A 258,417-nucleotide genomic window follows, 5' to 3' on the forward strand; every position below is an offset into this window, starting at 1 on the left:
TGCTCTTGCTCTTCTTGCACTGGGGCTGGCATGTGCAAACTGGAACAGTCTAAACCCAGAAACACAGAGTCCTAAAACTCCGGATTATGTTGGAGATAAGAAATGAAGCTGCTCCTCTCACAGGGGAGAGGAAGCTGTGACTTGTGCAGTTGCAGTCCTCCCCCAGGAAGGTTTTTCCTTTCTCTGGGACTTTCCCCACCTGGAGTTGATTTAATCACTTCTGCCTGTCCCAAGGACTTGTAGCAGTGGTGTGATGCTGTTTGTCTGCAGGTCACTGTCCTCAAGGAAGCCGTGCCGTTTGAGTGTCTTCTATGCAGGCCAAGTCAGAGCCCCACAGGATCAGGGCTTTTCAGGAACAAATGGATTCACAGAGGATTAACAGACTGCCCCTATGTCAGGTGGTGCGGTTCAACCTGCCTGGGCTCGGGAAGCATCGCTGCCATCGGCGCACAGAGCCTGGGCAGGGTGTGGGTGCCCAAGAGCCAGCAGTTTCGGGCTTCCTTCCCTCCCTCCTCCTGCACAGCCCGCTCTCAGGCCCCCAGTGGCAGGCATTTTGTCCCCCCCCGTGTCTGAAGAGGACTTTCACAAGTGTCCCCATGTCCCCTCAGCTCCCCGCTGCCGTTCTGACCAGCAAGGGTCGAAGCAAAGGCTCAGGTACCTGAGCAGAGCTTTGGCAGAGCCAAGCTACCCAACCGAAAAGCTGCCCCCCATAGCTTCCCTCTGCCCAGGCACGCTTCCTGCCTAGGCTTTCATTGTCCCCGGGGCACTGCTCCGTGCACCTCTGACACAGCTGGCCTCCAGGTCCAGGGCCCTGGTTCTACAGGCCCCCGGGTGCTGCCCTGGCAGCTCTGTTGCCCTGGGCACCCGGCACTGAGCTTCTTTCTCCTCTTCCCTCCTCTCCTCTCCACCCTCCCCAGCAGAGCTGTGCAGCCATGGCAGGGCACACTGCCAGAGACCAGAGGGTGCAGGGACCACCGAGAGCAGGGCTGCAGCCGAGCTGCCATAGCAAAGCCTTGCGAGAGGGCTGCCCTTCAGCAGGACTGAAACTCCTCTGTCCTGTTGCAGACTGACTCTAAGAGCAGAACCATAGAGTTCTGGAGGACTGTGCAAGCAAGGCAGGGGGTGGCCCCCACAGGTGGCCGGAGACCGGACCTGGGAGGAGAATGTGGAGGAAGCTGTGGGGGTTAACCAATACTGTTATGCCACGAAGGAGTGGCTGAATACCACTCCTATATATGTGTGAACTGCGTCACAAATAAACTAGAAGTTGCTTATCACCCATATTGGGTTGGCCTGTCTGCTTCTCCGCGCCGCTTACAAATGGCGCCCGAACAGGGACGTGGACTACAGGGCCCTGGTCGCTGGGGACCCGGATTACAGGGCCCCGGTTACCAGGGACCCGGGATACAGGGTCCCGGCCGACAGGGACCCGGGATACAGGACCCCAGTTTAACGGGGACCCGGATACAGGGCCCCGACTAGCGGGGACCCAGGATAAAGGGCCCCGGTCGACGGGGACCCGGAACGGCGAGTGAGCGGCGCCGGCAGCAGCGGCCAGGAAGCGCGGGCAATGCTGCTGCGGTGGCGTGACGGACCCGGGTGCTTGGACTAACCGAAAGGAATCCGCCGCTGGGGCGAACCAGACACTGCTGCGTCGGGAGGCCGATCCGGAGACCGAGATTACAGGACGACCCAGAAGAAGACGATCCGGAAAAGGCTGGCCATGAAAATGGACCGAGAGGTAGCCCTGGACTTATTACAGTGCTTTTTATAAAAGCGGGGAACTGAGCCCTGAACTTTTTACAGTGCTTTTTAGAAAAGCGTGGACTTAAGCCTGAAACTCTAAAGCAGCTAGCGGCTCTGGTGGCTAGGGAAGGCTAAGAGATTTTTTTTGCAGATCCTAATACAATATTTGAGGAGAGTGAGTGGCGAAAGTTTGGTGATGAACTATTTGACTCAGTGCTTAATGATTATAAAAAGGCAAACTCGGTAAACCACGGAGGGAAGTAATGAACTGTATAAAAAGATACAAGGCAGAAAAGAAAACTGCCGCGGTAGCAACGGAGAAACTAGGAACAGACGTCCCCGGTCGGTTGAAACCGGGGGAAGATTACAACTCATTTCCCCCAGCTCGCGGGAGCACAGGGTTTCCCCCCCCCCCCCTTTTCTCCCCCTTCATCAGAAGGTGCCGCGGAGGAGGTGTAACCCCCTGCTCCCCCACCACCCCAGTTCCGAAAGTAGGGACTTTGAAAAGGACAGAGAAAGTATATTAGAAGGTATACGCATGATAAATGTCGAGAAATCCGAAAGAAAAAGGGCGGTGCCTCGGCGCCGGATCGATTGCGGCGCCACTGTGAAGCACGCAGTAGAAAATAGGGATCATGCGCGAGCGGGAGATTTAAAGGAACCGCGAGCCTCTCCAGCCCACTATGCCCCAGAGTGAAAACATTTTTAACTCAGTCACGGAGGAGCCAGGTCTGCAGATGGCTACATACCGAACGAGATACATCTGATAAGAAAGACACAGCTGCGAGCAACGGAGACCCCGAGTTCGGCGCAGGATCAGCCCCCGAATCCCCTGAATCCGAGCCAGATTTATATCCTCTGCTTCCAGACCCTGACTCTTCGTCTCCCGGGTCGGTCTGCTCAGACTTGCTGGCCCTGGAGACGCTCAGTTGTAACAATGGGTAACTAAAGAGGTGAACATTACTGGGGAATTTTCTGCAATGGGCATTTCTGCATATCCTGTGTTTACTACACAGCAGGGGGCTAAAGAGTGGGAAGCTCTTGATCTCAAAATAGTTAAGGAGGCCTGGCAAACGGTGACCACGTATGTGTTAAAATCCTCTTATACTCAAGCTGTATATGTTACGATTTTTTCTTGCAATTGCCAGGGGGAGCCCATACAGTCTCTCTGTGATACTCATGTACTAGAAGTTGGTAAATATAAGTATGTCCAGGTTTCTGTCAACCCTTGGAGACCTCTGTAGATACTGCTGGCCACTTCTTCCAGCACAGGCTGGCCACCTGTGTCGGAATGAGTGTGCATTTTGGTCAGTATAAAAGCCCAAGCCTCATACAATGTGGGGGAGGCAGAGCCTCTGCGGGGACGCCTGCTAAGGTTGAGCCTGCCACCTCGCACTGCAATGATGCTTCTCGGAGCTGGTTTGCTGTTAGTCTCCACAGGGTCCTTGTGTTCTCACGGGAGAATGCATAATTGGTACATAAACCTTGAACAGTCCTGAAAGATACAGCAAGGCCATGAGAGGCCTGAAGAAGCTTAAGCAAGCGAGATAAGAGGCTGGAATTCACCAAGTTAATGAGAACTGTGGACTGTGGGCAAGCTTTCAAGGTTGAGTTCTCACACCTGTGTTTAACCAATTATATGTTAGTCACTAAGGGTCTTCAAAACATGTATCCAATCATAATATGCCAAATCACTGTAAGTGCTTCAGCTCAACTAAGCAGACTGGGTTGCTGAGTTGCTAAGCAGACAATTCTACATCGAAGGCAATTCCTGATTTGTTTTAATGTTGACCCTGTGAGACATGCAACACTGCAGAACCTTTTGTTGTTGGAACAGGGACATGGAATGTGTTGTATGAGTCTCTGATTATGCTAATTTGATGCATGCACAGCTGAGAACCCTGGCTCAGCTTACCCAGCAATAGTAAATGACCAATATCTTAAGAATAACTAGATGGTTGTCTTCACCTGGCATTACAGGTTGAGTCAAACACTGTTTAAAAGTATTGCACTTATGTATCATTGTTAGGTTAATCATCGTAGCTATTAGACTTGTTTATAGTTGTGTGATAAAACAGGTGAACAGAATAACCCATAATGCCTTGCTTGCACAAAGAAAAAGGGGGGAATTGTTGCAGAATGACTCTAAGAGCAGAACCATAGAGTTCTGGAGGACTGTGCAAGCAAGGCAGGGGGTGGCCCCCACAGGTGGCCGGAGACCGGACCTGGGAGGAGAATGTGGAGGAAGCTGTGGGGGTTAACCAATACTGTTATGCCACGAAGGAGTGGCTGAATACCACTCCTATATGTGTGTGAACTGCGTCACAAATAAACTGGAAGTTGCTTATCACCCATATTGGGTTGGCCTGTCTGCTTCTCCTCGCCGCTTACACTGTCCTGCAGTGGCCTTGCCCTGCCCCACCAAAGCTCATCCCCTGCTGGGTGCGTATTTCACAGCCACCAAGGAAAGACCCCCCGTGTCAGAGACAGTGCTTTGCATAGAGGTCTTTACTGATCAGATGGAAGCACTGCTGCTAACAGCCTGGCTGGCCGGCACTGCTGCTGCTTGTGATCCTGGAGGAGGCTTTTGCTGGACTTCAATCCTGGGAGCCTGTGTGCCTCAGAGGCTTTCCTGGATCCCGCCGTTGTGCACCGGATCTGCTCCCCAGAGCTGAGGAATTGAATACAAAGCTCTGGAGGCCTGCGTGCAGAGAGAGGTGCAGAGCAACACGACAGCTCTAGTCAGGACACATGTGGTGAGATCCGCTTCTGGCTGGAGAGATCAGATCCATGGTGCCTGGGATGCGATCCCAGCCTGCAGCGCTCCACACCATGAGAGCTGTCCGGAGAAGCCCCTCTTGGCCGAGGAGTTGCAGGAAGTCAAAGGAAGAAAGGGCAGTGCTGGGCAAGGGGCATGCTTGGTCATCCTTACATGAGGGATTCCTCCTCACCACTGATACCGGGAAATAAAGGGTTAACATTGTGCCTGCTTGCTTAAACGGTCGCTGTGCTTGGTAAAGCAGAACCATAGAAGTCAAATTTGTTAGAATGGTGAAGCAGAATTGTAGAAGTTACAGCTGCTAGGCAGAATTGTAGTAGATAAGATTCATAGCTTAATATTTAAGACATTCTTGTTCAAATAGTATCTTTAGAAAGAAAAGGAACAAAAGATAGCCAGAGTAACAAAATTTGCAAACTTGACAAGTTTCTGCTTTAAGATACACAAAACCGGCTTGTACCAAACCTGAGGTTTGGACAGGAGCCGAAACCCTATTGAGTCTGCGCGAAAGCAAGAGGTTACTCGCGGTGATGAAGAGGAACTACAGGCCTTCATCCTCACGACCCCCTAACGACCACCACCAGGAGGCACTGCGCAGGCGCACCAATGGGACAAATGCCAGAAAACTGATCATAATACTAGACGGGAATAGGTTTTGCATATGGATTAGGCGTGAAGCAATCTCATGTTTATATGCAATATAAACGAACTGAGTGACAAAGAGGGGCGCGCATGCTTTTGGAGGAGAAACCCCCATGCGCCTCAGCGCTGAATAAAGCATACCTACCTTACAACTCTAACGAGTTGTGGAGTCAATCCGCGTATCACCAGCACAGAAACGCTGTTCCGCTACTTTCCTGAGGAGGCGGGTCACTGCTCTCCGCAAAGCCCACTGGGTCCCTGGGGAAAGTCTCCTACCACAACGAGGAGGAAGTCTCACATCTTGACCGAGACCCTCCTGCCTCTCCCCTCTCCCAGTCATGCCCACCCTATGGTCCCACTCAACCCCGCACTGCTGACTGTGCCTGGGGCTGCAGAGAGGCACCAGGCATCGGGGATTGAGCCAGGACGTGAGAAAAGAAAGGATCCTATCCTTGTCCAGACCCATGGCTCTGGGATTTACTTCCCCACTCCTGGCTGGGCCATCAGCCCCCAGCTGGCCCAGGTCTGTCCTGAAGCCGGTCCACACTCACCTTTGCACATATGAGTACTGCGAAGGGCAAAGACTCAGACTGTGCTCTGGGCTCTCCTCATCCTCTCCTGGTGTCTTGCCAGCACGTGGGAATGCCACGAATGCAGGACCCTGAACAGAGAGAGGTGAGCAGCGGCGCTGCCGCTGGGCAATGGGAAGGTGCCTCGAGCTGGTGCAGTCCCCAGAGGACAGTCAGCCCCCACGCTCCTATGCCTTAGGGACCTTGGCTCCCTGGAGGACAGGAATGCTCTTTTCCTAATTGTTTTTCCCTGCGGCAGTACCTGGACCTCCCATTGCTCTTGCTTTGCATTCCAAGCCTTCGGGGGTGCCACTTTCGCCCTCGTCTTCTGCTGGTACTTCTTGCGCAAGGAGTCCCAGAGCTTGCGTTTTTCCTCCTCCTCCACGCTCCCGGAGACCTGCACCTGCAGGGCCATGGCAATGCAGCAGTGGGCACTGTCAGTCTCCCCTGCAGAGGGCTGGGGGAATTTTAGCTCTCCCCCTTCTTTCCAGCCTCTCCACCAGCCCTGGTTTGCTTGCAGTCACAAAAGCACAGAATCATCAGTGTAGGAAGGGAGCTCTGGAGATGTCATAAAAGCATAGAACCACTACAGGCTCCACTGGAGGTTTTAGCCATTATGTCTGATCCAAGTAATAACAACATTTCCCATTAGGAATATGCTGTGGTTTTGTGATCTCTGCCTATTTCTTCTGCTCCTTGGACTTGGCAGGGTGCTTGGGTGGAAATCACAGTCCTAGCAGCACAGGCTTGGCAGAGGTCTATATGAAACAAAGAGTGCCCAAGAAGGAGTGGAGGGCTTGGGGAGCACCTGAGGGCTTTTGGAGGGCTGTGGTGTGAAAATGAAAGCAAATGTAAGACACTGGGGTATACTGCAAACAAAATGGGGGGCTCTGGTTGGCACAGAGACTGTCCTCTGGCCCTTCCATTCCCCTCCATGTACTCTATTCCCCCACATGCCACTGCGGTCCCTTCCATTCTTCTCTAGGCATGCTCAGGATCCCTCTGTTCCTTTCTGTGGACTCTCAATTACTCTCCGTTCCCTTGTGAGTGCTTGTAGATCCACTCTGCTCCCCTACCTGTGCGTTGGAACCCCACAGTTCCCATGTATTCATGCTCATATCTCCTCCACCCCTCTTTCTGCACCCCCCAGTCCCTGCCATCCTTTCTGAGTGCCTTACATCCAAACTATGTCCCTGCTACATGCTTTCAAATTCCTTTCTGGGTGCTCCTAGATCAACTTGAACTCATTCTGTTCATTTCAAAGCACTCTCAGGTGCTCTCCAGTCCTATCCAGCTGCTTTCATATCCTCTCTGTTCCCCTTGTTGTTCTCTCTTGGAACTCCTCTGTTGTGCTCCCTGCACAAATAGATCCCCTCAGTTCCCTCTTACATGTTCAAGTGTCCTCCATTTCCCTCTGTGTGCGCCCAGATCTCCTCTGTTCCCTCCTCAAATACTCAGATCTCCTCTGTTCATTTCAGTGTCTGCATAGGGCTGACTTCTCCCCTCTGTGCATACTTAACATTACTCTTTTCCATGACAAGCACCACTCAGATCCCCACCAACACCCAGATCCCACATCCCTTCTGTGGGTGCTCAGTTCCTATGGGTTCCACTGTCGGATCCCTTCCACTCCCTCTGTGCACCCTCAATTCCCCTCCACCAGCTGCTCCAAACACTGCCCCACAACAGTCGGTCTCTCTGGGAGCTTTGGGGCTGCTCTGACTTACCCACCAAGAACTAGGCTGAGATTGTCAAAAGCACATTAAACAAGAACCAATTGACGTGGCAGCACCCATTTTGTTCTCCACACTGGTTGGTGGTTGGCATTCAAGTGTTTATTGACCAAGCTGCGCTCTTCAAAGCTCCCAGATATGCTGTTCCCAGGGGAAATTCCATCCAAGGAGCTAAGCACTCACAGAAGAGACCATTCCAAGGACTCTTGCTGGCAAGGGGCTTATTTTCTTCACAGCTCAGGAAGCCGTGCACCTAGAACCACAGGCACCTTCGACTCTGCTCGTGTTTTATAAGGGCACAAAGGAAACCCAGCCTGATTTCCTCCTTCAGGACAAAGGAAGCCAGGAGTGGGCGTAGGACCCATTCACCCCACCCACCGCAGAGAGCACTACAAATGCGTCTGTGAGCCCTGCCATTCCACAGCTTTGTGCTCCAGGCGGCATTCCTGCGTGGACACCATGGGTGAGTAGAGGGCTGGGAAGCAGGGTGCTCCCTGCTAGCAATGGGAGGAGCACAGTTTGGGCAGCTCAGCAAGAGGGACTCACACACAGATGGGGAGCAACGGCACTGGTGCCCTCTGAGGGCATACTGACCTGCCCCCCCTTCAAACACTAGCAGCTTGTGCCCTGCCTTCTGGCTCACCCCAGCCAGTCCCCTGCTTTAGGGGCCAGGAATGAAACCTGACTCTGCCAGTTGCTGGGTTCTTTGCTCCACCCCAAACTGTCTCACACAGGACCTTCTGAAAGCTGGTCAAGGGTGAGAGGCAAGGTTGTCTAGTCCTTGAGCTAAAGAGTAGAGGCTTTTAAGCAAGCTTTCCAGCTTGCACAGACCAGTCTGATGCTGCCCACTGTGCTTGGTACACTTGGTCCGGTTACATGGTGTGGTGCTGAAGCCATGGGATTTCCTGCCTCTCTAGAGGGAGGGTCACATCTCATCTTGTCTCTTATCTTTTCACCTTCTAGCAGTCCAGTGCCTTCTACTCCTTGCTGGCGTGTTGGTCTTGGCTGCCCCAGGCCACTCCATGCTTGCACAAACCCTAAACGTCTTCAAGAAATCTCCCTTCAACACTTCGGCCAGTGCTCTGAAGAAAACCAGTATGTAGCATTCTGTAGGCATAGCAGTGCTCTCACCAGCCCCTTTCAGTGCCTTGGTCTGAGTCAGCCCTGGCTGGTGAAAAGCCCCTGCCCATGCTTCGGGCCAGTGGAGGCTTGATAAAGTGGAACTCCTGTCTGGGAAAGGGTGTGCTATGATGCCTCAGATCCTAAAAGCACCTCCATAATGTATACAAGCAGGAAGGCTGGAGAGATGTGGCATCAACCCCAGGCTTTGCTCAGGTGGAAAGAGGAGCTCTGCCTATCTGGCAGGATGATCTTAACTGCAGTGGGAGGTCCTGCAGTCAGCAAGCTGAAGGCATGGGGACACCACACCTGCAAGTACAGTGTTGTGTGCTCATATACAGCCAGCTCCAGGTGGGGAAGGGGTCTCCCCCATCCCCAGCCCTGGGCCTGCTCCGGGATGGTGGATATGAGGAGGTGTACCCAATGCAGGCTGCAGCGCTGTGTGTGTGTGTGTGTGCACTTTGCAGACTGGTTAAGGGTGTCTGTGTGCTTGAGGGGTTACTTGTCTCCTGTTCCCTTGGTCACAGGCAGGGGCAAGGTCCTCTTCACCATCCCCACAACATGACCCTGTTTTAGTGGCACAACCCCATTTTCAGGGGACCCAAAGGAGCCCGCTAGTGTCCTGGACTGACAGCAGCATAGCCATGTGTGTCTGGGGTCTTTCAGTGGGGCTGCCTCCTGTTAGGTGTCCCAGATGGAAGAGGAACAGAGGCTGAGGCTAACGTAGTCTCACCTCCAGTTAAGCACATTGACTTCTCTAGGCTGGGACAGCTGATTATCCGCCAGGTACGCTGGCCAGATGTCCCTGTATCCTGCCACAGGGTGAAACATGGTCCTGTTTTGTTGCATACAGTCTTGTTAAATCACCCTCTCTCCTGCCCAGGTTGGCCTAAGGACTGCAGTGAGGTCTCTGCTGGCAGCCCCAGTAGTGTCTACATCATCCAGCCCACAGGACTGGACCCCATCGTGGTGTACTGTGAAATGAATGCGACAGAAAGGGGCTGGACGGTCATCCAGAGGAACCGGCAGAGCACGGAGATCACCTGGGCTGAGTCCTGGAGCACCTACAAGTATGGCTTTGGGGATGTGCACACCGAGTACTGGCTGGGCACTGAGTACATCCATCAGATCGCCAAGCAGAAGGTCTACCAGGTCAGATTTGTCATCCAGGACTCCTCAGACAACATCCATTTCGCAGACTACAACCTCTTCAGTGTAGAAGATGAGTCCCACGGCTACCGACTGAGGCTGGGCTCCTACGCAGGGACAGCAGGGGATGCCATGGACTCAGACAATCCCAGGAAGGTGCACAACAACATGAAGTTCTCCACTAAAGATCGGGATCAGGACACTTACAGAGGGAACTGTGCCTCCCGCTATGGGGGTGGGTGGTGGTATTCAGCCTGTTATTCTGTACGGCTGAACGTCAAGGGGGGCATGACATGGGGCAGCCTGTGCAAAGGGAACTGCAAAGCTTCTGCCATCCTCATCAAACCAGCTCTGTACCATTAGTACCCTTTCCCCCTCCTGACTGCTTTGGGCAGACATGGGGGGCCATTTTGCTGGCTTGGGGTGAAAAGGCTTTTTCCTGTACATAAAAAGCTGTTTTCCTCTTCTCTTGAAAAGTACCAAAGTTCCATGTTTTGTCTCTGGCCTGTGGTGGGTTTGTAGGGATCATTGTTAGGGCAAGTCTTTATAAACGCTGTGGTTTCGAATCATGTTCCTTCTCGGGAGAAAACTGTGTTCTGAAACCTAAAACCCTCCTGATCCAGCCAGATCTTATTCTCTTTTTGCTTTGTGGGTATAGATAACTTCAGCAGAAAACTATCAGTCATCACTAGCTAACCTGCTGTAGGTTGCTCTGAGCCCAGGCAGGCCATGTACACACCATATCCCTGCTGTAGTCTCTGTTCATCCTGCAGAATAAAACTGCTTTCAGAACCCGCGCAGACATAACAAGTGTCCTTCTCTGTTTGGCAGCTTCTCGCAGGTGCTGCCAGTTTCATGCCAGGGGCAGACCTGAGGTTCCTGCTACAATAAGACTTCCAAAGGAAATTTTTTTCATGAGGCTCATGCCGCTCCTCCATGCCCTTCCCAGCACAGTCCCACCTCAGCAGGCCTGCACCATGGCCACGGAGCAGGCTGTGTGAACATGGGTCTAGCTAACCGGGAAAGAGGGGCCATCCCCAAGCCCGTGTGCTCCCTGGCCTCTGGCCAAAACACAGGCGTGGATCACCCATGGCCAGCCAGGCCTTGGTGGGTCCTGGCCACCCAACATCACTGGCTCCAGGGTGGGAAAGCTCTGGCCATGCAGCAATCAATGTGCTGCCGCCCCCAGGAGCCCCACAGCCCCTTGCCCCCCACTGCAGGAAGCCCAGACTGAGCTCCATGGGGCTGCCCTAAGACCCCTCTCCCCACCCTGTGGGGTCTCAAAGCACTACATCCACCCCATGGCAGGAACCCCCCTCCTGGTGACTTGAAACCCCCCAGGGGCATCCCTGACCCCCCCCACCCCCTTGCTCCAGGATGGAGCTGGGACTCCAGCTCCCCCAGCCATGGCACAGAGCAATGCAAGGAGACAGTGAGTCTCAGAGAGGGGATGCAGCAAATAGTGTCCCCCTACCATGAACACGATGCCCCCTCAGCATCCTCCATTGCCCCAGGACCCTGACTGCTCCTGTGTGTGTGCAGTGACACTGTGGCAGGTAGGCACAAGGCAGCCAAGTCTGGCTCCAGGGTTTATTGCAGCTGACGTCTCCCACCACGGGTAGCAGAGCTATGGGGTGTAGGAGGCCCAGGGAGGGAGCAGGACCTGAGCAAAGCAGGGATACACAGATTGCACAGGAAGGGAACTTGCACTGTTTCCCTCTGCCCAGGATAGGAGCGGGTGCACCCACCCCAAACCAATGCCTGCACCCCAGCACAGGCCAACACCACGGCACTGAGCGAAGCTGCTCCAGGTAATTGCTCTTGAGCCCCAGAGCCGCTGTGTTTCAGCTGGTGCTGGTGCAGAGGCTATGGGCAGAGCAGGACACACACCGGGACTGGCACAGAGCTGCTGGCAGGACAGGAATGGGGTGCTGAGCTGGGGATGGTGGCACTCTCCCAAACTCCCGGGAGGCTGGGCACGGCGGCAAGGTCAGCACACGTCTGTGGGTTTGACCAGGATGAGGGAGGATGCGCAGTCGCCATTATCGCAGAATCCTGGCCAAAGGATGCGGTTTTTGGCATTGAGCAGGACATTCTGGCATCTGTCGTACCACCAGCCCCCATAGCTGCTGGCGCAGTTCCCACTGTACTGGTCCTGGTCCTTGTCAGTTGTGCTGAACTTCATGTTGTCATGGATGCCCCCCTTCTTGGGGTGATAGAGGGTCAGATAGTCATCCCCTTCACCAGAATGCCGGCCCAGCCTCAGCGGGTACCCACTGGCTTCACTTTCCACCCTGAAGATGTCGTACTCAGCAAAGTGGGTGACGTTGGCTTTATTCCACACAACGAAGCGGACCTTGTAGGTGCCCTGCTGTGTCAGCAGGTGCAGGTACTCGGTGCCCATCCAGTGATCGCCCTGTACATTCCCGAAGCCATACTTGTAGGTGGTCCAGGATTGCTTCCACGTGAGCTCAGTGTCGTGAGAGTTTCTCTGGACTACAGTCCAGCCCTTGCCTTCGGTGTCCATGTCACACCACACCACACGTGGGGGCGACCGTGCTGGCTGGATGACATACACCCCGCTGGGGCTGTTCTTGCGGAGATGGCTGCAGTCTGCGGGGAACCCTGCAGCGGCAGCAGTAGCAAACACAGGTTGGGGTGGGAGAGAGAAGGAGCATATGAGTCTTTCAGTGTAACAAGAAGCTCCTGCAGTGAATGAGGACTCAGGACAAAAAGGGCTGGTTTATCCGTGGTCTATTCCACAGCATAGAGTGGTGTTTCCACGGGCTTATCCATAGGGCAACCAAAGGTCTCTGAGACAACGGCCCTGGTAAGAGACCTAGGATCTATTTATCATGACTTTCTATTTCATTTGGAGCCTTCTGATGCATTTGGCCAAGAAAAGGGGGAAAAAAGTCTTCCTGATGCCAGTGATGTCCTCCAAGTATATCTAGCCCTCACACAAGGCCCTTGATATATTGAGCTGTAGCTCTTGCAAGGACCATAAGTGCCCCAAAATGCTCCACTGGATGAGGGTATGTAATTAAAATTGATGTTTTCTCTAGAATCATGGCATTGCAAAAGAAGGCCAAGTTTCTCCTTCACAGGGACCTCTTCCATCAGCTTGTTGCAGTTTATCTGCTGGCAGGACTGATCTGTCATGACTTACTTGCCAAATTAATTTGCTGTCTAATTTGATTTGCTTTGTTTGTATCTGATGAGGGACAATTTGCTGTGGGCAGCTCCAATTCAGCACAGGAATTTCTGTTTCCCTCGGGCACACAGGTCTTGCAGGGAGTGTAACCCCCCCTTGCGGGGAGGAAGGGAATACTCCTGATCCGCTAAAATAAATAATTAAAAGAGGATGCTGGGAGGATCTCTCCTAGAACTGAAGTATAAAATGACACAAGCATCACAGAGCAATCCTGCCAAGTTATGGTGTTGGAACAGAAACCCCTTGGTTTCAGCATGAAGCCACCAAGGAGGTGGGGATGGTGTCACACTGCTTACCTTACAAACCATGGCCCAGGTGTGCATCAGCCTGCATGCACAATGGCCTTCCTAGCATTTGACAGACCTGAGAGTCAGCGCTGAGCTGAGGAGACACTGTCCTGCTCCGCACTTTGTGCCCAGCCAGTGTTCCCCACACACGCTCCATACTCACCACTCCGGGAGCTGGCAGTGGGTGCTGCTGGGCCAGCACTTGCACCAAGGAGAAGCATCGCCACCACTGTGGGTAGGAGGAAAAGGCCCCCATGGAGCAAAGTTGTTCTAGCCTGGAGCCCTGGGAAGGGAAGGAAAGGGCCCAGCACCGTTAGGATCCCTGAGCAGTCCCCTCCAGCCCTGCCAACAGCCCCCACGGAGCTGGGATGAGGGAAGGCAGAGGCATGGGGCACAGGCAGGAGCAGGGAGCTTCAGTGCAGGCTCTGCCCCTGCAGGGCTGAAGCAAGGTGAGAAATGGCTTTGTCACTTTTCCAGTCAATCCCTTCCCTGCACTATACAGTAACCTGCAGATCTGTTCTTGAAACCTACAGCCCAGGAGTACCTAAGAGGACAGTGACACGGCTAGATCTGGGGAGAGTAGTTTGTTGGGGAGGAAGACTGCAAGAAAAAGTTCTATCTGGAGTAATCATGCTTAAGCCTGTTATACAAACCACTCCAGCCCCATGACAGTTAGTGAGAAACCAGAGCCAACAGATGGGTCCTGTCCTGTTGCACAGATACCGGCTTCCAAGCAGACAGGAGGAAGTCTTGCAGTGACACAAGCCCAAACCCTCTGTGCTGGCCACCAGCACACTGCTACAGCTTGCACTAGCTCAGTTACTGGGGCAGATGCCATCACACCTGGGGAAGGAGCCCTGTGCAACCACATGTGCCACATGCATTGGTCAGAAAGGGAAAGGACCATGTGGAAATCTAGGTCTCCACATTAACCTCCCTTGACAGGACATGAGAATACAAGGCATAGGTAGCATGGGGAAAGCATAGGCTGGCACCAAGCATGTGTGCCATTTGGTGCTTTTGCCTTGTGTCCCTTCTGCTACCATAGTGCCTCACAGCATGCATCACCCAGGCAAGATCACGGCTCCTGTCCTGCTTGCCACCTTGTGCCTCTGTATACTCACCCCAGTCATGCCTTGTTTGAGCCCAGCACCACACATGAATTAAGTGTGCTGCTGGGAAGATAACTCACCCATCACAACAGCACAGCTGAGCAGAGAGCAGGAACCCAGTGGTGCACCATCCCATGCTGAGCTATCCACAGTGGCTTTATAGGCACTGCACACACCCACTTGTGTTCACACTTGTTATTTGTAAAGGCACAAGGAGGCACTTGCAGACTGTGACTGGACCAGTTTTCAGATCTCATGACAGCAGCAGAGCTAAACCCCTTGAGGAGAGAGAGGCATGCCCTTCCAGCCAGAGTGCAAAGTAATACCCTCCCTGATGAGGGGTTTCAATTATGGACTGTCCCAGTTACACAAACACTACACGTGAATTGCTCACTTGGAGCAAATTTTGGAGAGCCATGATCAAACTGAAGTGGTGAGACCCAGCTTTTTTAAGGACATACACACAGTAATTAGCAAAGACGGATAGATTAGGTCTCCTATGTGCCCAGTCCCAAAGGTGACCTTGGAAAGATGAGGACAGGTCCTCAAGAGACATGTCTGCTCGCTAACTGGTGCCAACTAACCACTGGTTTCAGTATCAATGAGTTAAGTCACTGGGTTGGAACCAGGGTGCAGCAGCCAGAAATCAGTGTCCCCTGGCACCCCAATCTGCATGCTTTGAGTAGAGGGCAAGGGCTCCAGGTAACAAGCAGGTGACTGTAGGTCCCTTCACCACTCTCCTTTCCAATCTTTGTCTTTGGCCTGGTGAGACCCTGCAGATCCCCAGAAACGTTGACCAGGGGTTGCTCCCTTTGCAGGAACAAAACACTGTCAGGACTGATTGTCTGGGAAGACCGTACAGACAGCTCCAGCACTTTGTCAAACCAATGTCAAGAGGATAAAGATGTTTGGATAAAGATGCTTGTTCAAGAGGACAAAGATGTACTTTCTTCTCCTGTGTTGGTTTAAATAGCTTGCTGATCAGATGTCTTTACGGCAAGCCAGTCTCCAGATGATGCTCTGTACTGCATGAGCCCACATCAAGCAACGCAACTTGCAGGTCTGGATGGGCAGCAGCATCCAGACCTCTCCAAGGTACTGGATCCATGGATCAACTTACATCTGAATGCGTACATGACACCCCTGCTTGCTGGGTTAGAGGTTGGAGCCCTTGTCTTCAACTTCATTTATTTCTCATATTCCAGTGGATGGTCTTCAAAATTGACACAGGTTTGCTGATTCAGGCTAACGTTGGACCTCTTTCTAAGAAGACAGCTGCAAAAGGACCTCTGAGAAGATACAGGTTGGAAGCAGAGCTAAGCCCAATTACCAGTGGTTGCACTCCTGAGAGGCAGAGCAAAGGGCACCATGGGCTCAAGGGAGGAGGATGAAGGTACAAGCAAGCTCTCTGGGATCAGCAAAGGCTGGCTGCTCCCAAGAGGCAAGCAAGTCAGAAGCCAAAGATGGACCCCATGGAGGCAATGCCCGCATTGGCAGAGCTCCATCCCTAACGGGTCTGAGAAGAGCAAGCAGAGCTGGGTGTTGGCAACAGCTCCAGGCAAGGCAAGCGGCAAACTGGGTCCGAGATCCTGGACAAAAGGGCACAATGCAAAAGGCAGGGCTGGAGATAAATCTACACCATGAATCTGTCCATCCAGGAAATAAGCTATCTACAGTGTATGTCTAAGATCCATCCAAAAAACAAGGCCAGAGAGGGAACTGGAGACCAGTACTGACAGCCCAGTGCTGAGCAGGCACCATGGGCTTAGGTGAAGGTCCAATTTGGTCTGGTCACCAGCAATTAAGTCCTGCTGGTGCACACAGGGTGATGACAGTTAATCATGAAAGAGCAAATCCCACCAGCCTGGCTGTCTGACCTCCTGCCCCATGGGCCCTCTGGCTTTTGCTGTAGCTCTCTGGGCTTATCAAGTGGCTTCTCAAAGCACATTCTGGTGCAGGCAGCTCTGCATCTAGCACAAGGCCCGGTGTCATGGCTTTGCTCCTGCAGATATACAGAGGCATAAGGGCTGGGGAGGGAGCTTTTCAAAGAACCAGAGAAGCACAGAGACCAGGAGGACCGCCAAACGCCTCTGAACTGATCTCAAGGCCAAAGCAGTGCTAACTTAGAATGGGTTGCTTAGGGCCATGTCTGCCTCAGGAGTGAAACTGTCAAGGAATGGAGTTCCCACAACTTCTCTCTCTCCCCACATACCCCAGTCTTTGAACACCCTTAGGCTGATTTTTTTCTGTTGTCTGATTTCCCTCTCCCTTTGTGTCCATTGCCTCCCATCCCATCCCTGTGCACCTCCAAGGAGAACCATGGAATTACAGGAATCACAGAGTGAGAGAAGAATTTAGGTTGGGAGAAATCTCTGAGAGTTCAATCCCTGCTCGAAGGAGATCTAAAAAACCAGGTCCTTGTCCAGCCAACTCTTGAATACCTCTAAGGGTAAAACTCCCACAGCCTCTCTCTGGGACCATGTTCCAGTATTTGACCAACTTCGTGTTAAAAAGAAGTCCCTAATTCTAACTGAAATTTCCATGTTCCAGTTTAGACCCATCACTTCTCATCCCATCACCATGCACATCCTTGGACAGTTTGGCTCCATCTTGTCTGCATGCTCCCGTGAGGGAGAGGCAGTCAGCAATAAGAACCTCCCTGTTGCCTGCTCTTCTTCAGGTGGAGCAAGCCCAGCTCTCCCACATTATTCTGACACATCCTGAGCTCCAAGCCCTTGACCAGTCTGGTGGACTCCCCTGGATGTCCTACAGTATGTCAGTATGTTTCTTGAAATGAGGGGTCTAAAATGAGACACAGTGCTCTGGGAAGCTTCACTCTGCCTGCTCCCAAGGAACAAGGGATGGGACAAGAGGAAACGGCCTCAAGCTGCACCAGGGCAGGTTCAGATGGAGCTAAGGAACAATTCCTTCCCCAAAGGGTGCTCAGGCATTGGAACAGGCTGCCCAGGGCAGGGCTGCAGTCACCGTCCCTGCAAGTGTTCACACACTGTGGAGATGAGGCCTCAGTGCCATGGGTTAGTGGTGGCCTTGGCAGGGCTGTGATAAAGGTTGGACTTGATGAGCTGAAAAAGCCTTTTCCAACCAAAGTGGAAAAGTCCTATAGCAGAGAGGGACTTGAAGTGAGACCATTTTACATCAGTGTCACATTGCAATTCCCAAAACTCCCTTGTGATTGCCGCAAGGGCCATGTGCCGGGGCAGACCGCACCGGGCATTGCGCAAGAGGCAGCACGGTGGTGGTCAGCCAGGCACGTCAGCAGCACATGGAGTGGCACTTTCTGAAGGTAGGTGCACGGTTTCCCAGGAACACTAGAGTACCTCTTCTCTGAAGAGTCTAACGGGGTCCCCGGTGGCCCTATGCCTGCTCTGGGGAGTGATCTACGCCTGATGTTTGATTTCCACCCAGGAGGGGGAATGTCATTTGGGTATTTACTTATGTGCAGAGGTGCCCAGAGGATGCCATTCCCTGGGGAAACCCTGCCAGTGGAGGGGGCAGCCGGGCGCTGTAAATCCCAGGTTTGGTTTAAGGCATTTGCTTATGGGCACCCAATTATTTGCTTTGCCTCTGAAGAAAGCTCTTCACCTTTGTGAGACACAGCCTCCATTCGCTGAGGACATACCACTTCATGGTTCAGAGCAAATAAGCCTTTAAACCATTAGTTCTGTTGCCAACCACAGGACAAGTGGTTTGCGTCTTGTGCCTCCACCCCCTCACCTGCTGAGCCCTATAACTTTCAGGCTGGACACCCCTCCAGCCAGGCCAAAGCCACGCAGCTTCCCGCTCCACAGGGTCTGTGCAGTGACGGCATGGGTGAGTGTGGGATGGGATGGGAGGGGCAGCACTGCTGCACGCAGCATCCCTGCACTTTGGCTTCTGCAGGGCTCCCTTCTCTCCACCCCCTGGCCACCCCAGCACTAAATCCATTACATTGGGCTCACTGTGCCCCAGGCTGGGAACTGGAGCCAGAGTCTGCATGCTCTGATGCTTTCAGGCTGTATCAGTGTATCTAGATTGTCAGCCCATTTGAAAAGCCTCATATTTATCAAACATTCTTCATAACTTTCAGTTCTCCAAGGAAAGTATTGAATACTCTAGAATAGAAAACTAAGATTTTAGATATTCTTGCTTAAGAAGCAATATTGAACAGGTATCAAGATCTGGAGGTTAGATGGTTGAAAGCATACTGTCCCCAGAAGAACAGCCAGGGGAGGCTGATACTCTTCCCTGCATCTTCCTGCTACTCAGACCTTTCATGACCATTCATGAGGGAATAGGCCAGCAGTGGAGTGTCCGTTACTTCTCTAGGGCTTAAAGAAGAGATGCCTTTAAACATGCCTCTAAACACAGGTGTATGAAGACACTAAATGTTATGTAGAAATTGAGAAGCAAATCACTGCCAAACCTACTGCACTGCAATAGGTTTGCCTCTGGTGCTTTCTGAGCAGTGGAGGGATTTACACTGATAATCTGCCAGGGTTCTACATCTCTTATACTGTGAACAGATGTTCCTATGGGCAGCTGTCTCCACAATGCCCCGCTCTCTGTGGGTCAGTATGAACTGTCTGTTATCTTGCTTAGACGCAATACTTTAGAAAGTGCGCTCGTATCCCTCTGAACTAGAACAAACCAGAGCATCTGGCTACATGTGGAAATTCTGAAGCAGCCTTATAACCATATAAAAGACATAATTTGCACCAGCCAGGCAGAAATTCATGAAAGTTCATGCTGCTGCTCTCAGTCATGATGCTTTCACACAGAGCAGGGAAACGCACACAGCCGTTCCTGGGGCTTGTTGCCACCCACACATCAGGGCTCTTACTGCCCGCAAACCTGGCCTGGAGGCAGGCATGGTCCCAGCTTACGCCATGTGAGTGTGTTATGAGTGCATGATGGGAGCTGGGAGGAAAGGGGATTCCTCACTCCATGCTCACCCTGCTTGTTACCTCCAGCCCCAAGACTTGGGTTTATAGGGATTTCTGATTACAGTCACCTTGAGTGTGGACAAGGTTTTCACCCTTCTTCTGTCTCAAAACCCACCAGTGGCAGATGCCATCTGTGATGACTGCTGTCAATGAGTGTGTGTTAGCTCACCTAAATAGTGAATTGGGGCTTAGAGCTCCAAGAGGGAGCTCTACACATAAAGAAGTTGATTTTCCTATTTTATTCCGCAAGTCAGGGAGTCAAATGGGGTTCAGGGCTCTCCAATGGAAAGGTTATGATCACTTTCTGCTTTTTCTAATCTCTTCCCATTTCAGCTTCCCAGCACCTTTGTCCCCTGATTTTCACCTGCCTGCTGGCCCTGGCAGCATGTCTGCCTGCCTTGGACATAAGAAACTTGCATCTCCTCAATGGCACGCTGGATGAAATCATGAATGTTCCCCCAGAGCCCTCCCAGTTCGGTAAGTGTACCACTTAGAAGGGAGGGGCAAAAAAGGTCACATTCAGTTAGATCCTACACAGACCTCCTCACCAGCCTATCCAGACCCCTGTAACATGGAGGAAGGACTAAATACTATGTGTGTGCAATGCCAATGTAATATAGACAGTCTTACTGGAGCAAGAGACAACTCAGAATCCTCCTCTGCTTTCTGCTTTTCTCTTCTCCTGTCTGACATGAAGTTCTTCTGTCCATGAGTCCAACAGCCCAAAGCCCAGAGTTCTCAGGATCCCAGGAGAAGGGACAGGTTTGGTCTCATTGGCAACAATACCAAGCCAAGGGTGTTGTGGGCATAGGCTCTTCCTTGGAGAAGCAGTATTGAAGATGATAAGGCAAATAATCACAGTGTGTTTTGAGGACATGAAGAACAGTAGCTGCCTCTGGAAAACACAAGGCTAGTGGAGGACTGAATTCAAGAGAGAGTGAATACAAAGAGGAACTAAATGAAGTTAATACAGAGTCTAAGCAGTGACACCGACACAGAGCAAGCAGCCAGATGATGGCACAAAGTAACCTACAAATACCAGGTCATACGGGAGCAATGAGGAAGCCTCCAAGAAATGGTTATTCAATAAGACTGAGGGCTGTGGGTGGGACATGGCCCAACAGAAATGGCTGGTTCCTTTCCAAGAGAGGAGGAAGAATTCTTCCAGAAGAGCTCAAGGTCCACGTGTTTGATGCTGGTTTCACATCAGCCTTCGTTGCACAGGTCAGATGTCAGGGGAGCTGCCAATACAGGGAGTAGCCATGGCTGTGACAAGAGCTTGGGCTTCACCAAGAACAACAAGTCTGAGTAGGGAAAGGGGGTGTGCCCTGGGCTTCACACTCATCTCGCACTCAGACCACTCCGAAAATGTGAGCAGCATAAATTCGAGATGAGTAAGGAGGGAGGCATGCCAGAGGAGACAGGCTTGACTTGTGGGGGAGCACTTCCAAATGGATGGGAAGTGAAGGCAGAAAGCAGCAGGGGCAGACTGTCACTTACAAAATGAACAGGAGTGATTACCTTCATATGATTGTGAGTCAAAGTAAATACCACGTTACATGAGTGTTTCTACTGTACTTTAACAACATCTTTCCAGTTTTTTCCAAATCCCTTAAGTCTTTCCCAAACAGAGTGTGTCCAAGTCCTTCTCACCAAGGAAGCATCTGCCCCATTCTAACACATAAATCCCGCTAACTGCCGACTGGCTGATATCAGAAGTGGTAAAGTCCCTATGGAATTAGGAGCAACAACAGCAAAACAGGAATATCATCTGGAGAATAACATGCTCTCCCAGCAGGCATTTGAGATACATACTCTCAGCACTCACTCCTGTCTCCTCTGTTCTTGTTAACTCAGATAACGATACCCAACATGTTCGACAGGTCAGAGACGTCGCCCCCCGCCCACCAGCAGGTCATGGTAAGTCTCTTCTCAAGGAGCACATCTGCTCAACAGGTTTCACCATTGCTGGGCTCATGACGAGCTCTCAGCCACCTTAGCCCATGTCCTATGTGCACACCGGCTTCTCCCAGGAAAAATGTGGCTTTACTGATAGGCTGCAGAAGTTCCACAGCTCATCACCTTGGGGGGGACTCTAGTACTAACCATGTCCTGGACTCAGTAGCTGTGAGGATCTTTAGCAGGGGGAATTTTCCACCTAAATATCCAAAATGGAAAGTGATGATTCGTTACTGGCCTCTGGGAAGCTGTGATTGGTTATTTTTCTCTTTTCACTAAACAGTCGATAGAAGACTGGATAAGACAGGGACTGACTGTGTTACTGAACTGACTGAGTCAACAGTAGCCCATAGGACCACAAGAAAGGTCCTCTCTGGGTAGGAATAACCAGCATTCTCCCAGTATTTCCCTGGATACTGGGAGCAGAGCAGGTCTCTTCCCAGAAGTGTGTAGGTGCATTCAGCTGTTTGCTGCATAAGGTACTGACGCTCTGGAGCATTGAAAGGCCATAATAAAATCAAAAGTCAGGAAGTCCCTAAAGAGCTGATCAGGTAAGCCCACAGAAATCTGGTGGATTTTCCCTAATGACATCACAAGGGCTGATTGAATCATTAGCAATATGGTTGTCTTGATCACACTCCAGGGGTTCTGAGACTACTATAAATATAAAGCTCTAAAGCCTCCATGCTGTAACAGCAGATGGCTTTATAACCCAGGCTTGAACTTGTCTGTGCAGTGATACATCACCTGCATGCTACAGACAAATCCCCACAGCACTGTAAAACCAAATCCAACCTGGCCTAAGTGCATTGTGTGCTGTGTGAAGGCAACGTCTGCCTTGGTCTCACCAGGCCAAGACATTTTGGCAGTGTGTTCGCATCAGTTTGAATTCTGTCTTGGAGAGATATGAAGCCCAAGCCTTATGTTGATCATTTCAAGATTTCAGTTTACTCCTGCAAGCACATGGCAGGAATATAGCCCAAGAATGTGTGTGCAAAAGGACATAGGAACAAAAGAAATACCAGACACTTTCAATGTCTCGTTGTGTGGGATTTAATAACCATCTCTGCTTCCTGCCCCAGGCTGGCCCAAAGACTGCAGTGAGATTCCCGCTGGCAGCCGCAGCGGTGTCTACATCATCCAGCCGAAAGGGCTCCACCACATCGTGGTGTACTGCGAAATGAATGTGACCCATGGGGGCTGGACGGTCATCCAGAGGAACCAGAAAGACACACCAGTCACCTGGGCTGAGTCCTGGAGCACCTACAAGTATGGCTTTGGGAGCGTGCGCACCGAGTACTGGCTGGGCACTGAGTACATCCATCAGATCGCCAAGCAGAAGGTCTACCAGGTCAGATTTGTCATCCAGGACTCCTCAGACAACATCCATTTCGCAGACTACAACCTCTTCAGTGTAGAAGATGAGTCCCACGGCTACCGGCTGAGGCTGGGCTCCTACGTAGGGACAGCAGGGGATGCCATGACCTCAGACAATCCCAAGACCATGCACGACAACATGAAGTTCTCCACAAAGGATCGAGATCAGGACACTTACAGTAAGAACTGTGCCTACAGCTATGAGGGTGGGTGGTGGTTCTCAGCCTGCTATTCTGTACGGCTGAATTTCAAGGGTGGCATGACATGGGGCAGTCTGTGCAAAGGGAACTGCAAATCCTCCCTTATCCTCATCAAACCAGCCTCATACTGTTAGTGCTTCCTCCCCCACCTGTCCGTACTGGACACTCTGCGAAGGCTCCGCATGGCCAAAGAGTTCAAGCCTTTCTGGAGTGGAGAGAGGAGCCCAAGGGTAGTGGGGTTGTAGTGAAATGTCACTTTCCAATTGCCCTCTCTGAGTGCAGGCTCCCTCTCTGCTCAGCTATTTTCCCCTACGCTTGTCAATGATTCCTTGTTAGTACGTTCATAATCAAGAATAAACATTTACTTGTGAAATGTGTGGATTCCACACGTACCTTCCCTGCGGGAGGAAGACACTCAGCCCTTGTGTGACTTTTCATCAGAGTTTCTTAGCTGCCTCCGTAACTCACAGCAAGCAAAACAAGCTACATGCCACAATTTTCCATATGCTCTGTGCCTCTCTGCATTGTCTGGTAAAGCATCCCAATAAATGTGCTTCCTTGAGCTCATTCACCGTTAATGAACATCTGTCCTGTATCTCTGATGTGCTCCCACTGAGACCCAAGGGTGCTAGGACCCAAGCCAGGTGCTAGGACTGAAGTCTTGGAGCTTGTGAAGGGGAAAAAAGCCTCGAGTGGTTCTCACAAGAATGGATGTAAGAAAGTTAAATCTAGTTACCCTGATCTAAATCACCTGTGATCTGCACAGCAGGATTATTCAGAATGAACGTGGCATGGCAGAGAACTCTTCCCACATCATTACCACAGTCACAGTCCAGGGGCAAGAGCTGTGCCATTGTCCTGGTACCAAGGTTCCACTCCTGCCATGAGGCTGCATCTGTCAGGATTTGTTCCTTGCTGCCTGTTTGCATAGTCATGCCTTGATGCTGCAGAAACATGACTTCAAAGTCATCAGTAGATCTGTCTGCTGTGACCAAGAAGCAGTGAACTTAAATAAAAGCAAAAGAGAAGTAGGTTGGGTATTAGGAGGCACTACAGAGGGAAGAGATCACTGCAAGAATAGGTTCACCGTACCCAAGTTTCTGAGACCGATTTAGATGGGCAAAGATACAAGGTGAGTTTCCAGCAGAGATGTCCTGTAACAGAGCTGAGCCTTCAGGCAAGTTTCTGCTCCTTGAGTGTATCTTTTAAGGTCTCTGAATCCCTACAAACATTTAGGGACCCCAATATTCTGCTGCAAGCAGCTCCCCATCAGGAGTGGGGCAGCATCTCCCCACATTTCCCATCCCCCAGCGGATGAAGGGGACCTGCCCAGAGGTGGCATCTCATGGCTCCTGAGCAGTTGGGCACAACAGTGTCAGGGTGCCCACAGGATGCTCAAGTGCAGTGTAAGGGGTGACAGCACTGAAGTGACAAGTGGGATGCACACAGTGTGGTGCAGCACTGGGCACATGCAGTGCAGTGCAGGATGCTGCATTGTGCAGCAGAGGATGCACATAGTGTGGTGCAATGCAGGATGCACACAGCAGTGTGCAGGCAAAGGATGCACAGAGCTGGGTGAAGTGCAGGATTCTTCCACTCTACTCCGCTCTGGGGAGACTCCCCTTGCACTTCTGCATCCAGCTCTGGAGGCAACAGCACAAGAGGGACGTGGAGCTGCTGGAGCGAGGCCAGAAGAGGCCACGGAGATGCTGCGAGGGCTGGAGCAGCTCTGCTCTGGAGCCAGGCTGAGAGAGCTGGGCTGGGTCAGCCTGGACAAGAGAAGGCTCCTCAAGGGGAGACCTTAGAGCAGCTCCAGTGCCTAAAGGGGCTGCAGGAAAGCTGGAGAGGGGCTTGGGACAAGGGCCTATAGGGACAGGCCAAGGGGAATGGCTTTAACCTGCCAGAGGGGAGACTGAGATGAGCTCTTAGGCCGAAGCTCTTCCCTGTGAGGGTGCTGAGGCGCTGGCACAGGGTGCCCAGAGAAGCTGTGGCTGCCCCATCCCTGGCAGTGTTCAAGGCCAGGTTGGACACAGGGGCTTGGAGCAAGCTGCTCCAGTGGAAGGTGTCCCTGCCTGTGGCAGGGGTTGGAGCTGGATGAGCTTTAAGGTCCCTTCCAACCCAAACCTGTCTGGGACTGTAAGTTTCTGTGATGACTCTATGACAATTCTACGCACACACGGGGGTGCGGTGCCAGTTTCCTCCCTCCCCAGCCGGGGGCGGCGCGGTGCAGAACCGCAACACCTTGGTCTCAGCTACGGCTCCTTTAAGACCGGCGGCGCGCGGCAGACTCGGGGCGCGCCTGGCTCCCGGTGACGGGGGGGTGGTCCGCTGGCGGGGGGGGGTGTCCCCGGCCCATGTCCCGGCCCATGTCCCGGCCCCCGGTGCCGCCCGGTTCCCCGCGCCGCCTCGGCGCGCTCAGCACCGCGCAGCTCCGCGCCCTGCTGCAGGACGAGCCCCGGCTGCAGCGCGCCGCCCGCCTCAGCAGGAAGGTAACGGGTGGAGGAGGCCGGGGGAGGCACGGCGGGGTGGGAGGGGGGCAGCACACGGCCCCGGCCGGGGGACCCGTGCCCTGCTGCCGCGGGGGCGCTCCCAGTGCGCGGGGGGAGCCGCCCGCAGCTCGGGCACCGGGCGCTGCGGATCCGGGCAGCACCCGCCGCGCCCTGGGGGTCGCTGATCCTGCTTCGATCGCTGGAATCCGCCCGGGGCTCTGGAGCGGAACCCATCGGCTGCCTTGCGGGAAACCTCCGCTTGGGCGTCCCGGGCGGCGGCTGCCTCGGGGGGTGGCGGCGGCGGCTATCGCCGGGCGGGCAGCCTCGGGCCAGCAGAACCGCTGCCCAGCTGCGGCGGAGGCCCTGGCCCCTCGCTGTGCCCTCCCCGCCCGAGTGCTCCTCGGTGCCCGCAGCCCCCTGCGGGAGCAGGGTCAGGGCTGTCGGGATCCTCCTCAGCCCCCTTCCAGCAGCTTCTCCTGGGCAAAAGCAAAGGGAATAAAATAGAAAATCCTGTCAAAGCGCAGCCCAGCTCCGCTCCTGCCCTTGCCCTGGATGAAGGGGTGTGCACAGCCGGGGCGGTGCACAGCCCTCTCCTAACGTCCTCGGTAGCCAGCCATGTGGTTTGCCCCATTCATGGCAAGCTGCCCGGTGCCGTGCATCCCCCCGGACACAGGCTGCGGCTCTCACCGGTCCTGCCCGTTTCTCCCGATGCTGACACACAACCCCTGCTTCCATGCCCACAGTTCCAGAGCCTGCAGTTGGAGCGGGAGATGTGTTTGGCTTCAAACTGCACCCAGGCCAAAGTGAACCTGTCCCTGCGCCCGCAGCTGGAAGACGGGAAGGCTGCCCTGGCCATCAAGTACCAGGAGCTGCAGGAGATACGAGAGGCATGTTGGGACAAGCAGCAGCGCCTGGGTGAGTGGAGCGCAGTTGATGGGACGAGGCAGAGCATCCCGCCCGGGTGGGCTCAGCATCCTCAAACCTGCTCCAGGGAAAGAGCTTACTTGGGAGCAGTGGGGGGTGATGCTGCTTGCAATGGGATGGATGCCATGGTGGGATGCAGGTGGCTCCAGGGATGTGTCTGGGGGTATTTCAGTTCGGGGAGGGAGCTGACGCTTGGGGATGGGAAAGACCTCAGCCCCAGAAATAGGGATGTCCTGGTGAAGGTTTGTTGGCAGCCCCATCTCTTCCTGACACAGAGGCATACCTGGAGAACTGGAGCCCGCAGAGTGCCCTGGGCAAGCTCCAAGCCAAGCTCGATGCCTCCGAGGCAGAGTCAGAGGTGAGTCAGGCAAGACCCCTGTGCTGCTGCCTCTTCCTTGTCTGGGCCCTGGTTACTCTTTGTGCCCTCCCAACATGTCAGGCCCTGAAGAAGAGCCCAGAGTCTGGGGGTGCTCAGTCATCTGGGCTCTTTCTGTGGTCCCACAGCTCTCTTGGCTTGGTGTCCCACAGGCACAGGTAGAGCAGTTCCTGGCCCAGGACCTGCCCCTTGATTCTTTCCTGGAGTCCTTCTGCCAGAGTCGCACACGCTCCCATATCTGCCGGACGCAGCTGGAGAAACTGCAGGAGCTGCTGCAGAAGGACTGGGTGGGCAGGGATCCTGCAGGCCCCACGGGGTGCCGAGGGGCCCCACCTAGCCTAGCGCCAGCCCGCCTAGCCCCATTGCAGAATGGAGTAGTCCCCAAAGCCTTCAACCTCTCCTACGGCTTTGTCCCCACTTTTCTCATCCCCTCGGAGGCCGCTGTACCCTTTGCCATGCCAACTGCACCTCCCAGACACCATCTCCCAGCCCTGGGACACCAGCCAGCATCTCCCTGCTCCAAAAGCCCCAGCCTTGGCTCGCCCCTGCACCTCATCGGACACATCCCCCTGCTCAGCCCTCAGCCCTCCTGCAGACAGCAAGAGCAGAAGCAGGAGCTTCCACACCGGTAGCGGGGCAGGGATGGGGGATGTCCCTGTCAGTTCTGAGGGGCTGCAGAGCCTGTTGGGCAGGCACAGGGTGGGTGCTCACAGAAGGATGGAAGTGCTTGGCTGGGGGTGGGATGGGGTGGGTGCTGTGGCTGAGCAGTGGGTTCTGCACTTGGGAAGCTGCCTGGGGGAGGTCTCGACACCCACAACAAGAGGAGCAGTGACAGGAGGCGGGGGCTGGTGGCTTGTGGGGATGTCAGTGGCTCAGGTGGGAGGTAGCAGGGAGGAGGACCCAGGAGCACTGGGCACCATGTGCTTTCTAAATAAAGGCTCTTTTCCATGCTCTGTGTTACTCTGGCTCTGGCTATGAACAGAGGGATGGGACAGGCAGGGGGAAGTGGTTCCAGGGGGACACTTGCCAGGCTTGCAGGGGACTGAAAATCTAGCAGGATCCTCCAGCCTGGGGAGCCCCCAGGTGCTGGACCTGCACTTGGCTCAGCCATCAATGCCCTGCAGTGTCCCTTATGCTGTTTCTAGCTTCTGATTTGGTTTCGTGTCCTTCTCATGCTTTCAGCCCATCTGGTTGTAGCATTTTTTTCCTATTTCCCACATGCCTGCCCACCCTGCAGCTTGGCACTGGTATGTAGATTGCTTAGGAAACAGTTTCTCCAACCCTGGTGTTGGTCCTTACCCAGTTTGGAGCACGTACTGCCCCAGAGCAGTGGTCCTGGCAGTGAGTGTAGGTGCAGCATTAGTGCACCCAGTGCCTCTGGGGAACCTGGCAGCATTGGGCATCTGCCTCTTCATCCCTGGAGTGTGCAGTCAGCACCTTACATATAGCAGCAACAGTCCCTTCATCAGGGCCTGGGCTGTGGACAAAGCTCTGCAAGTCGCAGACAGAAGCACTGGATAACAGGCAGGAGCTGGCAGCAGCACAGGATGACCCCTGTGCCCCTCCTTGCTTGTACAGTGGCTCTCCCTGCCTGCACCAAGTGCTGCCTGTCCCACAGGGCCACCTCAAGAGGAGTCAATGTGCCTCCACTCACATTGGGCAAGGAGGAGGAAGTGTTGCCTTCAAGCGTGTACCTGCATTCATTTCTGCACAGCCCCGGCAGCAGCCTGGGGGCAGCTCAGCCGCAATGCACAGCTGAGGCTGGGCAGGGCAAGCAGGGACCTGGCCTCCCCAGTCCCTCGCTGGGCCTGGCAGCAGCCTCCAGCGCAGGAGGAACAGGCCTCCTGGGGGAGAAGGGGTGTCCCAGCACGGCCAGCCTCAGGAGACCCTTTGAGCCACAGCCCCATGGCTGTAAACCCCCAGGCTGGGCCCCCGCTGTGGCAGCACCCACAGTTAACAAACTCTATTAACCATTAACTCCATTAACAGAAGTCCCTGCAGGGGATGCTTTCGAAAGGAGGGGGAGCTGCCCCCCCAGTGCTGCTCAGGACCCTGCTCACACAGCCTGCAGCTCTCTGTCCACCTGGCACCCAGAGACCTGCCAGGAGCCCAGCTTAACCCCTTCCTTTCCAAAGAGCAGCCCAGCTTCTCCAGATGGAGGGGAAAGAATCAAGAGAATCTCAGGTTGGAAGGGACCTCAAGGATCATCTGTCCAACCTTTCTAGGCAACGCATGGCCCGGACTAGATGTCCCAGCACCCTGTCCAGCCCAATCTTAAGTAAGCATCCAACTCTCAGGAGTCATCACTTCCGTGGGGAGATTATGCCAACAGCTGGTTGTTTTTATTGTGAAAAATCATCCTCTTGTGTCCAGTCAGAATATTCCCAGGGGTAACCTGTACCCATTACCTCTCATCTTTTCATTTCTCTTGTAAAAAGGGAGGAGTTTCCACCTTCTTTGTAGCCACCCTTTAAATAATGGAAGATGATGACAAGGTCTCCCTGACCTTCCCTCTTCCAAGGCTGAACAAATCCCATTCTCTCAGGCTTTCCTCACACATGCTCAGCCCTTGAATCATTTTTGTGGCCCGTCTCTGGATCCTCTCCAGAGGGTACATCACACGTACACAAGTACTGTGTCAGAGGCAGCACAGAACAGGGCTACAGCAGGCAGGACTGAAGTCCACAGTGGCTTAGGGAGGCCATCCTACCCATTCACCATTGACTGCAGGCAGCACACGCACCCCTCCCAGCATGACCTCAGGGAAACAGGACCCCCTCTCCCCACCCTCTTCCTCTGCCTCCTGCAGACACCATGTGGAACACCAGCTTGAACAATACCCTCCTATTTTCCAGCAAGTACAAGGAATATTTATTACCCAAGCCCACCAAAAGAAAGATATGTCATTTTGTCACCAGTTTATGGCTAGGTATCTTTAATGTTCAAGAGAACTTATGGAGAAATGAAGAACCAGTAATATGAACTTCCCAAAGTCACGTGGATTAGCATGGTGCCTTGGTACTTCACCTCCCAACTTCAGACCCAAGCATCAGACACAATGCAGCTGGCTTACTGGAGCAGCTCTTCTCTGTCCCAGTGTAATGGGGCAGAACAATTCAGGCAGTACATCACCTAACCTGCTCCTCCTGCTCCACGCTGTACCATACCAGAGCCTCTCTCTGCCAGGAAGCTGGTTCAGACTCTGCCTGTAGGAACAGCCCCAGGCTCCAGCACTACACAGACTCAGGAAAGATCAATCCAGCCTGGAAAAGAACGTTTCCTGCCAAACTCAACCAGAGAAGCTGCCTCTGGTCCTTCAAGTGACTTGGTTTATACCATGAAAATGCACCAGCATGTGACACAGAGCCACAACTCCGGAGACCTTCACTCTGTAACCAATGCTCTGACAACCAGAGAGGATCCTGGGAACCACTCTCTCCCTGGGCTGAATTTGCTCCAAACACACAGCAGCCTCCACAGTCTGCAGCTGGAAGTGGTACAATGCTTTCCAGAGAAGGCAGAAAGCTCTCCTGTACAGCCCGTACCCTGTACCATCAGACATTACAGTCCCTGTCATGCTACTGCCGCAGGCTCAGTTCCGCACCACAGAACTCCGCAACTGGAGAACACAGGGCATTTGCTTTTAACATTTTTGTGTTGGGAGAACACATAACCCAGGAGCACTGTGGTGGCAGGCTAGGGCTTGGCTCCTGCAGACTGCTGCTAGCCAGGCCCAGCAAATCCAGTGCAAAGTAATGCAGATGAAGTCTTTGGACACTTGGAGTTCAATACCATGAAGTTTCACTAACTTCATGTAGTACCAGCATAGCACAGGTGAAGCTTTCACCCGAGGAAAGGCAGCAGCTCCGAGAGACAAAACCTTTAGTTCTTACAACACTCCAGTACTTAAACAGGTAAATACTCTTGTGTGCAAATGATGCTTAGATACATGTAAAACACAAGTAGTGCCACTCAGTGCTCAGAAGTGTACCACTCCCAACCACAAAGGCCCATGTGGGATGGGTTTGTGCAAAGTTCCTGGCAAGCCCTAGACAAGACAGGTTCTTCTGAACACAGGTGTTTTGAGCGGCACCTCCAGGTGATGTCACACACTGACCATGACACAAGCTGCCACGAGCCCAGCTTTCTTTCTTCCAGGCTGCCAATACCAAGACTTCCTTTCAGGGCAAGCCCTGAAGAGGGACAAACAAGGGCAATGATGCAGTGTGGAAACCAACACTCCTAAAATTCTCCAAAGGTATAGGTGTGACAGCACAGAGAGTTAACTCTCGGATTAACAGAACCACAGCAAGCCACAAATCAGCACCAGTGAGAGCACCCCCATAAACACACACCACAAGCAAACACCACTAACAGCCATTTAATCTCTGCTGTGGTTTAGGAAAGGCATGTGGCTCCCAGCAAGGTCAAACAGCAGTGTCAGTGGAGGGGACACATCACAGTCCACAAAGCGGAGTCCATGAACCGCGTTCACTTGTCAGGCACTGTGTGTAGGCCATATCAGCAGAGGGGGCACACTGCAGCCTGTTGGTTCCCTACACCCCATCTGCACGATCATGCTACCAGCAGAGGCACATTGCAGCCTGTGGAGCAGAGCCCCCAGATGGTATCCAGTGGTCACATGCCATTGACAGGTCACTCTTGCAGAGGTCACATCGTGCGTGTACTGTTGCCTGCTGTGTCTGAAGGTCAGGCTGACAGAGGGGTCTGGTCACAGAGCATGGAGCAGGGCCTGCACATGGAGCCTGCTGGTCATGTACTGGGTCTGAAGGTTGCACCAGCAGAGGGGACGTGTCACAGCCTGGGCAGCAGCCCCTGCACACGATGCCTGCCTACTGTGAGAACGCAGGGGATGCCCCAGCTAATCTGTGTCACCTGGCAGCCATCCAGCCCGGCGTGGCCCCGCTGTCACTTGAGGCCGTAGAGGAGAGCAATACCCAGAAGTAAGAAGAGCCCGACTGAGAGGTCAGAGAGGAGCCGAAAGCGTCCTTGGGCAGCGACCTCCTCCCGGCGGAGGCGCAGCTGCTCCCGCCGCGCCCGCAGCACCCGCTCTCGCTCCAGCTGCTCCCCGTAGTGCGCCCGGTAGAAGGCGTCGAAGTCGAAGGACGTCGGGACGGGCCCGCGGCGGGCGGGGGCGCGGGGCGGCGGCGGGGCTGGGGCTGCCGTCGGGCGGCCCGAGGGCTGCGGGGCGCCGCGCAGGTCCTCGGCGCTGAGAAGGCCGCGGTCGTACTTGCGGCGCAGGGTGGCGCTCCCCAGCACCCGGTAGGCCTCGCTGACGGCGGCAAAGCGAGCGGCGGCGGCGGCGCTACCGGCGTTGCGGTCGGGGTGATAGCGGAACGACTGCTCGTAATAGGCCGTCTTGATCTGAGCCGCCGTCGCTGTGGCCGGGACTCCCAGCACCTCGTACAGGTCGCGGCGCGCCCGCGGAGATCCACCGGCACCCGCCTGCGCCCCGCGGGACGGCGCCAGGGCGCGGCCGAGCCGCGGCACTCCCGGGCCGGCGGGCAGCAGCAGCCGCAGCCGCCCGAGCGCTGCCGGCTCCATCCCGCAGAGCGGCCTCAGCCTCCGCCCGCCGCCATCCCGGCCCGAACGGCGCCCTCCGCGCCCGGCGCGGGGCACTGACGTCAAGGGGCAGCGGCGTCACGCGGCAGCATGGCGGGCAGCGGGCGCCGGCCCGAGCACCGGGGGCCCCCAGAGCTGGTGAGCGGAGAGGAGACCCGGCTGCGGGGGGGCGGGCCGGGCCGAGCCGAACCGAGCCGAGCCGAGCCGAACCGAACCGAACCGAACCGGGCCGGGCCGAGCCGAGCCGAGCCAAACAGGGCCGGGCCGAGGCCTGCTCTCATCGGCTCCGTCTCTTTCTCCCTGCAGTTCTACGATGAGGCGGAGGCGCGGAAGTACACGCAGAAGTACGGCGGGGTGATGGCTGCGGAGCGTGTGGCGGGGAGCGTGGGCAGTGAGGGGACCCGCCGGGGTGGGGGGGTCCTGCCGTGAGACCCGGCTGGGGAGCGCAGCCCTGCGGGGAGGCGGCGGCTGCCCCCGGCTGCCCGCGCCTCGGCCGTGCCTTACAGCTCCCGGGTGGTGGAGATCCAGTCGCAGATGTCGGAGCGGGCCGTGGAGCTGCTGGGACTGCCGCAGGACCGGCCGTGCCTCCTCCTGGACGTCGGGTGAGCGCGGCGGCACGTGGGGCGGCTGGGACAGCGCTGGGCCTGGACACGGCATGGGGGCACCCCGGCCTTAGGGCGCCGGCGTCCGTCGGTTGTGGGATGGAGAGAACCGGGCTGCCGCAGCGGTGTGGCTGCCAGCATAGCCATCAGAGCAGGCCCGTAACCGCCCCGCTGCCCCTCTTCCTCCCTTCAGCTGCGGCTCTGGGCTGAGCGGGGATTACATCTCTGAGGAGGGCCACTACTGGATTGGCATGGACATCAGTCCCGCCATGCTCGGTGAGCCGGTTCTCCTCCCCTGCCACCTTTGCCTTGCCTCAGGGTGGTTGCCTGAGCTGTGCTCTGTCCTGTGCAGATGTGGCCGTGGAGAGGGAGGTGGAAGGAGACCTTCTCCTTGCAGACATGGGTGATGGCATTCCCTTCAGGCCTGGCATGTTTGACGGCTGTATCAGGTCAGTTTGTGTACTTGAGTGAATTATTTGAATACCTGGCCTAAAGGGGATGCTTGGCGATGCTTCTGTGCTTGAATAACTACTGCACCTTGCTGGGTTTTGGCATAGTGAGTCTCCAGAGGGATTTGTGTAACTGCAAAACAGAAGGCAAAGCTACATGGAGAGAATTAGTGCTGGAAGTACTAAGGGAGGTGACAGGCTCTGCAAAAGAATCAGTGGCTGAGTGTCCCAGGAGTCTTGTTTTCTTTCCCAGTATTTCTGCAGTGCAGTGGCTTTGTAATGCTGATAAGAAATCGCACAGCCCTCCAAAACGCCTTTATAGATTCTTCTCAACTCTTTATACTGCCTTGGTAAGTGTGCTGCTTTCTCAGTCAGGCCTCTGCCTACTTTTACACCCTCACTGGTGCATTTTAGCAAGATATTTAAGTAAATGCTGCTCTGGAGGACTGGCAGGAGTGCCCATTTCCTATCTGCTTGTCTGCCTGTATGGTCTCTCATGCTTCTCTGATCCCTGCTGTTAAGCCTGTGCCTTGTTGTGCTGTGGAGGAGCAGGCTCTGCAGTCTGAACAGCTCTCCTGGGAGACTTCTCCAGGAGGCTTTGGGGAGGAGAGTGCTAATGTCTAGGCTGGGAATTGAGTGACCAGAGGGGTTGCCTGCACTGACTCACTGACACTATTTCCTGTAGGCGCGAGGATCCCGAGCTGTCCTGCAGTTGTACCCTGAGAACTCAGAACAGGTACAGGACATCACTCAGTGGGAAGGAGGCACAGGCAGAGCAAGGCAATGAAGCTGTGTGCTCTTTGGGGCTCTGAATTTCTCCACATGAGATCTGTTTCTCTGTCCTTCCCACCCTCTGTAAAGCTCTTCAAGAGCCCTAAAAAGAAACCTGTAAGGAGAATGCCATTTCTGTGGCTTCACGGGTTGTTTTGAGGTGAGCCTTAAAATTAAAGAAATTGGTAGGACAGAATGTGAATCTGCTGTCCTGGATTTTCTGCTCTGTGACTGCAATGGAAGTCTGGCCTGCAGTCATCAGCACTGTCCTATAACTCCCTAGAGCTGGGAAATCCAGCCCAGTATCCCTCTCCTAGTAAGTGTGCTGTGCCAATTAACTCAGGTTAGACTGAGCAGCAGGGAGAACCAAACGAAGGCAGTGGAACTGGTGTCCTGATGGTACTGCAGAGCTGGGAGTGTGGTGCAGAGTTGAGCAGGAGCAACCCATCTTCGGCACACACAGCTGTGGCCGAGCCAAGAGGTCTCTTGGGCATTGCTGGTGGATGACTACTAAATAACTCTTGCATGTGCTTCTTTTTCCAGCTGGAGCTCATTACTGCCCAGGCCATGAGAGCTGGTTTTACTGGGGGAATGGTGGTAGATTACCCAAACAGCACCAAAGCTAAGAAGTGAGTCTTATGCATCTGTGTATGTGGGTGTTTGGGGGTGAGGCCTGGGTTTAGCAGTGATTTTCTTTTCCCCAAACTATTCATAGAATCATAGAACAGTTGGAGTTAGAAGACACCTTAAAGCTCATCCAGTTCCAAGCCTCTGCCACAGCAGGGTTGCTCAAAGTCGTGTCTAGCCTGGCCTTAAACACTTCCAGTCATAGTCCTGGACAGAGGTTACAGATTAGAGCTGACTCTGTTACAAACAAAAATCTGTCTTGCTTGGGGACTGGGAATTGCATGCTGAATCCCAGCTTCATGCTCCTTATTCTTGTTCTTTTAGGTTCTTCCTTTGTCTCTTTGTTGGGGTGTCTGGCACGTTACCAAAGGTGAGCAGCTCCACAGCACAGCAGAGTTGCCTTCCTGGGTGCTGGGTAATGTGGGCAAGAATGGGAGCGAGGCAGCTCTGCACGTGCAGTGTGATTTCATTTATACATTTGCTGTCAGTATCACCAACCCCTGCTCTCCCTGAAATACGGTTTCTTTGCCACAGTTTCTGGAAGACCAGTTTGTTGCTCCTCTGGTCCTTTCTCTTAGAGAGCCCTGGGTTCCCCTGAGTTTAGGTGACACGACTGTTAGCTCTGTTTGTTCCGGAGGAGAGCAAAACTTCCCAAATTTGATTTTCAGGGCCTTGGTACTGAGTGTGCTGATGGAGAAGAGATGCACCAGGCAAAGTTCACCAATGAGAGGTATCGTGTAGGAGGTGAAGTTCTCCCCAAGTAGGGGGGGGGGCTTATAAGGGCTGAGTTTTCTAAGAAGAGGTGGGGTGGCTTATAAGGACTGGGGCTTGCTGACTGAGGGCCACAGTGCTGCCGTGTGAGAAGTGACTGAGGAGAGGAAACTGGGAAGACCCTTGGCAACCCACGTGGGCACTACTTTTATCTTTTTGAAGGGGCCCAGACACAAGGAACAGAACAGGTTAGTTTGGAGGGCTTTGCTGTGGTTGATGCTTTCTGTCCAGCTCTTGGCTCTCCAGCTCAGTGCTGTAGTGTAGGCCAGTGGTGATGTGAGGGGGGCTATTTACAGTGCTGCTGATAGCAAGCATAGAGGTTTCTGTTGGGGAGGCAGCCTGCTGTGCCTAAAGCCTGGTGTTGCCTTTCTTTTGATGTCAAATTGTTTGCTTAACTCTGCTTAGCTGTGGCCTGGTGGGTTTCTCCTGCTGTGCAGGTCTCCTCCCATGGTAGTGGTGCAGGGAGAAGCTCCTCCTGCAGCCAGTGGGAGAGACAGAACAGAAAACAGAGGAAAGTCGTCATGGCTGCCAGGAGCTTGTGGCTGGCTTGTTTTCCTGCCTCTTACACTGCATTTCTATGCTCGCTTAGTCCACAGGGTACCTCGTGGTGGAAGGTAATAGCAGAACTGGCAGTTTGCTGGGAAGCCAGAGCTTTGTCTGCTTTCTTTGGAGTAGAGCAGACAAGGGGAAGGTGCTTGTGCTTAAGTCTGTATTCCCTCAAGGTCCCACTGCCCAGCGTATTGCTGATGTGTGAGAAATGGCACAGGGGAGTGCTGGCCTGCTGCAGTGCATGGAGGGTGGGTATCCCTCAGTTCAGAGCCAGGGCTGGAAGCAGCCTCTTCCTCAGTGTGTCTGGAGCTGGACTGTTTGACCACCTACCCCTCTTCACCCCAAGGGTCATAGGAGAGGTACTTGCTGGTTTTATGAAGCAGAGGGCATGCCCAGTTCTGGGTGGCAATCTCCCAGAGCAGAAGACTGTGCCCCTGCACGTCAGTTCCTCTCCAGCTGCTGTGTGCCCTCTCTGCAGGACACGGTTCAGAAATGCCAGGGGCAAGTCTGTGAAAAAAAGCCGGGACTGGATCCTTGAGAAGAAGGAACGTAGACGACGACAGGGCAAGTAAGTTCAGCTGCTTCAGCTGAGGCTGACTGTGCTGGTCTGGCCTGCTGTCACCTGGTCAAACTCCTGCCATAAACCTGCTTTCCTTCCCCTCCCAGAACGATTGTGCTCAGCTGCTCTCTGATTTTCTCCCCAGGGAAGTGCGAGCAGACACAAAATACACGGGTCGAAAGCGCCGCCCTCGCTTCTGAATTCCTTTGGACACTGCTGACGTGGATTATAGTGTGTTGATGTCTTCAGCAAGCCTCTCATGGATGGCACAGGCAGACACTTCAGGCCTGGGACTTGCTGGGACAGATCTTTGTGACTCTTGGAAGGTATAAACTGGCTCCAGTGCTGTCCAACAGCCGACTGTGAAACTTCCAGCCCTGTTTTCCTGGTGAAGGCAGGCAGTGCTCAGGCCCCTTGGTGTCTGCAATGCCATTGTTTATGTTCTTGAGAGTGCACTGAACCATCTGCAGCTCCAGGTGAGGCAGAACATTATGCTCACCCCCCACTAAACAGTCAATGAGGCAGAACTATCGCTGGTCTCCTGTATCTTGTGCTCATTGCAGGGGAGTCCTGAGGTACGAACATAGCACCTAGTTCCTTGCCAGCTTCCCAGGCACCATAAAGGTGTGTCCTACGAGGGCAAGTCTGCCTCCTGGCAGAAGTTTTATTCCTGTGGCAATAAGTCCTGTGAGCACGTTGCATCAGGCCCAGCTTGTATGCTTTAGTTCTCCCAGGGCTGTCTGCACTCCAGCCCTTGTTCCCCATCATCTCCTCCCTTCCCCTGAAACAGAGGTGCCAGCCACAGCTTTACAGTTACAAATGTTTATTCTACATAAAAATTCCACAAAATGGGAAGCTGGTTTGCACCCAAAGCTTTGGGAGAAGGGGAGGCTAGCAGGAAGGGAAAGGGTGAAGGAGAAAAGAGGCAACATACAGTGTCATCCAGCCCAGTGAGACAGAGCAAGCCAGGGTCAAGATCCACATAGAAAACAAGGACACTTAGCTCACAGTACAGCAACAGTACAACTCCACGGGGAGAGGGGACTTGGAAAGCTTTCAAGTACATATAATTACTAAAAAAACCCCAAAATAATCCCCAGTTCGAGTGCAAGCTGTGCGTGCCCCACACTGTTCGTGGAATACTGCATCGACACGCTCCCGGTGCTGGGAGGGCAGGTGGCACTTGGAACAGAGGTGGGGTAACCCAAAGGACAAGCAGTCTGAGGTCAGGGGCTGGAAAGAAAAAGTGAAATGTCTCCTCAAAGCACAACCACACTGTTGGTGATTTGGTCTGTACATGCAACAACAGGTAGGTAAAAAGGAACTGAGTGGGGCTTCCCATAGTGCAGGGGTAATTATTGCACCAAAACACCCTCCCCTCACAGCGAGGATAGTGTGAACCTGCCTGTGGGGCAGCAGTGGCAGCCTGCTCCTCGGCCTCCCATGTTCTGGAGCTTGGCACCACCACTGCCTGCAGGATCCCAGCAAAGTGCCAGTGGCGGAGCTGCTGACTGTGGCCCCATCCAGCTCCTGCTGCTGGCGGGCTGCTGGTGGTGGTGGTGGTACCAACAAGGAAGGAGCAAGTGCCAGAGCCCCCTCGTGCTGTTCTTAGCCTTGTGCCTTGACGGGGGTGGGCCACAGCCCTGATGTCATGTGAGCTTGTGCCACAAAAGCCGCTGCTTGGAAGAGAAAAAGATCACCTTGCGCTAGCAGTGGGCATCGCTGCAGGGCGAGAGCCTGAGAGGAGCTTTTCTGCCTGCCCACCCAGGAGCAGCCCTGCCAGCAGTGTTATTGCTTCCCAGAGGAGGGGGCCCAGCATTCTTGTGGCTCAACTCAGCAGAGTATGGTGACAGGGAACTGTACTGGGACAGGAGCAGCAGGTACTTGTACATGACTTCCAGCTCCCTTCCCTTAGATCAAGGACCCTGACCATGCCTGCCTCCTGCCCTGGAGGGGCTCCAGAGCTGGCCTGCTCCCTCTTGCGGGGCTCCCCGTGCCCCAAGCCCTTTTGTGCACACAGGCTGCAGTGCTGTAGCTCACATCCGTTGTTGTGGGAATGTGAAAGAAGGGGGCTCCAGAGTTGGCTGCTCCCATGGTTGCACCCCTGTGCTCGGCAGAGGACTGGGCTGGACACGCTTCCCAAGGGCAGCTGAATGCAACCAGGGGTTGTACAGTGGGACCTCGGGTAACAGTGGCAGGGAAAGAGACACGTCTGGGTTGCTGCTGGGCAGGGCTGTGTCTGAGGAAGGTAGCGTTGTGTCTTGGCTACAGCCCACTTCCTTGCCCCCGCAGCCATGGGCACCACGCAGAGGGCCAGCTCCTGTGCTACAGCACCCAGCCAGGGTGGAGGAGCACAGGGACCCTGGTTGGAGCAGAGAGGTGAAATGCAGCTGCAGCTGGAGTACTCATTGACATCAGCTGCCCTTTTTCTGCTACCAGCATCTGGGCTTACCTCCAGACCCTGTCCCAGTGTGTGGCTCCAAGTGCCTGCCCTGCTCTGGGTTCCTCAGTGGTGCTTTGGCTTGTGCATGGGCCAGCTGCAGCCCTGGAATCTACAGAGGAATGTAAGGGCAGAGCCCTGCTCCCAGCCTGAGGAAAACAGACAGTGGCATCACAGGGTTCTTCGGAGCTGCCGGTAGGCTCAGGCCACCACAGCGGCTGTGTCCACACAGTGGGTGCAGCAGAGGGTACCCAGGTGCCTCCACAGCATCCTGCCACGTGTGGGTCCTCTCTGATGGCCCAGGGGATGAACAGGCACAAGGGCTTTGTGCCAAGACTGGAAGGAGCAGGCGGGTGCCAAGAGTTGGCAGAGATGGAAGGGGGAGTCAGGCACTGCCCTGCTCAGGAACTGGTAGGACCAAGGAGGAGGAAGGCTGCTCCTTAGCTAGCAGGGGTGTGGATGCAACAAGGGGTGCTCCAGGGACCACAACAGGAGAAAGCTTGGCTGCCTCCAGCCCCAGCTATAGGTGCCTATGTGGAGAAGTGAGGCTGGATGCAGCCCTGATCCCAGGCAAGTGCTGCCAGGGACTGTGAGCATCAGAGCCAGCCCCAAACCCCAGCAGAGCCCAGCCCTCAGGCAGAAGGAGCCAGGGCCACCGTGTGCCACGGCTGACAGAGAATAATGAAGCTTTGGTGCAGGCAGAGCAACCAGCAAAATGTGCTGGCCTTCAAGTACCTACCAGGCCAGCACCAGCATGCAGCATGTCCCCATGTGGCCCCAAAGCAGCAGCCGCTTATCCTACACTGCTCCATCAGGCACCCACTGTCAGCAGCGGAACATCCAGCCCCTGGCACCCACACTGGGGTGAGGGCTTGCCTTGGAGGGGCAGGAGGGATAGAGCCCGGCAGCCAGGCACGGCCACAGGACAGGCAGGGACAGGAACAGGCAGGGCCTGTCTGAGCACACCCCTGGGGAAGGGTCCCGTGAGAGAAGCAGCCCAAGGAAAGGTGTTTGTAAGCACAGACACAGCTGACATGAGAGCTCTGGCTGGAGGTAATGGGGAAGCTGGGAGAGGCTGACTGGGCACTGTGCTCCTGAGGAGCCCTGACACCCTGCATCCTTGGTTGTCACTAATGCAGACTGCCCAGCACAGGAGGAGCAGCAGCGCCCAAGGGCACCCCTGTCCCCAGCCAGCCATGCAGGCTGGAGCAGTGATGAGAACTCGGGTTCCCTCCCAGGGTCCCCCTCCTGCCCATCACCATCCCCTGCACCCTGCCTACGCCCCGGGGCTGGCGCTCCCTCCATACAGACGCACCGCACCGCACACACAGCGTCACAAACAACCATGCATTAGAAACTGAAATGCTGCTGGGAGGCTCCGGGGCTGCGTGGTTTGCTCCGGTGCGGCTGCGGCCCCGCGGCACACGCAGCTCCGTCCATCGCACACAAACAGTCCCGCGGGGTGAGTCTAGCCGAAAATGCCACCGAAGGTGGAGGCGATGACGATGCCCAGGATCACGCAGCAGATAATGATCATGATCTTCTTCTGCTCAGGTGTCCCGGCACCGGCAGGGAGAGAGGGAGAGGGGACTGTGAGTTTGGGGGTCTGCAAACTGAGAGCTCAGGGCTGCGCTCTGCCCCATTCCTGTTTCCTTGTGGCAGGCTATGAGCAGCACCCTGGGAGCCAGAGGGGCAGGGATGGGCACCCCAGCTCTCCCTTCAGCCCTGAGGTGGCAGAGTTGAGCTGCTGGCTCCTAGGCCCCTGAGCTGATAGAGGCCCAGGCAGCTGCCTCTGCACTCAGGGTCAGAGCTGGACCATGCCTGTTCACTGTATTTTTTGTCAAGGGATGTGGCTCTCACAGCAGGCCTGGCCCACAGGATCCATCCACCCTGTCCCCCTTCCTCCCCCCCCAGACAGCACCTCTGCCCATGGCTCATTGGCATTGTTCACACAGCTTGTGCCAGGGAGCTCTGCCTCAGTTGGTGACACCCGTGGGACCTGTGCTGCACCCAGTGGTGTCAGGTAAAGCAGAGTCCAGGCACCTGTGCAGCTGTACCACGCTGCCCAATCCTCGGGGCAGGCAGTGGGGCAGGCAGGGGCCTGTCCTGGGGCAGGAGTCAGCCAGTGCCGTGACTCACCCGTCTGGCTTTGCTCTGGTACTTCACTGCTTTTTTGGTGTCAGACACAGCTCGCTCCACGTAGTCCACTGAGTGCTCCACGTTGTACTCGATGCGGTCAATCATCTCGCCCTGCAGAACGGGGACAGAGCCCACGTGCCCGCACGCACGCAGACGTGAGCTCCTTCCTGCTCTGCTCCCCAGCACCGTGTGCACGTTGCCCTGCCCAGCAGCCCTGTGAGCGAGAGAGGGACCCTCAGTTGAAGCAGGTAGTGGGTGCCCCACGGTGCCCTGGACTGTGGGCTCTGTCCCAGAAGGGCTGGGACCTCTGTGCACATCCTAGCAGGGAGGCAAGAAAGGGTGAGGGTCAAGGGGTCTCCAGCCGGGTCTTGGCCTGCTAGCTGCCCTATCCGGTATCTCAGGTGACATCAAAGCCACAACAGGATCTACACTGACACCACACTGCTGAAACCAGAGGCACGGCAGGGGAGCAGGGACCGCATCAGCAGTGCCATGAGGGATGCTCACAAAACCATGCACATGCAGGGACAACCAACTGCTCTCACCTGCACCAGCACCCTGCTGAGAGTGCAGGGCCCCGCAGTGAGGCTGGCAAGGATTGCAGGGCCCTGCTAGAGCTCCTGCCCTGCTCTGCCCCACCGGCTGCAGGGCTGGGCAGGGAATGCGGACTGCTGTGGACATGGGGACACAGGCTGGTGTGAGCTCCCCATCCTGAATACACAGGGAAGCAGCCAGGTCCTGTGGCAGCTGGAGACAGAGCCTGACAGTTCATGTCACTGACAGGGTTGACAGGGGGTGGGTGGCTTGAAGCCCAGTGCCCTCCTGCATGGCACAAAGGGGCTGCAGAGCCGGCAGGTCCTGGCCAGCAGCTCTGCAATGCTCGTTCCTTGGCCTAATGCAGGAGAGCATTGGGTGTTACCCCCAAGGCACTGACCCCCACCAGGCTTCTGCTCCTCCCTGCCTTGCCTAAAGCTGCTCCTTCTCCTTCCCACCTGTGCCATGCCTGAGCAGAGCAGGGAGCTGCCAGCCCCGCTGCCAGCCCAGCACCCTTCTGCTCCTGGTGCCAGCCTCCCTCCCCACAGGGCAGTGCAGGGTGCTGGCACAGTGTAGCCCTTCAAGCGGGTCAGGGAACTGCAAACCCCCCATCTGTCCCCCAGGGCAGACAGAACAGGCACCAACGCCGCCTCACCACAACCACCCCTGCCTGGCCACCACAGGCAGTCCCTAGCAAAACACGAGAGCCGCAGGCATGCAGGGCATGGCCATGCACAGCAGAGCATGCAGCACCGGCAGGGGCTCAGCGGGGCTTTACCTGCCACTGATGTCTCCTCAGGCCATGGCAGCGTGGCAGGCAAGAAGTGGGGTGAGCAGAGACACCGAACACATGCCCAGCTCAGGGGCTGAGCACTGCGGGCCGGCAGCAGGGCAGGGGCAGCCTGGCAGGACCACCACATCTGGCGGCACCCCAAGCTCACCCAGCAGGGCCCAGGGCTCCAGAGGAGATGGAGACTCTCCATCTGCATGGCAGTCACCCGCTACCCTCCTCCTGAGCCCACCACCGAACCTCTCGCCCTGGGCATGCCGCAGCCCCCAACTCTGGGTGGCTCAGCCCTGAGGAGCCCAGCTCAGCCCCAGTGGTACCCACACCAGTCCCAGATGCAGTTTTTCCTCTCAGCACCCACCCAGGCAGCCCCATCATCCTTCAACCTCTCCAGGCGAGTCAGCCACAGGGCCGCAGTGTCTCCCTACCTGGCTCTCCACCAGCATGGCCATGTCCATGAACATGTCGTGCAGCTCTCGGATGCTGTTCTCCAGTTTGATGATTTCACTGTGCCGTGTCTCAATCTCATTCAGTGCCTGCTTGGTGATGTTTGAATCCATGATGATCTGCAAGAAGACAGGGCCACTGAGCAGTGTGCTTAGCCCCTCAGATGCTGGGCATCAAGAGAGGGGCACCCCACTCCACCCTCTGGCCCCTCCTCAGGCAAGACCCAAGAACCCTGCTGCACAAGGTGTGCTCAGCTCTCCACTGTGGCAGCACATCCACCCAGCCCCTCCCCAGGATGAGCCAGTGCTTACCCCAGAGGAGAAGATGGCTGGGTTGCCGCTCTCCAGCATGTCCTCCAGCTCCTCGCTGGTGGTGGTCCTCCCAGCTGCAAGTGACACAACACAGGTCAGCCATGAGCCCTTGATACAGCCACAAGTCCTGCAGCCTTCCTGCAGGGTGCTCCTGTCTCCATGGCATCTCCCATGGCATGGGAGCAGCAAAGCTTCCAGCCTGGAGAGTGCACCAGGTGGTTCAGGGAGCTGCCATCCCACAGCCTGGCTCTGTACCAGCCCTGCGACCCTCTTTTTAGGGGGGCCAAGCAGTCAGCTTGGCCCAGCTCACCCAGAAAGCCCGTCTGCCACTACCTGTTCCTGCAGGGCAGGGAGTGGTGCCAATGGATCAGTAGCCACCAGGACCCAGTTGGGCTGGGAAGAAGGAGGGAGTGAGAGCAGCAAGCCAAGAGCAGGGGAGTTGCAGATCCTGGGCTAGCTGAAGATGAGGAGGACACCGGGCTCAGCAGGGCTTGCTGGGTGGGCGGGTACTGCTGCAATTGCTGGGCTGCCTGAGTTTTAGTGCTGCAGCTGCAGAAACCAGGCTCTGTCCTTCCCCCTGCAACACAGCCCTCCTCCTTTGGGAGCAATTCATCCATTGTGCATGGTTGCCTTCCCTTCCTCATGGACACACTCCACACTCCTACAGGGCACAGGGAGATTACTCGCTCTGTGGGTTACACTGATCCTCCAGCATGAATTTCAACACGTTCTTCAGGCTAACAGCCAGGTAGGACCTGTGAAATCACAGTGCTCTGCAGAGATGCCAGCGCTGGGCAGGCTTCTGCTGGGGCTGCCCAGTGGGGTGGGAAGGGTGAGCAGAGAGGGCAGGAGACATCCCACTGGTGTGAGGAGGAGCAGATGGGGGAAGACAGGCAGGAGCAGGTCCCCTGCAACACACTGCCTGCAGGCTCTGTCAGCGGTGTCATCCTCCAGGATGAGTTCTGGGCACCTCTGAAAGGGGGATGGAGGAGATGTGGCAGAGTGCAGGGACAGCCCACAGGACAGTGCTCCTGCTTCCAGTGCTGCTGCACCAGGGACTCGGGGAGACACCAGAAACCTTGACCCTGGTCCGAACCTTCACCACAAATGTGTCAGTGCCCAGGGAGCACGGTGCAGGGACCTGCCTGCCCTGCTGTGCCTGGCTGCCACCCCACAGGCATGGCACACGCTGTCCCCTTGCATGGGGAGTTCCTTAAACAAGAACACCTTCACACTTCACTACATGTCTCTTTCTATGCAAGGTCCCGCACCTGAGGCAGAGCAATCTCCAGTACCAGCACAGACTGGGGGAGAGAAAGAGGAAGGGAGGGAGGGAGGGAGGGAGGAAGAGAGAAAGGGATGGATGGATGGATGGATGGATGGATGGATGGATGGATGGATGGATGGATGGAGAGCAGCCCTGTGAAGAAGGACTCAGGGATACTGTTGGGTGACAACCAGGACATGGCCCAGCAGTGTGCGCTTGCAGCCCAGAAAGCCAAGTGTCTCCTGGGCTGATCACCACCAGCGTGACCAGCAGGTCGAGGCAGGGGATGCTCCTCCTCTGCTCTGCTCTCCTGAGACCCCCTGGAGCTCTGCATCCAGCTCAGGGGTCCCTGGCACAAGACAATGGTTTTAAAGGGGTAGGGTGAGGTTGGACATAGGGAAGAAATGTGGTACCATGAGGGTGCTGAGGCGCTGGCACAGGGTGCCCAGAGAAGCTGTGGCTGCCCCATCCCTGGCAGTGCTCAAGGCCAGGTTGGACACAGGGGCTTGGAGCAAGCTGCTCTGGTGGAAGGGGTCCCTGCCTGTGGCAGGGGTTGGAGCTGGATGAGTTTTAAGGTCCTTTTCAACCCAAACCACTCTGTGAACCCATGATCCTATGACATGAATACAACAAAGATCCAAAGTCTCAGTAGAAAGGGCTGGAAACAAGTTATCTTGAACGCAGACCTGAGTCTACCTCAGGAACAAGGCAAGAGTCAGGGCTGAAGACATACCTCTGCAGCATGGCTCAGATATGGGCTGGGTGGCCCAAGCCTAATCTTATACAGCTCTTGGACCCATGGACAGAGGTGAATGTCCTGTGTGATGCTGGTCTAAACAGTGAAGACCTGTTAGTGCCCCCAAAGCTGTAAGAAGATGCAGCTCTACACGCATGGGTGGCCGGGGCAGTGTTATCCAGTGCAGCTTGGACAGGTTGACACTGCCTGCAGGGCGGTTGGGATGAGCTGAGTTCATCTGTACCAGCCCAGCCTGTCACAAGCCTCCCTGCCTCTTCGGACCCACCTGCTCAGTTGGCTGCAGGGGCCAACTCCAGCGCTGTGCTGGCATTTCCATCCAGTGAGACACTTCCAGCCCAGACAAACACTGGTCATTCCCGACAGCAAAGTGTCACAGGAATCCTAAATCGCCCATCTCGGCACCACGTGAGCTGCCCTGCTGAGCTGCCAGGGCCAGAGCAGCCCCCAGACCGTCCTGGCTGAAGGGCAGCCGGGGATACATGCACAGCTTGCCTCCCTGCACATCAGTTAACCTGGTCTTGCAGAGTGAGGCAGAGGCTCGTTAATTCTCACAGGGCCTTTGGCGACAGCAGATGCCTTATTTTTGGCTCCTTGGTCTCGCATTTAAGAAAACTGTTCATAAAAACAAGTAGTGGCTGCGCAGCACCTCCATGCCCACCAGAGAAAGCTCCTCTAAGCTTCAAATCCAGTTTCCCCAGAGCAACACCTCATCAGATTTGTCATAATGGACAAAACAGTGAGGGAAAAAGCAAAGCAGCAACACTTCCCACCACAGGCAGCCCAGAGGCTTGTGCTGGCAGAGCACGGCTCCCAGCAGCAGACACCGCAGTGGGGACACCACTGAGAGAGGCAGGGTCCAGGCAAAGGACAGACAGAGAGCTGTTGTGCTGCCATCACCAACCTGCAACACAGCACAGCCTGGGATCCCCCCATGGCATCTTCAGGGCAGAGCCTGGGAGGGCTGTGGGGGGTCCCAGGGGGTGGCTATGGCCTGGGGCAGTGACTGCACCACCCCTTCTTGTGTGACTGTCCTAATTCCAAGCAAGAAGCAGATCCCGGCAGGCTGGAGAAGCTCACCAGGTGTGGGGAAGCCTCCCCCGGGCAGCTGAGAAGTCCCTGCTCTCACACTTTCAAAGCCTGAGTGATTTGCTGGCTTCAATGTCAGAACTCCTGGCTCCTATCTTTGGATTCATCAGCTGAAAAGAGAGCTGAGGATTTCATAGAGCTTCCTGCAGTCATCACTTTCCAGCTGAGCTCCATTCCAAATAACATGTCCAAGAGCCCCCAGAGCAGCAGGGACTGAAGGTCCCCACTGGGACACACCAGGACAAACAGAGCCCTCTGCCCAGGAAGCACTCCTGATAAAACCTCAATAATCTTTGGCTTTTGAGGAGCCTTTTTGTCAGAAGGGATTTCCCAGTGTCCCGACAGAGGAATCCAGCTCTTGCAAAGGACTGTGCACAGGACTGTGTACCTTCACAGCACCATCCTGCCTCTGCATCTGCTCCACACCTCCCCGCAAAGGGGAAGCTGGTACCTCATCATCACTAACTAGGACACCTCCTCTGCACCCAGTCACTACACCATAGTGTGTCCTGAACAGCCTTTTCCTTGCACCTCCTCAGACTCTGCCAGACACTGACAGCCTTACAGGATAAACAGAGCAAAGAAAGGGATCATTTAATATAGCTCCATTATTTAAGCAAAGCATCAGAGTCCTTCCAAAATCCAGGAGCAGAAAAACAAGAGGAAGGCTTTTTGAGGTTTGCAGACAATAAGGACCTCACTAAGCCCTTTCAAACTTTCTCTCTTAGAAGGGAGGTACAGGGATACCTCAATTCCTGTTTCCATCCCAAGCCATCCCTCTCACTGGAGGGGTGACAGCCTGGCATTAGCTGACGAGTGAGCTGATCAGCTGGACCAGTGACACACGCATCATCCTGCTTTACATGAAGGCATTGCTGAGCTTCGTGTCAGCCAAACTTTCCATTCAGCCAGTGTGAATCATTTCTCTTATTATTATAGTTCATAAAGACTAATCTTAACAGGCTTGCACAACCAAGTCTCCTTCAAAGAAACTACCATGAGCACGCAGATTCCTGGGCATCTGCAGCTCCTGAAGGACATTCCCACAGGTGACTACCAAGGACACCATTCTGACTCAAAAATCTCCTACCTTATTATTCACTGTGAGCTGTGAAAGGGAAGAAAACCACACATTTGCTTGCGAGAAAAAACCCAACCCTGGACTAGGATTCAGACCCTTTCATTTGAGCCCCCAAAACCATGAACACATCTGAAAATGAGATTATTTGCAAAAATCTCTTTTAATCTCTGCATGCCCTGACTTCTCCCTTGCTTATTCCCCTAATTACAGCGGTGATGTGGTTCTTCTTTGCTGGGAGATAATTAAAACTGAACTCAGTGTTACTGATGGCCACGGAGAACCACCAGGACAGCAGGTTTTGTGGACAGGGAGGACCAGGCTTCTGATCTCAGTGCATGCTGGTGACATCCTTGGAGGTGTCACCTGGCATCCACCTTTGGACACTGGAAGACACCATTACTGCTGCCAGGAGCCACCAGGGTCCTGGGAGATGCCTGGAACAGACGTTGAGGCTTGTGCTCCTTGTCCAGCAAGGGAAACTGCTGGGAGCACTGAGTGCCCCCTTTTCGAGAGGTCTGTTCTCTGGTTTTCTGTTTAGTTCAGTTCACTGGCAATGACAATCACCCAAAGGAAAGGCAAGGCAAGACATGGGAGTCAGGAATCCCCGCCAGCTTCTCTGAATTCAAAATTAGCTGTAACCAAGGCAGAAATCATCCTCCCTGTGCTCTTTGCGCTCTCTACCCAGCAGTCAGGAAAACCTGAGGGGAGGTTTTTTGTGCTTTGCTGGATGCAGTCTGACATTGAAATGCAAATACCGCCACATGAAGTCCCTGCTCATTGCAGGGGGGCTGAAATAGATGACCTTTGAAGGTCCCTTCCAACCCAAACCATTCTATGATTCTGTGAATATCTTCCAGCAGGAGCTGTGTCCTGGTTGCTCCCATGGGTGAGAACACAGCCCCTGTGCACTGTGGTTTCCAAGGGGGAGCTCTGCACAGTGGCAGGAGCTGCTTGGATCTGTGGGAGCGACACGACCCCAGAGCTTGGCTGCGTTCCCCCTCCAGGTTTACTCACTGATCTCCAGCTGCCTCTGGATCCTGCCCTTGCAGCGCTCCCGGTAGTCAGTCTGCGTGGCGTTGTACTCGGACATCACCTCCACGAACTTGCGTGACAGCGTTGAGTGCTGCAGAGAGGAGAGGAAGGGAGAGTGGAGTGAGGGTCCTGCAGGAGGAGAGTCCTGCCACCCCCGAGCTGGGGCAGGCTCAGCCCTGAGCACCCCTGCACCTCTAGCAGCCCAAAAAGCATTTGGAGCTCAAAAGCTGGTCCAAGGAGTGTGATGAAGTGCAAGGGGGCAGCAGGTGATGAGGCCCCAGGGGCATGCACCAGACGCACTCCTCACCCAAGCCCAATCCAAGCCCCCAGAAGACAACCTGTGGTGGCAGCAGACCTGAAAGTCATGGCTGGCACCACCCTCCTCACCCATACCACAGCTTGCGGCCAAGCAGCCCGGAGCTGAGGCCACAGCGGTGCCCTGGGTCCAGCCCTGCTGGCCCTGCCACACTGCCAGGATGTGCTGGACCCGGCACAGGCACAGGACGGGCACGCAGCAGTCACTCTGTGGTGCTGGGGGTGGGCGGGGAGGTCCTGGGGGAACCCAGTGCCCTGAGCATCAAACCCCCGACCTGTCTGCAAGCGGCTGTTGGCGGAAGCCCAGGGCTGGGGCTTGGCCAGGGGCAGCTGTCCTCACTCCAGAAGCGTGGTCCCACTTTTCCTCCTCACACTGGAGGGCTCCCCCAGGCACCAGCCCCACAGGGACACAGGGGATGCCTGCCCGCCCCAGGCTGAGTGAGCCGCCAGCCCTGCATGCAGAGCACGCTCATCTCGGGAGGCTGCTTTCCCCTCTCCAGGAAATGCACCAGACAACCTTAGAATTACACTTGACCAGGGTGCTGCTGAGCACTGACACCCCCCCCGAGCTGGCTGCTGCGCCTGGGGAGCACCCATGCTGGGGCCCACCTTGCTGCCTGACCCAGCTGTCAGGATGAGCTCTACAAACAGCCCTGCGGATGGTCAGGAAGGGCAGGACAGAGCATCACATGCATCCTTCATCCAAAGACATCTCTTGAATTAGCCCTTTTCCTGATATGCCAGAAATTGAGTTTCACAGTACCATGGACTCAGAACAGTTGAGGTTGGAAGGGATCTTCAAAGATTCAGTCCAACGCTCCCTCTCCCCCCCAAGTAAGCAGGGGCATCTTCCACTAGATCAGCTTGTGGGAACATTAAAGCCTTTGGACTGCTCCTCAGGGCTGTGGAAGGCTTTGTTTGGAGGTAGTTTTCCTTGCAATCAAAAAAGGGATGCATTTCTTGTTCTTGATAGTGGTTGGGCTGTTTACAAAGATGCAGAAAAACCCATCCCACCACTGGGGGCTTCATTCTGACCAATGACACTTGCACAACACAAAGAACCACCAGCAGTAGGACACGGGGCTCAGCCATGCAGCTCTGCTGGTGCTGGCTGCCCTCACATCATGCCAAGCTCCTTGCTCCCCATGGCTGCTGGTAGCAGCATTCCAAGCACCATGCTCCTGTCCCCTCAGGTGTCCCAGCAGGAAGGGCTGGCAAGGGGTGTCAAAAGCCACCCTTTGTGACACTGATGTTCTGTCATCCTAAAACATGTAATGGTAGCTGGAAACGGGCTGTGGACCCTTCCCACTGCTGGGGGAGAGTGGAGAGGGCGATGACCCAAGGGGATGCCGGCACTGTGCAGCTCATTAGAGCTGTGAGTGCACAGATGGCAGAGCTCAGCCCTCACCGGCAGCTGTGAGCTCACACAGGGCACAGGCAGGGCTCAGGCTGCTCTCCTGCTGCAAAGCAGCAGCTCCTCAGGGCATGAGGGGTGTTCATGACAGGATCATGGACTCACAGAATCATTTGGATTGGAAGGGACCTTCAGAGATGACCAGTCCCAACCCCCTGCCATGGGCAGGGACACCTTCCACTAGAGCACCTTGCTCCAAGCCCCTGTGTCCAACCTGGCCTTGAACACTGCCAGGGATGGGGCAGCCACAGCTTCTCTGGGCACCCTGTGCCAGCGCCTCAGCACCCTCATGGTACCACGTTTCTCCCCTATGTCCAACCTCAACCCACCCTCATCCAGTTTAAACCCATCGCCCCTTGTCCTGTCCCTGTAGGCCCTGCTCAAAAGTCTCCATCTTTCCTCTAAGCCCCCTTGAAGTCCTGAGCAGCCACAGGAAGGTCTCCTTGGAGCCGTCTCTTCTCTGGGCTGCACAGCCCCAACTCCCTCCCCTTTCTCCACAGCAGAGCTCTGGATCAGGGAGACCAGTGCAGTGCAGCATCTCTGTAGCGCCAGACATGCCCAGGGCACACGAGCATTCCGGTGTCAGTACACCCAGAGCAGCCCCTTCTCCATGAGACAGCACTGGAGACTTCGTGAAGATATCCTTGTGTTTGCTTTGCAGTTACTCTGAGCCAGCAGCAGCTTGGTTTTTACGGCAGAGACTCAAAGTCAGCTCATTGCATTGCTCCCATGCTGGCAAACCTCACACAAAGCCCCCAGCAGCTCCAGCTTCCACAGGCAGCCTCTGCTCAAGAGGTGCCTGGCCCAAAGCAGGGTTAAAACAGCTCCTGAGCATCATGGCTTGAAATCCAGCAAAGACGTGAGGTGCCACCCAAGCGACTCTTCTTCTGCCTTCTCCACATCGTCTTCCTAAAATCCAGTTCATTCTTATTAAGCTAAAGAGAATCAACATATTGTTTATCTGCAGCCAAATATAGCCTGGGTGTTACATGACAGCCCTTTCTGCTGATCAGTATACCCCACCGTGCCTCTTTTACTTAAGAAGTTATTTAATTTAGGGTTTCTCTTGTCAGATTGTTATTTGATGCTCCCACAGGCATCTCACATATCTGAAAAATACATTTGATTTTTGAAGGAATACAGAGTTTCATGCAAAATGGGCAGGAAAAAGCATTTTAAATGGCTTTCAGTCATTAAATAAAACTACCTGGATAGTCAGGGTAAATAAAAAGCATACCAAAACATACCTTGCATTTGAAAGAAACTCACTAAACAGAAAATGTTAACTGAAGTTAGGAAATGGGGTTGTTGCACCTGGGTCCAGCAACTCTTCACTTCCCAAGCATGGGAAAAGCAGCCCATTGCTGGATTTCCAATGAGCTCACACAGCTCTGGATACCCTCACAGGGCTTTGACACCCCCACAAAGCATCCAATGAAACCCAGAACCTTGGCCTTCAAGGTTTCAAATGAAGAGAAAGACATCTCTAAAGTGCTCATCGTGTGGGGGTGCCGGGGGATGCCAGCCTCCCTCCTGAGCCCACTGTGGGTCACAGCAGCAGCAGAGATCCTACCGCTGAGCTCCCACACTTGTGTCTGTTTCAGGGTTGAGCCCCACACCAGTCAGATAAACCAAGCACAACAGCAGCTAGAGCAAAAGCTGTTCTAAGTAACAAGGACCCAACCTCCTGCTATTTGCTCTGTTATGAACTCAAGATTTGAGAATTCTAGAAACATGGTAAATACTGCTGAGACGCCTGGGAACCTGCGTCATTGGCAATGTTTCTGGGCTGGGGATGCCCTTGAGAGCTGTGTCCCCAAAGCCCCTGCCGACCCCCCCTTTTGCTGCTGGTGAGCTGAACAAGACAGGGTGCTTTATTCAAACTGCTGCTGTGAAACGGGGACAAACAGAGTAGTTTAAATGTAATGAATTAAGAACATAATAACAACCAGCCCTTGCTGTGCCCTGGCAGAAACTGGACAGCAAGTACTATCTACCTGTTTGGGTGTACTTTGGGGAATGATGGACAAGTTCCACGCCTAAAAATAGATAGGACCTCTGGCAATTCAGTACCATATACTGTTTCTTAATGCAAACTCCACGCTGTTTCCCACATGACAGCTACAGCCGGTGCATGGGTCCAGGTGACCCACAGAACAGCGCTGTCAGCCCCTCTAACCCACGCTGCGCGGTGACAGGCAAAGCCAGCAACAGAACCCTGAGACAACACGGCTCTTGTGCCCAGCTCAGCGTCAGCCTCCATCCCATCCCGCGCACGAGTGTGCAAACCGGGCACACAAACCACTGGTCATGGGGTCCCAGCAAGGGGTCAGCATTCCTGAGAGAACGAGCAGCTGCAGGAGCCCAGAGCCAAACCACCCAGGCTGGAAGCCAAAGCCCCAAAGCGGAGCAGTGTGCTTCATCACCCACCTCAGCCTCCCAACACAGCGGCTCCCACTGCTGCGCAGAGGAGCTCCTCTCCCTCATTACCTGCAGAGCCTAAAGAAATGCTCAGAAATAGCCAAATTACAAGAAAATCTCCCACTTCCTTGACTGAATAGTGCATGGCTTGGGCTGTTCAGCTGTCAGAAGAGACAGCTCTGGGGGACCTCACTGCAGCTGTTCAATATATATACATATATATAGGCAGCTTACAGGAAAGATGAAGAAAGACTTCTGACCAGGGCCTACAGGGACAAGACAAGGGGTGATGGTTTTAAACTGAATGAGGGTTGACTGAGGTTGGACAGAGGGAAGAAATGTGGTACCACGAGGGTGCTGAGGCACTGGCAGAGGATGCCCAGAGGAGCTGTGGCTGCCCCATCCCCGGCAGCATTCAAGGCCAGGTTGGACACAGGAGCTTGGAGCAAGCTGCTCTAGTGGAAGGTGTCCCTGCCTAAAACTATGGCAGGGGGCTGGAACTGGATCATCTCCGAAAGTCCCTTCCAACCCAAACCACTCTGGGACTCTTTGTGGAGCAGAGCCCTGAACCCCACTCTCCTACGTGCCAGGATGATGTCCCAACTGCAGCGTTTCAACATGGAGCAGGTATAAACCCTGCTCAAATACGGCCCTAGGCTACACAGCACCAGTCTGTGACCACCCCTGGTTTCCTCAGACACTGCAGAAGTAACACCTTTCCCTGGGAAACATGGGCACACCATGGGACAGCCGCCGTCCACTGCCACCTCCCTGCTCTCCCCTCCTTGCCACTGCCATTCAACACCTTCATTTGAGTTGGCAAACAGCTCCTGAAGGGCACAGTGGAGAACTCAGCAGAGCAGAAAGCCCAGTGGGGGTTTCACAGCACTGCTGTCAGCACGCTGCAGTGTCTCCAGAGTGGTAGATGCAGAGATGCTGCTTCACTGTGTGCTGTTGCACCATCCTTTGGTTTGCTTTTGCTGTGCCCCAGCAATTCTCCTACCCATTTGTTTTTGGGACAAGCCTTTCTCTCGCCCCACAGGTTGAGGACTGGTTCTCCACAGACTTAGGCTCAGCTGTGACAGCCTCTGGTGCAGGGCCAGGAAGATGCTGGGCTCCAAGCTGGAAGCTGCCTCTGCAGAGGTGAGCATTTACCATCACTGTGGTAATGACCCAGCACCTACTGCAGCCCAGGGCAGGTAACACAAGTGGCTTCCCACACTGAAAAGGAGATAAACGGGAAAAGCCAAAATCCCTCTGACTTCACTGCAGAGAGCCTGAAGAAAATAGGATTGTTACTGAGCTGTATTCGTGCACAAACCCTCTGCGAGAGTGCAGCCCCATGCCCAGATCAGCACCCCGGGTGCTGAAGAGCTACACTGGCAGCTCCTGTCACCTTTAGCAGTTTAATGGTTTGCTAAAACACTTTGCTGCAGAACAATGCCTTGCTGCTCTGCTCTGAGACACCTTGCTTTCATCCACATCCTCCAGTAGAACCAGCAAGGACAAGACACTGTAGCCTGCCCTGCAGTGATGCAGAGCCAGATTCCACTGATGGAGCAATTCCCAGGTCTCTCTTGTCTTGCTGGGTGCTCTCTCACCAAGGGATCACCCGCAGGTTGGCCAACCCGCAGTAAAAACTACACACATCAACCCTCCATGGTGAGGCACAAGACAAAACTTCAGCCCAGCAGGCCTGCACAGTGCTCTCTGAAAGGCCACCCCTCTTTTAAGGCTAGAGTGAAATTTTGGTGAGTTACCCAGCTGCACCAGTGAGCCTTGGGCTCACTTAAGAACTGCTCAAGCATCCTTCCAGAAACACAGAGACTTCAGGTTTCTGAACACACTGAGGGCAAACATTCTCCCCCCAAAGCTGGAACTTCAGAGGGTGTATGTGCTCCAGTCAAAACCACCTTCAGTGAGATGCTTAATGTGGATGTGAAGAAGCCCACCCGTGTGTTCATCCACGCAGACATCCAGACTTGCACACAAGGACAAAGCACACTGCTCTCCCCTCCGCAGCTGCCTTTCTGCATACTTATGTCACAGGTCCTTCAGGCTGGCTTTTGCACTCACCTATTTGGCAACATGCTGCATTCCTTTGCCCAGTATTTGCACACCATAACTTGACTGCTTGTCGTGGTTTAAACCCAGTCAGGTAACTTGCCCACTCACTCCCAGTGAGTGGCGCCGAGCTGACAACAATCGAGGTCCGTGTCCGTCTCCCCCCCCCGCCTCCCCGCACCGGGGCTCTCCCCTTCCCCGCTCCCGGAGGAACGGGGAGGAGGATTGAGAGAGTGCAACTCCTACGGGTTGAGACAAGAACAGTCCAGCAACCAATGTACAACACAAATCACCACCGCTACTATCAGCTACAACAATGATAAGGGAAAATAACAAGGGAAGAGAACAGGATACCACCGGCCAAGAAAACGAGTTCCACCTGGAAGCCCGTGTCCTTCCGGGTAACTCCCAGTTACTCCCCACCCCGGCCATGACGTGCTGTGGTATGGAATACCTCCCCGGCTAGCCCGGGTCAGGCGCCCCGTCTCTGCTTCCTCACAGCCTCCCCTCCTCCCTGGCAGAGCATGAGCCTCACAGAGTCCTTGGTCAGGGTAAACATCACTTAGCAACAACCGAAAACATCGGCTTCACCAACACTGTTCTCAAGCTGGAAGTCAAAACACAGCACTGCACCAGTTAACACAAAGGAAAAACATGACTGCTACTGCGGAACCCAGGACACTGCTCTAAAGCCAAGCCCTCCTCTCCCATCACCTCTGGGATCACAGAATCCCAGAACTGTTAGGGTTGGAAGGGACCTCTCGAGATCACCCGGTCCAACCCCCCCTGCCACCCAGAGCAGGTCACACAGGAACAGATCCAGGTGGGGTTTGAATGTCTCGAGAGAGGGAGACTCCAGCCCCTCCTGGGGAGCCTGTTCCAGGGCTCTGCCACCCTCAGTGGAAAGAAGTTTTTTACATTGAAGACCCCTCAACTACCTCCAGCCGCTTCCTGTCCTCCCCATCCCAGTGCCACAGGGCAGAGACTGACCTGAGTTTTCCTTATCCGCAAGTCAGCAGATGACCTGTTCAGTCCTTCCTCTTGTTCAATGCTCTGCTCAATACCTGGTCAGGGTAGAAGGGCATAGGTTATTTCATGCTGTTTGGAGAAGGAAAATGGATTGTTTGGCAAAGGGACTGTACAAGACTGATACCTGTGAACCGAGGAGCACCTGGCACTGAGCAGTCCCCAGCTCCTGACCCTAGCCAGCAATTTAGCCTGGACTGGCAGCAAAGCCCCATTCCATTACTGCAAAGCACTCAGTGCCTGGCCACCAGCTGAGGCTTGGTGCTGTGGAGGGCAGCACCTTCGTCCCCCAGGCTGGTAAGCGAGGATTTAAATGCAAAACTGATGGAATGCTTGGGTCTGATCTCCACACTTTACAATATACAAACAACTGGAGGGACCTTATCGGTGCCTACAAGTGCCTGACAGGAGGATGGAGCCAGGAGGGGGCTGGGCTCTGCTCCCAAGGAACAAGGGATGGGACAAGAGGAACCGGCCTCAAGCTGCACCAGGGCAGGTTTAGACTGGAGATTAGGACAAATTTCCTCCCCAGAGGGCGCTCAGGCATTGGAACAGGCTGCCCAGGGCAGTGCTGGAGTCACCATCCCTGCAAGTGTTCACACACTGTGGAGACGAGGCACTCAGTGATACAGGTTAGTGGTGGCCTTGGCAGTGCTGGGGTAAAGGTTGGATTGATGATCTTAAAGGTCTTTTCCAAGCTGGCTGATTCCATGATTCTATGGAGTGCTGTTCTCCCCCTGCTAGGCGTGAGGAGGAATCACAGCTAAAATGTCTCTGCAAAATACCAAAGCTCAAGACTTCTCCAAGGACCCTAAAAAGATGTCCCAGCTGCCCATTCCTGCACAGGCAGGACCTAGCAGGATGATGAGAACATGCTTCACCTTGCTGCGCAGTCCTCTGCAGCAAAGCATAGCTTTGCCCTTTTATGCCCGGTAATGCAGCTAAGTGAGATGAATTCTTCTCTTGTCCAAAACCCATAAATGACAGCAGGCAGCAGCACTGCCCTGCTCTGCATCCCATCATGGTTTGGGCAGGGAGAGGGTGGGGGAGGCAGGGCAGGAGGTCCAGCACAGAGCAAGGCAGTGCCAACCTGCTCCTTGAGGCCAGCTTGGGACACACTCATTCAAAAACTGAAATTCAGGGACTTCAAAAGCCTGTCAGCAAGCTCCCATCAGCAGGCTGGCCCAGCATGCAGAGATGCATGGTGCCATGTAGACCACCAGGTGTGAGCTGGTGGTGTCCCTTGAGTTTGGCTGCTGACACCTTCCCAACACAGGTTCCCACAGCCCTCTGTCCCCAACACCTTCCACCCTGGAGCAGGGTCCCATGAGCCCAGTACGGGGCAGGTTTCACCTGAAGCAGGGACTCCCCATTCCCTGGAGCTGCCCAGTATCTCCCCATCACCACCCAGAGTGGCAAGATAGAGCTTGGGACACCACCACACGGTGGGCATCTGTTTCTGCTGTGTGCCGGGTAGCGTGGGGGGCCCCACAGCAGCACCCTGTGGAGAGCATCAGCACTGTGAGGAGGACTGTGGGCCTGGGGAACCCTTTGTGGTGCTGGAAGAGGGTGTCCAGCAGCACAGCTTGCTCTGGGGAAGGGCTGGAGAACATCAGCACAAATTCTGCACTCCCTCCTATTCCCTCTTGGAACTAGCATCTGACCTCCAGCTTATGTGAAAGGCCCTGTCTCACACAGCCTGATGGCCACAGAACTTCTCTGTGCACGCTCCTGCCTGTGAGCACACTGCCTGCTGCCTGCCCAACATATTCCGTCAGCAACTGGTCTCCCTCCGCGTTTGTCACAAACTGCTCCCTGTTCCCAAGGAACAGTATTAGCAAACATTGTGCATTTATGATCATTAATAAATTCACATTTTCCCAAGAAGCCGGTAATTAGAATGAGCCACTGCATGAGCAACGTCTGTCCTAAAGAAGTTCATTTGTTGCCAGCAGATGGTGGTTTTGATCAGTCCTGACTGTTTTCTTTCATTGATCATGCTGGCCATGATCTGGGACAAAGCACAAGGACTAATATCTGTTGCTCCAGGTAAAAACGGTACCAGTGAATCTTTTCTGGAAGAAGGATAACAGGAATTGGAGCCTGTCCTGCAATCCTTCAGGCTGCCAAAGCACCCTAAAAAACACGGAACAAACACCTATGGGATGACACCTACGGAAAAGGATTTTTGTTTCGCATGGGCTAAACCCTGTCTCTATCTGGACACCAGGGAGAGATCCCAGTACAGGTGGAGCTCCGGGCCATGGGAAGGGGTCCCCTGGTCTATGAAATGGGTAAGCTGACCCTGAGCATTCATTCCTGAGTCTATGTGAGAGCATGTGTCAGGAGGACAGAGGGTAGCAAGGGGACAATGGAGGTACAAGTCACCTTCTGGCATATATATGGGACATGGCCAAGCCAGTGGTGACAAACGTAGCAAACAGATCTAGCCATATCTAAGTTCTTCATGACGGCAGGGCTCCCATGAAACCCTGGGATTAGGGAGAATGTTGCTCCCATGGGGGAAGTACCAACTCCTCTCTGATCCTTCAGACACAGCCAGGTCTCCTACAACAGTCTCAACCAAATCCCATGCTGATGTCCAAGGCAAATCTGAGCTATGCTGGGATGACCTGCCTCCTACATGAAGATGCTACCATTCTCACCGACCACCTGCATTCCCTGGGATCTAATCTTGAGCTTTTGGGCTCGGCCGAGTGCTGCAGCACAGCCCCAGCCGCCAGCAGCCTGACAGTCACGTTGGTCTGGAGGAAGCAGGGTGGGGGCAGTGAGAATCCCAGGCATCAGGACAGCATGCCCCATGCCAGCACACTGGCCAGAGCTGCACCGGGAAGAGGGACCATGGCTCTCTGCGTAGGGACCCCTTGGTGCTGCACCTGCCTAGGCTGTCTGTGCCAACATGGCTCACCAGGGAAGGGCCAGCTCTTCTTGGAGGCTTGCACATTCTCCAGCGGCACCTCTTCAACAACTCAGCCCTGGCAAACCAACCTTTGGCCATGCTGGGGGTTTGCTCACTGCAAGAGCCCAGCGCCTGCCAGTGCTCACAGCCCCACTCCCTCACCTCCATCTTGGGAATGGGGCACAAGGGGGCAAAATCACAAAGGGCAAATAAAAGCAGCTGGCGGATGCTAGGGGGACAGAAAGTGACATCCATCCCCAGGAGATCCCAGCAAAGTAATGGCAGATGTCTCTTCCCCACGCTCTGCAACGGCTCCCAGCGCCAGCTCAAGCTGACACCAGAGAATACACAGATGGGGCAGGGCTGTGGGTCTGTAACCTGCCCTTTCCCACCCAGAGCAAACCACCACAAAACGGTCTTGACCTGTGTCACACCCCAGGTGCTGCGAGCACAGGGCTGAGATGACAGCCAGGGCCCCATGGCATTTCTGGTCACGGGGGATGAATGGTGAGTGCTGGGCAGTGGAGGCACGGAGCAGGACACAGGGCAGCAGCGCTCCCTGCCTGCTGCACCCCCTGCCCAGCGGAGGGCAGCGGGCAGAGCTCCACAGCAGCGTCACAGGCAAATACTCACTCTTTAGCTTGGAGCGTACTTTGTTTGCCGTCTTCTTTATGTCAGACATCAGCTCTTCCAGCTCCTCCTTCGTTTCTGAAGAGAAAAAAGGAAACACAGATGTTTTGGAGACTGCTAAAATCTGCTGCCCGGCCCCTTAGCATCTGGAGACGAGTACTGCAAGCACTCCCAGCTCCAGACTGGGAGCACTTCCACCCCAAGCACGCTTGTTGGGCTCTCCTAATGGTCCTGAGCCTGGAAATAACCAGGCTGGTTGGGCAACGAGAGAGGCAGGAAGCCCTCCTGCAGGACCACCTGCCCGCACAGCCCTAACCTGCCCTGTACCCAGTGTGCTGCAGAAAGGGGAAGGGAATGGATACACAATCCACAGTGATGGTTCCTGCAGTGAAATGAAAACCACTGCTGGTGACCAAAAACCTTCTGCTCAGCGAGGCATTCAGCCCTGTGGAGAAGGACTCAGGGATACTGTTGGGTGACAACCAGGACATGGCCCAGCAGTGTGCGCTTGCAGCCCAGAAAGCCAAGTGTCTCCTGGGCTGATCACCACCAGCGTGACCAGCAGGTCGAGGCAGGGGATGCTCCTCCTCTGCATCCAGCTCAGGGGCCCCCAGCTCAAGACATGCATGGACCTGGTGGGTCCAGAGGAGCCTCCAAAACGGCCCGAGGGCTGGGAGAGCTCTGCTGTGTGGAGAAAGGGGAGGGAGTTGGGGCTGTGCAGCCCAGGGAAGAGACGGCTCCAGGGAGACCTTCCTGTGGCTGCTCAGGACTTCAAGGGGGTTTAGAGGAAAGATGGAGACTTTTGAGCAGGGCCTGCAGGGACAGGACAAGGGGCGATGGGTTTAAACTGGACAAGGGTGGGATGAGGTTGGACATAGGGGAGAAATGTGGTACCATGAGGGTGCTGAGGCGCTGGCACAGAGTGCCCAGAGAAGCTGTGGCTGCCCCATCCCTGGCAGTGCTCAAGGACAGCTTGGACACAGGGGCTTGGAGCAACCTGCTCTACTGGAAGATGGCTCAGCACACTGGTACCAAACTGTGCCCTGCCTGTGCAGCCTGTGATGCTGTGCACTGCAGAAAGCCTGGGTGGTGGCACCAAATGCCCTGCGCTCACCCCATGGGCTTGTAACTGGCTTGCCAGGGATGTAACTGTGCCCCAACCATGGTACCAGCTAATCCCAAAACTCAACCTTGACACCAGCAGGCTGCAATATCTCAAGATCCATATACAAAAGAACATACAAACCACCTGTCATTCAAATGTGACTTCTAGAGAAGCTGCTACCCCAATGCTCCCTCTTGATTTTGATGAGATCAACACTTACTTAATTAAATAGACTTTGTTTAATAGACTCTAGGCACATTATCTGAGTCATACCAGTGGCTGTGGTAGCTCTGTGCCATACACTCCCACCTGCCAGTCACAGGCATAATGAGAAAATCATGATGATGGGAACGTGCTGGGTGAAGGTCACATCCGATGGATGGCTGCATTCATCTCTGACTCAGAGCTAAGAGCTTCGATGCTATTGTGTAAAGGAAAAAGGGAACACGTCTGCCAATACCTTCACCCCAGGCTCCAGGTATTCTGAGCAAGCCAACGCAGCACCTTTCCAGGGAAAGCGGTACAATTACGTATGAGCCAGAGAATAAGCACAAAGGCAGGGAAGGAAGAGCTCATCCCCAGCTGGAGTTCTCATTTGACTAATTATTTATTTCCCCCCCCCATTCCTGGGAAAACTTGTGTTTGATGAAGAAATAAACCAGCCCAGGCTGAGTAACTGCCTGCACCCAGACAGGCTGGGGCCAGCTCACAAGGAAGCAAAGACCCAAGAGTGCTGGGGGACAACAGGCTGCCACGAACACAGGGTCAGGCCAAGAGCCAGGCTTGTTCACCGGCAAAGGGGAAAGCCAGAGGGGCTCCTACTGCAGCCTATGACTACCCAGCAGGAGGATGGAGAGAAGCTGGAGCTTCCTGGAATCCTTGGAGGATTCAGCTCCTTGCCGAAGCCTGGAGGAGCATAGGGACAGGACAACCAGCAATGGGCCAAGCTGGGATAAGGAAAATTCAAATTAGACGTTAGGAAAAGAAAATGTCATCATGAACGAGGTCAAATACTGGACCCAGGGAGTATGTGAGCTGTCCATCCTTAGGGATATCTTAGCATGTGGCTGTGGGCGAAGGCCTGAGTAACCTGACTTGCTGGAGGGTACTGGACCAGGGACCACCAGGGTCCCTTCCCACCCATATCCACCTTTGGTCCTAAGAAACAATTTCACATAACTCACTGCAATGTCATTTCCCTTCTTCCTGTCAATGTGGGCTGAGGGATTTGCTTCAGTGATACCATCACAGAGGATGCACAGGGCAAGCGGTGAGCACAGGTGAGAATCTCCCCAAGCTGGCTGCTCAGGAAGGGGACAGGACCACGTGGACAGATGGAGGGGACACGGGACAGGGAGCTCGGCTGCCTTTCCTCAAAATATTTCCAACTGAGCAGCAAGGAGAAAACACTGCTGGCTGGCTTTGAGTCACGGGATGTGCGAGGATTACTTGGCGACCTGGCAGCACAGATTGCCCAGACAATTATTTTCACTTCCATAGCGTCTGTTTAAGTGACTCATTCAAATCTATTTAACTGTTCATGGCGAGTAACATTCAGCAACAGGAAGCTCAAGTACCACAACATCACCACAGCTACGGTCACCCCGGCGAGCAGAGCAGCACTGAAGGGCAAGATGTGATGGTCAAGAGGCCAGGCCCCCACATCCCACAGCCCACCAGGGATGTCTGTTCCACTCCTGCTGGCACCGAGCACAGCAGAGGAGCAGGGATGTTCCCATGGTCACCAGAGCCTGTGGCCACGTCCCAGGGGTTCCTGGGAGTGGGGAGGAGGTTTTGGTCTGGGACTGAGACCTGGGCCGTGACCTGCCCTGGAGGGGAGCTCAGGAAGCACAGGGGAGGTGGGGTGCACACAGGGGAACAGGCAGCAGTGGAAGCTCTTTCTCCTCCTCCTGCCAACAGCAAATGGGCACCTGCAAACGCCCAGCCCAGGCTTGTAACACCTCTCGGCTCCATCGCAGCCTCAGCTACTTGGGAAGGAGGAAAACCCAACTCCCCTGTGTCACCTTCCCACATCTCTCCAAGTTCCCAAAAGCTTCTCTCAAGCAACAGGAAAAGAGGCAAACACAAGGAACTGGCACCCAGAGCTGCCATGCAGGATGCTCCTCAGGGCAGGGAGGAGAATCCCGCCTGCAGCCCAATGCAGATGGATCGACGGAGGGAGGGACAAAAGGAGAGACGAAGGGAGGGACGGATGGATAGATGGAGAGCAGCCCTGCAGAGGACTTTCCAGCTGAAGTCCCATTTGCCAAAAGAGATTTGGGATATCAATGACCTCCGTGCAGTCCTTCAGTTCCCAAAGGCTGATGACCCTTCCTGGAAATGGAGCTCAGAGTCTGACATTGCAACTTATTTATTCAAGCTCGGTAAAATGGGACAGAACAGGGGAGCACACAGAGGGGTGGGCAGGAGAGAGCTGAGCAACCATGAGCAGAGCCAGGATTGTCTCTTCCACACAGAAGCAACACAAGGAGCTGCAGCTGCTTGCTGAGCTGCAGAAATAGGACACACCAATGCTGTCCATCTGCCTTTGCCAGAAGAGAGGGCACAGAGACATCCGATGCCATCATGGAGTGCTAGCAGCCCTGGGATTTGTAACTTCCAGCGTGGCAAGAGGGACAAATCCTGCCGGAGCTGCAGCAAGGAGAGGCACTGCCAGGGATCAATGCCAGCGTAAGACATCACAAGGTTTTTACACAGGTGCAGAACAGAGATGATGCCTGGAAGGGTCTAAGAAGCTCTTACAGACCCTCTGGGACTAAAAGTGCTCACTAAAACACATCATCTGCACCACCCGGCTGCGTTTGGAGGTGACTTGCATCAGACTAAAATTGTACCTCTTGACTTTTCAGGTCCCTAAAAAAGGCAGGTGACACCTTTTTAGGTAATTAAAAGGTGATAACATCAGTGGGACTGCACTTACAAAACACCATTCTGTAGTAGCAGTGACGGATCATGTTTCACACACCCTGCGAACCCAGTGTGCTCCTCACAGCTGCCAGTTCAGTTGGGCAAAGGTGCTGAGCTGCTGTGGTCACCAAGAAACATGGAGAACAAGTCCAGTGGCTGGACACTGAGAGCTCTGCAGCAATGGAGTAACCCTTTCACAGCCGGTTGCTGAGCTGGGCAGCAGCTGAGCTTCCCCCTCGGGTGTTCTCATCCCACAGCCGTCCTCCTCTGGCTGCTCCTGCTGCTCCAGGCTGGCCCCAGAGCCAGAAACCCTCCTGGGAAACAAACCTCAGGATGAAGGGAGAGCTGTGCTGTGCACTAACTGCTTCTCCTGCAGCCATACTTGTTGGCTGCATATAACCCCATCGGCACAAATGAGGGGATCAAAGTTCACTCATAACAAAGCATTTTGGTGATGAACCTGTGCAAAAGGCGGAGGAGACAGAGGGTGCAGCACAGTGCCTGCTCCCGGTTCCTCCCTTTCAGAGCAAGTGCTGGTCAGGAAGAGCTAGGGATGAAGGGGAGCCATGTAACCCTGCCTGGACACATTCACGTGAGCTCAAATCCAACTTGTGCAACCACACAGCTCCCAAGATCTGCTGCCCGTCCTGCCTGCAGCAGGCTCCCAGAACCACCTGCCATCACAGCCACGGAGGGAACAGTTCGTATGCAGCAGCAAACCTTGTGGGACCTGCAGCTTGCCTCCAGCATCCCCAGCCATGCTGGTGCTCCAGCTTACAGCAGGAGGTTGCTAAGCTGTCAGGAAACAGCAAGCAGTGATATCTCAAAGCGGGGGGGGAGGATCCCTTTTAATTGATTTCTCAACAATAATGATGTACCGTGACTTACAACGCCAGCTGAAGAGCATAGTTCTCTTTGCACAGCAATAAGGTCCTACTAAAACACAGCTCAAAGCAAACAATAGGCCTGATGAAGGCACATAGCTTCCCACACAACTGACCTGGTAGGTGTGGGGTGGGTGAGGGCAGCAGCTGCAGCCAGCAGCCCTGGGAACTCCCCATGGCCCACCAGTGAGCTGCCTCCACGAGGGGCACCCAACTGAGACCTCAAAATGTACGTGAATGAGCAGCTTTGAGTGGCTGCCCCCACCCGCTGCAGATGTGCCCATCCATCAGAGACCTCCAGCCCCGGGTGTCTCACAGCATCTTTCACAAGGTTTCGGGGCCCCCACCTCTCCAAGAGCAATACTTACCTGGCTGATGAGCAAACAGCTTGCTTTCCTCCCTGTCCCCCCCATGGCTCTCCTCAAGCCTCTCCACCCACCCCAGTTAGCTCCAGGGTGGCACTCCATGCCCTCAGGACCTTTCCTGCATCAACACCTTGCCCCTTAACTGGCTGCTCCCACCCCACCTGGGGCCACATGCACCTCCCTGGGGAGCTGCAGGAGGGATGCAGGGTGCAGTGGGATGACAGGGACAGGGCTCACAGGCAGCAAAGCTGACCTGGCTCTCCTGCAGGCACGCAGCAGGCAGAGGTCCCAGGTAAAGATATTTTTACACCACCAGGCTGCATTAATTGTATTACCCTCCTTTCATTCTCTCAATTGAATTCCACTTCAAATACTCCATTATTTTCCCCAGAAGGAAGGTTGGGTTAATCAGTAATTACTCAGCTCATTCCCCATCTCTTCTCAAAATCCAACACTGTGCTACCTCCCAAGCTCCTGATGCTCATAAAGTATGTGGAGACTTGCTGGAAATGAACACTGAGGCACCATCTTACTCAGCTCTTGGAAAACTTCCTGATTGATAACTTCAGACTGGACCCAGCAGTGTCTATTTTTGGTACTGACTGTTTAGCAACAACCAGAATTACTGTTGGAACATAAGAATTTAAACCATCATAAGATACATCATGTGCTTTCCCCTATGTTTCTGTCCTTTCTGCATTATTCTCCCATTCTCCTTCATTTGCAGGCGTTTCACACCAGTTCAGCCCATACTTTGGGCTGCTGCTTGCTGGGTTTTCCAGCTGCCTGCCACTTCCATCTCTAGCTTCTGTGCCACTGGGAGAAAGTGGGAAAATATTCTTCTCCTTCCCACTACCTATGGGAAAATGGGAGACCAATGTATACCAATGGCAAGTAAAACTCCAAAAGGAGGAGTTATAGAAAAGTTGTAAGAAATGCGTAAGGATGCATTGAGGATATAATGCTTTAAATTTATTGTGTGCACACATGATATAAAGGAGCAAGTCATGGTCATCTTGATCATCATGAACCAAAGGTTCTCACTTTTTGTCTTGTCTTCAGTTCCCCATTATCTGCTGAGACAAAATGGGGATTCTATGGTTCTATGACATGCGCTGCCCATGGCCCATCCCCAGGCTGGCTGCCTGGTTATTCCACTGTTGTGGGTCTCAGTCCCCCTCACCCCTGACTTTCCCCATTCTCCTCACCCTGGACCCTGAGCAGGGCAGTGGCCACCTGATAGCTCCCAACATCAGATGGAGCTTCCACCAGAAGACTTGGCAGGGCAACACCCTGACCAGGTCAAGCAGTTGTTGCAACCTGCAGCTGTCAGGTGTCAGAGCAAATGCCTTTGGGTATAAGGAGGCCAGGAAGGTCCCTAAGAGCTACCCACTGCACAGCAGCCCGCTGCATCTCCGTAAACAGCAACTCACAAGCAGTAATCACAATGCATTTCATCAACAAAGGGCTTTGGTCACTGGAAGGCTTTAGCAGCAGCCCAGGTCACAGAGCATCAGGAGAGGCAGCAGGAAAGGTATGGAAAATGTCAAAAAGGGGAAAACAACACCTCACAGCTACGGGCGCTCGCTCAAGCATCCTTTTCATAGAGCCACGGACTCAGCACGGTTTGGGTCGGAAGGGACCAGTCCTCCTGCCACCACCACCCCACTCACTCCAGCACCAACCCATCCACGGCCCCTGTGCCCCTGCAGGCACCGCTGCCTGTGAGCCCCTCCTGCCTCCCACTGCCCGAGCCGTGCTCAGGGCTGGGAGCTGCGCCGTGCCAGGCAGTGCCGACGTGCTCCCCGGCACGCTCACTGCAGCCGCCCGCTCCTCCCCAGCACGGCGTCACCCGCCTGTCACCAGCTGCCTTCTCCATGGCTCTCATTAATTCATTGGAGGGAAACCTCTGATGGAGAAGGAACAGGGAATCCTAAAAGCAAACCGTGCTTGTTCCCTGCTTCACCACTCTCACCTTCCCTCGTTGTCCTTGCTCCGTGCTCCTCAGATAAGGGCAGGTTACCTCTGACTGCTTGAAATAAAGCCTGAGAAACTAGGAACGGTGGGAGGAAGGGAGGAAAACCAACTTAACAAAAAAGATGAAACGACACGGTGTGAATGAACAAAAAACAACAGAGACCCTACAAAATTACCTCAAAACAGCGCAAGGATGCATTCGGGCTGCTCAGAAAGGAAGGGGGAAATAGAATGGATGCAGGTTTGGGATTGCACGGACCTACTGCCAAGTACCCATTCACCCTCCTCGGGTCTCACACAGGAAATAGGGACAGTTCTGTGCACTGTCTGGCAGTGGTCTGCACATTTCCTCCTTGGCTCACCCGTTCCCTCCCGGCCCCTCATCTCTGCAGCCTCCCCTCACTACCCTGGCCTCGTCTGTCTCACTTAATTACGGATTCCCTTGCGCGTTCCCTCCCTCCCCACGCTGGATTCCACCCTCCCCTCCCACTTCACTCTCCAGACTCCTTTCTTTGCCAGGATTTGCCTTCAGCATTCGCAGCACGGCCCTTATTAGCTCTTAGCTAATTGCCCAGCAAGACAGCGGGCTCTGCCCTGCCAGCTCACATGCTTTGCCCCAAGCATCTGCTGTTGGCACCTCCCTGCCCAAGCACTGTTACCTGTCAAACCCTTTGCATACTTAAAACAAAACCTCTTTAAAATTTAACTCCTGTGCAAGTGAAGGCATCCGCAGGCAGTCCCTGCTGCCACACCACTGGCAGGAGCAGGCCCTCACACCGGAGCATAGCTCAGAACTTATTCTCCCCGGGACCTCAGCAACCCCGATGTGGCCACAGGAGCCCTTCTCCTCCCCAGCTTGCCCAGGAAAAGACATCCCTGTCCCTGCAGGGTGGTATTTCTGCCTTTTAGACAGCATGTTTTATATTCCCAGGGGGGATCCTCAGGGAAATCACAGACTCACAGATCGGTTTGGGCTGGAAGGGACCTTAAAGCTCATCCAGCTCCAACCCCTGCCACGGGCAGGGACACCTTCCACTAGAGCAGCTTGCTCCAAGCCCCTGTGTCCAACCTGGCCTTGAACACTGCCAGGGATGGGGCAGCCACAGCTTCTCTGGGCACCCTGTGCCAGCACCTCAGCACCCTCACAGGGAAGAGCTTCTGCCTAAGAGCTCATCTCAGTCTCTCCTGTTACAGGGGCACAGACACCTCATACTGGGGTGTCTTCTAAATGTCTGTGGCCATGGCCAGGGTATGCTGGGTCACAAAACACGGCTGTGTCCCCCACCCTGCACACTACAGTCATAGTGCACCCTGCTCCTCCTCACCAAACCCTAATAAACAGAGGCTTTTCCTCATTAACTGCCTTCTTCCTAAGTTATCCTTTCCTACGTTTCTGGCCCATGGCTCTGAACCCAAATTATTCACATGCAGGGGCTGCTTCACACAAACACATAGCCAGCTCCTGCACTTGCATCAAAACATACACTGCAGTTCCACTGCAGCTCTTGCAGGGACAGCAGTGTTTCCCTCCAAGCCCAAACCCTAACTCTAACTCTCAGTGTACACCAGCTTTACCAAATGCAGGGGAGGCTCAGGAAAGACAGCAGAAAACTCCAGCTGTTGCAGATGTGCAAAGGGCACTGCTGCTGAGCATGCTTCAGAGGGGTGGTCCAGCACAGCTCCGACGTAAAGCTGGGGTCAAGAGAGGTGAAGGTCTTAACTAAAGCAAAACGTGCAATAAAGGAAAAGCAGCAAGGAGGGTATCTTGTCATTGCCTGCAGTATGGAGCAGGCAGGGATTAAGCAGGGACGTACAGGTGTATCACACACATGCCATCAAGCTGGACACAGGGACCAGATGATTAAAGAAGCAGAGTCAGATTGGGGGAAAAGGATGAATGAGTCTCATGCAGGGGTCACTCATCAATTCAGTAGTTTCAATAAGAGCTTGCAGGCTGGAGGGAAATCCATTCACCAGCCTGCAGAGGCAGCACAGAGAACTGTGCTTGCTTCACCTCTCTGATTTAAAGGCACACTTGATTAATGACAAAACCAGCCTAAAAAGCAACTACAGAGATACTGAAAAAGGACAAATCTCAGCTGGTTCCTACGGACAGCAATAAGCCAACAGCCAAATACACCTCCAGGTCCTTGTATCCGCTTGCACACTTGGGAGGACAGCTAGCAAGTAAGGCAGCAGTCGACAGCCAGACAGTTCATGCAGGGAACAAAGGCATCTTCTTCTTGGGAAGGGCAAATCTGAGCAAGAATCGGGCAGACAACTGCCTCCCTAAGCTCAACACAGCACCGTGCTGAGTACGGGCAGGGCAGACAAAAGGGGGCTGTGATTCCACCTCCAAACACTGCACTGACTCTGTGTCCCAACAGCACTTCCACATTTCCCAGATGGGGATGTACAAGAGAAAATTAAATGAAGCAGAGGCTCGAAAGCAGTATTTCATCAAAGGGCTGGAGCAGCTCTGCTCTGGAGCCAGGCTGGGAGAGCTGGGCTGGGTCAGCCTGGACAAGAGAAGGCTCCTCAAGGGGAGACCTTAGAGCAGCTCCAGTGCCTAAAGGGGCTGCAGGAAAGCTGGAGAGGGGCTTGGGACAAGGGATGTAGGGACAGGCCAAGGGGAATGGCTTTAACCTGCCAGAGGGGAGACTGAGATGAGCTCTTAGGCAGAAGCTCTTCCCTGTGAGGGTGCTGAGGCGCTGGCACAGGGTGCCCAGAGAAGCCGTGGCTGCCCCATCCCTGGCAGTGTTCAAGGCCAGGTTGGACACAGGGGCTTGGAGCAAGCTGCTCCAGTGGAAGGTGTCCCTGCCTGTGGCAGTGGCAGGGGTTGGGGCTGGAGGAGCTTTAAGGTCCCTTCCAAGCCAAACCAATCTGGGATCCCATAATTCTATGAATCATTTTATTTGCAATTAAGAGCAAAAATTGGGATGGGAGACCGCCTGGGAATCCCAGGTGCTGTAGGCTTTTTTCCAATAATAACAATGATAAGGGAAATAACAAGGGAAGAGAATACAACTGCTCACCACCTGTCAACCAATACACAGCCTGGCCAAGCAGTGATTTAACCCTTCCGGGTAGCTGCCCCCAGTTTCTATAGTGGGCATGATGTGCTGTGGTATGGAATACCTCTTTGCCTAGTTTGTGTCAGGTGTCCTGCCTCTGCTTCCTCCCGGCTTCCCCTCCTCCCTGGCAGAGCATGAGACTCAGAAAGTCCTTGGTCAGATTAAACATTACTGAGCAGTAACTAAAACCATCAGTGTTATCAGCGCTGCTACCAGGCCGAAAGTCAAAACCACAGCACTGCACCAGCTACCAAGAAGGAGAAAAATGACTGCTACTGCTGAACCCAGGACAAAATTACACATCCTTTCACACCTAATTCTCGAGAGCTGCTGCATTTGATGTGGCTCCACCACTGCAGAAGTGGAACTGCTAAACAGGATATTCTTAAAACTCAGAGGAAAATAAGGTGGGTGATGTTCTGCTTACATTCTTCAAATCACTTTCCCACCAGGCTGCCTTCCTGTAGCACCATAAGCTATTAAAAGCCCTTGCAGTACTGTCAAGGCACAGAATTATCTTCCAGATTGGGAGCTCCAGATTCCTTTTGGTCATGGTGAGATAGATAATCCACACATTACCCACTCTAAGCACCATCTCTGCAAGAATCCAGATGGATGCCAAGAATAAGGCACTTCTTATAGCTGTAGCATTTGCAACAGAAGTTAACATGCCTTGCATAAAAGTGTCCTGATTTTTGACTTGGATTGAACACATATGAGTCACTCAGCTGCATTCTTCTAAAAGCCTTGACCTGTACAGAAAATTCCCAACTTCTCTGTCACACACCCAACCTGCTTAGCAAAAAGGGCATTACAAAGACATAGACATGACAGGTTTTTCTTCATTATTCAAAACCTTTAAGCTCTCAACGGACAAAACATTACTACACCCATCATTTCCAAACACTTTGCAAAGAGTACCCCTCAGCTTAGGATGCCACACACATAGTGTCATCTCCTACCATCACCACATGCTTTTGCTCAGGAGGGCCTAAGCAAAATTTAGGACTCAGCATGAGGTTTGAATTGTCTTTCCTCAAAAAAAACAGTATATGGGGTGAAAAGAACTGACACAGACACTCCAGAGCTCCCTCCAAGCTGAGGTACAACGGGGAAGATGCTCTCCAGCACACAATGAAAGGGCTTTACTGCCTGCATTCAGAGAGCAGATTCAGGGTTGGGGTCTCTCCACTGTTCCTCCTTTAAAAAAAGGCTGCCTCCAAAGTCTCACCATTGCCACGTCTCCCCAGAACCTTTCTGCTAGAAAAGAACCTTGCTTCTTCAATGGAAAATACTCAAAGAGAATGGCCACCTGGGAAGAGCAGCACCTGCAGCTGGGAAGAGCAAGGCAGCATCAGAGCTCTTCCAACGAGCCAAAGGCAAAGGGAGCACAGAAAAATACTTCCAGCATGTCTGCCCCTGCTCTGCTTTTGACCCAGAAACTTCTTAGGAGAAACTTGTGGTTTCCTATCCCCTGATTAATTGAAGTAACCACAGAAACAAACTGCACTGTCTGCCCAGCTCTGCTGCTTGGCTCTAAACAAGCACTAATGTGCACTGAGCTGCTGCAGCCACTCTCAGGGCTCGGCTCCTTCTTGCGCCCAGGTGTTCTTTATCCAAGGTAGAGGTCTTTCTGCTGAGTTTTTTCATGATTACACCTGTTCAGGCAGCACTTAGTCTGAGACATTAAAGAGCAGTCATTTTTTGAAGTGGGAAGTAAGACCTGGAGATAAAACCAGTGAACGTGAAACCCCCAACACAACCCAACACAACCCATCCAGTGCCGCAGACCAACTGCTCAGTAGCATCCTTAAAAACTAAACCAGCTCTAAACCTTTTAATTCTGCAGGAAAAGCTGAGCAATATTAAAAGCATCATCCACAGGCATGGAATGAGTGATGTCGTGACACATGGGAAAGGCTGGAAATCACACAGGCTCTGCACGTGGGCATGTCAGCGTTTGATAACTTCCCACTAAAACTTTCCTCAGGAGCTGTTCCTGTTCATGGCTCTGCTTCCAGGGACACAGGAAGAAGTTTCAACACTTGTACCCACCACTTCTGAGCAGACCCAAGAGGAAAAGGCTTCCCACAGGCTCAGACTGGGAGCAAGGAGGTGACAGCTATGAGAATGCCAGCAAAGAAGCCTTGCTGTAGGAAGTGTTGTGCATGCCCTCAGACTCCCGCTCAACAGCTGCTTTGGAGATAGCTTCCATCAAAACAAGACTAAAACAACATCAAGGGCATTGAAACGAACATCTCTGATCTGACCAGTCTCACACAGGACCAGGAAATGGGTAGGGGGCCCACAGGGTGGGTCCCCTATGTGGGGACAGTAGCACATATTGCCAACAACCGCCCAGAACACTGCCATGGGATCCACCATGGGACAACCTTCTAGCTCTCTGACTCACCAGTGCACTTAGTGGCAGGGAGGAGAGACACTACCCACCTGGGTCTGGGTAGGAACTGCTATAGGGGATTATGAGGTCAATGTGTCTCTCCTAACGGCCTCCACCTCTAACTGGGGAGAAAACAGAGGGCTCTATGGAGGGCTCTAAGGACAACTGGGTACATACAAAGCCCTCCAGAAGCAGGCTGCTTGAATTAGGGACCACCATGCTTTACCACAGGGACAGAATACCAGTGCTCTTCTCTAAGGCAGAGAGTGAACCTGGTACAGAGATCCCTCACCACAGAGAAAAAGTGGAATAATGCTAGTTAACAAATGAGCAGAATTCTCACTCATCCCACGCTTCTCCTCTCAGCTTTCACCTTTTCCAGGGTATGAGGTTTCACTTTGGCATGGATAAATGGTTTCACCTCATCCTGGGGAAGAGTCTTCTCATCCATATTGTCACAACATGGCTGTACTCAGAACCAAGCAACCCCGTTCAGCCCCACTAACAGGAGCATGAGAGAGCTCAAAAAACAAGAGCAGAGATGCTTACCCCCTTTCCAACACAAGGTGCAACATCTCGGTGCCATTTTGCATCTCCCCTCTGTGCTGTACGACTTCTCTTGCTGATGACCATCAGCACCACACACATCTTGCTCCTATTTCCATAGCCTGCCCCTGGGCACTGCCACCAGTACGGGGACACCAGGAAGGTCTTCATCTCCTCTGTTCCTCAGTGCCAAGCTTGTATGTGGCACATGAGCTGTACTTCCCTTCCCATGCAGAGTTACGGTAGATTTCCAGGTCAAAACCACTACTAGCTAAGTGCCATTACCAGCCATGACAACCTCTGGCAGTTATCTGAGCCAGGAATGATGGATTACTCTTCTTATTAGAACTGTAAAAGAAATGGTTTGCAAAGAGCTGGAGGCAAGTAATAAATAGTATCTACACAAGATGGTCTTCAGATACCCAGACCCACACGCTTCAGCTGTGCAGACATCAGTATTTACAGATCAGAAGCCAAGTTAGATCCTACACCAGTTATTAATTATTTACCTTAAAACTAATTAATCATCCATTAACTGTTTGTGAGCTCTTCTACAAGAAGGTACCCTCATGAAGTGACTCAGTGAATGCTTCTAACAGCTACAACTTCACACGATTAAGAAGAAAAATCATTCATGGGAGAGCCCCAGGCCAGAAATCAGAGGAGGCCACATCCCAGCTGCATTTTATCTTCTTTCCCTGACAATTATTTGGCCTTGCCTGCCCCTTCATTTTCTGCCACAGGGTGCTCACAGCAGAATGCTTCCCCAGACACACGTTTTCTTACTTGCAATCAAAGCAACTCTTCTATTTGCATTTTTTGCTAATAATCTGATAACTCAGTTAGGGAAATACAGTTATGCTCCACCTCTGTGGGGCCTGGGAGCTCAGTAACAGTGCTAAGAGACTGCAAGAAGCTTAAACCTATTAAGCAGGCTCTGATGGCATTCAAAGCAAGCTCAAGGTGTACGCTGCCTGTCACCAGATGGCATTTCTCCCCAGTGGACCCACAGGAACTGAAGCAGGACCAGTAGGCAGGTCAGCAAGGCCATGGGTACAGAAATATCACCACAAGGGAAGCACCAGGGCCGTGTACTCTCCTCTGAAAGCCTCCAAACCCAGCGCTGCCCGGCTGGAGCCTCTGCAGCCATCCTGCCTGAAACCACAATAGTTCTCCCCATTCCCACAGCCAAATGCAAACTAAACACCTCTCAAAACCCAAAGGTCTCAGGTTAGGGTGTTTCTGCTGCAACACCGTAGCTCGTCACCACTTTGCTTCCCATCAGCATTCATAAGCTATGTGGAGGTTCTCCACTGCTGTTTAACTCCACTGGTACTTGCAGACACTCTGATACCCCTCTTTTGTCAGAGAAATTCTCATTTATGCTTAATTCGAGGCTGTGCTGGGAGAACCCATGGTCCGACCTCCTAACACTGGGATTGTAAGAAATAAGAGCCAAAAGAGATGGGGACGTCATCTGGCCATCACCATCTGCCACAGCAGTCCCTTCACATGCTTGGAGGTTCTGCAGTTGCTTGAAGAGAAGCTTCCAGTCAAGCCCCCAGCCAAGCCCTACACAGGGTGAGCCCTGGACACATGACAGCTTTCCTCACACGGTACAGCCATGCTTCCATCCCAAATGCACCTGCCGTCACCCCCTGCTCTCCTGGAGCACTGCCATCCAGCACCCCTCTCCTGGGGACAGGATCATTGGCAAAGAGATCTCACAATGTACCCAAAGTCCTCATTGAATAGCGAGCACCATGAGCCCACTCAGGAAGTGGGGCATGAAGCCAATACTTCCAGCACCCCCCAGATTCTAATGGGGACTCCTGTGAGAAGCATAATTTGAACACCCAGGACCATATAGGGGATGATTTCAACATCAAACTGAAGCCCCTGTTGGTCCCACACATCTGGCTCCCACTCACTGGATCCCCATCACTGGAAGTGTTCAGTGTGATGTTGGACAGGGCTTTGAGCAACCTGCCCCCATGGCAGGGGGGCTGGACTGGATGATCTCTGAAGGTCCTTTCCAACCCAAACCACTCTGTGAGTCCATGATTCTGTGGCGAAAGCCAAGCTGCTACAGGAGGGAGGCAAATCAAACACGTGGAGAGACCATTTGTGTGAAGCTCTACATATATTGAACAACAGACCCACTGGGGAAATGGAAACCCTTGAATGAGGGTCACTACTCCTAGTTTACAAATAAAGCCATTAACAGCAGCAGAGACCTTCACATACTGGAAAATAAAGGAGAGAGCTTTGGCACCTTATTAAGCAACTCCAGATGAGATTTGCAAGTTTTACAAATGCATAGACTGAATACCTGAGGCATCTGTGTAATTGATACTGGTATGGGAGAATATATTCCATCAGGTTACTTTGGTTTGATAGCCCCAAAGTCCGCTTTAGCCATCAAAGGTATTCAGATACTTGGGGGCATCACCGATTCAGATTATCATGGGGAGATCAAAGTGATTTTATTGACTAGTGGAGATCAAGATATCTTCATGCAGCCATGAAACCATGTTGCCCAAATGTCAATTTTGCCTGTGTTGAAAACGCAAGTGAGCAAGGGGGAAGCCCCACAGAAAAGTATGGCTCGAGGGAACTGTGGATTTGGATCCACTGACCAATTGAATAGTGGAGCTAAAGTTTGGGTCCAAACACCCAACAGCCCACCCTAACTGGCTGAAACTGTTGCCACTGGAAAAGAAAATGCAGTATCAGTGATTAAATCCAGACAAGAAAAATGGGACTATGTCCCTGCAAATAAATGCTATTTGAGAGAATGCTATTATTATGCTTTAGTTTTGTGTTTTACAGACACTACAGAACCTAGCCATCCTCATATGTCTTATGGCCACTTTGGGTGATGCCATTACCCCAGGAAGGTATCTGAAAAGGACTGACATCTTGCCTGTGCGCTGGAGGTGGAAAAGCAGCACCAGACCTTGCAGACAAGATAACTACACCTGAGACATGAAGGAACTGAATGAACCTTGCCTTCATAGTTAATTCAACGTTTTCCCCAGGAATACATCTGTGGACAACCAGTTTGTCAGGAAAAAGCTATAAACGATTGTCTGCATAACATCAAATGGAATAAGATGTAGTAACTATAGCCAATGCTAGTATTGCTGCTATCAAATGTAACCCTTTTAGTGCTTATAATCTGTGTGCTAATTGCACTGAGAATGTATACAACATGAGTAGTAGTAGTGAGAATAAAACTCTAGCATCCCTCAATGTGCATAACAGTTGCTATTTTATTAACAATATGGAACTGCTGTCTATGGTCCAACCATGAGACATCGTGTCTCACGTGTCTCTGTCACGATCAGGAATCAAAGGACTGAGTGTAACGGATGGGAACCTAGCTGACAGCTGATTCTCTCTCATGACTGAGAGACATAACAAAGTATATGTTTTTGTCAAAGTGTATTTGGTGAAGTATATATGTTTGTGTTCCTCACGACTGCCAATGGAGCTGATCAGCCCTTGCCAGGCAGGCAGCCAGCTCTGGGCAGGCAGCGCGGCTCTGCCTGCACAGGCTGGAGCTGGCAGCTCCCAGGCACTTGCTAGGAGGCAGACCCCGGCCACCCTGCTCTCTGCGGGGCTCCCAGGTAAGGGCAAATGGGCAGCAGCACCCCCTGTGCGGATCCATCATCTCCCTGGCTGCGGAGAAACCGCTATTGGCATCTACCCGCACGCAGCTGGTGCTGCACCCACGCACCGAGCAGGACATGCAGTGCCGAGGGGCAGGCAGGCGGGCAGCAGCCCCTGGGAGCAAACCAGGGGAGCAGTAGGAGTGTGGTGGGCAGGGACCAGGCAGAGGGGGCTGGCACGACGTGTCCTGTCAGGAGAGTAGGCAGGAGCTACATGGTGATGGTGGGCGGTGTTGTGAGGCATAAAACACTGGGATTTTGGGGGGGGAGCTTGCAGGAAAACAGGAGATACTTTCTGTCTGAGTATTTTCTCCTAAAACGAGCGTTGAGAAGTTTTGGAGCAGCATTCTATGATTCAAACACTTGATTATTGCAGCAATCTAAATGTACAGCAGCACGCTGCTAACTGCCTTTTAAAAAAGGAGCAGGATTCTGTTCCAAACCTTCCCCCAAGAATATTTTTTGCCTTACTGCATTGCAATATTAGGCCACGCTCCTGTACACTATTTTTGAGTACAGGGTAAGATACCAGTTTGGGTCTCTAAGCCAAGAGTGGAGATTCTCTCTACTTTCAGCATTCTCCTTGATCTGCCACTCTTTGAGCGTAGTGGTTTCTGCCCCTCTCGGTGCAAACACACAAGCCCCACAGACCCACTGCTGTGCACTGGGCCAGCACAACTGGCCTGCACTATCCTACAGTCTGATTCTAGGTGTCTTTATTTGGTCATTATGCAGAAGTAAAAAGTTTGCAGGTATCTCACAAACTTCCAGCCACACTGTCATAGAATCACAGAATCAGCCAGGTTGGAAAAGCCCTTTAAGCTCATCCAGTCCAACTGTTCCCCAGCACTGCCAAGTCTACCACTAACCCCTGGCACTGAGGGCATCTGCACAGTTTGTGAACACTTCCATGGACGGTGACTCCACTGAAGTTGTCAGGGATGCAACAGGCACCCCATCCCAGCGGCGAGCCACCTACACTGACATCAAACCCACTCTCCTGCTGGTCTTGCCCAGCCTGGTGCTGCTGACACCATCAGGGCTTTGCTCCCTGCACCTGCTCTCCCAGCACTGGGTACCCTGGCCGTCAGCCCTTCGGCCGCTCATCCAGGTTCTCCTCCACGTCTTTATCAGTTGAGGCACATCATTCTCAAACTGTGGACACCCCAACTGACCGCAGCACTAGCATCTGTTCACTCCAGAGGCCAACAGAGCAGAACCAGGGACTCTGCGTTTCTGACTATCACAGCCTGGACATGACACAACCCAATGGGTAAGAGCAGCCACTTCTAACAAACTCCAGCCTCGTCTAGCATAAAGTCTCCTGTGCTGAAGCCACAGCCTCTACTCCTCGGCCCATGACTGCTTACCAAACAAGCCCTGTCAACAGCACCCATGCCAGGCACCTGCCCTTCCTCCTCCAGCAGACCCAGCTCACCTCACTTCTTGCTGTGCGCCTGTTTCTCCACACTGTAAAACCTCCCAGGGTCCTTCAGCACTTGGATTTCCTGCTGCATCCTCCTGCTTGCTCCCACCACTTGCCTAAAATCTGCACTTTAATCAAATCCTTCTCCTCCCCTTCCTTCCACCTGGAACACAGCTGTGCACACCACCCCTGACATCTTCAACTAGCAGTAAGTTAGCTGTAGATCTGGACACTCCTCCCCCAGCACAGCAGGAGCCCCCTGTTATAGCAGTGCCCTCAGAATGATGCTGGGGACCCAGGAAATGACAGGACCCCTGGCCACCCTCCTCTACGTCCTGCCTGCACCCCTGCCCTTCTCTCCTGGCTGTTCCCCTGCACTTGGCATCCCTAGAAAGCCTTCCCCATGCCACAGCATGCAGCAGTGCCAAAGTAATCCTGCAAAGCACAGTAACAGGATTTATGGCTTGCTCATATCAGCCCTCCTAAACTCATTTCTGCAAATAACAGATTATCCCCCCGCATCAACACCAAGACAATGGAGATTCAGCACGAGAAGGCTGAGATCTAGCTGCAAAGCTGGCATTGCATGAGGTCTGCTGGAAAGCATCGTGCTGCACCCCTGGGAGCAGGTCAGAATGGAGAATTCCAGGTTCTGCCGTGTTGTCCTCTGGAGCGAACAGATTTGAGTGCTGCAGCCAGTCTGGGTGTCCACATTTGAGAACGATGTACCCCAGCTGATAAAGATGTGGAGGAGAAACTGGAAGAGGGCTGGCAGCCAGGGTATCCAGTGCTGGGAGAGAGGTTTTATGATGACAAGACCAGTTTCAAGATACTCCTCTCCTGCCTGTGCAAGCAGCACCTCCAGTCTCTCATGGTGCACCAGCCCCAAGGTGAGGGCACATCTCTCTGCTAGGAATTACAGAAACCACTCTCTAAATAACTCAAACCTTCTCCAGCAGATGGAGAGCCTGAACAAAGTCACCCAGGACCTGGGCCTAAAGCCACCACCTTCAGTCTGCACAGCTTAAAATATGAAACCGGAGGTCAAGTGTACGTGGAACTGAGCCCCCCATCCATCCTGGTGCAGAGCCATAATGGGACTGCTTCCAGATCTGAAATATTTATTGGGTCTTCTGAAGCCTGTGGAGATGGGCTGAGCTGACAGGCTGAAAGACACGACTTTGATTTGAAGATTTACATTCCCAGGGGCAATTTATTCAGCGAACAGCATCCATCACGTAACACAGCGACGAGGGCACAGGGAGGATGCAAGACAGAGAGGAGGCGAATGGCAGAGAAGTCCTTCCCAACCACCCCAGAAAAACACCCCAACAAAACCATTACTTCATTCCTCTCCAGCTGGCAACTTGCCACTCAAAGCCACCTCCCCTGGGAAGTGGCTCAGACGAAGGACTGAGGATGAACAGCCTGCCGCAAGTGCCAGGAGCAACAACAGATGCAGCAGCTCACCAGGAAGGACTTTAGGAACAGGTTTACCAAGAATACAACTCAGAAGTAGCAGCAGCCAAGGAGGAATACAGCCCCTTGGCCACTCTGAGCCCATCCAATCCTGACATGATGCTGCCCAACTTGGAGCTGCAAGCACAGGCAGGCAGGCAGGGGCTGTCACCTCACCGGCATGATGGCAAAGCCAGCCAGCTGCCCACCCACCAGGCACCAAAATAAGCCTAGGCAGCAGTGGCAGCATGGATCCAGGAACAGTCTGTGCAGCCACAACAGGGATCAGCAGGAAGGGAGGGGATGGGAGAGGAGGGATGAGCTCTCTGTGTGACATGGGTCCAGCCCAGCACCTTCACCCTGTGTCAGGCAGGTAGGTAGACACAGGGTGGTCTCACACAGACACCTGGACCTCACCTTCTTATGCAAGAACACGTGCAGGAGAGCATCAAGAGCTTACATCTGCCTTAGCATTTAAGAAACAGATTCCAGGAGGATTGTACCTCTGCAGTCTATCAGTGACCCTGAAAAAGCAGCAATGAATTCAGCCAGCAGACATTGTACATCCTTCTCTCCTCCCCCTTCTCCCTCCCTTCTTCCCTCCCTCCCTCTCTCCACTCAGTGCTCCAAGAGCAACTCCAACCACTGTTTATCTGCTTCCCAAATTACCAGCCCAGCTCTGCCCTGATCTTCTGAAGCCCCACTCCAAGGTCCTCCAGCTGCAGCAGGGACTTGCCAGTGGTGCTTAAGGAGAAGCTACAACCTCACACCAAACTCAGCTGCACCACACAGAGCACATCTGCTTCCAGACAAGAATGAGAAGTCTGTGCCTTTCTTTTGATACCCTGGAGGGTGACTAGCCATCATCTTGTAGTGAAAGTTTCACATGATGCTACAGTGCACAAAGATCACTAATAAGTATCTGAGGTGCTCCAGGGGGGAGAAGCAGCACCCCAAATCCTGCACAAACCTTCCCCCTGCAGAGAGCAATGTCTTGCCTTGACTGTCATCACAGGTATCATCCACTTACGTGCTGGGTTCAGCTCTAACAGTTACTTTTCTCCTTCTTAGTAGCTGGTGCAGTGCTGTGTTTTTGCAGTTCCACAAGCGTACCTACCACTGAGCACCTGATCAGACCCACCTGATACATCAGACCCAGCACCTCCTGGACACACCACAATAGTACAAAACACTCATTTTTAAACAAGGTGTGGGCTCTTATTTCACTGCCCAAACAGGTTTTGGCATTATAAACTGAATTTTCTATGATATCAAGGCAAGGTAACACCATAAAACAAAACCATGAGGACTTCCAACGTCCTGGATGCTTCTGCAAGTCATGCCAATGTCACTGTATCCTGTTCACTGCAGATCTCAGACTTTTAAATAGATTATTATGCTTTTAGGCCACAAATGCCCCTTGCAGCCTGAGCTGGGGCTCAGCCCCGAGCAGTCCCTATGCTAGTGCACGCCGTATGAGCCCAACAGCCAGAGGCAAAGCAGTGACAGCTCTTCTCTGAAAACACCCAAACAGACACTGCAAAACCTTACAGTGCGAGTGCAGTTTAACAGAGCCTGAAGGATCACTGTCAGCAGTCTGAGACACGTGAATTTCCTTGAGAAGATCCCTCATTTCCAGGCTTGGCCAAGTACATTTTAGCTGAGGAGCAGCTGCCAGGAGAGGGGAGGATGAGACAATTTTGCAAGCACCGAGTTCTTCCAAGCAATTTTCAATATCTATTGATTTGTCCCAGGGCTGGACACAAGAAAATGTGTGCACAGCAACCTCCTGGGAGCTTCAGAAACAACTCACAGTTAGAGACAAGTGCCCTGGAAGGGACAGACTCTAGCCAGCCAGTAGCAAAATGTCCTTCAAGACAAGGAAGGTCGGGTCACAAGCGCACACTCAAAGGTGAGCTGCACCATTCCTGGGCCAAGCAGGCGATGCTCAGCCTGTTCCCTAACTGCTGCCTCTTCCCCATCCCCTCCCCAGGCAACCTGGGGCAAGACAATGGCCAACAGCACAAAACCAGCCGTTTGCTCTTTTCATCCTCCACCCTTCAGGAATTCCCTCCAGCAGCCTCTCCGGACCCTCACCACCTCTCAACACCAGAGTCACCAGCCATCCCTCCAACTCCCCACACAGGTCCGAGCCCTTCCTCACCCTGGCCATCAGCCACCTTGGCAGCTGGTGGCTTTCCAGCTATGGCCACTGAAGACGAGGACTTCTGCCTGACTCCATCCACCCCACAAGTGGCCCAGCCCCATGCAGCCATGTGCCCATGGGGACCAGAGCTCACAGCTCACTCACTCTCATCGGGGTTAGGCGAGGCAAGGATGGCACTGTGCTTCCTCTTCACTTCCTCCACATTCTCTGAAATCTTATCAATGAACCCTCGAATTTCTTCCACCTGTGGAGATGGGAAAACCAGAGAGGTCTCCTGTGAGATACCGGTGCCTTTGGGAAGGGGAAGGATTATTAACCTCTATCCCAAAGCAACCATGACACATCTGAACCACAGCAAACATCCTCCTGAACAAGTATTTTCCAGTTGGATTCTCAAACTGTAGGACCACTGTGAAAACAGCCCTTCCACATCACAGCAGCAGCTCTGCAGTCACAACAATGTCATACAGGCTGTGTCCTATATTCTTTGTGATGCAGTGAGAAACATTCAGGGTTTGTTTAAATTAGCATCAGAACTACGGATGCCCAGACACTGCACCTCTGCATGGAGAGCACTACTGAGGCTGCACAAGACAGGCTCAGTCCCCCATGGCTCTCTGCTCCAGGGGTTGAGAAGCCCAGTTTGACCCTCATCCCACAGGCCAGGGAGGCCACGACTGCCAGCAAATCCATGCCGGCATCTTCCCTGTACTTCTCAACCAGGAGACATGCCCGTATTGCTGAAAGGGGAACATCTACTTGTGCCCTCTGCCTGCTGGGCTGCCCACCTTCCAGCTCTGTCTTCTCCTTCGACTCACACCACAACTTTGCTCATTTTCCTCCATCTGCATATGAGATTTTTCATTCCCCACTTCATTGCCTGCACAGATACATTTTAACACCCCCTACACACATGCCATGCTAAGGGCGTGCTAAAAATCCGCATGCAGATCTTACAGCCACCCACATGCCAGAAGACAACCTCTTGTTTGGTAACGAGAGTACAAAATTAACCCAATCCCATGCAGACACTGCTACTCTGCAGAGATGCCTCCAGGAGCAGTCTGGGAGCTGGTCAGCTTTAGCAGCAGGCTGGAGGTTGGGCAGCTCAAGGCTCCTGGGCTCCACTGCCCCACTTGTGTCTGGAGGAGCACACAGAGCAGCAAAGCATCCATAGGGCCAGGTAAGCCCAAGACAGCCTCAGGTCTGCGCGGAAGCCTGGTTCCTGCTAACTGGCACGCTGAGTGCAACCCCCAAGGACCACCAGCACCAGCTGAGCAGCATCAGCAAGGGCAGGGACCCCTCCCCACGTCTACTGCTGCTCCCTGCTGGCAGTGGGAGCCTGGACCACAGCCCCACAGCCTCCTCCAGTGCTAACAGAAAGATCTGAGCTCACTTTAGAGCTACACTGGAGAAAAAATAAACCCTCTCACCTGCTCAAAGAACTCATCCATGAAGCGGTCCCGGTCCACGCTGACGGTGACTTCATCATCATCATCACTGTCCTTCGCCTGCAACGACACGAAGAGAGGCATCAACAAGTGCTTCCTGCCAAGTTTGCAACTCCACTTCAGGAGCCCCTCAAGGGCACCTTCCCCTTCTCCTCTGCTCACTTGCTCCCAGGAGCTGGGGCAAATGCCAGCCACGGCATGGGACACCTCAGGCACCAGAGCACTTACGGACACCAAGAGAGCAGCGGACGGCCAGCTCCATCAATAAAGGCACAATGCAAAACACCACTGCTAGGGACACCCATGTGTTTACACAGCTGGGTAACATTATGAGCTATCCTCGGCTGTGCGTGAGCACAAGGCCTCTGCAAACAGCAATGCTGGGAAACACAAGGAACGCTGCAATGGAAGAATGTGAAGGATGCTGCACGGAGAAAGCACAAGGGATGCTGCAGAGTGCAGAAGAGGTGGGAGAGAACAGAGAACACAACAGAACTAGTAAAGCCACAGCAGGCAAATGAGGGGTTGTCTGCTGAAGCATGTGTGTCATTGTCACCAGAAATGAAAACACCTCCTGTCCCAGCAAGGCAGAGGACACAAGATCACAGGAGAAAGAAAAATTACAGTCCTCTGTATAAGGTGACATTTAAAAGAGTATTATCCAAAACAGATACATAATGGAGGGAAAGGGAAAATTAATGGGGTGGAAAAGTTTCCCTTTACTCCACCTTCACTGGAGAAGGAACCAGTGGAATGGAGAAGATTTAAGAGAGAGAACTGTCTCTGCTCATCTCGTAACCGTACCACGTTTCGCAGCTGGTTACACGTCACCCTGTAGCCCCTCCACACTTTGCAGAGAGCTTGTCAGTGTGGTCTCCAGAGAGATGGCGCTCACCTTGAGATAAGTCAGATGAAATATCTATTCTTCCCCCTTAAATTGTCGTTTCAACTTTGGGTGACTGATCTGGGGAGTCACCCAGGGGAGACCTCAGCTTTCAGCCTTACCACTGCTCATGGCACCCTTTGGTAACCACTAAGTGAAATGCTTAACCAAAGATACCAAGACTGGAGAGCTACCATGATTCCAGTGAAAACTTCACCCTGACAAGCATTAGCCGGAGCGGTGCTGTCCTCACCCCACCACTCTGTGAACACAAAGAAACCAGGAGTCCAGAGTTTGTCCATTTTGACCACAACCAGGCCCCCGCACTGGGGTCAGCAGGCAGGAGCTGCCTGCCCAGTACGGCAGGGACACAGCAGAAGCCACCAGCCCAGAAAAGGGTTGGTGCATTTAGATTTTGATGGACCTCAGCAACATTAACCTGAGGTCTTGAGTGAAAGACAACTTCAACTGAGTGAAGGACACCCACAGTGTCTGTCACTGGGGTTGGAGCAGCTGCAGTGTCTTTCACTGTGGTTGGAGTGGCTGCAGTGCCTGTTGTCGGGGTTTGAGTAGCTGTGTTGTCTGTTGCTTTGCCATCAGATCCACAGACATCTTTCTCCTGCTCCTCACAGAGCAGCAGGGCTCTGTAGACATGGGCCAAACCCCAAGACACGGCAGCGAGTTGTCCATCTCTGGCATTGCCAGGACGACAGCACACCTTGTCTAAGTGCTCTGCTCATGTGAAGGCAGCTGGCCCCTGGGGCACGGCAGTGCGCTGATGCACTGGTGGGGCGATGGCTATGTAGGGCAGGACGTGGCACTGCCCCACTGTGCACAGCACGAGGAGCACAAAAGCCCAGCTGGGAGCCCTGCAAAGAGGAAATGACAGAGATGGAGCCGGCTGCTTTGGAGGGCACGTGTCACTCCGGGCACCATCTGTCCAACCCACCTCACTGGGAACACCCTCCCTGCCACGGCCGCCTCCAACACACAGCGTCAGGCTGGTCGTGGGGCTCCGCCACCCCCGACACCATACCCTGCGCAGGAGAGCAGCAGCACTGGCTGAGGGGCTGAGCAGGACTCGAGGGGGAGGAGATGCCACCAGGCTGCAGGCACTGAAGGATGCTCCCAGCATCTCTGTCCATCCCGCAGCTCAGCCCAGGCACACTGCCAGCCCTCACAGGCATTCTCACCCTGGCTTGAAGTGTTTTCACAAACACTGCTGCCAAAGCAGAAACAAAACCAAAATACCCTTCCTAAGGACACCTAAAATGTCCACTCAGCCGACAGCGTTTTGGCTTCCTGCATCCCAGCTGTGAGCATCCCAGGTTTTCAAAGCCACATGGAAAGCTCCGATCTAGGTCAAAGCTACCCTCTGGTGCTGCTTAACACAAACAGCAAATAATTCACAGCCTTCAAAAGCCTGGGCTTGCTTGCCAGTGACAGGCAAGCAGCATGCAGTCCCAATGCCACATAAGCAAACAGAGCGCATCATACTCCCAGTGCTCCCAGCTGCCAAAATGGCCATCCTCCATCTCTGCATACCCCATCTCTGCATCCACCAGGCACACACGCTGCAACCTCAGGCAGCAAAGGCTGCACCAAGACTCCTTAAAGGGAGAGAGGAAACAGCCACAGCAAAAAGCTGCAAGTCTAAGCACCTTTCTAGAGCCTGCCTCTAAAACCGGCTTACAGCAGGTAACAAGCCCTGCAGCTCTGGTGGGTCACTGGTGTTGCCCGCTTTGATATAGGTACCGCATGGCAGTGCTGATCACCCCCACTTCACTGGTCCTGGGGACGGGTGCTCTGCCACCAGCATGTCCAGGGCAGAAGAGCAAGAGGGGTTTGATCAACAGGGCCCAGAGCAACCCTGCCCTAGTGGAAGGTGTCCCTGCCCGTGGCAGGGGTTTGGAACTGGATGAGCTTTAAGGTGCCTTCCAGCCCAAACTAGGCTGTGATTCTATGACACCCACTCCTGCCTCAGGCACCCTCAGCCAGCACCAGGGACTCAGGGTCTCTGGGCTTTCACCCCCCACACAGCGTAGGTGAGGATAACCCTTCTTTTGCAGGGTTGACTTCTCGAGGCCGCAGGGGCCAGGCAGCAGCAGGCAGCAGCAGGCGGCATGCCAGGCTCGGGGAGCCACTGCCTCCCTGGTGCCCCCGGTGCTGCAGAGCACAGGGAGCAGGATGGGGAGGGCAGGTCAGCCAGAGCTGCTCCAGCCTCTGCCAGGGCCTCGCGGGGTTAAAGGTGTTCTTCCACAAGGGCTGAAACCCCAAGAGGAGGCTGAGCAGAAGTGCCGTACCCTCCTCTACCCACCCTGCAGAACAGGCCAGTGAATGGGAAGATGGTGCAGGGGTTTCCTGTGGGTTTTGTAACAAGCACACTGCTAATAAATTACTTATTGAGCAGGTTCCATCCCTCTGGTTCAAACCAGCCCTGTTCCCTCTGCAGGCGCTTTCAGGAAGACAGCAGAGAACACAAACCAACTGAACAGACTCAGAGCCTGCTCTCTTCCAAAAAGCAGGAGGCGACAGGCAGGGCGAGCTGCAGCAGGGCGCAGTGAGCTCTCTGTTAGCTCAGCAATGGCTGTGCAGGCTTTAGCTCCTGCCCTCTTCTGTCAGTGCTGCAGATGAATGTGACCGTGTCCAGACCCACCTGCGGAGCGGGTGCAGGCAGCAGAGCTGCACCAGGGCAGAGGAGCAACGGGCTCAGCCACTGAGCAGCAATTCTGTGGACTTGGCAGTGCTGGGTTAGCAGCTGGACTCTATGATCCTAAAGGTCTTTTCCAAACGGAATAATTCTATGATTCTATGATCCTAATAGTCACCAAAGCAGCCCATACCTCCCACTAACAACTTCCTGATGAATGGAAGTTCAAGGCACAAATGACTTTAGCATTCAGCAACACCTGCATGAGCCAGCAGGCATTTCCAATTCCCAACACCAGCAGTGCAAGGGAGAGCAAGATTTCCAAGAGTTTTGTCCTTAGGTGTTGGCTTTCACTGCTGCAGAATTACGTTCCCGCCCTCTGGCTCGAAGCCCAAGCCTTTTGTCAGAGCCATGGTCAATTCCTAAGCTCAGTTTCAGAAGCAGGCAGGTAAAATTCCACTGAACTATTAAGAACAAATGACAGAGGTGAAAGACACGCCACCAGCCCTGCAGAGGGCAAGGCTGAGCTCACTGACCTCCTCCCATAGCTCTAGAACACGGATTATGATCTACCAGAAAGGCACCATTACTTTACAGCCAACACTTTACAGATTTGCAGCCATGGCTAAAGGACAATCGGGGTGAACACCAGCACACAGGCTTTTAACTCACCTGAAACTCACCCCAACACCCTTCTGACGGTGGCACCATCCCTGTCACGGCTTCTGCGCAGAGCAGAGCTCCACGTGGGCAGCAGGAGCAGTGGCAGCCACAACACTCTCCTCTCCCCTCTGTCACGTATTCACAAGGGTCAGCACTCAAGAGAGGTTTTTGCCACGATCACCACCATGCTTTTGTATCTACCAAATTGACTGTCAAGCTCCGATGATGCCCAGCGGTGACCACGACGTCCGTACCATACTTCCCACTAACTGCAAGCTGCTGGCAAAAGGCGAAGGGAAGCCCTGGGCAGAGGAGGCAGCACAGGGGGCATCAGAGATCACACGGCCCTTGTCACCAGGAGAGGATCAACACATGAAAATCATGGTAGTTCACAAAACAGTTCTCCTTCAAACCAGGCTGCACTGCACACAGACACTTACGGGACATGTTGGCTTTGAAGGGATCTGCAGAGATCCACCATTCCAACCCTCCTGCCATCGGCAGGGCCATCTTCCACTAGACCAAGCTGCTCAAATGGCTATGTATGCTTCAGTGGGAATGACATTTCCCTGGTGCTCTTGCCTAGGCCATAGAAAGGAACCTCAGCACCATCAGGTGAGACACCAATCCTCCCAGAAGGCACATCTGCTAGAAAAATGAAATGAACAGCCGTTCACAAACTGAAAGTCTGACGGGACTTGATGGAAAACCTGATAGCAATGGCAGGTAAAAAGGAACACTTAAAACAAGAAAATCCACAGTAAACATCACAGCAGAAGTACTGCACATGGAGACCTTCCTGTGGCCACTCAGGACTTCAAGGGAGCTTAGAGGAAAGAGGGAGACTTTTGAGCAGGGCCTGCAGGGACAGGACAAGGGGCGATGGGTTTAAACTGGACAAGGGTGGGATGAGGTTGGACATAGGGGAGAAACGTGGTACCATGAGGGTGCTGAGGCGCTGGCACAGGGTGCCCAGAGAAGCTGTGGCTGCCCCATCCCTGGCAGTGCTCAAGGCCAGGCTGGACACAAGGGCTTGGAGCAAGCTGCTCTAGTGGAAGGTGTCCCTGCCTGTGGCAGGGAGGTGGAACTGGTCATCTTTGAAGGTTCCTTCCAACACAAACCATCCTTTGAGCCCCTGACACACCACATGCCACAGCCTATCCTCTGTTCGCACCCATCATCTGCTCCCCCGTTTGGGGGCCAAGGCAGCACTCCTATTTCAGACACCAGCCCTGCCATTAGCCCCCGAAGGCAGAGGCACAGCCCTGTGGCACACCAGGCCTGCCCTCTTCCCCTGCCTTCCAGCTCAGCAAAACTTTCTGCTCCCTGTGCTTCCAAAGTTGCCTCCTTTTACATTTCGCCCCGACGGTCCCGCTGGCTCTGTGCCTGCTCTGCTCCTGACACAGCACCGGTTTCCCGCAGCGTCCTTTCCTGCCTGCCTCCCCGTCCATGATCTCCTCCAAGGATAACCCCGCAGGTGCTGCGCTCCAAGGACATCCAGCCATCCCCTGCTGCAAGTTTGTTCAGGTCACCCCGCGGCCGCCTGGAGCCAGGACACTGCTGCACACTCCATCCTCCCGGATCTTCCACTCGGGCTCACTCTCCTCCTCTTTGCTAATCCACGTAATTTTCTGGAAGTAGCAATTTATCACAGTACTTAGCCTAATGAGCCTGACTGTACATGTTCTGCCTGTAGTGATCACTTTGCATATTTCCTGAGAAATCTTGTTAACGGGGAGATAAACAGCAAAACAAACATTTGTACAGCTCCCGAGCAGCCTGCACAAAGACACCTGCAATTAAACCAACGGGCACTGGCCTGAACCCCTTTGGCTCGAGCGCTTTCAGACATCCAGCGCCCAGCCAACACACATGGCTTGTGAACCCAACCTCTCAATTACTCTCTGGCATCCCCAGCACAGCACCAGGTTTCGGGAGGCAAGGAGCATTTCTGTGCAGTCAGGTTGACTTCAGTGTGAGCACCAAGCCCCCACCCACACTAGACCTGGAGCTGCTCCCCAGCAGACACCGGGGACCCCACAACTGCTGGGGAGCAGAGAAGCATCTCAGACAAAAAGCATCAAGGCAGCTGTTGCAGACTCACTGCACATCACCTCTGTAACCTCCCACCACAGGATCATGGAATCAGCCAGGCTGGAAAAGACTTTCAAGCTCATCCAGTCCAACCTTTATCACAGCCCTGCCAAGGCCACCACTAACCCATGGTACTGAGGCCTCGTCTCCACGGTGTGTGAGCACTTGCAGGGACGGTGACTGCAGCCCTGCCCTGGGCAGCCTGTTCCAATGGCTGAGCACCCTCTGGGGCAGGAATTGTTCCTCAGCTCCATCTAAACCTGCCCTGGTGCAGCTTGAGGCCGTTTCCTCTTGTCCCATCCCTTGTTCCTTGGGAGCAGAGCCCAGCCCCTCCTGGCTCCATCCTCCTGTCAGGCAGTTGTAGGCAGCGATCAGGTCCCCCCCTGAGCCTTCTCTTCTCCAGACTGAACCCCCCAGGTCCCTCATCCATGCCCGGCTGACAGGCCCAGCAGACCCCAGGAGCAAGGTCTCACTGTACCTCATCCCATCCCGCTATCCATGAGCATATGGGAGCCAGTGAAGCGGCTCCCCTGTCCCAGAGAAGCATGCTCATGGCACAGACACGGTCGGGCCAGGCTCGGTTCAGTGGTCAGAGCCTTTCCCAGCAGCTTTGTTCTTTTCAGCCCCCAGAAAATCAGCTTTTCGGCATCATAGTGATGTCAAGGCAGAGCTGGTCCGGGCGGCTGTGCGGGCTGCAGACACACGACACGGAGCCACCGGCCACCACGCACCAGCTGAACGACTTATGTGACCCTTTTAGTTGAACAGAAGAGCTTGAGAACACACCAGGAAACCAAGAGGGTTAAAAGAGGAAAGAAGACAGCAGCTAAATACGCAAATGTATCTGTCTCTGGAGGTCAGCAGGCACTTGTGCACCGGAGGGTGGCTCTGGCAAAGCCCCACTGCCCAGATGGAGACCAAGGAGACTCGACTCCTGCTGCGAACAGCAACCGTGCTCCACTTCACATCTGTGCCCCCAAGAGAGGCATCATCAGCGAGGATTATTGACAGCAGGGGATGGAGCAAGCTCCGGCTGCAAGTCCTCAGTGCCCGCGCTGCAGATCTCAGCTTCTGCAGGAGGGAAGAACGGGGATCCACAGAGCTGGACCCGGAGCCAACCTTGCTTCCTGCACCCTCCTGTTTTTAACACACACCTCCCCACGGCTCCCGTGGGCAGGAGGCAGTGCTTGAATCTGGAACGTGGAGGCAGGAGTGGGGATGGGGTCAGTCACTGGGCGGAACAGCACAGCACACGGACATGGACGCTGCTGGAGAGAGGCCCTTGGAAACGGCCAGCAGAGAGGAGAACGGGCGCAGGAGGAAAGGGGCCCAGGAAATCATTCGGAAGCTGGAGACGTGCAACAGTGGGTCTGGGTTTGTGCTCATGCCTCTCCTGTTGGCGTGGGCAGGGAACCACCTCCCTACTCAAAAGCTAGGTATGATGAGAAACAGAAGGTAGACATGAAATAAAGAGCAACTCTTCAAATCCCAGAGGCATTGTTCTCAGTCAACACTCATTTGAGCAAGGCAAGTCCTCAGACCCAACTGGACGGTGACCAGGAATGTGCCCATCACTTGCTACGCTTGCTTTGTGGCAAGCAACTGCTAAGGCTTCCGTCCTACAAATACTTCTGCAGCCACCCAGTCTTAGGCAGACGACCGGTCCCATCACACAAGGTCTGTGCTGGGGACCCAAGCGGGGCCTCCAGGCCAAACTGTCCTTGTTCTCCTGTCACCTCTGTGGGGAAGGTCATTCTCACGCTGGGGTAGCTTCCACCACCACTGAAACCCACCAGGCCTGGACACTGGCCTTGCCAAACCTCTCCCTGCAGCACCCAAACCCATGATGTGGGCAGTGTCCATCTCCAGGAACACTTCCACCATGCAATTGCAAGATAAAACATCAGGTGAGCACTGTCTGGTAGAGAATGGGGAGAGGATCTGCCAGCTGATAAATGGTCTTTCCCCACCCAAGTTGAGCCCAGTGACTGCTGCAGTCAGCAGAACTGGAGAACTACTGGTAATTCTGCTCACTGGCTGTGTGAACTGCCAACAGCAGAGTCCATTCTCCTGAAATCACCAGCCACGTGTTTCTAACAACCAGCAACACCAAGTGTGTGGAGCTCCCCGAGCGACAGCAACCCTGACCCAAACCATCCAGGTCCACCCAGCCACCGAGCCCCATAACCCTGCAGCTCCTGCGTCCCCTCGAAACCCCCGGTCCTGGCCCAAGCAGGCATTTCGCAGCAGCCTGCAACACTTTGGCATCCTCTCCCTTCAGCACTGCGGAGCAAGCACAAGGAGTTGAGTGTTGCTGGAAACAGGGCACTCTGGAACCAACAACTGCCAAATGCCACTTCCACAGCCGGCCTGACACCTTCAGCACTGACAGAGCAAGATAAGGAGCACCCTCAGCACCTTTGCAGCTGACACGGCGCAGTGGTGCAGTCGATGGGCTGGAGGGAAGGGTGGCATGAGAGGGACCTGGGCAGGCTGGTGGAGGAGTGGGTCTGTGAGACCCTCATGAAGTTCAACCAGGCCAAGGGCAAGGTCCAGTGCCTGGGTCAGGGCAATCCCCAGTACCAGCACAGACTGCAGGGAAGCATGGATGCATGGATGGATGGATGGATGGATGGATGGATGGATGCATGGATGGCTGGTTGGATGGAGAGAAGCCCTGTGAAGGACTCAGAGATACTGTTGGGTGACAACCAGGACATGGCCCAGCAGTGTGCGCTTGCAGCCCAGAAAGCCAAATGTCTCCTGGGCTGATCACCACCAGCGTGACCAGCAGGTCGAGGCAGGGGATGCTCCTCCTCTGCTCTGCTCTCCTGAGACCCCCTGGAGCTCTGCGTCCAGCACAAGACATGCATGGACCTGGTGGGTCCAGAGGAGCCTCCAAAACGGCCCGAGGGCTGGGACAGCTCTGCTGTGGAGAAAGGGGAGGGAGTTGGGCCTGTGCAGCCCAGGGAAGAGACGGCTCCAGGGAGACCTTCCTGTGGCTGCTCAGGACTTCAAGGAGGCTTAGAGGAAAGATGGAGACTTTTGAGCAGGGCCTGCAGGGACAGGACAAGGGGCGATGGGTTTAAACTGGACAAGGGTGGGATGAGGTTGGACATAGGGGAGAAATGTGGTACCATGAGGGTGCTGAGGCGCTGGCACAGGGTGCCCAGAGAAGCTGTGGCTGCCCCATCCCTGGCAGTGCTCAAGGACAGCTTGGACACAGGGGCTTGGAGCAACCTGCTCCAGTGTAAGGTGTCCCTGCCCATGGCAGGAGGTTGGAGCTGGGTGAGCTTTTAGGTCCCTTCCAACACAAACCACTCTGTGATCCTATGACACTCGCACACGTCACCTCCTCCCACTCTCTCTCAAAACATAATTCGTTATTTCACCAGTTGGACCCGTCTCACACCCTGAAATCCTGACATCTCACCCAGACTGTTCTGACACTGCCCAGGCAGGATGGAGCTGCGCAGGCCACTCACAGCCCTGAAGCACCCAGCTGGGATGCCCGGCTGAGCCCAGGCGGCAGAGCTCTGGATCTTCCCCCATCTGCAGCTGCTGACAGCTTTTTACATGCAGCAGCCTCAGCACCACCCTCCTCAAGCTTCCAAGCACACAACACAAGCAGAGCCTAAATAAAGACATTTCAGGTGCCCAGAGCACAGGGACAAGCAGCTTAGAGACTGTCCCAAAAGTAAAATGAACTCTTTTATGGGTAATTTTTGTCCCATCCCTGCTCTGTCACCAACACCTGCAGCAGCAGGGCTGCTTTTGTGGGTTTCAGGGAAGGGGACCAGCTCCAGCCCCACTCCAGATGGGCAGAAACCACCACCCATGGCCAAAGCTGTGGCACCTACCCACATGCAGCTGACATCGAAGCTCTGCTGCTCTCCTTCCAGGCACCCTCCCCAGCCAGGCCTTGCTGTGCTGCCTCCACATCAGGAGCACGGTTTTCAGCCATAAGCTGAATTTCCTGTCCCCAGCTTGGTGCAGGGCTGGGGGCACTACCACAACCCTCCTCCCCACAGGGCACGAGATAAGCTTAAGCGAGTTTGAACACAACCAGAGCCCCAAGGTTCAGAAAAGACACAGGATGAGAGCTTTGAATTTCAAGTACCATTTTAAACATCCCATTAGCTCTTGCTCTGCACAGCAGTGAGACCCTGCGCCCCCTCCTCAGCTCCAGCAATGGCTTTAATCTGCTTTTGATCATTCCTGCCATATTTTAGAAGCTGTATTAAAACATGAAGAAACTGGCCCAGGCTGTGGGTGAGGCTGGCTGCTGGCAGCATGAACCAAACCTGCCCCAATATGCCCCATACTCTGTCCACTGCAGCATCCGGCTCTTCTCAGCTGACTGCCACCACCAAGGCTGGAAACCCATGTTTCCCACAGGCTTTGCCCCAGCATGGGCACCCGCTCAGCTCTGGGGCATCCGGATGCTCCAAACTGGACTCCACCCATTCATCCCCAGGAGCCCCCGGATGCAGCAGGGAGCCCTCAGGAGGATGCTGCACCCTCCAGCATTAGGCTGACGAATACGGATCAGCAGCAGGAGTGAGGCAAGAACGTGTCTTATTTTTCTCAAGATGTATTTAAAGGAATGAAGAGATTTTAAAATACCCCACAGCATCACTTCCCAGCCAGCGCTGGCTGCCAAGAGGACATTCGTGGGGCTCATCTTTACTATTATTATTATTAAAAAGCCTATTTTCCAATCCTATTACACAGCCTGTGCTGTTGGTGGAGAAAGAGCCCCCTGTCTGGATGCCTTCCAGGCTGAGCGGGGGGGGGGGGGGGGGTTGCAGTTCTTTATATAGCCCCTTCCTTCCCCAGCCCCGACAGCCATCCCTCAGCACCAACAACCACCCCTCACCCCAACAGCCACCGCTGAGCCCCGTGCTGGCATCATCCCAGTTCCATCCTCCTGGGGTTTTCCAGATGGAGCCAAATTCCCGGCTGAAGCAACTCCCTGATGAGGGTCTCTGTGGGGACCGACCCGGGCATCCATCGATACCTCCCCACCCGTGGCTCGACACGGACCCCCCCCCCCCGGCGATGACAGACCCTGCTTCCTCCCCGGGCAGACCGTGAAGTCATCCAAACCAACCACGGAAAGCAGCAGAGTGAGCGCGGGGCGATGGCACCGGGCGGGGGGATGCTGGAGCAGCGCCCTGGCCCTCCGAGCTCTGCCACCCCCCCCCGCGCATCCCCGCTGCCCGCACACGCTGCAGCGCTCGGCCCCGCGCCCCCGGGACACTGCGCGGTTACACCGGGACCCGGCGCTCCCCCGGGACGCGCGGCAGCCTCCCAGCGCACCCCGCGGGCACCGCACCGGGAGCCGAGCGGACGCCGGCAGCGGGGGGCTGCGGAGGGCGATCCGAGCGAGGCGGGTGCCCCCCCGGGGGCGCCGCGGCCCCGGCTCTGCCCAGCCCGGATGACATCAGCGGAGCCCGGAGAATGAAAAAGCAAACGGGGGCGGCCGGGGCGTGAAGCGGCCCCGGGGGGTAACGGGGGCTAAAGGGGGGTATCGGGGGCCTCCGGCACTGCTCGGCCCCGCTGCCCGCGGGAGCTCCCGCCGCAGCCCCGCACCCCCCCGCCGGGCGCCGCCCTCCCGCCGCCTGCAATCATAAACATCCCGGGTATGGCCCTCAGCCCCCCGGTGCCCGGGGCAGATGGGTGCCCCCGGGCCAGCGCCCGCCGCCCGAGCCGCCCGGCCCCGGGGGAGAACCGGAGCGGGAGGAGCCCGGGGGATGCCCGGGGAAACCCCGCTCTGGCCCCGACGTCGCCGCGAGGCTCAGGGGTGCCAGCCCCGGCCCCGGCCCCCCGCGCCCCCCCACTCACGGCGCGCAGCTCCCCGGTCCGGTCCTTCATGCTGCCGCTGCGCCCGGCCGTGCGCGAGGGAGGGGCGGGAGCCGCGCGTGCGCGGAGCCGGGGCCGCCACCGGGACCGGGGCGGGGGAGGAGAATCCACCCGGGCCTCCCCTGGGCCGCCGCTGACAGCGAGCCCTGGATGGGCCCAGCATCAACGGGGTGGCCGCTGCTGGGGTGCTCCTGGTGCGGGAGTCGGGCCTCGCCCTCCTCCCAACGCTCCTGGCACAGGCTCCGCAGCCAGCAGTTGAGGGGGTGGCTTTGCACAGGAGCAGCCCTTGTGTCCTAAACCAGGTGAGAATGGCAGCGTAGAATCAGACTGGGTTGGGTTGGAAGGGACCTTAAAGCTCATCCAGCCCCAGCCCCTGCCACGGGCAGGGACACCTTCCACTAGAGCAGCTTGCTCAAAGTCCCTGTGTCCAACCTGGCCTTGAACACTGCCAGGGATGTCCCAGGAAAACCTTACTCATGCTCTCTGCAAAACATCCAGCCATCCAAATACAAGTGCCTTCAGAAAGACCTCTTCCCATGGTCCTCTGTGAACATAATCCCTGGAACCAGAAGCCTGTATCTCAATAAGAAATGGCCTCAGCAAACCCTAAGCGGGTTTAAATGTCTCTGTGGGAAAGCCAAGATGCCTGGGGCCCTGACATCTTAGAGAATGAAAACGGCAAGAGACTGCAAGTATGGCAAAAGCTGACACAATGGGCAGAGCCGCCTCTGATCCTAACAACTGAGGCATGGGCATCTCCAGGGTTCTTGGGAGAACAGCCCCGGACAAGCCCTGGAGATGGAGGGACCAAGCAGAGGAGGCTCAGGCTGCTTTTCCTTCTTGCTGTAAGCCACAGGGACTGCAAAGAAACAAAACTCAGAGGCATACCTGGTTTGAGCAGCGCCTGTGCCTGCAGCACCTGATGTTCTGCCGAGCCTTCAGGTGAGTGAAGAGCTGACAGCAACCGCAAATGCAGCAGAGCAGCCGGAGGAGTCGCACGTGCTCCACTTACACAGGAAAGATTACCACGGGATTTTGAGCAGAGGTTGCAGGATGCTGGTGGGTGCTGCGGCTGGTCTAAGATCAGTCCTGCTGTTCCTGAGGGCTTGCCTCCATCAGGAGAGACTGGACAGCAACTGCTGCTGGGAGAGCTCAAGCAATGCACAGTGAGGAGATCCAGCATTAATCCTCACCAGCAATGCAGAGAAAAGCAAGCCCTTGGCCCTGAGCAAGGCTGACGGCATGGACACAACTGAAACCCAGAGCTTGGCCAGGCTCCCCATGACATGGGAGTGGAGCAGCAAGACCTGCAGCTTAGCTGCAGCTCAGAAACCACCTGGAGTTGTTAATTCATTCTGCATCCACTGCTGCCACTTCAGGGATACTGTTCCCTTTGGAAGCATAGAACAGAGATCCTGAAGCAGCTGTCAGAAGTAGTATGTCAAAGAATAGACTGGAAAGCGAAGACTGGAGGCAATGAGTGCAGCAGTGCTGAGGGAGCCTTCCTCAGTGCCAAGAACACAGGCTAAGTCCTGTGCCATGAGAGAGGCAGGATCTTGGAGGCAAGGCAGGGATGAGCTGGTTAAGATGGGCTCCTCTGCCCCAGCTCCCTGTGCGGGAGCCTCAGCGCAGCACTCATGGCCCATGCTGCCCATGCCCATCAGGAGACGCTGGCAAGGGGAGGACTGTGGCATGTCTGACAGTCACAAGCCGCATGTTCCTCCTCCCCATGCTCAGGGAGCAGAGATGATGCCAACAGACATAACTTCAAATGCTTCTCTCCCTGTCAGCAGTCATTAAAAAGTTGCCTTGAAAAGCCAGTATTATCTACAATCTCACCTACCCAAACAACAAGAGGATGCTTCGCCATTGCTTTTCCAAGGACAGGACTCCTGTCTCCACACTGCCCATGTCCAGGTGTCCAACCAAGCTCCAGTGAAGCAGGAACACCAGTGAGCAAGACCGTGATGTTAGCAGGGAAGGGAAACTGCACTGCTAGTGCTTGAGGCAATGCAACCAGAAAGGCACCTGACTGCTGTGGGAAAAGGGAAGCACTGTGCCCTGTGCACAGGGGGCCTCTCCGCTGGCTGCAGTTTTGGATGGCCCACACTGGTGTGTCCTACCACTTCCAGCCCATCCTGTCCTGCACACCTTGTACCATTCTCAAAGTGGTTTTGCTCAGCCCTGGGTTCCGGGAACCCTGGGAAGGTGGTGATGGCACAGGCAGGTGCCACAGTATCACAGCTCAGCTCTGCTGCCATGGGGTGAAAAGCTGCAGAGGCACACCGGGGCTTTGGGTGCTAAGAGAGGAGTGAGTAGCATAGCAAAAGCAGGGCCAAAACTGCATCCAGGATCAAACTACAGAAAGGGACAGATATATACATATACAGAGGTCTGTGTGTGAAAGGACAGGACAAGGGGAATGGCTTTAAACTGACAGAGACTGTTATATGAGCTCTTAGGCAGTTCTTCCTTTGAGGGTGCTGAGGTGCTGGCACAGGGTGCCCAGAGAAGCTGTGGCTGCCCCATCCCTGGCAGTGTTCAAGGCCAGGCTGGACACGGGCTTGGAGCAAGCTGCTCCAGTGGAAGGTGTCCCTGCCCGTGGCAGGGGTTGGGGCTGGATGAGCTTTAAGGTCCCTTCCAACCCAAACCAGGCTGGGATTCTATGATTCCATGACATGCACAAAAAGAATCAAAAATCAAAATGGGACAGGAGAGGGGAAAGGCTGGAGAAGGAGAGGTGACCAAGGGGAAGAAGGAGGGAATCCAGGCCTTGCACGCACAACTGCAGTGGAAACACTGGGCATTGCAGGTGAAGTGTTGAAGAGCAAGCTGGGCTCCGTGTTCCCAGCAGCAAGAGAAGTGGCCGCTCATTTGGGTTACAGTTTGTCTGATCTCTCAGACTCCCGATACCACCTCGAGCCGTAAGAGCACCACAGTGCTCACAAAGATACCAGCAGCAGAAAACAAGATATCACAGGCACTGGCAGCGTGGGATGGGAAACCCCCAGAGGAACAATAACCACCTGGCAGGAATCACACACTCCCTCCTCTTCACGCCTCCAGCAGCAGCCCAAGCACAGGCTTTGCTCAGCTCAGGCACAAGCTGCCACTGTCAATTGCTCTGTACAAGAAAATTTGCTATATAAAAAACAAACCAAACCCCATCTGGAAGGGGTGATCTGTAGTCTCCATCTTCATGTAAAGAACAGGTTGAACAAACATCTCTTGGGCTTTAAGTCAAGCTTATGTTGCCTGAAGGAAAGCAGTGGACCAGATCTTGGTATCCAGCTTGACTTTTGAGGTTTTCCAAGGGCAAGTGAAGTCGCAGGAAGGCCACCGTTCACACCTGCCCAAAGGACCAGTCCTCTCCTTCTCAGATCTGGAAAGCTTGAAACAACCTGGAATCACATCTCCAAGACAAGTTTTTCTCTCACACATTGCAGCAACTGTTTTGAAAGTCAGATTTTTTTTAAGAACTTGTGAATAAATTACAGAGAAGCTGGGTTCCATCAGTTCTTTCTGATTTTGTATTACTCTAGAAAACAATCCTGATGAGAAAGGGAATCACCTCCAGTCTACACAGCACTAGGGTTCACTTTCAAAACCTGCGCAAACCAAAGCAGTGAGGAAAATTCAATCAAACTAAAGCAATCATTCTGGTGCAGGAAAAAGGCCCCACAGACACTTTATTCTTTGACTGATTCAATGGAGTGTGATTTTGCTCGGGTCAGTTGTACTCTGCCTTGCACTGAAATACTGACATCAGCTTCAGGAACACAGGCTGCACCCTGAGAAGACAATAAGCGTAATAAAAAGGCAGCTGGGGGTGAAAGGCAAAGCAACCCAGTCCTTTACTGCCAGGAGAGCGCCTGCAGGGAGCTCTCCTCTGACACTCCAACCCAGGGGCTAAGGTTAAAACACACTGAGACAACAAGCAGGCACCAGTAATTGTTTAATAACAAGCACTGGAAGCCCACAGTGCAGATGAAGCACTCCTCTCCCTCCCCATATGCTACACAGCAATGAATCTCTGCAGGACACATGGCTGCTGCAGCTCCTTCTGCCCCAGGGCAGTCCCATAAGGGGAGGAGTACTGTGGCTGGGGCCCTCACAAGCCCTGGGATGGGACCAAGCCAAAGGAGTGGCTGAGGTTTGCTGGCAAGGCTGTAGTCTGAAGTTATCATAGCCCAATTCTTCCTTAGCTGAGAGCAAACACCATTCCTTTGGTCTGCCTTCATCAGTGGAAAGCGACTCCTCCATCACCTCAACGACTCATTTCTCCATTTCCTAGTTGTTACATTTACACTGGAACTTCTAATAGCTGCTGATCTACATGGCACAAGCCCTGCCAACTGCCCACAGCCTTTTTGTCCACCAAGCCACCCTTTCTGCCAACATTACCCTTTGTTTCCTCAGTTTATTTAATGAGATGCCCAGAAGGTCCCTAGGGACTGAGCTGGTTCCTGCCCCCATGCAGACCACACCATGGGTTAAGGCTGCAGGATCCAGCCTCAGTTCACGGCATCCCCCAGCCTGCCAGGCTCCCATCCTATCAACTAGTGCTCTCCTGTCCCAAGGTCTGGTGCACCCAAAACTGTCTCTTCCTCTCCCTTCTCCCATTGAGTTTCACTGCAAAGGCTCTGTACAGGGGAAATTGTCAGGGCTGAAAGGGAGGTCACAGGCCTCTGCTGCCCCCATGGGCCATCTCTTACTTCACCTGTGCATTACCTGGTGGATGCACAGCCCGTTCCAGTTGGCTGGGCTCTTTGGCAAGCTCAAAGCACAAGCCCTGCACCAAAAACCAGCTTTGACTTAAAGATCAGTGACATTTCCATACATGTATATTTACCTGCTGTTTATATTTATGAAAAAGCATATTCAAACAATATTTGCTGAAGGATTTCTCCAAAACATCATTTATGAGCACCCTTTTGTTCTGTCAGGTCAAGGAGGCTGCAAGTATGAAGGTGAAAATCTGCTAACAATGCTTTACTTTGGAAGAATTGCCTGTTTGGTTAAATTTTGCTCTCCTGAGTTCCTGTAAGATTTCACACTCTTAAGTGTAAAATTAACTATTTAACTGGCAAAAGTCCTACCATGATGTAAACCTTACTGCATCTCTGTGTGACCTTAACAGCTAATACACTCAATACACCAAATCCTGCCTCATAAAAGCACTGAGCAACAAGCATGTGTCAGGAACGTGACCTTCTAACAGTACAGTCCACTCTGTGAGAGGCTCTGCCGTTGGCATGATCTCCGTCAGAAAGGTGTTCTGTTACATTATTGATAAAAAGAATATTCTCTTAACCTTGTAACTCAGTCCTGAAAAGGGTCTCTGAGATGTGCAATTCAGCTATTATAAGCTGAATTATTTTTATAAGCTATATAAGCACAACAGAAACAACCAGAGGGAAATCAAGTATTGCTTAGATAGCCTGCAATAAACACACAGGGCCATGACATGAATGAGGATCAAAAAACAAGAGACAGCAAGTGCTGCACTCTCCCTGAGTGCTTCACCCCAGGCACTGAGTGGGTCAAGCTCCGCAAAATGTGACTGTTCAAGACCATCATGAGCACACACCTCAATTCTGCTCCTCCAAACTGGGCATGTGCCTTCACAACCACCACATCAAAAGTGGAGGCCTGACTCATGCGCAAGACACATCATCCAGCTCGAGGCCAAGGACACTGTGCTCTCCTTAACAGGCCATGCTATCTAATACATGCTGGCAGCCTCTGCCATCAAAACAGAGGGGCAGCACGCGAGCAGTGAGTGCAAAAACCCTGTTGTAATTGAAATTGCCAGACCTCCAAGCTGACAGATGTGGAACTTACAACAAAGGTCAAGGAGGAACAAACCCAGGAGTCTGGTTTTCCCAGTGAAGGCTGGGACAAGATCAAAACAGCAAGAAGGGAGCAAGGAAGACAGAAGACAACAGGGTACCAGGGAACAGGAGAATGTTTTAACAGTCGCACACAGCTGCAACCATGACCTTCATGTTCCCTGCAAAGGAAGAACATGCAGAGCACAAGGAGGAAGGCCAATTCCTATTCTATATTCTGCCTGTGAATTCTAACTTAACAGAAACATTCAGACCTGCATAGTCTCAGCCTGAGATTTTTCTTCCTATCCTTTGTGTTGGGAGCAGAGAACACATGGAATTGTGACTTGTGCACAGATCAACACAGCACTGTCAGTCTGCAGGTAGCCTTGAGACAGGAACAAAAATGGCAGCAGGGGGAAACCAGTCTGAGAAAAGAAGAAAGTGGGTAGAGACTGGGTACACACATGCTTCCCAGGAAGCAGTGCAGCATCCTGCAACCAGAGATGGAACAATGAACCACAACTCAAATGAACAGCGCCAACAGTTCAAAGTTCAGCTGCTGTGCAAATGTTCGAATCTGCTCTTATCTGCAACCCGTCCAACCCAGCCAGAGTTCTACTGGGAACTAATGGGAATGCATGTTTTCCGCTGGATTTTTGAACAGAAAGAATCCTCCTGATCCTCACTGCAGAGTCAGAAACGTGCACATACAAGGAACCACTGAATGTAAGCCTCTGTGGCAGTTCTCCATCTGCCAAACATAATTCCTTTAGTTTGATTTCATATATTACATGTGTCAGAAAGCTCTCTAGAGGAATGAATCAATCTTAAGGCACAAGTGGACATACTCATTTTACTATTGACTGACTTATAGCTACAAATACTGACAACAATTATCAGAACTTCTGAAGTTCTCTCCTCATTTCAATAACTCTCAAGCAGCATTTACACCCTGACCTTCAACACCTTCTCTTCTTGAAGAAGAAAAATAAATATACCACATCATGCAGACTTGATTCTTATCATTTACTACTTAATTCCTGAAAAGGCATTCAAGGCTTCACAGGTCCCATGTCATTATTTTAGCCTGCTCAGCAGAAAAGTGAACAATTGGCTGTATTGTTAGGGCCTGAGAACAAAATGCCTTGAGAAAACGGAGCTCATTCCATAGCTACCTGTGGAAGTGCAGCTATTCAGGATCTGCTACAGACTCCTACCCTCGCCCAGGGAAAATGACAAAGGAAGGGCTTCAGAAGCTTCCCAGCACCAGCACTGTGACTCCTGCTGAACAAAGGGAGCTTGTGTTGGAGCGATGTTAAACACCCCCCTGCAGCAGAGGTGGTCGATCAAGGTTCCTCCGACTGGTGCACAGTGGAGGCAGAGGTGCTGATGAGGTCCTGAGGAAGGCTCTCACGTGCTTCCTGCATCCGGCGTCGTGCTCTCTGGAAAGCCTCTATAACACAGCAGGTAACAGCAAGCCAGAATGCATCAGACAGTCCCAGGGAAGGGGAAGGGTGACTCTCTCTAGTGAACATCATCTCTCCTGTCCCTGGAGCCTCACTTCCTATTTCTAGGTGCTACCAAAAAGCACCTGGCCCTGGCAGCCCTCTTCACTTATTTCTAGCACTGTCTTTGCCCCATGCATAATGGAATCGGAGGCAGAGCCTTTGCATCTGTGCCACAAGCTATGCTCAGTGCCCAGCGTAGGCTCTGTCCTCACAGAGTGGTTATCCCTCATGCCTCCTGCAGTTTCCAGCTCAGATTTAATTTCTGCTATGGAGTCAGAGAGCTCACGATGCAGGGACCAATTATCCTCACAGTAACAGAGTCTCCTGAAACATCCTACCCTCTCTGTAAAAAAGGGACAAATGTGAACCAAAGGCTCACCAGGGAGAATGACACTGAAAGCCCTACCCAAAACACTGTAGACAGAGCTCTGCTGGCTGAAGCCTCCAAGTTGGTCCAGAACACTCTGCATGCGCTGCCTCTTGGCACTGGTTTCCAGAAAGGCCCTGCACAGAGGTACAGGTTAGGTCAGGGCTGCCAAAATACAGCACACAAGATGGAGCTGGTACCCTGCTGCACTTACTTAGACTGCTGCAGGCAGTAAAGCCGGAATGTGACGCTCCCGGTTGTCTCTGTGCGAAAACCAAAGCGGCTCAGACGCTCTCCCTGCAAAGGCAGCAGAAGTTAAGAGAAACTGCAGCCTGCAGCCTGCTGCAGCAGGCTGAGCCCAGGAGCACTGCCCACCAGCAGCATGCACTCCTGTGGGGACAGTCTCCCCTTTCCCTGCTGCACATGGAGAGGGAGGCTAGAAAGAAGGGCTGTGCTGGGGCAGGTCCTAAACACAAGTGTAGTGGAGGAAGGTTTCAACAACTGCACCAGGGTTTGTTCCCACACAAAGCTGCCAAGGCCAACTTGCTCATTACACCAGCAAGCACTTCTGCAGCTTTCTTAAGAACATGAGATCTCTGCCTGCCGTACACCCATCAGTGGCTTGCTTCAGGAAACTCTTCCAGGCACAATACAGCTCAGATTCCTTACCAAAACACAGGAAGAAGTCTATAGCTGGTAACAAATGCTGACCTGACAAGACACTTTTCAGACAGGGCCAGCACAGGCAGGGTAAGTCAAGGCTTTGGTCCATGTTCACCCACTTCTCTAAGCTGTACACACCTCAGGAGGCAGAAGGCTCTGCCTCAGCATTTGCCCAATCCTCTGTTCATGGCCACAAGTCCCACAAAGGAGACATTTCTTTACTCAGAAGGACTGGGCCACCACCTCATCCTTGTTCAAACCCAATCTAGGCTGTCTGGACAGCCACAGACACTTGAAGCCGAGAGCATAACCTATCATCTCCAAGCCAGAGCAATGCCCTGGCAACTGAGCCCACCTTGAAGGTTGACGGTGTCCTGACGTAGGTTATATCCTCCAGCTCAGGAGATCCTCCAATGAAAAATCTCCTCAGCTCAGCAACTGTTCCCAGCTCCACAGGGCGCCAGGTAGGGATGGTGAAGTTATGGACACCTGACCCAGGACAACAGGACAGCCTTAGCAGCTATGACCAGCAGCCTACACAGAGTCACTAAGGGCACCATGGTAGATGGATACCTGCTGACTCAAACCACAGGAGGCTGAAAATAGAAACACCACCGTATCTCTAGAACATTTTCCCAATGAGTCAGCCCCATCAGTCACACAGTCAGCGTGGAAAGAACCGCCTGCCCATGAAGAGCATCTCCGTACTACACATGGGTGTCAGACCAGTTGCAACCTTCAGACTCCATATGGGACAGAGAGTTCTACTGCTGTGGTAAAGATGGATATGCAGCACCACCCAGGAGCTTCATCACAAAAGGTTTGGTGACAGAACCACCAAAGTAGCAAAAACAGCAACACTTGATGTGTCTCCACAAGGCAGAATGGTGCAGGATGCAACAAATCCTTCTTTGCTGCCCCACAGACAGCTAACTATACCTTGCAAAGCCTCCCCAGGACCAGCTGAATCCATCCCCAAGAGAGCCACTCTTCTGCCCTCATTCTGCCCCTCTTCTAGATTCATTCTGCCCAAGTATGTTTTACCTGGAAATGCTGGCAGCACCAAAGAACCATACCCTTCCACACGGTATCTCTGCCAGAAATCCAGGGACAGGACCTCAAAGTAGAGAACAGGCCACTGAGGGAGACTCTCTGCAAGGCAGGGAAGCAGATCACAGCTTTGTGAGGGAAAACTATCATAGAGAAAAAAAGACAAAAGACTAAATGCCCAACTCCACCACCAGGACATCCTTATTTCTTCTACAACCACTAGCTGAGACGTGTTGGTCATTATTTTCCCCCAGAAAAGTTGAACCCTCAGGCTTGAGGATGTCCTGCTTTTGGCATTTAAACTACAACAGCAGATGAAAACAGAATTACTTATGTTCCAAATTTGGGAACATCCTTTGCTCTGACAGCAAGTCCAAGCTGGTTCCTCGGTTATCTTTGAGCAGACAAGACAAAATTTGTAACTGATCTGATGCCAAACAGAGAAAACTTTATCTCTGACCCTTCCCACCGTTATCAGGGGATTAGTATGTTGGATTCTCCTATGGGTCTCCAAGCATTTGTTTTTTCCACAGTGAAACAACTCATAGAATAACTAGGCTGAAAATTCATTAGTGCTGCTTGAAGACACAAATCCAACATGTGCGCTGGATTCAAGTGGCAAGGCATGCCATACAGCTGCCCCTAGCAATTGCAATCCAAAGAGCAACTGGGGTTGGTGAGGAAGCAGCAGCTGCGCAGTGAAGCAGCAGGAACAGGCAGCAAAGCCCAGCTTAACAGAGCTGGAAGTTTCAGAGTGACATAAACTACACAAAGATTACACAGGTCACTGAGTGTGTCTACAAATGTAAGACTTAGCACAGAGCTTCAGTCGTGCACAAAAAATCTGCCTGTTTTTTCTGCCAGGGCTCTGTGCAGTATGTGGGGCATGGCAACACTGCCCAGCATGCCAGGTATCCTGAAACAGAAAAGGGATCCAAGATGTTTTTCAACTGGACATAGCTGACTACAGCCTAGAAGCAGAGTAACATCAATGCATACATACAAATGCTAATGCACTGCTGGGCAGGGCAAATACAGTATGTGTCCAGAGGCTGTGTGGTGACAGGGTAAACAATTGCGGAAAATCAACAACTCCCTCTATTTAAATCTGTCCTTTCATCTTGGTGAGGGGCCACCAAAGTGCCAGACAGCACCAGGTCTACACTGCATCCAAAGATTTCAGTTTTACGTGTCAGAGCAATGAGGAAATTCGTGTGGAAGTGAGCAAAACCGAAAAACCCACCTTCTGATTCAGCTCCTTGGGTGAAAAACATCTCCAAAGTGAAGGGGTAGCTGAAGTATGCCACATTCTCCTAGAGAGGAAATAAAACAGATCAAGTGCCTGGACAAGAGAATTCACCACCAGCACTGCAGGGCGCACAGAGAGAAGAGAGAAAAAAACTACTGGTATAAAACAGGTAATGATGTCCAAACAGTATCAGTTACATCACACTAACAAACACCTGATTGCACAGTGCACCTACTGAGTACACTCCTGAGTGCCACGAGGATGGAATGGGCTGTTAAAAAAAATGAAAAAGAGGAAAGAGTAGCACCCACAAATGACAATTCAGCCAACTGTGGAAGTACTACAGTGCCACAATCTTTCCATGAGCCAAGCAAAATACTTCAAACAATGTACGATAGAAATGTGGTACAGTAATTATTTTTTGTAATATGCAAACTAGCTCACATAAAAGCAGTTTAGAAGTTGATAAAATTCAAATATTCTAAGAGAAGAGCTGGAGACAGCAATGGAAGTAACTTCCCACACAGAAGGAGGGGTTCATTTTGAGAAATCAGTTTTGACTTTGTGCATTCCTGCCCCAGGCCAGCCAAAACAATGCTTTGTTAACTGAACATTTGAGACACAAAATCAAAACTCCAAATCTGAAGCACAAAAATCAAAGCTCCAAAGGCAATCGATCAGCTAGAAGGAAGAAAAAAGTGAGGTTCCAGAAACTGCTCTGAAGCAGTTTCATTTGATCTAGTTTTATTTGGAACCAGTGGCACTATAAAAAATGGCAAATAGAACTAGAATGAGGAGAATCCCAAACATGCTTGGCCCTTGAAAGGAGTTCTCAAGTCAAGACCTTTGCTAAATATATTTGTAACTTGTTACACCTGTTCCACTTCAAAGAATGCCTGTTCAAACTGCTCTGCACGTCTGAAAGTGTCCTTACCCAGCCCAATGCCTTGGTGGCACAGGTCTGCGTCACTCCCGATAGCTGCTGGGACGCTGGGCTCGACCACTCTGGGAGGAGAACATGAGCACAGCAGTGAACAATTTGGGTGACAGGGAGGACTCACAAACCAGAGCAGCTCAAAGGAGAATGTCAGCCCCAGATGACTGGGCTAACAGATAACATTGCCCACACTGAACATCCCCTTGCTGTGTCCTGCCCTGTCCTGTTCCAGGCAACGGCTGCTCCCCACAGCCTCCTGGAACAGCTGATGAAAAGCACCAACCCTTTCTTAAGAAAAAAGTACAAGCTTCTCTAAATGCACTGAGTAGCAAAAGTAGTACCTCTCTGGACAAATGACAGGGTATAAACAGAGAGGGAAGCCAGAGCCATAGCTTCAGGGAAATTAAACATGCAGCAGGATGTGCCTGTTAGTGCTGAAGCTTTATTTGTAAGTCAAAATTCTTATTTATCAGTCAATTTTGTGTGTCAGCACAAAACATGGAACATGACGGCAAGCACTGAAATCAAACGAGGTCACCGCTGAGATGGAGAAAATAGTAAGACTATTCTCTGCAGGATAAGGAATGAACTTTGGGCAGGCTGCTGGACACCATCACCACTGGTTGAGAAGCCAGTGGACCTCTATGTCCCAGCCTAATTTGGAAGAGATGAGAAAGGAAGATGCTACTTTCTCCCAAACATGAATTTAGTCCAAAGTTTTTAAGTTATGCAATTTTAGCTCTGAAGACCTCTGACTAGATCCCAGCCCAAACATTAACTTTTACTGACTTTTAGCAGAGCTGATCAGAGGGACCAGCGGAAGCACATTTCATTCCTTAAACTGCTGTGATATGGCTGGAAATGCAAACACTTACGATTTGGCAGCTCCACAAAGAAATGAACATAGAGGTTGTCATACTCATAGCCTTGAGCTGAAACTGAGAAGAGAGAATGAATGTCAGCTGCTCACTTGCACACAAACTCCTCCAGAATTCACAGCGGACTTTTGGGAGAGCCAGCACCAATAACCTCAGGTTTCCTTAGTTACTGCTGGAAGCTGGGCAAAGCCAGGGCCTTCAAAGTAACAAAATATGACCCTCAGAGAAGACTTCTCTACACTAGTCCTGTCCTCATATCACTAATCAGATTAGGCACGTCACATACTTAATTGCTTTCTTTGCTATGATCCCTATTAACATCCCAATTTGCTCTCTTTTTTCAGATCTGTTTGTCTTCCTAGAACAGCTGCAGTATTTGTAACCTCCAATCTGGAAATGCCACTCATGGCCTTAGTCTGCAAAAACAGGAGAGAAGGAGAAGTAAAGGATTCTAGGGCTAGAATCACCTTCTCTGGACCAGCCTGTGATCCAAGAATCCTTGGACCCTTCAAAGCCTCAGCCATCCCAGCAGATCCACATCTGGCCCTGTAGTTACAGTTCAGAATAAGGACTCACCTATTTCTCCATTCACAAACAGCCGCAGTGTACCAGGAAGGGTCTGTAGCAGACAAACAAGACAAAATGCTCAGTGACCACTGGTGGAACCTCAAACAATCCCCTCCCAGCAGGTCCTCATACAGGTATGTCACAGATGTTTGTACATGAATGATCCAGACTGCTGCCCAGGCAGGAGTCATGGCTTCTCATATCACTTTCCAGAAGTGAACAGTACCTCTGGAGAGAGGCTCTTTAGAGAGACCAAATTCCTTGGCTGCAGGAGTTTACTGTTCTGTAAATCAGTCTCTTACAGACTTCAAAACGGATATAAAATGTACTGAGAAGCCACCTGCAGAAATCATAGTCCTGTTTCTCCTGAGGTGTTCCTGCACTTGCCCAAAGTGGGGGAAGCAGGAGAAGGCATAGGACAAGCTGAGACACTCTACTGAAGTACAAGAAAGTAGAACTTTCACATTTTGACAAACAAGATTTGAGGGAAAAAAAAAAAAAAAAGACTGTAGTCTGGGTAATTCAGTGAGAAGGGAAACTAAAAGAGTTTGGGAGTGGGAAGGGCTGTTCACTTGAACAAAGTGGCACGAGGACATGTTTGACATTCAAGAAGTTAATCACTACCCCAAGAGATATACATCTTTTCCTCTTGAAGTGTTACAGTCAAAGGCCTTCACACAAGCATGTGGTCTCACAGAGACTGCAGTGCTCAGCACGTGCTGCTGCTGGCCTGACACACACAGGCTGGATCTCTGCAGGGCTCACATCCATTGTAACCCATCCCTTTTGACCTTTACTGCAAGGTAAAGGCTGCCAACACCCTAGAATGAAACAGTCTTTGGAGACTGTGGTACAAACAGCAGCCATGCTAACCAGGTCAAGAGTCTGCAAAGGCATCAGGGCTTCAGGTACTCACCATTTCAAACTCTGAACCTACAAGACCACTGAGGTATTCCTTGTACCGCCTGTACAGCTGCAACCACAGAACAAACGCATTAGAAAAGTGTCTGATTACATTTTTACCTATTGCAAAGTTTGTAATGGATGTAACTTAACCCCAATCTAAGTTGTCAACAGGCTTAGAACACAGGGGGTTTAACTGTTATAGCAGAAGTAGGGAAATAGGAATCTACGAGAATAGACAGGAAACTGCTAACACTGCCGGGAACTTCAGCTTCAGAGAACACTTCACCAAAGCTCACTCTAAGGGAAAAAGAAGCCATCCATGTGCTGAGCTACATCAAAAGCAGCGTGACCAGCAGTCAAAGGAGGTGATCCTGCCCCTCTACTCTGCTCTCGTGAGACCCCACTTGCAGCACTGTGTGCAGTTCTGGAGTCCTCGACTTAAGAAGGACACGGAGCTGTTGGAGCACATCCAGAGGAGGGGCTGGAGCACCTCCCGTATGAAGACAGGCTGAGAAAGTTGGGGCTGTTCAGCCTGGAGAAGAGAAGGCTGCGTGGAGACATCAGAGCAGCTTCCAGTGTCTGAAGGGGGCTACAAGGATGGTAGGGAGGGACTCTTCACTGGGGACTACAGGGATGGGACAAGGGGTGATGGGTTCAAACTGAAACAGGGGAAGTTCAGGTTGGATATAAGGAGGAAGTTCTTTACTGTGAGGGTGGTGAGGCACTGGAATGGGTTGCCCATGGAAGCTGTGAATGCTCCATCCCTGGCAGTGTTCAAGGCCAGGGTGGACAGAGCCTTGCGTGACAATGGTCTAATGTGTGGTGTCCCTGCCCATGGCAGGGGGCTTGAAGCAAAAGTTAGGTCTTTTCCAAACCTAACTATTCGATGATTCTAAGTACCCTTATGAACTGCCACAGCCAAAAAGGCAATTCAGAAAGATCAGTACATGAGATCCAAATATCCGGGGACATTCCAGATAACAAGAAATCATTCAATGAGTATATAGGAAGAGAGAAGGAGACTGAGGAAAGTGTCTGCCAGCTGCTCAAAAGCAAAGGAAAACCACTGGCAGCTGACAGGAGAAAGGCACGAATTCAGGTGGTTTTCTGCATCACTTCTCACTGCATCACTGCAGAGGCCAACACAACTAATATCAGGCAAGGCCTCTACATACAGTAAGGAATGAAGCAGTTGGAATATTTGCTGGAGTTTTCAAGTTGCTGGGGCTGTCTGTGGGTGATATTCGTTTTGTCACCTTTAGGTGTCTACAGCACAACTACACCTCTATAAGGGTCACAGCACAATTACATCTCCCGTTGTCAAATCAGGAGAACTAGTCAGTACGATCAGTGGAGGCTGGTCCTTACGTCTCTGAACACACTCTGCTCACGTTCCTCCTCCTCTGGCTGCATTTGGACAGATGCATTTTCAATGGTGTATTTCCACACCTCCCGCTTCTCTCCATCCACCTCAATCCTGCAGAGCCCCAAAACACATGGGCAAAATTCCCCCATTAAGCAGAGAATAGGCTGCAACAGCATCAACTGTGCCAGCAGTCCTCCCTCCACCAGGCCCGTGCAGCAACCAAGGGCACTAATGGTCCTCTCCTCATTCCCAAGTGCCTGCTAGCATCAATGACTCAAAAAGGGAGACTTGCCTGTGTCCAGCATATGCATAAACTCCATCCCTAGGGACTGGCACCAAAGACCCACATATCCCACATGCAGTGACGCCAAGCACTAGTACAGAATAATCTTGTCTTAGAATAAGTTAATAATAAAGTTAAATAACACAGAATAAAGTTTAAAAACATCCCTCAATTTAAGTGCTGATCTATTGCCTGAAGCAGGACCAGGAAACAGCCATTTCAGCCCTCTCTATCAGCCCATGGAGGTACCAGCCCTGCCCCACTCACTGGTAGGCTCCTTTGGTGCCAGTAAAGTCCGGCTTCACTGTGATCACTCCATTGTCGTCCACCTTGATTGTGCAAAGAACATGTTCATACTCCCTGCGACCAAGCCTAATGGAAGACATCAGGAAACACAGTCTAAAGAGAGTCTACTCTCTTGCTCTGGAACAGCAAGCTGGTAAAGGCCCATGGGGGTACAGAAAAAAACAAACACACCCATACTTTCCTATATTAGCTTAAAAAGCCTTTTGGAGGGATACACTCAGTTACCTCCCAAATGAGGGAAGAGGCAGAAAGACATAGCAGTCAGAGTTACCAAACTCTTCAAATTCTCTCCCCTTAACTAATGAAAGAAACAAGGATTTGAGTAAGGAGGGAAGACAAGTTTTTCTTCTGGGGAATTAAGGTCACTTCAGGATTTTACTTACTTCCCATAAGGTCCCAAGTCCCCCATGATGTACATGGTCTGGACAGGAGTGTTAATCACATGATTGTTCCTTATAAATTCATCTGAGGGTTCCCAGGTGATGATTTTCGACTTCAGAGAACTTGCTTCTCTGTCAACAACAGAAGAGCACCAGTCACAGCTCACTTCAGCAACCTGGCACAAGCAGGACCACTCCCCCATAACAAGGAACTGCTGGATTCCAAGTTTGACACAGGTCAACTTTCAAAGACCAGGCTGCTCTGTAGATGGGGCACCAGCTCCAGGAAACCTGCATTAGCAAGCTCCGAGCCCCTGTTTGGACTCACATTGGCCTGCAGTCTTGTCTTCTCCTCCTCACATTGGCCATCCTCTCTGCCAGATAGGATGGCACCTCATGTTCTGAGTCGGTTACCTTCTGGCAGTGCTGGAGGAGAGAAACAGATGGGCAGTAGCTTCATTGTAACAGGCCATCCTTCCCACAGCTTCCCTTCTGGAGGAGAGAACAGCACACCCACATGCCAAGACAAACTGCTAGAAGATTTTATTTGCTGTTTTTATAGTAAACTACAGCTTAACTCCACCCAGCAAGTTACCTACAAAGCAATGTTACGAAGCCAAGTCCCTCCAAGCTGAGGGACTATCATTCTGAAACAGGAAGATCTCATCCCAGGTCTGAGGCACTATGTGAAGCTGCTCTGCAGAAGCAGTATGCTCTCCTGCATACGGGAAATCTGGCTTGCTGCTGCATGGCCAAGACCTGACAAATGTTCCCTCTGTGGCAGGTCCAGTGATTCTGACAGACCCTGCTGTATAAATTATGTGTAACTCAGACCGGTACCTCCTCCAGGTTGGTGAACCGGTCGTGATCCGTGTAGGTGAAGATGCGACAGTTTTTCCGGCCTCCGGCCCTCTCCAGTTTGAGGATCTCCTCCCAGTACTGCCGGTCCAGGGGTGTCTGGCAGGCAGACTCATCCTGGTACAGATCCACCTCAAACTGAGAGCACAGCAGGCTGAGCACCAACGCTGCCCTTCAGCAGCACAGCACAGCACAGCCACACTTTCCAGCCGAGATTCCCAAACCCACTGCACAAGATCCTTTGGGAATACCGGCAGGCAGCCCGAGGACCGGCTCCGGTATTGTCCGGATGCCCGCCTGGAGCGCTTGGGCATCGCGGGTCACCCCGCAGCAGGACCCCCCCGCAGCAGGACCCCCCCGCAGCACAGGACCCCCCGCAACAGGACCCCCCCGCAGCAGGACCCCGCGGGGCCATCACAGGAGCACCGCCCGCGTCAGCCGCAGGCCCACCTGGCTGAAGAGCTTCTCCTGCCACCGCACCTCGGCCTCCTCCTCCTCCTCCTCCTCCTCCTGCGGGGGCCGCCGGGCACCTGCGGAACACGGCTCGGTTACCGCCCGCCCGCTCCCCCTTCCTCCCCGTCCCCTGCTCGGGCCCCACGTACCGGTCGCGGCGCGGTCGGCCAGGCCCGGGAGCGCGGGGCCGGCGAGCGGCGGCGGGGCCTGCGGCAGGAAGGGCCCGGACGCGGTGCCCCGCCAGAGGCGGACCCTGCGGGGAAGGAGGGAGCGTGGCGGAGACCGATGCGGGCCCGGGGCCGGCGTGGGGCCGGGAACGGCCGCTCACCGGAGGCGCAGGTTGCGCACGGGGTCGCGGGACCGATACACGGCCCCGCCCGCGCCGCTCGGCACCGCCGCCATGGCCCGGGGCCGCCGCCTCGCCATGGAGAGGGCGCCCCCCTGCGGTCCGGAGGAACGGCCTCCCCGCCGCTCCCCCGGGGCCGTTCCGGTCCGTTCCCGTTGGAACGCTGCGGGAGGCGGGCTGACGGTGGGTGCTGGGGCAGCCTTAACCCGGCACGCGAGAGCCGCGGTACAAACCCTGCGGGTCAGATCTCAGTCGGTACGGTGGGCATTCCCCGGGCGGCATCGCGAGGCATGCCCAGGTCCGAGCATCAGCTGCCACCACTGGAGATCCCAAAGACGGGAAAAGCCGTTTCTGACAGAAAGGCAGGGAGCTGACAGAGCTGTACAACAGTCACACAGAAACATCTGCATCTGTACCTCCTGGGCAAGTACAACATCATAACAGCACTGTTCAGCTCTAAACTGTAGTATCAGTAAGTGGTAACGGGACCTATGTTATTAGACAAATGTGGCACACCTCTGGCATCTGAGACAGAAAGAAAAGGTGTGATTATGCGGTACATTCTCATCAGGGTTTTTGCACAATCAGAGCTTGAACAGCCCATACTGCTTATGTCAAATTTGACACGACAGTAAGGATCGGGCTGTCGCACACACACTGTATTGCAGCAGTTTGTTGACTTCAATAGTCCCAGTTAGAGTGAGAAAATGTCACTGACCCGCAGCTTGAGTGGATACAAATGGGAGCAGCTACCAAAAGAGAGGAGCACAGGTGAGAGGCATCAATAAGGGACCTGGACAGGATGGAGAAATGGGTTGCCAGGCACATCAGGAAGTTCCAAAAGGAAAACTGCAAAGTCCTGCCCCTGGGGAGGAACAGCCCCAGGCACCAGTATCTGCTGTGCAGCAACCGGGTGGACACCAAGGTGAACTTGAACCAACCATGTGCCCTTGCAGCAAAGAAGACTACCGACATCATGGGCTGCATTAAGAGGAGCATTGCCAGCAGGCGAAGGGAGGCGATCATTCCTCTGCACTCAGCACTGGTGACCACCAACCAGTTCTGGGCTCCACAGTACAAGACAGACAAGACGTACTAGAGAGAGTGAGTCCATCAAAGGGTTATGAAGATGAAGGGACTGGAGCATCTGTCCTATAAGGAAAGGCTGAGAGCACTGGGACTGCTCAGCATGGAGAAGGCACAGGGGGGCCTGACTGGTTGTATCAATACCCAAAAGAGGCATGCGAAGAGAATGGAGCTCTTTCCAGTGGTCCCCAGTGCAGGACCAGAGGCAACGGGCACAGTTGAAACACAGGAGGTTCCCTCAGCATGTGGAAGCAGATTTTCCTGTGAGGGTGACCGAGCACTGGCATGGATTGCCCAGGGAGGTTGTGGGGTCTCCACCCATGGAGATATTCCAAAGCCAACTGGTCATGGTCCTGGACAGCCTGGGCAGGGGCTGGATGGGATGACCTCCAGCCACTCTGAAATCCCACACTGTCTCTGTGTGGGAAGCACATTCCTGCCACCCCTCATGCCAGCACTAGCACTTGTGCATCGGATGCTGTCAAGAGCAATGGTGTTTTCTCCATTACACTAAGACCAACCTCTCCTTGCTTGTCTCTTTAGCCCCAGTTCCAACACCCGGGATGCCTGCTTTGTGCTGCACAGACATCAGTGCTTTGCTCGATGTAGCTGTTGTACTGCCTGGTCATGTACTCTGCCATTGCAAATGTTCCTGTAGCTTCTTTTATCATGCAGTTATCTGACACGGAATGGGCACACTCAGCCTGTTTAAACTCTTCCAGCACCTCACAGGTGACCTGTGCGATGCTCTCTGAGGATTTTCTCCATTAGATAGAATATGACATCCTCTATTTGCTCGGCATCACAGACCATGCTGGTCAACACTTCCTGAGGGTTTGGTTCTGAAAACTGGAGACTACAATCCCTCAGGTGAGTGGACTGGAGGAAATGCAGGAAGACCCAGGACATGCTCCAGTTCTCCTGACTCGCTCCAGGCACAACGGGGCCAGTTTTGTTCAGGGTGAAAATTCTGAGTTTCCTCAACCCCAGTGTTTCACTTCTGGGAAGCTCCCACTTTAGAAGCAGCACGTGTCACAGACCGGCAGCTCCCATGTCTGAACCAAACCACCAACCCAAAGCAGCCCCCCCGAAAGCACATGGGAAATAAAAAGAAGATGTGAGCAGACAGATCTGTTTGGCTGCCTTCTGTTTCTCTGTTTCTTGCTTGGAGGCCGTTGCTGCCTACTGGCTAAACCTGCAAGCCCCCCTATCTCAGTGCAGCTGTAGGATTTCCTGGTGGAACCATCGATTCTGATGACTGGCTGGGCACAGGCATTGCTGCGCAGCCCCCGCCACCCTTTGGAGGAGGCTCTAGCCTAAGAGGAGACTCAGACCCACCCTTCTTATGCAGGGGATACCCTCACAAGGTTCCCAGGGGTGTCCTGCCACCAGGGAAGGGGCTGATCTCCCATGGGAAGGACAGGTTCCCTGTTCTCCCCAGTGAGCAGCACTTCTGCCAGTCCATCTGCCTGCCACAGCCAGGACCTGCTCCGTGGGTGCTGTGCCGGGCTGTGATTCCCCCATGCAAGGTGCCCTGTCCCTGTGGTGGCTGGCTGACTCCTGCATGCTGACACAAGCGGGAATATGGTAGGAGCAGGGCTGGAGATCTGCTCTGCCTGAAATCCTCTACCCCAAAAATGTTAGCTTCTGTTCTCCTCGTCTCGATGGCCCCAGTCCAAGGTCTGGTTCCCAGCACAGATTGCATCAGGCTCAGTGCACGCAATACTGAGGCAGCAACAGAGAAAGGCTGGTGGGTAGTTTTGGCGTCAGCACCAGCCCTAATAGACTGTTAAACTAAGGCCATTGTCTCTTGAAGGTCTAACACAATCCAGCAGTCACTGACCGTGGGAGTCTCACTGCAGACAGTGAATGCTGGATCTGGTCCTGAGCTCAGCTCAGTGGTACCTTCAATATCAACAACTTTCTTGAGATGATTATTGTGCATTTGTTATATACTTTGCAAACATGCAAAATGGGCAGGGCTTGTGCTGTATGTAAAGAGGATGGAATTCTCTGGGAACTGGGTACAAGCTCATTATTTATGTGTTCCTATGACAGGTATGTTGCTGCCACAGTGGGAGACCAGTGGTTGGACCAGATGGAGAAGCCCACTTGCAGCATCTCCTACACCCCTGGCTGGTAAAGCACAGTGTATATAGCAAGGGAAAAGGCACCTAGGAGCATCATCAGTCTTGTGACGTATAGATGCCTATGTGTGGGATAACACCTCATCCCAAAGCTAAACCTGGTGCTGCTCCAAAATAATAACAGCAATTAAAAAAATTAACACAAATCATCTCTCAAATGTGCAGTTTCAGATGACAGCTCTGCCCATGCCCAACACAGACACAAACCCTAGTGCATCTCTTACAGTGACTGTGCCACAACCTTCCTTTTGAAAACCACATTCTCATCAAGCAATCGGATATCCTGCACCAAACACGATCAGGAAATCCATCATCTGGGGGTGACCCTGAAAACACACGTGAAAAGGGAGCAAAATTATAAAAATAAACAGAAAAATCAGCAATTCCCACAGACACCCATAAGGCAGAACTTGGAAACAAATAATCCATGGGCTGTGTTTAATAAGAAACCATCTGTTTGCTACAGATGGGAGTGGTCCTGGTACTGTACAGGGACCTGGAATTCCATGTCTCTCCCATGTGTGTCAGAGCTTGACCTACAGCCACAGCCCAGCTCCACAGGAACACTGTAGGATTCCCACTGCCCTTGGCTGCTGCTGTTCCCTGGTCTTGCAGGTGGGAGTATCTGTTGTTCAGCAACCATTGTGGCTTTCACAGCTCAAGTGGTTCTGAAAGGACCGAAGTCTTCCACCTAAACATAACCTCCAGGCCAGGCTCTCCCCTCCTGCACAGCCAGGGCTGAACTTCCCTTTGTCCCATGTCCCAGCCTGAAGCTCCCATCATCCTGAGCAGGGTGCAAGCATTAACTTCTTGTGTGTAGCCCTGCAGGGGCCAACTACGTACTGCCAAGAAAAGAGCCAGGGAGGCTGATGAGTCGCCCTAACAACCCCCAGCAGACTGGAGCATCCTGGGTTCAGTGCTTAACTGTGATGTGGAGCCACCAAACAGCAGGACCCCGACTGGTGGGGATACAAGGAATGTGCAAGTAACTGGTATGATGCTCATCAATTTTTCACAGTGGTGTTCATTCTGTGTCTTGTTCTTTACTTGTACTAACTAGATCTTGACTAATAATAATTCTTTGGTTAGACTACTTAGACTTATTTCAAGGCCAGGTTGGACGGGGCTTGGAGCAACCTGCTCTAGTGGAAGGTGTCCCTGCCCATTGCAGGGAAGTGGACCTAGATGAAATTTAAGGTCCCTTTCATCTCAAACCAGTCTTTGATTCTATGATGACTGATATTCCTTGCACAGTTCTTAACTTCAATATGTATTGTCTCTTTGAAATCCAGGACCTTCCCACCCATCAGTTTGTCCCTCTTGAAAAAACACAAAAGTAGCATCTTTTGTTATCTTTTCTGGATCACAAGAGATCTTTTTTCCAGATCTCTCTCCTAAAACTATTTTCCCACTATCTACCACCACCTCAGACCAGTTTGTGTTCAGATTAACCCTCACCTGCCCTTCTCACCTGTGCATCATGATCCTGAAGCAATCAATACATGATTAGAAACACTTTACACATGGCAGCATGAGAAAGAAAACCAAAACACCTCGTGCTGAGGCTTCCATGCTCAATTTAACCAACCAGAACATAAAAATCATCTACAACACACAAGTAATTGGGACTGCTGCAGACACCCACAAGTCATCTTAATTCAGCTGATTTATTTGGCTTTTTTGCATGTTGTTTTCATTTAATAGTTATCATTAGATAACTATTGAAGCCCATCATGCAAAATGCTGGAGCAGCTCTGCTCTGGAGCCAGGCTGAGAGAGCTGGGCTGGGTCAGCGTGGACAGGAGAAGGCTCCTCAAGGGGAGACCTTAGAGCAGCTCCAGTGCCTAAAGGGGCTGCAGGAAAGCTGGAAAGGGGCTTGGGACAAGGGCCTGTAGGGACAGGCCAAGGGGAATGGCTTTAACCTGCCAGAGGGGAGACTGAGATGAGCTCTTAGGCAGAAGCTCTTCTCTGTGAGGGTGCTGAGGCGCTGGCACAGGGTGCCCAGAGAAGCTGTGGCTGCCCCATCCCTGGCAGTGCTCAAGGCCAGGTTGGACACAGGGGCTTGGAGCAAGGTGCTCCAGTGGAAGGGGTCCCTGCCCATGGCAGGGGCTGGGGCTGGATGAGCTTTAAGGTCCCTTCCAACCCAAACCAGGCTGGGATTCTATGATTCCATGACATGCACAAAAAGAATCAAAAATCAAAATGGGACAGGAGAGGGGAAAGGCTGGAGAAGGAGAGGTGACCAAGGGGAAGAAGGAGGGAATCCAGGCCTTGCACGCACAACTGCAGTGGAAACACTGGGCATTGCAGGTGAAGTGTTGAAGAGCAAGCTGGGCTCTGTGTTCCCAGCAGCAAGAGAAGTGGCCGCTCATTTGGGTTACAGTTTGTCTGATCTCTCAGACTCCCGATACCACCTCCAGAGCCGTAAGAGCACCACAGTGCTCACAAAGATACCAGCAGCAGAAAACAAGATACCACAGGCACTGGCAGCGTGGGATGGGAACCCACTTCCCTCCCTGGTTCTGTGATGTGATCCTGCCTTCGTGCCTGCTGCCGATTTAACGATGGGCGCCTGCTGAGACCTGCAGAACCACCTCTGCCCTGTGCAGGGCTCTGGGCCATGCCCAGTGGGACAACAGCACCGTGCTCAGCGCTGCCCTCCTGGAGGGAACACAGCAGCTCAGCACGGCCCCCCGGGCCCTGCCCCCCCGACACCGGGCACTGTTATTTCAAATAGTTTAATTTTAAAAATATTCTATTCAGTGCTAAAATAAGTTTCACTCCGCGCGCAGCCGCGCTTCGGCTTCGCCAGGCTCGATCACAGACTCGGCGGGACATGCAGTGGCGGCAGGAGGGGGGGACGGACAGGAGGTGGCGGGGGCACGGGGCACCTTGGGCATCCTTCGTCGCCCGGGACGTGAATACCGGGACCGGGGTCCCCTGGGCACCAGAGAGCGGCTGGAGGCCCCACCGGGGAGAGGTGGTCCCGCGGGGGCAGGGCAGAGTGGCAACATCCCTGTCCCTACCCCATGGGGGGGGAGCGCCCCCGCCTCCCCTGACACCAATGGCTTAAACGAGCGGGTTATTGCACAGCGTCCCAGCGGGGCCGGCCCCCCAGATCGCTCCGGGCGGGTGGGAGGTGGCTCCCCCGTCCCCGGGGAGGGCGGGCAGGGGGGAGGCACAAGCAGGTAAAGAGCACCCACCGGTGCGGCAGGGCTGTGGGGAGCCCCAGGACAGCCCTGCATGCAGCCACCCGCCGAGGCCCCCCGGCTCCGGGGCAGCTCGGTGCAGGGAGAGGGAGCCAATAAATAGAGGCAAATCTGCGGGTGCTGGCAGGGCCCCGGGAGCGCAGGCGAGGGCAGGGCAGGCGGGGCCGGGCGGCTCTGCGAGGGGCTGGCGAAGGCGCTCTCCCGGCCAGGCAGGCTAGCTCTCCGAGGCCGTGTGGCACACAGAGTTCTGATCAGCACAAAATCTCTTCAGGGGCGGCGCACCGGAATCCTCCTCCTCTTCAGTTACCTGCAAGAGACAGAGGTCACAGGGGCTCGGCTGCCCATCGTGCTGCATCACGCGGCGGGGACACCCCAGACTCATCCATCAGGAAGCTTTTGGACACCAGGAGTGTGAACCCACTTCAGCCCTGGAGCCACTGTTTTACCATCCCCACTGCATCCTTTCTTCATGCTTTATCACCTGACCCAACCTGCTCTAGTGGAAGGTGTTGCTGCCCATGGCAGGGGGTTGAAACTGGGTGAGCTTTAAGGTCCTTTCCAAACCAAACCATTCTAGGATTCTATGACCCAAGCCAGGAGATGGCTCAGAACACCACGAGATTTGGGGAGCTCCCAGAGGACACTGGACACTGCAGAGCAAATCCATCGAGATGTTTCTGCTCATGGCAGTGAAAGGGCAAAAGCAGGTCTGTGTGTATTTGGACATGGCTACAATGCCCCTTTCCTTACCTGAGTCTCAAGAGGGACCGGCTCTTCCTTTGTAAGAGTGGGAGGCTCATCTGCAACTTCCGAGGAAGGCAGGGAGGGCTCTGGAGAAAACAGGGGGTTAATGCCATTGCCCAGGAGCATAGCAGATCCAGCTATGTAATAAGCCAGGAGAGGAGACCTCCGTCCCCATTTTCCTGTCCACATCCAGCCACATCTCAGCTGCCCACTGGACAAGCAATGGCTCCTGCAGGATGGGGCCCAGCTGCCTTTCTTCCCCTTTCCCAGGCCAGCACCCACCTTCCAGCGTCTCCTGCCCCAGTGTAGGTGGCTGTGAGTCATCCGTGCGGAAGTCGGACGTGTGGGCAGGACTCATGGACTCGCTCTGCTGGGGGCTGGGGCTGGAGTTGGGGCTGCTATCCACCTTGAGCTGGTAGACATCTGACAGCGAGCTCTGGTTGCTGTTCTCATCTGCAGAAACAGCACCTAGTGAAGAAGAGCACCTTGACCCAGGGACACAGGCAGCTGAGGATGGCACCGAGAGCCGGGTCTTGGGGAGAAGGAAGGGCACGGTCAGAGGCAGTTTGAACACAGAGGATTCGCTGCAACCCAGCACTGAAGAACTGCCTAGCATAGGACTCTCGCCAGAACACAGCCGGCACCAGATACACAACAAGCCAATGGCACAGGGACTGCCTCTGCCACGGGCACTGCCCAATCTCACACCTGCAGCTTGCGAGGGCCTCAGGCAGTTGATGGCAGAAAACCCTTGCCTACCCACCAGGGCTTTGTACCACTTCTGTCTGCAAGGTGCAAACTAAGGCCAGGAGCAATGTGCAGCGCCCACCTCCCAGCAGGCAGGCAGTCCTGGCACACACCTTTGCCAGGCCAAGTGTTCTCAAACTGCAGACCTCCAGCACCAACCCCCTCAGCCCATGTAATGGAAGTGCCAACACACTCTGCAGTTCTCCTTGGTCACACGAACTGCTGAGGGCAAGGCTAGGCTCAGGTGTATACTTCACTCCAGCAGGCAGTCCATGTACTGCATGAGCCTTGCTTGGCTCCACCAGAGCCCTGCCTGCTCATGCTGGCTGCAGCGCTCCAGGATCAAAAGCAAGGTGACAGAGGTCCTCCACCTTTTAATTCTAAGGCCCTGCTGGAAGCAGCCCACTCAGCTGCAGGCAGCTGCTGGCTTCTCTCCAGAACGGACTGCAAAGTGGGAACGGGAATCACCATTCCTCTGGTTCCCCATGAAGCTTCCCACGGGAAGCAGCTGGTTAAAGTTTCCTCTTACAACAAAAATTAAGTTTCTCAGCAGGGACAGAAGGGGATCAGCACAACCTCAGCTTCTCCAAGGCCTTAAACTTTGTCCCCAGCTGCAGTGGGGCACTGCCACACTCACCTTGGAACTCCAGGAGGAGAGAGGAGTTGGCAGAGGTGTCAGCTGGGAAGCCATTGGGTTCCCGGGCATTGCTGCTACTTGACTTGGATTTCTCTTTCTTGAGAAGAAACAAGAAAAGCAGAAACACAAAGTTAGAGGAGCCCATTGCTGGCAGGAGTATGCAGAGGTGCATAAACTGCTCCGAAGAGGCTGCTTCCCTGTCTCTCTCCCAGCAACCTGCAGGGATGTGCCTGTGCAAGCTATTCCGTTTTACACACTTTCGTAACTGAGCAGCAAAACTGCAGCTATGAAGGTTCACAGTCAGTAACAAAAGAAGAAGCTGACACAAGAGTACTGCTGAATGAAAATAAGTCATAGAACCGTGGAATGGTTTAGGTTGGAAGGGACCTTAAAGCTCATTCACCTCCAACCCCTGCCACGGGCAGGGACACCTTCCACTGGAGCACCTTGCTCCAAGCCCCTGTGTCCAACCTGGCCTTGAACACTGCCAGGGATGGGGCAGCCACAGCTTCTCTGGGCACCCTGTGCCAGCGCCTCAGCACCCTCACAGGGAAGAGCTTCTGCCTAAGAGCTCATCTCAGTCTCCCCTCTGGCAGGTTCAAGCCATTCCCCTTGGCCTGTCCCTACATCCCTTGTCCCAAGCCCCTCCCCAGGTTTCCTGCAGCCCCTTCAGGCACAGGAGCTGCTCTGAGGTCTCCCCAGAGGAGGTCCCGCGGTACCCACCTCCTTGCTGTCCGCCACCGGCACCCACTTGAATATCCGCAGCGAGGTGTCTCCCACCGTCACCCACTTCTTCTCCCTGCGGGACAAGCCAGCAATGGCAGCGGCTCCACGGCGCCCGGCCACAAGCTCTCACTAGCCCCTCCCACGCCCCCCTCACCGCTCTCCGATTGGCCCAGGGGAACGCCAATCCAGAGCAGTACCGCCCCCGCCCCCCTTTCCCCGCACACCACGTTGTGATTGGCCCTGCTGCCCGTCCATCACCGGCGCTTCCGGTCCCCCCCCAGCTCCCGAGCAAACCGGGCGAACTAATTGGCTGCCGCCTCGCTGTCCCGCCCGCTCACCCACGCAGCACGGTGATTGGACACTTGCTGCCGGGGCGCCTCCGCCGGCAGCCGTGTGGCGCGGTGATTGGCTGCGCGCGGGGAAGGCCCCACCCCCACGGCCCCGCCTCTCACCATCTGCGGACGCGCTCGATGGCCGCCATCACTTTCTTGATGTCATCCTTGGCGCGGCTGCGGGTCTCGGCGCGCACCGACCGGCCCGACATGGCGCCCGCAGCCCCGGCAGCCCCGGCTCCGCCGCGCCCGCCGCCGACAGCCGCGCATGCGCGAGCCCGCCCCGCACCGTGCGTGCTGCGTCACCGCGCTCGCCACGCCCCGAGGACGGGTGGGGAGGGACCGCGGTGACGTAAGGCACGCATGCGCGGTTCGCCCCGCCCCTTTATGTGCTGAGCCTGTGCAGGTGGCTCCGTTTGCGGCGCGTCCCGCCCAGCGCGGGACCGGGGGTACCGGGGCCGGGGGTACCGGGGCCGGGCATCCCCCCAGCAGGGCGCGGCTGCAGGAGCCCTGCCTGCATGCAGGCAGCAGCAGAAACCCCCTGCTAGCATCAGCGTTTGAGCTTGGGCAGCAAAATAAACTCCAAACCCTCTTTTCTAAGCCCAGAACCCCCCCGGCCCCCTCTGACCCCTCACTGCGGTGCACCGGGAGAAGCCTGTGGCAGAGGGAGCACACGCGGCACCCCAAGGTCCTCGCCCTTGCTCCCCATCCCGTCAGTACAGCAAGGAAGCAGGCGAGGGGCAAGCCGGCTCTGACCAAACTCCTTTATTACAGCCTGTTCAGCGTTATCAAAACCCCCAGTCCCCGCAGGCAGCACGCAGTGCCAGATGCCCATGGGCAGGCTTTCAGTGTTTCTTGCCATAGATGGCAGCCAGGGCCTGTCGGGCACTGGAGATCTGCTGCTCCAGGCGCTCCCGCGTGGCTTTGTTCCCAGTTTTTTTCAGGATTGCCTCCATCTCTTCCACCACTGCTCTGTGCCCAGCCGTGTTGTGGAAGACACGGATGGCCCGGTCCCCGCATGACACCAGGTAGCGGCTGCTGGTGTCAAAAGCCAAGTCTGTGATGCCCTGCCCGTGCACACCGGTGAAGCGCTCCTCCTCTTCACCTCTCCGTGTGTTATACACCACGATGTCTGCGCCACTGGAGATGGCAACAACATGAGCATTGGGGGACAGGGCAATGCGGCAGGGCTCTGCCACTTCACACTTCCCTGTCAGCAGCAGGTAGGGATCCTGTTGCTTCTTATATTCCACATCTGTGTCCCAGAACTTCCACGTCCCATCCTTGGAAAGAGTTGCCATCCTGCAGCCAGGAGAGGAATACAGTCAGCACTAGGAAGTCTGGCAGCATCCCTGCCCCAGCCATGCCTGCCCAGCAGGAATCCTCGGTGGAGAGAGGGCTCTTTTGGGAAGTGTGAGTCTGTGCAGACACACAGCTCTCGCCCTCTGTCCAGAGCAGAGAGAGCAGACACGTCCAGGAGAAAATCCACGGGGAAGAGGCAGACAGCACAAGCCCTATGGGGCTCTGTGCCCAGGGCCTTGCTCCCCCTTAACAGGTTGTGGAAGCAGCGAGCTCATGTGTCCCAAGGGCAGAGCATGCTGCTTCAGGCAGCAGTGACAGGCCCTTACCTCCTCGAGTCATTGGAGAAGGAGAAGGAATGTATGCCAGCAGCATGGCCTTTGAGCTCAAAAGCCCTGGCAACCTCCCGGAAGTCTCCGTTCTTACTAAAACACACCTCCCACACCTTCACGTCAGGGGTAAAGCCGCAGGAGGCCACAAACCTGCATGAACAAACAAGTGGAGACACAGAGGATCCATTACCAGGCAACGCAGGCTTGAGGGGTACGCCCTGCATCGAGGTGAGCAGTCGAGGCTCCATGGAGGCAAAACCATCCAGAGCCCACAGTCAAACCATGGCTTGAATCAGCTAAAAACGCTTACACTTCCCAGTGACAGCAGGCTGGGAAAGGGAATGCCCCCAGGAACCAGAGGAACTTCAGAATTAGGCCAAACTAAAAAACCTAAACGGTTCTGATCTCCAAATGCAGTGAGCTCAGAACACAAGTCCTCCTGCAGCACCAAGTTAGAGGCAGAGAGAAGAACAAGATCTTCCCGTAAATAAATCTCCCAGTAATAAAAATCTTAATTTTATAATTAACCTTTAAAAGGTTACAAACACAAGTTGGAAATGCTGTTTGCTTTGTGCACGCCATTTGTGTTGTCCCATCTCCACTCTCTGAGGAGAGTGCTGCTCTCCTGGCTCCCCAGGAGATCGTCAGCAGGACAGCAGCACCAAAGCACAATGGCAACTGAGCATCTGAGCTAGGCAGGTGAGAGGCAGCGCTCCGGCAGGGCTGCTACCAGGGGCTGGAATCCCTTTGAAAAATATGGAGCCCTCAGAAAATCACATTAAAATAGCAGCCAAGTGCCAATGAGCTGAACACGCATCCTCCTGTTCCCACCCTGGAACACCTCCTGCCCCTCACCTCCCGCAGGGTGACACTGCAGCGTAAGCATTGCTCATCTGGTTAGTGTTAATGCTGGCCAGGACTTGACCCTTTGGGCTCCAGATCATGATGGTAGTGTCATTGGAAGCTGTCATGATGAACTTTCCTGGGGGAAGAAAAGGCAAACATCAGGAGAGCTCCCAGCTGTGATGCTACCACAGACTCACCAAAGGCCCAGGACAGTCCCCAAGCAGGGCGACCCCTCCCTGCACCCAGTCAAGAAAACCAAAATCGGCACCAAAAGTCAAGGAGTGGCAATCCCCTAGGCCAAGGCAAAGAGCCTTGGCTCCCAGTCATGCCTTGGAGCACCTTGGGCATGCAGAGACCCTGCATGCTCCTCACCCTGCACCCACAGGGCTTGGCACTTCACTGGTTCCACAGCAGGAACGTGCTGCTTGGTCTTCCCCAGGTGGCTAAAATGCAACTTTCAAGTCGTGGGTTGCAGCAGGTAGGTGACTACAACCACACTGCTTTGTCCAAATTTACTGGCCAGGTCAGCAGTTAGACCTCTGTTTGCCTCCACTTTTCCCTCTCCTGGAGGGGGAGCTGCCGATTTACCTTTCAGCTATTTTTGCAAATGCAGTTTTCACTGTCACAGCTGAACAAAGGTCTCAGTTAACCTGTTCTCTGCTCTGCTATTACAGAGGTGAACTCACAGCCATCCACTTCCAACTGTCCACTGCCTCATCAAGCCCTCACCATTAACACATACTCCCTCCCACCCCATTCTAGAAGATCCCAAAAGTTTCACATAGACCATACGAACTCACTAGAGAGCTTTTTGACTGGTTAAAGACAGACTGGTGGGCCAGAGAACAGTGAGCCTCTCAATAGTGAGACCAGACGTCTCTGCAACAGCGTGCCTGAAAATGCAGATGAGGAGACTGGGCAAACTGGAGTAGTTCTGTGCTTCCAGGAATACAATCTGTCCAAGAAGGACATCTTTCAGGTCAACTGGTAGTAAATAAAGGCAAAAAAGTGACACCTAAGACACTACAGAGAATGAAGTACTGGTGAAGAAATGAGCCTTGAGAATGCCAAAAACTCCAACACTTCCAACCCAACACCTCTTGCTGTACATGAGACATAAAAGCTGAGTTGTGGTCAATGGCTCAATGTCCAGCTGGAGACCAGTAACAAGTGGTGTTGCTCAGGGATCGGTATTGGGACTGGTCTTGTTCAACATCTTTGTCGCTGACGTGGACAGTGGGATTGAGTGCACCCTCACCAAGTTTGCCGATGACACCGAGCTGTGTGGTTCGGTTGATACCCTGGAGGGAAGGAATGCCATCCAGAGGAACCTTGACACACTTGTGAGGTGGGCTCATGTGAGGTCATGCCAACCTCATGAAGATTAACCATGACAAGTGCAAGGTCCTACACCTGGGTCAGAGCAATCCCAGGCACAGCTACAGGTTGGGCAGAGAAGAGATTCAGAGCAGCCCTGTGGAGAAGGACTTGGGGGTGTTGGTCGATGAGAAAATGAACATGAGCCGGCTTCAGTGTGCACTTGCAGCCCAGAAAGCAACCGTATCCTGGGCTGCATCAAAAGGAGCGTGACCAGCAGGTCGAAGGAGGTGATCCTGCCCCTCTGCTCTGCTCTTGTGGACCTGGAGCATTGTGTGCAGTTCTGGTGTCCTCAACATAAAAAGGACATGGAACTGTTGGAACAAGTCCAGAGGAGGACCACAAGGATGATCAGGGGACTGGAGCACCTCCCATATGAAGACAGGCTGAGGAAGTTGGGGCTGTTCAGCCTGCAGAAGGCTGCGTGGAGACCTCATAGCAGCCTTCCAGTGTCTGAAGGGGGCCTATAAGGATGCTGGGGAGGAACTCTTCATTAGGGACTGCAGTGATAGGACAAGGGGTAATGGGTTCAAACTGAAACAGGGGAAGTTTAGACTGCATATAAGGAGGAAATTCTTTCCTGTTAGGGTGGTGAGGCACTGGAATGGGTTGCCCAGGGAGGTTGTGAATGCTCCATCCCTGGCAGTGTTCAAGGCCAGGTTGGACAGAGCCTTGGGTGCCCTGGTTTAGTGTGAGGTGTCCCTGCCCATGGCAGGGAGTGTGGAACTAGATGGCCTTAAGGTCCTTTCCAACCCTAACTATTCTGTGGTTTTATGATACTACCTCAAGCCCCAAAAGTGAGCAGATCATTCCTGTACCTGTCTCTGCAACTCCTATGTTGATGATGGGAGCTTTGTGCTTCTTTGGGAAGTCCCCAGCAGCTGCAGTGAAGGTGAAGTTGCTGTCATCCTTCTTGGTCATTTTATAGACACGAATTGTCTCGCTGCTCGCCAGCCAGACGACAAATGCCCTGTGGAAGGACAGACACTCTGAACCATTTAGAGATGCCTCAGTTCACCTTGGCTACAGCAGGGAAGCTACCAGATCACTCACTGGCACCTGAGGAAAAGGATGCACTGGCAGATAAAAGGCTGTGTGCTTCACAAGGGCACCAAGTTCTCTCTCTGTGTGAGCAAAACTACAACACTAAATGGAAAATAGGACTTGTTACTCCACATCTGGAAATGAGATCTCTTCCTCTAAGAAATGCCACTTGCAAAATGCCAAGGTATGCTTTTCCACTGGTGATCCCAGTCAGCTCCCTCCTGAGCCCAAGCGAGGCTCAGCAGCCTAGCCCAGCTGCAGGATGCTGGAAATGACTTTGACAAGCCCCTTCCATGGGTGCAGCAAGCTGGGCACTAGGATATTTGCCTGGAGAACCACATTAAAGTGATAGCTGCTTTCATGAGAGGGCCACGAATCAGCAGTACCACTGAGTCCTTGTGAGGGAGGTCACTTCCATGCAGCCCAGAGGACACATCACTGATGGTAAGCAAGGTTTGTGCTGTCTGACTGGCACCTCTGTCCACAGGACATGGAGACACAGGATATGGCCATAGCTCCGGGGAGACCTTAAGAGCGTCTTACCATTACCAAAAGAGACCAACAAGAAAGCAGGAGAGGAGCTTTTGACAGGCCAAGGGGAATGGCTTTAACCTGCCAGAGGGGAGACTGAGATGAGCTCTTAGGCAGAAGCTCTTCTCTGTGAGGGTGCTGAGGCGCTGGCACAGGGTGCCCAGAGAAGCTGTGGCTGCCCCATCCCTGGCAGTGTTCAAGGCCAGGCTGGACACAGGGGCTTGAAGCAAGCTGCTCCTGTGGCAGGGGGTTGGGACTGGATGAGCTTTAAGGTCCCTTCCAACCCAAACCAGTCTGTGCCTATGCTACGATTCCATAACGTCCCGGTGCCGCTATGCCCCAGGAGATTGCTGTGCCAGGGCTGGATGAGGTGTGGCCATACCGTGAGTCGGGGCTGAAGCGGACGAGCTCGGCGTGGTCCAGCCCCATGTTGGCACGCAGGCAGTGGTGCTCACGCGCCGCGAAGTCGCGGGTGCTCCACAGCCGGACCGTGCGGTCATCGGCGCACGACGCCAGGTACTTCCCGTTGCTGCTGAAGTCCAGGCAGGAAACATTGCCACTGTGGCCCTACAGAGAAGGCTCAGTGACCGCAGGGCAGAGGCCCTGCGGGGCAGGAGGCGCCGGGCCCGGCGGGGCACCGGCACCGGGCACACACGGTACCTTGAGGGCGGCGACCAGCAGCCGGTGGGTGAAACTGTGCTGCTGTGCTTTGTCCCGCCGGGCCCGCGCCGCCGGCTTCGCCTTCCGGTGCTCCCCCGCCCGGGGGGCGGCCGCACCGTTCGCTTTGGAATCTGTGGGGCGCGGAGGGTCCGGCGGGGCCCGGGTCAGCGCCGCCCGGCCCGGCCAGCCCAGCCCCGCTTCCCCCGCCGTCCCTGCGGTACTCACCGAGGGGGGACGCGGCGGGCATCCCCCGCGGGCCGGCGCGGCGCAGCACGGCCGCGAGCAGGAGGAGGATGAGGATGAGGAGCAGAGCGATAGCACCGGGCAGCCCCAGCACACCCACAGCCACCGCCTCCATCTTCCCGCCACCGCCACCTCAGCGGGGTGCGACACTGCGCGCATGCGCACAGCGCCACGCCCTCCCTGCGAGCGACCCCTGGCGGTGGCTGCGTGGGACCGTCCCGCTCCGGACCAGCCCCCGCCCCTGCCCCTGCGCCTGCCCGTGCTCAGCCCCTGCCCGTGCCCCTGCCCCTGCCTCTGCCCGTGCCTCTGCCCGTGCCCCTACCCGTGCCCGTGCTCAGCCACTGCCCCTGCCCGTGCCCCTGCCCCTGCCCGTGCCCGTGCCCGTGCCCCTGCCCGTGCTCTGCCACTGCCCCTGCCCGTGCCCCTGCCCGTGCTCAGCCGCTGCCCTCACCCTGCCCAGCCCCTGCCCCGCAGCAGATCAGACCCGGCTCAGGAAGAACCACGCTTGTGGGCTTGTGGGCAGAGCGAGCTCTTTATCAGTCAGAGCAGCCGGGCACCGCCGCCCCGCAGCTCCCACTGCCCCGGGCTCCCGGCCCCGGGCACGCAGGACCCCGCTGCGCCGCTCTGGCGTCTGGCCGGCCCCGAGTGCAGCCTCTGCCCCGCGCAGGCAGGGACTCCCACGGGAGGGGACCCGGCTGCTGCCAGCCGTGCCCCTTCCCTAGCGGCCCGGCCGTGGTGGCGCTGCCGGCGGCTCCTTGCAGGCGTTGCTGGGTGCTCGTCCTTCAGCACCGAAGGTCTGGGAAAGCCGGGCCGGGAGCAGCTACGAGGAGCCACCGCGGCCCATCCCCGCCACTGCCCGCGTCGCCTGCTCGGGGATGCAGGCTGGGTCACTCAGGATGGAGGTGGAAACGCTCAGCTGCCGGAGGGAGCTCAGGACGGCTGCGGGGAGACGTGGGACATGAGAACTGCCCCCATGCCCTGAGGGCTGAAAGAGTGAACCCATCCTGGGGGAGATGGCTCCTCCTGACACGTCCCTGACACAGCCCACAGCAGGAAAGTTGAAGGGAAACCCCTGTTCCGAGCCCTGCCCAGCCGGGACACAGGCTCTCCGCAGGCTGGAGCACGGGTGTGAAAGGAACATGGAAAAGCACCGAGCACACAGCCCCGGAGCATCCAGCGGGTGCTTCCCTCCCGTGCAGCATCAGCATGGTGCAGCGCCAGCCCCGCTCCCCCCCCGGACACCCCCGTCCTTTTCCCCCTCTCTGCTTTCTCATCAGTCCATGCCGTGGGCCAGCCCGGCTCCTTCAGGGTGCTGCAGACAGGCACAGGGACACCTACTTGGCCGAAGCGCTGGGAGGGAGCAGTGCTGATCCAGCCAGGCCAGAGACGTCTGCGTGAGGCTCTCCATGCTGGCCGTGGAGACCATGCCATTGAAAGACTCAAAGAGGGGCCGGATGATGATACTGAACTGATGGGAGCAGAGGAGTTAAGGGCCAGTCTTGCCAAGAGCATGGATTCCACCTGTAAGGTTCAGGCAGCACTCTCCCACAGGCAGCAGGACAAACCTCCCTGCCCAGACCTGCTGTGTCCCTTTCTCAGCACAGCACCATGCTGGGCACCAGCCCATACTGCTGGGGCGATGGGGATCTGAGTGTCACCCAGGAGGCAGTGGGAGAGCTGTGTCACCCCCATCACAGCTGAAGCTGCCAGAAATGGTTGATTAGACACAAGACAACTCTTCAAGGAGACTACTAGTGCAGTGTCCTCTGGAGTGACCAGGAGCAGGGCATGACACCAGTGTGTTCGGTGTGCTCCTCTGCTGGGACCACCACTGGGGGCTGGTGATTTTGTGCACTGCTTTGACCTCCCATTCCCTGGCCCTTGGTCTCCTCCATTCTTCCCTGGCCCTTCGTCTCCTCCATTCTTCCAACCACATGGAGCCCAGACTTGTGTCCCAGGCATGGACACACCTGGGTCTCCAATGTGTGCCACGTGGCCACCAAGACCAAGCCATCATGTCACCAACTTTGTGTCTGGACCTTTCCTAATCTCTAGTTGATGGCTGCTGTGTCCCAGAGCCAGTTCCCACATTGCCAGGAGCTCTTACCTGCACAAGCTCAGCTCTGCCAGTGACTCCTCCCCAAGGACTGACCATTTACACCTACAGGGTTTGCTCCCTTGTAACAGAAGCTGCCTCCTCATCTCAGCATCTCAGCATGTCCCACCATGTGCCCTTGGCTGGGAAACATCTCCCCATGGCCTCCAGAGCCTCTTGAGCTGGAGAGATCCCACAGACCCAGGAGAAGCGGGTGGAGCAGAGGACCTGGTGTCTGGTGAAGGGTTCTGAGCAAGCTGCAGGCACTGGCCCCAAAGGATACGATCCAGAACTTCCAGTTCTGCAGCGTGGAGGAGCGGACGTACTCGTCAAACATGCTGCGCATCTGGTCGAAGCGCTGGCGTGTGATGGGCACCCCTGTGGCTGGCAGCTGCTCCTGGCAGAGGCTGTGGGGCACCAGCACTGCTGTGGGTCCATGTTTAGGAGACTGGGAGCCACAGGGCTGCCCTGTGGGGAGAGGCTCCGGCAGGACCTGAGCTCTCAGCAGGGGTGAGCAGGCAGTGTCCCCCTCCCAGGGCAGCTGTGGGGCATTGCCCCATGTTCTGGTCCCACATGGCACTGCCTCTTGAGCATCATCCCTCCTCCAAACAGGGTTTGAGGTGGGGCAGAGTCAAGTACAGGTGCTGGGAGGTGCTCGGGAGACCTGCTGTGTCCTGCTGCCTCCCCAGCGCTTGCCCTGCCTGGGTACCCCGATGCAGGCAGTGGCTCCCTCCTGCCTGCCCCAGCCATGCCCCACTTACTTGATGGAGCCATTGAGCTCCTCGATCTGCTCCCGCAGCCGCTGTGCCTCGTCCTGCAGGGCTGCCCGCTCCTGCTGCAGCTTGCAGATGTACTCAGCTGTCTTCTGCAAGGTGGTGGCCTTGCTGACCTGAGGGGCCACAGCGTGAGACAACGCAGGCAGCTGCTGGGACTGGCGGGCTGTGGGGCGCCCGGTGCAGCAGGGCTGGCAGCGCAAGAGGTGCCCTGCTCTAGTGCCCAGACCACCCTGGCATAGCTGCACCATATGGGTCTCCATGTGCCTGCTAGGGGCTTGCAGCCTCCTGCCCCAAGGGCTGGGGCATAGGACAGGAGCTCCCTGCAGTGGGGCAGGCTGGAGATGCAGCATCTCCAGGGGACACACCTTGTCCCTCCATGCTCAGGGCTGGCCGGTCCATGCAGCCCTGAGCACTCACCTTGATGCTGGGCTGGGCGTTCAGCGTGCTCACCAGGCTGTGCAGGGTGTTGAAGCCCAGCTTGATGTTGAAGCGCCTCTTCTGCTCAGCGGAGATGTGTGTGATGCGACGGCTCTCCACCTGCCAGTGGAGAAGTGCCATCAGGCACCTCCTGGCAGCAGGGGCAGCCCCGAGCCACCGGCCCCAGTGGGGCTGGGCTTGCCCAAAGTTTGTAGTGAGGGTATGGGGGAAGCTTGGAAGGCAGCAGGGAAGGGGGGTGCATATGGAGTTGGTTCCTCCCATAGCTCCTGGTGTACCTTGCTGGGCTCAGGCCTGCCTCGACATGACACGGGACGGTGCAGGGGGATGCCAGTGCCCAGACCTGCACTGGGTCTCGGGGAAGCCTGGCCAGGCTTGGGCCAGTCAATGCCTGGAAAAGGGAAAGTGATGCTCTGGGGAGAGAGGCAGCAGCAGCCCCTCATGATGGGCTGACATCAGGGTCCCACACTGGGATGGGCAGAGAAGAGCAGCCTGCAGCACTACCCCAACCCCAGGGCATCTGCCCCAGCATCCAACCAAATCTTATCAGTTTCTCTTATCCCAAATCCCACTCATTTTTCACAACTGCTCAGAAATGGGAACATCTGGAATGTGACATTTGAAGTTCCCAGTGTTTCTTGTGGTGGAATTTGCCGGGAGAGCGGACTGAAGGTAGCAACGCTGTGATCTGGTGAGACCAGAGCCTGGTTTCCAGACACCGCTCTGGTTTCTGTGGGTGAAAGCAGGGCACTTCCTGCTCAAAACCCAAGCTCCGGGTTTTCAAAACCACAGCCCGACATTTTGGTCCTTTCTGTCTTTTCCTGTTTCTGCTTTTGTCCCTGTAGAAGAAGGCAGGTGAAGGGACTATGCCCTCCCTCCCACACACAAAGAACTCCTCCATGCTCAGCCGGGTCAATGTAAATATCTGGGATTGAAGTAAATCTGAAACATCCCCATGAGGTTTGGTGCAGGGGATGCAGTGTCCTGGGGAGCTCCCTCGCGCGCCCCAGACTCACCGCAAGCCGACGTGGGGGACAGCCGCTCTGCCTTGGGCACCAGCAGCGGGCCCGGCTGGGTGCCTGCCAGCGGCACCGGCACCACCTGGGAAGGGCTGGAGCCAGGAGCCAGCCCTGGGCTCAGCTGGGCCATTCTGGAGAGGAAGGCGGCGGGGACGTCGGGGACAGTGCTCTGCTGCAGGGAGAAGGCAGAGGGAAGGAGGAGGTTGGGGACCCAGCACCCCACGTGCGCCGGGGACCAGACCTTCCCTTTGGGCTGGTCAGTGCCCAGGCACTGACACCAGAACATCTGCGGGGGGACAGGGAAAGGGGACATGCAACTCCTTCCAACCATCTGCAGGGCAGCCCCAGCCCCATCGCCCCAGGAGAGGGGCCCTGCAAAGGGATGCTTCCCACCTCCACCCTGTTTCTTTACAGGTGATTCCTGCCCCACATGCCACCTCCTTCTCCCTGTGCCTGTACAGCTCCATATTGCAAAGGGTGACCCCACAGAGCCCCATCTCCCCCCTTGCCCTAGCTCAACCCCTGCCCAGCAACCAGGAGAAGGCAGTGTCTGATCTGGGGAGGCACTTCCCAACCCGGGGGCTAGGCAGGTGCTTACCGGGGAAACAGGGGATGTGGGCACAAGTCCTTCACCTATCGGGCTTGGGGCATCCAGAACTGGCTCCTGCTTGGCTGCAGAGGGCAGGGAGCAGAAGGGAACTGCTGTGTGAGGGTGCTGGAGCCCTGGGGACCTATTCTGCCCCCCAGGACAACCAGCTCCCAGCACAGGCATTGCTGCAGCCCTTCCCTGCCTGTCTGCATCAGAGAAGGGTAAAGCAGCCCCTAGAGAGAGAGCTGCCTTTGCTCCCTACAGCAGGGATATCTTCAGGAGCCTTGGTGCAGGCAGGGACCCGCAGCCCACCCCAGACATTCATGACAGCCTCCGTGGGACCTGTCCCATCTCATGTATGGGCAGCAGGTCGGGCAGGACCCCTCAGCCCCTCTGTGCCAACAGGAGAGCAGGCTGGGGACACAGGCACTTGGCAGTGGTGCCCGTGGCTGAGCCCTGCGGGGAGACCTCCCTGGGCATGGCTTCCCCCCGGCTTTGGGGCTGCCTCACTGTGGGGAGAGCCACACGCCCTGCCCAGCATCCCCAGCACCCAACCCCAGGGAGGCAGCAGGGTCCCACCTCCGATCCCCCACCCCAGCATCTCCCCCCACCAGTGGCTGGCCCCGGGCCCCCTTACCTGCAGTGAGGAGCTGGCTCAGGCGGGGGTTGGGCATGGCCAGGGGTGTCGGTGGGGGGGGTCCCGGCAGCCTCTTCCCCTTGGTGCCATTGGGCTTTGCCTTCAGCCGCGCGCTCCTGCCCTGGGGCAGCCCCTTGAGGGGGGCAAACCTGGGGTCGCCCAGCAGCGGGGGAGGCAGGAGCTCGGGGGCAGCCGGGCCGGGGTACCCCGGGGGCACCATGCCTACAGCGTAGCCCAGCTCCGGGGAATGGGGGGCGAAGCAGGGTGCTGGGAGGGGGGATGTGGGATGGACGAGGAGCGAGGGGCTGGGGGAGCTGGGGTAGGGGAACTTGCAGCGAGGTGCTGAGATGGGGGAGCACAGGGGGTCCGGGCTCAGCACTGATGCCCCGGGGGACAGGCTGGGAGGGGGGTAGTGGGGTCCTGGTGGCTCCAGGCTGGGGGGCCCGTACTGCAGCAGGGGCTTGTGTCGGAGCTGGGGGCTGAGGTCGCTGGGCACTGTGGTGGGGGTGTTGGGGGGCAGCAGGGCTGGGGGGAGCTCGGGGCCCAGGAAGGCGCCGTGGAGGCCAAGCTGGGAGGCACCGCCGGGCTGCAGGAGACACAGGATGGTCAGAGGGGTGCCGGGGCACTGTGGCCGCGGGCCGTGGGCTGTGGTCCTGCTCACCTGGAGGAGGGCGGCGGGTGAGAGCGGGGCCTCGGGACTTGCGGGCAGCCCCCGAGCACCCATCAGGCACCCCCCATCACCGAACAGGGGCTCAGCCATGGGCATGAAGCAGGGTGGCTCCTGATAGCCTGGTTGCATCTGTGGTGGCAGTGGCCGGTGGCTGGTGAAGATATCTGTGGAGACAGAGTGAGGGGCATCAGCAAACCATCCCAGAGAGGGGATGTCAAGCCCCAGGGCACACTGGGTAAAGTTGTACCCCATTACCAGCACTGCCAGAGGTTTGCACCCGTGGCCAGCCTTGCCACATCAAGGGGATAGGAACACCCGCCCAAGGGTGCCACCCAAGGGAGGGGACCCCATCCTGACACCCAGCCAGGCACCTCATGCTGCAGGGCTGCTCCCAGGGCTGGGTGGCTGTACATCCCCTCCTGAACCAGCTCCAGCGTGGGGCAGGCCCGGTGACCCCCAGGCTGTGGGGCAGCCACAGCTGGCAGGCTCAGAGGCGCAGCTCACAGCATCCCCCAGCCATGGGGGATGCTCCCCTGGAGTCACAGCGAGCGCTTACCCCCCACCCAGCAGTGCCGTGCGTGCAGCCTGCGGCTAACCACATCCCATGGCCTTCCCGAAGCTGAGCCCCGTGACCCTGCCGCGACTCCCTCTCCCTTCCTCTCCCCTTCCCACAACCCTGCTCCTTCCGCAGGCCCAGACGCTGTGGTGCAAAGGGCTGGCCTGAGCTTTGGGCCACCTCCTTGGGGAAACGAGCTCCCCAGGCATGGCAGCCCCATGCCCGCTTCGGCTTGGTGCTGGCGCTGTGGCTGCCTGTGCCGGTGCTGGCTCGGGCAGTGCCACCAGGACGGTGTTCCCTGGAGAGGATGACTCTGAGCTGGGGCTGGGGCTGCTGGATGCTTCCCGGTAGGATGCAGCAGGAGTGCTGGCTGCGTTTGCAGACTGGCACTGACTCTGTGCCTGAGCAGCAACCCTGGCATCCCCGCTGGGGAGCACCCAGCCATGCTCCCAACCCCTTGGCTGACATGACCATCACTGCCCCAGGCTCCATCTCACTTCCTGCAGAGCCGGGCTCAGTCCGCATGCTGTCTCTGGTGCCCTCAGGCATAGCCATGCCGCAGGACTCTGCTCTGCCTCCAGTGTGGCGCAGCCTCCGGCACCCAGGGTGCCTTGGCTGGGACCTGCAAAGGTCTGAGACCCTTCTGAATCTCCATCAGAGAAGCAAACATGGCAGCAGAGTGCGATGCCACGGAGCTGAGCATGGCGATGACTCCAGCGGTGCCGTGTGCTGGCAGCCAAGGGTAACCCCAGTGCGAGACAGTGCAGTGCCATCCCTGAGCTGCCCCACTCAGCCCTCAGCCTGCCCCTTCCCCCTACCAAGGACACGGTGAATGCCAGGGAGCATGGCAGAGCCATCCCTGCCGTTCCACTCATTGTGGGCTATGGTGCTGCCAGGCAGGGTCTCAATCTCCCGAGGGTGCAGCACCCAACTCCACGCTGCCCCCAGCTCTTCGTCATGCCCACACGGCACACTGAAGCTCTGCGGGTATTTATAGGCATTTCTGGTGCCCAGCTCTGCAGATTCAATTCCTCTTGTGCCTCTTGCTCTGCTGCAGGGATGGAAGGTGGCTGGCAGCCCCCAGGAGCCCTGTCCCCCCTTCTTCTTACCTCTTCCCCACCCCACAGATCTTGCCCACACTCCTCTCCACCATTGCATCACCCTGACTTCTCCCCAGCAGTACGGTGTGGCCAGGGCACATCACTGCTCACAGGAGAAGAGCCCATGCGGATGGGACACCACACCTTTGGCATCCCGTTCAAACCCAGGGCTGGCATTGGGGTTACAGAACCCATTCCTAAACCAAGCACACTCCAGCACTGGCCTCAGGCCCCGAGTGAGCCCTGCAGCATGGTGGGGTGATGCCACCCCATGGGATGCCAGCGCTGCCCCCTGTACCCCAGTGCCCTGTATGGGTCCTACCTGGAGCGCAGTGCCAGCAGGGCCCGGGGCCCGGCTGCTCCCTTGCATCTGCCATCAGGACTTCTCCATCCGCCCCACACCGTGCTCCGGCACCCACTGTGAACACAAGGAGCTTCCTCCTTTGGGGATTGGTTTGCCTGTGCTGACTGACAGGCGCTGAGCTCTGCCACCACCACCAGGCACAGTGGCAGCCCTGTGACCCTGTGAGCCCTGTGCTGACCCAGTGCCCACCCTGCACGTGGGCGCCATGGTGCTCTGTGCAAGGCTCCCTGCTCCACACCCTGCTGGAAAAGTGGCCTTAGGGACACAATTAGGTTGGCTCTGCCAGCCTGCTCCCAGCATTCAGCCCCCATCTGCTCTCCCCAGTCATCCCACAGCCCTGTGCATTCATGACCTGGCCCTGCCCATCACATGGACTGCGAACGCCTCTGCTCCTACATCCCTGCCCCACACACGCCCTCTGCCCAGCGTACACCCACCTCCCTCATCGCTGCCACAGGCCTGCCAGCAGGGCTGCTCTGCACAGCATCCCAGGAAATGCCATGTCTGGGACAGGACTCCCACTCACGGGAGCACAAAAGCCCTGGGGCACACAGGCCATACCTGGGATGCTGTCTCTGACCCCAGCTGGACTTGAGTCCCTCCCCAGCCCCAGCAGTCCCTCCATGTGGATCTCCAGGGTTTGGGCAAAACATGAATTACATTGTCCTGTAATGGTTTGGGTTAAAGGGACCTTAAAGCTCCTCCAGTTCCAACCCTTGCCATGGGCAGGAACATCTTCCAATAGAGCAGATTGATCCCAGCCCCGTCCAACCTGGCCTTAAACATTCCTTGGAAAAGATGCTCTCCTGCAATGAAGTGGTTTGCAGTAAGACCTGTTCCATTCCCATGCAACAACCTGGAGCAAAATGCTGGCCTTTTCCCCAGGAAACAAAAGACAACTTGGCTGCTAATAGAAATGTATTGGTTCAGATGGGTACCCCTGTGCCCCTTGCCATCTCCTGCTGAGCATGAGGCTGTGCCGTGTGGTGGCACAAATGGCACAAACGGCAAGTTCTGGGCCTGCTCCTGTGACACTTGTGGTGAGGTGCTGCTTGAGAGGGGTTAGTGCAGACTGCCAGCACTGTGCAGGGTCTCTCAGGGCAAGGGACACTCGTCATGTGTCACTGTGACCCATTTGGAGCTGTTCCACCTACCAGTGACTGGCACCTACTTGGGGCACCTGGGGACAGGAGGCAAAGGGCCAGCAGTGGGAACAAACAGACCCTCTTCCCAGAAAGGGTCTCACCCTGATGAGACCTCTGGAAGGGAGCCAAAAGATGCTCCAAGAGCCTTCCCATCACATCCCTCCCTGGGGCATCCCCCCGCCTGTCCCAGCACATCAGAGTGTCCCAGCCTAGTCCCTGGCAGCATCTTATCTTGCATCACGCCATGGCCGTGTGGTGCAAGCACCCCTGTTTCCTCCTGCCAAAGGAAGTGGAGATGGCTGTGGAGCTCACAGGGTGCCGACGGATGCACAGAGGGGTCCAGAGATGCTGGTGCTGCCCAAGGCCACCAGCTACCGGGAAGGCTGCAATAACCAACGCACACTGGCTCTGGCATGTTTGAGGGCAGAGCTGGTCCCCAGTGCAGCGTGTACCAGCAGTGCCTTGCCCTGGCATATGGGGACACTGGGGACCAGGACATGTCCCAGCTGATCCCACGGCACAGCTCAGAGCCTGCATGGCTCCATGGGAGGAGGCTGCCATTGCCCACTTCCTGGTGTCCCCTCAGCAGCCCCCTTGCCGCAGGTGGCCATCAGTGCTAGGTTTGCCACCGTCCCTGGCAGGGGCAGAGCACCGCCCAGCACGGGGACCCACTTCTAAGGCAGCCCCCGTGGCTGCTCAGCCTGGCGATGGCTGGGCAGGGGGACACAGCAGCACAGAACCTGCTCTCCAGAGGTTTCCCCTCTCCTGCGGAGGACACTTGTCCTTTGGCTGCCGCCGAGGGGAGGTGGTTCAGCACCCTGGGAACCGCCAGATTTCTCTTTGTAGAAATCCGGAGCCGCTGAGGTTCTGCCCCGGGTGCAGGCAGGCAGCGGAGCCCCTGCCCCACAGCCTGCCGCAGCACCCTGCCCGTGCACGCTGCCTTTTCCATGCCAGGGCATGTCTGGTGCTTTCAGGCCACCCCTGCAGCTCCTGCTGCTGCCTGGTCAGTTTTGGGCTGCAGTGGGGCGCAGACCATGCTGGGTTGTGTGGGATGCGGCTGGCTCTTACCTGAGATCTCCATATCATCCAGGCTGGGCTGCAGGGGCGCCAAGTCCGGCTGTATCATGTCAGCATTCCCAACATAGGCTGGAAAAGGGCAGAGCTGCAACGCTGGGGCCCAGGCACACAGCACCCTCTATACCCCCTTCAGGGTTCCTCCCACCCCTGCCCTCATACCTGCCTGGCTGCAACCCTTTCTGGCACCCCAGAGTCACCCTGTGTTGCTGCTCCTTGTGCTGGCAGGGAGGTGGTGCCCCCTCTGTGGAGACCCAGGACCATCCCATCCCCACCATCCTGCCCACCAGTGCCCCTGGGACCTCATCCAGTGCTCAAGAACTCCAGGGAAAAGTTGATCCTTGGCACAGGACCCACCTGGTGCTGCAGGAGCACGAGGGACCTGGCCAGGCAGGGTCAGCAGAGGGTGGCCATGGAAGGCAGGCCCTGTCTGCTCCTCACCCAGGGCTGGCAGCACTGCCCTGGAGTCTGGTGCAAGGTCCCTCATGGGTCTAGTGCTGCCTGGGCAGCTCAGCACACCCCACCTGAGGCAGTCTGTAGGGAGCCACCCAAGGAGGGGATGCTCCCACCCTTCCCAAATAGAGCTCTCACTCTGTAGCATCCCCCCCTCCTGCCCCAGCAGGAAGGACGCCAGGGGATCCTCTCTGCTCAAAAGACGCAGGCAGCAGCTCCCAGGGTCAAGGCCAAGAAGCAGCAAGGGGCTACTGTGTGTGCTGCCCACCTGGACCTCCTCCTCCGCATCCTGCTAGAGCATGGTCTGGAACACCTACCATCCTCGGGGAGTGCCTGATGGGCACTGGGCGTCTGTGTCATGGTGAAGAGGGTGTCAGAGATGTCCAAGAGGAAGGTGTCCAAGTCAAAGTGCTGCCTACCCCCTGGCTCCTCTTCCTCATCCCCAAGCAGCATGGGCACCACGTTGCAGAAGAGCTGGTTGCACCATTTCTCCATTGGCCTCCAGAGATCTTCATCCTGCATGAGATGAGCAAAGGAGCCGAGTGGGAAGGGCCCATGCCTGGCTCCCCACCTGCGCTCCCTGGCAGCTCCCATGCTCCCTACAGCATTTATCACTCCAAAGCTTCACACCTGGCACATTGGTACTTCCACAAGTGTGAGTGCGGCATCCTAAGGGCTTGGCATCCCATCCCATAAGGCTTGGCATGCCCTGGTGCTTTTGCCTGCCCTCCTCCCAAGCTGCCCAGTGCAGGGGTTTGCGTTGTGCCCCCCTAATGCCCCCTCCCCACCCTTCCCCAGCAGACTCACCTGCTTTGGACTGGAGACCTCCTCCTCCCTAGTGGTCTTTCGGAGCTGGAAGGCGAAGATAGCCCATGTCACCCCCCGGCTGAGGCAGGCACAGTGTGGGGCAGGGCAGAGGGGAGCAATACTTAGGATGGAGGTCCCTGGAGGGCTCAGGGTGGCTGCCATGAGCTCACATCTGCCTTTACCCCACAGGGTTTGGGCTGAGCAGCTGTGGCAGTGGTGGGACCGGTGCTGTGTGTGACTGCCAGCACCCTGCCTGCCTGTGTCACCCCGGCCTTTATGGGTCCCGAGCAAGTAGCTGGGGGTGAGGCTGGACCACGCTCCACCCCACATGGCAGGAGGCCAAGGTTGTGGTGCGAGCCTGAGCAGAGCAGGCAACCAGAGCAGCACGGAGCCACCCAGCCTGCCTGGCAGCACGTGCTGGCAGGGTGAGATGTGGCTGCCAGCAGCATGCCTGTGAATCCCAGCCCAGCCCCAGTGCTGGCTCTGCTCGACCCACCCCAATATGTGTGCTGTGGGTGTGCTGCCAAACCCAGCCCCAGAGGGTGCAAAAGGCAGGGGACAGTCAGGCAGAGCACACCCAGCACTGCAGACAGCATGGGATGGGGTTCCCATTGAACTCCACCCCACCAGCACCATGTGAGCAGCCAGCATCCCCTCCCATGCTGGCAAGAGCCATCCACATCCCGCTCCCGGTCAGCCATGGGTCCATGCTGGGTACGCTGATGTCCTGCCCCACCACTGGCACCACCACGGGACAGGCAGCATCATGGGCAGAGCCACTCACCCGCTTCTTGTAGTAGATCCTCCACTTGTGGTACTCCCTCATCACCACCTCGATGCGGCGTTTCCAGTAGTTGCCCTCCAGCACAACAGCCTGGTGGGGCAGGACAGGGGGGTGAGGGCTGATCCCCACAGCCCCCAGCCCCCCACAGCCAGGGCTGGTTTCCTTGTGCCACATCAGAAACACCTTTCCAGCAGCTCTGTGACACACAGCGAGCTCTGCCCCTGTGCGTCCCCAGCTCCCCCTGCGCTGCGCAGACCTGCTCCTGCAAGGGACCGTGCCCTACCTCTGGTTTTCGGTGCTCATCAGCTTCCGAGCCCTCAAGCGGGGTGATGAAGCCACACACAGGATTCTTCCTCCGCTCCACATCTGCACAGGGGAGCACACAGCTGGCTTTACCCGTGGGTCCGTCCCTGGGCAGCCCCATCCCGCCTGGCATTGCCTGCACTCAGCAGGCACAGGGGATCTGGCTCTGTACTCACACTGGATGTACCACGCTCTCCAGATAGCATTGTTGAGGCGGATTTTGTCCCGGCAAAGCAGCCGCAGCCCCTTGAAATTCTTCCACTTTGGAGACACCAGCTTCCCACTAAAACACCAAGCGAAGGAGAGGCTGAGGGGCTCCATCCCCGAGCCTGCCCAGTTCAGGGTCTCACAAGAGGGAGGTGCCTCGAGAGGGGACCAGCCCACCAGCCTGGTGGCACATCTGGGGCAGGAGCTGCCATGTGGCCGTGCTGCAGGCTGTTAGCCAGGCACCTATGGGAACTCCCATGAGAGCACCCTGAGCTCATGTTCACCTTGGGAGCAGCACAGACCTAAACAAGGAGCTTCACAGACCCACATGAGGCTTCGCGAGCACCTAGGACTAAAGCAGATTGAGGCTCAAACTCGGCACCAGGGAGGGACCCCACTGCCTCCCACCAGCACGTCTCCATCCTGGCCCCAGGGGATGCAAAGAAAGTTTCCTGCCCAGGAAAGACGCCTGGGGAGATGTGGTGCTGGGGCTCTTGCCTCACTGCAGCATCTCCCCCTCTGCTTGGGGAGAACCCTCTGCAGCCCTGATCCAGCTCTGGGGCAGCAGCACAAGAGGGGCGTGGAGCTGTTGGAATGAGGCCAGAGGAGGCCATGGAGATGCTGCAAGGGCTGGAGCAGCTCTGCTCTGGAGCCAGGCTGAGAGAGCTGGGCTGGGGCAGCCTGGAGAAGAGAAGGCTCCTGAAGGGGAGACCTCAGAGCAGCTCCAGTGCCTGAAGGGGCTGCAGGAAACCTGGAGAGAGCCTTTGGACAAGGGCCTGTAGGGACAGGCCAAGGGGAATGGCTTTAACCTGCCAGAGGGGAGACTGAGATGAGCTCTTAGGCAGAAGCTCTTCCCTGTGAGGGTGCTGAGGCGCTGGCGCAGGGTGCCCAGAGAAGCTGTGGCTGCCCCATCCCTGGCAGTGTTCAAGGCCAGGTTGGACACGGGGGCTTGGAGCAAGGTGCTCTAGTGGAAGGGGTCCCTGCCCGTGGCAGGGGGTTGGGACTGGATGAGCTTTAAGGTCCCTTCCAACCCAAACCAGGCTGGGATTCTGTGGTTCTATTTCTGACACTCCTTTTAATGCCAGGCAAGGCTTGGAAAATCTCCCTTCAGCTGGGGCAGGGGCAGGTAGAAGGGCAGGCATCTGCATGGGTCTGGGAAGGCAAGAGAGCAAACTGGAGTACGTTATAGACATTAAGGGACACTCACTTGTGCCCCAAGGCTGGCACAGAGCGGGACCAGCCCTGCCCTCAGCCCAGCACTGCCCTGAGCTCTTCTCCACACCCATGCCCTACAAACCTGTGCCCCCATCGCAGCCCCCAGCCCTCCCTCCTTCCCGTTTCCCAGCTCCCAGCAGCAGCTGTGTTTGTTCTGTAGCTCTCTGTGGTGCGGTGATGTCCCTAATGGGGCCTGCTGTGCAGGCAGCCTCATTTCACTGATTGTCTTGTTTCCTTCCAGCTGAGGGGAGATGACCTGCTGTGCTCCGACCAGGGAGGTCCTCGGGGTCCTGCTGCCCCAGCAGCTCCATGGGGATGCTGGGGTCTCTCTGCCTTACTCTGGGGTCTTTTTCCCCTCTGCCTGCGAGTTCAGCAGCTGCCCTAGCCCTCCCACCCATGAGGGCATGGCCTCGGGGCAATGTTGGCTGCATGGAGGGGCCCTTTCGGGCAGGCTGGAGGCTGCACAGCATCCCTCCCCAGGAAGTCCATGCTGAGAGTTTGTCCCTTAAAGAGCTCAGTGCTATTTTGGGTCCCACTTATGCGGGGCACATGCATGGAGGAGGAGGAGTAGGTGCTGGGCTGGGTTTAGGGATGCTGTATTCCCTTGTTGCCAGCATCTCTTGGGTCCCTCAAGATGCTGTCAGTCCATGTTCCCAGGGAGGTGCTAGGGACAAAAGCAATGGCTGGGTAATGCTTTAAGCAGCAGCACGCTTGTTCACTTAAGCTTGTGAAACCTCAGAGCATCCTTGAACAAAGGCTGGCCCATTCTGCATTAACCTGCCCTTTTGAAATCTGGCACGGCCCAGCAAGTGGGGCTCCCTCCCTCCCCAGCAAGGAGCTGGATTGCAAACAGGCTGCTGCCCCCGAGGTTAGAGCCTGAACAGGCAGCAGTGCAGGCAGAAAGAGCCCTGTCCTGGTCCAGCTGGAGGAAGCGTGCCAGGGTAGAGGGGAGAGGAGAGCGATGCTGTCCCATCTCACTGCAGGGAACAAGGATGGGGACCTCTTCGGCTCCAGAGCCTGATGCAGGGATGTGTCTGGGAGCGGGTGCTCCCACCCATGGGGTGGATGGGGATGGTGTCCCCACAGAGACCCAGCCCACCCTGCGGCCCCAGGGGCTGGGGAAGGACCAGTGTCCCTGTGGCTCCAGCCTGCAGAGAGTTAAGGACGTGGCTGTGCTCTGGCCACTCTGCTATCACCAGGAGTTTGAACTTTCCCCCTTGGCACAAGGCAAACGGCGCGGTGGTGCCAAGCAGAGGAGCCAATGGAAGGGGCGGGTTTCCCTGGCACGTGGCCATATCGTGCCGGTCAAGGCTACCCGGCCACCCTCACCGGTGCCGCCCACCAACAGCCAGGGCAAGGGAGGCAGCATGAGGGCAGGACCACAGCCCATGGATGTGCCCTTCGGCCACGCTTGGGGCTGGTGGGGTTGTGGCCACAGAGCTGCTGCGGGTCCTGGGAGCTGCCTTTGGGCTTTGCCGTAACAGCCTTTTTTGCCCATTAAGAATCCTTTCAGGTTTGGGGCTTATCAGGCTGATCTTTGCTCCCTGGTTTGCCTTGGAAATGGCCCCACCCTTCCCAGGAAGGTGAATGCAAACCCCAGGCTGAGACAGGAGAAAGGTTTGGGATGTCCCAGGATGCCCCATGCTGCAGAGGAATGGGGACGCAGGTGCCACCATCGTCTAAGGGGGCATGGGCTGAGGTGGGAACAGGGTTCAGCCTGAGACCAAACCTGGTGTGGGTCAGCACTGACCCTGTTTTGTCCAGTAGGTCCTGGGTTTGCTCCATGATTCATTCAGCCTGTCCAAAAGTTTAAGGTGTTGCAGCCCCTGCCTTCATGGCAAAGTGAGTAATCTGCTCTGCATCAACAGCAAGAGGAGAGGGGAGGAACGATCTGGTGTAGATGCAGGGCTGTTGGGATGCGGCATGCCCCAGGGTGGCTGAAAGAGGACAGCATTCCCTGCAAGTCCTGACTGCTCATGTTCCATTTCTCACAGCTTTTGCTCCTAAAATAATGTTTTTTCCTTGATTTTTTATGCTTTAAGATGCAGAGTCTGACAAAGGAAAGTTAAAAATCTAACCACAATTTTCCTGAAAAGTGCCTCCAAGTAAAAAACCGACTGTGTTCAAATCCACCTTCAAATCTCTACTGTCTAAACGAGCTTTTCTAATTCACCGCATTCTGCTGATGGAGAGGCTGCTGCTCCAGGTTGGCCACTCATCACACTGCCTGAGCTAACTCGAGGGCAGTGCTGTAACAAAGGTGTTAATAGGGTGTACTGCGGATTAGATAGGGACCCGCTCTGTGTATTTACTCACAGGCTGGAGTGCTACTACACTCACAGCTCTGCCTCTTGAGCAGCCACCATCCTTCCTGCAGGGCAAGCATGGAGTGCCCCAGATGAGAAGGAAAGTCCTTTCAGTTGAACCTGCTTAAGTGAGTCCAGAGGAAGCCACGGAGCTGCTGTGAGGGCTGGAGCAGCTCTGCTCTGGAGCCAGGCTGAGAGAGCTGGGCTGGGTCAGCCTGGACAAGAGAAGGCTCCTCAAGGGGAGACCTTAGAGCAGCTCCAGTGCCTAAAGGGGCTGCAGGAAAGCTGGAGAGGGGCTTGGGACAAGGGCCTGTAGGGACAGGCCAAGGGGAATGGCTTTAACCTGCCAGAGGGGAGACTGAGATGAGCTCTTAGGCAGAAGCTCTGCCCTGTGAGGGTGCTGAGGCGCTGGCACAGGGTGCCCAGAGAAGCTGTGGCTGCCCCATCCCTGGCAGTGTTCAAGGCCAGGTTGGACACAGGGGCTTGGAGCAAGGTGCTCCAGTGGAAGGGGTCCCTGCCTGTGACAGGGGGTTGGAAGTGGATGAGTTTTAAGGTCCCTTCAACCTAAACCAGGCTGGGATTCTGTGATCTAAGTCCTCTTGCAAATAATTGTCCAGGAAGCTGGATAGCTGCAAACCAAGGTGGGTATCTTGGCGATCCCTGGAGATATGACCCCCGTGTGCATTAGAGTGGGAACAGACTTGAGTACCAGCCAGCTCCTCTGCACACTGCTTGGACAGGATCAGCCCCAAATCCTTGGAAAATGACAGAGAAAAGGCACAGAGCTCCCTGCCACTAGCGACAGCACAACATGCTCAGCATGGACGGGTTCAGCCCAAACCTTTCCTTTCCCCTGACCCACTATTGCCCTTCGTGTGGATAATCCACAGCAGAAACTGCCTGACCCACCGCAGAGCCCCAAAGGGTCCCGCTCCATCGGCACCGAGCTCCGCCTCCCCCTCAGCTCCTGCCGCCCTCCAGCCAGGGCACAGGCAGCACCCAGGTACTCTGAGGTCCGGGTGAGTCCAAAGCCTCCTCAGATGGTGGGGATGGACCCAGCAATTCCAGGATGTGGCCACGTCAGTGCAAGGCGCTTCCAGCCGGTCTGAGCTAATGCACAGGGCTGCGGGCGAGCGCTGGTGAGCTGTGGGAGACTGAGGTGAGTGATTTGCTGGGAGGGCAAAGGGAAATTCAGGATAATCCAGAGAGAAGGAAACGGGAGAGGGCAGCTCAGTGTGTGTGTCACTGTGATCTCTGCCTGGGTGCTTTCTGCCCTGGTGCATGAGTGTTCAAGGCGCTGTGAATTAGAGAATCAATGAGAGAGTGTGGCAAAGCTATATGAAGCACTCCACTGCTAGGAAAGCCTCAGAGCCTGCTATCAGCTTGCCAGGAGGATGGATTCGTCGGGAGTGTAAGAGTGTAACTGAGGCCTGCCTCGTTTTAAACCACAAAAGGAGCAGGGTTGATACTCCAGGTGGTTTAACAGCCTGGTGCCCTTGCCTGCTAAATCTCTCCTCTCAGTATCTGCAGGGGAGCAGAGCAGGTTAAGTCTGCATCCCACCCTAAGAGCAGCTACAGAAGGTTTCTGAAGCACAGGACAGGCACGTGCAAGATATAACACCACGAGTGGCTGCAGTTTGCAGCTCCCATTTGCACCCAGTTTTTGCACCCAGTTTTTCTCCCTTCAGGAGGACAGTTCCCCAGGCCAGGCATCCAGTGACTCCCTGCAGTGGGTCACACGAAGGTGTGTGAACTCTGCCAGGCGGGACACTGGGAGTCCCACTGCAGTCGCGGGGAGAAAGAGCTTGCTTGGGTGGGGAGGCCATGCTAAGGCCAAAGTGTGAAGAGATCCTGAAGGAGCTCAGCTTCACATGCTCCGCTTTTTGGGGGAATGAAGGCAAGGGGGCTGCAGGGAGGTGAACCCATGGAGAAACGACAGCCTAAGGAAGGGATTCAGAAGGGATTCAGAAATGCAGCACGTTGCAGGAGAAGGAGCGGAAGACATTCATGAAGTCTTTGGCAGGAGAGCTGCTGGAAGTGTCCTGGAAAACGGGTACTGGGAAAAAGGGCCTGGGAACTGCTTCATCCCAGCACCAGGAGGAAGACCTGGAGGAGGAGGAGGGGGTTTGCTTCTCTTTGAGAGATCTGAAGAAGCAAGTTACTGCCAGAAGCCAGCCATGATGTGGAGAGAGGGCTCCTTTCCCAGCAAGGGGATGATGCTCAATCCAGCCCCTGAAGGGATAATACATCAGATCCTCAGGGTGATTGCTCAACCTGAGACACGACTGCCAAAAACATCTGTGAAGTGCCATGGAGGAGACTTAGAGAGGGGAGGAATTACAACTGCCCCCATAAATCTGGAGGGTTGGAACTAGATGACCCTGAGGTCCTTTCCAACCGAAACCATTCTGTGATTCTATGATTCTATGAAAGTTGAGCTACAGCCATGGAAAATGATACTGTTTAGAGAGAGTTCAGTGAATTGCCTTTGAAACTGTGTGCGCCTGGGCAGCAAGGGATGGGCGGCTGCAGCAGTCACAGCTCAGCCAGCAGCTCAGGAGAAGCGGTAGTTCTCTGCGTGCAGCGCTGCGAAGGACAAGTGTGGGTACTGTGTCCAGACTGGTGCCCCTGACAAAAGAGGGACGCTCACAAACTGGGGTGATCCTGCAGCAGGGTGCTAAGGTGGTTGGTGACTAATGTACATGACAGAAGAGGAGGGTGGCTGATGTGTGTGTTCAGCCTGAAGAAGAGAGGCTGAACAGAGCTGGAGGGATGGGAGCCTTGCCTGCAACGTCATGGCCAGCCAAGGGTGGTGTCCAGCTGCTGTGGTCTGCTCCACTGCCAAGGCAGCTACACCCTGCTCCTTTCCCCTCTGCCCAGGGAGCACCAGAGCTCGGGGGCATCCAGAGGCTGTGATGCATCTCAGGAGTCAAGAGCTTGAGCACTTGGGATGGAGCAGGGTCTGCTCCTCCAGCCCCAAGCTGCAAGGGTAAGAACACAGCAAGTGTGGGGCTGGGAGAGGGAAGGAGTGTGGCCAACAGTGCCTGAATGTCCTCTGTGTGTGGCACTCAGGGGTGACTTGCCCCTGTCTTGTCCCCCCATGCTGAGGCTCACCATGGTCCCACAGAGTGCCAGCGTCACCAGCACCTTGGAGGAGGCTGCTCCATGCTGGCCATGAGCAAACCCTGCAATCTGTGATGTGGCCACGGGCCAGGTGTACACAGCTAGGTGGCAGCGAGTACCCTTGGAACGCTGTCCCAGTGCCCCAGGTCACCAGGCCTGCTCTGGAACATGACAACATATTCCATCATGTTCAGCACTCAAGGTCTTCAAGGCATAGCTAAAAGGTCAGCAATGGAATGAGACCCTGTGTGAAACAAGGCGATAGACAACTCCTGAAGCCTGTTTTGCTGAGGTTTTGGTTTTGCATGGGCATTGTCATTCCAGGTTTTCACCTGGACATTTTGGGAAAGTTATGTAAGCAGTTTTGTGCTGACACCAGTAGAGCAAGTGACTCTGATGCTATGCTTGAGAGAACTCAAAACCCTGGGGCCTTGGCAAAAGAGGGGAGGGTCCAAGAGTGTGAACCAAGGCACTAAGAGACATGACGCAGGCTCTGCTGTTGTCACTGAGAGGCTGTGGGATGAGCAGGTCCCTACCATCCTGAGTTTGGCTGATGTGTGTGGTTGGGGGAATGATGCAGTCACCCATCCCATTTTGCAGGAGTAAAGGAGGGATGCTTTCAAAGGCCCTGGACAAAGCCTTGTGCAGCCATCCAGCCCCAAGTGCTGCTGCATGCCCTAGAATAACCTCGGGACACGTGGGCAGACTCAAGGACGGGAAGGCAGGACTCCTGCTCTGGGCTGGATTGCCAAAGACTGAGTGTTGGCTGCCCACAGGATTATTGCTGCTCTACAGAGAGTGCAGGAGCTGGCCATGAGGGTGCCCCAGCTGGGTGCGGTGACTCCAGATCTCATGGGAAGTTGCAGAAGGGTTAAGCTACATGTGAAGAGAGAAAGAACTTCTCATCTGGCTCCACAGCCAAGAACCCACCCCAGCTCTTTGTCCCCCAGCCCCCCCAGGATGGTGGGTTTGCAGCATATTGCACATCGCACATCGCAGTCCAATGGAGAAGGAGAGGAAGATGCCAGGCTGCAATCAATTTCTGGATGGGCAGTAGGGCTCAGCCAGCCTCACGCCTTCAAAGAGCGAGGGGGGTCTGTGAGACACATGCCAGCGAAGGATCCCTGGGACTCACCTGTACTCCAGGCTCATGCACTCGAAGAGCCGGGTGAGGGTCGGGTCGATGCTCCGGGGATCAGCCGCTTCAGGCTCGGTGCGGTGATGGCGCCGCCGGGGCAGCGAGTCGCTGTGCGGGGACGACACCATGAAGTGACCACTGTGGATGACCTGAGAGGGGTTCTGCGCCCTGGCACCAGCTCCTGTGCCACCCACAGCCGTGTCCTCGGAGTCTGAGTCAGAGTCAGACATGGGGCATGGCCCAACGGGGAGCCCCACCTGAGCTCCTGCCATCACCTTCACCGGCCTGCCCCAGTACTGAGGTCCATGTCCTGGAAGTGCCAAAGCCCTGTGGATGCTGTGTTGGCACTGAGCACGTGCCGCTGGGCTCCCCAGCTCAGGACAGCCACACCACACCACACCACAGCACACCACACCTCCGCCTCGGCTCCGCTCTCCCTTCCCCGGACCACGCTGCCTCCTCCACACTCCAAGGGTCAGCTTTCGTTTTGCCGAGCGGCGTCACCAGCCCTATTTATAGTGCTGGCAGCTGATCCCGCCCATGGCACACTGTGGCCAGGACCCAGCGCCCGGGCACCAGCCACTGCCCCCCTGCCACGCGAGCTTCAGCCCCACTCCTGCTCCTGCCGATGTGCCCGATGGCCCCGGCTTTTATTTGCCCTGCAAAGCCGGGGCGGGCGGCCGCGGGTGCCGGTCCCCTCCTCTCCAGCGGCCGCGGGTGCGCTGCAGCCAGTCTGTTTACCTGCGTTAATCACTGCTCCCGGCGCGCTGGCTCTATTTACCCAGTGCCTCTGCCCTAATGTATCTCCCTGCACTTCCAAGGGAACAAATACAGATTAAGGGACACAAACAGGTGAAATTATAGCAACGGGCACCCAGCTCAGCACAAGGAATGTGGAGTTACTGAGCCATGTGCTGAGAAACAGCCCGGCCAAAAGTCTGCTTCAAGGGCTGACATGGCAAGAAAGGGGATGCAAAAGCTGAATGCAAGAGATGACAACAGTGAGCTCAGGTGTGGTGAGATTTACACACCTTGTAGTCATGCAGCCCTTCAAATGGGTTGTCTTCACCTCTGAGGTGTCCTGAGAGATGCTGACAGAGGCAGGGCTGGATGCACCAGCCCCCTCCAGTGCTCTTCTTTGATAAATACTGAGACCTGTTGCCATAGCTTGTGCCATGCCAGTCAGACCTATGTCACAAGCATCTCCTCACTGACCAGAGCCACAGAGAGACACAGTGGATGTAATTTCAGGCTTAAATCACTTCTTTTTCTTTCTAGTTTCTGGCTACTTCTTCCCTAGCTCCAAAACCTGGCACAAGCACACACGTCTGGAGAGCACCCAGGACAGCTTTTAGGTACCTCTGATGAAAACACAGCATAAACAGTGGCATAAAACTAGCACAGCATCTGAGCTTTAATCCAGCTTGCAGGTGTAGTAGAGCACCTCCGTAGCACACTGGTGGGGCCTTTTGCTGCTCCAGAGGAGTGAGCTCCCATCCGGGGTCTTTTTCAGAGCTGCCAGAAGCACATGTGCAAAGAGCTGGTCTGGGTATTTTCACACTGATGGGTGTAAACCCCACTTAGAAACTGATTCTTTGCTTTTCAGGCAGATCTGTGCTGCTCTTTCCCTGCTCTGTGATTCAGCGCCACCATGTCTGCCCATCCTGAGCTGCCTGTCAAGGTAATGAAGAGAGAAGTCATTTTAAGACTACTGTGTGCAGACATTGTAAAGTGATGATCGGCAGGTGGGCATCCTGGGAAACTAAGAACTAGGCAAGCCAGAAGAGAAACAAAGATACCGGGGATGCGCTGGGTTTCTGGGAGCTCTCCTGCTGCAGAGCCATGCTGTGCAAAAGGGATTTTCCAGGTTTTGTCCCAGGATCATTTACCATCTGTTTACCACTGAAGGCAGACTTTGGTCCTCTGGGACAGCATATGTCTAAGGGAAGCAGAGAAATACATCAGTGAGGCTTTTAGGGACACCATAACTCCCTCGTCCCTGGTCCAGCAGCCCTTGTGCTGCAGAGGAGGGAAATCTCTTGAGTGAAAGGCACTCATCCTGGGGAAGGGGGTTATGGTTCCTCAGAAGGACATTCCCCATCAAACAATGGACCAGAGCAGGGATCCCACAGAGGAATGGGCAGGCTGCAGTGCTCAGGGCTTTTGTAACTGGCTGTTTGGATCCTAATGCATGCAATGCCTGGTACAGCTATATGGATGCAACACAGTGAGAGCACATCAAGAGAGTTGTAGACCTGAGTGCAACACAAGGTGGATGTCCCAGAAGTGTCCCAAAATGTGCACTGCCACACAGGAGGTTGGAGGTCAGAGCCCCCACAGCAACACTCCAAAATGACCCCAACACCATCAGCAGGGAGAAACCGCCTCTGTGTCTGGGGGGAGAACAGTGTTGGGACAGAGAGGTCCCAGGAGCCCTCACCAAGCTCCACCAGAACATTTCAGATCTGCTGACGGTTGCTGTGACCTGTTACTTGCCTACCAAGGGAATGGAGGTGGCACAAACAGAGAGTGTCCACTTTCGGAAGGCTTGGCCACCCATCTAGGGATCTTCGGTGTTAGAGATCATTACTGTACCAAGTGGTGGGAACTGTAATAAACATGGGATTTGTGGGACCTTGTGCATAAATACAATAACCTGAGGAAGAGTCCGTATAGGTTTTTAGAGGAAAGTTGTGGTTCAGGAATCTGTTACGGCTGTTGGAAGGAGAGGCACTGTATGTGGACAACAGTGATCTGATCAACATCCTGTAATCCAAAAAGCTTCGAAGAATATCCATCACAGAGTCTCAAAGAGACTAAGTAGTAACAGATCAATAGCTTACAAAGCAACAATAAGAGTAACTGGTTAACGTTCACAATGTGGGCTATCGGATGCTACAAGTATCTCTGCTGGGGCTGGGTTTTTCAGAAGGGGCAGTGAATAGCACAGTGACAGCAGCTTCTGGTGAGGAAAATAATTCAGGACAGTCATGCACAAAAGTGTCTGTAGGAAGCTTCAGAAGGCTTCAGGCTGCAGGGGGAGCGGGTGATAAAGTGGCAAAAGAAATTCAATGTTGATAAAGGAAGTGCACCCCTAACTGTACTGTACACAGTGGGGGGCTCAAAACTAGTGATTACTGCTCAAGAGGCAGATCTGAGGGCAATTGCAGGCAATTCTCTGAAAACATCAGCTGGAGGCTCAGGAACAATTCAAATGTAAAAAGGCTTCAGAAATTGCAAGGGAAGGAGCGGACTTTGAGCACAAAGCATCGCTTGCCCCTGTATAAACTGGAGGGTGCTCGCAGCTGTGTGTAGTTGTGGTGCTCAGCCCAGAACAGAAACAGAAAAGGCCACTGAGATGAGGAAGCTGAATGATCAGAGGTGGGAATGGCATCCCTGAAAGAAAAGGCTGAGCAGATCAGGGCTGCCTGTGTTAGAAGAGAAATGAATGAGGTGGAGCACACTAGGGGTGTAGGTACTGATGCAGCAGGAATGTGGATAGAGAATGGTTATTCAGCACTTTTCACAGCACAAGAACTAGGGGCACCAGGCAAAGCAATGTCTGGCAAGTTCATCTCAAGATGTATTCCTGAACCTCATAATCCCTGCTTGTGCAAGCTCACCACATTTCCTTGAAGACAGCTCTGAGGACCACATTTTCTATGAGGAAGCAGATGAAATTCCTGTAGGTAGGCTCCATCCCAGACACCAAATGGTGACCAACAGAGAGGACTGGATTAAAGCTCGAGAACTGGACTGCAGGATGCTCGCAAGTGGATGCTGTCTCACGAGCAGTGCCTGCAACGGTTCCTGCTTTGCAGGGGTGGGTGGAGGAGATGGTGCCATGCTGCTGGTCTTGCCAGGTTTCCCATGGGGCACTGGTCTTCAACAAGGCAGTTGAAGAATGGAGGAAGAGACGGAAAACTCTTGCCATAGGCTCACTGTAGCCACTTCCCTCTGGAGCTGAGGTCCTTCACAAGGAACACCCAAGCTCTCCCCAGGGCTGCTGCGTGAGGACACAGTGGTGGCAGGAAAGAAATCCTGAAAAAGATGCAGCCTCATCTTGGAGGCTGAGGACCGCTGAGCGACGGCAAGTTCCAGTGTCATGCTAGTCAGCATGTCAGTCATCTGCAACCTTGCAGCAAAACTGCTCATTTGGGAGGGCTGGATCTCCAGATTGCCGCAGCAGAAACCATTGCACCCCAAATGGCCCAGAACCAGATACAATGTGCCTGTTGTTGCCTGTCAGGATTTTTTCAAGGCCAGGTGGGACACAGGGGCTTGGAGCAAGCTGCTCTAGTGGAAGGTGTCCCTGCCCGTGGCAGGGGTTGGAGCTGGAGGGGCTTTAAGGTACCTTCCAACCCAAACCAGTCTGGGGTTCTGTGATTCTATGATTTTCTGCAATAAAATGTCTACAACTATCCCAGAAGCCATTATCATCCCAGAGCTCATTTAGCAGAGATCGGAGGAGGTGGAAGCACTAGGTACTGGTGCAGTTTTGCCACCTACGACTGCAGCCTGTTGGCTCGGAGCTGTGTTACAGGGATCAGATTTAAGGCTTTAATCTCATGACGCTTTCCAAAGTAACTGAAAGGTGCAGGTGCCAAGGCAATCTCTCCTTTGGTGTGTACAAGTACCACATATATGAGAAGGTCACCTCACATGATCTTTGCACATCATCAGAAAGGACCCCGTGCACTGCCTGGGAGCCGCATGGTTGTAGGGCCCAGATGAAGCACAGCATTGTTGCAAGAAGCAAAGAGCTCATAATTATGAGCAGTGAAAGTGAAATATAGTCTTAATGAGAGCTAGCAGGCAGCCAGTACTAGCAGCTTTCTCAGCACCACTGGCGGCTTTTGCTCTTGAAATGTGATGATATGTGACTCACCATGGGGACATGGCCCTTCTTCCACCTCTATCTGCTGCCGGAAGCGCTCTTTCCTCTGGGAGGGCTGCCACATGTCACAGCTGCGGCAGCCCCAACGGCAGCAGTGCTGCCATATCTGCCTACAGCACATCACTTCCCTGCTTCCTCTGCCTGGTAATGGGGCTGGCCTCTGCTTGCCCTGTGTGGGTGCCCATGGGGCAGGATTTCATAGAATCATCATAGAATGGTTTGTGTTGGAAGGGACCTTAAAGCTCATCCAGTTCCAACCCCTGCCACAGGCAGGGACACCTTCCACTAGAGCAGCTTGCTCCAAGCCCCTGTGTCCAACCTGGCCTTGAACACTGCCAGGGATGGGGCAGCCACAGCTTCTCTGGGCACCCTGTGCCAGTGTTCACTGATGTATTGATCTGGGCAGGATTTGAGCAGGTTGCTGTGAAATGAAGGAGAGAAACAACCCACAAGAGGCAAATTTAGGAACTGAAAACAGCTCAACGGAGCAGGCACTTCCCAGGAGGCAGAGAGGCACAGAGCAAAGGGAGCAGCTGAGGAACCTGGGTCCTCCTGCAAGCCTACAGGAGGAGACCCTAGGGATGGAGTCCCTCTGTGCCAGAGCAGTATGGCAGACACAGGTGGGCACATAGCACAGAGCATCTGCATCACACCATGCTGTGCCTCACTCTGCTGAAACGGGTGCCAAGAGCCCAACTTCACACAGACACCCCTTGACGTGGCCTTGGGAGGAACCAGGGCAAGGGTGTGCTGGCAGGGATGGGAAGTGCCAAGTGCAGGGTGGAAGTGGGTCACATCACAAGTAACAGCTAAGGGAAAGCAGCAAAAGCTTCTTGGGGAAGGTAGAATATCAGTTTCTTCTCCAAACAATATGGTGACATCCCAAATAATTAAATCCTTTGGAAAAGGTTGGGAAACCCTAGTTCAGAGAAAACTGATTCCCTCTGCCTGGAAGGAAATTTTCTGCTCTATATCCATGCAATGAGATTCTTGGTGCTTCCTTCCTCAGATGGCCTTGCTCACAATCTCCATGTGTACAGCCCGTGCTGATGGGCTCTTAGCTCTCCTTGAAGCACTAGGACAGAGCAACAAACGTGGAAGAGAAAATTGCAGCCTGCGGTTGGGCTCCTTAGGCAATATTTCTGGGCTCTTCTTGCCTGTAAAAGACCTGCTTCACACTGGGAGCTGCCTGGGGTGAGAGCACCCTCTGGGGACCAAGAGAAAGGTAAGCAATGAAACTTTACATTTCTCAAACCACTCCTTTTCACACTAAATTTGCTTTTAAGTGTGTTTCATGACGGCAGTGGGTGCGAGCTTGCGCAGAGGAGGACCCTGCTGGAGAGGGCGAGCTTGCCACACCGGTTCTGGTGCTACCAGCCAAGGTGTCTGAGCCTCCCTGGAGAAAGCACAAGAGACCTCGGGATGCACAGATTGAGTTTGCCCTGGGTTCCCACAGCAGGGCCACAGACATAGAATAGTCAGGGTTGGAAAGGACCTTAAGATCATCCCGTTCCAACCCCCTGCCATGGGCAGGGACACCTCACACTAAACCAGGGTACCCAAGGCTCTGTCCAACCCGGCCATGAACACCGCCAGGGATGGAGCATTCACAGCTTCCTTGGGCAACCCATTCCAGTGCCTCACCACCCTAACAGGAAAGAACTTCTTCCTTATATCCCATCTAAACTTCCCCTGTTTAAGTTTTAACCCGTTACCCTTTGTCCTATCACTCCAGTCCCTAATGAAGAGTCCCTCCCCAGCATCCCTATAGGCCCCCTTCAGATACTGGAAGCTGTTCTGAGGTCTCCACGCAGCCTTCTCTTCTCCAGGCTGAACAGCCCCAACTTTCTCAGCCTGTCTTCATATGGGAGGTGCTCCAGTCCCTGATCATCCATCTAAGACTCTGACATCAGAGTCTTAGAAAAATCATTTCAGAACAGAGTGGTAGAGGAATAGGAGCAACTGGAGCTGGTGCCTCCAGGGACGGACCCAGGACAAAGAAATGGCGAATGGTCCAATAGTGAAGTTTGGTCTAGGGTCTCCTGGTCTGTCACTGGGTTCTTTCATGGTCTGGAGGTGGACTGGAAATTCCTTTTTCTTTCTCCAGTAGTTGCTCCTTACTAAGGACACATCTCCTTTATTTTCCAATTTGCATTGGCCTTTCATTTGCATAACAGCACAGGCTGTTGTGGCCTGAGGCTCCAGCAGCTTCAGGTACCCATGCTAACCGACTACTCATGCTAAGCAAAACCACTCAGTTAAAAGAACTCAGTTAAAGGAATTCGGCTAACAGAACTTCATTCACAACAATAGAAAAAAGCAAGTTATCACTCGATGGAAGTCACACTCTTCAGGGATAACAAGGGAAGGAACTTGCCTCCTGGAAGCTGTGAATGCCCCATCCCTGGCGGTGTTCAAGGCCAGGTTGGGCAGAGCCTTGGCTGCCATGGTTTAGTGTGATGTGTCCCTGCCCATGGCAGGGGGGTTGGAACTGGATGATCTTAAGGTTCTTTCCAACCCTAACTATCCTATGATTCTATGGTTCTAATGAGAGTACTAGGTATGAGAGAGATTTTTCAGCATCTAGCTAAGGAGACTTCCTCAAGGATGGGATACCTGGCAGTACCAAGGAGGACAGTACCTGACAGTATTGTCCTTCCAGTTGTGGAAGGGGAAGGTGCTGATGGGAGCACAGTGGTGTCACAACCATGGGGTCCTGGAGGGGAGGGCAGTAGCAGAGACACCCATCTCAAGGCCAGAGGAAAAAAGTCAAATCTAAATGCAACAAGGAATTCTGCAGTTTGACAGCTGAGAAGATTTTATTTAGGTTATTATCTCCTACACTGAGCACAGGCTTCGTTCCGAGCTGGCAGCTGCCTCCTCTTGCCTGTCATGCACCTCATGACTCACAGCAAAGGGAGCCTGAACAGGAGGTGCTAGGAGCTGGGGAGAGAAATACCACTTGGAAAGGCAGCCACGCAGACCCAGGAAAACCAGAGTGTAAAAAAATCCCCCCCGAACATAATGAGATAATAAAAGATCTGTTTTCACCAGTTTTTATTTGCTAGCCCATGTTTATTTATGAGGAAGGCAGCTCTCATGGCACTGAGCCAAAGACACTCTGGAATTCACATGCCATTGTAGGCACTCTTAGCACATTAATACCACAGCGGCTGGAAGCTGAAATGGATGGCACCTGCTGAGGTGCTTCTTCCCTCAAAGAAGAGAGCGTCTTGATCCTTTCAGATCATGAAAACCATTATTTTTGTGGGAAATGATGCTTTGCCTTGGTGGCTTGATGGTCTAAATGATGGATTTGTAGTGTCCATAGGCTTGACCCTGGCAGAAGTCATCATGGCCTTGGCTCAGGAGACTCCACACTGTGCTTAGGGACGTGAGTTGCACAGACTACAAAACCTAAACCTCACTCACTGCTGCTGAGAGAAGTGAAAAGGCTTTGACATTTCCTGCGCTTAGACAGAACTGCAAATGGGAGCTTTCCAAGTTTCCTTTTCAAGCTGCTTTTGCCCTGCAATCCCAAGGCCTGTCCTACAGGAAAGCTGAGCTTCAGTGGTGGAAATCTTCTACCACATGAACCCCTGCGAGCACTTCAAAGGTTTGAAATAGACTTTTACACCTCAGGCAGGTTTTGGATACAGATGTATTTGAATATTTAACAACTATTAAGCCTGAAATGTAGACGGTGGGAATTTGAGTGTGCACCTGAATATCTTGAGCAAGATCTTGAGCAAGTGAAAATGACGTAGTCTGCCTGAAGTTAAGGATGTAAATTAACTTACAAAGCTATACAGGTCCACCGGTTTGGTCATTTCACATCTCATATGAAGCACACTACAGATTTGGAAACTCCTGATTTTGCAAGAGACTGTAGTGATTATTAATATAACTAAAATGATCAGACTCTGAACAAAAGGATAAAGGTATGCCTGAGGAGTAGAGGGAATCTATAGGAGGAAGAGGAAGGGGAAAGTGCCTTGTTTACTTCAGTAGCTAGCATATGACCCACCTCAGCAAAGACCCCCTAGGACACTAGGCTTGGCTGTGACATGTTTTTGCCTTTTGCCATCTCTTTGCAGAGCCAGAATTAGCCTAAGGTTGGATAGAAAGGAAATTAAAATGCGATCAGCAGCAGGAAGCCGGTTTGGGGAGGGTGGCAGAAGCTTTGCAGTTCCCATGGCACAGGCTGTTAAGACCCTTGATGTTCAGCCATACTGGGCACCCTGCGCCAGTGCCTCACCACCCTCACAGGGAAGAGCTTCTGCCTATGAGCTCATCTCAGTCTTCAGTAGTGCAGCTGGATTAACTCCAGGCTGATCCAGAAAAGCAGGGGTGGCACGGGCACATCTGAGGGGTGCCTTGCCACCAGCAGCAGAGAGAAAAAGCATCTGTGGGATCTGCACCTACCCCATGTGCTAGGGGCTGGGCAGTACTCACTGCCACGTGGGTAGAGGGTTGGTGACACTGGTGTAGTGTGGGGACACCCCCAGCAGCACTCTGTGCTCCTTGGCATGTGATGGGGCCGGGGTTTTCCCACAGTTCCTGTGGGAACACTCAGTGGTGTTCTCTTTGCAGGTGCTCTTGCAGCACCACATCACTAACACCAACACGGTGACTGTCTTTCCAGGAGAACAATAACGGGTGGAAGAATAGTGAAGATGCAGCCCAGGAAAGGCACCTGGGAGGTGAGGCACAGCAGCCTAAGGAGGTGGCATTGACTGCTGGGCAGGACAAGGGTGACCTGGGGATGCTGGTGAAGGCAGGGGAGGATGGGAACAGAGGGGAAGGATGGCAGCAGCTGAGGGATATAAGTGAGGAGCAGGAGGACAGATGGGGGTCCTGCTGGGGTCTGGCAGTGGCAATGATGATGGTTCCCATCACACACTCCCTGCTTGAATGCTTAAGGCACCAGCCATGGCTCCACTTTGGAAGAGGCAGATGATGGTCAGGCACCATTATAGTGGGCTCGATCCTTTCATCTGGTTGTAATGAAAGCCTTCAAACCTGGAGGAGCCGAAGCTGCACGGACCTTGCATCCCCAGATCATCTATGAGTGACACTGTGCCATTGCTGAGGGTGCACCACTAATAGGTGCCCGGGGACACCTGCCTGCCGAGCACAGACTGTCCTCACCGCTGATGGCTCAGCACCCCTGTTTCAGTACGTCACGGAACAGGACAGGCCCTGCACACGCACCCTTCTTCCCCACAGAACCGAACACAGCCTCCGCTTGGGTTTTCCTGCAAGCACGACCCGCTCTTCAGGAAACCCCCTTGGCGCTGTGTGGGGACCGGTTGCACGCACTGGCAACAGGCAGGACTGCCACCTCCTGGGCAGCGGGAAGCCTGGTGAGAGCAGCCCCAGAACACCGCCCTCGACCAGCTCAGGCCGCTTGCCCTCTGCCACTGCAACGGCTGGTGCTGGCCATGGAGAGAAACCCAACCGCTGGGTACTTCACAAGCAGCGGCAGCCGGAGCTCCAGGGCTGGCCGGCTCCATGACCGGAGTGTTTAACCCTTGTTTAATAAAGTCTAACTAACCTAGTGTCTAACTAAGCAGAGCACGACTCTCACCACTGAGCACACACACCCTTCCCCAACTTGAAAACCACATAGGTGAAACCAGACCTTCACCAGATGCTCCTGCACCAATGCCAGAGCCTTGGAGCCCAACAGTTTGCTATGGAGGAACATGCACATGGCACCGTGCTGGGCGCGGGGGGAACAGGCAGCTCACCCTCCTGTCCCTGTGCCACTGCTAGCCCCCTGCCCTGCCCTTGGGGCTATTCCCTGCCCAAGCACCCCCTAAGGCTGAGCCTCCCATGTAGCCGCAGTGCCTGAGCCTGTGCTCACCCACCCCTGCCTTTCAGCAAAGCACCTGCTCCTCAAGTCTGTACCTACCCCCAAACCCCAAATCCTTCCTCTTTTCATTACTCCAGCTCTCCCTTTCCTCCTCACCTTCCCCAGCAGCCCAGACAGGCAGCCACAAGCCATTGGGAATTTCAGCCTAGGCAGTTTAAGGTCTGACAAAATGAGGCTTAATGAAGCCAAGCTTTTTGGGAAGCACCACACAACCCTTCTTTGCTGACTGTGAGCTGCTGTGCTTTTCATGTAACTCCTACAGCTCCTTAAAGAGGCAATAGGAATCTTCCACAGCTGTTCTTAAACTCGCCACTCAACTTATGCCATTAAATCTCCATCCTGTCAGCAGCAGTTAGCAATAACGAATGAGCCCATAATAAAGCTTTAGATACCTCAGCATTAATTTTATGGTCTATGTATGTGTGTAGAAATTAGTGGAATAGAAACACTTGGAATAGAAAAACTGTGCAGGTGTTAGCAGCGCTCCCAGGGGATCATTTCAGACACCCAGGTGCTCTCCATATCCCTGTTTACTTGGTGTAGTAGGATGGCAGCAGGGAGCTGGGTCACCAGTGTGTCCTGCCCCTGCCCATGTTCCAGGCAGGATGGGCATGGGCGGTTTTGGCAGCACCATGGCAGGACACAGGAGCTGCTTGAGAAGTAAGAGTCAAAGAAAGGCATTGCTGGGATAAAGCCAAGCAGGGGATGCACACGGGAGCAGACAAGGAGGCTTGCATTGTGTGGATGAACTTGGAGGTGACTGAGCTCAGACTGAGCCAAGCACAGCAGGACATCAATGTGCCTTTTCATGTAAGAAGGACAAGCCCACGTTTAGTTCATCCAGCATGCAGTTAATTTCTGTTGTCTTCTCTCTCCAAGCATACTGCTGGATCCACACACTGCACCCTGTAGACAGAGGGATGTATTTGTAGCTGCATCCATCGGTAGGCACTTTTCTGTCAATTAACTTTCTTCCTATGTTACAGTATTTACCACTATCTCTTGCCTGTTAAACAATCATTTAAAATGCTGTGGAAAACACCATGTTCTGCGCCTTAACTGGCATGTTACAGGGATGCTCGAAGCACAGACCTCTCTGTTCCAAGATTACAAACATCTCAAACAAATAAATGCCCTAAGAAATGCAATGGTTTTATTGCTCCACCAGCAGAATTGATGTGATCCTTCCTCTAATAAAGTAACCCCGTAAATACACAATAATAATCTGGTAAATTCTCAGTGTGAAATGCAGATACCCCGCTCATGCCAACCCCTCTGGGGCAAACAGCCCTCAGTGTGAGTGACGATCATGAGTGCACGTGGACTTCGCCGACAGCAAGGAGCAGGAGGAGCAGGGGAACAGGGGCTGGAGGTGTGACATGGACAAGAAGTGGGCTTCAGGATGGACCACAGCTCCCAGGGCTAGAGATGGGACAGACACCCATGCTGTGCCTTGGCATGGCTCCTGTGAGGTATTCTAACTCATACTGCAGTAAATGATAGCTCTTAATAAGCTTCTACCCCATTTTGGGACAGCTTTAGGATTTAAACAGTACATAATTTATACATAAAAGGGTTCACTCAGGACCAAAAGTGGGAAAGGCAGGAAAATACCAAAGTCAGACAAGCGCTGCTCCTGTTGCCCAGCAGAGATATTTTCCACAGTCACATGAAGACTTGTTAAACACAAATGCTGCGTATTTATACTTAAGAAGTGACAAAGTTTTATGTATTATACGTCCTTCTAGGAACATAAAATTGACATCTGGCATCTTGTGTGACAGCTGAGGCCAGGGGACACAGCATGAGAAGAGACGGGAAAACTCAATGAGTGAGTACCTGCAGCAGTTGAAAACAGTAATATATCTGATCAATCATCTTCTGCATTACCCCAGGGATGTTAGTGGTTAGCTACATGGACTCTAGGGTCCTTTCATACCATTAAGGTGATGGGAAAAGACCCCCGTGTTCCCGAGAACCAGGCTGTAAGTGAGCACCACTGAGCAGAGCAGAACTCCATCAAACCAAAATGGGGTTTAGTTCCTTCAGCCCAAAGGGAGAGTGCAAACTTTCACTAACTCAATAGCTGTCAAGAGCTTGGAGACCTGCACATTAATGGCACTGGCTGCAAGACTGCAGAGCATCAGCAGCACAGGCCAGCCCTGGCACACTGGAGACTGGGCAGGAGCAGGAACTGCACTCCTGGGGATGGGAGCTCCGCACTGTGTCAACACAAAAATGCCAGAGCTCAGAAAAGCAGAAGCCCAAGTGCCATTGTGATGGGTGCTGAGCACTTCCAGCCAGCATGGAGCTGCACCACGGAGTGTAGGAATAGGAAGGGAAATGCAGTGAGCTCGGCAAGGCTGTAGGACACCTCTCCTGGGACGCAATAGTACAGACAGCACAAACCCTGCCCTCGCCCACATGGCAGGGCTGTAGCAAAGTGCAATTTCTGCCCTGCCACAGCAGGTACCTCCCAAAGCTGCTCTGGCAGCAGAAACCCAGCAACACAGGGATGCCACTCAGGAGGACACCAGGAACGGAGAACCAGAACACAAGTCACTGACAACCCTGAATATGCTTCTGCGTGTCAAACTCTGCCCCCTTTCCTGGCTAGTTTGTGGCTGATACTGCTGAGCTGGCATAAAGTTACCTCTGAGCAGGGGAGCAGAACCCACCTCCCCCAGTGGGTGCCACTAGCTCCAACAAGGCACATGGACTCTTAGTCCACCAAAGTGTGGGCCTTTTCAGGATACACGTTCGCTATGGGCTCTGTGACCCTCAGGTGACAGCGCTCATGGCACTCCTGTGCGGAACAAAAAGCAAAACCTTTTGGCTTTTGTCAGGCCAAGAATGGCAACTTGGTGCCAGTTCTGCACCTCAGGTCCTGGTGGAGCTCCAGCGGGGAGCAGGTTCATCTCTGTGCGCTCACACCGAAGGCTGGCAGCGTAGCGTGAGACATTTGCTGTTATTCCCACTGTCTTCAGTCCTAGATGAAGCCTTTGGGCTCAGTCAGGAAACACCTATGTTGGCACTGACTTTGCAACATTTACGCAGAAGTTATGCTTTTCCAGTGTAGATTCATCATGGGAGTATCTAAAACCTCCGCTCCAGGTCGTACCCTGGCTGTGCCTAACTTCACAGGTCCTTTGCGGAGCTACATTCACTCCGCACAGTTCTAACCAGCTAACCTAACAGCTTGCCAGCTCTAACCAGCCTGCCACGGCTGCTGCTGCTCATCCCAGCTGCTCTCCGGTGCCACAGAGCAGCAGCAGCCATCCAGCACCGCTACAATTCACTTGGACAGACAGAGCTGCCCTCCTGTCTCCGAGAAGGGGACAGACGGAGCCGCACCAGGCTTGTGCGGCTGCGAGGGCCCGAGCTGCTGCCTGCGACCCACAACCAACACTGGTGGTACACAGCCCCTGTACACTGGTCAACCCCCTGCATCACCTCCACGCGCGCCGCTACCAAAGGGGCTCCCCCGCACACGACTCGCGGCTGTCTGTCCTCCTTCCGCAGGAGCGGCACGGGCCTCCGACTCCTGCGCTCGCCCCACGACGGGCACGGAGCGACGGAGCCAGCGCCGGCCCGGCACCGAGCCGAGCAGCAGCGCTCCGAGGAGCCGCGGCCCCCGCTGCCCGCACACGGGACGGCCCCCGCGGCCCCGCTGCCCGCACCGGAGCCGCCGCCGGACCGCAGCCACTGCCCCGCGGGTGGCGGCCCCGCCGCCGGCCCACAATACCCCGCGCGGCGCTGCCCCTTTAAGAGGCGGTGTCAGCACGCGCGCAGCGGAGGACAAAGCTGGGCGCGCGGCCTGGCCGCGGTACCCGGATGGGCGGGGAGGCGTGGCTGCGCGCTGATTGGTCCCCGCGGGAAGGGGGGCGGGCGGGTAACGGGGACACAAGATGGCGCCGCGCTCTCTGCCGCTTACATAACGCGACCTCTCACCTCGCGCGCGGTGCGGGCGGGGTGAGCCGCCCCGATTGGCAGGTGGCGCAGCCAACCGAGAGCCGGCAGCGCTCGCGGCCCGCCAATAGGCTCGCGGATCGGCGGTGGCGGGGCGGGCCTTGCGGGGCGGTAGGAGGTTGGAGTGCGCGCGGCCAGGCCCGGCCCGCCGCCCGCCGCGGGGGGAGGGGAATCTCCCGCCATTTTTCAATCCTCCCGCCCGGGCTCCGCCGCCGCCGGGGTCGTCGCGCGAATTCGGCGGCTGCGGCCGGGCCCCGCCATGGCGCCGCTGCTGGGCCGCAAACCCTTCCCGCTGGCCAGGCCGCTGCCGCCGGGGGAGCCCGGGGAGCGGTTCGTCATCCCCCACACGCAGGAGGCCTTCCGCACCCGCGAGTATCCGCCCGGCGCGGGGAACGGGGACGGGGAGGCCGGCGCGGGGGGGGGAGGTTGCAGGGCTCCGGCCGCGCCGCTGTCATCGGCCGCGGCGGCAGCTCCCGGGGCCGAGCGGACCCGCCGGTGCCGGGTGCGGAGCCGGGCTCTGCAGCGCACCCGGTCCTCCAGGGGCCGGGGGGCGCTGAGCGCAGGGGGATGGCAGCGGGCGGGAGCCTGAGCGGCGGCGGGGCGATTGTGCCGTGGCAAGTTTCTGCCCCGGCTCGGGACGAGGCTCCAGGCGGGGACAGCGGGGCCGGAGGGGTCTGGGGCGGCCGTGGAGAGCGGCGAAGGGGTGACGGCTGCCGGGAAGCGGGGGCTCCGGCGTGTGCAGCGGGCACCAGTTGGAAGGGGCTCCTTAACGCGGTTAATGCCGGACCCGGTCCCGGGGGTTGCAGCCGGGTGGTGGGGGTCGGCACCGTACCCCCCTAAGGAACAGAGGGGGCGCAGCAAGGGGCAGCTCGTCTGTGGAGAGCCCTGGGTTTCGCTCCGGACGGAGCCTCTCCCTCTTGGCCGCTTTTGCATGAAAGCCATCTTTACTTGCTACCTTTCTTGGCCGTTCGGCGCGGGTTGGCGTGTGACAGCGGCAGGAAGCAGCCTTGGGCCTGGCCGGTAGCCGTGCAGGCGCTGAGCACCTGCGGAGGCAGAGTCACAGTCCAGGTCGCTGCAGACCACTGTGTGAGCAGCCTGGTCAGGGGTTGTGTTGGGACCTAAATCTGAAGGACTGGGAGCGGGAGAAATGCATGAACCTAGATAGGGACGTACCTCGGAGGTCTTGGCGGTGCAGAAGACAAAGGGGCTCCAGAACTTGCACGGGGCCTTGTGCTGGATAGTGTCTTGTTCCTTCAGATGAACGACAGCTGGTGGAAGCCCCTAAGAAGCTTTAAGGAGCTTTGGAAGAAGAAATGCACCTCTTAATGCAGATAAGCATCGCTAGTGCATTCAGCCCAATAAAATGCTCTTGGTTACAGGGTTGGATACTTGCTTTTCAGCAGTGTTTGAAATTAAAGCATTCTGTCTGTAACTCCAAAGCCTGCTATCGTGGTGTGTGCAAACCCAAAGCAGCTCCGTCATCCGTGTGACCAGGAGGAAGCCTGTGCTCTGCCTTTCCCCCTGAAGAGTGATCACTGATCAAAGAGATGCAGATTAAACCCGATTTTGTGAAAGAAAACGTGGCTTTGAGGTTTGTCTGCCTGGTAGGGACAGCACAGAGCTGGTAGGGCACTTCCCGAGAGCGCTGGCCTGGTGGTATGGCTCTTGTGAATCCATGAGTAGGTGGAGGAGGACATGTTTCTGCAGACACTTGCATGGTATTAAGGGAAGAAAGAGGTGGTTTCTCATCTCGCAGGGGCTGGTATTAGCTGCAGGGTCAGAAGGAAAGAGGGAACCAGTGCAAGCACTGCTGTTTTAGAGAGATGCTCTTTGCTTGGAGAGAGTACTTCATAGGGTGCTGTAGGAGGCGGGCAGCCTAGCACGTTCTAGAAAGTTCGTTGTGGTAGGTAGACGTGGAGTTAAAAAGAGAAGCTAAATAATGTTGGGTTTCTGTCTTGCTTTGGTGGCTGTATATAATGTATGCCAGGCAAAAGGTGGAACAGAAAATTGCAAGTGAGTCAGTTGAAGGGAAATGTTACCTGAAGAAGACTTGGAGGGGTTTTTGGTCACTGTCTGTCCTTGATAGCACAGAGGAAGGAATGTTGGTGATGGGAACAGCCTTCAGAGAGGTACACGAGTCCCCACCGTGCTTGTGCCGTTTGTGCAGAGGCCTTGAAAAACAGTCTCCTGAACGTTTGATTTTCCACCTTGAAAAGTGGTTGATCAGCTCTTCCCCCTAAGGGTGCGCCCATCCTTACCCTGCAGCTACAGATGAGGGATTTGGAAGACATTAAAAGTTTTGAAGACTTTTTTTTTTTGTTAGGATTTGCAGCTGTAGTTTAGGTTGAACCAAAAATTAAGATTGGGGTATTGCATATACATCCCCGTGAGCATGTACCAGGAGCATGTGCAGCAGCAGTGAACCGATGGATAATTCTTCCCTGTGAGGGTGCTGAGGTGCTGGCACAGGGTGCCCAGAGAAGCTGTGGCTGCCCCATCCCTGGCAGTGCTCAAGGCCAGGTTGGACCCAGGGGCTTGGAGCAAGCTGCTCTAGTGGAAGGTTTCCCTGCCCGTGGCAGGGGTTGGAACTGGGTGAGTTTTAAGCCCTTCCAACCCAAACCAGTCTGGGATTCTGTGATAACAGGGTCATGAGAGCTCAGGTGTTTATTTCAGTTTCGTATTTCTTTGTAGCTTCCTGTGGCTTCCTTTGCCAGATCCCCCCCAAAAGCTGAACCCATTTTGTGTAGAGCCCACTGTGTCCTGGTGGAGCCTTTGCCCTATCAGGTCAGACTCGGTGCAAGCCTTGTTGGTTGTGTGGCTGTGGACGAGTGGGTCACTGGGAGGCTGGAGGTGGACTCATTCTTGTAGGAGCTCTGTGGGCCTGCTCTGCGGTAGGTGACGTGTCAGGCAAATGCTTCGTGCAGGGTATGGCCTTGTCAGGTTCATGTCACCTGTGCAGCCTGTCTGTGGCACGTGTACTGAGCATCTGATGCCTGCCAGACACCACATTTGTTCCGTGTGGAACAGCGTGGGGCTGCTGCAGTGTGTGTGTTCTGTACTGGGTGTGATTTGGAAGACAGTCCTGCCAGCTCAAGGGAGACGCTTGGTTCTGAGAGCAAACCAGCCTGGAGCAGCAAGAAGGGGCTGTTCAGGCAAAGCTTTCCTTCAGCCGTCGGCGTTGTGTGGGGAAGCTGTCCTGCTTTCCTCCTCAGATGAAAGCTTGCCTTCTGCCTTCAGTGTTCTGTGTGATAAGCAGCACAGAGAACATAAGGAATTTGGCTGCATGTGGCCTATAGGTTCAAGGCTGTTGTGGTACCAGCCAGTTAAACTCTGGCTGAAAGATGACAGCACCAAAGCTCTGCGCTTCTAGAAGAGCTTTGTCACCCCCCCTGGAGTGGTGTCTTAGAGCAGTGCTGGCCTTCTGGGTAGAGTTGCTGCCTTAGGTGAGGTGGAAACAATTGAGATGCTCTAAAGCTGTTTTGGAGTTGGCAGTCATTTCTGGGAGACGATTAGTTACCCAGGAAGACGTACAGTTCAAATCTGCTTCATAGCTGCCTGTGTGTGGTTGGCTTGTTTACTTTGAAACATGACGTTTTTTCCCTAAAAGGGTCCCTTGCTTTTATTCTTTGTTTTCTGCCTTTCAGCATTAAGTGATCTTCAGTGTGATGCAAACAGATGTGATGTGTTAACTGTTATGCAGTGGGTAATCAGCTATTTAATTTAACACGTGTGTTACTGATGGCTCTTGGGGGAGCATTCACAAGCTGGTGTCCAGGGTTTGTTATTTATTACTGTGTTGGGACTCTGTGGCAATGGCAGCTCCAAATGTGTGTGGAGATGGGTTGGTTGTGGCGCACCAGCCGTAGTACTGAGTCAGACCTGCTGAACAGTCTGAACATTCTGGGGTTTGTTTTCAGTCCAAGTGGAAAGGACAAACAGCACATGTGGAGTGGAAAGTTTGAGCGAGAATAAACTTCGCAAAAGCATCGTCCTGCCTCTTGCTTTGTGCTTCCCCAAGGTTTCAGAGCAGAACCCGGTGTAGGGAGCTCATGGCAGAGCCCAGAGCAGGGTGGGCACGGTAGGCGTGACTCTGGAGCTTGGGCAAGGAATGTGTCCAGGGTCAGTGCCGGACCAGCTGACCAGCTGTAGGTGGAATTGAATTGCATGTGAGAAGGAGAGCTGAGCTGGCAAGGGAAGTTGCTGTATCTGAGGCTTTTGAGTTTGGTGTTGATCTGAAAACTATGAGCCCTGGTATAGTGTGGTTAAGCCTGTTCTCAGAGGTGTGCGCAAGGAGGGGAAACGTCTGGCAGTTTGGGAAGTGATGTTAGGAAGAAGTGTATCTTTCAGTTCCTTTCCAGATGGAGATCAGCATTTATTAGCTCTCCTTGTTGGAAGGCAAGGGATTTATTTCCTCACAGGTCTAGGGAGAAGAAAGTTGATAAACTGGTAAAAGAGAAGTAGACCATAATTTTATTTCCCAGCCGTATCTCAAATATTTGTTTGTAGTTAAGACTACTGCAAGTCTGTGAAGGCAGCAGCATCCCAAGCCCTGAGGAAGTGTCTTTCCCCCAGCACTCGTGTTGCAGCAGCTGTGAGCCCTCCGGATTGGTGGTGTCCCCAGACATGCAGAAGGGAAGCCTGGGGGTGAGGTGGGGCTAAAGGCTGAAGACCACCGTTTCTGTGTGTTTAGGCTCCTGTTTGCTGTGAGGATTGAATTTGCTTTTAACTCTTCTTTTTTGTGGGCAAGTCATAGGAAGGAGCAGCATTGTGGCTGCAGTTTAGTCCTTATGAAAGTGGTTAATTGCTGTAATTACAGGGGGATACTCCTGTTTTGTTGGATTTTTATTTATTTATTTTGCCTCCTCGTTCAGTCTTGCTACAGAGACTGGTTAAAAACACACCTCTGGTCTGGTCAGTGGCACTGTGCAGATGGGTTCCTCTCTGAGCTGTGGTTACTCCTTGCCATCACCCCACCACCATGATGTGCTTCCTGCCCTGCAGCACCTCTAGGGTGTTTCTAGGGAGACTTTAAGCATCTTTGAAAGCTCTGGGAGGGGTGAGGATTGGCCTGAGCTCAAGGCTTTGTGACAGATGACTTGTCAGGTTGCTGATGGGCAGGACACTCCACAAGCAGAGTAAGCTGGGGAACTGTGGGGTTTCTCCTTGGTTTTAAGACCTGTTCCAGGTGAGGGAATGCTCCATCAGTACAGCCTCCTCTGGAGGTGGGTCTGCTCCTGGCTCATGGTCTTGTGTAGCATCAGTTGCTGTGAAGATACCTGTATATCAAGGTCCACAGTATAGCTTCTGCACCTTAATGTGCTTTCCTGTGGGGCTGTGAAGAAATATCAAGGAAAATTGGCTTTGTTGGAGTTGTAATTTCCAAATAGGAATCTTAGTGCAACTGATTTTGGTGGGATTTTTTAATGTCTTGAAAGACATAGGTGATCCTGGCCCTCTACTCTGCAGTCCTGCGACCCCACTTGCAGCACTGTGTGCAGTTCTGGTGTCCTCAACATAAAAAGGACATGGAGCTGTTGGAACAAGTCCAGAGGAGGCCACGAGGATGATCAGGGGACTGGAGCACCTCCTGTATGAAGACAGACTGAGGAAGTTGGGGCTGTTCAGCCTGGAGAAGAGAAGGCTGTGTGGAGACCTCAGAGCAGCTTCCAGTATCTGAAGAGGGCCTATAGGGATGCTGGGGAGGGACTCTTCATTAGGGACTGTAGTGGTAGGACAAGGGGTAACGGGTTAAAACTGAAACAGGGGAAGTTCAGGTTGGATGTAAGGAAGAAGCTCTTTACTGTGAGGGTGGTGAGGCACTGGCACAGGTTGCCCAGAGAAGTGGTAAATGCTCCATCCCTGGCAGTGTTCAAGGCCGGGTTGGACAGAGCCTTGGGTGGCATGGTTTAGTGAGAGGTGTCCCTGCCCATGGCAGGGGGGGTGGAACTGGGTGATCTTAAGGTTCTTTCCAACCCAAACCATTCTATGGTTCTAGATGTGAGACACAGTGAGCAGTTTGCTGTGGCTCTGCATTCACAGGAGCATGGAGCAATCTGCTCATTTGCGCAAAGACTCCTAATTAGCACTAGTGCTGTGCTGGGCTGAGCTGCTGCTCTGTTACAAGCATGCTTTGTGCACCGTGCCTGCTTCTCTGCTGGTGAGTGCCCTGCAGGAGAGGGGAAGGATGCTGCTCTTACTTCTCCCATGATTTCTCCGCTTAAATTACTCTTGGTAAGCATATGGTGACTTGAGTAGGCTGCTGCTGGGTAAATTGGTGTGGATTTATACAGTGCTGTTTTTTTCTGGTAACTGTGTCTGTACATGTGCTATCCATAGAAAGCATGAAGTAGCTTGTGTCTGTTTACACTCCCAGTTAATTACTGCTTTGGTGAAATGGGCAGAGCATAGCTCCAGACACTTACAGCACAGTAGCTGCTGCTTTCATTCACAGTGCTGTCTGCATTAATGGGTATTAATCTGAATAGCCAGAGTAACTCAACCTTGAGGCTGCTGTGGTATGGGCAGCAGGTCATGTAGCTGGTGAGAAAGGTCCTCATGTTGTGCTGGTGAAGGAGGCTGCTCTTGTTGGAAGCCAAAGGAAAGGTGAATTTCCATGTGATTTCAGTTACAAAGCCCTTGGGTTTCTTCCTCAAAGGATTTCGTGTGCTGGGTGGAATGGTAGCTTGCATCTAGTGTTTGTAACACTGCCCTCAGGCATTAGTAGTAGTAGTTTCCTGTTATTGTGAGGCATTTAGCAGCAGTCGGTGCCATGACTCCTGCACTGCCTCTGATACTGTTTGTGCTTTTTCTGATCCATCAGCCTGGAAAACTGAGAAGTAACTTAGTGCCACAGGACATTCAGCCATATGTATTCCTCTTGTGCAGTTAGGCTGAACTGATGACAGTGTGTTACCTTCTGTATGCTTGATGAACAGGATGGGCATTTCAGTGCTGAGAGCTTTAGGGCATCCTGGTCTGAAAACCTGTCTGATGTGAGCAGCTTCTCCATGGTAGACACAGGGTCAAACTGTATGATAGCAGTCCTCAGCCTTGGTGTAGTCCAGTATTAAGGGTTTAATGGAATTTGGTTTTCCTGTGTTGTGATCGTGCTCTCCACTGCATAAGTCCTGTTTTCCTGAGCTGCCACTTCTACAGAGAGTATGAAGCACGTTTGGAGAGGTACAGTGAACGCATATGGACGTGCAAGAGCACAGGAAGCAGCCAGCTGACACACAAAGAGGCTTGGGAGGAGGAGCAGGAAGTTGCTGAGCTGTAAGTACCAAAGAATAAATTGGTATGTGTCTATCTTCAGGCACTGGGGCAGAATCGTGGGCTTGGGAATGATATGTGGTTGCTGGCTTAGGAGGTGAGGTAAGTAGCTTTTTACTGGCAGTAACTAGATTCTGGAGGTGAAAGCAAGTTAAGTCCAAATTTGATGCCATTGCTAATGCAGTTGAGTAATGTACTTATTTAGTGCTGTATTGTGGTATTGCTAAACCAAAATAGTTCAGCATGTGGTGCTTGGCATATTTTAAAGTCCCTCGAGTAATGGGAATTTTTCGGGGGGGGGGGGGGGGAAGTAAATCTTGAAGGAGCTAAAGTAAAAACGCAGTAGAAAGAGGCTGTTAAAGTATTCCGTTAGTCAGGGCCACAGCTATAATTGGGGTTTCAAGATCTGCGTTGGAATCAATTGTTGTACTAAATAAAAAAAATATTTTGGAGTGCTCTTTTGGGGATCTGCTCTACTTGAAACCATAAAGAACAAAGGAAAACCAGTGGAAATCATTGCTCTGTTCAGCCCCCCAGTATTCCAGTGGCTACCATTGCCCTGACCTTACCTTCTAGCACACAGCACCGGCCCTGAAGCCCTGGTTGAGATCCAGTGTCACTCATGCCATTGAAGTGAATTTTCTATAAAGGTGCAAGGCCTTGACTCAAACAAGGTCTGTAACTTGCTGTGTGATCACCAAATTGTAGGAGTGATGCCAAACAAATGGTGAACTGGTGGCTTGGACTTCTGTGACTGCTTTTCCCTGGATTTAAACTGGGGAGATGGTCAGTGGTACTGCCTAAGGATGAAATGTTCTACTGCCTCTTTGAAGAGTCTACTCATTAGCCTTAGCCTAAGGAGAAATTTCCCATCATTCGAGGTTAATTGCATCCTTAAAGGCAATAAATAAGAAACCTGCTTGCTGGTAGTCCTAATTCCCATGAGGGTTGAAGTACTACTGTAATCAGTCTTTCCTCTGGAACGTGTTTCTTTAAGAGGAGGGTGCAGAGCTAGCTCCATTAGTTTAAAATCCTGAGACCAAGCCTACTGGTCTGGTGTCACTTAGTTTTGGTTAACAGTGGTGGGTTGGTTGGCTACTTCTGAAAGCACAGAGAAATGTAAATGAAGGATAAATGGCAGATTCTCAATAGCAAATTTAGCTATAGCCTCTCTAAATATGGAGGGGGAAAAAAGGCTGTGGAATGAGATTTTTAGCTTTGTCCGCTTGAAATGGGATGAAAAGCTTCCCAGGCAGTTTGCTGGCTGCTGAATACCTGATACTAGTCTGAATAAAAAAAGTTCGTTTAGCAGTTTGCTAAAGGGATAAATTTGCTAGTGGCAGCTGTGGAACAGCAGAGAGAGCTGAGGATTGTCAGCCCTGCATCCTGGAGCCTGGAAAGCTAAAAGGGCTGTGGAAAAATAGGGTATTTTGTTTCTCCTTAAAGTAACTTGAAATGGGCTTTTTAGCCAGAAAGCTTTATGCAATGGATTTCATAGTCTTCTGTCAGCAGAGACCTGATCTTCTAGAAAGAAAATCAGTCAGGTCAATTTGTAACAGTCATTTCTTTTCTCTATGTGAAAATATTTGAAGATGATGTGGTGAAACACACAAAATATCCTTCTGTGGAAGGATAATTGGATTGTGTTAACCTGCCTCTATCTTGTTCCCTGAGTTAGCAGTCTGTTTGGAAAGAAAGAAATGCCGGATCTTCATCAGCATCATGGTGGTGTTGGTTGGAAGCAGAAATCTTAAGCCCCAGAAACACTACGTGATCTTGGTGTGGTAGAGAGGCAGTTAGTGACCAGCAGGAAGGAATTCACCATCAGCGCTGCTCTTCCAGAACACTTTCTGTGTTTCTTCTGGGAGGAAGAGTGCAATTTGTATTGTTATGCCAGTTAACACTGTGGGGAGGTGCTGGGGAAGGGCAGCAAAAGCCCAAGGATGTTTGCGTGCTAATGCAGTATCTGCCTCCAACATTGTCCTGGCTGTTAATGTTCCCGGACTGCAAAATGGGAGGTGGCTCTGCAGTTTGGCTTTTACTGCTGGAATAACGAAAACTTCTGTGCTTGCTCAGCTTGAAGGAGGAGTTCCCCATCTGGTATGAGAAACTGGTACTGGAAATAGTCCACCACAACACTGTATCTTTGGAGAAGTTGGTGGATGCTGCTTGGCTGGAGATCATGACCAAATTTGCAGTGGGAGAAGAGTGTGACTTTGAGGTAAGGATCCGTTTTCTGTTTTATCCCATGCTTTTCGCACCGAGCTCGTTTTGGATGTCTAAAGGCAGGAGATGGGAAGGATGTGTTAGTCACATCGTCAGAAAGATGGTGAGTTTCTTTTCTGTAGAATCCCCGTGACAGCACCTGCTTTTGAATGCAGAATGGTTCTATAAGCAGAAGCAAGTGGATGACCTATTTTGATGGCAAGAAGAAAATGACTGATCCGTGTGTGTGTAGTGAAATAGAGATATGTTTATTATACTGTTTAAATGTGTGATGGTCTTTGTACATATTTAAATATATATAAATACATAATTAGAAGAAGTTAAAAATTATCACCTGCCATAATCCGCTCTAATGTGCTCCCAGGAGGAGTAATAGTCCTAAAGTAATGTAGCTTGAAGTCAACTGCTTGCAAGTCTCTATGCCCTAACAGTTGGAAAATTCCCTCTGGAACTGGGAATGGTGGAGAAAACTCAAACCTGTTAAAAATAAGGGAAAGGTATAAAGTGCTGGCAATCTGTCTGGGACATACTCTCAACTGGGGCTGTTGAGAGAGCAAGCTTGCACCATGGGCATACTCCTTCCTCAGGCTGAGAAAGTAGCATCATTAAACACTGGAAGAACTTGAGGGTTGGCAGTTCTCTCTTTCTTAACAATTTGTACAGAACTTCCAGGTAGGAGTAGTAGAAAGAAACCCTGTAATTGCTTCATGAGAGGGATCATCCTTCCTCAGGAAGGATGGCAGTTGTTTTGCCAGATTACAGCTTGTAGGTAGTCCTGGCTGCATGTTTCCTTCCTTGGAGTGTTTAAAGCTCATTAGTTAATGTGTTTTGCTCGGGTTCAGTTTTCATCACTATTGCCTTGCAGGTTGGTAAGGAGAAAATGTTGCCTGTGAAAGTTGTGAAAATACATCCCCTGGAGAAGGTTGATGAAGAGGCCTCGGAAAAGAAATCTGATGGAGCCTGTGATTCCCCATCCAGTGACAAGGAGAATTCCAGCCAGGCAGCACAGGACAACCAGAAGGAAGCTATCTTGAAGGAGGATGACAACAGGAGGGAAAGTATGAGTAAGTAGTAAGATAGCATGCTAGTAGATAGCACCTGGAAGTGAGTATTTGAACTTATGTATGTCCTGGGTCTGGGCTGTCGACATTGTCTGGGATTTTTAAGCAGTGTTATGTGTTGAAAAGTTCTGTGGTTGTCACTAATGATGGTGCAGCTTTGGTGGCATCAGTGCTGTTGGCTCTCAGCTGTTCTTGCCTGGTTTAAAGCAGAAAATGTGCCGTCTTTCTAGGGTATAATACTGAAATCTATGTGAGGGTGGTGATCTAGGTGGTCTTTAGAATCATAGAATAGTTAGGGTTGGAAAGGACCTTAAGACCATCTAGTTCCAACCCCCCTGCCATGGTCAGGGACACCTCACACTAAACCAGGGCACCGAAGGTTCTGTCCAACCTGGCCTTGAACACCGCCAGGGATGGAGCATTCACAGCATCCCTGGGCAACCCATTCCAGTGCCTCACCACCCTAACAGTAAAGAACTTCTTCCTTATATCCCATCTAAACTTCCCCTGCTTAAGTTTGAACCCATTAGCTCTTGTCCTGTCACTCCAGTCCCTAATGAAGAGTCCCTCCCCAGCATCCCTATAGGCCCCCTTCAGATACTGGAAGGCTGCTATGAGGTCTCCACGCAACCTTCTCTTCTCCAGGCTGAACAGCCCCAACTTCCTCAGCCTGTCCTCATACAGGAGGTGCTCCAGACCCTGATCATCCTCGAGGCCCTTCTCTGGACTTGTTCCAACAGTTCCATGTCCTTTTTATGTTGAGGACACCAGAACTGCACACAGTGCTCCAGGTGAGGTCTCACAAGAGCAGAGTAGAGGGGCAGGATCACCTCCTTCGACCTGCTGGTCACGCTCCTTTTGATGCAGCCCAGGATACGGTTGCTTTCTGGGCTGTGAGCGCACACTGAAGCCGGCTCATGTTCATTTTCTCATCAAACACCCCCAAGTCCTCCTCCTTGGGCTGCTCTGAATCTCTTCTCTGCCCAACCTGTAGCTGTGCCTGAGATTTGGTCTGACCCAGGTGTAGGACCTTGCACTTGACTTTAAGGTGCCTTCCAACTCAAACCAGTCTGTGATTCTATGATGATCATTCTCGGAACAAACACCCTCCAGTTCGGAAGCCTGTCGCTCTGCGGAGAAAAGCTCTAATTCCATTTCATGTCCCCAGCTGACCAAAAAAAGCTTTTTCTTTCAGTTTATCCCCCTTTCCAATTTTCAGCTACTGAGACAAAAAAATTTGCATTTTTCTACATGATTTTTTTTCTGAGGGGTCAGAATAAAGCATGTTTTGAAACATTATCCCCCGCTTTCGTATCTGTTCCTCCTTGCAGCAGAAGCACTTGGTGTCCAAGCGCAGGATATCCAGGGCTTTTCATAACTCTGAGAAGGAACTGTTGAGAGAGGAGAGGAAAAAAGGTTCATGTCCTGTGCAACTTTTCAAAGATGGAATAATAAGATTCTGTAGAAGACATTTCAAAAACTGCTTTCAAACAGGTTGCAGTCCTTTTAATGAATTTATTACTTGTGTAATAAACCATTTACATTTGTCAGTGGCCACTTCTGCATCTGGGGAAGGTGCACATAAGCACATATGCAGAAGAGGAAACTCAGAAATAGCCCAGCAAGCTCATAGCAAAGTCAGGAGTGGAAGACAAGTTCTGCCAAGCTTAATAATTGTCAGCTGTTGCTGATGGGTGCTGGAAGAAGTTCTGAGCTGCTCTGATTTCACTGCAGTCCTCTGTATAACCAGGAAGGGGAAAAACAGATGTTGCAGAAGCAATCTGGTTTTATCCTTTGAAATAGCAGTAGGGCTTGGGGCGGGGTGGGGCTAATCTGAGTTGTTCTCTTGTACTACCTGCTCATTAAAGGCCTGGGAAGTACCTTTTACTTTAAAAACAATTGTTGACCAAATTTACAACAGCATTTGGGGGCTTGGGAGTTAACTCTACCATAGTATTTTGTCCGTTGGTGTGCCTGTTGTGAGGAGCTGTGTTCAGCTGGGTTCTTGCTGGCAGTGCCATTGGAGTGATTGGAGATGGAAAGAATCCCACAGGACTGGGGATTCCTGTGGTGTTTGCAGTTTCTTTCTCAGCTGATGATCTGACCTGTGTGTTTAGTCACCTCTCTAAACTCGGACTGTCCTGCCCTTGCCATAAAAGATGAACCTCAGTGTTTTCAGATCAGGGGTGCCAGAAAGGTCATAACATGGTCAGTAAAAGCAGTGACCACCGGTCATAGATAGGGGTTGAGGTCACCACACACGAGTTTGCTGCACCGGCTGGGTGTAGGAGCTGTGTTCCCCTGTGCACACACAAGGGGGCAGGGCTGCCCTGAGCATTTCTGCTCCACTGGGGTCAGATTGGCTGGTTTTGTGGGAGGAGAAAAAAGGAGCAGAGCGAGCTTCAGCTCTTCATTCTGGTTAGAAGTCTGCTGTGCTTCAGAAGCCCAAAATAAGGCTTTATACCAGCTTCGTTGCATCATATGTGCAGTCTGAAGTGGCTTTGTATTTTCAGCTGCTTAGGGAGTGAACTCCAGGAAATGGGCAGAAATGAACTACTGAAGGCAGGTTCTGCAGCTTGAGCTGTAGTTGGAGCTAATACTGCCTTGAAAAAATCCTGAATAAGTGGCAAATAGGAGACTCCAGCACATGGGTGCTCTCTGAGGTTCCCATAGTGTAAGTTTTATTGCAGTGGAATTCAACAGCAAATAAAGTACAGTACATTTTTTGTGAGATAACTGCAGAAGCATGCAGTGGTTTCTTCTTCCCCACCTCTGAGTGTCCAGGTGCTGTTTGATGGGACTTGATGTCACCCCTATTTCTAGAATCTGGAAAGTAAACTGCAGGAGAGGTCATGCACAGGCTTGTGACAGGAACTTGCTTATGCGTGGCATGTGCATCCAGTGAAGATCAGGTTCAGCCATGGAGGCAGATCTCTGAAAGTAGGACTTTGACAGAGCTTCAGGTATCCTTTTTGCAACTTCTGTTGTGCCATTGAGCAGAGAAATACAGTTCAGTGATTGTGAATTTACCAGGATTTTTTTAATACAAATGGGGAACCAAAGCAGGTAAAAGTTACTTGTCAGCCTGACTTGTGATGAGAAAATTCATCTCCTTTCATGTGTACTATCACTGTTAGAAAATCCAGGGGGGTATCTTAAAGAAGAACTGCTATAATGAGTGGGAAGACTTCCAAAATGAGTGATGCTTGTAGCAGAGAGTTCCACTTTGCATTATCTGAAATGCAACACTAATGGGGAAAGTACCTGCACATTTATGTAACATCTGTCATCTGCTTCTTAACTGAGGTGACTGATTCTGGAAGGCAGGGGGCAGAACTTGCTTTTATACTGTGAAAGCTATAATGCTGCTGAAGCTTAAGTGCTGTCAGGCCTAGAATGTGACATTTATTTATTTATTTATTTTAAAGCCTGACTTTGGTCTACCATCTACTTATATTCTGCATGTACTTAGTAGATAATTGTTCTCATCTCTCATGCTTGCTTTAGTGTTCTCTTTGTGTCATAGCCACAAACAGAGAAACGTTTGGGGATTGTTTCCTTCAGTAAGCTTGGATTTTTCTCTGAAATGATTAATGTTTGCAACCTGAATATAGAAATAATAGACTGAACACCAGCTGGTGAGGTGATGTCCTTCAGTTACATCTCTCTTGACAAGAAGGAGACTGGTTGTATGAGTATGCTTAAAATTTCAAGCTAAATGAGCCTGTACACATGGGGCTCAGAACTGGAAAACTTTTCATGGCCACTGAAGTTAAATGTTTTTAAAAGTTACTTTAATTTAGAGCCAGTAATTCCTGCAGTAGGGTTATTTCCAGTATGGCATGGCAGAGGCTGGTAGGACTCAGCAGCAGCTCCCTGGACAGGTTTGTGGTTAGGTTAGGTTATGAAACCTCTCTCCCTTAATGAGTTTTATAGACATTTTCTCCCTTTCTGCCATTTTCTCCCTAGGTACTTGCAGCTTACCAGCTGTAGAGAGATGGGTTTAAATACTCCAAGTGGTCCTTTGTACTCCTTAAAGATAGGTTTTACCTCTTCCTTTGGAGCTGTGTAGGGACTCTGCAGTCTGCATCTTTAGGATACTTTTAAAACCTCAAATTTACAAAATCTGAGGGGAGCCTGAGATGAGATCTTAGGCACAAGTTCTTTCTGTGAGGGTGCTGAGGTGCTGGCACAGGGTGCCCAGAGAAGCGATAAATGCCCTATCCCTGGCAGTGTTCAAGGGCAGGCTGGACACAGGGGCTTGGAGCAAGGTGCTCTAGTGGAAGGTGTCCCTGCCCATGGCAGGGGACTGGAACTGGATGAGCTTTAAGGTCCCTTCCAACCCAAACCAGGCTGGGATTCTAAAACCTGATTTGGGACTTTTTCATGACATTCTAGTTTAACCAAACACTCGGTGTGCAGGGGGGTGAGGTTGCCCCCCTGGTGATGCTCTGGATTCTTTGATTTTTATTTTTTATTTTTTTTCCTCCAATACTAAGGCACTGAATCTCTTCCCTTGCTTTACCAGATGACCGAGCACGTAGGTCTCCTCGAAAGCTTCCCACTTCTTTGAAGAAGGAAGAGCGGAAGTGGGTTCCACCTAAATTCCTTCCACACAAATACGATGTCAAACTGAAAAATGAAGATAAGGTGAGTTCTCTGTTTGTATTGTTTCTGAGTATGCAGGTTTGATTAATCACTGTCATTGTGTCTGTACAGTAACAGACTGTCGACTATTTCTACATGTAATTGAGTTTTGTGCATGGTAACACCTGACAATTCCCTAGTAGCACACACTGAGTCATGGTGCTGCCAATAGCCTTAGAGGGCTTGCTGTGAACTGGTCAGGCAGTTAATGGAATTTGGTCAGTTAGACCAGCAGAGGCTGCTCTTGTTCTAACTGAGCACCTCTGAGAGTTGTAGGTAGCTGTGCTTTGGGAAGCTCCATGTAGCTGCAGCAGTGCTGGGTGCTTTCTGTCATCTGCTTGCTAATTTAACATGGAAGGCAGAGCTGACCTCAATTTAGTGAGCATCCGTCACAGAGTACAGCACCACTCACACCTCTGGTCTCAGGAAAAAAAAAAGTCAACACAAAATGAACGTTAACATGTAAAATCTTTTAAGTTAGAAGCAAGCACAGCCAGAGGAAGGTCAGAGGTGAAGCTTTGGCAAGAAATTTGCAACACTAATATATTTTACTCTTTTGGCTAACAGTCTCCTGCCAGTCTCTGTTGTGCATGTCAGTTCTGAAATTTCTCTTTGGTTTGAGCCTTCACAAGAGCTTTAAAGAGTGAGAAGTGTGTGGGCATGAAGCACTGCAATAGTCCTGCCTCCTTTCAGCCACGTGATACGTATTTATAATGTGGTTAGAAGTTAAGTGTTAACAGTCTGTCTGTTATCTCCAAGATCATCAGCAATGTACCAGCAGATAGTTTAGTCCGCACGGAGCGTCCTCCCAACAAGGAGATCCTAAGGTACTTCATCAGACATAACGCCCTCCGGGCTGGCACGTGTGAGAACGCTCCGTGGGTCGTGGAGGATGAGTTAGTGAAGAAATACGCTCTCCCCAGTAAATTTAGTGACTTCTTGCTTGACCCACATAAGGTAAGAGCTCTTAAAAGTACCTCCTTTGCTTTCTCACCCTTTCCCCACTGTTAGACAGTCTTGGCGGAGACTTCATGTGGCAGTTGGGTAAGCTCCAAAGCTTACATCAGCTTAGCGAGCTGCAGAGCAGGAAGGTCCACTCTCGCAGGCTGACCCTTTGAGAGGTGACACAGCTGAAGGTGGAACTTTCTTTTCTTGGCTCCCCTCCAGTATAAGTTTTAGGTCTAATATTTGTAAATTTGTCATTATGATTCGTATTGATGCTGGATGCTTTTGGCTGAGGTAATTGTCTTTAGCAAAGAATTCAAAACAATTTTTGTGGAATGAAGTTAATGCAGACACCGGATTTGATGATTGTGCGGTCTTCAGTAAAAACTTCTCTGGTAGCTAATGAGGGCTCTTAAACAAAGCCTTCAAGAGTGACCGTCCCTGAGTAAGAAAATCTAAGTGTTCCTATGGCAGTCCTAACTTGATCGCGTTTCTGTATGTCTGTTCTGAAACAGCCTTTTGCTGTGCTTATTACAGTGGGGGTGTTTTACTGCTAAGGAATCTCAGATTTTTAGCCTGTAAAGGTTATATCCGTGTGTTTTATTTTTTGCCTCTTGAAATATGTTAGTATTCTGGGTGCATTCTGAAACTGAAATTGAGATGCTGAGGGAGTTCTGAAGTCGGTCTCTTTGGCTCTGGGTTAAACTGCTCTGTGCTAAAAGTGCCCTGTCAAGTAGGTGATCTCAGCAGCTTAAAACCAGTCACTGTTCAGTTGCATTGCTTCAGAACAGAATCCTTCCCCAGAACCAAATCCTGCCCCCCCCCCCCCCCCCCCTTCATTCTGGGTGCTTTCAGGCAGTTCAGAAACCAGCCTCTGAACCCCTGGCTCCCATAGATGCTCCTTTGGTTTTCCTCTGGGCAGTGAGCAGGGTGGGATCCAGGACTGAACCCCCCTGTGGTTCATGAAGAAGTCTCTCATCAGAGGACTTGTTTCTGCAATGAATGGCAGCATTTTCCAGGCAAACCCCTCCCCACAACTTGTTCAGGTTTTCTGTAATGTAGTTGGGAATGTTTAAAAATTCTTCGTAGTGTTTCAGTTTCTAAAGTTAAATGTGAGCTTTCCAGAGTGAGCTGATGACTCCCAAACCAACGTAGTGACTGCAGTGCAGAATGTTGAAAGCTATTGCAGAAGCCTGTTACCCTTCATGTGCTGAGTACACCCTGTTCATTGGAAAAGTACATGAAAAGTGAAAATAGGCAAAAGTAGTTGACAGGAAAGGATACTTTTAGTTATCTTTAAATGTTAATATAAATGAATTCTTTCTTTTAGTATATGACTCTCAACCCATCAACCAAGAGGAAGAGCTCTCGATCACCTGACAGAAAGCCTTCTAAGAAGTCCAAAGCTGATGGATCATCCCTGGGCCAGCCACTGAGTCCTACTCTGTGGTGCCATGTGCATTTGGAGAAATCTATTATTGGCTCTCCACTGAAGGTGAAAAACTCTAAGAATTCAAAATCTCCTAAAGAGGAGCTGGAAGAAGTGATGAAAATTGTGTCACCGGCTAAACTTGGTTCTAACTTTCACATTCCAAAGAGGAGCCGACTGGGAAAGGGCAGCAACAAATCCTTGGACAAAAAGCAAAGAGGCAAAAGGGTTCTGAATGGGCAGAAGTCATCAGGGAAATCAAAGTCTCCAAGGAAAGGCTTGAAGACCCCTAAGATGAAAATGAAACAAATGACACTACTGGACATGGCTAAAGGTACCACTAAGGTGTCCAGGGCTCCCAGGAATTCAGGAGGCACCCCTAGATCTTCCAGCAAACCGCAGAAACATCTGCCTCCTGCAGCACTCCATCTTATTGCCTATTACAAAGAAAACAAAGACCGGGAAGACAAAAAAAGTGCTCTTTCTTGCATCATCTCCAAAACAGCTCGGTTACTCTCCAATGAGGATCGTGCCCGTCTTCCGGAGGACTTGCGAGGCTTAGTACAGAAACGCTATGAGCTTCTAGAGCACAGGAAGAAATGGGCCACCATGACCGAGGAGCAGCGAAAGGAGTACATGAAGAAGAAAAGGGAAAAGCTGAAAGAGAAGCTGAAGGAGAGAGCAAAGGAGAGAAAGGAGAAGGAGATGAAGGAAAAACTGGAAAAACAGAAAAGATACGAGGACCAAGATCTGAAAGGGAAGAGCTTGCCTACTTTTAAACTGGTTGATACTCCAGAAGGACTTCCTAATACGCTCTTTGGGGACGTTGCCATGGTAGTAGAGTTCCTGAGCTGTTACTCAGGATTATTGATGCCGGATGCTCAATATCCCATCACAGCGGTTTCCCTGATGGAAGCGCTTTGTGCAGAAAAGGGAGGCTTCCTGTATTTGAACCGAGTACTGGTCATTCTCTTGCAGACCCTGCTGCAGGATGAAATTGCTGAAGATTATGCTGAGCTGGGAATGAAGCTTTCTGAAATACCACTGACTTTGCACTCTGCTTCGGAGTTGGTTCGCTTATGCCTGCGCAAGTCAGATGTGCAAGAGGAAAGTGAGGTCTCGGATAACATAGATGAAAGCAAGGATTCAGCAGCTTTTGAAGATAATGAAGTACAGGATGAGTTTCTGGAGAAACTGGAGACATCTGAGTTCTTTGAGCTGACTCCTGAAGAGAAATTACAGATACTTGGAGCCCTGTGCCACCGGATTCTAATGACATACTCGGTGCAGGACCACGTGGAGGCCAAGCAGCAGACATCGGCTGAGCTGTGGAAGGAGCGCCTTGCTATCCTGAAGGAGGAAAATGACAAGAAGAGAGCAGAAAAACAGAAGCGAAAAGAAATGGTGGCCAAGAACAAGGAGAATGGGAAAGATGAGAACATGATGGGAAGAAATGAAAAGAAAAAAAATGAGATGATGAAAATAGAGCACAGGGTTGAAATAGAAGCTGATGATATGATCAGTGCTGTGAAGAGCAGGCGCCTTCTTGCCATCCAAGCCAAGAAAGAGAGGGAGCAACAAGAAATACAAATGAGAGGTAAGAAAAATACCAGGAGATTAGAGCACTTGTGTGTTGTGGAGTAGAGGTGAATAAGTTAATGGCAAAATCGATAGCCTGTTCTCAAAAGTATTACCTGCTTTTAAGGGATTTCCTCATTGGAGAATTGTGATTCAGCTGCTGTGGTTCCTATTGCAGTTCAAAATTTGGAGTGTTCACAAAAAGCAGTAACTGCTTCTAGAGCAGTGTTCAGTCTCTTTCTAGTTCTGTCAGGCCCAGGAGGATTGAAGAACAGAAACCAACAATAAGTATTGGTCTACATCCAGATATTTTCTGACTTTTATGTACATAGGGGATACTTCCTGTCTAAAACCTATTTCCTGCAGCTGCTGCTGGTCATGCTGCCGTGCATTGTCAAGCTGGTGCCAGCAGCCCACCTCCCAGATAAGGACTTAGGCGCAACACATTTCAGTTTACAGTTTCTCATTTTAAGTAGTTGTGGAGTTGTACAAGCTGTCTGCTCAGACCTCTAAAACACAAGCTTCAGTGCCAGACTCCATATGCCTCTGGGGAAGTAGTGCCTTTTGCTACAGTGGAGTAAGAAGAGCGGAATACTCTGGAATTACACGTCAGGGATCTTTTTGGTTGCAGACGTGGGTACTGGACAGCCTAGCTCATCTGGGTTGTTAGTTCCCTTCTGAAACAGTCCCACATGGAGCATGATTTCTGTGCCTTGGCTGGGATCTGGGAGTGTGTTCTAGAGACCAGGAATAGGTGAATAGCGTGTAATACCCTGAGGCTTCTAAGGAAGGGCACTGGCCTCACTCTATTTACTGGCAGTAAATAGATTTTTCAGACCTTCTTTTAAGAACTGTGAGTCTCAGAAGTGCCAATAAACCGCTGAAGATCTGGGGTGCTGTCCTGCTTCTCCAGAAAAACAAAATGCCAACGAGCTACAGCCTGTAGCTGAAGGGCCGCAGCCCCAGGTTTTATAGGGTTCCACTTGCTTGACCACAAGTTCAAATTCATGATAAGATTTTACTGCAAAACTTGATACATTTTGGACATTGCTCCTTTGGATATTTCTTGTAGCTCTCACTTGATGCTTTGTGCTAGTTATATGTGAGGAAAAGCAAGATTACATTGATGGAGATAAGAATAATTTGACTTGTGGCTGAGGAAGTTTAATGCATTCTTCATTCATTTAGTTCATTCATTCACTCCACAAGGAAAACTCTGTCCCTCTGGCAGGGAAGGAAGGATTAAGCCTTTCATTATGGTTTGAATTCATCTTGCTTCCTTTCCACAAAGCAAACCCCAACATTTCAGGTATCCAGTGCTGCTTTTACCCAATAAGTAGTTGCTTCAGGCCCAGAGGTAGCCTTTTGGAGTAATGATTGTGGTTAGTGTTGGTAGGCACCAGTTAGGGCTGCAGGGTTAGCAGCTCAGGGGTAGCCTGCTCAGCACTTCAGGCCCGGGGGCTGGTGTGGCTTCAGGATGTGAAAAGTACTTGTAACCACAGTGAGAGCTGCATCAGGGTGCTCCTGCTGCTGCCCAGGCTCTCTGCAGGCTCTTTCAGTGTACTAGCTTTCACAGCACTTCAGTTACATTTGGTTTTATTAATGTTAGTGTCTCTGGGGGAAGTAGAAGGAGTTGCTGAGAAAACACCTATTGTGCAGTGGTTCTATATTCATATACATATATATGGACCAATGCACAATAGGTGTTTTGTCATCAGCTGCTCTTTACATATCTAGAGATATGTATCTCACAGTCAGAGGTTTCTTTTCCACTGCTCTGGTAGCATCTGTAACACAGGGAGCACCAACCTCTTTCTAGTTAAAACCTATCACGATTGAGGCCAGTGCTGCCTCTCTAGTCTCAGCTCAAAAAAGAGCCCCGTGTAAGAAAGCATAAGTGGGCCTTTTTTGTTCTTTCTTGACTTCAAAAGAAGTCACTATAGAACTTCCTGTTGAAATAACATCATTAATATCTGTATTTTCTTAATAGTGAAAAGTTGCTTTCATTTCTTTGTTACTGCAGCACTAACTATTCTTTGCCTTATCACCCCATGAAGCAACAGCTCCTGTACAGTCAGTTGGAGGTGAGCAAAGCTGGAAGCTTATGCAGCTAATGAAGCCTGCTAGAGCAAAGTACCAACTGAGAGTAGCTTGCCATCTCAACTGAAAGTGAGGTGCAGGGAGGAAACCACTAGTTTGATGTCTAACGTGGTGTTTGGTGTCTAGTTGGTGTCATTTTGATTGAATAGTTTTGGCATATAAATAAATATGAGTTTCTGTTCTTTCCTTGTCTCTTCTTTATTCTGGCACTTGATGATGCATGTTGCAGCTGGGTTAGATAGAAAAAAATACCTGTCTCATAGTGCCCAGGGTATCCCAGGTTGTAAGCATTGAGGAGTTTGCTGGCAGCATGGCTGGTTTTGGTTATAGTCTTGGCTCTTGAGGGGAGGGTTCTGCGGAGGAGGGAGGTGTCCCTTGTGCTAGCATCAGGCACAGCAGCAAGTCTTGAGAAGGTGTCCAGGGGAGAAATTCTTGGAGAAATCCTATTGCTTCCATCTCCTTCTAGTGGAAGGTGAGAATGGTACTTCCTGTAGTCTGGGTCTCGTGAGGTTTGTGAGACTCAGATTTAGCTGACACAAAACATTTGGTACCGTGAGAGTGACTGTTGTGCCTTATTCTGATTTCAGGACTTCAAGATAGGGAAGCAGTCATAAGGTTTAGGGAGGAGTTGGTGTTTACAGACATACTATGAGGGTGGTGAGGCACTGGCTCAGGTTGGATGGGGCTTGGAGCAACCTGCACCAGTGAAGGTGTCCCTGCCCATGGCAGGGGTTGGAACTGAATGAGCTTTAAGGTCCCTTCCAACCCAAACCATTCTAGGATTCTGTGATGTGTGTTATGCAGCTGCTTGTGTCTGGCAGGCGTAGATTCACAGGATGGTTTTACCATGCTGCAGTTAGGGTAAGTTGGTATATTGTTGGTGTGTTGTTATATAAAAGCTGATAGAGCGAGTTGGTGTAACAAATGCATGGGTATGTTTCTCAGCATGTCTCCTCTTATCCGTCAGGATTGATGACAGTGGCAGGACTTCAGAGACTTACCGGGTGTTTGTTGGTCAACTGTTACCAAACCTGCCTGGATACAGAAAATGGCTGTGAGAGAGTAGGTAGTAGCCCTGGGAGAAGTCCTAGCAAGAAGCTGGCTTTCTCCCTGGCCCAGCAGCCAGTGTGCAACCTCCATACACTTGCTTTGACCTCTGAAGTCTTCATTTCTTCATTCCTTTTGGGTTTTTTAATCTGCATTTTCTCAGGACACAGGAATGTTGCCCACAGCCTTTTGCACAAGTTATGAAGGGGTGATGTCTTTGTCAGGCTGAAATCAGGCTCTGGAGAACCAGTGTGACTCAGTGGGATGTTTTGTTCCTTTTTGTCCTGGTGAAAGTACATCTATTCTTCAGGCAGGCAGAAGTGGAGAGAGACTCTTGAACCATCATGAGAGCTGTAAATCCTGCTGACCTTAGAGTTCCTTCTCTTGGCAGAAGCTTGCTCCTTACCTAAAGATGTGAAAGGACGTGTTTTGTTCTGTAAGACCCTGTGACCAGGCTCAGGACCCTGTGATGCCAGAATTTAGGCCACTTCCTTTCTTTTTTGTCAGCAGGTGTGGGTATTGACAGCTACTGAAATCCCAATATTGTCATGAGTTGGAAACCTAAGGTTTCTATTTTCATGTTCTTCAAATTATAGACTGAGGGAAAGCATAAGGTGTGAGGAGCTGTAATATGGTTGCTATTGCGAGACAGCCAGGTCTGGTGTTCCAGTAGGTGAGGTTGTGGGGGCAGCGGTCCCTGTAGCTGTGGCTGTAGAAGTCTGGACATCAAGAGCCAAGCTGGCCTCCGATGTGACAGCTGCACCACTGCCAACCCTTGGACTCCTTGGGCAGCCCTTGTTGTATTTTGTGCTGTAGGTAAAGATCATTGGCCCAGTTGTTACATGGGATTGTGCAGCAGTGGATGCTACTGTTGATATAGAATGAGGAATGATAACGAGCATGTTTTATCCAGACTTTCCACTTTTCTCAGTCCAGTTAATCCTTATAGCTTGACTTTAAGTCTTGATTTCTTTTTCTAGAATAGTGGGTGGAAAGCAAGATGATGGGTGAGTGCCTATGCTGAAAGAATATTAACCAAAGTCACCAATAATTTATTGGGTTTACCCCCATGGTGTGGTCAAATAAAAGAGAATATTGATGTCTGGATACAGTAGAAGAAAGTTACTACTTCTCTGTACTAATTCCAACAGTGAGGATGGAGAGAGAAGCAGAGGAAGAAAGAATCCGGAAGCATAAAGCTGCAGCTGAGAAAACGTTCCAGGATGGGATTGCCAAAGCGAAGCTGGTGATGCGCAGGACCCCGGTGGGCACTGATCGCAATCATAACAGGTGGGAAAGGAGAAGATCCCCAGCTGCCAGGTCTGCCCTCTGTGACAGGAGCCCCCGTGGTTGATAAGGGTGTTGAGAACTCCCTGTGTATAGAACCATGCAGGAGAGCAGAAGGGACAGCTTTGTGTATATGGGGTGTAACAGCCTTCACTGGATTGCACTGGCAGCTTGTTGAGGCCTTCCTGTGGGGGTCAGGGTCCACCTAGTGGAGCTCTGGCTTGCTTGCACTAAAAGGGGTGTGACAGGCAGGATTCTGCCCCTCTGCTTCACTCTGGTGAGACCCCCGTGCAGTCGTGATAGAGCTCAAGAGAGCATGTGTGGGACAACAGCACAAGAGGGACGTGGAGCTGTTGGAGTGAGTCCAGAGGAGGCCACGGAGATGCTGTGAGGGCTGGAGCAGCTCTGCTCTGGAGCCAGGCTGAGAGAGCTGGGCTGGGTCAGCCTGGAGAAGAGAAGGTACCTTAAGAGGAGACCTTAGAGCAGCTCCAGTGCCTAAAGGGGCTCCAGGAAAGCTGGAGAGGGGCTTTGGACAAGGGCCTGTAGGAACAGGCCAAGGGGAATGGCTTTAACCTGCCCGAGGGGAGACTGAGATGAGCTCTTAGGCAGAAGCTCTTCCCTGTGAGGGTGCTGAGGCGCTGGCACAGGGTGCCCAGAGAAGCTGTGGCTGCCCCATCCCTGGCAGTGTTCAAGGCCAGGTTGGACACAGGGGCTTGGAGCAAGATACTCCAGTGGAAGGTGCCCCTGCCTGTGGCAGGGGTTGGAACTGGATGAGCCTTAAGGTCCTTTCCAACCTGAACTATCCTATGATTCTGTGATTGCTCAATAACCAAATTACTATCTTGTTTTTCATGTTTATTGTGCAGGAATGCTCTTAGAATAGATTCTAATGAAAGTGTTCCATGCTTCTCAGCTGCGCTAATATAAAGATGTACATGCATCCAGTCTTTGACTCAAGTACATAGATGCTTTTCTATGCCAATAAAAGCAGATGTATGTACCTAGCCAGGAGAGGAGACAGGACATGTTAACATGTGTGTTTCCTACAGGTATTGGCTGTTTTCGGATGAGGTTCCTGGCTTGTTCATTGAGAAGGGCTGGGTACATGACAGTATAGACTACAGATTCATCCTTCCCCATCAGAAAAAAGAAGATTTTAAAAAGGACTACAGCCCAGGAGGTAAGATCAGCTTGCCTCTATGTAGGTGCTTCCTTTGTTGCTGTCAGACTGAATGGATTTGTGGATGTGAAAGAACTGTCTAGTCTGAGTGTTTTGATGGGGATACTCTTATTTAAGCCTTCTTTAAACCCTAGAAGCCTATACACAAGAGTCTGCTCATGATGCTCTGTCCTGCTGCTGCAGGTCTTGGGACTGCCCACAGTGTACCCACATAAGGGCCACGGGATACAACCACCTCTCTTAAAAGCACTGAGGTTGATGTCAGTTGTGGACTAATCCCTCTCATTTACTCTGAACCTGCTGAGTTGCAGTGTGCCAAACTTCTTTTGCAGGTGATCACTTTTGTGTTGCAGGGTGTGAGGGCATCCATCATTGTGCTAATGTCCCAGCAGTGCGAAGAGCCCCAGATTAACCTGTGAAATAGTGTCGAGCTGTAGGTATCTCCTACAAAGCGATAGCTTTGCTGATGGAGACCATTTGGGCAAACAGTCCTCTTGCACATGTCCTCTCAGCCTGCTATTCCCCTTGTACTGAATGTGCAGGTGAGATGCAGCAGGTGGCTGAAGTTCTGGTGCTCCTTCTGTAGTTGTGCGTGGAGCCTTGCAGGCAGAGCTTGGGCATGCACAAAAATTGACCTGTGGGGAGGGGAGCAACACTTTCCTGTGGAAATAGTTCTTGGTACGGAAGAGCATGCTGTAATCTGACTCCAGTGTAGTTTCAGTCCTTTCAGTCCTGCTCGCTTCTTGTTTTTGAAGCATCATAAGCTGGCGCTGAGTCCACCTGCAGTGACACTGCATGTGATGGGTGCATTGGGTTATATCAGAGCTCCAGCAGTAGTGCTTTGGGCATTGGCAGAGTAGGTGTCTACAGAAGAATGGGTCAGGACAAACCTACAGTGACAAACCTAGCTGTCTGTGGCTTGTCAAGTTGGAGGTGGTACCACTCAGTGGTCCCAGATGGGTGGAATTTCTTACGTGAACTCTTTCAGCTATAGACCAACACTGCCCCTGTATACCAGCCTGCTTCCATTTCTTACCTGCTGCCTGAGTATTTACCCAGCTACTGTGCAGGATTTCAGCATGTTCCTTTTAAAGCTTAACAAGCAAAGGCTTAAATAAGCAAAGGATAATATTCGTGTCAGGTTGTTATCTAAGATGCTCTGAAGCACAAATACATGTTGTTTATAACTCAGTTCTAAATGTATTTTGTCAGTGTATAGCTAAAAAGCAAAACCAGTTTTATGTGTCTAAAATAGCAGGAACGCTTTTCTGAATTTCATGTGTGTGCTTTTAGATGCAGTATTTTCTTTGAGATTCTGTTACAATTTTCTGTTAATGTCTATAAATGCATATACCGTGAGGTAATACTGGATTAGTTTTCCCTCCCAGACACGTAGATGCTGTGTAAAAACCCTGCCGTGGAGGTAGGTTAGTTTGTGCAGAACGCACATGGTTGCTGGGGGGAAGGAGAAGAAGCCACTCAAGTTTGTGTTTTTTCTCTTGCAGACAAGCGGAAGAGCACAGCTGCGGATGGCAGAGTGAGCAAAGTGCACAGGCCCTTGCACGCTACAGACCTGCCCACAGAGACCACTGTGCCCAAGCAGGGACAGAACTTATGGTAACACAGCTTTGGTAGCTGCCAGGGACTCACAGGGCAGAGACAAGGAAACAAGACCCATTTCTTTTGATAGACCCCACTCTATACCACCACTCTTCCAATACTCAACAGCTGGGTCACTTCAGCAGCTCCCCAGGCTGTTACTGGTATTACCACTAGTCGTGAGTGGTTAATAGGGCAGCCAGTCCCAAGAGCCAGTGGAACTGTTATAATCAATCTCATCAGTCGGAGCCAGTATGAATTAAGCTGGTAAAAGGCTATTTAGATATATTGCTTTTAAAATAGTTTCTATTCAGGAGAAGTATTAATTTAAAGAATTGTGTGCTTATTTCAGTATTGGGAAGTGAACAAAACCAAAACACCCAGAACAGAGGAGGGAAGCAGTGGCCTAGCAAAGTGTATCTGGGTTTTCTTTCATGGTTCATCTCAGCAGACTTGAATTGTGGCACATGGGGTCTTTAAGCACATGAAATTAAAGTCTTCATTGAGATCTTTGGAGACAGGCCTGTATCCTGCATGTTCTTGTACAATGTGAGACATGCAGAGCCATCCCCCAGCTCCTTGTCAGTGTCTTCACAACAGACTAGTGGTGTCCGTTTGTTCTCCTGTAGCACCTTATCAACTTGATTTTTGTTGTTAGTGGTAATTATAGCTTGGCAAAATCATTCTGCCATGTTGATAGCCTGTTACCCTTCAGTGCTTCCCAGAGCCAAGCAATAGCCACCTGTGTCTTCTAAGTGAGTCAGATCTAAACCTCTAACTTTGAGCATGGGTGATTGTGATTTGTTCCAGTAATTTGCCCTACCAGTGTCTTGTATCTTTAAAGAAAATCTCCAGTGTTAACTGTTGCTCTGTGTGCGAAGGACTGATAAGTGATGTCTCCAGGCCAGGAAATAATGACTACACCTTCATCTGCTAAACTGCTTGTGAAGGACTCTGCATTTTTCTAGATAAGTGGCTTTTCCCCAGTTTTCTACCTTTGACCCACAAAGTGGAGTTACTTGATCTTTGATAAGTACCACCAGCTCCAAAGCATAGTTTCAGTGCTGTGAGTCAGAACTACTTTGCTATCGATGTTCCAGTCCCCCCCCCCCGTCCCCCCCCTGAAACTGTCAAAGAGACTGAGATGGGTAGATGCTTTCATTCATCTAAACCATCAGTACTGAGTACTCGCTCTCTGTAGTTCTCTGCCCCTTCTCTTTCACTGCTGGCAGGCTGTAGGAGAGAGTGGTGTTTCCTGTGCACACTTTCACTCTGTCAGTATTGCCATGACAAATCTCTCCTTCCTTTCTCAGTCTAGTCATCATAGAATCACAGAATAGTTTGGGTTGGAAGGGACCTTAGGGCTCATCCAGTCCCAACCGCTGCCACGGGCAGGGACACCTTCCACTAGAGCAGCTTGCTCCAAGCCCCTGTGTCCAACCTGCCCTTGAACACTGCCAGGGATGGGGCAGGGACAGCTTCTCTGGGCACCCTGTGCCAGTGCCTCAGCACCCTCACAGGGAAGAGCTTCTGCTTAGGAGTTCATCTCAGTTTCCCCTCTGGCAGATTAAAGCCATTCCCCTGTGTCCTGTTCTTACAGGCCCTTGTCAGAAGTCCCTCTCCAGATTTCCTGTAGGCCCCCTTAAGATACTGAAAGGCCACAGTAAGGTCTCCTGGGAGCTTTTCATTCTCCATGCTGAACAACCCTGTGTACATCTTGTCACAACAGCATATATCAAGCAGTTGGGCTTTCCTAGGGTGCTAAATGGGAAGTCATAGAGAACTGTATGGACCACAGGGAAGTCCTCTCTTCTCTGCGAACTGCCTCTTGTAATACTTGATCTTCATTTAGCAGATGTGTCCCAGTAGGATGAAATATAAGGAAAACAGTAGCTTAAATTAATAGTGCATGTTGCTATGAACTGAAGTCAAGATATAGCTAAATTGGATAAGTGACACAGAATCCCTGTAACTTGTAATTCCAGGCTGAACTTGAGAAAACATAGTGTTTTACGTGACAGGGCTGACTCGCTCAGTTGGGTTGGCAACTGTCAGCAACATGCTGGGGGAGATAAGAGTGGTTACAGTGGTTGGGAGTGCTTTACAGAGCAACCAGGCATCCATCCCAGGAGCAGGAGCTCCTGGAACCAGGTCCTGTATGCTCTCAGGACGGAGTTACATTCTGTTACAAAAAGCTGCTTTCCTTTCCTTGGGGAACAGTCTTGCTTCCCAGTATCTGTTGTTCCTGGGCCTGCTTTAGGATAAGAGGGAAACTCTTCTCATGAGTCAATAATTGCCTAAGTACTATGAAACAAATTACAGAAATACTCAGCAGAGAGGTGGGGAGTGCTGCTGGAGGAGAACAGGGAAGTCTCCTAAAGAAAGAGGATTTCCTTTTGATACAGAACAAAGGGGTCAGGAAATTAAACTAGCAAATGGCAGGTTTGAAATAGAGAAGGAAGTGTCACTTCAGATCTTGCAGCTGCTACCAGGTGCTGGGGATCTCCAAGTCAGTCCCTGTTCAAAGCATCTATTGGACAAATTGCTGCAAGAGGAGCTTATTGGGGAGTGTTAAGCACAAAGGTTCTTGTCTTGGCACCCAAGGAGGTCCTCAAACCTACAGATGCTGAAATCTGTGGGGGCAGATCAAAGAAATGTTGCTGCATCCCTGCTCTGCCCTTTCTTCCCTCAGAAATAAGATGCTGAGCTGGGTGGATTTTATCTTTTTTTTTTGTCCCAGTGTCTTTGATTTCTGTCCTTTTTGGTACCTGCTGGGAAGACCTTTTAACAGTCCCAGCGTGTGCTGGCTCTTCACTGAGAGGATCATGCCTGTGTGTGGTGTTCTGCCAGGCAGGCTGGCAGTGTCAGGATGTCCATGGCTAGAGCAGTGCAGTTGGAAGATCTGTGCCAGATGCAGGCCTTCACGCCTTCAGGTGAGCGGGGGGCACAGTGGCAGCTTTTCAAAGGAAACATAACCAGTTCTGGCTACACATTCTTCTGTGCTGTCTGCGTGGCTTTCTCCTAAGCGACAGGGCAACCTAAAGCCATTTCCACAGACAAGCAGGAAGCTTCCTCAGCTGAAAGATTTATTTAAAGCTCTGGAACTGCAAAGAGCTGTTAGCTAGGTTTGCTAAGTGCCTGTCTGACAGCTGTCACCAATTACAGGTCAGCTTTTACAAAAATGCAAGTGCCAACCTAAGAGCTGTTATTTCAGGGATAGACAGTAACTACAACTCCCCTCTGAGGAAATCCAGATTCCATTTACTTCATTTTTGCCTTGGCCATTGATCCCTCCAATCTCAAGGACTCCCATGAGCACGGATGGATATGGAAGAGTCTCCTCCTTGGCTGCTCTTTGCACATTGTCCTTGTGCACCCTGAGAATCCTTGAGTCCACTAAGGTCCTTGGATACCTCCATTCCCTATGGTTTAGGTACAAGGACTTGCTGAGCTGTAACTCATGATGTTAGCATGTGCTGCATAAGTCTCGTTTCTTGTGTCCTGCTTTACCTCCTGCCATGTGTCTCTTTCCTAGTCATACGTCTAACATGGGATTGAGAGTAGCCTCACAGTGCACATAGAGTATCTTTAGCTTTACCCTTTTAATCTCTAGAGTGATGAGACTTAAAAGTTAACATCAAATTAACACTGTGAATGGTTGGATTTCACAGAAACTGCTCCTTTGCTTCTTGAGAATGGGAGCTGATAGGTTATTGATCAAGGGAGAAATAAATTCCATACTTCTGCCAAGAGTTACAGAAACAGTATCTCATGCAAGTCGTTTCTGCTTTCAGTAATTTGTCCCCCAAAAGAAGAGGGCCCAGTGTTCTGTCCTAGAAGTGCAGAGGCTGAATCATTGCTCTCATTCAGAATCATAAAAGCTTGGTTACTTCTGCCCTCTCCAGACAGATGCACCAGTCCCATTTCTAACAATGTTTGCCACTTCCACTGATGTTGTTGCTTATTAAAAATATCTCCCCATTTGAAACTTCTGGGCATGTGGTCCCTGGAAATGTCTCTTTCTGTCCTGTGGCACTTGGGGAGCTCTGTACATACTGGACTTCCCTGCAAAAGCCACAGATTGATCGCAGTATATCAGTGTGCAGGAGACTTCTTGCTCATCCTGATCAGAATGCAGTTGAATTTTGGCAACAGTGGCATCTCTGCAGAGTAACTCCCGTTGTTCTTCATCTATCAGGAATACACCATGATATGGCGGGTCCCCTCCGCAGACAGTGTGAGTTAACCATGAGTGAGTGCTGACAGACTCCATTCTCACGCCTATATTCTACAGATGGAGTTTCCCTGTTTCTGCCAACCCTCCAGAGCAGGTACTGATTCTGGGCTCCTCTAGGTGTTGTCCTCTTGATTTCTTCATTCCCTAGTCTTCGGTCTGGGTTTTAGACCTCTCTCTGTCCCTTGTAGCCTGAGAACATATAGGACTGTTCAATCTAATGTGCATACTGATCAGACTCTATGGGGTCTTGACTCTCCCAAAGGCATCTTTCCCATCACTCTAGGTTGTATTAGTAAATTCTGTGTCAGACCACATGAAGGGCACCAGTTGGCTTCCCCTCCTTCTTATCAAGAGCCACAAGTTCATAGCCCTGTTGCCTCCCATGTTTAAAATGCAAGCCCTGCCCTACTGTATCCATGCTCCTGGCCTTCTGCTGGCTGAGCCCTAGCTGGGGGTGCAGATGGTTTCTTTAGGTAGGATGGAGAGCATGGAGCTGAGTTGAGAGCCAGGAGCTGTGGCTGCACAGAGCAGCAAGGTGTCACCTCTCAAACCAACACAGGTGCCTCTTTGATACGTTTGTATTTTGCACATTGGAGTTGAAGCTGCTATAGAACAGGTCTGTCTTCCAGAAGTTCCTGCTCTCAGGGCAAATTGGGAAGACTCAAGTACCTGTTACAGATGTTCTACTCCCTGCCCTGTTTTCTTTTCAGCAGGAGCAAAGTTGTGCTAGGTCTTAGCTCCTCATGAGAGGATGATACTTGTTTTTTCACACTGGTGGCAGCCTGTGCTGTCTTTCCCCAAGCCACGTAACCCTGGAGAATCCAAGTGCCATGTGCTGACTGCTTCCAGGGTCCTTTCATTTTTACAGTAAGACAGAACAGTGCAGGGGATTCCCCCCTTAGAGTTGCAGCTGTGGGAGGAAGCTGAGAAAGCTCAGGCATGGTCATTTTGTATATTTTTCCAGCTGGATCCAGTGGTATATTGCCAGCAGCGACTCGTGTTGTTTCATCATGACCTAGGCAACCTTCTCGGCATGCCCAAGGAATAGTCCTTTGCTGGGTATCTGCAGGGCAACTCTTTTGAAGCTTGGTTCATGCTATTCCCATATCATGACTTCATGCTGAAATATGGCTTAGGCCCAATCCCAAGGTCTGCCTCAAGTGAATGGAAGCAATTTCATAGAATGGTTTGGGTTGGTTTGGTTTGATAGCAGATATTCTAGGAAATTTCTCTTTTCTTTAGCAGAAGTCCAATAGACTTAGAAACACAAGTCATTGCAGTGGTCTGTCGGAAGACCTTCCAGTGAATCTGGGAATTGCCTGTCAGATCCCATGGCTGCAACATTTGAAGTGCCTGTGGTAGGCTCTAGTAGGTGAAAGATCTAGAGCCGTTCTGTCCTGTTTCTCACAGGGGAGGGTAGTGGTGGCCAGCAGATTTGATCCCAGTGTGCAAAGTGAGGATGGAGTGTACTGAAGCAGGTGACTGGCAAGAAACTATTTTTCCTCCATTTTTAAACAATGAATCCTATGTTTTATTACAGTAATCAGTTTTCTGAGTGCAGATTGTGAAGCCATTCCCCTAGTAGGAGTCTATGAAAACTCTGAAATATTTTCTTTTCAGGTATGATATTTAGTAAGTATTTCTGCCAGAAAAATAAGCATTGTGAACACTGTTATTCCAGGAGGAGCCAGAACAACTTTCTCTAGTTGTTGCTTGGCTCATCTGAGTTTGTGCCCAAGAAGAAAATTTAGATCTGGAGTCCTCTTTGCGTCTGGTGAGGATCACATAGTGGTCCATTGCAGTTGTTTCCATAAAAGGTTGATACTGCTCCCTCACTTCCCTCTTCTAAGGAGCAATTCTCTTTTGGGAGATGTGGTCAGTCTCATTTGCTGTAAACGAGCTCTACAGCTCAGATAGGCTTTGTCCTCCACCAGGTGAGGAGGCTCTATGGCATCCTAGGGTGGAGTTGGGGGGGTGGGGGTGGGAAGAGGAAAAGAGCAGAAATTCAGGCTGTCTGAAAGTTAGCTTAAACCTACAGCCCAGCATTAAGAATTGATTGTGCTCTGGAATTGCAGAGGATGCCTCATGTAGGTAGCTGCAAAAGCTTTCCTTTCTGAGATCCAGCCAACTGCTGGATTACTGCTGCTGGCCTCAAGGACCTCCTTAGCAGGGAGGTCTAAAGCTAATGAGTGTGGGTTTCACTTACTGCATTTGAGGTTTCAAGTTAGGACAAACTTCTTAGCAACAAGGACTTCTGTACTTGTAGAGAGCATGGCCTTCACAGTCACAGATCCTCATCATGTGCTGGCATGGTATGAGTCAGGACATACCCTGTGGTAATATAGGAACTTCTTGTGTGAGCAGAAGTTAAAGGGTCTGCATAAAGAGCAATTGAATTGCTGTGCTGTGCAGTGTATGGCATGTTCATCTTCCCTGGTACTTCTGAAATGATGTTTCAGATTACTTAAACAGACTGCAACTTAGTGAATCTAACCCCTGGGGTAGATGACTGAATTCAAGTGCCAGTGTTTCAATAAATTTTACAGGGAAAAATCTAGAAAATCAGTTCTGTGTTTATTTTGATTTTATTTTTCTTACCCTGAATTTCACTACATTTGGGGACCTGGAAATGAGGCCTGTCTGAGTCAGGAAGCTTTTACGCCAGCACTACTGGAAGCATTTCACCTTGCTCCATGGGGTTGGGATATAGGTTACTTGTCATCCCTGCCTCTAATACTTGTGCACCATTTGGAAGGAGGAGTTGTCTTGCCACAGAGACACACTGGCTGATGCTGGTACATGTTCTGTCTTTCAGGTTTCTCTGTGACAATCAGAAGGATTTGGATGAGCTGCTGGATTGCCTGCACCCACAAGGAGTAAGAGAGAGCCAGCTCAAGGAGCGTTTGGAGAAAAGGTGAGCCTGCTCCTTTTTTTATTTTCTGTGTGCCTCCTCCAAGTCAAAGCATGTCCTTCTCATAGCAAGCATTTCCATTCCTGCAGCAGCATTCTGCACTTTGTCTTGATTGTGCCTGTGCTGAAGAGGGGAGGATACGGAGGATGAGAAATTGCTGGTTTTCTTGGGCAGTAACTGCAGGTTGTTGATAACCAAGGGTCTGTCAGTCTTGAAACTCCTCCTTGGAGCTGGAAACAAAGGCACAGCTTTTTCATGCAGAGCCAGAACCGCCACGTGCTTTCCACTGTCTTTCAAAGAACATTATGCACTGGTGGAGCCTGGAGATTACAGGGGATACCATTCTTGCTCCAGTACCCCCATAGCTCATGGGGCAGGAGCCTGTGTATTCAAAGGTTGGTTTTGATTTTCCAGGTACCAGGACATCACACATTCTATCCATTTGGCTCGGAAACAGAACTTGGGCCTCAAATCCTGCGATGGCAACCAGGAACTGCTGAACTACCTCCGAAGTGATCTAATTGAGGTTGCGACTCGGCTGCAGAAAGGAGGCCTGGGATATGTTGACGTGACACCAGAATATGAAGCAAAAGTGAGTGAACAGGCAAAAGTAGTACTGGGCAAGACAAGCATGAGCACTTTGTGTAGAAGGTCTTGACTCTTCTCCTCAGACAAGAAGATGAGGGCAGTTTTCTCGTGCCCTTTCTTTTTAAACACTTTATTTCAAGATTACGCAGCTGCTGGCTTGAGGCCTGTCTGGTGTAGGTGGGAGCTAGGTGTCCTGTTAACTTGTCCTGTCTCCTTCATCTAGCAGTGAACTTCTTTATGGAGCATTAGCAGACCTCTTTGTATTTGATTTTTTTTAGCTTCTGCATCAAAGCCAGCATATCTTGGTGAGAGCAGTTTTCCAGTTTGGAGGGTTTGGGGTTTTTTTTTTGTAAATTCAGACCACTTTAGCCTTGGGGTGATGATTATGTCCCAGTTCCAGGACCTAAAGGATGTTCTTTCCATAGGTATATCAGCATGAGAAAGTTAATTGTGCAGTGAACTGAAGTATGAAATCTTGGTGGGCTGGCTAGTTCAGCTGAACTCATGTGAGAATTACTGGTGCACTGAGTGTCTGTAGGAGGGGGCAGATCTGCCTGGTGTGGGTAGAGTACACACTCCCATGATTAGTGTGTGCTCCTCCTGCCAAATGATGCTGGCTTGAAATAGTGAAAGCTGTGGTGAGGCTACCTTCTGAGTCACTGTAGAGACTTCCACTTGCAGATGAGACCATAAGTGTTAAAAGGAGGGGAAGAGGTAAGTCACTAAAGGAGTGGAAGAATGGCTTAGTGCTTGGTCATCGTGGATTTGAGTTTTTGGGAAATTCTCATGTGTTTGGTGGTTTGTTTGTTTGTTTGTTTTTTCAAGGCATGTTGCTTTTTTCTGACCAGTATTATGCACGATCAGCTGTATCTGAACTCTAGCAGAAGCAGCAGCAATACACTGATTCCACAACCAAGTATGGTAGATAATGACATTGCATTAAGAATCCCATGTATCCATTTGCAGGACAGACCTACCTAAAACAAAAGGGAGAGTAACATTAGCTGTTACATGACCATATCCTCTTCCTAACAGGTATACTCACTAGAGAGCCTGAAGGATTTTGGAGAGTGTGTGATTGCACTCCAAGCTGGTGTTGTTAAGAAGTTTCTGCAAGGTTTCATGGCCCCCAAGCAGAAGAGAAGGAAGCATCAAGGAGAGGACTATGTTGCCAAGGCTGAGGAGATTGATGAAGACAAGAAAATGGCAGAAGAAGCAAAGGTATTTTTCACTTCAGGGCTTTGTTTTTGTCTTGTGATGTACCTCTTTGAGCAGGAACAGTACATCTTATCGGATACTAAATCCGGAGTGGCTTTTCCCCGCTCCAAGTTTGGAATGTAGGTGATGGGGCCAGGTGTTTCCTGTTTATTTTGAAGAGTAAAGGCATTGGCAAAATTAATATCGTACTGAAGAATTATAGTTAATTTTCTCTCTGTGAACAGGAATTTTGTGAAGTCATATCCGATATCCTTTGTGAAGTTTCTCACACAAGTTGGGTACTTTAATAAAAGCATATTATGAAGCATTTATAGAGAAAGTAACAGGAGTTGTATCCATCAGGGAGGACTCATGATCCATAAAGAGAAGTAGAGACATGCTGAGGTTTTGGGGACTGCAAGGGCGTTGGGTTAGAGTAAATCTCAGCATTATGCAGGAAGCAACGCAAGTCATCATGTGCCTGGAGACACCCACACAAGATGCCAAACTGAGGGTTGCACACAGCGTGTCTGCACACCTGGGCACACAAGCTGTATGTGGCTGCAGTAGAGAAGAGGTATTGTGGGGGTAAATATCCAGCCTTCCAAACTGAAGCTTGGATGGGGTGGAAGATTGCTGTGGAGGGTTTGGTTGGTTCCCCAGGCAGTCGAGCTGTACTAGTGTTTCATTTGAAGAGGGATGGATGCTAGTACTTGGGAGTAGCTTCTATGAACTAAGGTGAATAGGATGTTAGTGCCCTGTAGCAAGACTTTACCCACTGCCCCCTTCAATGTGCTTTGCCCCAGTTGATCACTGACTTCAGCAGAAGTAGCAAGATCAGAATTGGATCAACAGAAGCATTTAAAAGACCCAGCTTACAATACTGTTTGTCTATTGGGGTGTGGGGGTTTTGGTTTGGGTATTTTGGTTGGTTGGGTTTTTAAAGCTTCTGTCGGTGTATGCTGGACACTTGCTGGAACATCAAGTCTTTGCTATGCTGTGGCATTAACGTGTTAGCAGGGTATTCAGATAGGCACTAGAAATTTTCACACTACTCAGTTGTCCTGAAATATTTAAACTTTGCTAACTTTGCATCCTTCAGTCCTTAGTGCATGAGGAATAAAAGCCAGTGGTGCTGGAGCAGTTATTTAGGCAATGCTCTCTTTGTCAAGCTCAGAATTTTCTAGACACTTGTGATGGTACAAGCAATATTTGTCTTACTTTGTTGAGTTTTGGGGCTGGTTTGTTGGTTTGCTTGGTTTTTATTTGGGATTTTTTGTTTGTTTGTTTTGTTTTCCTTCCATTTATCTGTATTGAGCTTTTTTTTTTGCCAAAGCAGAAAAGCTTTATAGATGACTTGAAAGAGAAGCCTAGATCTTGGATACAGTTTTCCAATGAGAAAACCGGACTGTTAGGCTTTTAAAGACAAGCCTCCTGCATAGGTCAGGAATTGCAAAGTCTTCTAGAGCCAGACCTGAGCCGCGAGTCCGTAGCAGGTAAAATAAAGCATAGCTGTACTGGAGAAACACACTTAATAGACACAGACCATAGGAGTGAAATTGCAGCCCTGTGGTGTGGTTATTTTCTCATTTTCCATGTGAGAAACAAGTCATGGCTCAACAGGCCCCTGTTTGCTGACATGTCTGTACCAAGGGTTCCTGCTGGCTGAGCTCGAGGTCGCAGCGCAGCCTGGGCTTGTGGCTGTTCCTGGTGCCACTGTGCCTGTGAAAACATTCCTGCTTTAGTGGCAGCAGCACCCTGGGCTGTCCCAGAGCAGGACAGATGTGACCTCTTTGAAGCGTGACATTGCAGCACAACTGCATGGGCATGGGCAGCTGCTCCTGGTTTTCAATGGCCTTTTCGATGGTGAAGGGAAAGCCTAGAGGGGGTCAGTCCTCAGCTGCAGACCTCAAAGAGCAGCTCCACATCTGCCTGGGATACTGGGGGAGAACCTTTCTAGCTGGAGGTTTGTCTGCCTTTACCCAAGGTGGTTTCTGTCACTGAAGTTGAAATGTGACTGAGGACTTCTCCTTTGGGATTTTTGTGGGGTATTTTTTGTTTTCCCTGCTGGATTACCCCTCTCCAGACAGGAGGGTATTTAAGTAACTCAGTCTCCTGTTTGCCTAGTTGGCAGTCTGAACTCCCTTGATAATGGTACTGCTAAAATGCCACAGTCTCATGATGCTTGGGAAGCAAGACTAAAAATCTGCTAAATTCCACAGGCTTGGGGAGAAAAATCTAAGCAAAACTTGCCAACAGCTTGTGCAGATTTATCTTGGCCCAGCAGTTACCCAGTATATTAACAGCAAAACCCAGGAACAGTTACTTGGAAAATCAATTGCACAGTATGTGAAGCACCTCAACAATGTTCTGCAAATAGCTCAGGGCTGTGTGATCTGCCGCAGGAGGCTGTGCAGGTTTCCGTTTGTCTTGAATGTCTCGGGCTCCAGGTTCCACACTAGCAATGGCAGCAAGGATGTTGGCATTTTATAACAGTTTGTGTGTTTTTCCAAGCATCTAATATATGCTGTGCTTCCTCAAATTCAGTCAGAGGAGAATGTGCAACTCTGCAAAAACCCTGGGTTTTGTTTGGCTCCCAAACTGCTGTCAGCTGCAGAGTTTAGATTTTCCCATCTGACACTTCGCTGTTTGTTTTTTTCACTCTCGTGGGGTAGAAGAACATTAACTTGAGTCCTGTTATGTCCCTGTCATGTCTAGGCTATCACGTCATTGTTGTAAAGCAAAGGATTAACGTTGGAGTGAAACATGCGGTGGCCCTTGATCTCTGTTCTGGTGCATTTCTGATTTACCACAGTGTTGTTTCTAAACTTCAGAGTTGAGTGTGAGATGCCACAAGTGACTTGAGATATGCAGGCTCCAACAGTTGCCTTGGTACCAACCTCAGGTTTAATGCTTTCATCCCATCTTGCAGCTAATTCTGGAGTTTCACATGCTCCAAACTCATCTTGTCTCAGGACAGTGGCTGATTTCCTGTCTTGAGCTCCACGTGCTCTGCTTGACAAACCTGATGCCCAGCGTGCAGGACCAGGCCTGTGGTGGGTCTTGCTGCTGTTCTGGATTACCTCTGCAGTACCCACGGGAGGGCAGCACAGGCTGCTCCACTCCACCATGCTGAGCTGTGCTGCCAGCTGTCTCCTAACTTCCATCCAGCATTTTACAGTGCTAGATTTCTGCCTTTTATTTTCTTAGCCTAATGATTATTTGGGTTAGACTTTCAAAGCAAGAATTCACTGGAGTTCACGTAGGTTGTTTCAGCCTGGCCGTGAAATGCGAAAGGGCTCTACTGTTACGAACAAGCTGTCCCATCCAGTGAGGCTGGTTATGAATAAACCACAAATAGGACTGCTGAGGCTGTATAGAAGGAAAGAAACAGAGTTGTGCTTTGGTTATTAAGGGCCCCAGCTAAAGGATATAAAAATATCTTCAGACTGTAGCGAGCTATGTCTGTGTGCTTCATTGTAAGTTGTTAGGTCTGTCTGCAGGTTGCTTCAGCCATGGAGAAGTGGAAGACAGCAATCCGTGAGGCCCAGACCTTCTCCCGTATGCACGTGCTGCTCGGGATGCTGGATGCCTGTATCAAGTGGGATATGTCAGCAGAGAATGCCAGATGCAAAGTGTGTCGCAAGAAAGGTAATGCATTCCTGCCCCACGCCTGTGTAACAGTTGGACGCTGTCACCTCTCCATGCCCTGCTTAGGCAACATGCCCTTGTAGTTTGTCAGTGTCTTTGGCAGTATTTTGAGTTTTGAACATCAGGATTTACAGTCAGAAGCATTGATCTTACAGAATTATTTGACCCTGACTCCAATAAACTGTTCTTACGAAACCAGTACACAGTCTTGCAGAACATTGCAGAGCTGCTGTCCCATGGGTACTTGGGGTACTTGGGCACAAGTCATCAATAATCCTCCTGGAAGCACTTGTGCCACTGTCCATTTCCTGGTTTTGTTTTTGAGTTGGAATGGTCTTTGGGTCTCTGAGACTTTTCAGTTAATCCCATCTCTTACAGAAGGAATGAACAAGGAGAGGCTGGGAAGGATGTTATCCTTTGGGAGAGAGTGAGGTGGGATGATGCTACTTTGAGGCTAGGGTGGGAGCAGAATTGCTGATGGGCTGGAAGCCTTATCAGCTGGGGAAGTAACCAAGTAAGTGACAAGGGTCTGCTTTCTCTGTACACACTATAGTGTGGAGGGCTTCAGAGTCTTGCAGGTGGAGGGGAGAGTCGAAGGGGTGTCACCAGCAAGAGTGCTAGTATTTGTTCTGCCCTAACCTCTCCTTTTGGATGGAAGCCTGGAGAAAAGAACTTGGTAGTACATTCTGCCTCATCATGTGCTTTTTGTCTCACTTTCTATTTGCTGAAACACTAGTGGGAAATGAGGGCAGGCAGGAATGCTGGACCACTTGTGCTTACCAAAAGGCTGTGCCATCCACCTCCTCAAAGAAATAATGGCTGTATCGGTGCAACGTCCTTCATCGTGGAGCCTCAGGGATATTCCAAACCAATGCAAAAACTGCCCAATCTGCTGTTGAGAGGGGATTCTGGGCAGATGTAAGGAGGGGGCTTACCTGAGTCTAACAGATCATAGTTTCACAGAACTTAAGAGCTGGGATGTTAGAGAAAAGAGAAGTTCTGGCATGCTCTCTGTACTTTCTTTTTTTTCTTCTTCAGTAAATGAAATAGCTGGCTCAGGACTGTCTCCCTGTTTTCATGCATTAGTGAGAAGCACAGAGAGGCTAGTTCTGCTGCATACTGATTTTCTTTGTGGGCTTGCTGCCTTAATTTGAAAGAAGATGCTGTGCAGGTTAACCAGATTGAGGGTACAATAAGAATACCTGCAATTATAAGTTTCTGCTGGGCTCTTGGGCACATCAGCAGCAAATTTCTCTTTCCCTGTGTTTGCCTTGAGATCTAGCCTGAGTGGAACCTATTTGGCAGGTTTCTACCTCTGCCTCAGCTGAAAGCTTTGCAGGGCAAGGGACTCTGCATTGTTTTGTTTTTCAGTGCTGCTGGTTTCCACTGCAGTGGTGGAACCAAGAAGGAAGGGGCCCTGCCATCAACGGGTACTCTGCATCTTTGTCCTAACCTCCAGCATTGTGGCAGCTTCTGTTCTTCAGGCTGAGGAAGGCTGCCATACTAGTTACAAGTGTGTTGCACTCTCCTAGGTGAGGATGACAAGCTGATCCTTTGTGATGAGTGTAACAAAGCCTTCCACCTGTTCTGCCTGAGACCAGCACTCTATGAGATCCCAGATGGCGAGTGGCAGTGCCCAGCATGCCAGCCTTCCACTGCCCGGCGCAGCTTGCGGGGCCGGTGAGTACCTCCCTCTTCACTTTGCCTTCTCACCCATGCTCAGTTCTAGCCGTGCTTCCACAGCAAGACCAAACCAGTGTGAAGCAGAGCCCCTTTAACAGGTTCTTGGTAGCCTGGTTAACTCCCTGGCACTGGAACAGTAGGAAAGCCATTTTTCCAGGCTGTAAGTTCAGCACACCTGTGTTGTACTGACCCATGACAACTCAGGAGTTTTAATAAATAACTTGCATTTGGCAGGGCCTTGCACTAATCATCGACTGAGATCAGGTGTGCTGAGGGCTGTTGTTTCTTCAACTGAACAACTAGCTGGGTGGCTTTTTCATGGAGGGCAGTTGGTAGTGCTGCAGCAGTGTGGTCCAGTGGGCTGAGTTCTATTGTGCTCTTGTCAAGTTAGAGCACACATTACTCCAGGCTACAGCTCAGCCCCTACTGTGCTGCTGAAAATCAGTCTACATGGTTTTCTGGACCTGGTAAAGCTTAACAAGGCAGGAACTTTGTAGGGCTACAGAGAGAACATGATTTGAGGAGGATTCAAAGTTCTATGCAGCAGAAATTAGTAGTTTCTTCTTGAGAGCAAGGTGGTAAATTAGTTTTTGAATTGCACGCTGGAAATTCAATGTATGCAAGATGTATTTTTCTGTTCACAATATATGTCCTCTGCTGACTGTGACTGTGCTGCACCTACCTGCTTGTCAGGCTATCGAATGGCACCTGAAACAGAAGCAGCCAACAGATCTCCCTTCCAGAGTGGCAGCACAATAAGAGGTTTACTGCCTTGGAGCATGCAGGTGGTGTATGACAAGTATTACTTACTCCCTGGGCACAATTTAAGGGTTCATCAGGCTTGTACAAAAATGACACGGCTGCAATGCAGCTGTTCTAGCCTGAGATCATCATCACTTTGATGTGGCAGTCATCTGCAAGCTGCCTCCTGGACAAGAGCCATCAGGAGGGGTATCACCTGCCTGGTTACCTGCTTGCTGCTATTGTCTTCCTACCTGAGGCAGGAAAACAATGTTGCCCTGGGAGTGCTTTTGCCCCCCTGTACTGTGGGAGCGTATTCTTACTCCTTTTACTGCTCAAGATCCTCTTTCTCCAGAGGATTGAGACTCCCACAACAGCTTTGCCTTTGTCCCCTTTTGCCTAAGCGTGCTGGTTGGTTTGTTTTCCTGTTTTTGTAATGGCTTGACTGCTTTAACAGACATCTGTGAGAACTCAGACCTGTCTTGGGCAGGGAGACTCTGTGGTTTCTGAAACCAGCACACAAGAAGCCTGACACTCTGCTCACTGATAAATACAAGCTTGGCTGTGAATATTACTGAGCAAGGGCTGTTTCATGTAGTGCACATGCAAGTGGCATGACAGGGGAAGGAATAAAATGGAAAATATTGCAGCAGAAACCAAAAAGCCCTGCTCTTGAAACTCCTTGGGCCTGGCCTGGAGACCTGGGCAGGACATCCTCTCAGGGAGGAGTAATTGCACAGGAATTGCAATCTTAAAATCCATTATTAAGGTGCCTAAACCAGCAAAAAATATTTAGCTTCAGCTGTTGGGGATTTTCAGCCCAGATGTTCAGACAACAGTGTGGGAAGTGTCCTTTTAGCTGTAGCTGCAACTTGCTACTTTCTGAAACAGCTGCTTCAGTGTCGGGCTGGTGGTTATTTGCTGTCAGGGTGGACAGCAAGTCTCTGCCTGTGAGCACACAGCAGAGAGGGCCCAAAGCCTCTGGTGCCCACACTGTGGTACAACAAATATGTTTATGTGCCTTACTGTAGGAGCTATGCAGAGGATTCTGCTGAAGATGAAGGTGAGGAAGGTGAGGACGTATCAGAGGAAGCTGAGGATGCTGAGGAGGAAGAGGAGGAGGAAGAAGATTATGAAGTTGCTGGCCTGAAATGTAAGGCTTTGACTGTGCAGGAAAGAAACAGAAAATATTAAGACTCTGCCTTCAGTATCAGAAGTATTAATCCTATTTGGAACTTGTGCTTTTCCTCACACTGAATAGGGTCTTGCTTGTAAGTGGTGGGAGATGTCACGGGGGGAGGCTGTGGTGGTGCTGTGCATTACCTGAGGAGCTGGAGGGAACCCTTGTCCCTTATGATAAGGGTCAGTGTTAGCAGAAATGGAAGCTGTGTTGAGCTCTCACTCGCCACCCTGGGGACGCTGCCCAGACCATGAAGAGCGCTGCAAGGGCAGTGGAGGCTGCAGCATCATCAGTTACTGGCGTTGGCAGCCTCTGCTCCTACAGAGTTGGCTGGTAAACTGGATGCTGTCAGTAGGTGCTTATGGAGCTTTAATCACAACCCTTCCTCCTTGTTTTTTCCCCTCTCACCAGCTCATAACCTCTTAAGTGTGGGATTCCTAGTGATTTGGCAAGGAGGCATTTTCAAATAGCAAGACTAGCGCTTCCTCTGCCTGTTCCTGTGGGAAGGCACAGTACTTGAGGTGTGGTGTGGCCTGAAGCACCAGCACCCTTTGATTGCACACAGACAGCAGTCAGGGTGCACAACTAGCACATTCCTGGGCAGCTGAGTAGAATAAAAGATGATTTTTCTAGACTCCTCACTGACTGCTTCTCCAGTTCACCACTTTTTAGTAAGTGGTGAAATAAGACCACTTTGACTTGGTCTTATTTGGACAACGTGATGCGGTGAAAAGATCAATCTTGGAGTGGCACAGTGCCAGCCTGTGCTTTGTCAAAACGCCCTTGACTGACGTAAAATTAACTTCAGATTGATTTAACCAGGGCAGATGGTGTAACCTGCAGACTGGGACCCAAAAGATTATCCCCATGTTCTTCCGAGGGTTTTCCATTCAGGTCTATCTGTCTTGATTCATTTGCTTTATTCTGGTTTCAGGGATTTTCACTGATTCCCTGGCTACATTCACTGCTTGTTGTTCTGTGGTGTATCCATGTCCACACTTGGAGCGTATTCAGCCTGTGTTGCAAGGCCAAGTCAGGAGCTGAGCCAAGGTTTCCAAACAATAGCAAAGAGGGTTACAGTCACTAAAAATAAAGTGCTAAATGCAAAGTTTTAAAGAGCATTAACATGGAAAGGTCACGGTGGAAAACTTTTGTTTTAATAGAGAAGTCCCATTAATCCCCGTGGCGTTTATCCTGAGCGATAGAACCTAGAATGCTGGATTGCCAGACATTTAACACGTGCTGCACGCTTGACACACAAGCAGAGTGACAACAGGCAGACGTCCCACAGCTCTGACACGCTGCTCGTGCAGGGGGCCTGGCAAGATGATTTATGGGTCAGGGCTGGATTAGGGGCTGCACATCAAGTGCTGCAGCGTGCTGGATACAGCTTGCTTAGGCCATAGGGACCAGGTGGAAGGAGCTTAGCTGGGGAAGCTGACCAACGCATTCCCCTGCTACAAAGGGGTCATGGGGGAAACTTAAGACAAGGGAGTGCACCAGCACGCTTGCATTTCCATCATTGTGAAGCTCTGACAGGCCAACTAACAAACGGGCAAGTGCTCTTCTGTGGGATGTAATGCAGCAGTTTTGGGGTATAAAATCCCATTGTGGCCCACTTGCAGTGTGGAGCAGCTCCCTGCTGCAGTGACTCAACAGTCCTCCTGTGTGCAGTTCAGTTTTCACGGGAGCTCAGCAACTGGCTTGTCCCACTGTGTGGGCCACTTGTAAATGCTTGGAAAAGCACCCAGCCCTGAAACAGCGAGGAGCAGGGGGACAGCAGGAAACCAGAGAAACCCCAAGTTTGTGCTCCCAGTGGTTTCAGAAGGGATGTTGCAGTTTTATGTGGGACAACTGCCTCTCCTCCATTCCTTGCTTTGTCTCACTCAGCACTTGTTCCATGGACAGAGGGGCTGTTGCAGCCCGGGGCTTCGCCTCTGGCAGAGATGCTGGAAGCTCCCTGGTCGTGCCTGGGGCTGGAGGATCTGGCCAGTCGGCTGGTGTGCATGACCACCCTTGAGCAGGATGCTGATGCCAGATAGCAGTGGCCTCTTTTTGGACTGGAGGTGATTACCCATACATCTCATCTGGAGAGGGTATCAAGAGCACAGCTTACAGCAGCATGTGCCACGTGAGGACTGGAGCTGAGTCCAGTGCAGCCATCCAGGGGTTCACCAGCTTCCCTGCCCTGGGAGCAGGGCTCTGCCTGGCATGTAGCCAGGCAAAGGGCTTGTGGTCTTGCTTCCAGGTTAACCTGTTCCTCTAAGGCCATGGTTTGTATGTTTCAGTGAGACCCAGAAGGGCAGCCCGGGGCAAGCAGAGCGCAGCCATGTACTCCTCGAGGCAGGGAAGGCACCAAAGGAAGAAGCAGTCTCTGCACCCTGCCAGGGGACCGCGGCAGCGGGCGGCACCTGTCAACGGCGCAGACATTGATGAGCTGGTAAGAGCCAGGCTGCTCCCATCACAAGTTATAAACAAAGCAGGTGTCATGCTTCCTCCCCTTCCCAAAGAAATGCCCTGAATCCTACCGTGACGGGGAGGGCTGACAAGGGATGCACATCCCTAAGGGCCCGGTGCAAACAGAGCGCAGCTATGCCAGGCATCCTTCCCCAGCCGTTTTCATACATTGTCCCCTTGAGTAGCAGGCAGCCTGCAGCTTGTTAAAGGGTTTTAAATAGTATCCAAATGTCTCTGCAGAGAGGTGGGGGTCCTGGCTAGGCAGAGAATGCCAGCAATGCTGGACCCTTGCTCCGCAGCCTTGGCCATTTTCTTACAGTTGTTGTCTGTATGGTCACTCCCTGACCTCCAGGACATAATTTGGCTGGTTTAGGTTTCACTTGACATTTAAAGAATAAAACTTGTCTGCTCCTGAACAGAGCAGTGCTCTTGTGTGTGCGCTGGGTGGGGTGGAGCTGCAGTGTGCTGTGCTGGTTGTCCTGGGGAGGGACTCTGCAGGGGATACGTGAGGATATGCAAGCCCCACAGGCCATGTTGTGAGCCTCTGTTAGATCTGCCATCTGTTCACTCACCAGAACTAGTAGTGCTGGTGTGTCCTGACACTCTTCTGGAGTGGTTTTGATGGTCTTTGGTCTCACTGCTTCACGCTGTGTGTGGGTGGCCTCGCTGCTGGATCTGCAGTGTCATTTTAGCTGCTCTGTGCTACAGATTTGAGGGCAACCAAACAGGCAAGCCCAGCATGGGCTGCCACAGCCAGCTTAGAGGGATGTTCAAGTGGGGAAAATCTTACTTGTTCAGCTGACAGAACACTTAACTTGGGGAAGAGGACTCTGTTGGGGCTCTAGCACTTAACTGTTTGTCCTGGGAAGAGACTGAAGCTGGGTCAGGAATAGTGCCCTGTGTGTGGAGCCTTCCCATCATCTGACGTGCCCTAAGCAGCAGTGCCTGGCAAGCTGTGTGCCTGAAGCCAAGGGGGGATGTCCCTGTGCTGGTGGCTGACTCAGGCAGATGACCTTGTGTTCAGGCTGTGCCAGTGTTGGAGGCATCAGCTGCTCTTTGGTATTTAAAGCGCATGGTTGGGTCTGCAGTGTCACTACAGCAGCACAAGTGCTTTTCTTCTGCATCTCGCGCTGTCCCCAAGGGGCTTGGAGGAGGCAGGGGGGGAATTCATGCTCTCCATTTGCTGTCATTTATTCTTTGGCTGGTTGTTTTGACCATGTTGTCTTTGAACCTGTCTTGAAAACGCTTTGCTGCCCCTGAAGAAAGACAGGCTGCTGGTGAGTTATTCCCACCAGAATTTCTGGATGGGGCTCCCGTTCTGTACCTCAGGTTGCCACTGCATGTCTTGGCTGTTGCCATCAAAGGTCCTGCAGCAGAGCTTTTTGCCTCTTGATTACTGTGGAAGATGGTTGTGTTTTAAAGACTTGAACTCTGCCTCTGCAGCAGTACTACTGTCCCCAACCCTTGAGACACTAGCTCGTAAGTGAGGGGATTGAAAAGGAAACTGCTAAAAAACAGCGCAAAACCGCTGAACACTAAAGCCTGCAGCGGTTTCCTTCTTTTAACAGCATCCTTTGTGTGGGCAGGTCCTTCAAACAAGGAAGACGGCACGTCGCCAGAGCCTCGAGTTGCAGAAGTGTGAGGAAATACTCAGCAAGCTGATCAAGTACCGCTTTAGCTGGCCCTTCAGGTGAGGGCGGGTGGCCCCCTGCATAGGCACAGGGCTGCTGCAGGCAGGGGAGGTTTCTGACAGAGCCTGACAGGTCCTGACAGATCCTCTTGTGGGCTACGAGACTGGGGATTCAAAAACAAGTTATGGGTGGGGAAAAAAGGGAGTGAAGCTGCTGCAGAAGAAACCCCTTTGCTCTCTCAGCCCTGTGCTGGACTGAAGAAGGGAAGAGCTTCTGAGGTGGTGTAGCAGAGGGTGGTTCACTGTGGGCCAAAGAGGGGAGGCTGTCTGCAGCCCCTGGGGTGTGCAGGGCAGACAGAGAAGGTGGCCGTCCCTGCCACGTGCCCGTCCCTGTGCCCAGACCAGCTGCCGGGGCAGCAGGACATGCTGCTGTCCTTCCTCTCATCACACCGTATGACTGACATGTCGAGCACTGTCAAGATGCTGCCTGGGCTTGTTAGGGCATGGCAGGTTGTGGGTCAGGGCTGCTGCCCAAATGAAGGGGATGGGGTGGTTGTGGTTCTCCTCAACAGCCTGCACTGCTTGTGGCCGGGGCCGTCATTGTCCTCCTATCGTTGTGGCTCTTCATTCGGCAGGGAGCCAGTGACCACAGAGGAAGCTGAAGATTACTTTGAGGTCATCAGCAACCCTATGGACTTCCAAACTATACAGAGCAAGTGCTCTTGTGGCAATTACCGCTCGGTGCAGGAGTTTCTCTCTGACATCAAGCAGGTGTTCTCCAATGCCGAGTGCTACAACCAGAACGGGAGTCACGTACTATCCTGCCTGGAGAAGACGGAACAGTGTTTGATTGACATGGTGCACAAGCACTTGCCTGGCCACACGTATGCACGCAGGAAACGCAGGAAGCTCTCTGCCAGGTGCCAGGGACTGGAGGAGCAGGAAGGGGACAGTGAGTCAGAGCCCCTTGAACATTCCCGGGGGCGGAAAAGGAAGAAATGAGGGATGGGGAGACATGGGGGAGAGCTGGAGCAGGCCTCCTGGTGCTGCCGGGCAGCAGGATGGGTTGTCTGGAGGGAGCTGGGAAGCAGCAGGCACTTCTCTATGAATCCAGCCTTTCCTTTGGCCTGTCCTAGTTTTAATTTTTCTGCAATTTCCTCACGTATTCAGTCATCTGTTGAGTGAACAGAGGTGACCGTCCTGCATCCTGCAAAATCCACAACGCTCTTGGCAAGCCTGTCCTGCAAGGAGGGGAAGGTGGGAGAGCACAGGATGGGTCTGGCCAAAGCCTGGCTGGGCGAAGGAGCATGAAGCCTTCTCCAGCTCAGGTGCTGCTAGCTTCCCTGGGATGAACTGCTTCCTCCCCTCCGTGAGCAGCTGGTGCTGGAGCGCAGTGGGACCTTCTGCCTCTGCTGCCTGTGATGTGAAACCAGCCTGGGGCTGGTGCAGGGAGGGATCATGTTGCTTCATGGAAGGACTGGGTGCCATCAGGCCAATGGGCTGCTAGTTCTTGTATGTATATATTTATATGGTGTTAATTCTGAGCCCCTAGCGAAGGGCTACATAGGGCAAGCAAGCACTTACATATATGGAGATCCGGCTTTCACCAGCATCCTAACACCACTGGCTTTGAGGTGCTCCTGCTTCTCCCCTCTCTCTTCCCGGGGAGTAATCTGTGGAGGTTGAGCGCCGCGGAGGGCGGTTCTGAGCTCAGCTCGCACACATGAAGAGGAGGCAGCTGGCTCCCCCTGAGCAGCACGCAGCCCCTGGGACGCACGAGTGCCAGAAGCATACCCAAGAGCGTGGTTTTCTGTCCCCCCCGCAGGGAGCTCCAGGGCAAGGGGGCAGCGGAAACATGTTCTGTGTAACTTTTAAAATCAATTTTCTAATTAAAAGGGGCTTGTTTCTAGCTGTGATCTTGTACAAAGAACACCTGTAAGATACTGTTGTCTTGCTTTGGCACATGTACAGTTTCTATGAAATCGTGTTTGCTTTATATTTGCCCCCCACTCTTTAAAACTCATTTTCCTACCAGTAGCTGGAGTTACATCAGGGGACTTGTTGGGGGGGGTCTCCCAGTCCCTCTGTAGCCACACTCTCACCATGTTCTGTAGTGCCACCTTCCCTCACTCGCCTTCCTCACCCTGCGCAGCGGGACCAGCCCGGTGCTGCCGGAGGCTGCTCCGTCGTGGCCTGTCCTGTGCCCAGCACTGCCTTTCTCTAAGGAAAGGATGTGTTTGTTCCTCACCTCTCCCTCTCCATCATGACAGGTTTTGATCATACAATCGGGGCTCGACCTTTTTGTTACGGAACTCTGATTTGGCCCAAACCAGACCCAGGGCTGCTCTAGACTGGTTTTGTAACAAAAGCAGAAGCAGCTGCTGCAGCTCCTGTGATTTGAGACAAAAAGAATCATCAATTAAAAAAAGCAGACTGGTTTTATGAACGTTTTACCTTTGTTTGTTGGGGTTTTGTTAACAGGCATTTGTTTATTTGTTGCAGTTCTGGGCTGTCCCCGGCTGTGGAGATCAGGCAGGTTTCCAGCCTCTTCCCTCTCAGCCTCAGCTCCCTGCCCCTCAGACTAGCACTGACATTTGTATCTCGCACATCTCCTCCAGAGGCTTGGTTTTGTCCTGGTCATAGAGATCATTTTCTGCAGGTCCTACATGGTGAAACCTTTGGAACTGTATGGTTTTTTAAACATAAATGTCGGGGGGGAGGGGGTTTCTGCCAAGGGCTGTACTTGTAATAAATTGGGAACTTAAAAATAAACATTATGTACTTGTGTTTGTAAAGCCAGTGTGCAGTGAGTCCTTTGTGGGTGCCCTGTGTTTGTGTGGGAGCATCACGGATGTCTCCCCTCTGCCTTCCCCAGAGCCCCCACCACAGGTGACGTCTCTTGCCTTCCAGAGGGAAAATGGATCCACAGAGCAAGGAGTGGAGGGCCCAGCAAGGCTGGGCCAGGTCAGCTCAGAGCTCTGAAGCACCATCTGCCAGTGCCCTGCTCTGCTTTGGTTATAGCAGCCCCTGGCTATTGCAGCCAGGTTGGGTCTTGTCCCCTGTGCAGGGCTGTGACACTGAGCTGTGCCAGGCAGAGCTGCTGTGCTGTGTGCTCCGAGCTGACCCCCTTTGTCCTCCTCAGAGGAGAGGGATGGGGCTGTGCCCTTCCTGCCACTGCACCAGGATGTGGGAGCTGGAACCCCCCTTTGGTCCCTTGTCTCCTGCAGGCTGCCAGTGACACTCGTCCTGCCACAGCGCACAGGGTGGCATCTGCTTGCTGTTCTGAAGGGAGTACACGCAGGTGATGGGTTAGTTGAAGAGTCTGGCACTGCCAGAGGGATGTGGTGGGGATGCTTCCCCTCTTCTGTTCACATGTTCTGCAACCGCAGCTCTGGGGGCTGTGGCTCGGAGCTGGGCTGTGTCCAAAGGGATGGCTCCAGCTGCTCTCCAGTCTCCTGGAGTGAGCTTCTGAGGCAGCATGGCCCAGGGAGGCAGCAAACCCAAGCTGCTGTACCCCCGTCAGCTGTGACACCAGTGCTCTGCCTGCTTTTGTGCCAGTGCTCTACCTGAAGGGAGTGATGGGTTCCTGGGTGTCTTCAGGGAGCACTGCAGCCAGGACAGAGGAAATCCCCACCCTGGGGGTGGGTTGGAGCACGGAAGGCTCTCAGTGATGGGTGGGCTTGAGAAGCTCATCCACCCTGCACTGCACAAGAGGTTTTGCTTTGCTGGGCATGCAACAAGACAGGGGCGAACCAGTGTGACTCCAGCTGGGATGTTTCCAGGCCTTGGCATGGAGACCTCTCAGCAGCATCTGCTCTGAGACCTTTTCAGACACTTGCTTTTTATAGCAGCCCCTGCATGGCACGAGTGTCCTGTGCGGGGGCCATAAATAGCTGTGCCCATCCCGGCAGCCGTGGCCCTGCGGCCAGGGGGACACTTGCCAGCCCTGTTCCCCACCGTGCCAGACCCTGGGGTCGCTGTGTTTGCAGGGAGGAGGCCATGGGGTGCAGTGGGTGAGGAGCCTGGAACCTGGCTTCCTCGTGGCTTCCTCAGGAATGTCAACCAGTTGAGACTGCGTAACTCGGGGTTTTTAGCATGTTCCCAGAGCACAGTGACATCCCTTCTGATACTCCAAACCCCAAGGGAACATCCTGCCTTGCTTAGGGATAATGGCCACAGCTCAGCAAGTGCTGTGGGGGCACCCAGTGACTGTTCCATGCTTCTTTTCCCTGTGAGAGTGCTGAGGCGCTGGCACAGGGTGCCCAGAGAAGCCGTGGCTGCCCCATCCCTGGCAGTGTTCAAGGCCAGGTTGGACACAGGGGCTTGGAGCAAGCTGCTCTAGTGGAAGGTGTCCCTGCCCGTGGCAGGGGTTGGAGCTGGAGGAGCTTTAAGGTCCCTTCAACCCAAACCACTCTGCAAGTCCATGATCCTATGCTCGGCTGCACCAGGCCCCTGGAGTGTCCTGTGCCCGCTGTCACCCAACGGCAGCCCCAGCTCAGCCCCTCCTGCCTGCACTGGGGCTGGCAGCCATGGCAGCAGTGCCTGCTCCAGGGGTGCTGAGCCCTGCTGTAGCAGCCCCCATCCTGCCAGCACTGGCTTTTTGGCTGCCTTTGGGTCTTCTCCAGGTAGGATAAAGAGGGGATGCAGGGATGATGGTGGGGACTATGGAGGAAGGCTGAGCCTCCCCAGGACAGGGCTGAAAGTGGCTGTGACAAGGGGGCAGCTGCTGTTCTAACACTGAGCCCTTCCAGGGGGCAGCCCTGCTTTGGGGCAGCCCTGTGGGACAGCTCTGTCTCCCCAGCGGGGCTGGCCATGCCCAGCACCTTGGCTGCATCCAGAGCTGGCTGGGCTGCGGGGCTGATAGCGGGTTTTGACTGGGCACCAGCAGCCCCCACTGCTGCTGATAACGGGGGCCTGTTACTGGGGTGGGCGCTCGGGAGGCAGCCGGTTACTTGGCAAGTGCCAGGGCAAGAGCAGGCTGTCCCTGCCAGGACACCCGCACACCCCGGGGCCATCGCCGAGCCAAAGGTGCCACGAGCTGGCTCAGAGCTCAGCGCCATGGGGCTCCCTGCACACAGCCTGGGGCAGGGGGGCAGCACACAGGATGTGCCCCACTCAGGGACAAGGCCCTGCAAGCCCTCCCCAGGCTCCCCCCACCCTGCACCGTGCCCGGCTGCCCGCGCTGGACTTTGGAGCCTGTCCTGCAGCCAGTATTGACTCTCCTGCCCCAGGTCATGGCCCTTGTCACTGCCCAAACAACCCCCCCTGCGCGCAGCCAGGGCAGCCCGTGAGGCTGCAGCCCCCCGCAGCACGGGTCCCTGCCCTACCTGAAGGAGGGTGGGTGCCCCCAGCCCACCCAAGGGCACGTCTGCCCCCCAGCACCCCAAACTGGGTGTGAATCCCTTGGTGTGTCCTCAGCACCGCACAGGCAGCAGGGGCTCCCAGGGGAGGTGAGGGCTTTTCTCACGTCAGTTGCTCAACTTCTCCCACTGTCCCGGCACCCCGGGTGGGGGGGGCAGATGAAAGGCGCTTCACTGCATCAGTCACGGCAGAGCAAAGCCCTGGTGCAGCACAGCAGCAGGAGAGGGGCCGCCAAACCCAACCTCTGCGCAGGGCTGGGGGGACTCTTGCACATCTCCCTTGGCTGCAGCCCTCACATGGGGCTCTGAGCTACAAGGGCTCTGTCTGGGGCAAGCACCAGGGGCTGTTGGTGCTAAGCTGGGTGCTGGACAGGAGCTCCCTTCCTGGCTTGTTGCACCCTGGGCAGGATCCAGGGGCCCCATAGTCCCTTCTTAGGGCGCAGCGCTGCTGCCGCCTGCACACTGGCTAATTAACAGGCAATTTGATGATGGCCAAGTCTGAGCATCCCCAGGGCTGCCTGTGTCCCTGCTACAGCTCCCTGCCTGCCACAGGTCCCACGCTGCCCATGTTCCTGCCCACAGCGCCTTACTTGCCATGGGGCCAGAGCAGAGCCCATCTTTACCCCTTGGCACCGGGGCAAACCAGCAGCCGAGCCCACCTCTCAGCCCGGCTGGCCCGGCAACACCAGCTGAGGCTTGAATTTCCCTCTGGACAATGGGGAAGGCAAGCGGGGATTGTAACCAGAGCAGGGGATAAATAAAGCTGCCCGTAAGTTTCCATTACCCGCACCTCCGGCTTCTGCGTGGGACATCAAAGCTGGGCCCTCTCCACACCAAAGTCCTGTGCCCCCAGCCCATCAGCCAGCTCCTGGCCTGCCATGCCCGGCATGCTGAGCTCCCCTTGCCTGGCACCAAGGGCCCGGCAGCCGATGGCACTGACACAAATCACCTACAGAGTGCAGTGTGGAAAAGATGATTCATGAGCGTGACAGCACAGGAAACCCTCCTCCTCCTCACTGGGAGGCAGGCAGCGGGCGCCACAACTGCCACGCCACGGGGGGATGGAGGCAGGTTGCCTCCAGCACCACGTTCCTGCTGGCACAGCACACACCTCCTGCCGCTGGCACGACAGCTCCCTGCCCCGCATGCACCCACACGGGGACCCGCTGGGCCGGGGCATCCCATGGGGCTGCTCCGGGCCCCCTTGAATTCCTGCAGACAGCACCAGGCTCAGTTGAAATAACACATCCAGGGTTTATTGTTTTTTCCATTCCTCGCAGCTAATGATTAAAAAAAAAAAAAAAAATCTAAAATAAATTACAGAATTAAATAAACACAGGCCGGATTATTCCCCTCCCTGCCCCGTCCCCGCTGCCCCCCCAAAGAAAGCGTTAGAAGAGTCACTGGATTTGGCAACAGCAACAACAACAAAACAATCTCTAGGAAAAAGCAGCTCCTTGTCAGGTCAAGGGGTGCCGGGGGTCCCGTGGGCCTTGCCACCCCAAACCAGTGTGTCCCACGTGCCACCAGCCCGCCTCGGCATCCCCTCGCCCCTTACCCGCGAGGCCACTTTCCGCGGCACGCCGTCCCGGGGCGGGAGCAGCCCCTGCTCTAGACATGCGTCGGGTTGTCCAGGTACGGGTCCGTCTTGGTCATGTGCAGCATGACCGTGGGGGCTTTGTAGTGGCAGTGCCCCCCACCGCAGCTCACCCCGCTGCAGGGCTTGCCCCGCGTCCTCACACCCAGCTTCCTGTTGCACAGGCTCTGCCAGGTCTGCAGCGTCTTGGAGCTCCACACCCACCCCCCGCTGGTGATGCCCACCACCAGCGACATGAAAATCTTTAGCATAAACACCGCCACGGTGGGCACTGAGGCCTCCAAGGAGCAGTTGGCGGCGCGGCGGCCAGGGAGGTGCAGGCAGCCGCGCTCCAGGGCCCTGAGGTTCCAGTAATCCATGTTCAGCCGCTCATAGAAGTAGCAGACGATGACGCAGGTGGCTGGGACGGTGTAGAGAATGGAGAAGACCCCGATCTTCACCATCAGCTTCTCCAGCTTCTCCGTGTTGGTGCCGCCCGTCTTCATGATCTTCCTGATGTGGAAGAGGGCGACGAAGCCTGTGAGGATGAAGGAGGTGCCGATGACCAGGTAGCAGGAAAGGGGGATGAGGACAAAGCCGGTCAGGGCGCTGACGTCCATGCTCCCCACATAGCACAGCCCCGTGAGCTCGTCCCCTGCCACCTTCCGCATGGTGAGGATGATGATGGTCTTCATGGCTGGGATGCCCCAGGCAGCCATGTGGAAGTAGCTGCTGTGGGCCTCTATGGCCTCATGTCCCCACTTCTTCCCAGCAGCCAGGAACCAGGTGAGGGTGAGGATGACCCACCAGAGCGAGCTGGCCATACCAAAGTAGTAGAGGATGAGGAAGACGATGGTGCAGCCCGTGCTCTCCAGCCCCTCCTGGATGATATAGAGCTCACCGTTCTCCCGGTCACAGGCGATGTTCTCGGCCCCTGCCACTGAGCGGATGATGAAGGCCACGGAGTAGACATTGTAGCACATGGAGAGGAAGATGATGGGCCTCTCGGGGTACTGGAAACGGTGGGGGTCGAGCAGGAAGGTGAGGACGGTAAAGGCGGTGGAGACGAAGCAGAGTGTGGACCAGATGGCCATCCAGATGAAGGCAAAGTCCTTGTCCTCCCGAGACCAGTAGACGTCCACCCCAGGGGTGCACCGGGGCGCGCAGGAGAGGCTCTTCTCCACATACTGGAACTTCTCGGGGTTGTCACAGGCCCCCAGACCGTTGGGGCCCCGTCCCTCGGCAGTGCCTGGTGGCCACGGCCGGGGTGCCACGGGCAGCATGCCCTGGCCCTTGTGGGGCTCGGTGGCCGAGGCATTCTCGGGGGCCTCCATGCAGAGGGCATTGGGGTCGTTCTTGGTAGGCAGCTTCCCACAGTCAAGTGACTCGGGCCAGCCGAAGTTGAACTGCTCCATGATGGGGACGCACTTGTGCCGGGCCTGCTCGCACATGGGGCGGCAGGCGGGGATGCTGGCGCTCACCTGGTCGGTGCACATGGGTGCGTAGAGCGAGCAGAGGAAGAAGCGCAGATGGACGTGGCAGCCGTACTCCACCAGCGGCGCGAACTCGTGCAGCTTCAGGGCGGCCTCGCGCTGGCTGTCGTGGCCCAGCAGGTTGGGCATGCGGGTCAGGTTGTACCCGATGCCGCGGCACATGGGGATGTCCACGGGCTGGCACCGCGCCGCCCGGCCCCGCGGCCCCTCCAGCCCCGGCAGCTCCAGCCCGCGCCCGGCCGCCGCCAGCTGCCACAGCACGGACAGGGCCAGCCGCAGCCGCAGAGCCGCCATCGCCCGGCCCCGGCCCCGGCTACAGCACCTCCATCGCCCGGCCCCACCGGCCCCGCCGCCCCGGGACGGCCGCTCGCTGCTGCCGCTGCTCCGGCTCCTGCTGCTGCGGCGGCGGCGCCGCGCCGGGGCGGCCCCCCCCGACCGCGGCCCCGGCCCCGGCCCCGCGCGCCATGCGGCGGCCCCGCCGAGCGCCCCGCGAGCCCCGGCAGCGCCCGCGGGCAGGGACCGGCCCCCCCCGCCCCGCCCCTCCGCGGGGACGCGCCCCCGGGGCGGGGACAGGGATGGACGCGCCTCGACGGGGCGGGGTCCGCGCGCGGAGCCGGGACCCCCGTAAGAGCCCGCCCCGGCACCGGGACCGGCCGCGGGGCCTGCCCGGCAGCGCGCTCCGGGACCCACAGCCACAGCGGCACCCACACCCCTTGCAGGGGCTGTATCCCCCCCTCCGCGGGGCACCCGCGGGTGAGCACCCCAGCACGGTCCTCTCGGGGTCGCCTCTCCCCTACCTGCATCTTCTCCACCTTCCCCGCTGCTGGCACGAGCACAGCCGCTCCAGCCCACATCACACGCACACATGGGTGCCCGTGCCCATGGGGCTGGGGACAGCAATGCCACCGGCACTGGTGTGGGCCAGGCTGGGGACACAAGTCAGCATGGCTCAGCTGGGGCTGCCGGCCCCCAGAATCCAGTGTCCCACCCGGTCTCGCCGGGAGCAAGGGGAGGCTGGCAGGAGCCATGGGCGCTTGGGCGAGCGCTAAAGCCATGGATGTGACACCACCACAGGATGCCACCAGCTGCTTCCCGTGTCCAGAAGCTGACGACCACCCATTTGGCGTTTGTGTACCAGTGCAGGGTGCTCCGTGCCAGCCCAGCACCCACTGGTGAGGACGGGCAGCTGAGCCGTGCCGGGGCAGCTCGGGTGCCGTGCCGGGCGCTGGCTGGGCCGGCGGTGGTGTGGGCACAGGCTGGCGCCTGGGGGTCCGGGTGCCGCGCCGTTCCCAGGCATTCCCCGCAGCCCTGCAATGCCTTTAGTAACAGCATAACAACCTGTCAACGCGGCTCCTAATCGCCAGCCACACGCTGACACCCGGCCATGCGTTACTCAAACATCCCTGATCCAGCGCTATAAGGAAATTCCATGGGAGCCACTTATCGGTTATTCTAACGGTATGGGAGATAAGCTGTCGCCACAGAATTTCCCTCTCGCACGGGGCGACTGCTCACCCCGGCTCTGGGGCCCTGGGAAAAGGGTTATTTGGGGGCATTTAGGATGCTGGATGGGGCTTTGTCCCCTTGGCCACCAGCTCCGGGGAGGCTCCCGGGAAGCACCATCCCACGTGCCCAGGTGATGAAGCAGCAGCCGGCATCAAGGGACTTCACGCCACAGCTGAGGCCATGCTCCTCCTCTCATGCTCTCGGAAACGGGGGGGTTTGGGGTACTTTGTGCTGCAGTCCATCTTTGGGGGGCAAATTGTCAACCACAGAGGAGCTGGCAGCACCCCTGCAGGATCCCTCATCCCACCCGCCCTCCAGCCCCAGGATTCACATCCTGTGTGGGGTAAGGGACCCAACAGTGTCACTTCCACTGCTCCAGGGCACCCTAGAGCCCAGCTCCTGCCACCGAGGGCTCCCTTTAGGAAGCCATTTGTTAGGGAAACTTGGACTCATCACCTGGAGACACCCAAAGGTCTCAGGACCCAGCTTGGGCAGCAGCCGGATGGTGCCAGTCCCACCATCCCCACTCACCCCCAAGGGTGCCCTTCCTTGTACCTCCTGGCCCTGCTGCCAGGGTGGCAAAGGGTTAATGGGGGAAGGGGGGGCAAAGGCACAAACAAATGTCTTTTAATTGAATTTTGCTTTAATATGTAAAACTGTTGCTCTTGGCAGGAGGTGCCGCAGCCTAGCCAAGAGCAATACGTGGGGGTTTAGAGTCAAGGGGCTCTTTTCACACAGAAGAGTGGATGCCCCTCACCCCAGGGGAGCTCCTCCCTCTCCCCAACACCTTCCTTGGGCGCTCCATGGAATGCCCAAGCCTCAGGGACCGGCATGGGGACAGCAAAGGACCCTTCCCGGAGCTTCACCCCACACGTGGTGGTGCGCAGGGGCTGTCACCAGCGTTGGCTGAATTCCTCCTTTCCTTGCACAGGGATATTTGCCTGCCCACCCGTGCCCACGCACCAGGGGTGCAGCAGCCGGGGAGGGCACAGCACCACAGTGCCGGGCTGGGAGGGACACAGCCATGCACAGAAGCCGAGATCTCCAGCAGGTCTGGAAGCCTCGCAGTGAAAACAAGAACACCAGGTAGAGCAACACAGCAGATTTACGGCCTTGGAAGTGGCCCTGGGCTGGGAATCCAATATCAATAGCTGGAAGAAAGGGCTCACAGAGGCTGCACAGAAATCCTGCCCGGGAAGCAGCCAGGCCGGCGGAGCGGGGCCGTATCACAGGAGCCCGGGAGCCTGTGGTTCCTGGCAGCAGCTTTGCCCCATTTCCTTTCTTCCCATCAACAGCCCTTGCAAACCTCAGCAAGAGCCTCAGTGAGGGGAGCAGGAAAGAGAGCAGGAAGGGACAGCAGGGGTGGAGAAAGATCCCCCACTGCCACCCCAGGGTCCAAAGAGTCTGCAGCAGTACCCGTCCTGCCCAGCCATGGAGGGGTGTTCCTAGGGTTTGGGAGATCCCCCTCAGGCCAGGGATGGGCACAGCCCTCGTGTGAGCTGGGCAGGGGTTGACAGAGCTGGGCAGGGGTGATGGAGGTGGGGAGAGGGTGGTGGAGGCAGGGTGGGATCAGTGAGGTAGAGGAGGAGGTGACAGAGCTGTGGAGGAGGTGATGGAGCCAGGGGGTGGGAAGCGGAGCTGGGGAGGAGGTGCTGGAGGTGGGGAGAGATCGCTAGAGGTGGAGAGAGGGCAATAGGGCAGGGGATAGGGTGATGGATTTGGGGAGGGGGTGATGAAGCTGTGGAGTGGATGATGGAGCTATGGAGGGAGCCTGGGGTGCTGTCCTGCTGCACCTTGTCTGGGGCAGGCAGGACCTGCTGTGGGGTGCTGAGGGCCCCACTGTCCTACCCTTGCCCCATCCCCTTGGTGGTCCCAGACTGCCCCTGAGCAGGTCTGCGGGCAGGGGCTGGGGCAGGGAGGGAAAACCCAAAGAGCGAAGGCAGGCCACGGGCCACGCGCGGGGACCAGCTTGGGCTGCAGTGCAGCCCGCGCTCTCCCTGCCAGCCCACAAGGAGCCACGCAGTGATCCAGGGGATGGTTTTCCCTTCCTGAAGAATTTCACAGGAATAGCTGGTGCGAAAGGCCAGTGGCTTCCATTTCAAAGGGATGCCACTGCTGGGGCCGGATGGGCTGGGGAGCAGGTGGAGGGCTCTGTCCTGGGACCACCCCATGCCAGGCACCCGGAGGGCTGCAGGCTGGCACTGCCCTGCCTGTGGGGGCAGCTGCCCTAGGGACACCCCCCTGTGTCACTGCAGGAGCCATCCTCCAGCCTGAACCCTTCCTACCCCCAGGCACAGTCCTATGTGATGCAGATGCACATGCGTGTGCCAGCCCCATGGACAGCATGGGGCAAGGGGTGATTTGTGCCCCACAGCCCCTGTGAGTGACCTGCCAGAGTCCCCGCCATGGGCAGGAGGCAGCGGGTGGGAAGATAAGGATTCTGGGGGGCAGACCCTAAACAAACGGGTGGGAGGAGATGGGTGAACATGGGGCACGAACCCTGCCCAACCCCAGCCAGTACCAACAGAAGGGAAAAACCTCATCCCTTCCCTAATGCTGGCATTAATTACATCAGTGAGACCCCCAGTGCGGGGAAATTACCAACCAGCCCCATTCACTGCACATCCGACTACAGCGGCTGTGGTGGCTTCTCAGAACCCCGCAGCTTGTGCCACCAGAGGCAACCCACTCCTGGAAGGGCACCGTGGGCACGGGCAGTGGTAGTACAAAGCCCAGAGCACCCAGCACCCCAGCCCCATGTCCTGGGAGGCTCCACTGGCTCCCAGCTGGGTGCTGATACCCTGGCACTTGCTGCTGAGGCACTCGGACACTGGCACGCACCTCCTGCAGGACAGGACCGTCCTCTCCTTTTCTCACACCACTGCTCCTGGTGTCCCGGTTGGAACACTCCCAAGCCATGCCAAAGGCTCTGCAGGGCTCCTCCTATCCAGGCTAGGGCCCGATCCAATCCACCCATCCTGGGGAAGGAAAGCTCTTCCTGAAGCCCCCAGTGCCCCTCGCTGGCAATGCTGCTGACCTGGCTGTCCTGGCACAGCCTGCCCTGGCCGCAGCGCCTGGCTCTGCCCCACACCAAGGGGCCTGCAGAGACATTCCCAGGGGAGCAGGGAGGTTTTCACCCCTTTCCCCTGTGCGTGCTGCCTTGGTACCTGCAGGAGCCATGGGAGCCATGGCTGCTCCCAGCCTTCCCTGTCTTAACGGCCGGCTGAGCCGCTGCAGGTAGTGGGAGCCGCTGGCGCCACAGGGGGGATTTGCTGCGCTCAACACCCACCCCCTCCACCGCCCCATTGTCACCCAGCCACCCCAGAGCAGGGGCAGGCAGCTGCAGGCAGCAGGCGGGGTCCCCAGGCCCCTGGTCACCTCTTGGCTTTGCGTCCCCTCTGTGTGTGTGCGATGACAGCCCCAGCCCATGGTGCAGGGAGACTGCGGCCCGGGCTCAGGGACGTGGGTGTCAAAAGCTCCTCAGGGATGCTTGCTGCAGCCTGGTCACCCCATCACCTGGGAAGCCGTGGGTGCTCTGTGTCTGGCACAGGTGGGGTTGGCACGGAGGGACAGTCCTGGGGCCAGCCCCAGGGACAATGGCCACAGGGTCCCTGGACCACAACACCCCCCTCAACGCAGTGTTGGCACGAAGCAGGCACTAAAGCCACAGCACAGGGCATGTCGCACCCCCAGGAGCCCTGAGAGACCAGCACAGGGGTGGGGACCACAAGCAGCCATGGGCCTTGAGCGATGGGGCAGGAGGGCAGTGGGGTGCCTGAGGTACCTGCCACTCAGAGCGCAGGGGGAAGCTGGCTAGCAAGGGGTGGGGGGGGACTTCGGGCAGTCCCCCACCACGTCCTGTCCAGTGTTTGAGCTGTCAGTGAGGCTGGCGGTGCAGCTGACAGCACAACAGGATGCTTACAGCCTTCCTCGGGGCTGGGATGCATAGTCCTGGCCATGGAGAACCCCCTCCCATTAAAGGAGAAACTGAACTGAACCATGTCCTGCTCCCAGCCACATCACTCACCCATACAGGCCCCCTGGGGAAGTTCAGGACCCATGCAAGCTGTGGCAGTAGGCATTCACTCTGAACCCTACCGACGGCAGCATCTGCAGTTTGCAGCAGCTTCCTGAAGGAGGTAGGTGAAGGGCTGGAGCTGCCTCCCAGCTGGCTCAGCCCTGGGAAGAGCAGATCACAGAGATGCCAGACCGGGCCATGGGGTGACCATCTGCCCCCCAGCTGACCTGCAGTGCCCGGCCCTGTTTCCTGGCAGACAAGGGTGGGCAGAGGAGGCACCCTGTGCTGGGGGAAGCCATGTGGGGCTCCCTGCTGACGTCCCAAGCCAGCACAGGAGCCCTTTCATCCCTGGCCCTGCTTGCCCCTGAAGTGAAGCTTCCTCCCCAGGACGCCCCATCCTGCCGAGCCGCCGCTGCCAGCCCCAAGCCCTGGTGCAGGCACAGACACACACAGCCCTTTCTTCGCCCCTCGGCCCCGCGTGTGGCTCGGTGCTGGCAGGCAGGGCTGTGCCGCACAATGAGCCTCCTTGTTCACCCCAGCCCAGGGCTGGCTTGCATGGAATGGCAGGGAATCGCCTCCGTTTCCTGGTGGAGTTTTATTACATTCACCGTATAAATAAATAAATATGATCCAGAGGAGGAGGAGAACGATGGGGCAGCCTGAAGCCAGGCAGGACACGGGCTGGGGCTGAGCCCCATAGCACCAGGGGATGGGGCCCCATGGCAGCTGAGCCCCACAGGATGTCCATGCTCCCCAGGTCTGTGCCAATTCCTTGTGTCTCTCCAAGGAGCAGCTGAAATCCCAGCAAATGCAATCCAGGAGGCAGCTTTGCAAACCTGGGGTGCTGCAAGTGCTCAGCAAGGGGCTTGACGTGCAGGCAGGGATCCTGGCCACTTCCACTGCTACTGGGCTGAAAGAGAATCGTATCATAGAAACACAGAATCATGGAACCCCAGCCTGGTTTGTGTTAGGAGTGACCTTAAAACTCATCCAGTCCCAACCCCTGCCACAGGCAGGGACACCTTCCATTAGAGCACCTTGCTCCAAGCCCCTGTGTCCAACCTGGCCTTGAACACTGCCAGGGATGGGGCAGCCACAGCTTCTCTGGGCACCCTGTGCCAGCGCCTCAGCACCCTCACAGGGAAGAGCTTCTGCCTAAGAGCTCATCTCAGCCTCCCCAGAGCACAGCAGAGGGGCAGGATCCCCCCCCCCCCGAGCTGCTGTTCACGCTCTGGGGGTGCAGCCCAGCACACTGGGGGGTTCTGGGCTGCAAGTGCACACTGACGGGTCATGTAATTTGGGAAGCACTGGAGAATCCCCAAGCCCTGCCCCTCCAAAGCCAGAGCTGCACATGTCCATGGCCCAGCAGAAAGCTCCAGGAAGCTCCTGCATCCCCATCTTGCTCCTATGCACTGCTCACATGCTGCTCTGACAGCTCTGAATGTGCCATGGGCCAAGCACATCTGCAACAGTTCAACCTGGGTCAAACCAGATCTCCAGTGCAACCCCAATGGATGTCACCTGGCAACCTCCCTTGGGTGCCCCACAGCATGGGTGGCCTTTTGCTAGCCCCCACTTGCTGGCAACGGCATCAGCGCTGTGGTTGAAGCCTGCCTCGTGCTTGCTGCGAGCTGCAGCACTGCTGTGGTAGCTGGATACAGACGCACCCTCCAAGCCCCACGGACTCATCAGGGTGGTCTGGGAGGCAGTTTGGCACTTGCAGTGCTTTTGGGTTGTGTTGGTTTCAGCTCCTCCAGCAAAGCTCAGTAGTGAGCAGGCTGGAGCAGCCCAGACCTGGCTTCAGTGTTTGCAGCCCCTGGCACACACCTGCGACCTCACTGTCTTAATCCCTGCTACCGGACAGAATTCATCAGTGCTGGGAAACACCGTGTTGAATCTCTTCTCTTTCCAGCCCCAACTCAGTCCACGTTCAGGTCACTGCCCTCTTTCTGATGGTTCTTACCCAAGGCTGCATCACTCCTTCCTCTTGACAAACCACCTGGTACCAGCATCCTTCTTCCTGAACTGAATCGTCCTTGAGTACCCCTCTCACCACCTCTTCTCTGTGTGGAGCATGCTAGGACACCATCATCTCTAACCTGGTCAGAGGAGCAGTTCCAAACAGTTCTTCAGCTGTGTCTCTTATCTGCTTAGCAGGGTGCTGCTGCTGTGCAATGATTTCCATCAAAGCCTCCACTTGGGCCTCTCTGGAGAAGAGCTACAGTGGATGAGCTGCTGTAATAAGGACTTGAATTACTCCAGTGCCTCATTTCCACAACAGACAGATGCTGAAATCCCAGTGGAGCCAGCCTGAGGCACATGGGATTTTGATGACTTTGGGAGAACAGGGAGTCTGGGGCTCTGCATCCCACTAGGGAAGGACTTTGCTACGGGAGTGGCATCAGCTTCATGCTACTTCTAGCTTAAAAACATGCTAATATGCAAACATTGATGAAATACTCCAGAACGCAAAGTTGAACCCAAACCCTAAACCAGTGCCATGGCGGGTGGTATCACAAGATGGGGCAGTGCTGCCTTAGGTCCATCATCGTCATCATGGCATCAAGAGCTCAACTTGGACTGGAAACCCTCAGGTATGTCAAACCAAAATACAATTTGCCATTAACTTACTAATCCTGTTCTCCTCGGGGGGAAAGAACCACAAAGCTCCTATATTTATTCAGCAGAACTCAGCACTTGTGGGTTTTGCCAGTGGTGCCTAAATATAGTTTGTGAGAAACAAATAATCATTCAGGATTTCTGCTCCCTCCACCTCTCCTGCCACCTTTCCTTAAAGGTCAGGCTGCTGTGGCAAACACTCTCCCCCCACTGGCAGCCCCTGACATGTGGGCATCAGTCCTGAGCTAAGGAAAGGTGCTTTCTTGGGGTGCCACCATGCCTGTGAGGGGGTCAGCCATGCCCTGGTGTCCCCGAGCAGTGCCAGGGGTGGGCTGTGGGACTCTGCTCCATCCCTGTCCCCGGCCCCAGCCCCTCTCCTGCCCCAGCAAATGGCACAAACCCTCAGGGCATGTGCAAGATCACTGGAGATGGGGAAGGGTGGAGGCTCGATGGCTGTTATCAGGAAGGTCACTATCTGGAGATAACATCTCCTCCCAGAGCAGTGCCAGACCATGGGTCCCAGCTCCCTGGGTGCTGGTGGATCTCCTCAAGACATCATGAAATGCTTCTGCTGGATGAAGGGAAGGCAGGATAGCTGATACCCAGATGGGACTCCAGCACTGTGGGAGGGAAGAGATGGAGATGGCTGTGAGGATGGGACATAAGAGAAGAGGAAAGAATGAAAGGGTTCAAGAGAAAGCGATCCCTCAAGTTGCTGAAAGAGGAAAGACTCCTCTTGGCAAGAGGAGTCCATCTAAGTATCTGCAGAGGATGAAGTCTTCCTTTGATGTTTTACCTGCCTGTTCTTGCCCTCTGCCTTGCCCTGGGGTACCCCTGAGTTATCTTTTCCCCCTCCATCCCTCATCATTTTGCCCTGCTCAGTGGGCAGGCGGAGCCCGCAGGCACTGTCAGCTCTCCAAGCTTCCAAACACCAGCGCTGCAAACCAAACATCCCTCCAGCAGAGACGGGCCCGAGGAAATGCCCCATCCCACCGCGCCGCCGGGTCTGCCTGCAAGTCAGGCAGCAGCACCGAGGGCAGAGCCCGGCTGCCCTCTCAGGTGCATTCAAGCCACTCCGCACCCAGCTCATGGCTCCTCTTGGAGTCCGGTTTGCTGCAACCCCCTCAGAAGCAGCAATGAGCTGACCAAGCAGCAGTCCTGGATGTCTGCAGGCCAAGAGGGACGCCTCAGGTGGCCACGGGCGCTGCCTCAGCTGGTCCCTGCTGAGATCCACGGCAGGGAGCTGCGGCACGGCAGCAGACATGAGCCCATCCCCGCGCTCTCTGGCCTGGCAAGTCCCCGGCACCCTCCGAGCATCCCCAGCCTGCATGAGCACCGCAGGGCTGCTGGCCCATCCTGTGGGAGCCAGGAAGGCAAGGCAGCACCCTGCCTTCCACCAACCCACCTCGGGAGGGGACACTGCCCACAGCCACAGGGTTTGGTGGGACCATGTCCATGTTCCCTGACACTGTCCGGCAGTGCAGTCTGCCTTGGCAGGTGTGTAAGGTCCAAACACCCCGGCAAAGCAAACCCTTCCCCACCAGCCACTCACCTTCCCTCTGCCCTCTTTCCCCTCCCGGCTGCTGCATTTTCCACCTTCTCTGCAAACTCTCCAGCACAGGAAAATGTGAGGCCATGGAAAACCAAGCCAGTCCCCGGCAGCTGAGCCACTGCTCAGCCCCTGTCTGCAAACCCCAGCTCCTGGCATTTCCAGTGTCCCACCCCAGCAGGCTGCCTGCTCCCCCTGGCAGGACCCCGAGTGCCCTGAGCTGCAGAGAGCCAGTTCTGGGGCTTGCTGTGGGTTTCATGGAGCAATCAGAGCTCCAAGAGTGAGAACACTCAGGACAAAGGCTCGGTGCTGCTGAGGAAGCCCCGGTGGTTTCCTCACCCACCCTTCCCTGGGCTGCTCCAAGCCTAGGTCTTACAGGCGTGCATTGGCTCCAGCCTTCCTCACTTTCAGGACCAGCCTCACCAGCATGCAGCATCTCTGCTGCTTACAAAGCCAGGGAAGTACCAGCACCTGTGGGAGCAGAGCTGGAAATTGCCTTTCCTCCACTGTGCTGGGCAGCACACCCCTCATTTCCCATTCCTCAGAAGGGTCAAGAATCAAGCCACAGCTTTCAGTCTTACTTTAAAGCAGATTTGGAGTCTCTTTTTGCCCCCATCACTTCACAACCTTCTTTATTACCTTCTCTGGACCCCCCAGTCTTCCAGGCATGGTCCCTGTCTGGCTTTATGCAAGAGGATGCTCCTTACTGGGGCAGAGGCAGGGGAGACACTGAGGTACACCTGACACGAGGTGTGCGTGGGGAGCAGGGCACAGACAGCAAGACCCCAGAAAAACAGCTCAAGTCTGATTTACCTTTTCCCAAAAGCTGAAAATAAAAGAAGCCCAGGAACATCAGAGAGCTCCCACTTCCCTGCCAGTGCCCAGAGAGCAAGGGAAGCCCCGCTCTGTGGTAGGGAGCAGACCCCCAGGCACTTGGGGGGCCAGGCTGGGGCCTGCCACACAGTCAATGGCCAAGGTGTGAGCTCCCCACTGCCCAAAGCAGTCTCCCCTACTGCCGTCGCCCTCCTTCCCAGGTAAGGACAAGTTAACAAGGTCCCTGTTGATTTGGAGCAGCATCTCCTGTGGCTCCAACTCCCACAGAGAGCAGATGTAACAGGAGCCTGGGGGGGGAGCCGAGGGCCGAGCTTCCGGCTCCATCAGCATTTCTGTAGCTTCTCTCTGACCTGGGCAAGCCATAGAGCAGGGAGCTGCTCGCATCTGCACTGGGGACAGCCACCACCCTGGAGGGAGACCAGCAGGCATGTTGAGGGGCTGGGAATGCTCAGCCTTGAACAAACTGGACTTCTCCCAAGAGCACCTTCAACCACAGGGAGCTCCTTTGGCCATGGTCCCTGCTCCAGACGGGGAAGGGGATGCTTGTGTCTGCACTCAGAGCTGGGAACCCTGACAAACAGACATGCGTTTGCTAAAACAACTGCTAATTGTTCCCAGTTAGGGTCAGCATGGAATACTCATCAGTGAATGGCACCAGCCCTAATGTCTTTCACAGCCTGGTGAGGAATGGTGGCAACGGAACAGGGGGAAGACATACTGCTGCTGGCGCCTGCCCTGCCGGCTCGCTGCTGCCTCACAGCCCTGCACAGCTGCAGCCACACTAAACAGCCTGAGGGAGACTGGATGGAGCAGCCCTGAGGAGAAGCACTTGGGGCTGTTGGTCCATGGGAAGCTCCCCATGACCTGGCTTCAGTGAGTGCTTGAGCCCAGAACCCCCCCGTGTGCTGGGCTGCACCCCCAGAGTGTGAGCAGCAGCTCAGGGAGGGGATCCTGCCCCTCTGCTGTGCTCTGGGGAGCCCCCCTGCAGCCCTGATCCAGCTCTGGGGCAACAGCACAGGACGGATGTGGAGCTGTTGGAGCGAGGCCAGAGGAGGCCATGGAGATGCTGCGAGGGCTGGAGCAGCTCTGCTCTGGAGCCAGGCTGAGAGTGCTGGGCTGGGTCAGCCTGGAGAAGAGAAGGCTCCTGAAGGGGAGACCTGAGAGCAGCTCCAGTGCCTAAAGGGGCTGCAGGAAAGCTGGAGAGGGGCCTGGGACAAGGGATGGAGGGACAGGCCAAGGGGAATGGCTTTAACCTGCCAGAGGGGAGACTGAGATGAGCTCTTAGGCAGAAGCTCTTCCCTGTGAGGGTGCTGAGGCGCTGGCACAGGGTGCCCAGAGAAGCTGTGGCTGCCCCATCCCTGGCAGTGCTCAAGGCCAGGTTGGACACAGGGGCTTGGAGCAAGCTGCTCCAGTGGAAGGTGTCCCTGCCCGTGGCAGGGGTTGGGACTTGATGAGCTTTAAGGTCCCTCCTAACGCAAACCAGTCTGGGATTCCATGATTCTGTGACTCTCACCTTTTCATTTCCACAGCTGCCTCTGAATGTCAGCGGAGCGGAAACCCCTCGGTGCTGCCAGCCAGGCCAAACCCAACTGGGCACCGAATGCACTGGCTCCATCGTGCTCTGCTCCATGCCCCTCGTTTGTCTTGGCACAGGCCAGCGAATGAAGTCGGTTTAATTGGCAGTTGTGTTTGTGGCCAGGGTGTTATGAAAAGGTTTTCTGTCTCGCTCTGTAAGTTACCCTGAATATGTTTTCACTCTTAATATAATATTCACTTCATTATTAGCTGAAAGAGGCTCTTTTCAGAGGGTTTTTTTTTTTCCCTTCTCCCAAAAATACATTGAACAGCCCGTTCATGCAGCGCCGTGCTGAGGGCCGGGATTGTCTGCCCGAGGGGAAGTGAGAAACCCAAAGGTAAACAGCATTTACACAGAAATTCCTTTCTTCCCCAGCGTGCCGGCAGCACGGGCTGTGCCCTCCTGTGCTTGGGGCAATATTTGACCCCCCTGGAGTTGGGTCACTAAGGGGGTTTCCACTCCCTTGGCAGGGGAAAGACCCCCCAGGGGCCATTAGCACCCAGGGCTGCTGTTCCCAGACACAAACACATCCAGTGTGCAGTGGCAAAGGTGTTTCCAGCATCTGCAGGGTTTTGAAAGCTTTTTCTCTGTTGGGTGGGTTTTGGGTCATGGGGTGCAGCCAAACCCCCATGTCATCATCTCACTGTGCTACTGCTGCTCTGGGCTTTGCAAAATCCATCAGGTTTTGTCTCCAGCTTTGGGAAGAACCCTGCAAGCTACCAGAGCAGGAGCAGAAAGCTGTTCGTGGGGCTGGTACCATAGACAGGACACCCAGGCTGGCTCTGCTTCCCTCTTGCCTAAGCTCCTCAAAGGATATCTGCAGCCCAGGCAAGCTCTTTTTGGGTTGTTTGACACACGTGGCTGGTTTTCATAGAACCCCAGACTGGTTTCAGTTGGAAGGGACCTTAAAGCTCATCCAGTTCCAACCCCCTGTCACAGGCACCTTCCACTGGAGCAGCTTGCTCCAAGCCCCTGTGTCCAACCTGGCCTTGAACACTGCCAGGGATGGGGCAGCCACAGCTTCTCTGGGCACCCTGTGCCAGCGCCTCAGCACCCTCATAGGGAAGAGCTTCTGCCTAAGAGCTCATCTTAGGTGAGGCACTGGGAAAGCATCCTGTGAGATCAGATGATATTTTAATTGAGCAAACACTGGGCTCAGCACAGGAGCTACAAGCTAAGAGTCGATAAACCCAGACTGGAAATACAAGACCACTTCTGAGCTGTAACCAACCTTTGGAACAGTTTCTCCAAGGAACGTGATGAAGATGTTTGTCAAGCCTTTTAATTGGGGGGGGGGGGGGGGGGGGGGAAGAGGCATTTTAGGCAAAAATAAAATTCCAGCAGCAAACTTCTCAAAGGCCAGTGCTTTTTGATAAACCAATCAGCAAACAGGGTTCTCCATACAGATGTTTGGCTGTTTTGCTCAAGGACTCGCATTTCTGGTTTAACGTCAAGATCCAAACTCATCTTTGATTTTGCCCAGAGCCTGGAAGTTTGTGTTTCTTCCTTTAGCAAAACAAACAAAACCATTACAGAAGTCATTTTTTAGCCATTATTGGGTAAAAAGAGATGGAAAGAAGTGCTCCAGCACTGTCTAGTTAACCAAGCCTCTCACACTACACTAAACTGGCCATCGACCTGGAGCCAGACTCCAGGTCAAACACAATTTACCGGCCCAGGCTGGGTGGCAGCTCGGGAAGGGGAGTCACTGTTCCTGCCGTGTGCAGTGCCGGCAGCAGGAGCAGACTTCCAGAGGCTTCCCAAGCTCCTCGCTGTGCCCCCACGATCCCGCCCCCCGACATGGGTGTCTACATTTCAGTTAGCAGGTGCGACTCCTTCCACGCAGAGTTTTGTCCCTGCAGGGTGGGAGCAGAAGGTTCTGCCTTCACAAGGTCATCGATGGCCATGGATGTGCCAAGTTTCCATGTGCAGGTCCAGCTGCCCATGCTCGCTCAACCCAAGCACCCGACGGCTGTCAGAGGAATGCCAGCACGGCCCACGTCAGAACAGAGAAAGCTGCATGAAAGGCTCAGCTGTCTCCTGCTGGAAAACTCAGCCATTCCCATGTCTTCAGACCCATCTTATCCCAACAGTTGGGAAGCACAGTGTTCTCTGCTGCTTGCAGGGAAGAGGCATCAGCTTCCGGTCAAAGGAAGTTAGTTATCAGAACAACTTGTACAGAAAAAGATCAATACCCAGCTATAAAGCCCATCAGAATCCCCGCACCACTCGCCTTCGGCAGGGCATTACGAGGGAGGCATTGCCACCTAGTGTCCACCCAGGAAAAAGGACTCGGCCACACATCCACCTCCCCGTGCCCCCGGCCCAACGGGACTCATGTGGGACAGCACGAACCCCCTTCTGAAAAGAGCAAGGCTGAGCAGATGGGACAAGGCTGCCTGTGACAGGAGCACAGCTGGGAAGCCCTGGAGCTACGGCTGTGGAAGCCCAAGCCCCAGAAGGCAGTCATCACACAAGCAGGAGCCCAGGCTTCTGCTCTTCCTGTCTTGCTGACAACCTTCCACGCAGCACGCGCTTCTCAGGTGCACATTATTGCTCCAGGCCATTCATCAGACAAAGCATCTCAGTGTGTGGTTAAGAGAAGTGGTATCATGTAACTTCTTTTGTTCCTTCCTGAGCATCGGGAAGGCTGCTGGAGCCTCGGGGGGGGGTGGGGTGGCATCAGATCTGGGAAATCCCAATCCCTGGATTGTTCTTAGGGGATAGTTGAGAAAACCCAAACCCTGCACTCCCTTTAGAGCTTTCTTCAGACCAGCAGCACAGCAGGATTTTACCTCCTCTCCAAGACCAAGCCATCCTTTCTCCAAAAGCACAGAGTACCAGAACAAGCCAGACAAGCAGCAAGGCTCAGAAGCGTGCCTGCAAGGTGCTACAGCCCAACACTCTCCTCACTTCCCCTTCTCACTTCAAACATCCTACTGAGAGGGCATTTTTTATTAAGACACCATCAATGGGGTGGTAAGGAAGCCAAAAGCCATAAAGGCATCAGCAGAACAAGGACACTTCAGACATTTCTCTCCTGGCAAAGGGCTGCCTCGGATCATACTGTGATAGCAGGCCACTCCCTGCCCAGCAAGTCAACAAGGCAGTCAATGATATTTGGAAGACATGCTCCATCCTAGATGAACACAGCAGGATAGACACCATGAAAACATCATTTCATATTTCTAGGTTCCTCCTCCATGGCTTCTTGCTGGCTTCGTGGCTACCTGCCACTGTCTCAGAAGCATCCGATTTTGATTTATTGAATCTCAGCCTCACCATGAAGGTGTATGTTCACAGAGACACAGGGGAGCACACAGCAGATTTTGCTCCACAAGGAAACAGACATGAAGTTAGAGGAGTTAGCAATATTTGTACGGGATAAAGCTGGTATTCTTAGGCAAGGTGAAATTTAGTATCAACATTCACAGAACATTCAGCCAAAACAAAGAGCATAACATGTTGTTGCTCAAGAAGAGCAACAAATCAGATGCTATTCCAAATTCCAACTCGTTACACTTAGAGACAGACATTAATCATTCTTGTACAATGAACTGGCACAAATCCTGTGTTAGCTCTCAGGTTGGTTTATTTTCTCAGAACAATAATAAAGTTTTTAAAGAACAACCTGTACAAACAATGCAAAACTTCATGGCACCATACCCCATTTACAGATTCCCAAAAAGCAGCCCAGAATCTGTAAGAGGCAGGATGTCAGAGAAGAGTTTTCTTCCAAGAGCATGGAGGGGAGAAGCAAGGGAATGCCTTCCCCCCTCTGACAGCAGGACTTATTTCTTCTGGAAAGAGCCTCAGAACGTGGCAAACAACATCAATTTCAGGAAAATCAGGTTGTGTACAAACATGGAACCTCCCCTCCACACTCCCAAAACAAGACAGTGCTCTTGCCCTTTGTCCAAAACACAGACGAGATGCCAAGATGCCTGTGTGCCCAGAGGTGGGTCTCCCTCCAGTCCAAGAGGCAAGCTGGCATGGTCCTAGGAAAACAAACATCACAGTGTCCCTCAGGCATCACCTATACATTTTCCACTTTAAATGGTCAGTTGATTGTTACTAGCACATGTCCACAGCAGCCCTGAAAGAAACACCCAGATTTCTGTGGATTAGCATGAGTGGAACAGGCACAATGAAATCCCCATGCAATTCATACAACTTCTTCACATCGGACTTGGAGGAAATGGAGTCTTCAGTGACAAGAACTCAAAACTCAGAGAAACCCTGAGGACATGCATCAGACCACCTTCCTTCCTGTCCAGGGTTATCTATACTGCCCAGCACTTGTACTTTTCTGACCCTGTTCTGGGAAACCCAGTGGCTGGATACTTACACTTTGCTGTTGGGAGATTGATGAATCTCCAAGGAGACACAGGCTTTCTCCTCATCTGAGATTCCTACTGCTTCTCACCATATTTACTTGCTCCCCTCTTCCCTCCTTCCTGTTTGTAAGACAGGACCAGCAGGAGGCCTGGTCACACCACTGTGACATTGGCAATGGATCACAAAGCACTTGCAGCACTTTGTTCTTCATTAGCTCCCCCTGCCCCATCACTATCACTCGAGGTTGGGTCCATACCAGACTTGGAGCCCTGGCACACACTGAGAAGGTGACAGATTCTGCACCCAGAGAAGCCTCTTTACCTCTCTAGAGTCGCAAGAGCTTCAGTAGAAGAAAACCAGTGTCCAGGCACAGAGTATAAGCCAAAGCTGTTTCTAAGCTGTGATTTCCTCTCCACACTCTTAATTTCAAAGGGGAAATCTTCTTGGGTCACTGATCAGGACTTGGATCACCTGCCTCACCTTCTACATGGTTACACGGACCTTGCTGCCAAAAGCTCGCTGGCTCCTGCAGTGCCTCTCCCAGCCATACTCTGCTCTGTCCCTCTGCTGCAGACAGACCAGCACCTCCCTCAAAACCTGCTGCAGTTTGTTTGTTTTCAAGTGCTGGTCCAACACTGCAAGATCTGCAGTGGAGCTGTGGTGCTGGCACGCACAATGTGGAGTTCTCTCTTGTTCGCAGAGCCATTAAGCACCTGGGATAAAACACACTAGCACACGTTTTCAGGCTGCTTTTTGATGGGGCTGTTAACAAAGTTCACGTTGCTGCTGCAGCTGGCACCTCTGAGATCCTCCCAGAGGAGTGCTGACACAGAGGGTATTTTCCTGATGTGTCAGAGTGCAGACAGGACTGAGGCACTGCAGAACAGTCAGCCCCATCACCCACAAATGCAGATGGAGAAAAAAAGAGAAATTAGAAAAATCCTGGGAAGCCTTTCCACAAAACAACCCCTCATCTGTCTCCTACAGAAGTTCTGAGGATCAAAGAAGGTGTGTTTAAAAGGTGCTCTATCTTCTCTCAAGAATACCAGGTTCCAAAGCAACCCTGGATACCCTTTCAGCAGCCACAGCCACTGCAGCTTGCTCAGCTGGTTCAGCTGCAGTGAGCTCTGCAAATCCAAGTTAAATTACTAGTAGCAAAATGGGGAAGCTTGCTCCTTAGAGCATATTGGTTTACAGACTGCTAATCAGAGGGCAAGAAAAGCAGTAACTGTGAAGAAAAATGATACTTTGCAGAGTAAAGAATGAGAAGATGAAGCATCACATGATGCTCAAAATCCACACCTCATTCATTATATATCCTTGAAAGGCACCACAGGATCACAGGATAATTAGGGCTACAAAGAACATCAGTTGCTCCCTAGTTCAACCTCCTGCTCAGAGCAGGACTAGCTATAAAGTGAACCAGATTACTCATCTTCCTCTGCTGACCCTGAAGCAGCCAGGTTTTGGCCAGTCGGTATGCTCAGAGCCACCAAAAACCCGTGACTCAAATGCCACCAAGCCAGAAAACTCTGAGTCAGGACAATGGGCCTCTCTCAAGGGCTGGCCCCCATTTAAAGTTTGGGATAATAAAAGTACAAAGCAGTCAAGCACCTTTCAGGATTGCCAGAAACATATGAGTAAAGACTTCTAGCCAAGCACAAAGTGGGATTCATGGTGACAAGTCAGTGCAGTGGCTGGCCAGGTTCCCCTGGACTCAGGAAATCCCATGTCACAGCCTCATTTCACAGGCTGCCCTGTATAGCTAAGCCTGCCGCTTAACAAAGGTCACTGTAACACCAGATACTTGTAATCAGCTTCAGGCTGGTAGTGCCATCTATTATCTCCTTCGACCCAGAGAAGGAGGGAAGGAAGTTCCTAAAGAAGGAAAACTACTGAGGACACTTCAACTGATTTCTTCTCTTTGAAACTGCAAGTGATTTACCCTCTGCTATTTGTTAGTCTGATATTATCCCCACACAGTGTTTCCTTTCATGTATCCCTGACAGGCATACTGAAAAAATCATCACTTGATTTCACCAGCTGTTCATTGTGGTTTGGGGTGTCTAGCTGGGCATAAAACCTACCGCTACTGAGGCTTCTTGTGCACCATAAAAACAAAGGATCAAACTGTGAGTCTTCTGGTTCCATGGCTGCTATTTGAAGTAATAGTCTTCACATCGAGCTAATTAAAAATATTCAAACTGAAACCCTAAAGCCATTTCAAGGACTGTTTGATCAGCTCATCTTTTTCATTTCCACCTAATGGCTACACAATCAAAAGAGAAGTGGAAGGGAAACCCATGGCTCTGAAGACGCAGAGCGCTGGATCACATTCAAAGTGATTGCTGCTCCTGCACGTAGAACAGCATGCTCCAACCAGGACTCTGCTCCAGGATTTGTTTCCTTCGCTTAACAGCAGGTTGGCAGCAACTCAGCCACAAAAACCAGCGAGACACATGCTTGCTTTGAAGTTCAGACAGAAGTCTGTTGGTACCAGTTATTTTAATTCATCCTTCACAAAGACAAGGCAGCAGATCATCAATTTACAGTAAGCAACATGCCAGGTCACAGGTCACCTATAATCAGTCACCTTTACTCTGCATTAAAGCCATAATTAACAGTTTAATTAAGGCTTTAAGATTTGTTTAAGCTGCTTTCTTGCATAAAGAACTGTTGGTGCCTCTTCCCCAGCTCCCCCTCTCCTGCCTCCATCTCCAGCAGGGCTGTGGAGAAGTGTCGCATAGGCACCAAACTAACACAGCAGATACAATTCTTGTCAAAGCACAATGAAACTGGAAAGTACAAAGTGTGCACCTGAAGCTCAGCTCCTGCCAGTTCAGTCCTCGCTACACCCAGGCTTTGAAGCAGCAGCTCCCAACAGCACTGCACTAAGATAACCCTCAGTGAGAAGAGCTTCCCCTTGAGAGAAGCAATCAGGTTATCAGCTTCAGGAGGGCAGCCTGGAAGGCTGGTCCAGCTTTTACACCTCAGAGAAGGGCCTTTAAAGGACATTCAGAGAAATGCAGCCTCCATCTGTCTGCAGTGGAAGACAGAATGCTTTTTTTCAACCCTTCTGTCCCAATCTAAACAGGATTCTCACTGATCATGGAGTAAAAAAGGAAGGGAAGTTTTGACATGGCAGTCAGAAGGACACAGTACATCTTCCACCACAGCTCCACATGAAGCACTGGGAAAACAGATGTTACATGTATGCATTTGGAGTGTGGATCAGCAGAGGAGCTAAAACCTTCTTGAATGGCAATTGCCAGAGAAGTGCTCTTCACGCAAACCTTGCCAAGTCCAAAAGGATCTGCCACTCTGGAATGACAGCCTGGAGAAAAGCCACTGCTACTGGGGGGAACAACCTCCTTCTGAAACACACCACGTAGCAGTAATTGACAGGCTGCAGCTCTTGGGGATGGCAAGAAGAAAGCCTAGCTACAGCAAGGGTACTATCAGCTAACTGATAAGATGTGCTGGGCAATCCAAGTGGGCATGAGGAGAAGAAACAGCTATTTACAACACCAAGCTATCATGGCTTTATCTGGACAATTCCTAGACGGAACATGCTGCATTGCCATCCCAAGGAGCCTTTCTCTGAGCACACGTCTTCAGAAAGTTTCCTAATTAGGGTGCCACTTATCTGCTGTCCTCAGAAACAACTCTGCAGTCAGCTCTACCCTCTCTAATGTGTTGCCTGGGAATGTCCAGCTGTTACTGCTTCAAGTGGGCTCGCTTTTATGGCCAAGATGGCTGTGAAGCTTGTTTGCATGGCACAGCAGCACAAGCAGACACTCGGAGACTCCCCATGTCTGAAGGCATAAGCAGACTCCAATTACCCCATCACAGGCGTCCGCAACGTCCAGACTCACAGAGGAAGGTGCAAGGAACAGATGTGCTGCTCCTCTTTTATCACCAAGCCATATGAACCTCCATGGCCATCTGAAGAGCTGCAATCACATGCTTTTTTCCTCAGGAATTTTTTTATTTGCCTATCAATTTGTCATGATCCTCAGCTCTGCAAAGGATCCGCAGTGAGGTTCAAGCACTGCTGTAAGCTAGATAGACAGCTCTGTGGCAGGATAAATTCTCCAGAGATCTTTAATAATTCCTGACTCCAAAAGATCCTGAATGCTGATGACATGTGCTACCATCCTGAACCTGAGGTGACAGAAGGGCCTGTCAAGCTTGCTCAGACCTGTGATAGGCCAAGGATACCTCAAGCAAAAAGGAAAACCAGAAAGCAGAGCTCTTTCTCAAGCATGTCTAAAAAGAAGCCCCTTAAAACAGCACCCAGACAAAGCAACACAAAAACTTGCCCAGAGAGCAAGAGGTCTCACAAGAGGGATAATTATGGGATGGTGAAAGAAGGGATGAACTCTTCAACACACACTTCTGACTCACAAAGGACTTCATCCAGCAAGTCTGGGCTCAAACTTATCCTTACAGCAGCCCCCAGTTCTTCAAGAACTCAGATAACTTTCATGTCAATAACGCTCAGCATTCTGTCAAATCAACAGGTCCCCACTAAAGTAGGGTGGGTAGTGGGAGAGGCACATGATGGTCACCTCTACCCTTACTGGAAATAACTTCAGTTCTGCAAACCAGCTCACAGAAGTGCCAAGACATTCCCTGCATTTTCAGCAAAAAGCCTTTCTGAAAGCAATGCTCCCAAGATCTGAAGCCCTCAGCAGTGCCTCCTGATGCTAGCAGCCACACTGTCTGTTTGCAGTCACTGGTGCCACTGTGTCAGACACAGCCATCAATGCCCTGGTGCTGTTCAAGTGATGTGGCCCCCGGTCCCTTCAGCTGCTCTGGGTCACTGCTGATGGAAAGAACACCCCATTACAGGGCTGCACAGGATGGACAGTGTTTGGCAGCCCACAGGCAGAGGATTATTCTCCAAAACCACCACTTCACTGATGCCCTGGAGGACAGCCACAGTAGGGCACCAAGGTATCACACGGGTCTCCCTCCTTTCCATTTCATATTATCTTTTCACTTCAAAGCCCAGTCTGGGCCTCCCAGCCTGGACATGGCCACCACTAGTGCATTCAAACCAGGGGACATGGCCAGTATACCTGCCCAGGAAGCAGCCAGGGCACAGTATCCCTAAGAGAGGAGCTGCAGCCTTTTCTCCACTGACAGTTTCTAGAAGAGACCAGAGCCCACTAATCCTCCAGGGAGGCATTACAAGTACTACTGCAGAACAACTCTGAAAAAAAGAAAGATGCTAGGAGAGGAGAGAGCTGGAGGGAAAGCAGAAAACCCAACAACCTAATTAAAGCTTTTCTCCTTCCTCTGCTTAGCAAGGAGAATGTTTAATTAAGTCATCCTTCAAGCCGCCCTGCTTTCTCCAGCAATGCTCAGCATAAAGCAGGTATTTAACAGTTTCCTGTGCAGCACAGGACATCTCAGGGGTACAATAATCTACATATTCTAAAGGAGAAGTCAAATTGCTGGATCTCTGTTGTTCAGCTTCAGGCAGTGGGTAGGGACAGTGTCAGCAGGAGGCAAATTTGAGATCTGCTCAGTAATAAGAGCAGGAGGGGAAGAAGCAAGCTGCTGTTTACCCAGTCTGGAGCCTTCCCAAGGCAGGAGGTTTGTATGTGCTATACACATACTCCTCATTTTATTTGCAACTCTTTCAGTTTATTAGGTCAGTTTAACTGGCAATTGCTGCTGATTTTAAGCCCAATTACAGTCACTTTTATCTGGTGACACAGCCCCAGTACTGCAGCCAATTCTCACCAGTGAATGGCTTCAGAACTGCTAGACCCTGCTATTCGTAGCAATCTCAGGTTTGACCTCAGAATCATAGTTTCCTGCCATAATTTCAGAAATTTGTTTTCATTGGAACACTTTCCTGGGTGCTCTCAGCTACTGAGACCACTTCTCCTGTGGAGACACGTTAGAGGCAAGCTGGCAACTTCAGCCCACCTATAATAAAAAAAAAGCTCAGATACTCATCTTTCTGGGATGAAACCATCACCAAGGACCCTCTCCTAGAATCCAGACATTTCTAGGGAACTTGACCCCACTCCTCACAATTAATATCTCTTATCATGAAGGACTGCAGCAATACAATAAGAAATTCATGGGTTTTGATGCTGGGTCTTTCAAACAAGAAAGAAAAAGCTCCAATAAGCCAGCAGTTCTCAGCCTATCCATCCTGCAATTCAGGGGACGCTGAGGAAGACTTACAGCTATGGACATCCCAGGCAACCTGGCTTAACACTTCTGCACCACACAAAGCATGCAGAGGCAGGCAAACAACCCAAACCCAGAGGGGCAAGCATGAGAGCCAGGCCACTGTGTTTGCTAGGAACTGCAGCAGGATGGCTTTAAGGAAGTGTTCATGCTTCTATTTCTCCCTATGAGGATTTCCAAATTCTTCAAGGAAGCATCACAAGCGGCCTTGAATTTCACCACAGAAAAGGTTGATTCTGATCTGAAACTCCATTTAAAAAGGAAAAAAGTGTGTTCTGAGCAAGATACTTTGAGAGCAGCCTGGAGGAAAAGGACTGTGGATGCTGGTTGATGAGAAGCTCCCCATGACTTGGCAGCATGTGCTTGCAAGAGGGCTGGTGCAGCTCTGCCTTGGAGCCAGGCTGAGAGAGCTGGCCTGGGTCAGCCTGGACAAGAGAAGGCTCCTTAAGGGGAGACCTTAGAGCAGCTTCAGTGCCTGAAGGGGCTCCAGGAAACCTGGAGAGGGGCTTTGGACAAGGACAGGCCAAGGGGAATGGCTTTAACCTGCCAGAAGGGAGACTGAGATGAGCTCTTATGCACAAGTTCTTCCCTGTGAGGGTGCTGAGGCGCTGGCACAGGATGTCCAGAGAAGCTGTGGCTGCCCCATCCCTGTTCAAGGCCAGGTTGGAAACTGGCTGATGAGCAGTTCAGCCCACTCCTTGGAACCTCCAGCAGAGGTTTCTCTTTTTCCCTTCCCCTTTGCACTTTTTGGGCTCCACTAACTGAAGATGTCAGTTTATTTAGAACAGCAGTTCTGTGCCATTACACCACTGTGTGAAAACCAGCACCTCTTGTGAGCTGCTTTTTGGGAAACAAGAGGCCACACAACCTTTCCAGTGGAGGACCTGTCTGGTGACTCAGCATATCACCGCATTCATTTGGAGTTCCCACCACAAGGCAAGGCACAGATGGACACAAGAAGCTTCCCAGGCCAGGCACCGCTATGTGGTTCCATCAGCCATGAGCCCCAAGTCCTGCAGGTTCCAAACTACAAGTCTCTGAAATTCAGCATGTGCAGAATCTGAACCAGCTTCTCAAGCCCAAAGCCACAACCTTTCTGCACATACCTGCAAGTCCGCTTCTTAGCCTTAAATCTCCTTTCACAGCTAGTTGTCTAGGATAGATAGCTGCTAAAAGATGCAGCCTGTCTCATCCTGAACCCAGGGCAGAAACATCTGTGCTCTGAGGCACCTCAGCAACATGCCCAGCTCAGATTCAGGCACAGGGGCTGCAAGAGGTGAAGACTAGAGCAGGGAGGTGCATCCAGCCAAAAGAGAGTTATGTCACTTTAGGAAGCAACTGCTCAAGCAAAGCTTTTCTCACATACTACCTTAGCTTCCTCACAGCACAGACAAAAGAGGCAACCTTAAAATACCAGACCTGCACCCTGCACTCTCACTGCTACTCCTAGAAAAGCTGCCAATACCCATGTTCCATGCACAGAAGTACTGCCTGTTCTGCATAAGACAGGAGCCGCGAACTCCAATGGCCCCAAGCTGCTGATGCTTTCTGACAGAAGGCTGCTGTCATTTTGCACAACAGTTTCCCTAGGGTTTACCCGGAGGCAAGAGACCAGTGAAGATTTCCACTCCCCCTTACATCCCCCGGAAGGTTTTGACAAAAAAAGAATGATCAAAGAGCCTTTGTGCATTTATAAACCCATCAATATTGCTCAAAGATGTAAGGCTCTAAAGAGTCCAAAACAACTATTTGAAATTTTTTGTACTAACAGGTTTTTTGATATTAGAAAATAAAAATAAAATATTTAGATTTTTATGAACAGAGACATTCCAGCAGCTCCAGCCAGGAGTGCTGGAGGGGAGGAGGAAATCCAATTCTTACATTTGACAGGAACAATCTCTTCTGTTCCTTTTAATTAGCATAGAAACAAGACTAAACAGCTATTTCTCCCCTTGGCTCTGACAAGGCATAGCTGCGATGAGCAGCACAGGAAACAACAAAATCAAACTTATTCAAGTATTGCCAGTCTCAGGTTCCTGTCCCACACACATGAGCTTGTCTGTCAGGAAAGTTTCCCCAAGCTAACAATACAGCAGCAGTTCACTCCACCATCCTGCACCTTTCCCTCCACACACCCCCACTGCCTTCGCTCCAAAGGTTTCCCCACCTGACAACAGTTCAGAGACAGAGGTTTTGCGGGACCTCAGCCTTTTTTACAACTTGATTACCTTTATTCCTGCTCAGGCAGAAGTGTTGAAAGAAGCAAACATTCGGCAGCACATTTCTTTCTCCTTGTTCATGTAGTCCCTGTAGCAGCTGCAAAGCAGAGCACAGCATGACAGCACGGGCTAGGGACCACCTGCCCACCCACCAGTGCCACAACCAGAAAACATCTTAGTGTTTCTATATAAATAAATTAGCCTAATGCAGGAGAGTGCTGGTAGCAAAGTCACAGATCCTTCAAGCCCCTGCTTTCTGCCGTGTCAGGGAAGGACAGCAGGAAACATTGCGCCTCATTCCCAGACCTTGGGTCTTTGCTTCACTGGTGACTATGCTTTCTATACCATTTCTGCAAGCATGTGATGCTGCAGAGGAACTCCCACCCACGTCCTGTGGTCTAGTTTCCTGTCTCCTCATTTGTGCCACTCCTTATGCAAGCACATATCGGGAGACATAGCCCAAGTGCCCTACTTGAGAGTATCCACCATTGACACTGAATCTGGGCAGAGGATGGGTAGGAGACAGCAGGGATTTGTGTCTGGCCTAAGTGGAAATAGCAGGGATTTGCTTCCTCCTCCACTCTCACTTCCCTGACAGTGTCACATTAGCATGGCAAAAGCTTCCCAGACAGCTCCATTTTAACTGCTGCTTCTCCAAGCACAGCATCCTCTGCACCCTATGCTCTCACCTTACTAGCAACAAGGTCTCACTGGTGAGGAATCCCTGAGCTAGACGGCGACTCAGTTTGGGCACCGTCCCAGGGATTGATGGCTGCCCACACGGCCAGCTTTCCAGCATCTGCTCCAGTCAAAAGCAAAGGGGTTTTTGCAACACACCAGAAACAGCACAAGTGTGACATTGGCTAATCCTCTCTCTACCCTCACCATCAGCACCTCACTGTCTAGAACCTCAAAAGAGCTTCACTCAGTGAAATTCCAGCACAGCAGGTCTCTTCAGTTAAGTCTCAGACAGATGTTTCCACATCTGTACACACAGAGTAGGTCAGGGATGCCCACCTGGACTGTGCATGGCCTGCTCACATACTTACCACTGCAGGAAATCCAAAAGCCCTTTATTTGGAGGCACAGATTGATGCCAGAGATCAGAACAACACAATTTCGTTCTGGATTTGATGCAATGCAAGCCTTCCAACAGAACTACAAATCCATCTCCCTAGTTTTAACAGAGCTGCAAATCCATCCAAATCCCTGGCCTCTCTACTCCCTAGGAGCATAACACATACCCTGCAGAGACACTGTACAGGATGAGGGAGTGCTCTCAGCTTCTCACTTATCACCTGCAACCACTTTGTGTCCGACATGTTTGAATCAGCTGTCTCCACACTGAGAGGAGCCTTCTGTACTTCCCCAGGTCACTTACTGACCAATAGTTTTGTGTTTTGTTTGGGTTTTTTTTTAAACATATTGAATATTTTTGAGCAGGTGTTCCAGCCTATCTAAGCACTCTCCCTTCTACAGCAAGGACAGGAGCTCTCTCACCTTGCCAGCTTCTTCAGCTCCTTGTTAATATCATGGTTGAAAGGCTGTATGCGCTGAGCTCTGGCCAGGAAGTCTCGGGCTTTTTCGTATTCTGTCATACAGAGACAAGCCTGTCATTGAAAGAAGACAGATGTGCCACACCATAAATAGAGACTCACCACTATTCCTCAGGACTCAACACATGTGCAAACATTTCTGAGCCAGCTCCAGGTAGTTCAGGAACTACTCCCTGAAAGAGATCTGTGTGACAGATGTGCAAACCTCCCCTGCTGCTGTGGCAGCTTAGAAAGCCTGGCCCAGAATGTAGTGGCTCTCCTCAGTCCATTCAAGGTTCTCTCCACACTCAGTCAGGCCAGGATATTCCTTGATGTGGCTACCAAAGGAATTTATTTTTGCTCACCTGGCCACACCTGAACAACGCTTTGGCATTTCTTTGGTCGATTTCCAAGGCCTTTTCCCCATACACCAAAGCCTGGGTAGGACGCTCCAGTTTCAGGTAAGTGAGTGAGAGATTCAGGAGCAGCAGCAGCTTGGAAGCATTGATCTGACGCTGCTCTGCCTCACTGGAAGGGCTGAGACCAAGGATGGATAATGCCTGAGCAGACAAGGAAAAAGAACTAGTGCACAACAAATCTGCTATTGGAAATGAGAAGCCCACCTCATCAGACAGGTGCACCCATGTTTCTGTTCACCTGGATCACTTAAAAAATAGTAAGAGTCAAATCTCTGAATTCACATGGCATTATTAGCATGACTAAGCTCAGCTACAGCACTACAGGGTTAGGAACCTCTCAGGGGACCTGAAAGCAACAGAATAAAAAAATGACACCCACAGCTCAAACATTAAGGACAAAGATGGCAGAGATATCCTACAAGGAAAAAGACAATTGAAATTAGTTTTGTTACTAAAACAGCAAGAAAAATTCTGAATGGAGGGAAGGAAAACCTCACAAAACCTCACTACCTCCAAAACAAAGGCAGATGCATTCCAGTTTGGGAACAACTGACTGTTTCCCTGCCTGGAGAGGCTGGGGGGTCTCCATCCTTGAAGATGTTCAAAACCTGAATGGACACAGTTCTGGGCACCATCCAGCTGTGGCTGCCCTTACTTCGGCAGAGTGCTGGACTAGGCAGCATCCAGAGGCCCCCACCAGCCTCAACGGTGCTGCGATTCCCAACAGGAAGGCTAAAAATAAAGTTTGAGTGCACAGTGGGTCAGTGATGTCTGCTTCCAGACAAAGGGATTCTAGATTCCTTCTTAAAGCATTAATCAGAACGCTGCTGCAACACGAGGCTGAGCTGCACAATGAGGTCTCCCAGCCAAAGCTGCCCTGAAACGCTTTAACTCAGCAGTCAGCTACGCAACCACACAGGGCTCACAGCCAAGACACACCCTTCCCGGCTAGAGCCCACAGGGAGCAAGCCTGAAGGGAAAGGGCTCAGCCTGTTTCTCCCACCCCTTCTCCTTCATTTACCTCTGCTGCTCACACAAAAGCAGGTGTCTGAGATCTGTTCTTAAATAACAAACTACCCTGGAAAATAGAATGAAGCCATTTGACGACAGAATGATGCTACAATTCTATTATGTGATTTCTAAATTGTACTTTTTATGGTGAGCTAGCATTACACAATCACCACTTTCACAGCTTTTTACAATAGAAAGCACGTTTTTTTTTCTTGTGTCATACCTTTTTGTATCTGTCTTTGGCATCGTCCAAGTGCCTCTTGCGGTAGAGGTAGTTGCCAAACTGTCTCTCCGTGTCTGCCACTTTCAACACCTTTTGTAGCGGAAATGCCGCCTGCTGCTCCTGTGTAAAGAAACACCCGAGTTTCAGCTCAAACAAAAGAGCAGAGAGCTCAGGCAGGCCAGTCCTGCACGGTCCCTTTCAGTTCACAAAGCAGGAGCCAGGCCATCGCCAAGGCCCCAGCAGAGTCCAGCCAGGCCACCTCTGTGTGGCATTTCCCTTCTCCAGGCTGAAACGGGCTCCTGCTCTTGCGCTGGTGAAGGGTGACTCGGGGTGGGGGGTGGGCTGAAAGAAGCAGGAATGCATTCTTAAATCCTGCCCAACTCTCACCTGCTCAGCATAGAGCACACAGTTAAACAGTACTGCTGAAGCTGTGAAAGGCTGCATTGCTCTAATGGCTCTGCATCACCCCCAGGCTGCTGCCTCAGGCCAGCTCCAAGACCTGGCTGACATAGCATTGTGTCAAAACCAAAACATCAATAATACAGGATAAAATTCATGCCAGGTTTTCTCCTGGGTTTGCAAGTTTGAACCACTCAGACAGGCCAGTTAACCAGAGAGGGTGGGCAACTTGGGGGGGAGCTCTCCTGCAACACGTGTGGTTTGTTTGCAGGGCTCTGTGTCGAAAAAATGGCCTGTGCAGCAGCAGGAGGGGAGGAGGAGGCAGCCTCCCCCCCGCCCGGGCACCCCACAGCCACAGCCCAAAACCCTTTACACGAAAAGGGGCAATTAACAATAGCACTATAACTCACCGGGGAGGAAAGCAAACAGTGAAGGAGCACTTGGGAAGGCAGCCAAGACGCAGGGACAAAGGGCGGGAGCTGGGGGAGGCACTCGGACACTGCCATCGGCACAGGGTTTGTATAGATAGCTCCTTACTGTTCCTTCGGGGAAATCCCTGGGAGCTGGTGCCCTCTAGTGCAACCAGGAGGTTTCTTGTAAAGCTAAAAATAAATCCTAGAACCATGGAATGGAAGCCTGACTCCAGCACGCAGGAACAAACAAAGGCAGCACCCAGCTTCTCCCTCTGCACAAACAGGGGGAGGTGAGCAGGGGCAGCGTTAGCAAGCACGTGTCTGCAAGCTAAACATATGTAATGCACGTGCCTCAGAAAGTGGAAGGAGACAACAGACAACAAAGGTTTAGCCGCCAGGTTCAGGTTTCAAACCTTATTACAGCAACTCACAGCAGGCAACTCAAAGAATGCGTCAGATTCAGCCGAGTCTAGAAAGTCCAGGACCTCCACTTCAAAGATGACCGTGGCACTTGGGGGAATGAGCGGAGGACAGCCTTGCCGCCCATAGGCATAATCCGGTGTGAAGACAAACCTTGACAACTCTCCCTTCTTCATCGTCAGCAGGCCAACTTCCAAGCCCAAAAGCGTAATGTCTGTCTCAGCAAGACATGGAAGGTCATGAGAATCACAAACACAGAACCCGCCTCTGACACCAAGTGATTTCTCCAAAGCCTGGAGGAAGAAATCCTTGGTAGCTCATATCTCAGCAGCTACGATGGCCAACTGCCTCCTGTAAGGCAGCCTGTGGTGGGACCAAGCACACACTCAATACAATGTCTCCTCTTCAGTGATCGAAGAACACCAGGAGAGGAGCAGCTGCCTCAGGGCACCCCCATACCACCAAGAGTCAAGAGGGCCAGAGGGTGATCAGTTCCAGATTGACCATCACCCATGTGAAGCAGGAGGCTTTTAGACTCCATTAACAAGATTTAAAAGCTTCAAATAACCCCAAAACACTAAAGAGCATTTAACAACATGTCTTAAGGGGCTGGTCTTTACAATTCTGAGTCGCAAGACAAACTTTTTGCCTCAAACTTACCTTTCCCAAGTTTCATTAGCCCAGGAGACTTGCTGGAGCAGTTTGTGCAGAAGGGCTTATCCTGGTGTTCCAGGTATCCAGAGAACTTCACTGTGAGGCCCAAATCAACAAGTGAGGAAAAAAGCAAGAGTTTGATTTCATCTCCAGCAAAAGCAGCATCAGGAGTCAGATCTGCAACGCCACCATTTTATCCTGCTTTTCTTTTTCACTTCTACTGTAGAACAGTAGAGGTGGCACAAACCACCTTGTGTTTTATATCAAATACCTGATCACATCCAAGCAGCCAAGTTGACTGTTTCAGCACCATCAGCAGGTAAGGCAGCTGCTTTACAGTCCTGATTCCTATGCAATTAAAAGATGTGATTTTGTGTTTTAAAGAATTGGAAACTTCAGCTTTAGAAATCAAAATGCCCCAATTTTATATGCAAAAAATATGTAACAAACCCTCTTCTAACCAAAGCTGAAGGCCTGGGAAAAGAAACAAAGGCAATAAGTACAAGGCAACCCTCTGAGCCCTGCCATTCTCCTGAGTGCTGTGTGTGTAATGCCAGCTCTCACCCAGTTAGGAAGAGAACTGTAATGAGCCTGGCAGTGTTCAGGACAGGCTGGATGGAGTCTGAGCAACCTGCTCTAGAGGAAGGTGTCCCTGTCCATGGCAGGGAGGTGGAACTGGATGAGTTTTAAGGTCCCTGCCAACCCAAACCAGTCTATGAGTCTACAATTCCCTTGATACAGCACCGGCCTTTGCACTTAAGGAACTTTCAGCTTCAAAGTTCTTCTCTCTACTGTGAGCACAGGCGGGACCCGTAAACCCTGCTATTCTCAAGGTCAAGATGCCCTTTCATTTAATGTCACCCACAAGAAGTTAAACAGAGTATCTCAAGTGCTAGAATACTGCTATGGAAAGCAGGCAGTCTCTGAAAGAGAAAGACATACTGTGTAACACAAGCACTTTTAAATTCTTGTTCTGACCTCACACTAAAATCCAGAGTGCTGAGATTTGCCAGCCACAAGCACCTCCCATTAGAAGCTCATGGGATCCTTTACAAGAAGACTGTGTTCGCTCCATTTCCCCCAGCAGACACATCACACCAGCCATACAGCCCAAAGCAAGGACCTTGCACTAATGTAGATGACAGAGATGAGCATGAGACCCTGACTTCACTCTGTGCCTCTGAGGATTCCAGGTTTCCTGAGTCCTGCTAGCCGCAGATTAAATTCGACAATTGCCATTTATAAAGCAAGCTGCTCAAGAGACGGGCACTGGAGCCTACCAGCTTGTGTCCATCAAACAAGGTACAGCATTGCTGCAGAACACACCAGACCCCAAGGGGAGCCAGGCCAGGGTTTCATGCAGCACCCACCACAGGACGGTGGCTGGAGGCACACAGCAGACCACACACAGCCCCGAGAAAGAGATGCCAGAACCGGCGGCTGCTGCAGGAGGTTCCCAACCACACCTCAGCCAGCAGCACCACTGGCCCTGCAGCCCCAGCAGTACCTGCCACGGAGGCATTGGGGGGCATGGCCTGCCCAGTGCCGGGGCGCAGCTCCTGCTTGCGCACCCCTCCGTCGCCGCTCAGGTCCTGCAGGCACCGGGACCGCACCAAGCTCTGGAACGGGTACACGGGCGGGGCCCCCCCTTCTGGGGGAAGCCTCCACTGTGGCCGGGGCCGGGGCCGGGGCCGGGGCCGGGCCTCACCCGCAGGCCCGTCATGTCCCGCCAGCCGCGGGACGCGCCCGCCACCACTGCTGCCCGCCATCGCCACAGCGCCCTGCGCCTTCCCACCAATCACCGCCCGCAGCTCGCGGCGGTCTCCCACCAATCACCCCCCGCGGCGCTCTCCGACCAATCACCGCCCGCGGCTCTCGGGCTCTCCCGCCAATCGCGCTCCGAGCAGCGCACGCATCCCCAGACGCGGCTTAAGACGCCCCGCGTTCACGTGCCTCGGGCAGGGACACGCCCCTGCGCTGCTCTCAGCCAATGGGCAGCCGCGGTGCACGCTGAGGGACGCACTGGGGCGGGGCGCGGCCTCCTCCCCAGGCCCGGCCGAGTGTCCGGGCTGAGCCTCGCGGGGCTGCGGGGGGGGGAGCGGCCTTTTCCGGGCACTGCCCCTCCGGGAGAGCCGGGTGGTCCCGCGGGGCCGGGCCGGGCCGGGGCCGTGTGCTGCGGCGCCGATAACAGCGCCGTGCCTGTTCTCCTGAGCCGAGCCTGGGAAGCGGGGGCCTGAGCTGTGCCCTGCGAGTGCGGGACGTACCCGCGGCCTGTCAGAGCCGTGCGGGCCTTTGTAACCTCGGCGCTCATCAAGCCCAGCTCTCTCAGCCTGGCTCCAGAGCAGAGCTGCTCCAGCCCTCGCAGCATCTCCGTGGCCTCCTCTGGCCTCGCTCCCACAGCTCCATGTCCCTCTTGTGCTGCTGCCCCAGAGCTGGATCAGGGCTGCAGAGGGGCTCCCCAGAGCGCAGCAGCGCAGCAGAAGCTGCCCCCAGCTGCCAGCTCCCTCTGGGGAGTGAGAGATGCACCCTCCTGATTGACCCAACACCAGCGGCCAAGGTGGGAGCCCCAGGCTAATCCTGAGCCATTGCCTCCGGTTCCACACCACACAGCCTCTGGAGGTTGCCCCAAAGCTGGGCCCTCTGGGCTGAGAAGGGTTCCTTGTCCCCAGCTTCCCCTGGGTGATGCAGGGAGGGACCCACCAGGGTGCCTGCAAGCCAGACACATCATGTGAACCAGGAATAATTGCGTGAGGAAGCATTTTTTGCACAGTAGACGTGTGCCTTGCCCTACACTGGGGGAGCTGCACTTGAGGTTTCCTTCTGATCTTTTCCAAAGCAATCAAAGGTTTTCACCAAACAATAAAAGTGGTGTTTCAAGCAGAAAAAGAGCTTTAGTTGATAAGAAAGTGTTCTAGTGAAAAAGTTTCTATTGTCCCCAGTGGCACGTATGAGTGAAACGTGGTGGGGCTCCGGGAGGCTGGCTGCTCCGGGAGGCAAACACCACCACCTCTTATCAAGGCTCGTGCCTGCCCAATCATCTGATGTGTGTGCCCATAGCTGCGTGGCAGGGGCGGAGAGCAGCCCTCCCGGGGGGTGTGACACCACCCTTGGAGTGGGAGAGGGGACAAGAGGCTGCCTGGGCTCTCCCCAGTGAGCAGGGACATCCCTGGCAGGGCTGAGGCTGCAAGAGAGCAGTGGCTCTGCTCCGTGTCTCACCAAGGGCCTGCCGGTCCCACCACCTGCCTCGCTGCCTCTCCAACCAGGTCAAACTCTTCGGCTTGACTGGGAAGAAAAGGGACATCCATCGGGCTCAGTGCACCGAGCCAGGGCCAGGAGGAAGCCACGCAGTGCATGTGAGTGGGAGGCTGTTATTTGGGTTTCTGGGATGTGTATGTGTGAGTGGAGGGAGCAGCTGAAGCTGGTTTCCCCATATGGGGTTTTATGGTGTCTCATGGGTCACAGGCTTTCATTGATTCACCAAGCTCCTATAGCGATGTGTGATAAAAGCCAAGCTCAGGTCACAGCCTCCCCTTTCCCTGGGAAAGCTACTGAGCCTCTGGCTGCGTGTTTATTTTCTTCAACTTCAGGTCATGTCTTTGACTTGCCCAAGGATCTGGGCAGTTACACTCACAGCTCTGGGAGCAGCAAGGGAGGCAGAGTTGCACAGCATTAGAGCTGTCGAACAGGCTGGGCCACAGGCAGCCCTGGGCTGGTGGGAGAGGCTGGGATTTGGGCTTCTGTCTCTTGGGGGTGCTGGCCCAGGGCATGGAGTGCTATGGGGACCAGAGACCACACCACGTTTCAAGGGGGTGAGTTGCAGTTACAGCTGCATGCTGTGTCTCAGGCTTTGTATCATAGAACCCCAGACTGGTTTCGGTTGGAAGGGACCTTAAAGCTCATCCAGCTCCAACCCCTGCCACAGGCAGGGACACCTTCCACTAGAGCAGCTTGCTCCAAGCCCCTGTGTCCAACCTGGCCTTGAGCACTGCCAGGGATGGGGCAGCCACAGCTTCTCTGGGCACCCTGTGCCAGCGCCTCAGCACCCTCACAGGGAAGAATTTTTTCCTAATATCTAATCTACCAATGCCTCCAGAGAGCAGCAGAGGGGGAGCCTAATGATGAGTTTGCAACTGTCTGTACTGCTGCTGGTGGGCTGGAGATGTCTCTGTTTTGCCTTCCCCAGCTGCTAAGCTGCATCTTCACTCATCTCTGCTTATCTTGCTCTTGGAACAGGACTGATCTCCCAGCTGTGTTTCCCAGGCCAGGTCTGTGCTGCTGTGTGGGAAGGTGGTAGGATGGCTCGGAGGATGAGCATCAATGAGCTGGAGGACCAGCTACTCTGTCCCATCTGCTTGGAGGTCTTCAAAGAGCCCCTGATGCTGCAGTGTGGGCATTCGTACTGCAAGTCCTGCGTGGTGTCACTCTCTGGGGAGCTGGATGGGCAGTTCCTGTGCCCTGTGTGCCGCCAGATGGTGGACTGCAGTGCCTTATCACCCAACGTCACACTGGCCTGTGTCATCGAGGCACTGCAGAGCCTGTGCGAGGCAGAGCTGAGCCCGGAGTCCTGCCCAACACACCACAACCCCCTCAGCCTCTTCTGTGAGGCTGACCAAGAGGTGATCTGCGGGCTGTGTGGCACCATTGGCAACCACCGCCAGCACAAGATCACCCCCATCTCTACTGCATACTGCCAGATGAAGGTCTGGAGGCAGAGGCAGCTGCAGCTTCTGGGGTGGGGGTCAGGGCGCCCGAAGGGCTTGCTGGCCAAATGTGCCCTCTCCTTCAGGAGACAGGCTGGAAATGATGACAGTGCCTGGAGCACAGTCCCATGGCACAGCCAGATGTGGGGCAGGGTCCCTGGCCTCGGGGCAGCTGTTTCTCAGGCTAAGCATGTCCCTGGCTGAGAGGACCCCCAGTTTTAGTGTCTGCACCATAGTGGGCAGAGCTTGGGATCAGGGAGTGTTGGTGGGGCCTTTCAAGACTGTTTACAAACACCATAAAAAAGAGTCTGAAGATAAGGGCTGGGGTAAGGAGAGCAGGGAGGCAGGGACCCAGACAGGCAGAGTAAACATCTGGCATCCCCTGCCCAGCATCACGTGGAAGCTCCAGGAATGAAAAGGCACAGGGCACCCGTCCCCTCCACTCCTGGTATGAGGGAGATAAGAGCAGGAGGCACTAAAAATGCTCCTGCCCAGCCAGGTTCCCAGCACCAGTGGTAGGAGGGTGCTGCTGGCCTGGTGCTGGCTTGCGGCTACTCACCACCCACTTGCCACCTGCTCACCCTTTGCAGAGCCACTATGGGGTGTGAGATAGAGGGCTGGGAATGGGAGCAGAGACACAGTGCTCCTGGTGAGAGGACAAGCAGCACCCAGATTTGGGCCATGCTCTGAGTGCTCTCCTGCCTCTGGTAACCACGAATCTTCTAGACCAAGAGTGTAAAGACCAGCAGGATGTGCAGGGCCCTAGAAAGCTTAGAGAACGCTTAGAGAACTCGTAGAGAACATGGCTTCCAAGGGCCACGTGCTCCTCAGGGGACTGACAAGCACTGCCTGCAACCAAAGAGGCTGCCACCGAGGTCACTCCTACAGAGGTGCTGTCTTTTCAGGAGGAGCTGTCTGTGCTGCTGACCAATCTCCACCAGTACAAGAGGAACCTGGATGAACACATCAGCAAGCTCATCAACAACAAAAGCCGCATTGCAGTGAGTGCCATGTGTCAGGGGAGCCCATGTCCCTGAGTCTTTGTGTCCCACACAGCCCCTGGAGCAGCCTCTGCTCCTGGTTGCTCCCAGTTTGCCTCCTCTACTCGTTCCCTTTGCCCTTCCCTGGAATAGCAGACAGGGCTTATCTTCCACCCCATTCCCTGCCGTTTCTCACAAAACTCGGGGATTAACCGCAGACCTGTTTTCGGGAAGCGTGATGTAGCCCTCTCTGGTAGCACAGCCCTGTCTCCAGAAGGGGTGATATTACCCTCACTGCACATCCCAGCAGAGCAGTGGTGAAGGCTGGTTTGACTGAGTGTCCTTGGAGGTGGGAAGATAAACAGGTCAAAAGGACCCTGCTTGGAGCAGGCTTCCTAGTCAGAGCAATGGGCTGGTTTCACATTGAGTTCCTGCCTGGTTTAGTGTCACATCAATTTCCCATGCAGTAGTTGTCTCCAAGGGACCTCCTGGCATCCCTTCAGAGGCTAAAGCTTCCCATTGGGGCTCCTCAGAAGGGCGGAACCCAAATGGAAATAGAGCTGCATTTTCTCTCCCTTAGCCCAGGACACAGGGAGCTCCCTGGGAGCAGAGGGATCCAGGAACTCCTTCAAGGCTCTGACGAGGCTGGCTGGGACATCAGGAAATCAAAATCTGGGAGATTCAGAGGAGAGGTGTAAGGCAGGGGGGCTGTGGTGGTGAGCTGCTGAGGACAGTGAACAGAGCTGCTCTTTATTTGGAAAGACAGCGGAGGGCAGCTTGATGGGACACGCTGACATTGCTGGCAGCACCTCTGAAACTCAAAAGCAGGTGAAGGGGATGGAGCGAGGCTGCCCTGCACTGCTGCTTGCTGTCTCCCTGCAGAACGAGGCAGATGTCTTCAAGTGGGTGATCCGGAAGGAGTTCCAGGAGCTGCACAGGTACATTGACGAGGAGAAGGCCACTTTCCTGGAGAGCATTGAGAGGAAGGCAACACAGCTCATCACCTCTATTGAGTCCCAGGTCAAGCAGACATCAGATGCCCTGCAGAGGCTTAAGGAGATGCAGAGCTCTCTGGAGGCACTCAGCAATGAAAGTCAGCTTGGTTTCATCCAGGTGAGTGCACTTGCTAGTGAAGGTGGTGAGAGTCTGCTGAGCTCTCCAGCTTTCAGCCCTCTGCCCTGGGCAGTGGGTACCCTCACCAAACATTGCTGAGACAGTACCAGAAATGAGATGGAGGTGCTCTCTGTCCAGCCAGGCCTTCCCCTGGTGGGAGAAACCTGCCCTCCACAAGAAGCAATGCCTGTAGCTCTCCCACAGGAGGAAAGCCCTGGCCTCTCCAGCCCAGGGCAGAGGCTTGCGCAGCTGTGACCATGCAGAAGATCTGCTGTTCTGTCCACCAACAATTCTCTTTCTTTTATGTTTTCCAGAAATACAGCTCCTCCCAGTTCAGGTGAGTGATGGGACCAAACAGCACCAAAGGGGATGGCAGGCTCCACACCAGGGCTAGTGGTCCCAGGCCAGTGAGCATCTCAGCAATTCTGGGGCAGCCTTGCGTGGACACTGCTGTTGTGATGGACAGTCACAGCCAGATCCACGCAGGGCAAGAGCAGCTGGCGAGACACCAGTGGCTCTCTCACAGACCGCAGCCAGGTGAGAGGAGGTCACACACTGTCCTGTCACTGTGTCATGGCTGCTCTTGTCTTTCCAGGTCAGAGCTCCTCAGCCTGCACCCTTGTGATGGTGTCTTTAGCCCCGTGTCCTTTAAGCCATGCTTCCACCAGGATGACATCAAGATGACTGTGTGGAAGCGCCTGCACCGCCGTGTCCTACCAGGTACCCCCTGCCCCCCTGGCAGCACACTGAGTGCCCAGGCTCGCTGGTGTGTGGGACAGGCTGACCAGCAACCATCACACTGCCCCAGCCTGTCTTGCCCACTGCTTGCGTGCTCCTTGCCTCAGGAGAACTCCTGGAGCAGTGGCTGGTCATGTCTCATGCCGATAGCAGCCTGTCTTGGCATAATGCTCCAGCTGCTTCCAGTTCAGTGCCAGCTTGTGCCAGTGCTCCACCAGACCCGTGCCTTCTGGGTTGCCTGAATCCCACATGCCTTCCTTACAGCTCCAGAGACGCTGAAACTGGACCCAGTGACAGCACATCCTCTCCTGGAGCTCTTCAAGGGCGACACGATGGTGCGGTGTGGCCTCTACCAGCACCGGGACAGCAACCCCAAGCGTTTTGACTCCAGCAATTGCATCCTCACCTGCAAGGGCTTCTCCTGTGGCCAGCACTACTGGGAGGTGATTGTGGGCGCCAGGAACCACTGGCGTGTGGGCATCATCAAGGGCACGGTCAGCCGCAAAGGGAAGCTGAGCAAGTGTCCTGAGAATGGCGTGTGGCTCATTGGTCTGAAGGAAGGGAAGGTCTATGAGGCCTTTAGCATGCCACGGGCTACCCTGCCTCTGACCACCCGGCCCCAGCGCATTGGCATCTACCTGCACTACGAGAAGGGTGAGCTGAGCTTCTACAATGCTGACAACCCTGATGAGCTCAGCCCCATCTACACCTTCCAGGCAGAGTTCCAGGGGCAGCTCTACCCCATTGTGGACCTGTGCTGGCCTGAGCGAGGGCCCTGTTCCCCTCCCATCATCCTGCCTGTGCCCACTGCGAGCAGGCACCCTCAGGCGCTGAACAGCCATCCTGCCCCCAAGGAACCCACAAAGCCATAGCCTGGCCAGCGGCACGAGGGTTTGGCTGCAGCAAGCTGCATGCAGGCTTGTGCTAGTATGGAAGCTATGGTACTGTGGGGTAATGTTTAGCAGCATAAAATGTCAGCCTTGACCTCTGAATTCCTGTCCCCAGTTTGGCAGCCTGAGCCCAAACCCTAAAACATGGCTGGCCTTCAGAAATCTCCCAATGGAAGGGGGTGCCTGCCTGAAAAGTGTGAGCCATAAGCATCCGGGGGCTTTGCTGCTGCATCTTTCCTCTGAATAAATGGAGTTTGTGCTAAATGAGGTGCTTACGTGAGTAATGTCTCTGAGGTACCAGCAGGAGGCAGAGAAGTGGGCAGCCGTTGCTTAACGCTAGATGAGCTTTAAGGCTCCTTCCAACCCAAACCAGTGATTCTGTGAATTGTCTTGCACATGTTGTGTCCCAGACCAACCAGGGCACCCAAATGTGCTTTTCCACAGGGTTCTCACACCCTCCAGCTGTTCAGGCATGAGGCACCTTTCCTCAGCACCAGCACCCACTCTGCTGATTCCTGATCACAGCCAAACTTTGCCAAGCAGCTTTTGGTTTGCAGCAGTTGCTGCTTGTCTATCGATCCTCATGTGCTTGGTGTTGGTCTCACTTAAGTCACATCACATCTGTGATGTCAGATAATGCCAAGAGCATTTCTAAGACATGGCACAGGAAATGCCATGCTGTGGTTCCTTATCCCCATGGACAGCACTAAGCTTCC

The 258,417-nt window shown here is 53.4% G+C and overlaps 15 protein-coding genes across 36 annotated transcripts; 6 read left to right on the plus strand and 9 right to left on the minus strand.

Moving 5' to 3' along the window:
* The first annotated feature begins 7,634 nt into the window (after positions 1–7,634).
* LOC134169682 (fibrinogen-like protein 1-like protein) lies at positions 7,635–10,534 on the plus strand. 2 transcript variants are annotated; one of them, XM_062630430.1, is made up of 3 exons: positions 7,639–7,932; positions 8,433–8,564; positions 9,472–10,534. In XM_062630430.1, exons 1-3 carry the CDS (start codon positions 7,929–7,931, stop codon positions 10,098–10,100), a joined length of 765 nt encoding a protein of 254 aa, XP_062486414.1. In that variant the 5' UTR covers positions 7,639–7,928; the 3' UTR covers positions 10,101–10,534. The 2 variants fall into 2 exon arrangements, with proteins under 2 accessions (XP_062486415.1, XP_062486414.1); XM_062630431.1 differs by lacking the exon at positions 8,433–8,564 and having other exon boundaries at positions 7,635–7,932.
* Positions 10,535–11,585: 1,051 nt separating this feature from the next.
* LOC134169683 (fibrinogen-like protein 1-like protein) lies at positions 11,586–14,586 on the minus strand. The gene is made up of 3 exons (XM_062630433.1): positions 14,431–14,586; positions 13,402–13,521; positions 11,586–12,362 (listed from the first exon to the last, which is right to left on the minus strand). The coding sequence occupies exons 1-3, from the start codon at positions 14,432–14,434 to the stop codon at positions 11,728–11,730; spliced, it is 759 nt and encodes a 252-aa protein (XP_062486417.1). The 5' UTR covers positions 14,435–14,586; the 3' UTR covers positions 11,586–11,727.
* Positions 14,587–18,024: 3,438 nt separating this feature from the next.
* LOC134169685 (fibrinogen-like protein 1-like protein) lies at positions 18,025–23,200 on the plus strand. The gene is made up of 4 exons (XM_062630437.1): positions 18,025–18,181; positions 19,627–19,770; positions 21,151–21,213; positions 22,335–23,200. The coding sequence occupies exons 1-4, from the start codon at positions 18,178–18,180 to the stop codon at positions 22,961–22,963; spliced, it is 840 nt and encodes a 279-aa protein (XP_062486421.1). The 5' UTR covers positions 18,025–18,177; the 3' UTR covers positions 22,964–23,200.
* Positions 23,201–25,150: 1,950 nt separating this feature from the next.
* Positions 25,151–27,568, plus strand: VPS37D (VPS37D subunit of ESCRT-I). 3 transcript variants are annotated; one of them, XM_062630434.1, is made up of 4 exons: positions 25,151–25,318; positions 26,062–26,233; positions 26,485–26,600; positions 26,771–27,568. In XM_062630434.1, the coding sequence occupies exons 1-4, from the start codon at positions 25,184–25,186 to the stop codon at positions 27,248–27,250; spliced, it is 903 nt and encodes a 300-aa protein (XP_062486418.1). In that variant the 5' UTR covers positions 25,151–25,183; the 3' UTR covers positions 27,251–27,568. The 3 variants fall into 3 exon arrangements, with proteins under 3 accessions (XP_062486418.1, XP_062486419.1, XP_062486420.1); XM_062630435.1 differs by having other exon boundaries at positions 26,497–26,600; XM_062630436.1 differs by having other exon boundaries at positions 26,518–26,600.
* Positions 27,569–30,983: 3,415 nt separating this feature from the next.
* Positions 30,984–32,222, minus strand: DNAJC30 (DnaJ heat shock protein family (Hsp40) member C30). The gene has a single exon (XM_062630441.1). The coding sequence runs from the start codon at positions 32,181–32,183 to the stop codon at positions 31,548–31,550; it is 636 nt and encodes a 211-aa protein (XP_062486425.1). The 5' UTR covers positions 32,184–32,222; the 3' UTR covers positions 30,984–31,547.
* Positions 32,223–32,225: 3 nt separating this feature from the next.
* BUD23 (BUD23 rRNA methyltransferase and ribosome maturation factor) lies at positions 32,226–37,056 on the plus strand. 2 transcript variants are annotated; one of them, XM_062630439.1, is made up of 12 exons: positions 32,227–32,339; positions 32,508–32,545; positions 32,708–32,803; positions 32,997–33,079; positions 33,156–33,252; positions 33,506–33,602; positions 33,938–33,988; positions 34,567–34,652; positions 34,975–35,020; positions 35,319–35,380; positions 36,449–36,538; positions 36,675–37,056. In XM_062630439.1, exons 1-12 carry the CDS (start codon positions 32,292–32,294, stop codon positions 36,727–36,729), a joined length of 849 nt encoding a protein of 282 aa, XP_062486423.1. In that variant the 5' UTR covers positions 32,227–32,291; the 3' UTR covers positions 36,730–37,056. The 2 variants fall into 2 exon arrangements, with proteins under 2 accessions (XP_062486424.1, XP_062486423.1); XM_062630440.1 differs by lacking the exon at positions 33,938–33,988 and having other exon boundaries at positions 32,226–32,339.
* A 3,246-nt stretch (positions 37,057–40,302) lies between these two features.
* Positions 40,303–94,901, minus strand: STX1A (syntaxin 1A). Of its 2 annotated transcripts, none has more exons than XR_009966993.1 (10): positions 94,794–94,901; positions 82,639–82,716; positions 81,350–81,449; positions 59,204–59,278; positions 55,615–55,688; positions 48,393–48,501; positions 43,188–43,261; positions 42,858–42,995; positions 41,109–41,322; positions 40,303–40,515 (listed from the first exon to the last, which is right to left on the minus strand). XR_009966993.1 is itself a non-coding variant. In XM_062630438.1 (10 exons), exons 1-10 carry the CDS (start codon positions 94,821–94,823, stop codon positions 40,438–40,440), a joined length of 867 nt encoding a protein of 288 aa, XP_062486422.1. In that variant the 5' UTR covers positions 94,824–94,901; the 3' UTR covers positions 40,303–40,437. The 2 variants fall into 2 exon arrangements, 1 of the variants encoding a protein (XP_062486422.1); XM_062630438.1 differs by having other exon boundaries at positions 41,109–41,219.
* A 6,583-nt stretch (positions 94,902–101,484) lies between these two features.
* MKS1 (MKS transition zone complex subunit 1) lies at positions 101,485–112,849 on the minus strand. Of its 6 annotated transcripts, none has more exons than XR_009966994.1 (18): positions 112,745–112,849; positions 112,414–112,669; positions 111,946–112,101; positions 111,434–111,531; positions 111,109–111,237; positions 110,687–110,791; positions 110,139–110,247; positions 108,781–108,837; positions 107,874–107,916; positions 107,295–107,357; positions 106,417–106,487; positions 105,477–105,546; positions 104,228–104,335; positions 103,539–103,672; positions 102,735–102,817; positions 102,560–102,657; positions 101,821–102,098; positions 101,485–101,732 (listed from the first exon to the last, which is right to left on the minus strand). XR_009966994.1 is itself a non-coding variant. In XM_062630443.1 (18 exons), exons 1-18 carry the CDS (start codon positions 112,840–112,842, stop codon positions 101,992–101,994), a joined length of 1,713 nt encoding a protein of 570 aa, XP_062486427.1. In that variant the 5' UTR covers positions 112,843–112,849; the 3' UTR covers positions 101,485–101,991. The 6 variants fall into 6 exon arrangements, 3 of the variants coding, with proteins under 3 accessions (XP_062486427.1, XP_062486429.1, XP_062486426.1); XM_062630443.1 differs by having other exon boundaries at positions 101,485–102,098; positions 112,414–112,493; positions 112,566–112,669; XM_062630445.1 differs by lacking the exon at positions 103,539–103,672 and having other exon boundaries at positions 101,485–102,098; positions 104,228–104,376; positions 112,414–112,493; positions 112,566–112,669.
* A 5,868-nt stretch (positions 112,850–118,717) lies between these two features.
* BCL7B (BAF chromatin remodeling complex subunit BCL7B) lies at positions 118,718–122,670 on the minus strand. 3 transcript variants are annotated; one of them, XM_062630446.1, is made up of 6 exons: positions 122,511–122,670; positions 122,056–122,131; positions 121,333–121,429; positions 120,231–120,416; positions 119,955–120,034; positions 118,718–119,511 (listed from the first exon to the last, which is right to left on the minus strand). In XM_062630446.1, the coding sequence occupies exons 1-6, from the start codon at positions 122,600–122,602 to the stop codon at positions 119,419–119,421; spliced, it is 624 nt and encodes a 207-aa protein (XP_062486430.1). In that variant the 5' UTR covers positions 122,603–122,670; the 3' UTR covers positions 118,718–119,418. The 3 variants fall into 3 exon arrangements, with proteins under 3 accessions (XP_062486430.1, XP_062486431.1, XP_062486432.1); XM_062630447.1 differs by having other exon boundaries at positions 120,231–120,401; positions 122,511–122,668; XM_062630448.1 differs by having other exon boundaries at positions 120,231–120,480; positions 122,511–122,574.
* Positions 122,671–123,140: 470 nt separating this feature from the next.
* On the minus strand, positions 123,141–128,863 carry TBL2 (transducin beta like 2). 2 transcript variants are annotated; one of them, XM_062630457.1, is made up of 7 exons: positions 128,705–128,863; positions 128,480–128,610; positions 128,202–128,386; positions 127,063–127,214; positions 124,877–125,003; positions 124,019–124,171; positions 123,141–123,692 (listed from the first exon to the last, which is right to left on the minus strand). In XM_062630457.1, exons 1-7 carry the CDS (start codon positions 128,835–128,837, stop codon positions 123,236–123,238), a joined length of 1,338 nt encoding a protein of 445 aa, XP_062486441.1. In that variant the 5' UTR covers positions 128,838–128,863; the 3' UTR covers positions 123,141–123,235. The 2 variants fall into 2 exon arrangements, with proteins under 2 accessions (XP_062486441.1, XP_062486440.1); XM_062630456.1 differs by lacking the exon at positions 128,705–128,863 and having other exon boundaries at positions 128,202–128,348.
* A 372-nt stretch (positions 128,864–129,235) lies between these two features.
* MLXIPL (MLX interacting protein like) lies at positions 129,236–150,151 on the minus strand. Of its 6 annotated transcripts, none has more exons than XM_062630449.1 (17): positions 149,934–150,151; positions 149,516–149,845; positions 141,706–141,812; positions 141,510–141,592; positions 141,227–141,316; positions 140,443–140,487; positions 139,953–140,151; positions 139,177–139,254; positions 134,274–135,107; positions 133,646–133,719; positions 133,045–133,219; positions 132,307–132,419; positions 132,011–132,130; positions 131,579–131,706; positions 131,101–131,224; positions 130,061–130,190; positions 129,236–129,661 (listed from the first exon to the last, which is right to left on the minus strand). In XM_062630449.1, the coding sequence occupies exons 2-17, from the start codon at positions 149,788–149,790 to the stop codon at positions 129,543–129,545; spliced, it is 2,694 nt and encodes an 897-aa protein (XP_062486433.1). In that variant the 5' UTR covers positions 149,791–149,845; positions 149,934–150,151; the 3' UTR covers positions 129,236–129,542. The 6 variants fall into 6 exon arrangements, with proteins under 6 accessions (XP_062486433.1, XP_062486439.1, XP_062486438.1 ...); XM_062630455.1 differs by lacking the exon at positions 149,934–150,151 and having other exon boundaries at positions 149,516–149,626; positions 149,794–149,927; XM_062630454.1 differs by lacking the exon at positions 149,934–150,151 and having other exon boundaries at positions 149,516–149,626; positions 149,776–149,927.
* Positions 150,152–164,377: 14,226 nt separating this feature from the next.
* On the plus strand, positions 164,378–213,700 carry BAZ1B (bromodomain adjacent to zinc finger domain 1B). 2 transcript variants are annotated; one of them, XM_062630458.1, is made up of 19 exons: positions 164,380–164,634; positions 171,418–171,534; positions 173,608–173,752; positions 174,623–174,821; positions 179,347–179,468; positions 180,225–180,422; positions 181,741–183,436; positions 187,716–187,854; positions 188,901–189,031; positions 190,537–190,648; positions 197,683–197,781; positions 198,193–198,370; positions 199,402–199,587; positions 203,067–203,214; positions 204,747–204,894; positions 206,670–206,791; positions 209,107–209,258; positions 210,862–210,965; positions 211,541–213,700. In XM_062630458.1, exons 1-19 carry the CDS (start codon positions 164,522–164,524, stop codon positions 211,905–211,907), a joined length of 4,476 nt encoding a protein of 1,491 aa, XP_062486442.1. In that variant the 5' UTR covers positions 164,380–164,521; the 3' UTR covers positions 211,908–213,700. The 2 variants fall into 2 exon arrangements, 1 of the variants encoding a protein (XP_062486442.1); XR_009966997.1 differs by lacking the exons at positions 209,107–209,258; positions 210,862–210,965; positions 211,541–213,700 and adding an exon at positions 205,591–205,682 and having other exon boundaries at positions 164,378–164,634; positions 206,670–206,781.
* A 3,799-nt stretch (positions 213,701–217,499) lies between these two features.
* On the minus strand, positions 217,500–219,724 carry FZD9 (frizzled class receptor 9). The gene has a single exon (XM_062630459.1). The coding sequence runs from the start codon at positions 219,626–219,628 to the stop codon at positions 217,877–217,879; it is 1,752 nt and encodes a 583-aa protein (XP_062486443.1). The 5' UTR covers positions 219,629–219,724; the 3' UTR covers positions 217,500–217,876.
* A 15,286-nt stretch (positions 219,725–235,010) lies between these two features.
* On the minus strand, positions 235,011–251,049 carry FKBP6 (FKBP prolyl isomerase family member 6 (inactive)). Its single transcript, XM_062630464.1, has 8 exons — positions 250,788–251,049; positions 249,287–249,376; positions 248,638–248,840; positions 247,395–247,514; positions 246,107–246,301; positions 245,707–245,816; positions 244,216–244,303; positions 235,011–235,434 (listed from the first exon to the last, which is right to left on the minus strand). The coding sequence occupies exons 1-7, from the start codon at positions 251,047–251,049 to the stop codon at positions 244,228–244,230; spliced, it is 1,056 nt and encodes a 351-aa protein (XP_062486448.1). The 3' UTR covers positions 235,011–235,434; positions 244,216–244,227.
* Positions 251,050–251,774: 725 nt separating this feature from the next.
* Positions 251,775–257,965, plus strand: TRIM50 (tripartite motif containing 50). Of its 3 annotated transcripts, none has more exons than XM_062630460.1 (7): positions 251,775–252,633; positions 253,514–253,980; positions 254,886–254,981; positions 255,843–256,073; positions 256,388–256,410; positions 256,669–256,793; positions 257,076–257,965. In XM_062630460.1, the coding sequence occupies exons 2-7, from the start codon at positions 253,576–253,578 to the stop codon at positions 257,681–257,683; spliced, it is 1,488 nt and encodes a 495-aa protein (XP_062486444.1). In that variant the 5' UTR covers positions 251,775–252,633; positions 253,514–253,575; the 3' UTR covers positions 257,684–257,965. The 3 variants fall into 3 exon arrangements, with proteins under 3 accessions (XP_062486444.1, XP_062486447.1, XP_062486445.1); XM_062630463.1 differs by having other exon boundaries at positions 253,541–253,980; XM_062630461.1 differs by lacking the exon at positions 251,775–252,633 and having other exon boundaries at positions 253,376–253,980.
* Positions 257,966–258,417: the final 452 nt, after the last annotated feature.

This window comes from Pezoporus occidentalis, unplaced genomic scaffold, assembly GCF_034315485.1.
Source record: "Pezoporus occidentalis ecotype Australia unplaced genomic scaffold, CSIRO_AGI_Poc_V1 ctg351, whole genome shotgun sequence".
Taxonomy (NCBI): Eukaryota; Metazoa; Chordata; class Aves; order Psittaciformes; family Psittacidae; genus Pezoporus; species Pezoporus occidentalis.

Coding starts and splice junctions, on each gene's coding strand:
- VPS37D (XM_062630434.1), top strand. CDS start 25,184: ATGTCCCGGCCCATGTCCCGGCCCCCGGTGCCGCCCGGTTCCCCGCGC. Junction 25,319..26,061: donor CCGCCCGCCTCAGCAGGAAG/GTAACGGGTGGA, acceptor CCATGCCCACAG/TTCCAGAGCCTGCAGTTGGA. Junction 26,601..26,770: donor CCTCCGAGGCAGAGTCAGAG/GTGAGTCAGGCA, acceptor GGTGTCCCACAG/GCACAGGTAGAGCAGTTCCT.
- TRIM50 (XM_062630460.1), top strand. CDS start 253,576: ATGGCTCGGAGGATGAGCATCAATGAGCTGGAGGACCAGCTACTCTGT. Junction 253,981..254,885: donor CTGCATACTGCCAGATGAAG/GTCTGGAGGCAG, acceptor CTGTCTTTTCAG/GAGGAGCTGTCTGTGCTGCT. Junction 256,794..257,075: donor GCACCGCCGTGTCCTACCAG/GTACCCCCTGCC, acceptor CCTTCCTTACAG/CTCCAGAGACGCTGAAACTG.
- DNAJC30 (XM_062630441.1), bottom strand. CDS start 32,183: ATGGAGCCGGCAGCGCTCGGGCGGCTGCGGCTGCTGCTGCCCGCCGGC.
- BUD23 (XM_062630439.1), top strand. CDS start 32,292: ATGGCGGGCAGCGGGCGCCGGCCCGAGCACCGGGGGCCCCCAGAGCTG. Junction 33,603..33,937: donor CAACTCTTTATACTGCCTTG/GTAAGTGTGCTG, acceptor TATTTCCTGTAG/GCGCGAGGATCCCGAGCTGT. Junction 34,653..34,974: donor AACAGCACCAAAGCTAAGAA/GTGAGTCTTATG, acceptor TTGTTCTTTTAG/GTTCTTCCTTTGTCTCTTTG.
- LOC134169683 (XM_062630433.1), bottom strand. Junction 12,363..13,401: donor CACTGCCAGCTCCCGGAGTG/GTGAGTATGGAG, acceptor CTGCCGCTGCAG/GGTTCCCCGCAGACTGCAGC.
- FZD9 (XM_062630459.1), bottom strand. CDS start 219,628: ATGGCGGCTCTGCGGCTGCGGCTGGCCCTGTCCGTGCTGTGGCAGCTG.
- STX1A (XM_062630438.1), bottom strand. CDS start 94,823: ATGAAGGACCGGACCGGGGAGCTGCGCGCC. Junction 55,689..59,203: donor AGTACGCTCCAAGCTAAAGA/GTGAGTATTTGC, acceptor TACCCTGACCAG/GTATTGAGCAGAGCATTGAA. Junction 40,516..41,108: donor ACCAGAGCAAAGCCAGACGG/GTGAGTCACGGC, acceptor ACACCTGAGCAG/AAGAAGATCATGATCATTAT.
- BCL7B (XM_062630446.1), bottom strand. CDS start 122,602: ATGTCGGGCCGGTCGGTGCGCGCCGAGACCCGCAGCCGCGCCAAGGAT. Junction 122,132..122,510: donor ATCGAGCGCGTCCGCAGATG/GTGAGAGGCGGG, acceptor CTTGTCCCGCAG/GGAGAAGAAGTGGGTGACGG. Junction 119,512..119,954: donor CGGTCCCTCTTGAGACTCAG/GTAAGGAAAGGG, acceptor TGTCTCTTGCAG/GTAACTGAAGAGGAGGAGGA.
- LOC134169685 (XM_062630437.1), top strand. Junction 19,771..21,150: donor CCCAGAGCCCTCCCAGTTCG/GTAAGTGTACCA, acceptor TTGTTAACTCAG/ATAACGATACCCAACATGTT. Junction 21,214..22,334: donor CCGCCCACCAGCAGGTCATG/GTAAGTCTCTTC, acceptor TTCCTGCCCCAG/GCTGGCCCAAAGACTGCAGT.
- LOC134169682 (XM_062630430.1), top strand. Junction 8,565..9,471: donor CAGTGCTCTGAAGAAAACCA/GTATGTAGCATT, acceptor TCTCCTGCCCAG/GTTGGCCTAAGGACTGCAGT.
- MKS1 (XM_062630442.1), bottom strand. CDS start 112,842: ATGGCGAGGCGGCGGCCCCGGGCCATGGCGGCGGTGCCGAGCGGCGCG. Junction 111,238..111,433: donor AGACAAGACTGCAGGCCAAT/GTGAGTCCAAAC, acceptor TGTTGTTGACAG/AGAAGCAAGTTCTCTGAAGT. Junction 106,488..107,294: donor CTTTGTGGAGCTGCCAAATC/GTAAGTGTTTGC, acceptor TTCTCCTCCCAG/AGTGGTCGAGCCCAGCGTCC.
- TBL2 (XM_062630457.1), bottom strand. CDS start 128,837: ATGGAGGCGGTGGCTGTGGGTGTGCTGGGGCTGCCCGGTGCTATCGCT. Junction 128,387..128,479: donor TGCTGGTCGCCGCCCTCAAG/GTACCGTGTGTG, acceptor CCTTCTCTGTAG/GGCCACAGTGGCAATGTTTC. Junction 127,215..128,201: donor CGCTTCAGCCCCGACTCACG/GTATGGCCACAC, acceptor GTCCTTCCACAG/GGCATTTGTCGTCTGGCTGG.
- MLXIPL (XM_062630449.1), bottom strand. CDS start 149,790: ATGGCAGGAGCTCAGGTGGGGCTCCCCGTTGGGCCATGCCCCATGTCT. Junction 141,593..141,705: donor GAGAGCGTGGTACATCCAGT/GTGAGTACAGAG, acceptor TCCCCTGTGCAG/ATGTGGAGCGGAGGAAGAAT. Junction 132,131..132,306: donor GCAGGCCTGAGCCCAGCAAG/GTACACCAGGAG, acceptor CTCCACTGGCAG/GTGGAGAGCCGTCGCATCAC.
- BAZ1B (XM_062630458.1), top strand. CDS start 164,522: ATGGCGCCGCTGCTGGGCCGCAAACCCTTCCCGCTGGCCAGGCCGCTG. Junction 171,535..173,607: donor GAGCAGGAAGTTGCTGAGCT/GTAAGTACCAAA, acceptor GTGCTTGCTCAG/CTTGAAGGAGGAGTTCCCCA. Junction 210,966..211,540: donor CGCTTTAGCTGGCCCTTCAG/GTGAGGGCGGGT, acceptor TTCATTCGGCAG/GGAGCCAGTGACCACAGAGG.
- FKBP6 (XM_062630464.1), bottom strand. CDS start 251,049: ATGGCGGGCAGCAGTGGTGGCGGGCGCGTCCCGCGGCTGGCGGGACAT. Junction 247,515..248,637: donor CATTCTTTGAGTTGCCTGCT/GTGAGTTGCTGT, acceptor TTCTTTACACAG/GAGCAGCAGGCGGCATTTCC. Junction 244,304..245,706: donor GAGCTGAAGAAGCTGGCAAG/GTGAGAGAGCTC, acceptor TCTGCTTTGCAG/CTGCTACAGGGACTACATGA.